The 288358-nt window shown below is 37.1% G+C and overlaps 16 protein-coding genes, 1 long non-coding RNA gene, 3 other non-coding genes and 3 pseudogenes across 31 annotated transcripts in view; 16 read left to right on the top strand and 7 right to left on the bottom strand.

Moving 5' to 3' along the window:
• LOC128031467 (WD repeat-containing and planar cell polarity effector protein fritz homolog) overlaps positions 1 to 49557 on the bottom strand; it is a 50668-nt pseudogene extending 1111 nt beyond the window's left edge.
• Positions 49558 to 52139: 2582 nt separating this feature from the next.
• On the top strand, positions 52140 to 54304 carry LOC127933406 (malate dehydrogenase, cytoplasmic-like; annotated as a pseudogene).
• Positions 54305 to 55624: 1320 nt separating this feature from the next.
• On the top strand, positions 55625 to 81293 carry LOC127933404 (UTP--glucose-1-phosphate uridylyltransferase). 2 transcript variants are annotated; one of them, XM_052530393.1, is made up of 10 exons: positions 55625 to 55823; positions 60628 to 60761; positions 64932 to 65039; positions 72728 to 72913; positions 74218 to 74351; positions 76739 to 77036; positions 77429 to 77626; positions 79146 to 79388; positions 79658 to 79762; positions 79859 to 81293. In XM_052530393.1, the coding sequence occupies exons 2-10, from the start codon at positions 60663 to 60665 to the stop codon at positions 79964 to 79966; spliced, it is 1479 nt and encodes a 492-aa protein (XP_052386353.1). In that variant the 5' UTR covers positions 55625 to 55823; positions 60628 to 60662; the 3' UTR covers positions 79967 to 81293. The 2 variants fall into 2 exon arrangements, with proteins under 2 accessions (XP_052386353.1, XP_052386352.1); XM_052530392.1 differs by lacking the exon at positions 55625 to 55823 and adding an exon at positions 56298 to 56673.
• A 3634-nt stretch (positions 81294 to 84927) lies between these two features.
• On the bottom strand, positions 84928 to 117144 carry LOC127933278 (E3 ubiquitin-protein ligase pellino homolog 1). 2 transcript variants are annotated; one of them, XM_052530127.1, is made up of 7 exons: positions 116713 to 117144; positions 101338 to 101540; positions 98664 to 98793; positions 91784 to 91885; positions 91353 to 91550; positions 90634 to 90822; positions 84928 to 88807 (listed from the first exon to the last, which is right to left on the bottom strand). In XM_052530127.1, the coding sequence occupies exons 2-7, from the start codon at positions 101415 to 101417 to the stop codon at positions 88229 to 88231; spliced, it is 1278 nt and encodes a 425-aa protein (XP_052386087.1). In that variant the 5' UTR covers positions 101418 to 101540; positions 116713 to 117144; the 3' UTR covers positions 84928 to 88228. The 2 variants fall into 2 exon arrangements, with proteins under 2 accessions (XP_052386087.1, XP_052386088.1); XM_052530128.1 differs by having other exon boundaries at positions 101338 to 101569; positions 116713 to 117129.
• A 3982-nt stretch (positions 117145 to 121126) lies between these two features.
• Positions 121127 to 145743, bottom strand: LOC128031501 (ABC transporter G family member 20-like). The gene is made up of 20 exons (XM_052619798.1): positions 145611 to 145743; positions 141930 to 142069; positions 139474 to 139633; positions 139198 to 139352; positions 138156 to 138263; positions 137246 to 137339; positions 135911 to 135985; positions 135651 to 135822; positions 135175 to 135271; positions 134494 to 134662; positions 134110 to 134210; positions 133141 to 133211; positions 132208 to 132257; positions 132063 to 132119; positions 131800 to 131870; positions 131550 to 131638; positions 131062 to 131165; positions 124657 to 124816; positions 124011 to 124115; positions 121127 to 122918 (listed from the first exon to the last, which is right to left on the bottom strand). Exons 2-20 carry the CDS (start codon positions 142049 to 142051, stop codon positions 122812 to 122814), a joined length of 2067 nt encoding a protein of 688 aa, XP_052475758.1. The 5' UTR covers positions 142052 to 142069; positions 145611 to 145743; the 3' UTR covers positions 121127 to 122811.
• Positions 145744 to 146844: 1101 nt separating this feature from the next.
• On the bottom strand, positions 146845 to 157877 carry LOC128031572 (aftiphilin). Its single transcript, XM_052619889.1, has 9 exons — positions 157695 to 157877; positions 152005 to 153418; positions 151741 to 151913; positions 151398 to 151518; positions 151147 to 151203; positions 150898 to 150996; positions 150783 to 150813; positions 148156 to 148276; positions 146845 to 148000 (listed from the first exon to the last, which is right to left on the bottom strand). The coding sequence occupies exons 2-9, from the start codon at positions 153382 to 153384 to the stop codon at positions 147865 to 147867; spliced, it is 2118 nt and encodes a 705-aa protein (XP_052475849.1). The 5' UTR covers positions 153385 to 153418; positions 157695 to 157877; the 3' UTR covers positions 146845 to 147864.
• Positions 157878 to 158425: 548 nt separating this feature from the next.
• LOC128031571 (zinc finger protein Rlf-like) lies at positions 158426 to 169857 on the top strand. Its single transcript, XM_052619887.1, has 8 exons — positions 158426 to 158715; positions 162191 to 162345; positions 162533 to 162614; positions 163515 to 163650; positions 163904 to 164106; positions 164208 to 164344; positions 164517 to 164658; positions 164744 to 169857. Exons 1-8 carry the CDS (start codon positions 158500 to 158502, stop codon positions 169670 to 169672), a joined length of 6000 nt encoding a protein of 1999 aa, XP_052475847.1. The 5' UTR covers positions 158426 to 158499; the 3' UTR covers positions 169673 to 169857.
• Positions 169858 to 171109: 1252 nt separating this feature from the next.
• LOC127933501 (CAAX prenyl protease 1 homolog) lies at positions 171110 to 176440 on the top strand. Its single transcript, XM_052530534.1, has 10 exons — positions 171110 to 171507; positions 171717 to 171863; positions 172229 to 172315; positions 173113 to 173229; positions 173333 to 173485; positions 173571 to 173712; positions 173822 to 174000; positions 174079 to 174183; positions 174439 to 174582; positions 175027 to 176440. Exons 1-10 carry the CDS (start codon positions 171400 to 171402, stop codon positions 175249 to 175251), a joined length of 1407 nt encoding a protein of 468 aa, XP_052386494.1. The 5' UTR covers positions 171110 to 171399; the 3' UTR covers positions 175252 to 176440.
• A 721-nt stretch (positions 176441 to 177161) lies between these two features.
• LOC127933470 (ATPase inhibitor B, mitochondrial) lies at positions 177162 to 179760 on the top strand. The gene is made up of 3 exons (XM_052530498.1): positions 177162 to 177291; positions 177788 to 177900; positions 179409 to 179760. The coding sequence occupies exons 1-3, from the start codon at positions 177202 to 177204 to the stop codon at positions 179548 to 179550; spliced, it is 345 nt and encodes a 114-aa protein (XP_052386458.1). The 5' UTR covers positions 177162 to 177201; the 3' UTR covers positions 179551 to 179760.
• Positions 179761 to 180107: 347 nt separating this feature from the next.
• Positions 180108 to 182688, top strand: LOC127933469 (60S ribosomal protein L13a-like). Of its 2 annotated transcripts, none has more exons than XM_052530496.1 (7): positions 180108 to 180232; positions 180869 to 180941; positions 181437 to 181502; positions 181575 to 181676; positions 181877 to 181962; positions 182136 to 182195; positions 182437 to 182688. In XM_052530496.1, exons 1-7 carry the CDS (start codon positions 180212 to 180214, stop codon positions 182644 to 182646), a joined length of 618 nt encoding a protein of 205 aa, XP_052386456.1. In that variant the 5' UTR covers positions 180108 to 180211; the 3' UTR covers positions 182647 to 182688. The 2 variants fall into 2 exon arrangements, with proteins under 2 accessions (XP_052386456.1, XP_052386457.1); XM_052530497.1 differs by lacking the exon at positions 180108 to 180232 and adding an exon at positions 180261 to 180490.
• LOC127933632 (small nucleolar RNA Z195/SNORD33/SNORD32 family) lies at positions 180698 to 180785 on the top strand. The gene has a single exon (XR_008147551.1). It is a non-coding gene; the product is annotated as a small nucleolar RNA Z195/SNORD33/SNORD32 family (small nucleolar RNA).
• Positions 181730 to 181805, top strand: LOC127933634 (small nucleolar RNA SNORD50). Its single transcript, XR_008147553.1, has one exon. It is a non-coding gene; the product is annotated as a small nucleolar RNA SNORD50 (small nucleolar RNA).
• Positions 182243 to 182319, top strand: LOC127933633 (small nucleolar RNA Z195/SNORD33/SNORD32 family). Its single transcript, XR_008147552.1, has one exon. It is a non-coding gene; the product is annotated as a small nucleolar RNA Z195/SNORD33/SNORD32 family (small nucleolar RNA).
• Positions 182689 to 186343: 3655 nt separating the features above from the next.
• LOC127933339 (mitogen-activated protein kinase kinase kinase kinase 3) lies at positions 186344 to 203869 on the top strand. 7 transcript variants are annotated; one of them, XM_052530268.1, is made up of 33 exons: positions 186344 to 186584; positions 188849 to 188906; positions 189177 to 189267; positions 190691 to 190755; positions 190852 to 190907; positions 190992 to 191039; positions 191374 to 191416; positions 191502 to 191574; positions 191676 to 191807; positions 192018 to 192080; positions 192633 to 192714; positions 192811 to 192930; positions 193304 to 193382; positions 193497 to 193555; positions 193642 to 193682; positions 194557 to 194595; positions 194800 to 194853; positions 195989 to 196043; positions 196134 to 196308; positions 197474 to 197544; positions 197936 to 197977; positions 198127 to 198211; positions 198314 to 198393; positions 198668 to 198728; positions 198838 to 198955; positions 199069 to 199127; positions 199292 to 199395; positions 199481 to 199652; positions 199795 to 199863; positions 200502 to 200594; positions 200665 to 200735; positions 201017 to 201072; positions 201150 to 203869. In XM_052530268.1, the coding sequence occupies exons 1-33, from the start codon at positions 186489 to 186491 to the stop codon at positions 201235 to 201237; spliced, it is 2598 nt and encodes an 865-aa protein (XP_052386228.1). In that variant the 5' UTR covers positions 186344 to 186488; the 3' UTR covers positions 201238 to 203869. The 7 variants fall into 7 exon arrangements, with proteins under 7 accessions (XP_052386228.1, XP_052386223.1, XP_052386224.1 ...); XM_052530263.1 differs by having other exon boundaries at positions 196134 to 196407; XM_052530264.1 differs by lacking the exon at positions 194557 to 194595 and having other exon boundaries at positions 196134 to 196407.
• A 19-nt stretch (positions 203870 to 203888) lies between these two features.
• LOC127933342 (rho guanine nucleotide exchange factor 33-like) lies at positions 203889 to 210334 on the bottom strand. Its single transcript, XM_052530271.1, has 15 exons — positions 210003 to 210334; positions 209779 to 209807; positions 209277 to 209441; positions 208473 to 208570; positions 208190 to 208296; positions 207958 to 208053; positions 207709 to 207835; positions 207365 to 207497; positions 207171 to 207272; positions 206688 to 206780; positions 206297 to 206508; positions 206143 to 206211; positions 204834 to 205440; positions 204569 to 204705; positions 203889 to 204479 (listed from the first exon to the last, which is right to left on the bottom strand). Exons 1-15 carry the CDS (start codon positions 210022 to 210024, stop codon positions 204362 to 204364), a joined length of 2115 nt encoding a protein of 704 aa, XP_052386231.1. The 5' UTR covers positions 210025 to 210334; the 3' UTR covers positions 203889 to 204361.
• A 151-nt stretch (positions 210335 to 210485) lies between these two features.
• On the bottom strand, positions 210486 to 212428 carry LOC127933341 (MORN repeat-containing protein 2-like). Its single transcript, XM_052530270.1, has 5 exons — positions 212330 to 212428; positions 212115 to 212165; positions 211910 to 212016; positions 211434 to 211570; positions 210486 to 211330 (listed from the first exon to the last, which is right to left on the bottom strand). Exons 1-5 carry the CDS (start codon positions 212334 to 212336, stop codon positions 211228 to 211230), a joined length of 405 nt encoding a protein of 134 aa, XP_052386230.1. The 5' UTR covers positions 212337 to 212428; the 3' UTR covers positions 210486 to 211227.
• Positions 212429 to 213412: 984 nt separating this feature from the next.
• LOC128031734 (selenoprotein N-like) lies at positions 213413 to 215257 on the top strand (annotated as a pseudogene).
• A 1360-nt stretch (positions 215258 to 216617) lies between these two features.
• Positions 216618 to 232492, bottom strand: LOC127933259 (oxidation resistance protein 1). 2 transcript variants are annotated; one of them, XM_052530095.1, is made up of 15 exons: positions 232065 to 232474; positions 231160 to 231380; positions 230896 to 231059; positions 229241 to 229308; positions 225780 to 225932; positions 225464 to 225595; positions 225177 to 225361; positions 224513 to 224844; positions 224234 to 224381; positions 223914 to 224088; positions 218464 to 218574; positions 218188 to 218340; positions 217920 to 218015; positions 217728 to 217801; positions 216618 to 217590 (listed from the first exon to the last, which is right to left on the bottom strand). In XM_052530095.1, the coding sequence occupies exons 2-15, from the start codon at positions 231219 to 231221 to the stop codon at positions 217455 to 217457; spliced, it is 1989 nt and encodes a 662-aa protein (XP_052386055.1). In that variant the 5' UTR covers positions 231222 to 231380; positions 232065 to 232474; the 3' UTR covers positions 216618 to 217454. The 2 variants fall into 2 exon arrangements, with proteins under 2 accessions (XP_052386055.1, XP_052386056.1); XM_052530096.1 differs by lacking the exons at positions 216618 to 217590; positions 217728 to 217801; positions 217920 to 218015; positions 218188 to 218340; positions 218464 to 218574 and adding an exon at positions 220043 to 221465 and having other exon boundaries at positions 232065 to 232492.
• Positions 232493 to 232641: 149 nt separating this feature from the next.
• Positions 232642 to 238147, top strand: LOC127933260 (mitochondrial fission regulator 1-like). Its single transcript, XM_052530097.1, has 9 exons — positions 232642 to 232810; positions 233332 to 233372; positions 233469 to 233487; positions 233581 to 233688; positions 234173 to 234282; positions 234441 to 234652; positions 234836 to 235193; positions 236153 to 236299; positions 236436 to 238147. Exons 2-8 carry the CDS (start codon positions 233353 to 233355, stop codon positions 236262 to 236264), a joined length of 939 nt encoding a protein of 312 aa, XP_052386057.1. The 5' UTR covers positions 232642 to 232810; positions 233332 to 233352; the 3' UTR covers positions 236265 to 236299; positions 236436 to 238147.
• A 6140-nt stretch (positions 238148 to 244287) lies between these two features.
• On the top strand, positions 244288 to 245243 carry LOC128031513 (uncharacterized). The gene is made up of 2 exons (XR_008188105.1): positions 244288 to 244804; positions 244970 to 245243. It is a non-coding gene; the product is annotated as an uncharacterized LOC128031513 (long non-coding RNA).
• Positions 245244 to 247981: 2738 nt separating this feature from the next.
• LOC128031371 (SH3 and cysteine-rich domain-containing protein) lies at positions 247982 to 268840 on the top strand. 2 transcript variants are annotated; one of them, XM_052619588.1, is made up of 12 exons: positions 247982 to 248336; positions 252929 to 253283; positions 257371 to 257400; positions 259327 to 259427; positions 262310 to 262391; positions 262515 to 262621; positions 263664 to 263745; positions 264107 to 264174; positions 265258 to 265352; positions 266206 to 266257; positions 266971 to 267108; positions 267205 to 268840. In XM_052619588.1, exons 1-12 carry the CDS (start codon positions 248229 to 248231, stop codon positions 267301 to 267303), a joined length of 1317 nt encoding a protein of 438 aa, XP_052475548.1. In that variant the 5' UTR covers positions 247982 to 248228; the 3' UTR covers positions 267304 to 268840. The 2 variants fall into 2 exon arrangements, with proteins under 2 accessions (XP_052475548.1, XP_052475549.1); XM_052619589.1 differs by lacking the exon at positions 257371 to 257400 and having other exon boundaries at positions 247983 to 248336.
• A 4549-nt stretch (positions 268841 to 273389) lies between these two features.
• Positions 273390 to 274824, top strand: LOC127933571 (prosaposin). The gene is made up of 4 exons (XM_052530630.1): positions 273390 to 273624; positions 274182 to 274276; positions 274366 to 274437; positions 274520 to 274824. The coding sequence occupies exons 1-4, from the start codon at positions 273576 to 273578 to the stop codon at positions 274682 to 274684; spliced, it is 381 nt and encodes a 126-aa protein (XP_052386590.1). The 5' UTR covers positions 273390 to 273575; the 3' UTR covers positions 274685 to 274824.
• A 12540-nt stretch (positions 274825 to 287364) lies between these two features.
• The window catches only part of LOC127933570 (speedy protein A), a 4609-nt gene continuing 3615 nt past the window's right edge, over positions 287365 to 288358 (top strand). The window contains exons 1-4 of the mRNA XM_052530629.1: positions 287365 to 287513; positions 287647 to 287756; positions 287848 to 287934; positions 288026 to 288358. The exon at positions 288026 to 288358 is cut by the window's right edge and continues 451 nt beyond it. The gene's annotated coding sequence lies outside the window, so the exon portion shown is untranslated. The remainder of the gene's footprint in view (positions 287514 to 287646; positions 287757 to 287847; positions 287935 to 288025) is intronic.

The raw sequence follows: 288358 nt of genomic DNA, 5'->3' as shown, positions 1-288358 counted from the left end.
TCATTCAACCCTGTTACTTTTGTATCTACTTTGAGAACTGTATTTACTCAAGCAGACTTGTATTCAAAAGAACACACCTGTGTGCTTCCAGGGCCAGGTGCGATGACTTGTGAGGGTGTTCGAGAAGTCATCTGCAGCCTCAGAGGTTGAGGTTTCTCCAGCCCTGTTGCAGACAAAGAGAGACTAGAATCATGTTTTTCATATGACTTACTAAAGAAATCTCTCTAACCCCATACAGTCCGTCTCAAGAGCAGTTTTACATGTGCACTGCTAGCTGTGAATGCTATATGGAAATATTCTGGTCTTTTGCATTCAGAAAGATGGAGGTATGAATGTTTCACAGGATCCGGCATTACTATCCTGTTCACACTAATATCAATATGTACTAGCTTTCACAGCAGACGGACCAGGATCTCTTTCACACATCAGGCCCAACCGTCAACAGGGTGAAGCTACGTGTGGGAGTCAGGCCTTTCCTGGGGATTCACGGGTATTCCGAAAAACACGCTGCCACCGTGCGGCATGCCGTCAAATCCAGAAAGCATGTAAGACCGCGTGAATGTTATCAGTCATATTGTGAGCTGTGATTTAGGTTTTCTGCAGCGACTGGCGATGGAGAAGGTGTCCAATTTCTGTGCTTTTTTCTGTTTTCCTTTAGCGATGCACGGTGCTTACAAGGAATCGCGGGAGGAGAAAACGAGGCCTCCGGGTCGCAGCCCACACCATACAAACAAGCGAACAAACACATGCACATCGCTATGCATGCAGAGATGCACTCAGATGCAAAAAGTGTCATGAGTCCAAGAGCTGGAACGTGTCTCTGAGTGAGCTGTGTGTGTGTACGAGAATGAAAGGATACGTCAACAGATGTGTGTCGGGATGGTTTCCAGATATCCACATCTTTGCCTCTCTCGCTGAGCAGGGCTGGATTTAGCACAACCGACAATGATGCCACCAAGTCATTGTACTCCTCCTCTCACTCACTCTCCCGATCTTTTTTTTCTTTGCCAGCACAACACAGGCATAAAGCTCGAATCAGTGTCTCTAAGCCTTATTGGCTCGACATAAGAAACAATAAAACTTCATCGGAGACCAGATTAGACTGGTTAAATAGAATTGAAAAAAAAAAAAAACACAAAACAAACAAAAAGTGAAAAATGAGAAGAGGATTTCCACTTTCTCGACTGCTATATATCTGGGTGGAAGCATCACCCTCTGATGTCTCGTATGCGACCGTGTAGCAGTACAGGCCTGAAACTACCGATTCAAGCTGCCAAATTACCCGAAACTCCTTATTTTAGGTTTTAAAAACCCTTTAATCCCACCCCATCCTCATTGGGCCATCCGCTCAGAACTGGCTGGATGGGAGAGGGAGGATTTGAAGGAGATTGAGGGAGCTTAAGTGGGACAGAAAGAAAAAGAGTCAGCATAGAGTCAATGGTCCCTCCATCAACAGCAATGGAAGCAGAGAGAGGATAAGACAATAAAACAACCCTCATGTAACACACACACACACACACACACATTCACTGTACACACTCACTGTAATGGTATGGATGTTTGCTCAAAATATCCCACTTATGTAATAAATGTTTGACATGGGTTTACAAGGATAGTTCACCCAAGAATACAAAATTCAGTCACTGTTTCCATCCCTCCGAGCTGTATGCTGTTGATTGTCCAGTCAAGGTGGTTCTCAAGAATATCAACAAATAATGACTTAAATTTCACAAAGCGATCAGCTTTTAACCATATAGCACATGTGATCTATGTGAGGTATGGCATACTTTTATGGAGACTTTTTGCAGTTTTTGGAGTTTGACATTGAAATGAACTGTCATTGTATAATTAAACAATCAGCCTCAAGAAGCCATGGTTTACTAATAATTAATAACAAATACTTATGAATTCTTCAGTAATGTCTAGAAGAATAGTTGCCAAGCACCACTGACACAGCAACACACAAACACAAAGGAGCAGTAATACTGATGTAATGAGATCACAGATGTGTGTTATAGAGTATTTTACAACTGCCTTTAACACATCTCAGCCAATCACAATGAAGGACTGGAACTACACTTCTGTGTTCCACAGAAAAAGATAACACCATGTGGTTGCAGCGATATGAAGGCTAGTAAGTAATGACAGAATTACAATTTTGGGTGAACTATCCCTTTAAGAAATGCACCCTCATAAATGCTGCAGCCAGGACAGAATGGTTTGTGGCATTTCCAATGCTTCAGCTAACAATTTCATCTAAATATAAAAAAAACACACCTTGGTGCAGTGCTCCAGTGTTTGGAGCCATGAACATGCCTCTCACTGATGGTTGAAGGTAGTTTGACTTTACTCTGCCCTTCGTACACTGACTGACACTCATCTGAAAAATCCCACAAAAATCCCACCATGCCCCGAGGGAAACAGTTTAACATGTTCTGTCTCTTGCACTCTTTCACTGCTTCATACAGAAGAGCTCTTACATTTCAAAGATTTTTGCATGACATATTGTGTAATACATGGGTGTCTTGTACATGACTCTCCCAGACAGAAACAGTGAGGGTTACATATAACAAGAGACACTAAGTGAGACTTGATCTTGGGGAACACCCTACAGCACAGCAGTGTGTCTGTGTCCCGTGAGCTTTAAGATGATCCCTCTTATGCGCTCTTCTCAGAGTCCTCCTTTACAATTGTCTCTCTCACCAACTCAACACACTCCACAAAGCAACGGTGGGAGACAACAAAGCAACGGTGGGAGGATGAAAGACAGAGAGAGAGAAAGACACTAAATAAATTCTATGCAGGGAGATTTTTAGTTTTTCAACATTTAAATAATAAATTATACTTGAGCACCAGATCATCATATCAGAATGATTTCTGAATAAATCACAGGAATATATTAAATGTTAACATATACTAAGAAAAAAAATCTAAAAGATGTATATATTTGAAAAATGTGCATATTTTTTATATATATATAAAAATAGTCCAGACAGACAGATTCGACTGCAGAATAGACTGCTGTGGATTGTAGGCCAGTGACTGGCTTGTGTCAAATCACATGGAAATAAATCAACAAAACTGACCTGAAAGTCCAATTTTCATTAGCACATAAAATTATTTTTTGATTAATTCATGAATCAGTGTATAATGTAATTAATTTGATTAAATTTATTATATTGGCTTAAGAGACTACATGGACAACATTGCTAAACTGTCAGTTAATGATCGTCCAGAAGCAGCTACAGCAGATCAATAACCTTAAAGCTGTTTCACACTTTGAGCTTTGTTTTATTTATGAGAATGGCCCTATAATGTGTGAATATTAAGTCACTTTTGAATTTCTGGTGTGTGCATGTATCCTTTAGAGTCACGGTTGGCTGCCAGTGTGAGACATTTGCTTCAGGCTCTCCAAATGTAAACAAAACACCTTGTCTTTTTAATGCACAGCACAATGCTGAACCCTACCGCACTCATTCCCCATTTATGATCCCCCACAATGTCCTACAGAATTTCCTCGAAATATTACTCTATTCCAGAATAATCCCTGCACACAAACACAATATCAGCAGCTGAAAGAAGCCATTGACCCGAAAACATACACAGAGTTGACAGAAAAGAAAAAGAGAGAGAAGGGGTATATATATATATATATATATATATATATATATATATATATTAACTCAGGCAATGACTTATAAATGCAACATTTTAAGTATTAAGAGCAGTAAAATGCCCCCAAACACACTATCTTGCCCATCTGTTCCTTTCACATTCGTACTCTAAAGCACTTCCTTCCAAGGCTAAGGTCTGCTCGGGGTGAGAGAGCAGGGAAATCATCAAGGACATAATTAAGAGGCTTATGGGCAGACAGGGTGGGAAACACACACACCCTCAAGTTTTCACCCCCTCATTAGAAGCTAAACACCTCCCTTGTCTCATCCGTACACCTGTTAGCCGAACCACTTCTGTCCGTCCCTTACCCCCCTCTTGCTTTTTTCTTTCTACTGCCTTCTTTCATTTGAATGGATGCCCATCCTGCTGGCCGTGGAAATATATGTAGAACATCACTGATGAACAGCAAGTAGGACAACCTCAACAGGTCAGCAGGAAACAGAATATCAGAGCTGATGTCGATGCACTTTAAACCAGTGCTATTCAGCCAATTAACAACGTGAATGAATCAAACTCTCTCTGTATCTGCACACAGAGCTCCAAAAACCATTAAAATAGTCAAATGTAATCACATAAGGGATTAAAAATTATGAAACCTAATGACATTTTTTAATTTCCCAGTGGTGCCACCATCAGGGTCACATGCTTCTTACGTCATTTTATGAAAGACTGAATGAAATTAACAGTGTACTCGGAGCAAGAGTAAATTCTTCTGTGATATGCCAAATGCAATGACTCTACATGGAAAAGATGGACAATCAAGTCATTTTTCTCTGTCTAAATAATTGTACCCATCACAGCTTATTAAATTTGTCCACAAAATCTAAGACGAAGGGAATGTGGATGGAAAAACCTGTTTGAAGTCAATATAATTTTTCTAAAAGATTCCATGAAAACAGTTTATGATCATTTCGCACTTATAAATGTAATCACATGCCAGTAGGAGATTCGGAGCATTTTATTGTAACTAACATTATGTGAATGATTCTCTCACCTGGTGCCAATGTTTGTGCCTCTGCGTCTATTTCATTAGCCTTCTTCTTGGCTACAGCGGCTAACACCACCTCACCCTTATCTGCTGCCACGTAATGGAGGTCCTTTGAAGGTAAACCAGAACAGCAGAGCAATCTAAAATTAATCTCAGCTCACATGACAGTACTTCACTTTTTTCCCTTTTTCATTTTTGCACTCTGCTCGAAGAGAGAGAAGGTGCAAAGAGAGGCTGCGTGAGCAAGAGAGAGAGAATAGATTAAATAACCTGTCTGAAGTTTCAGAAGGGGAAAAAACATAAAAGTATCAAAATCTTTCACAAAAAAAAAAAATCAGTCTTGCTCATTTGTTCAGTCGCCTTTATGATGTCGCCTCCTTTTCTCTTTTGTCCCTGAACTCTGACTGGATGCAATCATACTGGTTTCAAAAAGCACAAAGATGTGAGGAAAAGCTTATGTCATCTTTTAAAAAGCAGGAATGATGCTCTTCATGTCAGAATAGAGTTTAAACTATTATCATTACGAGCAGGTGGGTGTGTGTGTGTCACACACACATTCACACACTCTTGCTCTTTCTCTCTCTTAAATATGAGCCCTCTCATCCCAGAGAATAGACTATAATATATCTATTATAGGGCCCCGTGCAGTCAGGAGACCTCCATTAACCCACAAACATGTTTTTAAATGTCACATTATTAGTCCCACAAAAATGGATGCCAGATTGAGACATACAACAAAGATAAAGCACATCCGACTGCTCAGAGAACATCTATGTATATATATTATCTATGTTTACAGTGCTTGTAAAAAAGTAGTACAAAACTTTCACCATCCTTATTTATCAGTAGAGAAGATCCTCAGATGTTCAGACATGGAGGCAGAACTTATAATAATGTAATTGACAGACTACATTTGTCCATCAAGGAGGGGCCCATTCATGGGTAAATTAAAGTGAAAGTTGCAAGAGGAGCTCAGTGCTGACTCCGAACTAATAAGATCCTCTCTTTCTGTCTGTTTAAAGGGTAAACCCATCCTTCCGCTTCAGGGACATCAGTCAGAGCTGCAGCGAGATGCAGGGAGGGTGAATGCAGCACAGTCAGACCTGCAGAGCACTAATGCCTGTATTGTCAACCAGCCTCTGCATTTCTGATCAACTGAGGGAAAGGGGATAAGAGTGACTTACAAACATCAAACAGGACTTGATTTAGCTCTTCACAGGCTCAAAGATGAGAGCCAATAACCTCACGATTCAAACAATGATTCTTCTTTTTAAACAAAACAATCACAGGCCGTCAGACCTTAAAAAACATCTAAATTAACATTTATCTATCTTTATCTTTACAAAATACAGAATCACTTAATAATGATGGAATAATATTTTTACCTCTTTGGAAAAAAAAATACAAAATTAAACCAGTTTTATTCCCAAACAAAGTTTATCTTCCAATCAATTAAAAATTACAAATGCTGCTCTTCCATGTTTTTTAGAATACCACTCTGTTGTGAATATGTATATTTAACTTCCTGCCCAGTTTGGATGGGACATAACTAAAAATTGATTCCTGATTTACTGAGTCAACTGCAAACTTAAATCTCTAAATGATTCAGTGCATCTGATTCAAATGACTAACTCTCGTGGAATTTGAGACGGTTTCATGAATCTTTTTAAATGATTCATTAAAAAGAACCAGTTCTTAAGAGCGGTTGTGTATTTTAAGAATATCTACATTTCTGTAAGCACAGGTTTAAGAGCAAAAATCTGATGCAACAATGGAGATAGAGAGAGCTTTCTAAGGGCATCAAGTTTTCGGTAAAGGCTGAGAATCAAAAGGGAAAACGAAAGGGAGCCAAAAACACTGGATATTTGCATTGCATCTGAACACCTTGGTTTCAGTTTAGCAGAAAATAATGCTTTCTGAGCCAGATCAAAAAGAGAGGAAGGCCAAGAAACAGAGAGACAGATGGAAAAAAAAGCCGGTGAATCCAGACGTCTAAGAGGGATGACAATAATTCTGTACATAAATCAGATATTATACCTCTTATTCACCACAGCTTACACAGGACACAGGATCTGGTCTAATCTTATTTGTTTAAGAGCTTTAAGAGCTCAAATGTGGATAAACGGCCTTTTAGTGTTATTTTTGACTTGAGAGGCATATGGAGACAGGATAAACAGTTGGTCCAGCGATGATGCTTGATATTCGCTCGACGTCAGAAAAGAGTTTCAAATTAACATGGACCAGTGGAGCAGAGCAAGAGAGAGAACCGTTACATGCACAATTGCGCATTTACACTCACACACGTGCAAAGACAATTCTGGAGGATCCCACATGAGTGTTTGAGGAAGGTGTATCAGATGCGTGAGAGGGTTCATTATCCATCTCAACACAGAAACCAGCCAATATCAGCTCAGCCCCCTCTGTTACAAAACAGAGCCCCCTCCGTTTCCAGCAAACAGACGCACATGAACACACCCCATTAACCAGCAAAGCATAGGATCACAATTATGATCGAATTAATTAATCGGAAGATCAAAAAAAAAGTCAGCAAAATACAGCTAAACGAATTAGCGCAGACACTATCAGGGTTCACATCAGAGGATAATTACAAGTATAGAACGTTACAATTATGCAAAACACTCCAGCGAACGAGTGGAGGGGCAACCCTGCCCTCCCTCTCCCTTCTTCTCTACCCCTTTGGGTGACTCCAACCCCTCCAATTTCTTCCAACACCAAAGTGCGTCACTTCACAAAAGACTTCTTACAAAAGAAAAGCAAGATAAATTCTTTCGGTGCTCTATTGTTGGTTCGGAGACAATGGAGACTCGAGCCTGGCTCATACTGGGGGCTCTTACGTGGGGCTCTCTATCCGTTTTGTTTCAGCTGACCTTTGTGACATGGAGGGGACCGGATCAGATGGAGCAAGGACCCCCGCTCGTTTTCTGCCTTTCTCTTGCTTTCTTTCTCTCCCTCTCTCCTGTGGGTGGTTTAATTTAACTTCTGTGGCTAATTAGCCAAGAGCCAAAACCGTGGGGTGAAACGCCACTGCCTTTAGCTCCCTCTCTCTGTTCCTCTGCCTTTAGCTCGCTCTCTGTCTGCTCTTTGTTGATTCACAAGGACTGATATTCATGGGCCATTCATAATTTGCTCTCTCATCCTTCCTATTTTTCGTTTTCCCAGTGCATGTCCCAATAATAACAGATCCTAGTTTCCTTTGCTCTCCCCTCTACTTCCCTCCCTCCCTCTCTTCTCTGCCCTTTCAGGCTTGTGTGGCTCGAGCTCCACCTTTTCAATTGGGGCCCTCAGCAGCAGCACTTAGTGGGGAATGAATTGGAACGAGAGCGATCGGCATGAAAGAAGGAGGGAGAGAGAGGAACTGCATGAAAAAAAGAGAACGGGAGAGACAGCGGCCAGTGTGAACGTTAATAGGGAAGGTGTCACTCGGGCATGAAGAGAGGAGGCCTAGAAAAGGGGTCACACACACAGGACCATTTAAAGGAGTGAGAAAGGAGAGAGAGAGAAAAGATAGTGTACCAGCCACGAGAGCTGTGAAAGACAGACACCCTCGCTCTTTTTCTTCTCTGCCCCCTCCCTCTTTCTCTTAGCAACTGTTGCTCTGTGGTGTCTCAGGGATTCTTGTTATGGAAGGAGAGAGAGGACGTGACATGGCCAGGGGCCTCAAACCCCGAGCTGCACCTGCCCAGAGCCTCTCAATCCAAAATAGAGCCAACTCAAAGCTCTCTGCATGCGTCCATAACCCACCCATGACTAAACTAGAATCATAGACAATGGCAACACATTTTAGAGCTCATTTTAGTAATTTAAAAAATGAATAATTTATATCACAGTCACAATATTAAATTAATTAGTCTTTTTAATAATAATAATCAAAGATTAACGTGTATGCAAATACATCAAGTTGTGACTATGGTAACTTATAAAGACTTCATTCGATTAATTAAATTATTTAAAACGTGCTTTCTGGCTGCAGTTTTGAACATTTTCATGTGTACAAAATGTCATGAACTCCTGGGGTTTCTAAAGGGGAACTGGGGAGGGTTTGTGAGTTGATAATAATGTAATAACTAAAATAAATCACTTCAAAACAAAACCACTTAAAATAAAACACTCACTAAAAAGATAATTATTGATAAATGTATTCACCTGTATTTCATGTGACCATTAACTGACAACAGAGAACTATGAAACATGTGAAAGTGTTATGTCTTTTATTATTATTATTATTATTATTATTATTAGTGAAAAATGTAATTTTTAAAGTGTGTATGCTGCTCAAAGTTCACTCAAAATTGTATTTAAGACAATGTCACTTGGATTTGATAATTTGTTGATATTTTTAAAGTGGTTTAAATTCTTATTGGAGCCACTGTGTGTACATTTTCAATGAATAAAAACATTGTTTTATTTTGCTCCATGGTCTTATTAATTATTGCTCGTAGCACTAGAGCACTTAACAGGATTTAAATACTGATATTTTAAATGTTAAAGACCTTGCACTTTGCCCGACATTAATTAAGTTTAGGTTTAGTCTCCGTTCAGAAATCAAAGCCTGCAGGTCTGGAGTCTTTACCTTCAGTTTGCTGCTCCAGTGGTTTTCTCAGCAGGTGATCTGTGATGGAGACGAGTGACCTGTAACATTCTGCTCCCATCATGGCCCAGTCCATATTACCCAGAAATCCCAGTGCTGCATCCACCTCGTCACAGTGCAAACGGTGCTGTACCATATCAGCTGGGCCTAGCTGAGCGCCAATGAACACACCTGCACACAGAAAATACAGTACATAAGTGGCTTCATGATTATGAAGTGACACATATGACGTATATGACGACTGACGCAAACTTGGAAGAAACTAATACTGCTAGAAAGTCCAAAGGTTGCAGTATTTCCATCAAATACTAGCCCTTAAGCTCTGACACATTCAATTTCTCAGTCCCTATCCTTTACTGTCCAATACATTTCACATCCTCTTTTTGTCATATTATAAACAAAAAGGGAAACAGTAATAATTAAAATATATAAAATTTTCACAATTACATAGAACACAGAAAAAGAGAAAGAGGCTGTGGAAGCTTTGGATCGTATGAGGTGGGAGATCTTTAGAAGTGACGCTCTGTAAGATTGCCATTGACATTTGGATCGATCTTCAGTCTGTGCTCTGTCCCTGTAGCACTGTTGAGAGGTGTGTGTGTGTGGTGTACTGAACTGTGACACACAGCAAATGCAGTTGATTCTGGTTTAACTCACTTGGTGTGGATACTGTTGACAGTTAGTTTAGAGAATTACCTTTAAGAGAATTGGCGGATGCCATATACAACAGAGAATCAATCAGAGAGGGAGGAGCATCTGAATGGACATTGAGCTAATGGATGTACCTTCTGCTGTTTACAAAGCTTCTCAAACATGCATTTACCTAAAGAAAACCACACACTATTTTAACCACAAAAGGTTCACACAGACAAGTTTTCTTCAAACTGATCTGAATGTATAAATTAGTGGCCGACTGATATAGATTTTTTAACAGCCGATACTAATACAGCTGTCTAGGGAGCAAGGTGTTAAATGGCAGATATCATGCCACTATATGATAAATAAGGTAAATGAAAAGGACAATAAACACAAATTTTAGAAAATTATGATATACTTTGACATCAATTATCATTCAAGAGTTTGTCTTTTTTGAAAAATCTCTTTTTCTCACCAAGGCTGCATTCATTTGATCAAAAATACAGTATTATTGTGTTAAGTTTTTTTTTATTATTATTGTAATTTTTTTTCAAATGTACTTTATTCCTGTGGTGGCAAAGTGGAATTTTCAGCAGCCATTAATTCAGTCTTCAGTGTCACATGATCCTTCAGAAATCACTCTAAAATAACAATGTACTCAATCCAAACTTATGAATGGTAGTGTATGGTATTACATAATAATTACATTTATGTACCATGGTATTTACATACTACAAAGTACAAATAGAACTTTGTCATCACTATAAATTTATACAATGTGTTAATTCGAAAGTTGTTCAATTCTGGTGACTAAAATGACATCAAAATAATGTTATCGATTCATAAATTTTAAATTTAATTTTTTTTTTAAGAAAAATAAACCTATATAGTGATGAAAGCCAATTTTAAATGTCTTTAATGTATATTTACTGAATAATCAACTATAATTTTCACTGGATTCAGAGCCAAATTACAGAGGGGGTAAAAATGACTCCAGATAGATGGCAGCATCATTGTTATTTTAGCACAGAGATTGGTATTTTATGTCTATTAGTAAAATATGTTGACTTGTGTGCCAATAGTAACCATTCAAATAAAAATAAAAAAGTAAGATCCTTTATGATTCAGAAATAAAATCTGTATGATTATAGGCCCTGCATGGTAGATTTTGTTACCGTTTATATTTTAGCAGCTTTAAGGTTAAGCTTCAGGTTAGAGCTGATTTTACAATAAGTTTCAGATTTCATAGTGTGTCAAGAGCATTTCATATATTTAACCCATAAAACATCCTTTTGCATTTCACAAACACACTCATTCTTCTGTATCCACTGCATTCTATTTCTAACTCTTATCTGTCTGTTCTCTTGCTAACTTCCTGTGAACGTTAGCGTCTGTGATCACAATGAGCAGTAATCACCTGAGGCAGTTGACACCCGTAAAGACGCCTTTAATAATGTAACAGAGCTTAATCCAGCCATACTGGATCTGCTTCTGAACGGCACACTAAACGCAGCTATGCTCACTTCTCAACAGGAGATCATTAGCACAGCCACAAAAACCACACGCACCATAATGTTATTGACAAACATTACACAAACAGAGAAATATGTTGCCTATCAACTGGGGCGCTGTAAAGGGGGGGTAAACGATGACGATTCTCGGGGCCCGTGACTAAGTGGGGGCCCGAAGAAGCCCCCAATAAAATTGTGGTGCTAAAAAAAATTTTTGATAGTAAAAATTATTAACTTTAAATTATTCTATTTGCTGTTTCCTAATGTCAAAACATTTATTTGTTTAGGAAACACAAACCTCCGTGGGCCCCTCTCCCCCTCTCGATTATCATAAAATGGTTCAGTCCGCCCAAATTGTATCCAGTAACCAAGGCAACACAATAGCGCCGATTCAACTTGACAGAGGATGTGAAAATGCCTCAAAAATCTGGAAGTCAAAAACGGAAAGAGAAGAAAATTGTGAAAGTGAATAGAGAAGTGAAAGAGGCAAAGGGTCGACAGTATGTTACCCAATATTTCACAAGAAAAGGTGGGTTTTTAAGTAGGCCTAAATTGTTAGTGGACCGCCCGTGACAATGATCGTAGCCTACGGCACTTTTCCAGACCGTCGACAAAACTCAATTTAAACAGCGCAAAATGACTGCCTGTGGACGTTATAGGTAGAAATGATTATATTTCTGTTTTTATACACACCATAAATATTTCAACTAGTTTTAATGAAAATTCGTTTAGTTTTAGGAAAAGTCAGGGAGCAGCAAGGCTTTGTGATTTATTTAGACAAAGTTATTGACTATGCAAATTTCAAAACTGTCAAAATGATGCCGTGTTCATTCTAGTGTTAAAGATAATTACCATAAGTTTAAATGTTACAGTTAAAATGAATGCTGGTGGCTGTTGGAATGTTTAAAGTGCATGATAAGGGAACTCAATTTTCTCAAACGCTCTTCAGTGTTTCCGTTACATTTCAACTGTCATGATAAAAATATTAGGTTAGATTAGATTAACTTTATTGTCATTGCCAGTGTACAATACAAATATTCATATAAATATATGTGAATACATTTACATTTACATTTATTTATCCAAAGCGACTTACAGATGAAGACAGTGGAAGCAATCAAAAACAACAAAAAGAGCAATGATATATAAGTGCTATAACAAGTCTCAGTTAGGTTAACACAGTACACGTAGCATGGGATTTTAAATAATATAATAAATAAAAAGAAAACAGAGAAAATAAAAAATAAAAGAATAGAGCAAGCTAGTTAGAGGTCTTTACACATACACACATATATATACAATTGCATAATAAATGAAAAGAAAATAGAATACAAAAAGATTAGAAAGGTAGTTCGATTTTTTTAAGAATATAATTAGAATTAGTGAGTGTTAAAGTTAGAGGGTCAAATAAAGATGGAAGAGATGTGTTTTAAGCCGATTCTTGAAGATGGCTATGGACTCAGCTGCTCGGATTGAGTTGGGGAGGTCATTCCACCAGGAGGAACATTTAATTTAAAAGTCCGTAAAAGTGACTTTGTGCTTCTTTGGGATGGCACAATCAAGCGACGTTCACTTGCAGAACACAAGATTCTAGAGGCACATAAGTCTGAAGTAACAAATTTAGGTAAATGGTTGCAGAGCCAGTGGTAGTTTTGTAGGCAAACATCAATGCCTTGAATTTTATGCGAGCAGCTGTTGGAAGCCAGTGCAAATTGAATTGGCTGGAAGACCTGCCAAGAGAGCATTGCAATAGTCCAGCCTGGACAGAACAAGAGCTTGAACAAGGAGTTGTGCAGCATGTTCCGAAAGAAAGGGCCTGATCTTCTTGATGTTGAATTAAGCAAATCTGCAGGATCGGACAGTTTAAGCAATGTGGTCTGAGAAAGTCAGCTGATCATCAATCATAACTCCAAGGCTTCTAGATGTTTTTTAAAGAGTTATGGTTGATGTGCCTAACTTGATGGTGAAATTGTGATGGAACGATGGGTTTGCTGGAATCACAAGCAGTTCTGTCTCTTTGCAAGGTTGAGTTGAAGGTGATGGTCCATCATCCACGAAGAAATGTCACTATATTACACATGTACAGCTATGCACAGTATATACATTATACAGTACTGAAGTAGTGCAGTATTACAGAGGACAAATTACGGGTGTGGACATGGGATGGAGTTCAATTGTCTGATTGACTTAAATATATGAGAATGATAGTCAAAATACCATAAAAGAGCATGATTTTATGTAAATTAATATGAAAAAACTCTCAGCTGTGTTGGGGGCCCTGTCAAGATTCTTTTCATGGGGCCCAAAATCCTTAGCAGCACCCCTGCCTATCAATAAAACAACCCCTCGGGAGCCTCTATATTCATGATTCCTGATGTCTTACACATGAAGGAACATGCACATAACAGCAAAATAAAGCAAATGATCTATGTTTGTTATCTCTTTTTGTTGCTAAACCAATTTGAAATCTCTTCTTGGACAGAAATCATCTCCTGCGGATGTTGGGAGCAGAAGGAGGCACCATTTTGCGGCAAATGAAATGGCAGCCACCATTTTTTTTATGAATTTGGAAAGGAGGTTAGGAATTTGGAAAGGAGGTTAGGTTTCAGTACAAACTGAAAAGAAATGGTTTCATTTTCTCCCTGGGCCTGTGAAAAAAATGAAACACATGACACGGAGGATGAGAAGTTGCAGGATAACAGTTTTTTGTAGTCAGTTTTTTGTTTTTTTTTACAAATATATGACATTTAAAAAAAATAAATACATACAAAATTGAATTGTTACCATTTTTTAAATAAGCAAATAAATAAGCAACACCAAAAATTCATATATTTAACTGTTCAGTCCAGTAAAAAAGCTTTAAAGAAAAGTTAGGTGACCTTAATTTATAAGAAGTCATAAAATACATGAATTGTTGATTGTGATAAAAATAAAAGAAAAATAATTTTTGACACCAATGGAGTAAAAAAATAACTGGAGAATAAAACTGAATTGGATTATAAAATTTCACTGTTACTTAAAATATAAAATAAAATACAAAAATTAATTGTTACCATTTTTTAAATTAAAAAATAAAGTGCAAAATGTAACTATTTTGTCCAGTTAGGTGTAGTGTTGAGGTTGTGATACAACACTTTTTGACTCTAATTTAAGTTGTCTTTCTTGTTCTTAATTGTGGTAAGTGGTATAAAAAGACCCAACTAATTTATTTATTTGAAATATTAATATAGACATAATTCGGCACAGCCAAAACAAACGGTGTGATGCAACCAAAGGGCTCCAAACTGCAATGCTGTGCAATTTCCTCTCCTTTAAATTAATCTTGTTTCCCCCTCACTCTCTTTTTTTTTTTTTACTTTCTCAGAGTGTGCCGTGCAGCTGTCCCCCGTATCCACTCCGTACAGCAGCTCTCCTGTGCCGAGCGCGTGCCCAGATGAGATAACTCAGGGAGGAGAGGAATAAAAGAAGGGAGGGTAAGGGAAAGAAAAAGAAAGAGCTGCTTCCTTGGAAAGACTGGAGGTCTGCCAACTCTTTCATATTCTGCGTGTCCGATTCACTCACTTCATCATGTAGCAGTTCTAGAGATATAAGTCAATAAATATGGGCGCGTGAGCAAGACAAGCCAAACGAACACGTTCACAAACAAATTAATAGGCAAACGGGCAAACAAGCGCTGCTCAGTAGCTGCTCCGAATTATCAGTCGGAAAGGATGTGCGTTTGCTTTCTTCATCAAAACCTTGGCACACGATCAGAGCAGAGGGAACTGCTGTCGCTCTCTCTCTCTCCCTCCCTCCCTTGCATTCAACCTCTCTCTCTCATATAAAACTCTTTCTCTTGCAGACACTCTCCATTTAAAACTTCGCTGGGAGTCACATTCACTTCCAAAGTCAAAATTAAACTCTAGGCATGGGCTGGTTTTGATTGGCAAACTTTATCTGGTGACCTGAGGGACTGTAAGCCACTGTAAATGATTTATCGGAGAAATGCATCCCAGAATGCACCTGGAGGTGGCAGCCCAAGGGTGGGTATTGAATGACCTCAGAAGACTGGGCCCCTGCCTCTGCCATGCCCTCAAATGTCTGTGTGCTTCTACAGTTCTACAATATATATAACACCATGCACTCTCTCGGTTAAACAAGCTCTAATCTGATTGGCTGGTCTTATGCGTGCGTGTCCTTTACAGGTTAGTGGGTTGCTACACTGATTATTTTTGGAAAGACTAATCAATAGATTTCCCAAAGTGTGCAACGATTCTGACATGAAATCTTCATAATGTGAAATCTTTTTTTTTTTTATGGGCACTTAGTTTCCTTGCAACTGGAAAGTAGAGGGGAATCAGGTCATTGGTCAGATTCAAACATGTCACTCATCTGAGCACCACAGCTCAATGTGTTAAAGAATGTGCACAGACCACTACACCATGGCTATGACTTCTTATAAAAAGTTCTTAAGAAAAGTAATGTATTTTCTTAGTAGAAAATAAACTACAGTATATCCAATATCAGAACTGTGTAATATGTTCTCTTATGTCTGTCAAGTAATCGGTTTTTAATTTAGAACAAATTCAGATTATAAATAGACACAAATATTATTTAATAACATTTAAATCAAATATTTATTTCATATACATTACGATTCAAAAGTTTTGGGTTGGTAAGAATTTTTTATGTTTTTGAAAGAAGTCTCTCTTATGTTCCAGGTTGCATTTATTTGATTAAAAATCAAATCAGAAAAAATTATATAATGATATTGTGAAATACTATTGCAACTTAAAAAAAACATTTTTCATTTTTTAACATGTACTTTATTCCTGTGATGGCAAAGTTAAACTTTTAGTATCCATTACTTTAGGGTCACATGATCCTTCAGAAATCATTCTAATATGCTGATTTAGTGCTCAAGAAATTATTATCATTTGAAAATATTTGTGCTAAATATTTTTCTGGAATCATTTTCTTCAGGATTCTTTGATAGATAGTAAGTTCAAAAGAATGTTATTTATTTGAAATAGAAAAATGTGGAAACATATTTCTTTGTTCTATTTACTGCATCCTTGCAACATAAACAAAAGTCTTAAAAAAACACTTACTGACCCCAAACTTTGGAACGATGTGTGTATGTTGTGTAAATTCTCTGTGCAAGAGAGTTTTACATTTGTGTTTTATGTCCCCAGGCTATATAAATACAATCATAAATACAATCAAGGAACTTTAGCTCTATACTTCAAATGCTCTGCTCTGATTTCAGTCAAGTAGATTACACAAAAGTCCCACTGACCTAGTCTTAGCCTCAGTGCAGCAAGCGGCCCTCCATGAAACCAAAGCAGCAGTACGTCATTTGCCTCAAGACACTCATTTCCATGGGATATCGGACAGTAGGCCCACTGGATCTCCTCTAGCCCCTCAGAGGTTTTTATGTGATGAGAGAGCTGCAGGCTGGGGCCTATAGAGTCAGGAGGTGGTTCTTCACTCACTAGCTACAGAGGGAGAAGTGAGAGCCCCGTATCAAAGCACTGGAGCTCACCTTGACTTCTGCCCACCATCAGCAGAGCTCCTGAAGGATGCCATGCCAGTACCACTAGAACCATGGAGCAGAAGGCCAACTGGGAGTGGCCTGTTTGTGGGTCAAAAAGAACCACAGAGCAGTCCTGAAGCCCCAAGACAACCCAGCGCTCCAGCGAGTCGTGACAACAGGTTATGGGTTTGGATGTCAGGAGTAAAGGAGAGCTGGACAGACGTTGGAGACGTCCATGAGCACATTCATACACCGTTTTGGATTTCAGGAATCTGGGCCTCCTTGCACAGCTCAGATGTGGAGTATTTGGCCTCTTGGTCCAGTTCCAGGGTCGGGACATGCAGGGTTGGGTCAGACTGAATCCTGCAGTCTATAGGGTTCCCGTCAGTTCGGATAGAGCTCAAAACCTACGCAGAGAGAAACAGGGACGCAAAATTTTATTTATTTTATTTTTCAGAAAAAGTATGTGAACCCTTGCATCTACCAGTTCAATCTAATCCAAAATTGGTTGTGCATGCCCAATTCACAATTACAGGAACTATTTGGTGAAAGTTATTTCAGATGAAATGAAGGGTTCACATAGGTTTTCCCTCGTAATACATCGTAAACAAAATGTTCATATGTTTTGTTTAGTTCATATACTTGCTTCAGTTAAAATTTTAGTTGGGGGGGGGGGATGAAATGCTCGTTTTCACTCAATATCCTGTTAATCTTGAGTACCTATAGAGTAGTACTGCATCCTTCATAACTCCAAAAAGTCTTTAGTTTTATTATATTCATAAGAGAAAGATAGTCTGTACTGATTTTTCCCGGAAAAACACGACCGGCTGGAGGCGTGACGTGTGGGCGGAGCTAAAGAATCACGAGCGCCAGTAGGCTTTTGCGTTGAGAGCGTTTGGAAGCTGTGACATTACCGTGAGGGAAAAAAACCATCATCCAAAACAAAACATGGCTAACAGTCAGATTCAGCCATTTATTTATGATCCAGAATCAGATCCCGAGGCTGAAACTGAACGAGAGCAGCAGCAGCAACGACTCGCTCCGAGCGGGGCTCGAACCCGGGTCTCCGATGGGAGGCGGATGCACTAACAAGGAGGCAGAGATATTTGAAGCAGTTTTACTCACCGCCTGCGGTTCCAACACACGATCGTGACCCTTTTTCGTTGGGACCGCATTATCCTTAAGAAATAAACGATGTTCAAATCCGGCGTCAAACTGGGCCTTGTTTGTAAAACAAGCATCTTCGAAATGCAGGGAACAAACAAAAACACTTGCACAAATCTGTTGATGCTCTGTAAAAATAAACTCAATCCACTGGTCCCTTAATGCTGTTTCTCTTTTGGTAATCTGTGCAGGGTTGTCTTGCACCGGCAACCAAAAACACACTCCTTTTGTGACATTTCGCGACGCTCTCGCTCTGATCACTGAATGTCTGTTGTGCTCTCAGTGCTCTGCTATACGGGAGCGCGCGCTCTTCCGGCAGAAGTTCCCTCAGGACCCATATAAGGAAATTCCGCTCCATCTAACGTCACACAGAGCCATACTCGAAAAAAACTTTCCGAAACTTGTGACAAACTGGAAGGAGTATTTTTGGAACAGAACTACTCCTTCAAACGTACAACTTAATTTTTGAAACTTTGTCCATGTTTAGCATGGGAATCCAACTCTTTAACAGTGTAAAAAACTCAGTATGCATGAAATAGCATTTCACCCCCCCCCCCCCCTTAATATACTTGTTCCTGAAACCGTCAAATATTTATTTTAATATAAACGTTATGTGTTGAAGCATGTGTGCTGAGACATTTTTAAACTATTATTGAAAAAGATTATAAATACAAAATAAATAAAAAAACTTTGTCCACCACAGCTCAATGCATTAAAGCATGCACTCTGCTATGCCACAAGTCTTAGAAAAATGTGTAGCTAAATTAAATTCTCAAATTATATACACAAGTATACAAAATATATATTAGAGATAACCCACTGCGAGGTAAAAGAGAACCAGAGAAAGACACAGGCGGTCTTGAAGAACCACAGGTAAACCAAAAGTTTCAAACATTTTGCACAAGTAAATATTCAGCATAGGCTCTGCCATCGCTGAGACTGTAGAAATAACAGGCTCAACACATATGTTGATCAAATTTGTTTGGAGAGTTAACCTCAAAATGTGCACACAAACCGCTTAAGAAGTGTCCTATCAGACGGCAGCATGCAGGAAGTTTGGGTTTACCTGTAGTATGTGTGTTTCTGGTGCAGATGGTGCGGTGAGAGAGAGACTGAGAGCGATGGGCTGGCACAGAACCGTGGCGTGTGCGCCAGCGTAGGAGACTGAGTTAAGCGGGCTGCTGATGGTTTCTGTGAAAGCAGGGATGAGGTTTTTTTTTTGTCTTTTTTTTTTTTTTAGCTGTAATCCCCCCTGGGCCGACTCCCGCTGCACCCCAGGGGGTGAGAGGGGTTTAGTGAGAGGGCGGGAGAGAAGTTGCTGACAGCACAGAGGGGAGATCCGGAACAGTGCCAGATCTCCACAGAGCCAGGCCCCGCTGAGACACACCTGCCCCAGCCACAGAGGCCCCCATTCTTGGCCTGTCCACAGCTGGGCCCGGGCTCAGAACCAACACCCCACTGACCACGCTAGCAAAAGACCAACGCCCCAACTGCTTTGGCTAATACTACGATAATGTTGACCCCGCTAGCACTAAGCTAGTAAAAAACTAGCTAGGTTGAACACCTTTTCAGGCCATTTTAAGTTGGTCAGTTTGTAGCTCAGGACAAAATTTGTGACCTCTCAAGGCTAATGCTTTGCTAATTCCATGCTAGGTAGTGCTACAGATACTATTCTGGCTAATAATACACACATTTAAATGTCTTGAATAACATTGTGCTTTGTTGTGCGTGTAAAATCACGGACCAGAAGTGCGATCAGGAACTACAGAGAAATTCCACAATCCTTACACTGCTTTATTCGTTTTAGTAGCAATAGATAGCCATAGAGAGGAAGCGCTAAGCTCTTTGCCATGGTAACACTAAACAAAAACAAAAAGGCGAAGAAATAGAGGAGAGCCGGTTGAGAGGCAGTATGTTGACCTCAGCACTAGGGGAAATTTTGAGGGTCTTTCTCCCACCCACCACAAAGATTTTAACATCTTCACAGAGTGATCCTTAAGACCTTCATTCACACACACACACACACACCGCAAATCCCACAGCTGCCACTGAAACATTTACAGATTCAATTTCACAAAGACAAATGGCATCTTCGTAAGTTAGGGAGGTTTTTTGTTGGGAGGGGGGTAAGGGAGAGCTAGAAAAAGAGAGAGAGCGAGAGAGCGAGAGAGAGAGAGAGAGAGAACAGTGGTAAGTGAGTCTCTGTTAGTTATTGGTTTCAGTCACTGGTCAAAACTATTCTTTTCTTTTCTTCTCTTCTCCGGACTTTCTTTTGCAGCTTGAAAGATAAACCCAAAGAGGTCCAGCTGAGCAGCAGGCCTTGTTCACAGCAGTAGAGCTCTTTGAGCCAATTTTCCAGCTCAGAGAGCAAACAGTGAGAGAGAGTAAGAGAGAGGGAGAGAGGGGGACAGTGAGAGAGGGAGATGATGATGAAGGCAATCTATGAAAGTTCTTGCTGCTGAGTCCCTGCTCTTCTGGTGTGTGTAAATGTGTGTGTGTGTGTGTGTGTGTGTGTCTGCACTACTCAGATGCTTGTCAGGCCTCTGTGGCATGAAATCAACACAGAAGCATTCGCTCTACTGCACCTGCACATGCCCAAGAATTTAACCCGAGAAATCACATTCCACTCGGACCTTTTCTCGTCACATATAACATGGTCAGGAATCATAACAGCAGCCATGCGCAGAAATATGACAGAGATTGAAACCATTCCACATGAGGCTTCTAAAATCGAATCAACACTGACAGAGAGACGCTTGATAAGGAATACATTGGGGGGGGAAAAAAGAGGAGAATAAATACAGTAGAAGCATAAATAATGCAGTCAAAAAAGGTGGCTGTGTCAATTTTTCATCAGCTTGGATCATAAGTGAAGACAGATATAACGTAACAAAATATTTCTATTTCAAATAAATGCTTTTTTTTTACTTTCTATTCATCAATGAATCTTCAAAAATTAAGCAGCACAACATTTAGTTTGCCCAAGAACCATTTGTGACATTTACTCAAGGAATTCTTTAAAAAAAGTGGTCGTCCCTGAAAGTCACTCACTCCACGTTCAGTGTGTGATGTCTGGAGTACTTTTCACACAGGCCTAAAAACTCTGAAACTATTTCTGCTCTCGCTCCACATTGAGTGAAAAGGACAATATGTGTTAGGTTCAAGACACAAGAAATGTGAGAAAATTTGTGCACAAAGTACAGATGCCTGGTAAATATGCAGATCAAACGAATGAAAAGAGAAGTGTTTTGAGAGAGATAACAGGATATTCAGCAACAACTCATGAGTACGAAAAACATAACCACCCCAATATGCAAAACAACTATCAAAAAAAAAAAAAAAAAAAAAAAAAAGAGAGAGAGATGTCAAATGCTTGCTGAAAACATAACACCTCAACATGCAAAATAAGTGTATGAATAAAAAAATATTTTTATTAAAATCATAAAATTCCAGGAACTGGGGAATTGATTAAAAATGTTAAACGTTTGCATAAATAAGAGTGTGTACGAGTGTTTTTCCCCGTGTGTCTCTTGGCAGTGCTTATCTGCGAGGGGTAAGAATTAAGACCACATAGGGAAAGAAAGCGTACTTTTTAAATGCTGAAGACTAAGCAGAAAATGGGTTTAGCATGCAGATAGCAAACTTAACAAAGGGAACATATATATGAGGCAGAATTGATTGAAGTGTGTGTCTGTGCGCCGAGCGAACCGTTTGATTCACCGCTCGGGTCTTACATAAACTGCTAGCTTGATTTCACACTATGGATCTGAAAATGACAACAAACACTTTAATTAGAAACGATGAAGGCAAGAGACACTTTAATGTTTTTTTAACCGTAGAAAAATGAGAGAGAGAGAGAGAGAGAGAGAGAGAGAGAGAGAGAGAGACAAAGAGAGAGAGAATAAATAGGTGAAGGCCCAGGATAAATCCAGGGTTCATTTCTAACCAGAGCAATCCAGTGTCGTTCCATGCTGCCCGCTTTTATTTTTTTACTTAGCAATTTTCTCCCCCTTGTTTGTTTTCATTTGGTGCATTTATGATTGGAAAGGCAGCTCTGTTTACCCGTCTTTCTCATCTACTGCTCTGCGAGTGGAGATTTTGCATATGCTTAAAACCAGAGTCTAACGTTGGGAGCTTAAGCATTGCTTGCTGATTTTTGAATCGCAGCCATCCAACATTAAACAGTGCTGAGAGGCACTGGAATGTACAGTAGAGATGGAGAAATGGACAGACCATATATATAATATGGATACATCCAGAAACTTTAGGCAGGTGCTCGATCAAATAAAGCATTTTCACTAAAAGTAAATAAAAATCGTCACACTAGCACTGTTGCTCCCAAAGATCAGTCATCAGTCTAAATTTTTTACCGTACTTTTACTGTACTGTACTTTACAGTACATGTTTTATTTTGTTTCACTGCATGGGGCCGCGATGTTCAGATCAGACAACCAATTGAATAGTTAAAAATAATGAAAATTGTTTACTGAGTAAACTAAAAATAATAATAATAATAATAAAATATATATGTATATGTGAATATATGTGACCCTGAACACAAAACCTTACGTCTTTAGTCGCTGGGCTATATTTTCAGCAATAGCCAAAAAATCATTGTATTTGTCAAAATTATCGTCATTAGGATATTAAGTACAGATCATGCTCCATGAAGATATTTTGTAAATTTCCTACCGTAAATATAACAAAAATTAATTTTTGATTAGTAATATGCATCGCTAAGAATTCATTTGGGCAACTTCAAAGGCGATTTTCTCAGTATTTGGATTTTTTTGCACCCTCAGATTCCAGGTTTTCAAACAGTTGTATCTCGGCCAATTATTATCCAATCCTAATAAACCATAAATCATTGAAAAGCTTAGATTTATAAATTTACATTTCTAAAAATGTACACTTAAAACTGGTTATGTGGTCCAGGGTCACACTGCTACTGCTAGAATATAAAGTGTGACATATAAAATGAGTGGTACCTTTAAAGAAAAAAATGCAGTTCTATTCTATATGCAAAAAATAGCTAAACTCAAGGAAACTTTTTTTTTTATTTATTGTTTTTTTGCACCTCTGCAGACCTGCCAACCTTGGATTTTTTTTGTTGGGTACCATGGGTGTTGGAGTGGGGGTAAACAGTTTACAGTTTTACTTTTTACAGTTTTTTTTATTGTTTACCGTAACTGTTTAGTTAATTTTTGCTATTTATTAATTTTTTATGCTATTTAAAAAAAAACTTCAGTACACTTTAATTAAAACTACAGTACACTTCTGTATAAGGCTGGGCAATACGAGCAAAAATGTATATCTCTGTATTTTTTGCGTAGTTTAGGGTGACAAATCGTACCAGCGTACTTTGAGGTCAAAATGTGTAGCAGGTACGCAAAAAGCGTACAGGTTGGCAGGTCTGCCTCTGCATAGCTGTCGGAGCAGAACACATACTACAATGAAAGAGTGTCAGCTACACAGGAAGGGGGTGAAAGGTCAAAGGCTGGCTGTTCACCTAAGGAAAAAGTTCAAGTGGACAGTCTGCAAGTTACAGCTGCTCACTGAGAAACACAATGGTGATTGGTAAAGCATGACAAAAGAAAAAAAGAAAGGTAAAATGGGACAAAAAGACTGGGGCGAAAAAGGGATTGACAATCCTTCCGAAACCTTGAGCAGCAGAGCATTGGGAAGGTATTATTAAAAGTATTTATATTATTTAGGAGGTCACACCCTGGTTCTTATCTGACCTTCACATTTGTCCAGAATCCTGCTCTCACCTCATTCAATTTCATCACCCAAAAAATATTAGTTCAGACAGAGATAAAAGAACAACCCTGATGGAATGTCAGTGTCTGCTTACCGTAAGCCCTGGTTTATCTGAGCAGGCGAGCAGCACTAGGTTGGCCCTGCACTAGAGACTGGAGACCAAGGCCTAACCTCTTCGTTCCAGAGGGGCCACCAGCACATGACCACATCCTGCGTCCGGTTCAGCCCCACGCGGCGCTCCACGCACCATCCTCCACCAGGTAATCCACCAACGAAACCTGTGGAAGAACAGCAAACGTAAAGGAATCAGACCACAAAACATCTATAAAACATGACCCCAACTCTTGCATGCTGCTTTATTAATGTGCCCTGAATGGCTCTGGGTAACAATGCATTGTTATTTTTTGTTGGGTTTTATTAAATTCATTTGAAACAGCCACATTTGTTCTGCTTCCAGTGTGGCAGGACTGAACCAGAATTTGATTCTGCAGGAAAATACTATGGAAGAAAAATAAAAATGTAATTGCTCTATAATTGCTCAATCAATACCTCAGAATCTAAGATACATCAGCAATTTGCAGCCCAGATAATTCCCAAAACCACCCAAAAATACAGGTTTCTAATAAAGCGCAGGCCAGTGTTTTGCTGCCGACTATGTCTGACTACCAAATTTTATTAAAATGAGCCACACCTGATTGAGACACACCTGCCGTTTGGCTGATGCACAAACATCTTTAGTCACTGAGGACTGTCTAGCCTAAACACAGACATAATAATTGAGGCATTCAAAACTAGTTCCTTTAAAGGGGCGTTAAATCCACTATCTCTTTATGGGACTGCAATAATAGTTCAGTAAGGAGCGGTATTTTCTCTTACACCACCACTGTCTCATACCTCCGCATTAAACTCTATCTCATATCTGCAGAGACTCATCATGTGCTATTTCAGCAGTTCCGGGCTGAGGTTTTAAAGCAGATTTTTTTTCCAGGCCCTTAATGCAGCCCATAGTACGAATAAATGGCATGAAAATACGATATGGCTCTTATAGAGTCAGTGCCTATTCATGCAACATAATAGCAGTCATTTCCATATACTTCATTCTGAAAGGCCTTATCGAGAAAGCAAACACGGAGTCTCTCTTTATGTCAACAACTCTATCTGCACACAATAAGGAGGAATAGAAATGTACCACAGTCTGTCCATGACAACAAAAACTGTTCATCATTTAACCTTGACCTTCACAGACTGCACCTGTACAGACTAATCACGTATGTTAAGTATCATCAAGCATGAAAATGATTTCTATAAGATTAATAAATAAACAAAAAACAAAGTAAACCAGTACAGACTGTGAGAAAATTAATCTCTCTCTGTCTCTTTCTGCCCTCCCCCAAAACTTGATTCCCCATCTCGCCTGTGCTTGCTGGTCAGCAATAATCAGCCCCTCTTTCTGGAGGATTAGGCTCAAAGCTTAGTCCAGTGGAGCAGTCAGTGGATGGGGCCGGCCCGGCTGGGATGGGGGGTGTGTGGTGGGCTGGGGTGGTGTCGGGAGGGAGGGCAGGGTTTGGGCGAGGGTGGGTGGGGGGGTCTATGGTCCCCCTTATCAGAGCCATGCTGCTGGAGCCAGCCACACCGCAGGAGAGATTGCTTTCATACTCAGGCTGCCGTCGCAACAAAGCGCTCCAGTAATGCGATAATGTCCGGGTGCGGAGGGTGTTAAGAGCCTGATGTATTTATGTATTGTGTTTAGTCCATAATCAGACCCATCCAAATTGTGATCTCCGCACACTTGGTCTCCGGCCCATTAAAACGAGGTTAATGCTTTCAAAAAGAAAACGAATAAAGATTTTTTTTCCTCTTAAATTCCGTTATGAATGTTTTTTTTATACAAGTTGATTTGGAAAGCCATTGAATGAATGGGATGGAGAATAGAGAATGGAGTGATCACCTTCGTTTCCTCTGAAGAGAAGGAGATTTATTTAACCTCACCCTCCAACCCCCACACCACTGCTCTGCTAGCGACAGACTGCATAGCTGTGACCAATTTTACAGAGCAGTAATAATGGTCACATCTTACAATATAGATAGTACATCTTCTGTTCCTCTGGCTCAAACAGTAGAGCGTGGTGCAAGCAACGCCAAGGTCATGGGTATGATTGCCAGGAAATCCAAGAACTAATGAAATATACAGTATACTCTACCTTCTAAAAGTTAAAAATAAAATAAAATAACATTAACATTGAGATATATTACTACAGATTAAAATAACGTTTTTCTATTTTAAAATATTTTATTGAAAATATAATTTATTTCTGTGATTGTGACTGTGAATCATTCAGATCCTCTCATTTAATTTTATGTTAAAACTTATGCACTTTAGAATTATTTGATAAGCAGAAAGTTTAACATTGTAGCAATGTCTTAACAATGTTGATTTAATGCATCCTTGCTGAATAAAAGCATTAATTTATTTAAAAATATATATATAACATTATCATTAAAATGTTTAAATATAATACAATATAAAATAACACACACACATACATATATATATATATATATATATATATATAGTTTTTTTTTTTTTTTAGATAAAATATCTGACGATGCAATAAATGCACATGTACAATTTTTCACTTTCAGATTTCATTTATCTCAAAATAGAAAATTACTTAGGCTCCTTCTGTTCAGGTTCTAGCAATATCTTTGATTTGGGAAACCAGTGTGTAATACCCACACTGAAAAACTGCTTTGTGTAGTCAATGCTTCTATGCTTCTAATGCTTTTTTTTTTTTTATGCATAACAATTAGAATTGTACAGCAATTACACAATGATATCCAACTATCTGCCCTTTTTAAATAAAAAACCTTCAAATTTTTGCAGGTTTCTGTAATTAAGAAAAAAATAGAGAAAGAGGGAAGAACATTTATCAGGCATATACAGATGTACTGTCATAAGCATGTAATGTCTCTATAAAGACAGGAGTGCTGTGTGTTTGGACCTGATGTTCCCCACAGGTGTGCATTAGAGAGGAGCTCCAGTAATCAGAGTGTTACCTGTCCCAGTGGTAAAAGAAAGCAAGTAAAGCCAGGCAATTATTAGAGCTAAAAGCCCTGTGGAAAGAGCCAGACCAGCCTCATTAAAGCTTTTTAATTGAAAGCAGTAGAGGCTGTGCTGCCTTTCCTCCTAAAATGTGCTAATGCGTGTGCATTGAAGAGCTTGCGCGTGTATATCTTTGGGCGAGTGTTCAATAGATGTGTGTGTAAAAGGTATGGGCATGTATGTGTGTGTGTGGGTGGGTGTGTGTGCATTACCTTAATCTCCACAGCATGTGTCGTACTAGCTCAGGTGAGCTCTGGTTCTTCCTGTTCAGGTAAACCTGACACAACTGACTCCTCTCCATCAGTGTGAATAGCAGGAAGCGATCGCCGATCACCGCTGAAAATCACAGATAGGTTAAAGGTCAAAACTCTTATGACCTTGTGAGACTACAGCTTCACTCAAATGCTAACTTACCCTGGGTAGATAAGCTTTTTGCTTAAGTAGAAAAGCTTTTTGCTTAATTTTTGCATAATTCTTTCAAACAATGATGTCCCCAAATGCCCCCAACAATTTACTGGAACAAATTTGTAGCAAAAGTCAAAGTAACATCCCTCAAATCATATGTGTATTTCATGGTGGGTACTTTCCTTTGACTTGTACTGTTTTAACACATATCTAATGACATATTTATGGTCCAAAGCTCTTTTATCTAACTTTCATGGTTACCTACCTAGCCTACCAAATCAACTGTCGGATAGTTCAAATAATGCTGTGATTTCAGGATTTTCTATCCTTGTGAGGACATTTGGTCCCCACAATGTAGGTAAAGTCTGACCCACACAGAAATACACAAAACAAATCATTTCCATTACTGTTTGAGTCAGGGCAGGAGTTTAAGAGACTAATAAGGAGTCACAGAAGAGAAAGAGAGACTGTAAAGCCTGTAGGGTATGCAGCTTTCATGTTGAACAGACATTTGCAGTGAAACTGTTGACAAGCTCTCCACACTGTGATTAGCAATTAACCTTCCCTTCCTAAAAAATTAATCTGTTTATGAAACCAATTAAATGGCAGAAAAATTAACACAAGCCATTCAGAGAAGCAGGTTTCGTTGAGGATGATTTTCAGGGCTGGAATTTCCAACCTTAACAGCAATTAGAGACGGAATATCAGTTCTTCTGCAGTAATTATGAATCATCTCACATTCAAGCATAAAAGGGAGCTCATTTAAAAGGAAAAGCGTGTTAAATGCAGTAATTTTACCATCATTTTTAAGTTTTACTTCACCAAGTCTACAATTACAAAAAAAAAACATGCACATTTGCATAAGATCTTGAACAAAAGTCAAACTTAAAATGCTGATGTACTGTGCATTAGGAAATGGCATATATTTGTTAAAATTTAAAGAATAATTTGTGCCTAAATCAAAGTTTATTGTTTATTGTTTGTTGCCATTTTAAGAGGCTCAATAGTGATCTGGAAAAGCTAAGTGTAAACAATACACTCTACCAAATTAAAACTGAAGATTTACATGACATATTTTTCCTTTGGAAAACAAAAACATAAAAGAAAAACATGGAATATTCAGAAGGCTTTTAAAAGATTACAAAAATTCCAGAAAACATACTGATGTATTAGTGTTCAGTAATCATGGCCAAATAAGGGGAAGATTCAATGATAATCCTTCCAAAAATATTCAAAATTTGTGTCCAGGGGCTAGTAAACAGGTTTTGGAACATGTGAGCAGTGGGTTAAACCAGAATAAATCTGCTTAGTTAGTTAATGCTCCATTCCTTTAAAACATGTTTACAGCGTTGCCTGAAACACTTACAAGCAGTGATATTAATTTCTAGAAAAATATAATAGAATATTCAATGATGGCGGATAATTTGGTTCTTAAATTATAGATCATTCTCTAAAGATTCTCTTATCATTGTCTGGCTGTCCATATACATCTTAAAACATCTTAACCTGTACTAATTAAACAGCTATAGATGCAGAACAGATCATTTGTGGGTCAGAAATGTGTGTCCATCACAATCATAGGCCAATCAAAGTTTTCGATTTCTCTCTTTGTACTACAGCACTCACAAAGTAACTTCATCAAGGCCACAACAGGTCTGACTGCGTGTGTGAAACTAGCTGAATAAGTGACAGATGTAGAAGCCCTCCTGGCACCCCCACCCTTACACTCTTTCTCTCTCTCACACACACACACATAATTACTTTGGTAATTAGGGGCTCTGGAGGCCTGAATGGCACTCTATGGGGGGCTACTACGAAAAGGGAAGGGGTGGGCTGGCAGAGTGAGAGAGAAAAAGAGAGCGAGAGAGGTTTGTCAGGTATCTAGAGACCTGGCACAGAGAGCATTAGCCATATAAGCTCTAAACAATACATGATATGAGAAAATAATTAGCAGATTTGGGATAGTGTCCAGTTTCACAAACTAGGAAAAAGACAAGAAGCCATGCCAGATTCCCCTGAGATTCAGAAGGAACCTTGACGTGTGTGTGTGTGTGTGTGTGTGTGTCTGTCTGTCTGTGCCTTTCCAACTTCTATTGGGAGTAATGGAAGAGGGAGAAACAGAATGGACTGACGTTCATGACCTGTGGGTGTGCATCCTGCCCAGGCCCATGATGGGAAAATGAGCAGTGAGAGAAACTGCAAGGAGAGGGGGTAGAGACAAGAAGAGGAGAGACAGAAAAGAAAGGATAGAGTGAGGGTAGTGTGCAAGTGTGCATTTACTCACCATCGCTGATGGTGTCAGCAGGTAGTGCCCCACCAGAGTTCTGTCAATGGCACCCGTTCAGCCTGAGATCCGCCCTGAATAAGGGTCACCAACACACCTGACCTCAACAGCAGCTACACACACAGTAACGAACATTCAAAGAGTCATAATGTTTCAGAAATTCTGACTCTTAAACAAGAGTACCAGGAAATTGCATTCAAAGAAACTGTTCAGATTGAATATTGCGCCATATTCTGCAAAAAATGAAAAGAACACGACAGGAGATATTTTAAAAGGCAGTTTCATCTGTTTGGATCAATATTATCAAAGTAAAACCTTTCAAGCTCCAGCTCAGAACACTTATCAACGCATGCACCCAAAAACTATATCAATGAGGAGCAAATAAGGTTTGACATTAGTTCTGCATTGGAAGTTTAATTTAATGTAGAAGTTTAAATTACTCATTTTATCTCCCGAAATAAAAATATGAAATAACAGATATTTTAAAATTACAAAATAATTTTTCCACATCAATTTGAAAATATATTTGTGATTACAATTTTAAACCATGATTAATAATAGAAACATGCTATTAAGTCACCGTAACGTCTTCATTTTTAGAGCTTGTTTTGGGTCTCATTAACTTTCCATAAATTGGACAAAAATAGCAAAATATCTTCCCCTTAATCCCTTTAAAAATAGCTGTCTGACAACATCTTGACTGAAATTAGGGGGAATGTCATCTCTGTACAATGTCAAAAGGTGATAAAGGTCGCATTGTCCAATCAGACTACTGTGCAGGTAAAAACCATCTCTGACCACAGAAAAAAAACGTAGTTTAGTCTCCCTGCCCTTTAAAACATCTGAAATCATCCACTATACTATGTGCTGAAAATGTGTGCACATGTGGCTGAAGAATTCTTCCACACTGAAAGGAAAACTGTTGGGCTACAGTGATGTGCTTGGGAAGGGAATCCTTTTTGATCCCAGAGATAAATTCCCTAAGAGTATCAGACACAAACAGTCTGCATATGCTTATTGTCTGACCTCTACATCTACATGAGCCAACTCAGGCCAAGAAAGCCTGATGCCTGCTGGGTACTGGTGCATGATGGGTAACGTACCTGACGGCACTGTTTGCTTCTCCATCTGACACTCATGACCGGGCATGACTGCAGCAGCTCCTGAGAGAAAGAGAGACAGAGAATGTGCAGTAGGAATGAGTAGATGCCGTCTGAGAGTTTTCAGGGTCAGGTTTAGAAGGATGTTTCCAGTTTCAGATATTGAGAGGCAACAAAAATGAGCCCGAGTTGGACTGAACAAAGCTAGGTTTGTGTGAGAGAGCCAGAGGCAGAGAGGGAGAGCCAGCTCACAGTCCCAATCATCCCCCTCAAATATCCCCCACGATGACAGAGAGGCACCCACACAGGTGCTGAGAGAGCACGAGCGAGAGAGGTCGGGGGGATTTTCTCTTTCCTTATGAGGAGAGAGAGAGAGAAAGAGAAAGAGAATGCTCCTATTTGTTAATCAGACGGAAGGAAATGTAAACAAATACCTCTAGTTCCTTTAGGCCATCACGCAGCTTCTCCGGATGACGGTTACTAAGGAACCAAGGGTAACCTCGACCTGAGTGACAGAAAGAGAGGGAGAGGACACCGGTATGAAACGCGACGTCATCTGAGGCCAGAAAGAAGCAATAAAAGACAGCCGAAAGAATGTGTTTTTGTGTTTGTGGGTTTTAAGGGTGAAGAGAATTGACCCTGAAATACAGCTCCACCTGAGATCACCCTACAAATGAATCTGAGCTGACAGCTCAAGAATTAAATCCACTCATTTCAATCCTGATGATGATTTGGGTACAAACACATGGGACACATATAAACTGGAATCAATAGGAAAATAATTGATTGTTAAAAAAATTTAACAAAGTCTCATCCCATTTGGCTTCAAGTTGAATCACAGGCCTAACTGATAATTTTTAAATGTCTTTTAAGGTTTATCTTCACTTTACAATGTTTAAATTATTATACTTATTTTATCATACAAGTTTATGGTGGCTTTTTATATTTTAAGATGAATTAAAATTTTATTAGCATTGTTAACATTTTTATTTATTTTAACATTTCGTATATATTTATATAAATGTATAAATATTTTATTAAATAAGTTAATTTAAAGCGAGTTTTAAAAAGTAAAGAAAAAAAAATACAATTTGGTAACTAAAATTATTATTATTTTTTAAACTAACTGTATTTCTTCCAAATAAAACTCGAAAATTAACATTTTAACGCAAAGCGAGGATAATAAACTTCCTCTTTCTTTTAATGTTTAAAACATTTCTCTATTTTCATTAGCTAAAATATTTACTTTCATGATTTTTTTTTCCATGTTGCAGACAGAAGGGATTTAAAAGCAAAATATTAACTAACAGCGCAACAGAGACTAAATTCAGTGTAAGGCCTCATTCAATCAGCGCTCCCTGAGTTAGCACAGTCACCCGAGGGAAGAACTCAAAGTTACCATAACATATTAAACACATTAAATACGCCACTCCAAAATGCCTCGTTCCGCTCACAAAGCCCCCCAAATTTCCGCTTAGATCTCCGTCCCTGTTTCCCTCTGGAGCAAACCAGCGAAGGGGGAAAAAAAGAGAAAGAAACGTTAATAGAATTCTCGGCTGAGTTCAATCTGTGAGTATGCGTTTGCATTTATGCATTAATACATTCATCCGGGACAGGGACCCAAGGAAATGGAGGAGGTCTGTTATTTATTTTCTTAAAGATTCTGCAATCAAATCCAATCAGGTTTTTTTTTATTATTATTTCTACACCATTAAGAAACATCTCCTGCCTTTTAGGAGTAAGAGGATGCAGAAATAAATGAATGCAAATGAAGGAGAGGGGGCGAGAGGGGGACAGGTCTGTGTCTTCTGATAAGGGTGTTTGTGTTTTTCTCGAGGGCAACGGGAGTTACCCCACCAGCAGGGTGAGCGGGTAGGAGGTAACTGGTCATTGCAGTGGGAAGACACTGGCCATACTGGCAGTGAACGTCTGACAACAACATAAGAGAGTCAGTACATTAAAAAGGGGCAGAATAAAGCTATACTTGTCTTAAAACAAATAAAAAAAACTGAAAAGCAAAGAAAAAACCCTGTAATTTTGAAGTGGTTAAATGTGAAGCTGAAGGAAATGGTCCGGTCAAAACCTTCAACATACCAAAAAAAATACCATGTTTTTTTTTGGACATAGTACCGTGGTAACATTATTGGATTCTTCATAGTACTTTGGAGATCTATGGTACGTGGATATACAGTAGCTAACATTGAGTACCGTGATATTAAGATAAAAGCATCACTGTACCATGGTATCAACAGAACACTTTTTGTAAAAGACGGCTGTCTTCGATCTTAATGAAGTCTGCAGAATTACTATAAATGCATATTTCCTGTCCAAAATTTTGTTAAATTGCCATCAAATTGTCCATCATTATTACTTGCAGCCTTATATCTAGTGTTCTTTCATTTATTTCTTCTTCATTAAGGTTGCGTCAGGCTCATGAGTGTTAAAGAAAAAATAAAAATATTATTATAATATTTGCAAGAAAATATTATAATCTAAAAATAATATTTAATATTTGCAAGATTTATACTAATGGGGCACTTCATTTCCCAGGCATCTGAAGCCCAATTTAAATTAGGAACTAGATGAGTGTTGCTTCAGTAACATGCAATGTTCTTAAATTATGAGCTAATATGAACATTGACACAAAGGTTAATTGTTTGATGATGGATTACTTACTGTCTGCAAACTGCTGTTTCTCATAGTAGTAATGCTGATCTGTAGGAGAGGCTACACAAAGAAGAAGACGTAAGAGAGAAAAAAAAACATTTTTATGATTTTTCAATCTTTAGAATGGATGCTAAAGATGAATGTGCATCTGCAGATGTTGTCTTTGGGGAGAACGCAAACATACTTTTCACATGCTTACCAGTTTAATTTGTCAATTCATACAATATCCAACAATCACAGTAGCACAGAAACTCATGAACTCACTTCCACCACAGTGTAATGTCCACCACATTTCATATCATGTGATCGAAATGACATTTTCAAATATTTTAGTAATAAAACGCAGGACTTATTTGTCCTGCTAATCTTTATTTTTTTTCATAGATGAGATACTAAATTACATAAATGAAATACCATTTTCAATGTTTCTTGCATAATTTGAAAAATAACACCTTTGCTGGAAACTATTACTATTATTTAACAAATTAAATTTTCCTTGATGGCTCTTTATTGTTCTCAGCTGAAACTTTTGTCTACTTAGTAACCAATTACATTCATTTTTAATAAAACTTTAGTGGCAGAAGTGTTGGTTATGATGAAAATTACATAATAATTGCAGGAATGTTGTAAAATTAGTAATAAATTCAATCCATGGCATATAATAGTTGCCATAGTTTAAGCAACACCCTCAATTGTCTTTCTCAGCATATTGTCACTCAGTTGTCGTCTCCCCACAAGGTGTGTGTTTGTAAGCACGTCCTGATTTTGCCAAGTTCGATGTGTTCCTAGGTCAACATATTTTGTTGACCCTGGAACAACATTTTACTCCAAAAATATATTCTTAACCATATCCCTACACCTAAACCTAACCTTAACCATGAGTAATCCCTAAAATCTGAGGAAATGATAGATGAATGACACTGATGTACAAGCACCAAACACTGATTTTAAGCGTAAACTTCCCAAAATCTATAAACTGGTTCTTCAAATCTGATTGGTTAATCACAATGTTGTTCCAGGGTCAACAACGATGTTGTCCCAGGGACATGTCTCACTTGGTAAAATCAGGTTCTGCGTGTTTGTAAGTAAAGGAAAAACACTGACTCATACAGTGAGAGGGACATGTATGCCGACAGACGGAAATGACTGAGGACAAGACCAAACTCCTGCTTTGTCAGCACGCTCTCTTTCCAATGTGCTATAGTTCCATACCTTAAGCCCCACCTCACAAAGAGTCCCAGATCTCCAGCCCACAGTGGCCCAGCCAGACGGCCCCCTTCCCTGCCTTGCTCTACAGGAGCATTGCCTCTCTCTGCTGGAGGCCTGGACCTGCTGGACAACTCCAGGATTACTGCTGCTAATCAGATAAGGGCCACTCTGCCCCTGCCTGCCCCAGACACACACATCTGCCACGGGATAGAGGGGTGGAAAGAGCCCCCTTCCTCACATGAGCATGGGTCTCCTTCGCCCTCTGCTGGAGGCCATAAGAAACAGCAGGTACCACTTTCAAACAGAAACTCGATTTCCAGAAATAATCAATTGTAAAGTCATTTTATATATCTCTTTTATATAGTATAAATTACGCACTACAGATTAAAGTCAAATAATAATTCATGAACACAATATAAAAATGAGTTCAGACTTTGATTTTTATTGTTAATAAATGGTAGGTATGAGAAATAAACTATGACTGCATCATTAGGTTCCCCCTCAATTCCTGGCTCTTTGAATTAAATTAGACTAAACATCTGAAAGTTAAAACATCAAACATCAAAACATCAAAGCATTTGTGTTTCCTCAGATAATAAGACTATCATAAATGGAACAAACAAAACCTTTCAAGTCTCAAGTCTGAAGTATTCAAAATGAATAACACTTTTGTTATTGTTTAAATTAATAAGCTTTTCATGTTTCAGAGCCTGTCCTCTCATGTGGGGTCTGGATTATTTAATGTTTAATCTGCCACAAAACACTTCATCAAGAAACCTGGTGGCACTTCATCTGCCCAGAAGCATTTAGAGAACATCTGTAACAGTGATGAGGCAGTCCACACGTGATCTGTAAACTTTGCTAAGCTTATTTTAGCGGCAAACCTTAAAATATTAAATATATTAAAACAAAAATTAGATATGGCACTACCCTGACAAATTTCACTATTGGCTGTGATAGATGAAATTTGATGTCCTTTAAGCAATGTCAAAGGAAAAGGATTTCTTAGGGAGCTGTGAGCACCTGGAAGTTTGACTTTGCATTAAATTTACAGTTGGACTCTTCATGGACTGTGTACCTCTGACATTGTGTAACAAATAAAGAACTATTTTCATCCTCCCATCCATCCATGTTTATGGATCTTTTTTGTTTTTAATACATTTTTATTAATTTCTTTCCCTCCTTTTCTCACACACTTACAGTACACCAGAAGAGCCAAGAAGAAAGATCAAAGAGTGAAGAAAGAACAAACATGCAAAAAAGGTTACGATGTGAGGATTCGAACTATTAAAGCACCATTAAAGAACAGAAGGAACAGGACGACAAATTCAATGTTGTGCGTTTTATCACAGTTAATTAAATTATTTTATCATTATTTATCACAAACTGCCTCTTAAAAGCTATAATTAAGGGTGCTATAAATTTAATTGTTAGGAGACAGAACGTCTCTGGCATCTGCTGGTGAAATAATGACCAACATAAATGTGACACACAGCAATTTAACCGCCACTGAAAGAACTAATATTGGTTATTACACAAGACAAGGCATATGGGTGCATTTAATGAGAAGCAAAGAAGACAGCAAAATGAATATAGCAGGAATACACCTATAATAGGCAGCCAAATTTGTGAAAGAGAGAAGTTATGTATGTTTTAAATACCTGTGACTTGCAGGCTGTTCCTGAAGGACCACAAATACAACTCCGACAGGCAGAATGACATCTGATCGAACTCAAACAGGAGCCTGTCCAAACTGGGAGAGAGCCAGTGAGGAAGAGGAAAGGCAGTCAGAACAATAGCAGAGATATGCAACAAGAGCCCTGTGTTTCCTATCACCACAGAGACCTCAAAGAGCTGCAGAGATAGGGAGGACTGTTTTCAGACTATAACTAGTTTTTGGCACTTTCGGTCCACACACAATAAAAAAAGAGGAGTTCATACACATTCAAAAAAACACATCAACTTAAAGGAAATGAAAAAGGATGAATCCTCTACACAGATAAACATATGCTTCTCAAGGGTGCTTACTGACACAACATGCTGGCACACACACCAGACTATGACACCACTCACACACTCTCTGTTTTCTTCAAACACACACACTCATTCCTGCTGTGTTTCTGGGTTTGAGCCAGAGCTCTGTGCCAGGTGTCAGCCCAGTGTGGAACACCTCTGCACGTCTCAACAAGGTGAACACACCTCGGTCTCCTCGACACACACACACACACACACACAGACTGACAACTCCTTGGATTAGTAAGCCACAACACACTTATTCTTTCTCAGACAGATGGCATTCAAAAAGAACAGTATATTCATTCCTACACAAATATTAGAATCCAATCAACTACAGACAATAGGACATGTCTAAAAATCGACATCACAGGAAAGGAAGACGCAGGTTTTTTTATTCTTATTTTTCTCTTCATTAGGTAGCAGCTGCATCTTATGTTGCATACTATTTACTTTAGATACTTAATTAGAGTAACATTTATGCATTTCGCAAATTTAAGGATGCACAATATATTAATACCACAATATCAGCTGATGTTAAGATTTTTTTCATGTATTGCACTGGTCGATATTGATTATTTAATATTGTTCATGCTCATTTCCTATTCATTTATATTACCTTTGCTATCATCTAACACTCACCTAAAGTGAATCTCTAAAAACACTAATAATTTAATAACACTCAAATTGTAATCTTTAGAAAATCTCATAATAATTTTTCATACTGCACAATATAAACGTCGTGACACCTACAGTAAATTCAATTAACATTTAAAACAATTATTTTTATTTTGAATTTATTTTTAAACAAGCAGTATATAAATATGTAATTTACCAGTGGAATGAATATAATTACGGCTTATAGGTTTCAGATAAAATTTTAAAATTGGTACCTTCCAATTTCTATCCAAAGTAAATAAAATAAAATAAAAGTAACCTAAATTAGCTTTTAGGCTAATATTGAAAATTTTTAGTTGTTGAAAAATGCTGAGAAATGAGAGGACAGGGCTTCCACAGCCATGCTTAAATCCTAAAAGTTTTGAATTATTGAATTAAAGGCAAAAATTTTGCTACAGTAAAAACTAATGAGATACGAGATATCACAAATATTAATTAAATAATTTCTTAATGTAGCAAAAAGTAAAAACATTCAGCATTAAGTGATAGAGAATCACAATGAGATTGGAGAATGTCACAGGCCAGACACAAACCTGCAACACCCGTATAAAGACCATAATGCATGTGAACTGATAGCTATAGCGAAGCTTCAGCAGAAACATGGAGTTTGACTGAGATCGAAAAACTTTCAAATATCCTTGGTCCAGATGTCTATCCATCCATGTGACCTGTTTGGATGGCTAAAGGTTGCAGAAAAAATTAAATCTAATGTCATATTGAAGGAAGAGCAGCCTCTCTGCTTTCTGTCTGTGTCACAGGGTTAGCGCTGAGCATGCCAAGTCTTATCTCGAGGCCTGGGCTAACAGAGGGGGAGAGGGAGAAAGAGAGAGGGGCAAAAAATTCGACCACTTTCCTAAATAAATAAATAAATAAAATTTACCACAAACATAAAATAACGCTAAACCAAAAAAAAAAAAAAGTGTTGGGAAAACGCTGTCTCCAGCACAGCCTCTTAACAAGTTTACTGACATAAGAGGATTCTTTCATCTTCTCACTAGCTTTTAGAGCAAGTCAGCTCTTTCTCTCTCCCCTGACAGAAACCCAATTTCTCCACAGAGGGAAGAAGCTTCAATTCACACTGGAGATAGACAGTCAGGCGGAAGAATCATTTTTGATGACCCAGTCTCAAAATGGCCATGATAAGCTAGAAAATGAGACAGAACTGCATCTTTATTTTTGACATCAGGGTGACGCAAGGCTGCTATTCACAACAGAGTCCGGAGAAGCACTTAGAATGAAACAAAAGAGACAATTGGTCTCATTGTTCCACCCAAATTAAGACATGAGAATGACCTGAATGGCAAATTAGTGAAACTGCTTATCAAAACACAGCGCACACTCCCTTCCTGGCACTCACCGGAGGCACAGTGCTCCCCGCGCGCTTGTTCACAGTGTCATCGGGCACGTCCCAGTGTGCTACGCTGCAGATGCCACAGTATCATGAACATAGCAGCGCTGGCCGGCTGTGGCAAGCTGCTGAAGTGGCCGTACATTTGCATGCATTAATGGGCTTTCATTGTTATGTGCGCTAGCAAATTAAGAAGCAGTATTTACTGATCTGGGTAAGAACAAAAGAGAGGTCAGCCAGTGGGACAAACACAATCCCTCTACTCCACACATTAAAGCACAGCTTCAAGTTGTTCAGCGTTGAGTGTTTTTGAAATGGCTTTTTCCAGATATTGTGATTGATTGTTTAATTGGCTGTCTGAGAGTTCCTAGTAATTGTTTCGCAGCTTTGTTTCAGGTGTGTGTATGTTAGCAGTTTGTGGAGAAAGAGACAGTTTTTGTGCAGCGCATGCAATTAAATCTGCATTTGCAATTCTGGTTCTCCTTTTTCTGCACCAAGGTCATCTCATTGAGACCAGCCAGCTTAGTGGAAAGAGAGAAACATGTGTATGTGTGTGTGTGTGTGTGTGTGTGTTTTAATGTGTGAAAAACACTGAAGTATTCCTTTGAGAAATCTGACAAGTGCATCATCTGCCTGTGACAGTCCTCTTCTGTGTCTATGGTGTGTATGTAAGGCAGAGTAGACCCCCCACCCCCCATTTTTTTTAAGTCTATTTTCCTTTCTTTGGGAAGCATCACAAGACCTCCAAAAATTGTTAGCAGGTCACCTTCAGTGTTTGAACTTAGACCTAAATTGTAGCTTGTCCAAAAGCTAGTGTGCCCATGATAGGCCTCTAAAGATCATAGAGATCATAGTCATATAATATCAAAATATCATCTTAATATATATATATAATTTTTAATTTTATATTTAAAAAAAAGTTTAAATATTCACCCTAAGTTTTAATTAAGTCAGATATTTTATATTAGTAGTATTAGTATTTAAACTAAGATTGCAATTGCGCACAAATCTCAGCTTGGAACTCCAACAAGGATGTTCTGTTCAGGATGTTCTCGAGAACGAGTCAGTCTTTTGTTCGTTATCGGCTCGGTGTTCATCTTCAGTTCTCTCTTCACAGCAGTTTAGTCAGTGTTTGAACTCAGAGGGAGTGTCAGCCACATTAAAAAAGTTAACAGCTTAAGTCCTTTGTGGATTTATGCGTATTGCAGACGCGAACCGTTTCAAACGATTCAGTTTGATTTGGTGAACTGGTTCAAAAAGATCCGGTTACATCGAATGATTCATTCGCGAACCGGATATCCCTAAACTGCAGTGTTTTGAACGGTCTCACAACAGACCCGGAAGAGAAGACAATGCTGAATAAAGTCGTAGTTTTTGCTATTTTTGGACCCAAATATATTTTCGATGTTTCAAAATATTCTAACTGACCCTCTGATGTCACATGGACTACTTTGATGAAGTTTTTCTTACCTTTCTGGACATGGACAGTAGACCGTACACACAGTTTCAATGGAGGGACTGAGAGCTCTCAGACTAAATCTAAAAAATCTTAAACTGTGTCCCGAAGATGAACGGAGGTCTTACGGGATTGGAACGACATGAGGGTGAGTCATTAATGACATAATTTAGATTTTTGGGTGAACTAACCCTTTAAAAGGCACAATTCACCCAAAAATGAAAATTTGATATTTATCTGCTTAACCCCAGGGCATCCAAGATGTAGGTGACTTTGTTTTTTTCAGTAGAACACAAACAGAAATTTTAAAAACAAACCATTGCAGAGGAGGCGCTTATACAGTTCAGACAGATAAGGCATTGGAATGAATCAGAGGTAAAAAGAAAAAAAACCTAGGATATAATTTGGTTTTGTTTGTGTATGTTTTTTGTTTTGTTTATGTTTTAAACTAAATGTGTTAAATGTATTTTTTTTTAGCCGTGATTCCCATTCACACCCATTATAAGACTGACAGACTGCAACAGTTTGTTTTAAACATCACCATTTATGTTCTACTGAAGAAACAAAGTCACCTACATCTTGGATGCCCTGGGGGTAAGCAGATAAACAAAATCTTCATTTTTTGGGTGAAATATCCCTTTAACCTAACTATCAACAGCAAAATCCAGTATCAACACACTACAGCATATTGTAACTTAAATGAACACATAAACAAATGTTTAGGATCATTTTATATTTAGTAAATTCCTATAAGAGCAATTCAAGTCTGTAGCTGTTCCTACACATGGAGACATACAGGAACCAAACTGAGCAGCAGTCAAACTACCTCTTATCCTGAGCAGAGGAACACAGTCAGAATTAACTGTGATCTTTTCAAAGGAAACAGAAATACAGCAGTTGAGACTTTGACCTTAGTCAATCAGCCAAACCAACCAAATGTGCACATCACAATAAAAACAGTTATTACAATGTATAAAGGGCTTTTTCTATCTGCCCTGTTACTACTTTTTGTTGTTCTGTACTTGACAGTGACAGTTAGTGAAAGTGAAAGTGACGTGCCATACAGCCATATATTGTGACCTATACTAAGAATTCGTGCTCTGCTTTTAACCCATCCAAAGTGCACACACACAGCAGTGAACACACACCCGGAGCAGTGGGCAGCCATTTATTCTGTGGCGCCCTGGGAGAAGTTGGAGTTCGGTGCCTTGCTCAAGGGCACCTCAGTCGTTGTATTGAGGGTGGAGAGAGCGTTGTACATTCACTTCCCCAACCTACAATTCCTGCCAGCCCGAGACTCGAACTCATAACCCTTCAATTGCGAGTCCGACTCTCTAACCATTAGGCCACTACTTCCCCATTAAGACATTTATATTAAAGGAATAGTTCACAGTGTGACCGAATAGAGAACTGGATCATATGTGGACAGTATTTACAAACTTTGGGTAAAATCAATCCTTGACAAATTCATCAGAATCCACAATGTGTCTCACAATGTGCTCAAGTGCATTTCAATCACTGAAAATGACTGTATGTTTGCCGTAAGTCTCTAAATTACACATTAGATTTGTCAAAGCAGGTGAACATTAAAGTCAAAGAATGTTTTACAACAAGGACAGGGAGCATCTAGCCCTCAGGTCCTACTCGGATTTAAAAGGCAACATAATTAAATCCCTGGGAAAACGAATCTTTATCAAAGTCTTATCAGTACTCTCTCCCTCTCTTTCTCTCTCGAAAACACACATTTTCACATTAATATTCAACCTGAGCAAAGGATGAATCCATCAGGCAATCTTTCTGTTTGCCCAGTGGTCGACCCCAAAGAGACGTTGTTCCTCTTTTCGCTTATTTAATCAGGCCCAGATTAAATTTATCATTCCTCATTTATGGCACTCTCGCTTTAACTGTACCTTTAGTTCTGCCCTTCGTAGTCAATTATCATCCTCACCACCAGCGCTCGATTCTTAATGCAATCAAGCAATTTTTTTATTCTATTTCATTTGAATCTTTTCAAAGCAACAGGACCTTAGCGATGTACCAGAACACAGGGCAAATTGAATAATAAAAAATGTCAGACAAAATTAAAAAGGTCAGGCCGGTGAATTCACGTGCAGAGCACAGATAACCACCGCAGAGTTTAGCTGACTGCAGCGGAAAGACAGAAAGAAAATCATCAGCAAGTGATTGACCTCTTGTGACCCCGTGCCCCTATCCAGGGTCATAACGGAGAGTGGAGAGAGATGCACCTGCTGATTTCAGGAGACGAGTGAGGGAAAAGCAGACATGTCCTTGACTTTCCTCTCTCCCTCTCTCTTCAGAACTCTCTTCAGTCACAGACACAAGTGTCCCAGGTGAAGAATTGTAGCCCCTCAAACACCCCTCAAAAGCATTTTAATTGCATCTTAACCCATCAACCTTTCACTCTCCCTTTCAGAAAATCATAGCAACCTTTTCCTGACACTTGCTGTGTTTTTAGTACATGTTATTAGGTTTCAAACACCACACGCAAAGATAGCAGGCTTGTGTTGAGCTTTAGCACTGACAATGTTTCTTTCTGTCTATAGAGAAAATAGTGATTTTTAGGGTTATAATGTTTTATATATAAGTATATAAACATAATATAATTTTGTTATTTCTTTTTGTGTGTTGACTCCGTTTCAGCACTACCACCTCCGTTTTTCCTTTCTCTCCTCTGTATCTCAACGTGAAGTTACTGAAGTGAAAATATAAAACAGTACAACCAAACGAAAACAGAAAAGGCAGCAGCTCTTATCAGAGTCCTCTAGGGCACAGCCCGGCCACAGCCATCATCATTAACATTGAAGAGACACAAAACAATGGAAAACACTTTGGGAGAGAGGAACGAAAGGGAAACGGGGAAGTCAAACATACAAGTAGATGTGCTGACAAATAGGTGTCACAGATTACAGAAGGGCATGATGGGATACTGGAGGATTCCCAGGAGTGCTGTAGGGAGGGTGATAAGACAAGAGGAGAATAAAGATGATGTGGAGAGAGAGAGAGGAAGTGATCTCCATAAGAGTGATAAGTGGCCCAATAAACAGAGAGGAGGAGAAAGAGAGAGAAGGCAAAGGGGTGGGAGTAAAGTCCATCATAACATTCAAGAGAGAATCTGACTGGAACAATAAACTCTGCAGGAAGATTTTGCCAAGTCTGAGACCAAGTGAGACCAAGTACTGATGGATAGATATTTTTGGCCAAGCTGGTTAGGACTGGTAGACCAAGTCAGGACCATGAAAAAACAGCTTTATGTTTAAAACAACAGCTTTAACACCTTACGGTGGGTCATTTCATTATTATTTTTTATATTTCAAAATGCACTTTTTTCTGGCAAGTTTTATTTAAAAAAAAAAAAAAAAGTCTGGTGAATCATCCTTCACAAAGTGATACTTTTGGTAAAAAAAAATGTTTTTACCATCTTTCAAAATGTTGATTAATGTATGGATTTTATTTTGTAAATAGTCAAGCTAAAATGAATGAAGTTGAATTGCCTGATCTTGACAAGATCATAGTTTAAAAATCTCCTACAGCCTTTTATAGAAATGCTTAAATATACTTTTTTCATGACAGGAAAGACCCAGCTGGCTTTCCAAGTAGGGATATTTCAGACATTTCCATAAAAAGACCTCAGCTCAAAAGACAACACACCAGAAGCACCATATGCAAGCAGAGAAAAGAACTGAATTAATCTATATATTCCCATCTGTCTGCTTTCAGCGGTTGAAATACCATAGCGTCATACAATTTATACTGTATCATATCAGTCCACTCATCTATTTCTCAGGTCCTCATAACATGAGAGACAAGTCAAGTGTGACAGACAACATGTGGCTACACTATGTAACATGAAGGTGCCATTGAAGAGACACAAGGAGAGAGTGGCGCCATGGCACACACACACACACACACGCAGCCTGAGTGTCTCTGAGAGAGGCCTCTATTCACATTCAGCAGGCAAATAATAGCGACTGACAGACAAGCAGCTCAAAATGAGGTAAAGCTAATACTATTCATGTGAGAAGACATTTACAGTATATCTGTGTGTGTGAATGCCCATGTGTAAGAGGTGTCAATCAGGGCCGTAAATGAAGTTGGGCAGCGTGAGTGACATGGCCAGGGGGCAGGTCTGTCTGTCTGTCAAATGAGAGGAGAAAGAATGAACAACTGTGAAAAACGAGATCCCGAAGGGATGCAAAGGAAAAATCTACTCTAATTGTTGTCAGAGAGCAGGAGTGCGAGTTCAAGAGTTGAAAAGTTCAGACAGAGGGGAAAAAAGGGTTTGAGACAGATAAGATCGACATAAACATGTACAGGAATTGCCAGCACTCTCAATCTCAAACAAGAGTTAGCGGCATTAACTGATACTATTTACCAGCTTCTCTTCAAGAAGAGGTGGGTTAAAAAGAGGAGGAGAACTGTAGAGAGGGAGGGAGGAAGAGAAAGAAAGAGAGAGAGAGCACGTGTCAGCAGGTTTGGATAGATGGTTTCTGATTCTGTGCCATGTTCTTGTAGAGTTAAACTAGCAGCACACACAAAAAAATCACTGTAAATAGAAAAAAAGCAGCACAGCAACATTGATAATCATAGGAAATCAGCATATTAGTATGATTTCCGAAGGATCATGTGACACTTAAGACTGAAGTAATGGCAGCTGAAAAACTATCTTTGGCATCAAAGAAATCAATTACAATTTAAAATAAATTAATAGAGAAAAAAAGTTATCTTTTAATAATTTTTAAATTAATATTTCACAAAAGTATTGCTTTTACTGTAAATGTTATCAAATAAATGCTGCTTTGTTTGATGTAAGCAAATACTTTGTGTGTGTGTGTGTGTGTGTGTGTGTGTGCATGCAATAGTGGTAGGGATTTTTTTGTGACTTTTTGAGCAGGTTATCCTGTTTGTCAGTAGGTGGTAACAAGTAAATCTCTTTATGAATGAGTAATTGACTCATTGATTCAGCCCATTCATTATATATATATATATATATATATATATATATATATATATATATAAAATATAAAAACTCCCTGGAAAAAAACTCCCTGCATCCCAATTTGCATAAATGCCCAACAGTATTTGCAAGTAGTAATCTTGAATACTATTTAGGGGGGATGATATGCAAACTGGGATGCAGGGACTCTCTTAGTCTCGCGTAGCCGGTAAGTGGGTGTGACGTCCGAGGCTGAGACTGGTACTGTCTTGATTCATCGAATCATTTATTCAACAGATTCATTCAAAAACCCTGACTCTTAACTGTTATATATTACATTCACTATTGTGCTTCATTAACATTGAACATTTTAATATATTACTACAATACAGTGTTGTTTCAAAGTTTGATGACCTTTAATACTTTAGAAATGTAGAATTTTAAATAGATTTTAATACTGCTAATTTAATACAAACTGAGTTGATTGTTTCCATCACACTATTTTCTTTAAATCTGAGCAAAGTTGATCCAAGCCCTTCAGTCAAATTGACCAAAATTCATGGTTACTTCATTTAGCAAGCCAATGTGTGTCCGTGGGCGAGTGTTTGTGTCAATTCAATGCCCACAACCTATAACCTAGTTCTATGATTGAACATATGAGGGTTTTAAAATTGAATGTGCAGGCCGGCTGTCTTAAGTTACTAAACACATAGATAAAGACAGCTTTACGCGAGCTTTGATTTGAATTCTTCTATCCCGACATGCCAAGCGTAATGGGATTCTTTTTAGCATAGCCGTAAACATGGGTGGTAATAACCTGAGACTAAAACACACACAAGGAGGTCTAAGTACATCTGTAAACGTCATTAGAGCAAAATGATCAGGAGAAAGAGGACTACTAAAAGAACAGAGGAGAGAAAAAGGGAGCGATACCTTTTAAGCAGTTGTTTACACAGAGACTTGGAGCAGAAAGCTAAACAGTGGGGGCACAAGGCTGGGTCACACTACTCAGAGCCGAGGAATTTTATGTCATTTAAGAAATGGCAGGGATCTTTTTTTTTGTCTGAATACTGTTGGGGCTTTTTCTGTGACTTTCAAACACAGGCGAGAGTTCGTTTGCAAAATAAATTCTGGTGACCAAAGGTGAGTAAGCATCAACAAAAAACCGCAAGGAGCCGCTAAACGACGGGAGAACAGTTCTAGAAGCCTGTCTATCAGTGTCCAGTATGGTTATTGGTGAGACAGGAGCGAGAGAGACAGGTGTCAGTGTGTCCGTGTCTTTGTTTTTGTTGTTGGATTTACTTTCTTTAATGTCCCTGCCAGCGTTCATCCCCTGACGTTTTGCGGTTTGGCCCCTTGACAAGGATGCGTGGAAGGAGAAGACCTCGGAACGTTTCGAGCCTCCGAAAGGTCAGGAGAATGTTGCAGACTTCACAGCAGCTCATCACGGATAGTCTGCAGGACGCTGTCACAAAAAAATGACAACCTGTCAATCCAGAAAGGCAAACGTTGACATGGTGGCCAGTGCACAGCACACACCTGCCCTCACTCTCTTCTTTTCTTCAGGGAGACATCCAAAATGATCGACCTCATTTAGACCTCTCAAAGTTATTTCTCCATCAGACCACACAGAGGACAAAAATCACAGAGAGTTTTTTATGAAACTTAAAAGTAATAATAATAAAATGATAAATTTAATGATATAATAATAATAATAATAATAATATAACTAATAATAATGATCAAATATATATAAAATAATTTGATTAAATTCAAAATGTACCATTTAATTCAGTCTGTATGTATAAATATACTTTTGTCATGCAAAAATATAATATAATAGACTTTTTAATATAATTAAAATGTTATATATAATTTCTGTCACTGAAAAGAACTGAAAAAAAACTTTCTAAACGTTTTCAACATATGCCATTTCGCCAAACAAAAAGATAGTCCCACCCCAAACCCAGGCCATTGGTGGAGCAAATGTTGCTGTTTCAGGCTGGTCGTGATGTATAAAAAAAGAAAAAAGCACAGCTTGTTTGATTAGTACCAATACACAATTCACACAGACTGCGCTGACAATCGAAGAACTACTTGCAATGAAATGTTATCTTTTTCTCCAGGTGTTTTTGGCATTCTGGATAAGAGTCTTGCCCTCTTTCTGACCCCTAAAGCCATCACTGCTGACAGAGACGAGACACAAAGTTATTTTCAATTTAAAACAAATGTCGGCTTTTCCAGGGTAACCTCTGACCTTTAAGGTTGAGCATCATCATGTGAGTCTGTGACTGGGTGAGGAGGAACAGAGAGAGCAGGCGGAACAGGAATTCTGGGTTAGACTCGGAATGCCGAATTCTCCAGCACCTGGAGCGGCTCCATCTGACAAGCAGCCAGAGGGATCAGCCATGCATGCACAAAACACATGCGCCTCTACAAACAAACACAATAACTTTGATTCTAATGGGATGCCCACTCCATGTTAAACCCAGTTCACACACTCCCTGCTATTCTGTCCACGGCTCCTGCATGTTGTATTTGAATGATAGTGAACACATACATGTCTCTCCTCTTCCTCTTTATATAGGGAAATCCTCAAACGCAGGCGGCTGGCCGCAGGGAAGTGGACACAATAGCAGGGAAGTGCACTGTTGTGTCAAGCCCTGTCTTGTCAGATCCAATATCAGCTTTCAAGCAGGGGCCTTCAGGGTCGGAATCAGACCTCAGAGAGTTTTCAGCAGCAGTTGAAGTATTAAAATGTTCCTTAGAGAGCTCGTATTTCAGACATCATCTTCTCCTGACAAACTAAAGGCGGTTCTCACCAATCATTTGTGTGACTAAGAGCCAGTGCTGATGACGTGGACTAAATATTTCATGAGAATGTGTCAAGCCTCTGCTGCAAATTACAGCACTCTAATGACGTGAGATCTGTGTATTTAAAGAACAGCATTAGTGCTAATGTTTGTATGTTTCTCAGTGACACAACATCACTATTTATTCCCAGAAAACACGTGTAGAGTCTAACAACTAAATTCTTAATTCTGTATTTTTCAAAGGAAAAAATTCTACACATCCTTAAAACAAGGTTAATTTTTCTGACAAGTAAAACCTTTTTTTTTTTTTACAGACATATACAATTTAAACATTTTCTAATGATTTACTCTTATGCTCACAAAGACAGCATTTATTTGATCTTAACACTGTGAAAAAATGTTCAGCAGCCATTCCTCCAGGCTTGAGTGTCACATGATCCTTCAGAAATAATTCTGATACAGTATGTTGATTTGGTTCTCATTTATTTATATGCAGCTTAATATTTTTGAGGAAACCATGATATAAAAACATTTCAGGTTTTTGATGAATAGAAAACATTTATTTGAAATATAATCAATTTAATGCATCTTTGCAGAATAAAAGTATTAGTCTATTTCAAAAAATTTTTTTAACAGTGCAAGTATATATTGTCATGAAAACACTTAAAATATAGGAAAAAAAAAAACTTTTTTTATACATTTTATACACACATGAAAGTGCTGCCAAAAATAGTTATTCACCATATTGGTAACTTTGTTTGTTCAAAATGTTGTCATGGCAAGTAAAAATCCCTGAAGCATTGTTACTTTTCAACTTCTGGTTTAAGAGTTTCAAAGGCAAACAGACCATTGTATTGTAGCATTAACTTGTCAACTCCTATACAGCCAGGCACTGTCTATACAAACAGAAAAGAGACATTTGAGCTTAACACTTCAACACTGCTAAATAAGCAAAAACTTTGATGGTTATATTTTTTGCACTAAAAGAAGGTCAAGATTAAGCAAACACTGAAAATGTCTAAACTGTTTGCACTTGACTATCATGTAGATAGATTTTTTTCTCTGACAAATGACACCGGACTCACCCCAAACCATACACACACACACACACACACACACACACACACAGACACACAGACAAACAAAAACACACCTGCATACATGTATGAAAGCTTTTTTTGAAGGATCCAACCAGCCCGTCAATACAGACCAGAGACTGTGGTTGGTTTGACAACGCTATCTCAGCTAACATCTGTACGGTAACTTAGGTCTCGAAAACTACAGGCCTAATCCCTACACTGATTGAGAGAGACGCTAACATAAAAACAAACCTCAAACTCAGGAGCCGGTCCAGGATGCCCACTGTCCTTTTGTTTCTCCATTTCTCAGCATTGTGCAAGAGAGTGTGAAGGCCAGAACTGCCTGTCCAGTTTAAGGGATTTGAATTAATGCTAAATGTTTTGATGCTGGACAGCTACAAAAAAACAACAACAACAGAGGCCGACTTGAACAGCACTCTGATCCCCAAAGCAATGATTCACACTTTAGATGAGTGCAGTGGATGTGTAGGACTCTAAGAAGAGCATTGTTCAAGCAAGCAAGCAACCAAACACCAAAAAAAGACATGAGCCAGAGAGCAATGCACAATGAAACACTAATGTGGCTCTTGTGTGGCCCATCAGCTCCCTCCACTGCAATGAAGAGGGAACTACAATATATGAGAGTCATTTCATCAAGTGCCACTTCACCAGTCTTATCAGTTAATCACAATGTGACCTAGATTAATCTGTTTTAAGAACTGTTATTTAACATGCATCAATTTACATATACAATGCATATATTATATATACATAAATAAATATTATAAATTGTCACATTAAGAAACTAAAATACAAGATGACAATTACCTTTTTGTATTTTTCAAAATCAACATTTGAAGTTAAAATTAACATGTGTTAATTAACACTTTTGAAATATTTAATTAAATTAAAAATGTTAGTTAATATTTGTTAACGAGAGTTCTTGCTTAATTATATGCAGAACACAACAAACACAACAAAACCTGCTTGACACTTAAGTTTATCTAGCCATATAATAATATATTAAAATATTTTATCAAATATTTTTATGAAAAGAGATTTTTATTTTTAGTTAATTGTTTTGCTAATAGCAAAGGCTCTCATATACATATGTGTATGGGTTTGTGTATGAACACATAAATAAACAAAACATAATTAACAATTTAACAAAACATCATGTATAACGTAAATTTTTTTTTTTTAATGTATATTTCATCTCATTTTATTTTACATTATTGTTGCGTAAACAACAAATGTACCCTTATGCTAAGGGAAAGGCATATTATCCGTGCTGTCAAATTAAAGGCTTAGATTTCAAAATGGAAATCTCATGGAAAGACAGGTGATTGACAGGTGGAGGGAGGGGCTGCTTTATAAGCAGGTGAAGTGTGAGTGTGTGGCTGCCAGACATGGGAAAGTTTGAGGCTGACAGAGTGTGTAGTTGACAGGCATGGGGAAGTCTGAGGTTGAAAAAATCTTCAAGAGTAAATATTCCCGAGGGCTTTGTTGTTGAAGCTAAATCATAAAGCACTTAGAATGATCACGAGCCAGCAGAACCCAGCTGTACATTTGTGAAATAATCTGACAACTTGAAATGTGTCTGTCTTTAAAACCCCTAGAGGAGAAACTAAAGAACACTCGCTTAATTGCTTCCAATCAGGTTTCAACTACCTTGAACTAAATGTAGTGCCTTCAAAATCCAAACAAGCATGAGTTAAATGAGAGAAATCAACATGAAACCATTCATTGTGATTCAAAGATTCAAACTCTTTTAGGTGCTTCTTGTTTATTATTTGCTTGCATTTATGTTTGTTATAGAAATCATGCAAAACTAGTGCTGCACTGACACCTAACGTTCATAATACATATCAGCCAAATAATCTTAAATAATAGCAAGAAATAAGCTCATGAGAATGCAAGTAAACATCTAAAAGATGGACATCAGAGTTCTCACGTAACTTAACATCATATTATCAAGATGGATTTTGCTAACAGACAATGGAAAAGAGATCATAGTCATCTGGTAAAGGGTTTTAGTGAGTCACTGACAGACAGTACCAGATCACTAACAGATACAACCACCTTTGAATAAAGCAGATCATTGTGATATAGAGGTCCTAAACAATTCAGAAACAAAAATAAGGGTATGTGAATCTTAATCCAATCAACAAGGATTAAAAAAATGTCCACGTATTACACAATACTTGGCACTTTCATGGTGCTATAATGCCAGTTCTGTCATTACTACCGTGGTTGAACACACAAAAAAACATCAAGATGTATGGAGCAGTGATACCATTCAGTGAATTTAGGTGCCATGACCTTGCTGAAACCAACTGTACATGGGTAAAAAATGCCACTGCACAGAAAATGAAAAAAATGCCACAGATATGCTCCATAGTTTTCTTACGTTTTATGCACACTGCGTTCAAAAGTTTTAGATCAATAACATTTTACTATTGTTTTTTTATGTCTCCTATGCTCCTATGATACAAGAGAGAGAGAAAATTCTACTTAAACCACCCATTGTTTTGCGCTGTACAACTACATTAAATTTACCATACAAATGGAGGATGATATGGGAAGGTTGACAGTATGTGACATGTCAAGTGCATGGAACCAACAACCAAACATTCTGGAGGCCCATACTGTATGGGAAATATAAAAACAAACAAGGTGAAATGCATATTTAATTTATATTTGCATTATGTCTTTATATTAATGACATTCACCTTTCCTACATATTTTTATTTGAATAAATGCATATTTTAATTATTTTATAAATACATACATTTAAATACTTAATTTAAACCATACATTTATTTTACAATTATTATTTCACAAATTCACATTTAATGAAAGATTTGTTTAAAATTAACACACTATTACAATAGCTGATATATTAAAATACTTTTTTTTGTAATGTTTTCATAACACAACGTATTTAATTAATTTATATATAAAAACCAGTCAGCCAGTCTTTCACATTACACAAGTTCTTTATTTCTGAGTTTCTTCTAAAAACCCTTCTTGGTGTGTTATCTTGTGACTCCCTGATGTTGCTGGTGTTGTTTACCCTCCATCAATTTTAATGCCACTGTCTGTGCCTTTTGTTGCAGAGGTCATCCCCACTGATAAAGCTGACGTTGCATTCAAGGATTTGGATGTTGCCATCCTGGTGGGCTCCATGCCAAGAAGAGAGGGTATGGAGAGAAAAGACCTACTGAAGGCAAACGTCACCATCTCTAAGTCCCAGGGGAGGCGCTTGACAAGTATGCAAAGAAAACAGTCAAGGTGAATAACAGGCCAATGACCTTGACCTAATTAAAAGCAAGTATAATGAAGTGAAGCAAATATGTTTTTAATGTTTTAAAGGCAATACAATTTAATTAGCAGGTTCTAGTTGTTGGTAACCCAGCCAACACTAACTGTCTGATTCCTGCCCCATCCATCCCCAAAGGTAATTTCTCCTGTCTGATGCGTCTGGATCACAACAGGGCTTGCTTTCAGGTAAAGCACCCATTTGCTGGATGGCCCACTATAATGAAACACAATGCAAAGAGGTGAAATGGTTCAATCTATGGCCAAATTTTACACTACCTTGTAACACACAATGTGTCCTCTAGGTGGCAATGTGTTGTGGCATTTCAGCAAAAAGTGTGAAGAATATGGTCATCTGGGGAAATCATTCATCTACACAATACCCTGACATCCACCACTGCAAAGTGAATGTGCAGGGGAAGGACGTGACTGCCTTTGATGCAGTGAAGGACGATGCCTTTCTGTTAGTGCTGTCTGCTGTGTCTTCGTCTTCCTGTAGAGGTCACTGTTGGCCTATTTACTATGCCACACTACTGCAAAGGTGAAACCTTGTTTATTAGCATTCATGTGTATGACAATAATTATTAAGATAGATAGGTCTGCTGTAGAAACATTCTTAATATGCTTTGCATATGACTACTGATGAGTGATATGAACATAATTTTTCCTGTGGTTATTCCACTCTTCCCCTCTGTTTCTCAGACAGAGCAGCAGCGTGGTGCTGCAGTCATTAAAGCCAGGAAGCTCTCCAGTGCCGTGTCAGCCGTCAAGGCCATCTGTGACCACATGATAGACATCTGGACAGGCCCTACTGAGGTCAACGTTTTAGGGGTTCTTCACAATTCACAAAGACATTGGTTTTAGACTGTTCTGAGACCAATATCACTTTTCTGTATTAGTTAAAATATCCATTGTTTTCTCGGGTAGATCAGTGGTTCTTCAGTAAAATCAATAGTTACTGATGGGGGGAAAAGATGATTTAGGTTTATATCTTTATTTTGCATTATAATTTTCTATTACATTTTTTAATTTATCAACAATAATGTATTAATTGTATAATATCAATGTATTAATTGTAAAGTAATTAATTTAATATTTAAGTATTTTATAAACTTAGCCATTTAATTGCTGAGGCCCCCCGGAGGAGTTGTGAAGTGCTTCTGTAGATATTTTATTGCATCAAGTGTGGAGGAATCCCTTATCAGATTTCTACTCGAATATTGTACATTCAAGCCAATTTTGACGAACGGAGGCTTGAAGTAAAATAAAGAACACTGAAGACACAATGAAAAAAAGATGCCCTAGACTGGTGAAACAGTTCACTGATTAAAATGTCCTGAAGAAGCATGTTGGGACTCCATGGAACTGAAAACCCAAGGAATATGAAATAGAAATGAACAATTACTGTGTAATAACATAATTTGTTCATAAATTTTATTTATTTTTATCCACACATAAACACCATAGATTAATTATTAATCTACAAGTAATTTTATGTGCAATATGAAGACTGCATAATACGAAAGGATTGCTAATGAATGTTGCCATACTGTACACAAGGCAACAACTTTATTTGGACTGATGCTGTACAGATTTATGACGAACTGCTCATTTGTTTTGAACTGCTTATGTGTTTATTTTATAGGGTGAGTTCTTCTCTATGGGTGTCTATTCCACTGGAAACCCTTATGTAGTTCCTGAGGAGGACCTTATTTACTCATTCCCTGTTTCAATTAAGGTTTGTCATGAAGCATTCCCCAAATTTATGCCTGATATCTGTTCCTTACACTCAAAATACTTAGATTAAATTCACATTTACATCTATTTATCAAGCTCAACTAAGTAAGAAGGATTTTAGCCACCACTGTAAGATATTGGTCTTTTTCTTCAAGATAAGACCTAGAAGATTGTAGATTGAAGATTGTAGATGGCCTGGCCATCAATTATTTCTCAAGAGCAAAGATGGAGGCAACAGCAGTTGAATTAGTGTAGGAAAGAGACACTGCTGTCTCCTGAGGACACTGCTGTCTCTTTCCTGGGTGTGTGACTAGAACCCCAACTGTCCACACCTCTCAGAAAACTTCAGAAGCACGTTTGTAAAACACTCCAGAAAATCTTTTTCTTCCCCTGAAACTGTTACACAAACATTTCCTAAACATTTTCAGTTGGATTTTGGCTGAGATTTCAGAATTATAATGTAGTCTAGTTGTTTAACATGGATTTCCTTATTTGTTTTTGGTTTTTCACTAGAGCACAGCTGTCATATATCAAAAGTATAAAACAAGATAGTAATTGTTTCTAGACTGCCCTTTCCAATCCAGTACTAATTAAAGGATGACCAAAGCCTGGAAAGGACTCATGGATTAGGTCTTTCTGTGTCATTGTACAGACTGAAATTTCACCTTTTACATGTCTGACAGAAGTTTATCAGAAATGATAAAGGAATGTTTCATGTTTTAATTCGAGTGCTTTGGCAGTGTGGTTGCTGTAACAGATGTTTATCTGTTGAAAAAAAAAAGTTAAAAAAAGGCAGAAAAATGGATTCTTGCATTTATTATTATGAGACATACTGAAAACTGTACATATCCTGTAACATTACATGCGCTATACGAAAGAGTGCTGTCCTGCAAGGTCATTGGTGTGAGGTTGTAGACGTGGCTTTGTCGCCTGTGTTGCCAAATCTAGATAGAAAAACAAACCCAAGATTTGCGATGTCTTTTCAATAATAATATATCTACAAATTAAATTTACTTTTTTACTAGACACCTGGCCCTTAGTTAATAAATAACGACACGTATTTGGAAAGTAGAAAATATTTAATAATTACTAGGGTATGGGGTGTCGGTTGCTGTTTTTGGTAGACAATGTTGTGGTAAGTAATTGTACTAAAAAAAAATTGTACTAGAAGTCCCAAATAAACGTGTGAATTCTGCGAATACTGTAACAAATCGCAACCCACCATACCTTTTATTCGTAAGGGATTTTGTTAAATGTCAATCCTCACGTAAATTACAAGAGGACATGGCAACACTGCTCTCCGACTGCAGTAGGCTAAGCCAATGAGAAGAGCCGCTCTGAAATACAGTTCTCTGACTGGTTACAGACAGTTTACGTTTTCCCTTTGGAATTAAATCTGCTGCAATCTATGTGCATTTGTTTACGACATAAATTAAATAAAACTTTATGTTAGATTTTGTAATATAATTTTAGTGTAAACTAATTCAGAATCACAGTTCATCAAGACAGAGTGCCCTCTGACCATTAAAAAAAGGAGGGTCATAAATGACGTAGACCTTCATAATTTTGCTTTCTAATCAGTTCTTTTAATTTATTTTAAGTTCTTTTAAAAAGTTAATTCAACGTATGATGTTCTGGGTGTTCGTAAACAATGTTTTAACAAAGCACTTCCGCCGTGTTTCCATGACCCCGCACTGCTGTTTCTGAGAGGAGAAAGTTGGTTGGTCAGAGAGGAAAACACGTCGCAGCTCCGGAACAAGCTTCAGCAGCTCCCCAACAGCATCTTCCAGCCTTCATAGTAAGACACTTTCTAAACTACTTTCACATTCACTTTGCATTTAAAATATTATAACGCCAGGGAACCACCTTCTCTGCCCTGTTCCTAAACTCTTTCTAAAAGCATAACGCCAAGCGTCTGCTCATTACACTGAGAGGAGAGCGTCGCTGAGTAACGCTGATGGCAAGGGCGAAAATGTCGCAATAATGCGTACAGTCCGTACTAAATGATACCATTGTAACATTAGCCATCAACATTTCATATTTTAGAATATGGTACAATAAAAATGTTTAATTCTCCCCGGCCTAAACAAAGCAAATAAAACTGACCCTAAAAATCATAGAAATGATCCCAAGACAACCAGAATCGGGTTTACGTGATCAAGGAAGTGCGAGTGGATTGTTATTGTGACGTGTTGAATAATGACGGACTAAAGGGGCTGAGCACAAATGTATATCTCAAATATACACTCCCGAGAGATGTATTTTATTATTTCACCTTGTAATATAACACACCGCCTCTTTTGAGCAATAAATAAACGCGCGAGTAAAGGTCGACGAGCTGTTTATTCACCCTGAGCTACTCGATAGTCAGTGGGAGGAGAGAGAGTAAGAGAGAGGTGGTTCATTTTTAAGCGCGTGAACGCCGGAGGAAAGCACTCTTGAACAGAATGAGAGAATCGATCAGCTGACCTTCTGTATCATTATTACTACTACTAATAAGCCTCAAACCCAGACAGGACTCTCGCTGTGTTGCTGGTTTTCTCATGATTTAAACGGGATTGGGGGGAAAAGGATTATTTTAGTAATATTTAACCGAACAGCATTTTATAGAGTTTAGAAGACGGAGACTATGTCGCTGTACGTTGAAGGTAAGAATGTTCATAAGTCCTGGTTTTGCTGTTATATGCTTGCTTATTAAATACTTTAAAGGTTATATTGGTTCTCTGGATATATCTTAATTTATTAGATGACTTACTGGTATCAAGTGATCAAACTGGATCTTACTTCACCATTTACAAGCTGTCAGTTGAATTCTGATTAGAGTGAAAGCTGAATGAACTCCTCAGTTACTGCTGAGTGAAACACTGGGAAAGTTGCAGAAATTGAAGGGTTTATAGAGAGCATTTTGTAAACTCCAGACCCTTCCAGACTATCTGTCCATTAGACTCTTTGGTTTGGCTGTCAGTGACAGTGTCTGTAATTTAAAGAGATTTTATGTTAAACACGATTACAGGGGATAGTGACTGAAGTTCTGTGACTGTTTGCGTTCAGCAGTGTTTTGAATGTACAGTAGGGTCCAAAAGGATGAGGTCACATTGAAAATCCAGGATTTTAAATCTAATTTAAACCTGGAAATTAAAAAATAAGTTTTAGGACTTTGAAAATACTACGACAAAACATTGTGGCATACACTGTTTAGCTTAGTAAGATTCTTTAATGGTTTTTAAAGTTTCCACAAAGGCTACATTTATTTGTAAAAGAAAAAACATTAAAAGACATAATGCTCTGAAATGTTATCTATTTAAATGTCAAAATGTTTTTGAGCAATAGTGAAATTCATTAAGCAGATTTTGATTCCATTCATGATTCACTATCAAATAAGTGAGTTTGTGAAACTAATTAGCTGTGTAAGTGGAATAACGTCTCTGTTATGTATTGTAACCCTCGTTTCCTGAAGGAGGGAAAAAGACCTCACATTGGTCACAGACAAATTGGGAATCTCGGCAGAGAGACCAATTCATTTCAAGTGTAAACTAAACGAGCCAATGCATGTGATTATTGCATCCAGCTGCTGCTGATCACAGCATGAGTATTAGTATGCAGCCGGTGCAGTGTATAATCAACTTTTCAATGAGGAGCTGAGCCAGTGACCAATCACTCAGTGGTGGTACAGCAGCTGTGGCGATGGGACGTTACGTCTCCTTTCCCTCCTTCAGGAAACGAGGGTTACAATACATAACCGAGACGATCTCTTTCATTCAATCACTCTCGACATTATGACCAACAAATTGGGAATCCATGCCAAGGCGCCATGGATGCTGCCACTTCCAATGTCCTGTGCAAGCCGCCCGGCCCCTTTTTGGTGTAGGCCAGGGCTCGCAAGAAGAAGGACAGTTACTGTTGTCTTGGCACTACCCACTCAGTGAGATTGCGGAAGCCCCATCCTTCCCGAAGGAGGTTTCCACCCAGCAGGTGCATATGGAAGATTAGAGGTGATTGTAACCCTCTTGGAAATGGCAGAAGTCTGCCAGTAACAAAGGCTCTGAAGCTATACTGTGGACTTTACACATATGGGATCCCAGCCCTCTACCAGTTCTTAAGGATTCAGTGAGTGAGGGCCTGGTGATGGACGTTCCTCCATGTATGGCTGGTGAGGTGACAGAGGAGCTCGACAGGGCCTACAGTATGGACACTTGGGAGCAGTTTTAGAAGGCCAACACTAAACTAGGGCCTCTCAATACCACTACCCGTTTGAGGTGAAAAAAGGAGAATACCGGCTCCACACGAAGGCTATAGAATCTAGTATGTGTTGAGGGTCGCCCTGCCTGCAGCCCTACAAATATCTGTCAGCGAAGCACTACGAGCCAAGACGCAACACATTTAGTAGAGTGAGCTCACAACCTGAGCGGGTAGGGAACACCCTGTGCCTGATTAGCCACGATGATGCCATCCACTATCCAGTGGGCCATCCTCCGCTTAGAGAGGGCATTGCCCTTCTGCCAGCCTCCGTGACAGACAAAGAGCTTGTCTGAGGTCTCGAAGCTTTGCATCCTGTCTACGCAGTATCTCAATGCTCAAACGGTTACAAAGCAAAGGTAGGGCTGGATTTGGCTCCTCCAGGGGCAGCGATTGCAGGCTCACCACCTGATCCCTGAAGGGAGTAGTGGGAACTTTGGGCACATAGCCGGGCAGTGGCCTCAGGATTACCTCGGAGTCAGCCGGCCCAAACACTAGGCACGAATTGTCAACCATGGCATGTAGGGTGCAGGCAGCCTCTCCACAGGCTGCATAAGCATCACCAGTCAGACCAGATGAGTGCTTACAGACTCCAGATGGAAAGGCCCATTTCACCCGCCAGGTGAAGCAGTACCAGGACACAACTTCATCGCTATCAACCGCTCCACTGGGGGATCTCCGTATACTACTTGGCTGCTCCCCCATTAAGGGTGGTGAGGGAGGAGGATCTACTAGGCCGGTTTCTGATAGTAAAAGGTGCCATCCATAACCTAGTGAGCTCCTCAGGCACTTCTGGGAAGAATGGCACTTGGGCTCTGGGTGCGGTGGAGGTTTCCACTCGAGCCCTACCCTCTCAGCGGCATGGGAATGCATACCTATCATCTCCAGATCTGACTCTTGATCTGACTCCAGATCTGGCCTTGCTACCATCCCAGAAGATGGTAAATCTTCCAGAGGATGGCAAATTGTCCTCTCCAGAGAGTTCAGGTTCTCAGCTGATGCTGTGATTTGACATCCAAAAGGATATGGCTGGTACACTTTTTGTGGAGGGGCCCAGCTCGTTCCTTAGAGAGCTCGGCTGGCTGCGAAGTGCAAGAGGAGTGATCTTTAAACCGCCCCCGAGCTACTGCTAGTAGTAGTGCTTCCTTGACTTCTTGTGCATTGACTCATTTAGTTTACACTCGAAGTGGATTGGTCTCTCTGGCAAGACATCATGTTGAGAGTGCCCGACTGAAAGGGAATGTACAGTCAGTCAGTCTTCAATAGAAAATTACCCCTGCTCATCCTGTTAGTTGACTGTACATTATCTCTGCTGTTTTTAGCTCTGGTTCCTCCAGAGGGACCAGATCTGTATTGTGAATCACTGTGAACAACAGTGTCTGCTCAGGGACTAAATAACTGACCCATAATAAACAGCCCAATAAAGTATAAATCAAAGTCAAGCCACTGTTTAGTTTTATTTGTAGATAGTATTGCTGATGTGTTAGACTAAGCTACGTGTACTGTGTTAACCTAACTGATACTTGTTATAGCACTTATATATCATTGCTCTTTTTGTTTTGTTTTTTGATTGCTTCCACTGTCCTCTTTTGTAAGTCGCTTTGGATAAAAGAGTTTGCTAAGTGAATAAATGTAAAATTTGAATGTGTTAGACAATGTAAAAAATTGTTGCACTGGACAGTTTTTTTTTCAGCATTTAAAAGCAAAATTCTGAAAAACAAATTCTGAGAAAAACAGAAATGGTTTAATTTTTCAAGTGCCAGCTGACACTCCCATTTTCTGGATTTTGGGTGACACATGCCTGGAAGAATGTTAGCAGATACATTTTTGGCACACTGGCACGAGAATTAATTAAATGGGTGCATACCAAAGAAATGTGGTCGAACCGGATTCAATCAGATCATCAGAACTGTGGCACCCAAGGTAGCGTACTTGCTTGTGACATAAGAGCTGTTTTCATAAGGACATTTAAAAAAAAAAGTTTGAACACTGACTTCACTGATACTATTTAAACTATCAAAATTATCATTTTATTAATTATATATATATATATATATATATATATATATATTTTAGTTTCTTAGTCAATTTATATCTGTCTACAAAAATTCTATCTGTATTCCAAAGTATTTAAGAAGCTAAGTATTAAAGCACAAGACATTAGATCAAACAGGGTTTTTTTTATGTTTAAGAGAAACTTAAATTCAATCACTTTTAACTTGTACCGGAAGGTTGTTCATCGGCCTGCTACAGATTTCTTGCTGGGAAACTGCTCACTGAACTGTTTGTTAGGAAGGTCAGGAGGTTTTTTCCATTGTGAAGTTAATGTAAAACCTTTAACATTAAGATTTTGGCTTTACTTGTAGGTCTGAGTAAAGAGTTACATAGCGATCCCAACAAGATGGCCGAGTTTCAGGAAGTGATGCGACAGCAGCTGGAGAGCTCTATGCAGGCCGAGCTGGAAAAACTCTTGAGCACAGCCAAAGGTGCAGAAGCTGAGGTGAGATACAAGTTCACGAACATTTAAACACATTTTGTTAAATTCATCTAACTGATTTACCTTTTTATTACAATGATGATTTATGTACACTACCATTAAAAAGTTTGAAGTCTGTAAGGTTTTTTTCAATGTTTTTGAATGAAGTCTTGTAAAAAAGTCTGCCTTTGATCAAAAATACAGTAATATTGTGAAATATCATTACGATTTAAAATAACTATTTTCTAACTTAATATATTTCATAATGTAATTTATTCGTGAGATGGCGAAGCTGAATTTTTAGCAGCCATTACTCCAGTCTTCAGTGTCACATAATCCTTAAGGCTAATATGCTGATTTTGCGCTCAAGAAACATTTATAATTGAGGAAACCAAAATATATTTTCAGGATTCTTTGATGAATTGAAAGTTCAATATGACAGCATTCGTCACTTTCAAAAAATAAATCTTACTGACTTCAGACTGTTGAATGGTAGTGTAGGTGTGATCAGGACTATATAATGGTTTCAGCATCGTGCAAAAGTTTTTATTTACTTATGTAATTGTAGAAATTAGCTATTCATTGTCAGCCTTGAAACGTATTCCACAAATGAAAGGAGGATGTATTTAAGGGATTACTGGGATAAAGCAAGTAGTATTTGGTTGGTAATGTAATCTCAACATGTCAGATCAGGAGGAGATCCTGCTCCATGTAAAAAAAAAAACTGCTCTTATTAGACCGTTGTCATGACTGGAATTTTATTCTCAAGTGAGCGTACATCATTTTAAATACACTTTTCAAAAGTAAACTAATTTCTTCGGGCCGGTTTACACCTGGTCATTTCATGCGTTTTCGCTGATCGGATATCTATCTGATTTGTTAAAGGGGTGAAAGGGGGAAAAGTCAGCAAAGCGGGCGAGGCCTGCGTTGCTTCAGAGAAGAGGAAGAGAAAACTAGAAGTGCACATAAAAATCTATTCATATGAATTGTGATGCTGTCTTCTAATGATTCTAATGGATTCACAAGTTTCAAAATAAATGTTTTAAAGCAGCAGTTCTTAATACTGTTCCTTACGTCCCCTTGCTCTGCATCTCTCTCTCTCTCTCTCTCTCTCTCGTTCGTTCGTTCATTCGTTCAGATAAGCTCCAAAAATGATACAATTATACACTTATTTTCACATAGCTATGAGAAGCGCTAAATATGGACATGCATGCAGTTGCCATACTGTATTAAAGCTTTAATCAGGATAAACAGTATATTAAAAGCTAACATAAGCAGTATCATTTACAAATAACAGTGTATCTCAAAGTATGAGGCGACAACAAGCTAAAAACATAGCCCTACCATTAAAAGCTGCGTTTACACAGGTTCTGCACGATCCTCTTCAGTAATATCCTCTGCTTCTCAATTGGGCTCAAACTGATAAGTGATATTAAGGATGCCTTGTTTACAATACAATCAATGTATGTGCTGCTGAGGTGATGGGTGGGACGTTTAGACCCGCACTAATGGCAGTTTAGCCAATTACAACACACTGGGCTTGCTTACCTATCAGTGCCCATCTCTTATTTCTGGCTTCATAAAATAGGCTTATGTGAACAATAATGCATTTTTTTTTTCAGTTAACACGTTAGACTGCACCCCATAAACACAGCCCAGAAAAAAAAACAATGAACCACCCCTTTAAAACGTCTCCATTTACACTTCATAAATGTTTCTTCGTAAAACGGATATAAATCCAGTCTTCAATTCCTGCGTTATATTTAAATTTAGTTCACGTCAATGAGATCAAAAGATAAGTCTGCTTCTTACTTTCACGGATCCATCCATTCGCAGCAGTTTGCGTGTTCTGAAGAGATGCTCATCTACTCGTCCGCAGCGATGTGTGTTGCATTAGCGCTGTCATATCTGACTAATGTCATAAAGATTAACACGCTCTCACACATTTATTATTGTAACGTTTTGGGAAAAGTAAAATTTGCATATGTGGTTACAACAACCAGATTCATTTACACTTTTCCAGTTTCATCTGGAATGGTTTGAGCGATCGTGTTTATATATTTACAAATAATTAACAAATATTATATATTTACACCTGGTCTTTTAACGATCGGATAGCTATCCAATCAGATAAGACGCATTAAGTGACCAGGTGTAAACAGGCCCTTTATGTGTAGAATTTTTTAATGTTAATGAGATGAACAATTTCTGAATGCACTTTTAATTAGAAATCGAAATCATCATTTATTTGTTATAGTCTCAGTGCACAGTGGAATGACGAAGGTAGCGAAGATGAAAAATGAGCGAGACCTGCTTTAGATGCCATTTGAGTGCAGCAACTGTTGAATGGCGTGCCAGTGTGACAGAAGAGATTTCATTGCACTGCTGAGCGGATGTTTAGTCTCACTATGAGACTAGCTATGAAATGTTGCATCTCTCTTCAGCCCCTACCTGCTTCCTTTAATTTTTCCCTCTTCATTCATTTTCCTTTTTTCACCAAATGTCTCTGTTCTGAGTCAGTTTGAGAAGGTCAGAAAACAAAACTCTGAGCATTTTGGTGATCCACCCCAGTATTTCCTCAGCACCATATGGTAATAATCAGACTTAGCCGTCATCACAGTGACACATACTGACCACTTGTGTCCCTCCCTCTCCATTACACACAAACTCCCGTAATCCCACCCAAACTTTAACTGCCAAATGACGTACTAAAATCCACACCCTGCCAGCTCAAATAAAGTATGATAAGGAGATGTCGTCAGATTACAGTTTACGTAGTTGCACTTGCACCTCTTTTATGAAGACATCCATGTCATGGATGCTATCACTCTACCATTTATAGTAGCTAAGTAGAGATACTGGCGTTGAGTAGAGATGTCAAAAGCACTTTTATTTCAACCACACAGTAAAGTAACATTTTCTGATTCATAAGTGGCTGCTTTTGACTCTCACATGAATATTTGTGGGTGCACTGTGAATCAAGTCATTACAATTGCCCTTCTTAGTCAGAATTCGAGGTGAATTAAATCTAAACCTAGTCAGTTAATTAACAGCCAGGGGAAAAAATTGATGTGTGTCAAAATACCAGATCTGTGGATTAGCCAGTGAATGCACCCGTTGCTGTTTTATTAATATTAATCAAACAAATAACATTAAAAAAGTAATCTAAATGTATGTACATGTAAATATATTTTTACTACTGTTCAAAAGTTTTGGGTTCATAAGATTCTTTTAATTGTTTATGAAATAAGTCTCTTATGCTCATAAAGGCTGTTTTTATTTGAAGAAAAATATTGTAAAAACAGTAATATTGTGAAATATATTTTTTTTACAATTTATACATTTTTTATATTTTTTTAAATGTATTTCTTTGAATTTTCACAGTCATTACTCCAGTCTTCACTGTCATGATCCTTCTATTCTGATCTGATTTGTATATTTATTTTGATTATATTATATTGTTTTACATTTCAAAATAGTTTTTCAAATAGTTTTAGTTTTGAGAATCATTGCATATTTTTTACTGGCAATGGGATAAACTATGGAAATGTTAATATTGTGACAACCCTAAATCTATATTATTTGTGAAAATCCATTTCATTAAGTGTCGCTTAATAGTAAAGTGTTTACTGATGTTTTCTTTGGTCAATATTGCCTCACAAGCTTTTTTTCCAGGTTTATTTATCAAGTTACACTTTGATTAGAGTGCAGAGTTATTGAACTTTAAATTCTCAGCAGGCACAAGGAGTTTATGGATTTTCATCAAACAGGTTTTATTTTTAATGATGTGCACAGTGAGGACTCAGTGATCTTTCAAAGCAGAGTTTTAATTATTTCACAAACTTTTACGAGTTTTAATTGGCAGACAGTACAAAACAAGATTAGAAAGTTATGCTGGCAGGTTGGTTTTTTTATGCTAAAAAATGTTGTTGTTTTGTTTTTGTTTTGCAGACTAGAATCATAACAAATGTGTGATTCAGTGGAGGAAGGTGACACCCGATGTCCTTAAGAACATTTTTACTGATAATTAAAAATGCATATTGACTAACCGCTATTATAAAAATACCTTGGATAGGCCTAGTGATTCATAATCTGTCAAAATATCTAGAGGTTAAGTTTAAATGACTGAAAATGATTGGTTTCTCAGAAGGAGACCTTCTTCAATAATGTATTTTTACCTGCTCTCTTCCTCAGGTGTCTAAGAAGGACTTTGAAGGCTTTAGGAAGTTATTCCAGCGATTTCTTCAGGTGAAGGGACCTTCAGTAGAATGGGCAAAAATCAACAGGCCCCCTGAGGACTCGGTAAGAGAAGCAAGTGATTGATCGCAACACAGGCCTAATTCTTACACTTACTCATATTACACTCATATTATTAATTTAATTTGATTGTAGACCTATAAACTGAATGTTCAGAGAAACTAAAGCCTAATGTATCTATAGTATACACACTTCAAGCATTAAAACAGACAGATGGGCAGTACTCAGAGCCTCTGCTTTGAGTCTCATGTATGGACATTAGTGGTGCCTTAGGCTCTGTGATTAAAAGCTGCCCACATTCCAGCATGAATGAATTCTCATGACATTCATAAAATTCTAGTATCCAATGTTTATGGGTCCAGTTAGACCAGTTACAGTATTAACCTGTAGATAGACCTTGTATGAATGTTTGTGTGTGTGTGTGCAAGGAAAATTATAAATAAAGCTTAAAAATCGATTTGTCTCTGGGCAAGGGAGGGTGTAAGGAAGTCAAACCATGAACAAAAGTGTCTCCTAATTTGATTTGGCTGTGTGTGTGTGTGTTTCACATAAAGAAACCAATGTCGGTCTGCTTTCCTCTGGGTCTATGATGATTATGCAATGCAGTACTTTAAGAGCCCGATAACCTGAAATGTTTGATACTATAGTCTGCACCATATAGCCAGGTTATCAGAGCAGGATATTAAATGCCTTGCTCCAGAAATTCCTGTTTTATCCACACTTACAAGACAAGCACTGAAACCAAGCTCCCTCCAACTCCTTCCAGGCTTAAAGAGTGATGTTGACAGACCTTTGTGGGTATGTGGGTGTGCATGTTAATTTAAGGATATTTGGAGAAGGTGAGGTCATTACCTGTTACATAGAAAATCATTTCCTGCTGTTATATATCATAAACAGTAAATGCTGTAATATATTTGGTTGGGACTTCAGGGATGGGCTGTCTGTGTTTTCTCTTATTGTAATTTAAGGGTGTGTCACTGTGTGTATATCCACATGTAAAACTTTCTTTGACAAAAAATGCTAATTCAAAGTTCAAGGTTCCCTGAAGTGCCTTGAACCAAGCATTGTTATTCTATGTGGTGACGTCATTTTAACTGAAACAGGAAGAGAGGGAGGGACATATTGAGCAGCCCCGCCCCCTTTTTAAAGTAGCCATATCTGTTGTTCTCTTTCAAATCAAAGGATAAATACGCATCCTTGTGGTGTGGCTGACAGAAGAGCGTAGGCAGTTTGAGTGATGTGGCGAGACACAGAGGAGACTGTTAACAAAATAATTGTAGAATAAAGTCATTATTTTTATTGGTTTGGAATGACGTGGGGTAAGTGATTAATGTCAAAAGCATATTTACACTCTCTGAAACGTTTCCTATTACTACACTGTGTATTCAGTAACTAATCTCAGCCGGCGCTCCAGCGTTTACAGTATACCTTTATATTGCAGGGGCAGGCGCTTTGGATTCTAGAGAGCATGAGAGAGATGCTTATGTTTTCTAAATACAAATTGTGTCACTGTTTTGGAGCACACTTCCTTTTAGATAACCTTAAGAATACCATCTTGATGCTAACACCCAAAGCATTTTAATTCTGATTTCATGGGGACTTTAACATCTGCTGGTTTTATAAAGGCTAACCAGTCCTCGGTCTGTTGCCATATAATGTCTGGATTCTGCGACATCACGTCTTATGTTTGCTATAATAATGACAAGTGTTGTCCCAGTAGATATACCCAAGATAAGTGGCGGATTGACTTATTGGATTTTTGGTTATTGGAACTTTTACCAGGAAAGTTTTACCCATATTTTATGTTGAGTTCATCAGGACATTTCACGTCCTTTCTGTCCCACCTAAGCCCACTTCAAAATCCTGAATTTTTAATATATATATATATATATATATATATATAAATATATATATATTAAATTATATATTTTTTTTTCTTCATAAATTGTATATAGAATGTTAACTGCTGTAATTAAAAAAAATACATTTAGATTATTATATCATCCAGTTTACAAATATAAAAAATGTACAATTAATTATGATAGCAATTTTCATTAATATGTAATATAATCCAGTTATAACTGTATTAATTTCAAAAACTTAAGCAGGAATATTATATATATTTAAAAACGTTACTTAATTTCTTTGTAGTTTTCATCCCATTCTAAATCCACAAGACAATCACAAGACCTTCTTGGTGACACATTTACATCAGCAAAATCAGTAACGACTGTGTTCAATCACAGAAAAAAAAGTTTCTGTTTGCAAGACATAAATCGATGTTGACTAAGGTTAGGTGTATTGAGAATGCTGCACTGGTCCAAGGCATCATATTTCTGAGCACTATGTGCTGGGAAAGAATTCCTAAATAGTGTTTCATAATGTGCATGCATCTGTAGAAAGTATACATTCTAGTTCAAGACTTCTTGCTTCAGTTCGATACAGTAAATACTCCAGAATCCAGATTTAAAAATGCTCTGCATACCATTTAATGTTCTCCTTGTAACTTTTAGCTTTTAATGCCTCTATGAACCTTTAAATACTGCCATCAGCCTCTCTTTCTGCAAGATGGAGAAGCTCTTCTAAGGTGCTTATGATGCAAAAAGACGTGGAATTGTGGCTTTCTGACTGAGCTAATGAGATTGTGGTCTTGTGATGTTGTTGGATCTTTGAGAGATTTTATTTATGTGGTGTGTGCGATTATGAATATGTGAACAGGTTTGAGTTTTAAGAAAGTGGAATGTGGCTGACCCTGAAACCATGTTTAAACAATCTGATTTAACCTGTGCGCCAGGTTTATATAAAGGATTCCTACCCTTGATTGGAAGCTCAGCTCTCACATACTTTTTCTTTTCTTTACCAGCAATTATGTGTTCCCTGTTGATCTCTGGTTGACTGGTTAGTTAACTTAGTCAGCCATGTTTAATTTAAGGCCTCGGGGGAAGTGGTGTCATGGTGGCTTTGAACTGGGCTCATGTTTAGTCATATGCCTTTCATTGCCTCAAAATTGCCACCTGAGCTGCATTGCAATTGTTTAATCGCATGCACTAAAAATAGACTGTGTGTATGTTCACGTTTGAATCATTTTGGGTCCCAAAAGCAATAGAAAAACAATTTCAGTGCTGCTTTATTTGAAGCATACCCAAGATAAGTGACAATATAAAAAGAAACAAGTAAATATAGACACCTGAAATACAAGACTTAAGCCACACCACTACTAAAGACACAAGAAAACAAGTTTAGGTCTAAATCGTAAATATATTCATATGTGTATTAACACATTGAATAAATTGCTACAGTTTCACACAATAAATAAGAAATTTGTTCTATTCATATTTTATGAATAAGGCTCATAGACAAGTGATTAGTATGTGAGCTGGTAGGACTTTTTTAGCAAAAACTTTTATTCAAAATGTGAAATGCAAGCAGAAACAATAAATTAAAGGAGTCACGCAATACAGGTAAATGTTTGTATCAAATTTTTGCAAGAACATAGTATTGCAGTTCTCATACAATGTGTCATTTTATTAAGTGCTTAAAAGGTTAATTTGTTCAGATTATACAAACATAAGAGATTGACAGAGATTCTATTTCAAACTATTCTTTCTCTCTCTCTCTCTTTCTGTAATGCTACTGAATCACCTTAAACTTGTATTACTGATTGATTTTCAGTCATGAGTATTAATGCATGTCATTATTAATGTGTGTGCATATGTTTGTTTATAGGCCATAAAAATGCAGTCGGTATAGAGAAGATCATTTTCAGTGCTGTTTTAATTTCAGTGTTGGCTGATGACCTAGTTTTATTGCATTCTGAACAGTAGACTAGAATTGAGCCAATCAAAACAACAAACAAAAATGTAAAGCTGTAATTGGTGTTCTCTGAAATGCATCGGCTTAACATGTAAATACCATGGTATATGAATATGGTAATAATTATGTAAATTGCCTTTGACACCATGATATGGAAAAGTGTGATGAAGTAAAACCATCTTTTCACAAATTCAGATTGGGATGAAACATGGTTGAGCACTACTTCACTATCAGCAATGCTGTGTGTCCCTGGTTTTAATATTTTTTAGAAGGGATAGGTTGGTGGGTAGAGGTGTGGCTGTATTCTGAATAACAGTTAGCTTATAATTTTAATGTTGAATGTATAGTTTTAGATGTTTCTCTTTCATTTTGTATTTTATTATTATTGCTGTTTATCCGGCACCTTTGGCAAAAAAAATATTTTATGATAAATTATATAAGCTTCTTAAATTGTGATTTTACTAAAGTTAATTCTACTTGGAGACTTAAATGCAAATTGGTTAGATAAAACGGGAAGAAAGAAATTGAAAAATAAAACTAGTAACTCTGATCTGAAACAGCTTGTAAAAGGACCCACAAGAATAACTAAGAATTGAATTGGTGGAATTGGTAAACTTTTATAAAGAATTATTTACCAGACCCCTAACTCAGATAATTAATTTATTTTTAACACAAGGATTTTTTCCCTCTGCATGGAAATAGAGTAATTACCCATGTTCATAAATCTGGAAGTTATACAGGAATAAGTAATTATAGACCAATAATTATTCTCCCTATAATGTTGAAAGCTGCTGAAAAATGGGTAGCAGAGCAAATAGTCACATATCTTAATATTAGTAAATTTTCCCTTCACCCCTTGCAATTCAGTTTTAGAAAAAAATAAAACTGCAAATTGTTTTATGTTGGAATATATTAAATATTTGATGGATAAAGGAGGTATAGTTGGTGATGTAATTCCTGGATTTTAAGAAGGCTTTAGGAACTGTAAATCATGAGATTTTACTTTCTTAGTTATTCAATTAAAAATTTTCAACTGAGGCCGTTATGTGGTTTAAATCTCATTTAGAAAATAGAAAACAATGTGTATGGATTATAAATGCGATATCAAATAAGGTTCTATTTTAGGCCCATTGTTTAGTATGGATGTATGTATGTAAATGATATACCAAATGTATGTCCAGATGTCTTTTGTCAGATGTATGCGGATGATGCTGTGTTGCATGTACATTGCAAAAGTCAACAACAGACTGCAAAATTTTTTACTGAAACTATGAATCAAGTTGCTCAATGTTTTATTAACTCATGATGTGATATTTGTCCAGGAACAAAAACTTGAAGTGAATTTAAATATTTAGGATTATTGTTGGTTCTCAACTTTCTTTTAAAACACATGAAAGTGGTAAATATATTGAAATTCAACATAGCAAATTTCAGATTTACCAATGAAGCAGCAGTTCTATTCATGAATTCAATGATTATTCCTCATATTACATATTGCATGACTACCTGGACTCAAACATGTAGGTCTTTTCTTAAACTAGTTGAAATTATTTGTAAACAAAGTCTTGGATAAAAAGAGTTTTAAGGTTTTGGATAAAAAACCCAAACCGTTTTCACCATTGTAGCATATTAGATATGTTTTCTGTTTTAAGTTGGAAACATTTGATTCAGTTTGCTGATTTGGTACTTAAGATCTTAAATGATTTTGCTCCACCTGTTTTTAAGGATTACATAAATAAAATAACAGGACGGTGTACACGTTGGTATTAGAGGTGATTGTAACATGCCATTAAGAAAAACTACCTTTGGTCAATTATCTTTTGCTTTTAGAGGAACACATGAGTGGAATAGACTCCCTGTAGAGTGGAAATAATTAAAACAGTTAATCTGAATTAAGATTACTTTCCCAACAGTTTGTGGAGGAATCATTTAGGGATTGAAAATACATAAAGGCATTTAAGTGAATAAACCTTTTAAAGCCATTTAAAAGGATTTTCTCTTTGAAACCACTGCGAGAAACTGCTGCATCTATGGCCTTTCTCCTGGCAGCCACAAACCTCAAGTAATGTATACATAAGACGTTAACACTGCAATACTCCTGCTTTTATTTAATCTGATCACTGTGACTGCATATGGCTGTATTTGAGCACCTGATGACCAGGAATCTACAGATGATTTTCATGTTTTTAACAGCAGAATTCTAGGGAATGGAATTCAGTTCTTTGGTCACAGATTCTGAACTGAAGAGTAGAAAAGTTCAGATTTAAAGGATCCAGTTCAGAAATGGCATTGATCATGACAAATAGTAGTTCTTAGAGTAGTAGTCTGTCAGGATGTGCTATACCAAGATTAAGGTTTAGCTTGGAGTTAGGGGTTAGTATTTGTTTCTGCATGGTGTTAGTCAGCAGTGTGATTGACATGAACTGTGAAATCTTTAGAATCCGCTGCATTTTGGTTTGTGCTTCACAGGTTTTGGGGAGAAAATTAAACTTTATTTTCATCTTTACCCCCCCTCTTACACAGACATATCTGTCATGGCTTTTCTCTCCTTCACTCCCTGACAAACATTATGACCTTGGTTAAATGATCCTCTCCATCTGTTTGTAGCTGTTTCCATCACCCTGTTTTTATGCAAGTTGTGAATTATTGCACCAGAAACCAGTGATGGAAATACAACATTTTGGGGGGAAAAAATCACTTGATTTGCAAAAAAAAGTTTTTGCTCACTTGGGGTGGTTTTTAACTTGTGCAAAAAAAAAGCTTAATGCGAACAATGGGAGATGGAAATGCATTTGCGGAATAATTCTTCCATGCGTATCAAACTAATGTGACTGAGCAATGGGACAAGATAACCTGACCAACCAGCAGACTGATCTCATTGCACTGCATCTCAAATATTTTTTTTGTAATTTTGCAAGTCTATCATCAAAGTATTTCTGTATAATTGCCTCCCAGAACTGTCTTATACAACTGTGTTCCAAAACAGCAGGAATCCACCTTCAAAAGCAATGACCACATGTATTGTTTCGTTTGCTCATTCTGAGGCTCAAGTATTTTATTACATATGAAATTTAATATATTCAGTGGCTTCTCCTACTTTTCATATTGAGATTTAGTGCCAGTTTATCAGGAAGTGATGATTTTGTTCTATATGACTCGTTGGATGGAAACGGTGCTTTCATCGCAAATGTTTTTTTGCGCATCATTTAAATTTGCAATTTTGTGGTGAACATAGCTAGTGTGTATGTCATGGAAAATGCTGTTTGATGGAGATACTACATTTGAATCCTTTTCATGTTTGTTTTATCTGTTTGTCGTAATATCATAGTGGAACATTGTGCTTTGAATTTGAGTGTAAATGTGTGGTGATATTTAATTGGTATCTGACTCATCAGTGATGTCTCCTGGTCCCATGGCCCGCTGGGAAACAAGAGTAATGAAGTAAAGGGGAAGGCTTTTTTCTTTCATAAATGCATCAATCGTCTCTCCTGCTCGTCTTTCTGTCTCCCTCCCACTGGTACTATTGATCCAGCAGTTTGACTGTTTATTCGGTTAAACGTGGAATTTTTTTTGGCTCTATGAGAAATGTTGTGTTTGCACAGTGTGTGTTGTGGTTGTTTGGTGTATTTGAAAATGATTCTTGATGATTGATCATAGACGGCATCATAACAGAGCTAACTAACCTCAATGTTTGACTTCTGTCTCCATGGTCTCTAGTTGAGATAAACACACACACATACCCAAAAAGAAACAGCATCTGGATGAAATTTAGAAACTTCATTGTAGTCACTTGATGGATCATTTATGAACTCCATTTATAATTTAATCCAAACCCCTTATAATTAAACTTTTCAGATGGTAATAAAATGTAAGCATGTCCTCACTGACAGTTGTTTGTCTTTGTCTTTTTTTTTTTTCAGATCCAGCCATATGATAAGATCAAGGCCAAGGGTATTCCAGACAACATAGCAGACAGTCTGAATAAGCTGGTGGTGGTGAAGCTGAATGGAGGTCTGGGAACCAGCATGGGCTGCAAAGGGCCTAAGAGCCTTATTAGTGTCCGTAACGAGAACACTTTCCTGGATCTAACTGTCCAACAGATTGAGGTTTGTCTTATGACACTGAAAGCTTGAAGTATGGTTTCACAAATGAAGGTCTCTAACATCTTCCTGTTAAATCTCAAAGACTGTTGTTTAGCAAGGGCTAATGTAACCATGCTAATTAGCCAAAAATCATCCCCCTGTGGTTTCAACAGGTTTGTTAGTTCCTACAGAATAGACAGTTTTCCTTCCTGCATAAATTGCATTATGTAATCCACATTTGGTTTAAAAAGACACAACGCTACTATTCTGTGAATTGTTTTTTTTTTTATAGCACATTTTGCAAGATACTATATTTCTAATATTCTCCAGGTGTTTTTATCTGTAGGGAATGCACATTCAATTATTGTCTTTTTAAAATGCACCTCAGATAAAAGAGCTTCTCAGATTTGTACCCAAAGAAATATAAACCACTCCAGATGGGGAAAACACAGCAGCTGAGAGATTTGAAAGTGGGCAAATAGGCCTCCACCTTTAGATCTTAAGTCACAAACATATGTTCCTCTGTATTTGCTTTCTCTTGCTTTCTTCATCTTCATCTACAGCTGTAATACACAGACACATTCCTTCATTTATACAGAGTGAGTATTTTAAACCAGCAGCAACAGGCTCTGTGCTAGTTATTTTTCTCAGTGCCTTGGACTGAAGGATAGGTAGTGAGCATGAAAGAGAACTTGGAGTAAAACAGAGAAGGCTGTGTGCTGGGCAAGAGGGAAAAAAAGGATAGGGGCCAAATACTGAGCCCTGTGGGACGCCCTTACTGAAGAACATTCAGCTCAGTGTCTCATCGACAGACCGTTTACCTGCTTCATGTAGTCAGATATCCCACTCACTGAATAAGGCCCATTAGTACATGTAAATGGGTAATCTGTCCTTCTCTCTCAGAAATACAGACGGTTGTTTCTGTACTTGGCAGGCCTTGCTTCTCTCTAGGCGGAGATTTATGGGCATAAATTCATAACAGAAAACTTTCCCAACACATCCAACAGTTTAGATTAGTTTGGATAGGAGATATGTCTAAGCCTATATCCATTTGAGACCATGTTTTATCAGCTTGGCTCGTGTTAAAGATCACACGTTTACAGAATTGTCTAAATAACTTCTGTTATTTAGAATTATCTAGAGTTCATTTTTTCCAGATAAAACATAATGTGTTACAGAATGTACTAAACCTACCAAACTATCTGTATTAATGTGAAACATTTTGGGTTCACAGTCATTGTTAGATTGTTTAGAATGTTAATGGAAAAAAACATGAGTTAACCTGCTGGATAATTATTTTTCTATTTTTTTTTCCCTGGTCTCCTCAGCACTTGAATAAAACATATAATGCTGATGTTCCACTGGTGCTTATGAACTCTTTCAATACGGATGAAGACACTAAGAAGATCCTACAAAAATACACGCACCACAGAGTCAAGATACACACTTTCAACCAGAGCAGGTATTTAACACACACACACGCACACACTTACCTGACAAGAAATATATTTACTTTTATTTTTAAATAAAGCTAATTAGAATTAATAAGCCTAAACTAAAATCATGCATTTTTAAAATGGAAAAAAGTAATTTATATAAAGTTAATTATTGTTCCAGATTTATTACATTTATTTGACTTCTTTTAGTACGTATTCTGAGTATAGCTAAGTAAACCCTAACCACAGATATATACAAAGTAATGTAACATATATGTAGTTTAAGTACAATATATCTCGGTTGATGACACATCATATAAGCACACATCTACAGTGTTTGGAATAACGCCGTTTAAAAGAACGGCGTTAGGTAACGACGTAATTTTTTCAGTAACGGGGTAATCTAACTAATTACTTTTCTCGTCGTTACAACGCCGTTAACGTTACTGAACGTTAAATGCGGTGCGTTACTATGCATTGATTTAATAAACTATGCAATCCGAACGCACCGTTGGCTCACACAGCAAGTGAGCAGGTGGGTTAATAACAAGATAAGCGATTATGATTGTCTAAGGCAGAGTCATGTGTTTCATGGTAGCCAATCAGAGCCAGTGTTTTTACACACATGCCGGCACACGCGGCAGCGCCGAGCGGCAACCTCGCGCTCTCTCTCATGAAGCCAATAAGGAAGTGACTAAAACTGTAATTCATCGACTGGCCGCTTGAGGCTGGCTGCAAAAGGGAGTCAGTCCCATAGACTCCCCATGTTAAAATGCCCAACTTTACAGCAGAAAAAAACTTTTACAGCCTGGTTAAAAAAATTATTTTGGTCTATATTGTTTATTTTGCCCTTCATGACAACTGTGAGGGGGGTGAATTTTTTTTAAACTCATCCGTTTAAATTATATTAAGACTTAAAGTTCTGCATAATTAAGGGCGTGGCCACTTGAGTGACAGGTGGATTGCCGCTGCTGAAAATGCCGTCACGCTAGGTGGGCGTGGCTTCAGCAATCAGCTCCCGCCTTTTTGCCCATTTTCGATTATCCGGGAGAGTCGCGCGGTGACGCGCTGCCAAGATGGCCACGGCCCGCTCTGCAAACTTTAGGCTTCAAAACCGCTATTGAGGAGTCTATGGGTGACGTCACGGACACTACGTCCATATTTTTTTACAGTCTATGGGCAGCGCCAGCGGCGCCAAACACACACACGCAACAGCTACACAGAGATTCGCAGCAGCAGCAGAAATGGCGAGTCAGTAGCAATCCGATGAAAAGTTGGAGTTTTCAAGGTGGAGATATAAGCACTACTTCAAATTCATTGTGGTCAAAGGCAAGAACGTGCATGTAATGTGTACATGTAATATGTGACAGTGACACACGCATCTACAAAGCTAGTGGCCAAAAACACTTTTCTTACAAAGATTATACTTGGAAGTGCAGGATAAAACTCTTGCTGTCTGTTGACGTGCAATAAATATTGAAAGTTATGTACAAACACCTGTCTGTTCTACTATACAAATCCTTTGACATATAGCAATTTATTTTTTGTTGTACAGTAACGCAAATAGTTACTTTCTCTGGTAACGAGTTACTTTTACTATAGAGTAATTATTTTACTAACTCAGTTACTTTTTGGAACAAGTAGTGAGTAACTATAACTAATTACTTTTTTAAAGTAACATTCCCAACAGTGCACATCTAAAAAAAAAAAAGAAAAAAAAAAAAACGATTGTAATTCAGGGTTTGGCACAAACAGTGCAGGATGAACAAAAGTTGAATTTCTTCTTCTTCTTCTGTTCTGCTAAGTCAGATTTTAAAAACAAGTTAAAGATTTATGAGGTTTCTAAGCAATAATGGGGATATGATAATATTTGATTTACCTCAAAGCTAACAACAGATGCTCGTGGGATAGGGTTACATGTGTTATTCAGAATACAGTGGTAAAAGATGGCACATATTTAGTCCCGTTTGTAGCTGATGCTTGTGGAAGAGACAATGTGATGAAAGGATGAGGAGGAGGATGAAGGCTACATAGAACGTCAGATTTTTTCCCTGGCTTCATTTGACCTGAATAAGCCTGAAATGCAAGAGCGCAAAAAAATATTTTGGAGCCCCCCTAAAAGCTCATTTGCATAAGCAATGTATTTTTTTTGTGTCCATAAAAATAAACAAGGCTTGAAATGTTTTTTCTTTCTATAACTTCATTTTAGTGTTTGGATCTATTTTATCGATCCATTTGAGCTATTTTATGACTTCATATCTTACTGATTTTTAGCGATGCAGCTTTGTGTATAAACTTTTTTTTTATTTCACAGACTATCATTATATTTATAAGTCATTTCAATTATCTTTATTTTTACATTTATATTAGAATACATTAGAAATGTAGACTTTCTCTCTTCTAAATTGTCCAGGTATCCACGCGTGAATAAGGAGTCCTTGTTGCCGGTCGCTAAGGACATGGCTATGACAGGAGAGAATGCAGATGTGTGGTATCCTCCTGGTCATGGTGACATTTATGCCAGCTTTTATAACTCCGGTCTGTTGGAGCAACTCATCGCTGAAGGGAAGGAGTATATTTTTGTCTCCAACATCGATAACCTGGGCGCAACGGTAGACCTGTACATACTGAACCACCTGGTGAGCCAGCCGAACGGCAAACGCTGTGAGTTCATCATGGAGGTCACAGACAAGACCAGAGCAGATGTGAAGGTGAGCGAATGTTATTTGTGTGGGATATTACACAGTAGTCCAAAACAACAGTGTGACTTTTAATCAGAGGAATTATAATTTCAACCAAACAGCCATTATAGCCAAGTGTATTTTAAATGTGTAAGAACAGTGAAAGGAAAGGAAGGTGACAGATTGTATAACCAGATGTAAACAAGGCCAGTGATTCTTTATTAATAGACTCTGGAGCAAAGCACTGTGACAAGAAATGATCTTCTTTTAGTCCAAGTTCAGTAATTTGTATTTATGTCCATAAAGTTCATTTCGAGGTAAATAGATTTTTTCATGCATGTAAATAAATGAGCTGTATTTGTAGAGAACGAGGCTTATGCATGTTGCATTGTCATTGAAGGTTGTGTGTTTGTGTTGTCCAGGGAGGTACGCTCATTCAGTACGATGGTAAGCTCCGGTTATTGGAAATCGCCCAGGTTCCCAAAGCTCATGTAGATGAATTCAAATCGGTGACCAAGTTTAAGATCTTCAACACCAACAACCTGTGGATCTCCTTATCTGCCATAAAGAGACTACAGGAACAGAACGCCATGGACATGGAAATCATAGTCAACCCTAAGGTATGAAAACTGAAGGCTTGCAGAAACAACAGCTTGAGCATTGTGTTTTATTACGACATATCAAAGTACTGCAGTCAAATGAACCTGAAATTATACAGCTTCCTTCAGGCAACCAGACATTTGATTTTCTTAATTTCTTGTTTGAATTTTCCTTTTCAAGTTTTCAGCACTATTTATAGCTGTGCACTAAAAATCTGTTTTATTCCCCTGGCCGTCCTCTCCTTTGCACGATCGCTTCTGAAACTTTAGCTGAGAACCTGATTAATTTATCAGTCCACGTGGGACCCTGTAACACTGCGCTTCTGCTGTCTTCTTTGTAGAGCGTTCACTTCGGAATAAAACCCACTTACAAAACACAAGCACTATAACAAGCTGATATTGAGACTGTGTGCTTGAGTGTCCTTTTTATACCAGACCCAACATCTCATTTGAGTAGTAGGGATCTAGTTCAAGACTTGTGTGATCAGAGAGTTTGATGGAGGGTTTTGCAACTAATGAAAGTGAAAAAAAAAATACATTTAGAAAAGTACATTAATAAACAATTGAAATAGAAACAATTTCTGTTGGGTTTTCTGTTCTCAGTCCATCACAGGAAACTAAAGAAATGAAAGGTAACCATAAGTTCTGATTTTAAAGATCCTGCAGACCCTGTCTAGAGTAGTACACAGTTCAGCAGAGCTCCATATTGTAGCACCATTTCTCCCCCTAAGGCACAGGCTCTCATCCAGCAACAAATTAGAGTCTGTTCTAGATTTCTTCAAATCCAATCCCTCCCGCTCCTGTTGCTGTCCACCTTCTACATTTTTGCCTGTGTGATACCAAGACCAACTATACAATGCATTTACACTTCCTAAACATTACACACTTCCATTTAACATTATTGTTCTTCATAGAACAAGTATAAATAGTTTCTTGACAGAAAACATAAATCTGAAAATTAAGTCACGAAGAAACGAAAATGTCCTATTTTCTAAATGGATGTTATTGTGAATGATTATTCCACACGTTTCATTATTATTATTTGTTTCACATTATAATTTTTTTAATCAAAATGTCACAACCCGACTTCTCTATGGTGACAAATTTCAGATTTCTCCTCTTATTTTCGTCTTTTTCTTATAAATAGACAAACTCTCATTCAGATCTACCTCCATCCAATCAACAACTCATGAACAGAACCAAGTCCTGTCCTTCATTTATTTATTTATTTTTTATATAATTGAAATTGGATGTACAACGAGGAAAAGTTCTGTTCCATCTATTTTAGGTCTAATTTTATATACAGTGGGGAAATATTAAAGCTTGATACTGCACTGGAAATTTGAGGGTTTTTCCCATTTAAATGTGGATATGAATGTTTCAAGATTTTGAAAAATGTAATATTATTATTAAATATAATATTTCTAGGTCACTGATCAAATATGCACATTTGAAACACTGACAGCATCAAGTATGAATATTCCATATAATTTGTCCATATAGTTGCTAAAATCCTTTTCTGCCTCTCTCTCTACTACAGACTATAAATGGGGGGCTGAATGTCATTCAGCTGGAGACCGCAGTGGGTGCTGCCATCAAGTGCTTTGATAACGCCTTGGGCATCAACGTGCCTCGCAGCCGCTTCCTTCCTGTCAAAACCACATCTGACCTCCTCCTGGTTATGTCCAACCTGTACAGCCTGGAGGCAGGGTCTCTGAACATGAGCGAGAGGCGCGAGTTTCCCACAACTCCTCACGTCAAACTGGGCAGCTCCTTCACCAAGGTACCGCCCCTAATGAAGCATTCACATCAAATGATTCATTCAAATCACACGGTGTTCCTCTCACACTGCAGTGTGTGGACATGCTCTCACTAGAGATTCAAGACAATCAAATGTGCCAGCAAGAAACCCTCTAAGATTTAAAAAATGTTTAAATCATTTTCATGATCACAGCTTTTGGATTCTCTAAAAAAGAATATCTCACAACAGACGGTTAATATACAGTCCAATACTTAGGAAGCCTTGATCCAGTTTCCTTTTTTGTCCTAAAGGTTCAAGAATATGTCACACGGTTCGAGAGCATTCCTGACATGTTAGAGCTGGATCACTTGACGGTGTCTGGTGACGTCACCTTCGGAAAGCAAGTCTCTCTAAAGGTAAGACCAAGGAACATCTTAAAAAAAAAAAAAAAGTTTGCCCAATCAGACGTTTTTGCAGGGTGTTGTACTGTCTGATTATTCCTGTATTCGCAGGGAACCGTCATCATCATAGCCAACCATGGAGACCGAATCGACATTCCGGCCGGCTCTATGTTGGAAAATAAAATAGTGTCTGGAAACCTTCGAATCCTGGACCACTGATTCCTTTGTGCCATATGACCTGGATGAAGAATCACATGACCGACCAACACCTGTCATTGTCCTCATCATCATAACCAACCATTAGGGATGTAACGATTCACTCAACTCAAGATTCGATTCATGATTTTGATTTCATGATTCGATTCACAATTGTTTTTTTATTTTTATTTTTTTACAAAATTAGATTTAAGACAAATAATACATTAAATATGTCCTTTTATTATTGTTTGGAGAAAATGCTGCACGTTTATTTGTGAAATTGAAATATAACACTATAATAATATACTAATATAGCACTTGCATGTTATTGCACTTTTGTTGGTTTTGATTGCTTCTATTGTCCTCATTTATAAGTCGCTTTGGATAAAAGCGTCTGCTTAATGACAGAATTTTAATATAATGTTAATCTAAATGGCAAAACTAAATTGAAATTTTAAAAAAGCCCCAAATCAAATAAATATGTACCGTATTCTTCGGACTATAAGTCGCACCTAAGTATAATTCGCATCAGTCCAAAAATACGTCATGACGAGGAAAAAAATAAGTCGCTCTGGACTATGTCACATTTATTTAGAACCAAGAACCAAGAGAAAACATTAACGTCTACAGCCGTGAGAGGGCGCTCTGTTTTCAGTGTAGCCTACAGGAGCACTGAGCAGCATAGAGCGCCCTCTGGCGGCTGTAGACGGTAATGTTTTCTCTTGGTTCATGTCAAATTAATTTTGTCCGGAAAATAGGGTAACAATTAATTAATTTTCAACCGGCTCACAGTTAATCGTTACATCCCTACAAACTACAGAAACACAATCAACATTCTGATCAGTTCCATGAGGGGAAATAAAAGTGTCTGGGAAGTTCCAGATCCTAGAGCACCCACACCTCTGTGTCATGTGACCTGGATGCCTAATCACATGATCAACCCACACCTGCCACTCTTTATCAGTGGTGCTGATCTCAGCACACAGGTCCACAAACACCTTCCACGCCATTCCGGAGACATTTATTTTTGTAGTAGTTTGTGTATTTTTCGTTTTATTTTCTGTCCTTCAGTGATCCTCAAATTTTATGTATGTATCTCATTGTGTTTTAGTTTTAGTTTTTTATTCTGAGAATGCAGTATTTCTCTCTATGATGTATCTATGGCATCACAAACTGACCCTTCGGGGACAGCATCCTCTACTTGCTCGAAAATGTGAAAGAAAGAGTGTGAAGCAATAAGAGTTCTGTAACAGTGAAGGCTGACCGTTCTGTCTTTTGTGTTCTAGAACCTGTTCTACATCCCGAACATTCTGTGGAACTAAATAAAGTGCAATATGGAGCAGATCAATAGCAGTTCACATCTTAATTTCTGCTCAAGTGAATTTCACAGAAACTCACTGGAAATTAAACACCTGCTTGTTACCTACAGGAGAATCAGAAAGTGAGGGAATAAGCATGTGCACGAGGAAGGGAAAAAAGTAATAAGCGTCTACTGTTGCAGCAGACTCACTGGAATCAGGAGGTTATTGTGCTCCACTGGTCTGTTCATGTGAAAGCGGCCAAGCATATATAATAACCTGCATACAAAGCAGGACTAGGGTTGGGTATCGAGAACATGTTTGACGTCTGAATGTCTGTTTTTTTACATTATTATTGGAAAAATTTATAAGAATTAGAATCGATAAGCAGAATCACACAATGTCGATTTAACATCAGAGGTCCTGAGATTGTCACAGCCGACAGTCGGCTCCTACTCTGACAAAATGTGAAACTTTATACTGTACAAACGACATGGCCACAAGTATTTGGCCCAATAAATAAATTCCGTACTACTATGTCTAAATAAATGTAAATGAAATCGCTAAAGTGAATATAGGCAACATTATAATGTATAATCAGAAAAACTGGTATTTTAAGATTTGCTAAAGATTTAATTTAACAGTTATTCATTTACTGGTGTTTTAAAGATTAACTTTAAGTGAGTGTTTGATGATGACAGTAATCTAAATGTAGTAAAAATAAGGAAATGAGCATGCACAATTAAATAACCAACATCGTACAAATACTGATAAATTAAGAATCTGTAATATTCATCTGTATTATCAGCATTCTCGATGGATTCTCTTCTCCAGACTACAGGGTGTTGGAATGAACACAGTTGCTGTCACAAATCCTTTTCTTACTTTGCACCATAACGGAACCACATGGGGATGAATTTTTTTTATTTTTGCAAACACTGTAATAGTGTCACAAGAAGAACTCATTAGAAGGAAAAACGGGAAATGGGTCTGAGACATCCTCCTCTGATCTGCTGACAACTGTTTTCTAGAATCTGGTGGTAGTTATTAGTAGTTGGTAGGGGTTTAACCAGAAAAACACTTGCATCATTTGCACTTGAATGCATGAGGCAAATTTGCTTGTTCAGTAGCACAAAATGTACTTCTTAAAAACAAATAGCCTCTTTCCTTTAGAGGTGTGAATATTATTTAAAGGGTAATGATTCAATTACAAAACCATTTTGTGTACATCACAATGCATTTCGTCCTTTAGTTCTTTTATCAATACAAACTAGGGTATTTCAGTAGTCATTACTTTAGTTAAATACAACAATTCTCAGTTTCCGTAACATAAATGACAGATGCTATTGAACATTAAAAAAAAAGTTTAACTACTACTATTTATTTGCAAATTCCAAATTAATAATAATTTACAAGTAATTTTCAACTAATTAAATATAGCTTCAAAACATCCAAGTAAAAAGACAATGGCGAAAAACAATACAACATAAGCAATAAACAAACTATAATCTAGAGATTATCTAAACATTTTCCGGACAAGAGTGACTTTTCACCTCTTTTTTTTTTTTTTTTTGCAGCTCACGTTGTGGAAGTGATGGGCTAATATTATTAATGTTGACATGTCAATGTATCTACCACAAATCACAAATTAAATCCAAAAACATCCTAATTCAAAATTCCACCGTCTTTGAGAGCAATCTATTTTGCTGCTCCAATAATAACAATCCGATGGAAATCAATATCAGTTTCAGCTGAGAGCACCTCTGAAGACATGCTGTTAACTCCGCATGACTTTGGGCTTTCATGATGTTATTTCAGGTCAGTAATGAGGGTTATGGGACTATGCCATGCTGACATGCCGATACACACATTTCGCTTTAGGATCTTGTATATGAAGCAAGACGAACAAATGGAAGTGAAGAAGAGGGTGTGAAAATGATTAAATAGACTAAGAAAGTGGGAGAGATAAATCTGCTGCCAGAATGCTACTAATCTATATACAAAGTTTAAATTGCTTGCAAATAAATGAGATTTTTTTAAATTATTTTTTTAATTAAGAGTGAGTAATGAGATATTGTCATCGATTTCTTCTTTTTAAAGTTTCCTCATTAACCTGAGATGCTTATTAAAACAGAGGGCTTATTTGAGTGAGATTTGAAAATGCTTTGGAAAAGCATCCATCTTTCAAACTCTAACCTAGCTTCGGGTTGTTTATGTTGGCTCCTTAAACGGAAAATATATAATTGGTGCTGTTTTTAATCTTGTTTTACGGGTTGCCTCATACGTGGCACAATCAAAGGTTTGGTGGGAATTTGCGTTTTGTACACACATCTGTGTTGATCCATCAAACACACACTCTGCTGTTGTAGAACTGTATCCCTGAAGGACAACACATGACTAGATTCTGGCTGCTGCCCTCATTCTGCTGACGGAGAGGCCACTTATGTAAGTACATGCCTATCAAAACACAAAAAGGGCTCTTTGGTCAGAAACTTGAGTCTAGCTTTGCTATTCCAGAACTCCACAGATTAAAAAACCAAAATCCCCCATCTGATCTGGGGTCAACTAAAATAGACTTCCCTCCCAGCCAAGCTACCCCTTTTAATTTTAAGATGGGAGATTTGAATCAGTGTACTGACATACAAATCTCTTATTGATTAGTGTCAAGTCTCGTTTCGGTTAAAAGTCTTTTTTACAAGGGCCTTCATCTTAAACAGCTTCGAAGAAACAAGAAGTCAAGACATATATCTAATATCTAGAGAGTATATCTATATAAATCGATTATGCTGCCCCCCTGTGGCCAACTTGTTGGCTATCGCTTTCAAAAGGTGATAGAACTTTAATTGAATGGTTGAAACAATTAAAATAATACGCAAACAAAACAAAAAAAAGTCTTTTTTCATTTTTTCAGTCATTCCAGCATTTAAATTAAATTAAGGTAATTGAAAATATTTATTTTACTAGAAACAACACGACAACAAAAAGTACAGGAAGAAATATAAGTAGCTTTGTGGTAATGTTATTTAACATTATCTTATATTACTTCCTGTACTTTATCTCTCTAAAACATTGAGACAAAAATATCACAAATTCTCCACAAAGTTGTCAAGGGGAAGAAGGTTTACCTTCCAACATCACAAAGACCCAAAGCACACAGCAAAACTTACAAACAGTGATTGAAGGAGAAAAAGATGAATGTCCTTGCATGGCCCAGACTTTAACCCCACTGAAAATCTGTGGAATGACTTCAAGACTGCAGTCCACAAATGGTCACCATCAAATTGAAATGAACTTGAGCAGTTCTGCAAAGAGACAAATCCCAACAGACTAAAGATTGAAATTAAAACAAAAGGTGGTTCAACAAAATAATTACACAAGGGGCTGGGGTGATCCTTTTTCCAACTGTGATTATTTATTTATTTTCGGACATGTTGGTGTTATATCTTTCACTTTGATGTTATAAATTGCACTGATTAAATACAGCTGAATAAAACAACTTTGCCCGTTTTATCATTTCATGCTGCAAAGCAACAAAATGTGATTTTAAAGGGGGTGATTCTTGTATATTACTTAAAAGAAACAATCCTTGAGGACAGAAATTAATTAATAAAAATAAAGGTATGAGTCAGTCTTGGCCTCGGGTGTCCATGAGAAGAAAAAAATAACACCCAAAATCTTTCAACATGCTTTTTACATTTTTATTTGTTTAAAGTTGGTACAAAATGTAAGATCAGAAACATTTGCAGCATTTGCCGTTCTATGCATTCTGATTTTTAAAAAAAAACACGCATTCTCTCTCTCACATACGCACACACTAGGATCATGCAAAGAGTTAGACCAAAGTGTCAAAGATCTCAAACAAACAGGAAATCAAAAGAAAAAAGCCCTTTACACACGCCGTCAAACGAGCGATGCCCTTAAAAAGACAAAGGTGTCTAACAAATCGAATGTGTTTGCTAAATATTTGGAAAACATACTCACAGGAGATGGAGAATTATTTTGTAAATGAAGCATCCACAAAAAGAAAAAAAGACAGTATTAAAAGGTGAGGGGTTATTATGTCTGTGGCGTGATTAAGCTTCATATTCACTCATAGCACTTTGAGCAGGGTGAGGTCTAGATCTCCACACAACCAAACAGACCCCAGATCAGCTGTCGGGTTTTGAAATACTTCATGAACACATGCCCTGGTGGTCAGGATGGAGGAAGCTCCCTGAGGTGAAACCTGCACCAGTATATCATCTCTGGAAGCTGAGCTTGGACTCCTCGGGCAGAGAATCCACTTCACACACAGTCCTGGGATTCTCGACCCTTCAGACTCAACGTATGCTCTCCAGATTCTTACATGTAACACAGTACAGCACATTTAACATTCACACAGTACATACGACAGCATGTACATGAAATCAAACAGTCAAAAACATCTTTACAAATTCAAATATATTATCATACTCATACACACATATACATACACAAAGACCTAAAATTTGCTGAAAAAAACCCCAAGAAAACTAATCTCAAATTTGTTCAAACTAACTTTCTTCCATCGTACAAAAAAACAATGTTTAAAAGAATGTCAAAGCTGTTCTTGTCCATAGAGTGAAAGTGGACCTTTGTGAGGAATAGACTGACATTTCAGTTTTGATCATGTCAATTAAAACATCATTGACTGTCTATTTTATGGGAAAGAGCAGCTTGGACTAATGTATGTATCTTCTTTTGTGTTCCACAGAATAAGTCATATTGATGTATGGTTTCATTTCAACCATACATCAATGGAAAGCTTATTTATTCAGCTTTCAGATGCTGTATAAATCTCAATTTAAAACAAATTTGACAGGTTTTATGGTCCAGGGTCACACATGGTTTTCGAAAAACATACACTATTGTTTAAAAGTTTGAGGTCGGTAGGATTTTTTCTCTGTTTTTGACATGTTATGTTCACGCAAGCCGCAATTATGTGATTACATTTTTATATATTTCGTATTTTAAATGTAATTTCTTACTGTGATGAATTGAATGTCACAATTCTTCAGAAATCATTCTAAAGCCCCTTTCACATTGCACGTCGGACCCGGCAAATTACCAGAACATTGCCGGGTCACCTTCTGTGTGAAAGCAAACACGTCCCGGGATTGATTCCGGCATTGAACCCGGGGCGGGGACCTAGTAAGTTACTAGTAGTAACATTGCCGGGTTCAACCCGGGACGAGCGCTGTGAACAAAAAGCCAGATGTAATGCCATGTCGAAGTGATGAGGCGTGTTATCGCGTGACTCTTTTACCGGCTGTTTTGAAGGAAGATCAACGTTCGCGACAAAAAAATATGTGCAAACTGTAATGAAGCAGAGATCAGTTAGTTCCTCACTTTCCACACTGATGCCGAGATCGTTCGCTTGCTTCAGTGAAAGTATAACGTGCCTAGCGTTGTCGACTCGTACATTACACGTCACGCACTCATGTCACGTGTCGTTGCGGGATCTTTACGGATTGTGTGTAAAAGCACGCACATATCCCGGGTCATCACTGGCAGTGTGAAAGTGCAAAATCTAGCGACCCGGGAACAATTGCCGGAACACTTTACCCGTGTATTTGCCGGAATGGCAGTGTGAAAGGGGATTAATATGCTGATTTGGTTCTCAAGAAACATTTCTTATTGTTAATGTTGAAAGCAATTAACTAAATACATTTTATCTCACTCTCTCTCTCGCTCTATATATTAAATATATTATATGAAATCTTACTGACCCCAAACTTTGAATGGCCATTTTAAGTATTAACTCTCTAGTTTCTTGTACACAGGGGGAGTGTCATTTATTTTGAAAATATTGTTTAATATCCAATTTTAAACATAAGGAGAAAATGACCCTTTCTACTGTAATCAACTGTCAGTAGCTGTTAAATATAAAACAATAACACCTCAATTTGCTAATTAAGAGAGACTAAAACTGACCTATAAAGGAGGTAAAGGATTTTTCCAGAGGTTAGTGCTGCTTTTTGCACTACGGATGGAAAATACTTCCCAGTGTCTTCAAAGTATCCAAACAAGGGCAGTCATCTACACAGAAAAGGCTCAAACAGAAAACAGGGATCTTAAGACACTTAAGCGCACACGCTTTTGCAGCTTTGCAAAGTCACTGAAAGGGCATGAGGTTTTGGCCTGTGCTTAAAGGGAGGTGAAGATTTTTAGGCCTCTTGAGCTTCCTGGAGTTCATTTCTCTGAGCATGACCTCATTGGTTCACTATTGCAAAGAAGATTTCACTCACACAATCATACGTGAGAACAAATGAGGAAAAATCGGAATGCTATAGCGAAGCCTATAATGGAAAAGACTCACAATAAAGAGAAAACAAAAAACAGCTACATAGAACTTAACTCCCCAAAAACACACCTATACATTTTTTTTAATCTTTGATAAACATTGATAGTGTATAAATAAAAAAAGCATTAAGTTTTTAAGTTAGACATGGAAAACAGTTATCTGGAATCTAAATGTAGTTGCTGCTCTGAATTATTGAATAAATTGAGTACAGGTAGACTTACAGATAGTCTGTAAGCTCATTCTTAACATACATGGATGGTGTATTGCCTCTTTAATGCTGAGTGTTACTGCTAGCAAATAAACACTGTACATGTCAGCATCTGTAATGGCCACGCCCACCACTTCAAATGACAAGCAGAGCCACCCAATCAGAACGCTCAAATGTGGGTGTGCATGTGCTCTGCTGTTCTGAAGAGGTCTATTCCTTTTAATTTTTTAGCTTTTATAATCTTTTTATTTGAAAAAATATATTTTAGTTTTTCTCTGTATTCGAAAAAGCAGTAAAAAGGTAACTTACAAACCAGGAAGCAAGGGGGAAAAAACAGTCTGAGAGCACTGAAAATGGCATCTTTATAAAATCAAATTATAGGAACAACAGAAAGAAATGCTTGGCTAATGTTTGTCAAATAGGTTACTGGGGTAAAAGGACACATGCAGGTGTACTTAGTCCACGGGCCCCTGGAAGATCAGTCTGATGTATCCCTGCTCACCGCTGAGCTGTTGGGCGCAGAAAGGGCAGGCAGCGTGGAAGGTGTGCGTTCCGTGAGGAAGAGGGATTTGACTCCAATACACCACTGTTTTTTCTGAGCACACGTGGCCGCATGGGCTGAACGCGTGAGTAGGAGGGGCCGCATCAAGATAAAACCCTGCCTCACAGCCCAGCCACAGCGGCACGTACGGCCCACGAGCGCGGCACATGGGACATTCCCGCTCACGGCCCTCCCTTCCGTCTCGCTCAACATCACGGTTACCCCAGTTGTGGTATCCGTGAACATGACCACAGTTTAGGTAGACCCAGGGCTGCTTCTCATCCACTATGTCCTTCCGCCTCATGCTGGGGAAGGCGAGGGTGTTGAAACCCACGGGGCACTGGGGACGAGCAGCATTCAGCTCTTGCCGGAGCGCCTCCAGGTGTTTGACAGTGGGAGTGCGGGAAAGCCCTTCAGCAGTACGCCACAAAAGAGTTGCTCCACAGAGATCAATCAGAGAGCCGTCCACTAACTCTTGAGTCTCATTCTCCACCTAAACCGAGAGAGAAAGAGACCAATGAGGAAAGGGAAGATTTAATTAAAAATATACTCCATATTCATGCTTTAATCACATGATGCATGATTAAAGCAAAACAAAAGGCAGATTTTATCAGAAGATGCAGTGCAGAAAGTTTGCCTGCAGGGGGGAGTAAATGACCAACATTCGCTGTACAGTACATTCATTATAAAAAGAGCCCCACAGAAAAATGACAATAATATAACCATTTACTGCTAAATATGTTGTATGTAATTCATGCATACATAAAATGTGCAAAACACACACCCTTATGATTCAGGCATTCATCCAAGAATTACATAATTCATGGTTGCGACATATTTGACCCTTTAGTTTGACCTTCACCATATTGCTCAGTTGGTCTCACACACAGCTGTATGGACACTGTGTGAATTGTGCAGTGTCTGAACTGTCTTCTGTGAAGGTCATGCAGTACAAGTGCAAATACACTTTTTCAGCATGCATGCATGGAGGTTGCGGTTTTCTTTGCCCTCAAAGTTTAAAGGTCCCATAATACGTTATGTATACAGTACTGAATATCACGTAATGTATACAAATGATAACATAACGGAAATGCTAGATATGAAAAAAAAACATTAATTATAATTTCATTGAATAATTCAATTTAATAATTGAATTTAAATTAAAACATTTAATAACAATAATTTAATATATTTTTATTGCAATTATGAATGCTTAACTGATGTTGTTTTTTATATATGATATTCACACAGAATTAATATTAACAATTTTAAAATATTTCACCAGTTTAGAATCAGCAAGAACAGTAATCACAAAGGTTTATTGAAAACACACACACACATAAATACATGTGTGTGTGTGTGTGTTTGTGTGTGTGTAGTAACAATGTAAAGGTCTTTACTGTCACTTTCGATCAATTTAATGCATTTTTGCTCAATAAAAGCATTTGATTCTTCAGTATATGAGTATTTGAATATACGAGTACTTTTGGACAGTAATTCTTCTATAACTTATATTAAAAATAAAAAAAATTGTAAAATGGTAAAATTATATCTAGTTGTGAGCACTGGTGGAATTGGTTCAGCATTAAAAGTGCCCACAGACAAAATGTTATGTCCCAGCTTCTGAACTACTTGACCGTTTCAACAGCGTCAGGCCAGAATTTGAGCAGTTGTGCTGTAACCCGATCTGTTCTGAGTCAGTAAAGCTGAACATCTGTGGCAACCCAGCACTGAGGCAGCATAACAACCATGTTTAGCCAGCACTGAGCCATCAGCAGGACGACTCAGGAGCAGGCCATGAACAGCAATCAGGAGCGTGTTTGTTCTGCCTGTGACAACCTAGATTAATGGTGGGCCTTGGAGTGCATGCGTATCAAGAGAGAGTTTGAGTTGTGATCAAGAATACATAAGCAGTTTGATTTGTGCTCTTCACTGTGCATATCTAGGAGTCTTTACAGGCCTCTTATTTGTCTAGACAACCACTGAAGATGATGACTTGTTATGAGCACAGAAGGAAAGTGTTGAGAGCAGTAAATCTCATTGGACCTCCTGTCTGACGCACTTAACAGATCAACTCCAGATCATCTTACAGCTTTGTGTTACACCGGACAGGGCAAAGTGGTCTCGCCTGGGCTGCTACTGTGGCAACAGCGTCCCAGAGCAACCGGTCAATGGCACCAGAATGCCCGAACGTCCTGTTTTGCAGGGGGCATATGACTGTTTAACAAAGCTTCCATTTCAGAATCCCAACTGATACTGCATTACAGCTTTCACAAATGATGCTACATTTAAATACATAAGTAACATCTGCGCACTGACCATTTTCCCCCTCTGCTGAGCCGACCGTGTCTCTCTCAGGGTGAACACGTTTCCACACACTGAAATCTCTCTCCACACACCAGGTTTGGAGTCCTCTGTGAAACCATGGCGAGGATGCATTACCAACACACCGTTTGTAGTCAGACCATCCATCTGTCCATCAGATGTCTTCCACTTTGCTGCTTTCTCCTGTAAGCCAAAAAAATATTTTATTAGCATTTTATTTGAATAATTAAAGAGTTAGCTCACCTGAAAATGAAAACTGTCAACATTTAATATGATATTCCAAACCTGAATGGGCGACATTCTTCTGCTGGAACACCAAAGAAGATATTTTAAAAGGACTTTGGGAACCAAACACTGGAGCCCAATGACTTCCATTGTACGGAAAAAGACATTACTCAAAATATCTTTATGTTTCACAGACGAAAATAAGTCATATGGTATTGGACCGGTATGAAAATTAGTAAATGACCTCAGGATTTTTTATAAATGTTAAAATCACTATTGTAGGTAGATGATACAACATTCAAGTGCTTCAGAAAGAGAATACCTGTGCATTTAAATCTGTTCAGATTCCAGATCTGATTTCATTATAGATTTGTATATATTTGGCCTAACATCAGTTGTTTATGCTGCTTAAAAGCAGTGCTGGTTTCTCAGGTCAAATCACCCACTGTCTTTACATAAGATGAAGTCAAACTTCCTCGCTATCTCACCCCGAGGAAGATGTTCTTGGAGGAGTCGAATCCGGCGGCGTAGATGCGGGCGGTGTAAGGGGGCGTTCGCTGACATATGATCCGGCATGCGAAGCGAGATATGGTGCTCTGGACTGACTGAGTGTCAGAATTACTCTGACTCCCGGGAACCGTGTCGGTCACCACAAAATCTATTGGACTTTCAGTTGAGCGGCCAATCTGAGATGCAGAGAGAAATTAAACCTCAAACACTGCAGAGAAACACTGCTAAGCTTACATCACTGTACACAATTACAGAAACAGAATCAAAGATGATGCTAGTGCCACCTCTTTTCTGCTTAGTGAGGGCATTATTTCAGGCTGACACTTTGAGTAGTAAGATTAATGGATGATTCTGAACACAGTCCAAGTAGTAGTCCTAAAGGACAGCTTAGTCAGCAGTGAGTCGGTACCTGAAACATGTCTGTATTGCTGTCTTGAGTGTACTCCACCACCACTGTCTGTACACGGGACAACGTGTAGGAAATACTGTGCTGATCCTTGTTACTTATGGCCTAAAGAAAGAGAAACAATAAAATAACATGCTAATCTCACTGCCATAAATAAATATATTATATGGCTTTAAACATCTTTTATATCTCTTTTTTATGTAAATATACTTGAAGTAAATGAGTAATAAAGTGCTATTATTTATAAAATCAATTAAAAATCAATTAAAAAACATATATACAGGTATGCATGCACTATTTGCAGATGTGAAAAAAGCTGGGCAGCACATAATAGTCGAACAAACTGTGGAATCAGGCTGAGAGCTGTTTGTGTGTAAATGTGTGTGTTTATGAACTAGCCACAGAGAGGTCATTCATGAGCTCAACATTATCCAGATGTGTGATTGGACACACCCTGTTTCAATAAAACTCAAGCCCACCTAGCTTTTACAATTCAACCAAAATTACACTGGATTCTAAGGAAAACATTTCAGGATTTTTCTCCATATAATGAACTTCACTGGTGCTCAACAGTTTGAACTTCCAAATAGCAGTTTCAGTGCAGTTTTAAAGGGCTCAACACGATCCAAGCTGAGGAATAAGGGTCTTATATAATGAAACAATCATTTTCTTAATGTTTTTTAACCACAAATGCTAGTCTTACACTAGCTCCTTTCCAATGTGACTATGTAATGTTTGAGGTAAAGCTAATTTAAAGACGAGCGTTTGTGGTAAAAAAAAAAAAGGACCCTTTATTTCTTTTGAGAAAATGACAGAACGTTTCGCTAGATAAGACATTTTTGGTTGGAAATTTGGTTGTTGAGCACCGCTGAAATCCATTATTTGAAAAAAAATAATAATAAATATAGCTGCAAGCAGCGATGTCGGGCTCAAGCCATCAGTGCAACGCCACCCCGGTGGCATCGGGAAAACTGTGCCCAGCGGGCATAAGCATTTACAGTAACCCTCTGACAATCAAGTTTTAAGGGATGCAGCAGTTAAAGGGTTAATCCGACCAATCTAGACTTTGAAATCACATACACAGAACAATATATATAACTTTAATAACGCTTTATTTTTATATTTATAAAAAATGTATAAGGTGTGCATTGTAGCTGACACCTATATGAACACATTACAATTGTTTTGTGACTGCAAGTCTTTCTTCTCAAATGCTATTGAGCTTCAAATTTGCATTTGAGCCCATGTGAAAAAGTAGCATAATTTACATATGACTTACAGTTTGTTGTAATAAATATCAAACATTCAAATTAATTGTGCATTATAGCTGTCACCTAGATGAACAATTACAGTTGTTTTTATGTCTGTAAGTCATTCTCTTCAAATGCTACTGACGTTAGAAAAGTGTATAACAATATTACATGTAACTTTAGAGACGGTCCCTAAATTTGAGACTCTCGAATGTCCAATGTCAAGCCAACTTTATGCCTGTTTTTGTTTTGTTTTTTACTTTATTTTTCTTTTCTCTGTGCCGGATTGCTGATGTCTTTTACCCAGGCATAGATGTCCATCCATCAATTACGAACATTCATCCGCAAATGTCAGAGCGGTCGCGAGCGCGGATGGGAGAATGGCGCATGTTTAATTTTTTTTGAGCTACTGGGATGGTGCCCCCTCTGGGAGTTGGTGCCCTACGAAGACTGCGTATTCTGTATATAGGGAGCGGCGGTACTATCTGGAAAATATATTCCTCAAGCCGTCGTACAAGAGGAGGTGATGCTAGTACTTCAAGAATCTCTCAAAACCTATCTGTTCATAAAGCCTATATATAAAGTCTTAATATAGTATTCCACAATATGTTGTGTTATTCTAATATTATTGTGTTTTTTTACTGACATTGTTATTTGCTGTTATTTTTTGTTTTAATATTGTTACTGTTGTTACATGTACGGTGACCTTGAGTGGTTTGAAAGGCGCCTTAAATAAAATGCATTATTATTATTTTTATTATTATTATTATTATTATTATTATTAGCTGTACACTTGATAAAAAAAATTAAATATAAACTTATGCAATTGTATATATATATATATATATATATTAGGGGTGTAACGGTTCACAAAATTCACGGTTCGGTTCGATACGATACACTGATGTCACGGTTCGGTTCGGTTCGGTTCGATACGTTTTAGATACAGCAAAATGTAAAAACATCTCAACTTTTCAGAATGCCGCAAGCGCACCGCAGGTCATGTGACAAGAACCAACCAATCAGCTTCATCCTTTCCCGTAACAACGTTGAGAGCTCAGCCAAGATGAAGGAACAGCTGATCATAGTTGTATATGGATTGCAATTTTGAAATAAATTCAGTAGCAGAGCTACTGCAAGCGATTTTTAGAGCTGCAAATCCATTTATCCTTCGCTGAAATTTCCGCGTCTCATGGAGAGAGCACGTCATTGTTGCTTAGCAAAGACAGACGCCTCGGGAGAAAGACGCGCTTAGCGTTTTCCATGCGTTTTTTAGGCACGATATGTGAACGGCCCCTAAGGCGCTCGCTCACTCAGCACGCGCTGAAGGCTCGTTGCAAAATGTGTACCCTGTCATGTTGCAGATGCGACATACCGTTGTTTTTTTATCCACCACTCTCTTGCCATCACCATTATAGCTTAAAGGGAATCCAAAGTGCACCCAAACACCAGATCTGTTGGTTATTGGAGGATCTTCTCATTTCTAGTCTGTTAAACGCATTGGCTATTTTGCAACGAGCCTTCAGCGCGTACTGAGTGAGCGAGCGCCTGCTGAGTAGCCTAACATAAACATATAAGATGGTGTTTTTTTCTTCTTCGGGAGTGTCAGGGGCGTTGCCTGTTACGTTGTTTGGGTTATTGGGCTACCTTGTTGAACGCATATCATTATATTTCTTTCTCTCTCTTTTTTTTTTTTTTTTTCAAATATAATTAATTACTCCAACGAACCGTTCGGTATACATAATGCGTACCGCGTACCGAACCGAAAGCGTCGTACCGAACGGTTCAATACGAATACGCGTATCGTTACACCCCTAATATATATATATATATATAGTGTACAGTTTTCTTTTATTGCATCTTGAAATAAATGTTTCTGAGTTCTGTGTTTGTTTATTTTTTTATTTTATTTTTTTTTTTTAGGAAGATTACAGCCTTTAATCTCCTCAAAATAAATGTGCATATAAACCATGAACAATTTAATTATAGCTGTATTTATAAAATGCTTACTAATGACTATTAATTTTGGGAGTATAGGCTAGCAACAGTTGATGTTGAGGCCTAAGATATTTCTTAAGCTGTAATGATGAAAAAACAACAACAACACCAAATTGCTTTTTTTTCTGCTGGTGATTAAAGAGATGATTATGTCTCCCTCCCTCTCTCTCTCTCTCTCTCTCTCTCTCTGACGCCAAGCCCATCCCCTCTCCCACACATTCACACAAACTCAGCACACACACTTAACACACACACACTTAACACACAAACACACACACACACACACACATTACCCAGAGGGACAGAGTGACATCAGATGTATGGTAGTTTTTTAATTTTCTATCATCCATATAGTGTTGTATAGTCATGAAACTATGCATATTTCCTCAGCATGACTTGTCTTCTATGTGTACATTTTGTTGAAGTGTTTAGAAGCTGCACTTAAAAAAATAAAAGACATTTACTGGTTCCTTTTTTACTGTTATTTCAAAAAATCACCATGACAAAACCATTCAAGCTATCCAAAACTAATTCGCACCTGTTCTGTAAGATAAATTCTTTAAACAGTGGTAAAAGAGGATGTGGTGCTGATCCTTCAAGAGTCACTCCAAACTTATCTGTCCATAAAGCCTATAAAGAATTATTCTTAATACACAGTATTTCACAATACTTCAGCATATTATTCTAGTTAAGTGAGGGTCATTTTATCAGTAAAATACATATTATTTTTCTTTGAAAGATTTCTATGAATGATTTAAATCATACTTGTTTCTACAATAATTATTTAAAAGTAATCATATACCATCTGGTGGCCATTATTGGTACTAAGAATTGCAAGCTTGATTTATATGTTATGATAGTTTTAATTTTATGCTGGCTCTTGAAAATGATAAAGCTATGAAACTTACTGTGCTTCTTTCAAATGATTACTTCTATGTATATAAAAAATTATGAAGAGTTGGAATGAAGAATGTTAAAGATATAGTAAAATAACTATTGTATTTTTTTATGTTACTTTAATAAATCGGTATGGCCACACCATTTAAGGTATCCTAAACCCATTCGCAATTTAACATCTTCAGTATATTGGCATCATGTTGAAAAAGTTTGGTGTGAACTACTTGTGTCTTCTTGGAGGAGTATGATTCATTTACAGGCTGATTTGATCATAAATCCACAATAAAATTTCTGAGTTCTGTATCAATCTGTGTTGTTGTTTGTTTATTTTCATTTTTTTATTTTTCATAGGAAGATAACTGACCCTTTACTCTCCTTTTTAATAAATGTGCTTATAAACCAAGATCAAGCTATTTATAGCTGTATTTATAAGCTGCTTATTAATGACTATTTAAGTTGGGACAAGACTTTATAAAGCATGAACTGACTATTTACTAATGAGTGCAGTTATTATAAAGTGTTACCAATGCATTTACTAATGTTAACAAATTAGACATTATTTTACAGTGTTATAAAATCCTTTAATGACTTATAAGCATTTGTGAAAGTTCTGCTTGCATTACAGCTTAGTCTTCATCTGTGAGCTGAACAGTTTTACTGTTACATCCATGAGATTATGTAAATTAAGATAAATGTCATGTCACAGGATGGAATAGGTCAGTATCAAATGAGATTGAAATTATTATTTGCAGCACAAATAAGTATTTTTAGAATTTTGTTTTTAATTCCTGAAACTGTCAGAAAAGGATAAGGCCTAAGAGATTTCTTAAGCTGTAATGAAAACAGCAATGTTAGCAAAAAATAACAATTTAAAATACATTTTTTTTCTGGTGATTAAAGAGATGATTAAGTCTCTCTCTCTCTCTCTCTCTCTTTCTCTCTCTCCCTCTTTCTCTCTCTCATTGTGTCTGCCACTCAGCTCATGCCCATCCCCCACTCACAGACACACACACACACACACACACTCAGTCAGCACACATACATTCCTCAAACAGAGGGACAGAGTGAGTTGAGATGTCTGACAGTTTTTTAATTTTCTTTTAATCATACAGTGTTGTAAAGTCATGAAACTATGCATATGTCCTCAGAATGATTTGATCTCTGTATGAATTTTTTTTTAAGTGTTTGGAAGCTGCAATTTAAAAATACAAGACAATTAATGATTCCCTTTTTACTGTCATTTCAAAAAATCACCACGACAAAACCGTTCAAGCTAACCAAAATCTGTTCGCAATTTAAGTTCCTCAATGTTTTTTCAACATGTAGACAAAGTTTGGTGAGTATAGTGAGCATTTCCTGTGAGGAGTATGCATTAAATCAGAGCTCAATTTAAATATTCAAATCAAAATAGCCGACTTCCTGTTGGTCGTAGCTGATGACTGTGAATTAGAAAGTTGTCCGTCTTGAAAAGAACAATTTATGTACCAAGTTTGGTGTCTGTAGCTAAAACTAACCCCCCCACTTTTGACAAAAGGTGGCGCTATAGAGTGCCTCCTTCACGCCCTTTTAAAAGCTTTTGCCATTGTCTAGCTATCACTAATACTGATATGTGTTTTGAGTTTCATGTAAATCGGAGCTTGTTGTCTGCCTCAAACTCACCATAACAGAACATTCAAGTTTGACACGTTGCCATGGCAACACTATATCAGATATCAATATCCCCACAACAGATTTACATCGGCCGTGTTTTGTCCTTATTCTGATGAAGTTTTAAGTAAATAGAGTAAAAATAAGATGCTGAATTCAAAGCATTTGGAAAATGACACACTTCCTGCTGCCAGTTGGTGGCGCTATAATGTTGACTCTTAATAGTCACATATATACGATCAGTATCATACAACGAACAAACCAATGAAGTTTGATCAAATTCAGGAAATGTATGTGGATGTTATTAGACATTTCCTGTTTCTCATTTCTCGCCATAATTTCAACGCCTCGCCACGGGCAAACCGTTCGAGATATCAAAAATCCCCTCGCAATTTTCCATCCCCAATGTCTTGAGATCATGTTGACCGAGTTTGGTGGCAATCAAGTAAAAAACCTATGACAAGTATATCAAATTCCAGAGCATGCTTTTTATAAACAGCCCTGAATAGCTGACTTCCTGTTGGGCGGAGCCTATGACATAGAGTGCGAAAGTTGTTCGGCTCAATGAGATCTATAAGTGTACTGAGTTTCATATAAATACATGAAAGTGTGTGTGAGCTATGGTTCAAGATTTCTGACTGTGTTCCAAGGGGCGCTGTAGAGCCCCTGTGCCACGCCCGGGTCCCAGTCTCTGTGGCGTCCTGATGGCCGCATATTCCAATGTGTGTGCCAATTTTCAAGAGTTTTTGAGCATGTTAAGGCCTCCAAAAACCCCCGGAAGGTTTAATAAAAAATAAAAAAAATAATAATAAGAAGAAGAATAATCCTTAGAAGAACAATAGGGCTCTTCGCCCCTTCGGGCTTGAGCCCTAATAATTCTGTTATGTTTTCCTCAAAATCCTTAATTTCTTTGTGACTGAAAAAAAAAGTCACGAACATCTTGATGAATAGATGACAGGTAGGTGAGTAAATTATCAGGAAATTCTGGAAGTTAACTACTTAAGATAGTCCTGTGTAATGCCTACAGAAGGTGGAGGCTTTGTTTATGTGTGTGTGTCTCTGTGTGTGTGTGTGTGTGTGTGTGTGTGTACCTTGGCAGCCTGTGGGGTGCAGGCTACGTGTACAGTGCTGGGTTTGACTCCATTGGATTTGGGTCTTTTGAAGAGGGCAAATCTGCTCTTCCTTCTACCCCGGTCCCCGTTGGGTAGAGAGCCATTATACCTGCATAAAGAGAGTGAGAAATTCTACTGAAAACACCTGCACTCAACACTTACTCCACCAATAACAAAGCCACAGGCAACAGATGGTGAAAAAAAAAACATAAACAAAGCCTTTATGGAAGATATTCGATCCAGTGCTTTTCTAAGGAAAAGCAGACAGTCGTTTAGGTTGTCTAAAACCAAAATCTAACCTAAACCAAATTCCACACAAAAACCATTCCAGGGTCACAAAGTTTATTATCATCTCTTCATAAAATATATCTTTAGGTGAGATGACATACTGAACCTGACACAACCTCATAGCAAGTTTGTATGCTTTTGTCATGAAGCCTAATAGGAGTAATGCAATCATGTGCAGATGGCCACTATCCACAGAGACAGGATTGAGCAGGGTTAGAAACACAGTAACCAGGTTTCCATCCAAAGTTGCAAATTTTACTTATGCACAAAATTGAAAATTTAAATACTGCATAAAACATTTGCGAATAAGCACCGTTTCAATCCAATGAGTCAAAATAAAACAAAATCGTCACTTCCTGGTAGAACTGACACTAGGCTATACATCACAATAGTGATAATCAATGTCACTACATCCTACATACATATAAGGTCTGAAATTCAATTCAAATCTGATCTATGGAAATGTGTCTTGACCTGTATAATCAGGTCGTATTTCAAGTTTCTTTCGTAACGGAGTATGCGACATGTAAAATCACACACAAAGTGCAGAATTATTAACAACTGATTGAATTCACTCATTAATCCACACATGGCATTTTGAACAACAGTGTATCTTCTGCAGTGTGCCTCAGCAGGAGTGCCATCCTCTTCAGTTTGCCATCATTTTGCTCCACAATGTCAGCAACTGTCTCATGCTGTAATGCTGACCATTATCATTATTAAAAGAACCAATAAACAGAATGAATGGATCTGATATAATTACTTACAAAATGGCAGTGTGAACATTTAGTACTAAAGATTAAAGCAGGCATTTGAAAAACTAATCTGAACACCAAAACACTAGGAACACTACACCTGCTATGTCTTGTGGTTCCCTCTGTGCTCCACCCTGTCATTCACTACCCAAGGGTCTTTCACAGACACAGTGGCTGCAATGTGAAGTGAATTTGGCATTGTGTGGGTTTGGGCTTTAGATGCTTTATGATGGATTTTATTAAGTCATGAGTTTGCATAAGGAATGCATTGACGCTGTTGAATGCATTCTCAACATATTTTGGCAAACCCACATTTTCACAATGTACTCTATAAACAAGCAAAACAACCTGGCCGATCGTGCTTGTTTCTCCTGAGGCTTTCCTTATAAAATTACACTCCCATTTTATGGCCATAAGAAAAATGCAATTAAGACATCTGGGGTTTCCCACTAGGTGACATCTTCAGCTTGAGTAAATCTGAAAAAGCCTTATGTTCCTTACGGCAGAGACTTTCTATGATGATATCAAAAACTGATGTGTCGAGGGGAAAAAACAATGTTAATGAACAGTGAGTCAGCATGGAGAGGGAATTTCATGGACATGATGTATGTACGCACACAAAAACCGAGCAGGGTATTTCCACAGCAGCATTTTGTCATCTGCATTCCTTCCTTCAGTAAACACTGAGAGAGAGAGAGAGAGAGAGAGAGAGAGAGAGAGAGATAGACAGACAGACAGAGAGAGGTGTAGATGAAGGAAGTCTTTCAGTGTCAGCTGTTGCTGGGAGGAGAGAGTGAAAAGCAGAGGGAAAACAAGGTGGTGGAGGAAAATGAGCCATCTCATTAGAAGACTGACTCATGGAGCAGCAGAGTGTGTGTGTGTGTGTGTGTGGTCAAATAAGCTCAACAGAGCTCTGTCAGAGCTAGAAGCTCAGTAACCAAACTTACGTAATGCAAATATAATTTCCAAGAGGATTAATTTCTGTCACTACAAAGATGAAAAACAAAACGAAACTTCCAAATAAATAGGGCTAAACTATTTAGGGGGGGAACAATCAAATTATGTTTTTTCTCACAAAAATTGTGATTTAAAAAATAAAAATAGCACAATTTGATCGAAATGTTGTGATTATATATCAAAATGTCTATAAAATAATAAATAATTACATTTTGTTAATGAAGCACTATTAGTTATTATATGATTTATATCTATGTACTAAACACTAACAAACTAATAAAATGTAGAGATATTTCACTGAAAAATATGATAATTTTACATAAAATTACTACAATACCATTTAAAGCCATCTTAATTTCTGCATTTTCAAACGCAAAACAATCAAACTTTTATTTACAATTAAACTTTTCCTGAACGCATGTTAAAGTGAACTAAACTCAGAGCAGATGCAGAGACGTCCATATGGAAGCCCTTACATTTTGCCCACAGTGAAACAACAACCGAAACATATAAAACCTTCATGCCATCTGACTCTGTTTTCAGAAACACAAACACTCGCATGCGAAGTTGTCACGGAGCATTGCAAACGATTAACTCTGGTACGACAGATGCTGCTTCCTGCTGACCCAAGGTCAAAGGCCAGAAGGTCTTACCCGAGCACGATGAGTTCTCCATATTTGACTGGCACTTTGGTTGACGACGTGGAGATGTTTTCCTGGTCGGGGGAGAACATGGATGCAGTGTGTGTGGGGGAGGGGGGTTCTTCTCGCTCCCAATGTGAACGCAACACAACCACACACACTCAGCTCTCAGCTCTGTCTCCTCTTCATCACCATCATCATCATCCTCAACATCACTGCAACAGTAAAAAACAGAGAAAGAAACCTGTAAGAAAACCGTAAAACGACTATTTTAGTGATGCTTTTACTTTGCATATCATTTAGGTTAGTAAACGACAGGAAGGAATTATAAAATTTCACAAGACATCACTTCAATGTCCAATATTCTACAGTTTTGACCACACACTTCCTTATAGTAACCTGACTTACAGTACAGTTTGTGCACACAGACATGATATTAAAGTTGCTAAAAAGATCTAAAGGGCAAATAAAGAAAGATGGTGATCAGCTAAACCCAAACACTTAGACAGAAACCCATGCAGCTTAACAGCTAGAAAACCAGTCAAAATAACCCAACAATCATGGTTAAGAACATCTAAATAAATAATCTTGCACAATTACCTTTTCTATACAGAACGGTTTGCATATCATAAATGGTCTCTTCCTCAAGTGAAAATGGATTTTAAAACGACTGAACCATAAAGAAACCATACAGTGTGAATTGAGACTGTCTAGGTCCAGCCCACTGGTGCACTGGGAGACATTGTGTGTGAAACCTGGCCACATTTTCATATTACAACATGAACGGAGGTACAATAAATCACTCAACACGAGAGCCGTGTCAAGATTATCATGATTCCTCACTTTATAAACCATGATTTGAGAGCTTTGTCCCTGAAAATTCAGAATGATGTTTCCTGTAGGGCATTGAGGACCAAGTGAGGTCATTGGAACTGGTGTGTTACTGAGTAAACATCTGTACCAGTAAATATCTTATCCTGACAAATTCTATTCAACAAGAAAAACTAAATAAAAGTTAAAATAATTAATAAATAAAACAAATATAATAGGGGTGCTCCGATCACGATCGGCCGATCGTTAATGCGCATCTCGTCAGTAAAGCCGGTTCTCTAATCAGCGGTTAATTCCATCAGGTGCGTGATTTCACATAGAGCAGCTGTTACTACACAGAGCCGTTGTTAACTGAGAAGATGCACCAAAAAACGCTGAAAATGAAGTGGATTTGCGCATCTTCTCTATTAACAACGGCTCTGTGTAGTAACAGCTGCTCTATGTGAAATCACGCACCTGATGGAATTAACCGCTGATTAGAGAACCGGCTTTACTGACGAGATGCGCATTAACGATCGGCCGATCATGATCGGAGCACCCCTAAAAAAATAGTATAAAAGATGATAAAATTAACAATATACAAAACATTATAAAAAATATAACATAAAAAATAAAATAAATCAATCAAAATCAATAAACAATAAATAAAATAATGATGAAATATATAAAATAAAATTTAAAAATGTAGGACTGAACGTGATATTATACATCAAGAATTGAGGTGAAAAGGGTTACATACTACAATGGTGCCAGATCATATGCAGGTTTGTTAAAATAATGTCCAAATAACTCTTTGGCTACTGTTGAACTATTTACAACAGAAAATAAAAGCCAAACAGTACAAACAAACTTTATTTTCTTTGGAGAAACATGCAATCAGGCTGTGTATTGCATAAAAGGTTTCCATGTTCATCTTTTCTTTTGTAACATTCTAACATTTTTTTTTTCTTTTGTAAAAATGTGAATATGACCAGGAATGTGAAATTAATTACATGGGTTCATGGTTTTTCCATGTTGGCTTTAACATTGCCAACTTGTATGTATAAGAGCTCGGACTCTTCATGTCCATCCTTTCATTCTTTGTCCCTAAAGAGCGACGCCAGCTACCCCGGGGATTCACCCGCTTTCATCCCTTCATCCAGACAGTCTTCTTTATTCAGACCTTACTCCCACAGCGATCCCTGTCCCATATATCAGACTGTTGCTACGGACTTAAACTGTGTGCCTTATTGCTGTGCTTTAATCACTTACTTTAAGGGTGTAGTAAAGAATGTGGCCGTACAGTCCCTGAATAATACTTTAAAAAGGGATACGAGTGTTAATAGATCACATGCGTAAACTGCACTCAAATTCCTCACAGCCATACAAAATCAACAGCTGCCCACTGATCTATAATAATAATAATAATAATAATAATAATAATAATATCATATATATAGACCAGTGCACCTGCCCCATACACACAATCCTGATAACAACGTCAAAGCATGTGTTGATGAACTAATGATGCACAAAAGCAGCACAAAGCAACTTACCACTTTTGCAATCACACAGCATATAATTCCTGAATTGTTTAAACACTGGAAGAGATGTTGAAGAAATTTAGGACTATAGCAGTCACTCGACTAAAAAGGTTTCAGTGTGCACAATTTCTGACTTTACTCTGAGTATGAAAATAGTCTAATCTCAAAACACTTATTTTGATTTAAAAAAAAAAAATGGCTGGCTGGAGAAAAGAAGCTTAACTAGTAATCTGCATGTCTAACTAACAAGTGAGCACAGAACAGTAAGTGAGTGCTGATGATACAGAGGGAAAATAAAGAGGTGTTTTAAGAGGCAACTGGCAACACTACTTACAGTCCTTCCTACACCACAGAACAAGTCAATTTGTCACACTACCATACCACTAAGTATAATAACAGCAGTTCTTCCTCTTCTTAGAAATCACACTTTTCTCACACGACATCTATACTAAACGAGCGAGGGCGAGAGTGTGTGAATAAGGAGGTTAGAAAGTGAGATAGCCAAAGGGAAAAGAAAAGGTAAAATCTGCTTTACAACACAACATCTTCCAAAAGAATTGTATTATGCAAAATTTTACAGCAAAGTCAACCTTTTTAAAGAGAGATAGCATGAACCTGTATCAATGGTTAATTTGTGTGTTAGTTAGTATCAAGCCTGAAAATCCAGTAATATTAACAGGAAACACCACAATATATTTGCACAGCAAAACACACTTGATGACATCCTTTATTGCAATTTCACACAAAAGGTAATTCAAAAACCACTTAAATTCATTTGGACTAATGAAAGGGGGAGAGAGAAAACAATGGAAAACCGATAGAGAGAATGAGAGGAAAAATACTCTTTTAGAAGGTCATCAGATTTATGCGTCACTCATGCATGCAGAATTCTCTGAAATTTCGCTGTTTTCTCCAGGTCTCTCAGTTTCACACACGAAACCACCTCATTAATCAGTAAAACAACCAACACACTCTCTATATCTGCACACCTTATCTCACCACAGAGAAAAGTTTCTATTTCATGAAACCAAAGTGAAACAGTAACATAAAGGTTTGCATGGTTATAGTTTTACCTCTACAACATTAAATAACCTTGTTTTTTCTCTCTCAAAGAGTTACTAGTTCAGGAAGCCATTTTACATTCAGTAACTGGACCAAAATACAGTACGGGACAAATACACATTTTTTCGCAGAGACCCTTGTATTTATCCTGATTTGACTCACACTTCCCCCCTCTGTATAATGACCTGAAAAATAACCCGAACACATGAGGAACGAGACAGACCAGGTTAGCGTTAAGCCTGAACAGGACTGTGACTGAGAATGATACATGCAAAAAAAAACTATTTTAATAACAACAACGTCACGCACAAAACTAGGACTGTTTCAGAGTTGAGATGTCAATGACCACACAGCTCAGCCCACGGCTTTCACAAATCAAAAATACTGAATATAGTTCAGCTTTTGTTTCAGTGCTGGTGAGAAGCAGGGTGCCAGCTCATAATAAATCTTCAATGCACAGAGAGATGCATTACTATGGCTCAGGTTGGGCTTAAGGCCCATAACCATTGCAGCTTGAGCTTGGCTTCATTTCCACAACTTTAAAAGGATAGGTCACCCAAAAATGAAAATGTGATGTTTATCTGCTTACCCTCCAAGGTTAAGGTGAATGTTTCTTCAGTAGAACACAGACAAAGATTTTTAACTCAAAGCGTTGCAGTCTTTCAGTTATATAATGTTAGAGAATGGGAATTAAGGTTTTGAGAGTCCAAAAAACATAACCAAATAAAATCAATGTAAAATGTAAAAAACTAGAAAATGGTTTCCAGTGGTGTTCTAGACGAAAATTTGGGTGTGGGAACTACATTTTGTCCATCAGGTACAGATTTAGATAATTCTAATTTGTAATTATTGTGATCTCAAGTAAGTTACCGGATGTTGGAGGGAAATGATTATTGAATTATATATTTTTTTTTTTTTACAAATAAAGTGACAGGACCCACCACAGATCCCAAGAACATAATACAGCTTTGAACTGTAACCTGGTGTTACCATTCCTCTACAACTTTGCAGACAGTTTAGGTACACTGATGTGCTGTTGTCTGTCCAATTAACTGGAAGCAAAGCAAAACCTGCCAGACTTCAGAGACGTGTATGTGTGTGTGTGTTCAGTTACACACCCTGAAGCCACTTTTGTGCTCAGGCAACTCCCATAAAACTCATGCATTCACACACATAAAAGCACAGTTTTACCCAATAGAGAGTTGGAGGGGGGGGGGGGGGGCAAATGAGAATTTTAAGACTCCTGCTGAATCATTAACACAGGTTCTAGCATCGCTTTGCTGTCAGGGGAGGTCTGAATTATAATCCTAACAGTGAGGAAAACTCCTTTCATGAGGGGGTATGATGTGGACGCTTAAACCGTTCCCACCGAGAAATTAAGGAGACATATCAGTGGCAACTGTGGTCTAAAATAGATCCAAAAGTAGAGAAGGAAGTTGAAATGAGAAGTTAGGAACCAGAGGGGAGGGACACATCTGCATTCAGCATGGGCATCTGGTCTGTTGGTTACACGAGCACCACATGTGGGTGATGGGAGTTTGAAGAGAAGCATGTTGGGTGTGCAGCTGCTTCACAGCACAGGGAGCAGACGAGTGGTACGCACCCACCGAACACCTGTACGCATTGCCAACCACAGGCTAACTAGAGCGGTCTGGATTTGTACTAGGGCTGAAACGATTAGTGGCCATTATTGAAAATATATACATATATAAAAATATATATACATATATACAGTACAGACCAAATGTTTGGACACACCTTCTCATTCAAAGAAATTTTATTTTCATGAGTATGAAAATTGTAGCCACAGTAATTTAATTTCAGTAAGCACTGACAAAAAGTGGCCTAAAGTTACCCTTTAGACTTGCTGAAAAACAAAAATCAAAGCTTGAGAAAATATTTCAGCTAGGAACAACGGGCCTTTGAAGAAGTGAGAGAAACATCAAACGTTTCCTACATGCCACTGTGAAATGTTTAAAACCAGAGGTTTTTCTAGGGCAAGGGACAACTGCCAACCCTACATAAACACTATGGAAATGCAAGTGGGTGTCCTTTTTTTACAATGTGGTCCTTCTTATACAGGTCATGCACCACTGAACACAGAATCATATCGGGTTTTGAGCAAATCAAAGAATTTAAACTGAAAACACACAAAATATTAAACCACTGTACTACTTATGAACCCAACACAGTTAGAAACAAGCAACAAGTGTCTTGTATTGGTGCCACGTTTCAAAGAGGATGTTGAGAAAGATGGATAAATTAAAGATCAAAAGAAAACAACAGACTAGTAGAACTAATTAGCTTCATGGGAACCAAGTCTGTGTTCTGTGGCTAATCTAAACAAGTAAACCTTTATGTCTGAGAAAGTGACGATAACCGAGTCTGAACTAGCTAATAAACAGTCAGTGTTTATAGTGTTTCTATAAGGTGAAAACGGAATTAACCTGACCATATTCATTTACCAACACACATTCCATGAAGCTGGTAAATCTCCACAGTACTGTTTGGATCACTCACTGGCCATTAACCCATCACCGAGCTAGCAACCTAATTGGCTTTAGACTTTCTTTGAGCAACAAAGACTTAAACCCCCTTGTATATCTATCTATATGTATATCTATATGCGGATAGAGTAGGAAAATAGAATGTCAAAAAATTTAAATATAGACTATGTATATGATATTTATACATGCAAATGTACATTAACTTATGTGCAAAAAACAAGTGCAGTAACGTGCAAAACGAGTGCAACTACACGATACCAATAGCAACAGTAATAGATGTGCCAATTGAGATGAGGCTACATGAGTAATATTAACAAATATACAATGGTAGTAATAACAGCAATAACATTACAAATGTTCAGTGAGATTAAACAATTTGAACCAACTGTTCTCTGAGATAGATAGGCCCACTAGCTAGCTACCGGTTTAAGAGTCTAACAGCTGAGGAGAAGGGGTATGTTAATCTGGAAGTCCTGCAATTTACACTGCAGTCTGTGTTGGGGATGGGTGGGTGGGGTCTTTAATAATGGATGCATCTCTTCTGTGGACCCTGTGATGGTAAATGGCCTGCAAAGAGGGCAGTGGAGTCCTGATGATCTTCTCAGCAGTCTTCATAACTCTCTGCAGACGTTTGTGGTCTCTTACAGTAGTACTGCCATACCATGCAGTGATGCAGCTGGTCAAGACGCTCTCCACTAAACAGCTGTAGAAGTTGTTGAGTACCTTAGGTGACATGATAGATAGAGTTCTCTTCTTTTTCCTCAAGTCCACGATCAATTGCCTTTGTCTTGGCCATGTTGAGGGTAAGATTGTTGTCCTCACACCATGTCACAAGACTGGCCACCTCCCTCTTGTAGGCCGCTTCACCCTGCCAGTGATCCGTCCTATCACTGCGGTGTCATCAGCGAACTTCAGTTAGATGTTGTCCTTGTGGGAGGCTACACAGTCATGTGTGAACAGTGTGTAGAGGATGGGACTGAGAACACACTCTTGTGGGGTGCCAGTGTTTGTAATGACAGTATCTGAAGTCCTATTTCCAATCCTAACAGACTGCCAGTCAGGAAGTCTAGGAGCCAGTCACAAAGTCTGGGTTGTAGTCCAAGTACAATCAGTTTGCCAGGTCAAAAGAAAACAAGCACTCAGTTTCAAACATGACAACAAACAAACTAGGGCTGGACCAGAATGTTCGATTATACATTCGATTTTGAAAATCAAATATTCTTTTTTTTTTTTTTTTTCAACACCTGACTTTCAACACCAACGCACTTAAATGCACTTAATTTGCTTGGAAAATACTTACAAATCCTACGGCAGCCATACAAAAAAATTTACACTAGCCCAGCCTAATAATAATTGGTCTATATTCAAAGAATAAATAGAACTCAGCAGCAGCTTACTGTCAGTAATATGTCACGCCGCACCGCACCACATCCAATGTAGACACGGTGTTAGAGAGAAGAATGTGTTCAGCCCCCTCACTCCAAAGCTTCGAATATTCTGTGTTTATTACAACTGAAGCTTAGAAGCACAAAAAATGGTATTCGGACCAGCTCTAAAACAAACTGAGTGCAAGATATGCATGGGGTGTCCCAGAGTCAGGTGACTGATTAAGACGGTCACTAAGAATACGACCACAGTTTCACCAGCCAGCTCTTGAAGATTTTTGAATGTGTGTTTCCATTAAATTTGTGAAGTGAGGAAAAGGAGAGGAGTGTATTAACACACACACACACACACACACCCACCCCTCCATCTGGTACCGATTACACCACAAAGAAAGAGACCTCTGCAATGCCCCACCCTCCCATGCCCATATAGGAACACATGCACAGGGAAGCATAACGACATGTCCTTTAGTACTAAATTGTTACACAAGAGCAGTTTAGATGGCTCTCAGGCATCTCATGTACTGACTGAAAGTAACTTATCAACAGACATCACTTATACTGAACATTTGACAAACTCTTATGAAGACTGTCTCACAGAATTCCTCCAAAGAAGGTTAAATACAACGCAATTGTTAAAAGCAATTCTGTATGAACAATAGCTACATTTCATTCATTAAAAAAATATTCATTTATATTATAAACTCATAATGCGGAATCTATAAACAAAGAGAGAGTAAGCAATATAAATCTGAAGATAACCATCTAGGAACGAGAAACGGTTTATGAACAACATTCAAGCTGAGCATGACACGGTGAAATGGCTTGCTTGCTTAAACGAGTGTGGAACAGACAGATGGAGGGAGGACAGGAGAGAGGTGGGGATGGGCCGAGCTTCAATTTCAGGAGCTTTTTAATTATTCAATGAAATGAGCACTGAAACCTAAGAGAAACAAACAGACTGGACTGTGACAATGAACTAACCATGCAGACACGCACACATATGTTCTTGAAACCACAAAGAAACACAAATGGTATTGAGTCTCCATGAAACAAAGGCTAGCCTTAAAAATACACATCTAAAAAAACACTTGCTGATACCCAGCAAAACACAATGCAGTCTTCCCAGAAAGTGTCAAATGATCCCAATGATCTAAAAAAGTGGGGGATGCTCTTTAGATATGGCTGTCTAAACAGGAAACAAGGCATATTCCAGAGAAGTCCATATGCTAACACTAATAAAAACGGTTTAAACATCAGTCAGCTGGTTTTTAGATATACTTTAGAGTAGTTCAAAAGGATCCCCTCTAAATTACGCAAGAACCAGATACTCTGTATGGCAGAGCACATCCTTCTGCCCATTTGAGCTTTGACTGGCAGAGGCTGACCTCAGTCTCCATGACAATAACTCATTTACAGCCCGCAGTGATCCGCTCTGGCTCTCCCCAAAGGAAGTTGAGGGGAACAGAGGCGTAAGATGGGGGTTGGTGTGTCCTTCAGGTCACATGACCAATCTCATCTTTCACACAACAAAAAGTGTGCAGAAAGCGAGAGTCAACAGGACATATTATCAGAATCAGGTTTTATTTGATACGTCAGGTACCTAAATTTAAATAGAGCTCAACAAATACACAAGGCTGAACTTTCAGAAGCCACTACTCCAGTTTTACCTGTCACATTATCCTTTTTTTGTAACAATGTAAACATCTTTACTGTCACCTCGCCCTCCTAGTTTACTGTAAAGACAATTCTAACCAGCCATTTAAAATATAACATACATAAATGCAGGTGTTGAAACTACAAACAAAACAATTGAAGTAATTTTTTAGCACAGGCAAGTATGTGAGAAAAAGAGAGGGAGTTCTTCCTACTTCCTTTTCCTCTGAGGTGCCCAATGTCTGACCTAGTTTCCACAATATACACCATCCTCAAAAATGTATTCTGTACTGTAGACACAAAAAAGTGGCCAAAAGACATTAACTGATATGGTACTCATTTGGTACAAACATTTTGTGTAATTAGCAATGTTGACATCATTTTTGCTGCTTAATATTTAATATAAAAAAAGTTTCAGACCATTCTATTTTTGCATTAAATCTTTTTTCTTACACAATACATACATTTACTAAAAAAAAAAAAAAAAAACAATTTAACCAGTATTGGAATCATTGATTTAATCAGCCATAAAAATAATGATTGATGAATCACTAATTAAAATACTAAAAGGCCTCAAATTGGAAGGACAATCTGGGCTGTCTTTTTCTATCAATTCCTCAATAGGTAGATCTTTGATAAAAAAAAAAAAATCTTGGCCTTTAAAAGGTTGGTGACCACTGATCTAGATGATGCTGTACTGTGCACTTGGGTGAACAAATCCATTTCAATTAAATAGACATAATCGGTAGTTAACATGATGAAAGGTTTCTGGAGGCGATATTTAAATGCAGAGGTTTGGCAAAAAAAGCACCGTGCTCATTCTTCAAACAAATGTATATCACTGGAAAGTATAACGTGATGTGATCAGTCAAAAAGTGGGTGGGTGAGATCTACTTTTTCTACATCACAATTTTACTTGGGGTTTACCACTACAAAGTGTTGTGATGCCTGCAAAAAGTGTCTCTCATTGTTGGAAAAGACTGGTGACAAGCAGATATAAATGATAGATTCACTGCACTACTGCAACTGGAATTACTTACAAAAACAGCAAATAAAAAGCTAAACTGAACGTTGTTATTTTTAACAGAAAATGAAGGCATGGCTGCAATGAGCTCCAGAATCAATTCAGGCTTATTGACAGAAACATCAGCCAGTTTCAGATATCTGATCTGCTGCAAACAGATCAGGGGCCTTGAAGGGCCATGAAACTGGTTAGCTGGCTGGCCAGGTAAATTTCAGGTTAGTTTGCACCAATCCTGGGTTTTAGGTACCATGTAAGTGGCTTGGCTTTTAGCAGCATTCAATTGCCATAGTAACTTACACTCCACGGCTAACCTGCTCCGGGACAGGTTATGTTCTGGGTTAGAGATCTCAAACTGAAGTTGGACCAATCAGATGTGAGAGAAGTGACAAGTCTTACACAATGTCACTCCTCCAGTTTATCTTGCTCAAAATTAAAGGTGACTTATTCTAAAAAAAAAAATATATATATAGAAGAATTCTGGCATTAATGATCATTATTACTGAGTCATTCTATGATTAATATAATTATTGTGATTCATATTATTATTATTAATCTTTTACACACGAGCAATTTTACAGTTTACAGTTTTTCACACTTAATGCCACACTGGATAAGATGTAGTGACTAAAAATGAATCATATACCAGAAGTCTCATGAGAGACATGAGATCATTTTAAAATACAACAGAGTCAGTGCGGCTACCACACTTGAGGGAATACATGTAATACACATTACATAAGGTGATGTGTACACAAAGACAAACAACATACTCAAATCATCAGTACAGCAAAAAAAATACAAAGCCCTAAGTGTCAAGTGGAGGTAACCTTTGCCCTTGTTTGAAGTAAAGCAGTGAAATGACTAGAGTCCCTGGTAATGTATCAATGCAAAACAAACTCAGAAGGAACAATTCTCTCTCTTACCTTTAACTCCACAAACACAGAACTGTACCGCTTATAGAGTAGAAAATGATAGGGGTGTGCCGGTTTCAGAATTGGTGATGACGGTTATGACGTGAGTCAAATGTGACGGTTCATAGCATAACCGTCGGGGGGGGGGGGGGGGGGGGGGGGGGTCCAAGTCAATTGGTTGTTCTTGGAGATAGCGGGTTAACTCCGTGTCAGCGCGCGCTCTGATCGGTAAAGGGGCAGAGATTTCAGACCTCCATTTATTAAGGAGATCTGTCACAAAACTCATCATCCGCGCCAACGTTTTTTGATCAAATTTCAAAGCCGCACCCGCCCGCCATCCGCTGATTGTTTTGGGGTCTATGGCGATGCAATGCTTTGCTGATGCGAGCCGCAAAAAAAAAGCCATTGCCATTTGCCCATTAGCTCCGCCCACTACCGGAGAAACTGGTATGTCTTCTGCTTGTTCGAAAATGAATATGAATAATTCTAAATTAAATCCATTATTTTGACAGGAGAAGACAACAAAGAATAGTTTACATATAAGGTGTTGTTTAAGCGTGGTAAGACTCTCGCTCTCTCTCTCTTTGCATGTGTGAGAAACAGCACTATCAGTAAAGTGACGGTGAGTCGTGTGCCTTCACAAAGAGTTTACAGAGTGTCAAATACAGGTGCGCTGTGTGTCCACTGAGATGAGCTGAAAAGTTCAGATCGCTTGAAGGAGAGAGAACTCTGAAGCTCAGATGCTGAAATTAATGCAAGCGTCATGCGCTTCAGTCTATGTAGTAAACAAACCTGCACGTCTCTGCCATTCATTAATTCACACAGAGACGCGCAGAACACGGATTTATAATTAAACAACTTTTGCGGCTTAATATTTACAGATACTTGTCCATATGGAGATTTGATTTGATTATTTTATGCTAACTTTGGCAAATTCCATGACTGTCCATATTAAAATGCAAGTTTCATTTTCATGACTGGATTTCGAGATTCCGTCCTTGTTTTTTGCTTCATGGAAATCATAGAGCAAATTTCAAAGCCGCACCCGCCCGCCATCCACTGCTTGTTTTGCGGTCTATGGCGATGCAATGCTTTGCTGATACGAGCCGCAAAAAAAAGCCATTGTCTGTTCTAGAAAGGATGCAGCAAAGATATTTAATGCTAAAGTATGAGGCATAGGCCTACGCTGAGTTTCATTTGCGATGAGATGTGCTCTAGTTCACAGTGCAGTGCAAGTGAACGCGGCGCGCTGGTGCTTCCACGTCACGGTTATCATTGTCTGCTTTACTTGCTTTTTATTTATTAAAATACATGCAATTGGTTGATGAAACATTTATTAAAATTAAGATAAAATTTGTACAAAACGAAATTCGTTTTTAAGAAAGGTTTTCTACAAAGCAAAATTTAATGAAGTGGTAAATATCATGTCTGACGATTTACAAAACTTCATTAAGTGGTAAAAACCATGTCTCCCGATATATTGCGCATCTTATGATCCTATCTAAAAAATGAAAATAATTTTTGATAAAAAATGTGGGAAAAAAATATTTTAATGACACGGTTTTGGCGGTTATAGAGTTCTAATGACGGTGTTCAACTATAACCGTCGGTCTCACGGTTATATACGAACCGTCACCCCCCTAGAAAATGACACCATTGTATTTCATTCAGAAAGTTCAGTTTATATTACTGCAATAATGTTCTCTGCATCAAAGCTCTCCTACTAAACTTACCAATGAAGTTTATCTAACAAAACGTACTTAAAATGTGTTTAAACCACATACACATAACCCAAAAGATCACTTCAGATGACTTCAGTTATTGTTTGATCTCAAACTTAATTTAAATTGAACTGTAAACAAAAATGTAATAAGTTCATTTTAAACAGCCAAAGATACAATTCAGATAAATGTTTATGTAAAATGTAAGTTTAGATAATGCACAAATGTCACTAGAAGAATTATTTTGGCTTGCAGTGTAAGCATCATAATGTAAGTAAATGCATTAAAATGTGCTGTGCAGCTTTTTACAAGCCAAGCTTAAAATGCAGCAATCATTGCACTGCCTCTCTATCCAACAAATACTACAAAAAAAGTAATTTTCCAAACTTCAGAAAAATTTTTTTAGAACTGGAAGTGGATGAACTGGAAGAACTGGAAGTTTCCCATTCCGGCAGTATGCATGAATGTGAGAGCAGAAACCATGGAGTGACAGTAAATGTTGCATTTAATGCACGTTACTCCATTAATTGTTCTAATAAATAATTCAGATGTAGCAACACCAGCTGGTACCAAAAAAGGGGGGGGGGGGTTGACTGACATCTTGACATCAGCACGGGAACGGGACAAAGGCCATATTGGGTCAGACCAGATGCTCAGTCTGCTTATGCAAATGACTCGGAGCGTTTTAATACATTAGCAAAAAACAATGACACGTCTGTAACGAGCCCACAAAAGCCAATGCAAATTCTGCCCATAAAGAATATGGAGTGCACTGCTTTCTCAATTATCATGACTCTCCATTGGACATGTTCAGTAAGCATGAAAAGCTGTGAAGTGACTAAAACACAAGACGCAAAAGAAATCACAATATTTGTATGTACATGACAGAGAAATATAACATATACAGTTGGGAAAAATGTTTATTTGATCCCCTACTGATTTTATAAGTTTTCCCACTTACAAAGAAATGAAGGGTCTAATTTTTATTTAACAGAATATCAACCAAAAAATCTAATCGGTCTTCCAGCATGACAATGACTTAAAACCTACCACCAAGGCAACAAAGAAGTGCCTCAAGAAGCAGCACATTAAGGTCGTGGAGGGGCCTAGCCAATCTCCAGACCTCAATATAGAAAATCTGTGGAGGGAGCTGAAACTTTGCCAAACGACAGCCAAGAAACCTTAAAGGGGTCATATGATGTGATTTCAATTTTTCCTTTCTCTTTGGAGTGTCACAAGCTCTTGGTGCATGAAGGAGATCTGTAAAGTAGCAAAAAACTAAATGCTCAAATCCAAAGAGATATTCTTTATCAAAGTTAAGACTCTGTCACGGCACCCTAAAACGCGCCCCCACATGTCTATGTCACTATGTGGAAATATTTGCGTAATGCTGCCCAAATGTTTACACAAAGAAAGGCAGCGTGGTTTCAGTAACTGCAGCCATGTCAGGGAGATGCTGTGTGTCTAGGCGAAAGCAAAAGCACTTTATTTGGCCCTCCCAAAGTAGATGTATTTAGGAATCTTTATGGACGACTAGTTCATGAACCTAGGAGCGGATGTAATTCTGACTTTGCTACGACAATCTGGCGCTTCTGAATCAGCTACTGTAAGTATGTTTTGTTATTAGTTTAAGTACTTGATATTGAATGTTCAAATCCAGAGTTCCCCGTACGGGCTTGAACTGATGGTAAAACTAAGGACATTATTAACTGTCTTAACATTTATTTTGAAAGATGAAGCTCACAATTATGCAAAGGAGCATTAAGTTTCTGACCAGTGCTTGTGGAGATCGTCCAATCACAATGCATTGGGTCAGTTGGCCAATCAGAGCAGACTGAGCTTGTCAGAAGGAGGGACTCTGTAGAAAAGATTCGTTTGAGAGAGGCGGGGCATAGAGGACGTACAATAATTTGAAAAATAATGTGTTTTGAAGATTGAAGCATGTCAACATATTCTGTAACACCAAATACAAAAAATAAAGATATTTAAAAAAGCATCATACGAACCCTTTAAAGATTTCGAGAGGCTCTGTAAAGAGGAGTGGAACAAAATGCCTCCTGAGATGTATACAAACCTGGTGACCAACAAAAAAGGTCTTACCTCTGTGTTTGCCAACAAGGGTTTCTGCACCAAGTACTAAGTAATTTTTTGCTTAGGGATCAAATACTTCTTTCACTCACTGAAATGCAAATAAATTTCTAACCTTTATATATATATATATATATATATATATATATATATATATATATATATATATATATATATATATATATATATTTCTGGATTATTGGTTGGTATTCTGTCTCTATTTGTTAAAATAAACCTACCATAAAAGTTACAGTGCCTTAATTTCTTTGTAAGTGGGCAAAATTACAAAATCAGCAGGGGATCAAATTAATATTTTCCCCACTGTACATATAACTAAATGACACTTCTTTGCACTGCTAAATGATAAAAGTACTTCAGTTACAGACATTTAATCTTCCCTTTTAGAAAAGGACAACATCCCCATGCCAGTTTATCTGATAGACTGAAACAATACAATAAACATACCTAAAGAGCTGTGCACATAAATACTGAATCTTGGAATCAAAACAATATATTCTTAAGCTTAAAATCATTCTTAGGATAAAGTCGATATGATACCCGGAAGATATAATAAACGATACAACGCTGCGAAAAACAAGTCAGCATCATTAGTAAAATAATTGTTATTTCATAACATACAAGCATTAATGTTTATTTTTCTAGTGAATGAGGTACTCACGGAGGTGTTGGTGCGTGTTTTTTTTTCCCGAGGCACGAACAAAGAGCTTCTCCGTTAGCACGGGTTTACCTACAACTACTGTATGACTGTGTAAATGATTACAGAAAATAAAACAAATCAGAATATAACAGAGAGAGAGAGAGAGAGTTAAGGACGAGGAGCCTTTAAGGACACGAGGCTAACTTGCTAACAAAGGCAGGTGTTGAGAGTTCTCCTCAAAATTCAAACAAAAATAATCTCTCTGCCGTTCAATTTGACGTGGTCTCAATCCGTTTCTGGCTCGGGAGAAGAATAGAGGATTGAAAGAAAAACAATGCCTGTAAAATGATGCTGTCCCCCGGCTGCTTCTAGAGAGATTGTAAACAGACGATGGTGTTTTGTGTTGTAGTGGCTAGAGACCAGATGAGCGGAGAAAAAACCTGCCGCGTCACTGATCGGGTGAAAAGGATTCTGGGTAATGTAGTTTTCAACACAGAGCGAGTCAGAAGTTCAGAAGAAAAATTTTACCTGTTAGGTCTCACATGTATCATATTGTATCATAAATCTCATATTTGAACTGCGCGCACGCCCACAGAGAACAATCAACTGCTTTGATTGCCATATTCAAGAGATATCTGTACAACAGATCAATTGAGTAAGCTAAGTCCCTAATGGATATTATTAACACAAGCATGAATTTCTGTGTAACTAAGTACATACAAAAATACATTAAATTTATTGGTATAACTTTTAATTTTATACTGAATTTTCAGGAGAAAAAAACAATTCTGCTTGTCATGAACGTGTAAAAAATAGTTTATTATTTTATCATTTAAATCTATTATGTATTTGAATGCTACCAGATGCTACATTGAATATTATGGTAACACTTTATTTTAGTGGCCAATTCTCACTATTACCTAGTTGCTTATTAGCATGTATATTATTAACATATGACATAGGTTGTTTATTAGTACTTATAAAGCACTTATTCTGCATGACCATATTCTACATTACTAATCACAAACCTAAACTTAACAACTACCTTACTAACTATTAATAAGCAGCAAATTGGGAGTTTGAGTTTATTGGTTTATTGGCAAAATCATAGTTAATGGTTTGTTAATAGTGAGAATTGGACCACAAAATAAAGTGTGGCCTATATTGTTAATATATTATTGGCATATATTCATTTATTCTTTTTAGTATTTGAAATCTGAATTGAGTGTTGCTTGACTTTGATTAACATGTCATTATAGGCATTAGTGTGATTTCCTGTTTTTTGACACTCCCTTATTTTTGCACGTAGTATTTGAAAGTTAAATGAAACTTGACTCAGCAATCAAGAAGCTCTGTAATGCCTTTAGCAAAAACAAGTTTAGGCTATTTTTATGACTTATAACCCTGAAGAATGTTATGTGTTTGTTTTTTTATGATGGGTTATGAATGGATGATAATGCCTCATTGTTAGCCATCCTGATAATTGATTAATATAAGGGCCAAGTCAAGTTTATTGTCTTTGGAAGAGTAAAGAATACAAAAGAGTCCATGTAGACATAATAAACATTAAATAGCAGATTACATCTCAAATCTGTCCATGAGGATAGAGGTATACAGGGACATCAGTAGTTTTGATCATTTTGAGCACAATGACGCTACATAGCAGCAACCCGTTTCATATAGACAGTGCTGCTAAACTTATGTGGTTACACTGAAAAATAGATACTCCGATTCTCCTTTATTCTAAAAGAGTGAATTAAAACTTTACTCTTTGTGTCAAGTAAATAAAATGAAATAAAAAAATTCTAGTGAATGTCTAAAGTAGATAGATGTCATATCACTGCTTACATAAACCTAAAAGTAATCAGATCATCTCTCTTCCACCCACTCTTTTGTGAAATGGGGGACTTTCCTTGCACTTAAAAGCAAAAACATTATGACTAGTCGTGGTGTGATAACATGTTCAGTAGAGAGCTGATTTAACAGTGCCATGTAACTCAACACTGTATTTGCAAAAGGGTTCCCAGGAGAAGCTGATTTGTTCAGACATGATCTGGTAACATCCTTATCCACCTTCAACTCTAGCCCAAGCCTGTTCATAGCTCATAGCAATGTTGTGAAAACTTGTGTTGGCACAAGTCATGTGTTGAAATACGCATCATTTTATCACGCTCCCAAAACAATGAAGGCCAGCTGGATCAATGAAATAACAAGCACACATATCACGACCATTTGCAGAAACCTTCAGAGATCAGCGTGGTTAGCGGTTAGTGAGTGCACACAGACACGTACATACATACATACATAACACACTAGCTTAGCTGCGGTGCAGATTATTATCTGCTTAAATTTGTTGTCTGTGTTTATGTTGTTATGGCAACGACACTGACACCTCATACCTGTATTTCTGCAGTTCTCACCTGTTAGACTGTCTCTCTCTCTCTCTCTCTTACACAAACACAAACTAAGAACTAGTCCATGAAGGATGCGTTTTTGAGTTTCTCAGCGCTGTTTGCTAATTATTTTTTAATGTAAACAAGCTTAAAACAAATGTATTTTGCATGTCACGTTTGTTCTCTCCTCTGCTTGTTGTATCTCACATTTTAATGAGCAAAATGCATTCTAAATTGCAACTGTCAAGTTAAATCAGTTTTAAAAACATGTCTTTACACCTTTTTTTTTAATACGCATTTTTCCATTTCACATTCCTGCATCTAGTGTTTTTAAATGCAAAAACACATTCCATGTGAACGGCCCCTTTAAATGGTTTGTCTGTTTCAGCAGCACCATAATAATCTTTTATTTGATTGCATATGCTTTGTTCTGTTTTATAGACCTATTCAATGTGTATAAATATAGGAAAGAAAGTCCCTGATTTCCCATTTGATGGTGTCAAATGACTCCAAAGGCCATTGTTTTATCTGAAAGGTGATTTGAGAGCCTATTTGAAGTGCTGCCCTGATAAGATTCAAAACATAAGAGCTGTGCTGTCAAGTGTGCAGCATGTGAGAGAATCACAACCCCCTGGCATTCAGATTGTTGTCCCAGCTGTCATGGTGACTGTAACTATGTACAAAAATATATTTACATAATGTTTAGAATATGGCAAAACAAAAAGAATAGAATCATATGCACAAGAGTCAAGATACGTTTTAATGTTCAAGATCACCTGAACCGAGCTATACTTCAAAATGGCAGCATAAAAATACTTAAATAAATATCTGGTTCTCTCTCAGATTTGAACTGAATGATAAGCTGCAGTAGATTCTCTCTCAGAAGTTGTCTCTTCCTTGAGTTTTTTTTTTTTTTTACCCTTCTAAATTTAAACTTGCCCTGACATAGCAGAGACACTTGCAAATAATCTATTTATAGACTTTGATTCCACTGGGTGAATTGCTGGTGATATCATCTAATCACTGTATCTCTATGCAATTTTATTTTTGGTATTACTATTCCACCCCTGTATTTCTATGAAATGTTGCATCAATTCTCATAGAATGAAAAAGTGATTTTGGTGTGAGGGAAATGTTGTTTATTGGATAACCCAAAAAGTACTGCAGTTTTGTGAAGCTTTCTCAAACTTAAAAGCCAGAGAAGAACACTTTTCTTAGAAATAAAATCCAGAATAATCAATTATTCATCAGCTGAATTCCAGTAATGGATCGCTTGTATTTCTCGAGCAACTGAGTTTCCTGATCATGTAACTTGGGTGTGATGTTTGATTTCCAGTAATGAATGATGCCTGATATGGGAGGATGGGCATTTTTCCAGTCGTGCCCAACTGGAGAATACAGAGTTAAGTTTTAGCTTGTTGTTAGAAGTGTTTTGGTTCAACATTATTCAGTAGAAGTTAGCAATTTGCCAACATCTTAATAATTCTGATTTATTATGAAAACAGTTAACACAATCTTCAGAAGCTATTGCATAAGAGCTGGAAGTTGATACTGACAAACAGTTTGACATTAAATGAATCAGACAATTACACTAACATTACATCAGCAGCATGGATGGGTAACTGACGTGATGCATCTGACTGCCTGACCTTTCTTTTATCGCCAGCAATACTTATATCAGATAATATTAATAAAAAATGTCTCAGAATCTGTAAGTTTATTTGTTTATCGTGTGCTAGCATGCATGATGTAGCTAACATTTATTTAGTTATTTTAAATGATATAGTCTCCGACTAGCATTTAGGGCATGATGCGTAGATTAATCATTTAGACTGGTTCATCAAAACAGGAAATGTGTTTCCAGAGATATTTTCACATTGCATATCTTAGAGGAAAATATCTGTAATATTCTGGGAATAACCTATTTAACTTATGAGTGATCATGAGAAGTTTTTGCAGCCAGTTGACATCTGAAATGCAAATATTGAAATGGGATAATGGGCTGGTAATGAAAAAGGTTAGAGAAGAAAAGTACAGGACCTTAAAGAGTGGGTGAAGGATTTTGAAAATAAACATTTATATATACACAAATAACAGGCATTATAAAAATATGAGATCTTATTAAAAAGATTTATTGCTGAAAAAGATCCCATAAAGATAACTTTACACCAAGAGCATGTCAACATGCACACATATAAGGACTTTGCATGCAACAATTCAAGTGGTAGCGAATAATGGTCATGTGTGTGTGCAAAGGTGACACGAGGACATTTCAAAATGGCACAGTACTTTGCCAAACCTTTGCCAAACATTTGTCTCTAAGCCTCAACCGAAGCCAGAAACAGAAAATCTAGAACCAACAAAACTCTAGTCCCACAATCAACTGTTATCCTATGTTCTTTCAAAACATACCATGAAATTCCAGCCTTTAGTGTGAGCCTCATTATAACTACAAAGGAAAGGCTGTTATAATTCTTAAATACTTGCAGAAATTTTAAACAGCAGCATTTTCCTGTTTCCATTTACATAAAAAACTTTTCAAAGTACAGAAATCTGATATGTGTAACCAAATTTAATTTTAAACAAACTAACAGTTACTTGCAAAGTCTTTCGTTGGAGTTAAGCAGGGTCTAGATTTGTTCAGTCTGACTGTAGCGTAGAGACTTAAGAGAATTTCAACCAAACCAGAACCTGGAGCTGGTCAGAGGTTAAGGTAGTAATCAAGCATCCTAACGCTGTACTTTAAGATTTAAAGAGAAGAACATTTGAAGCATAAGAAATTTGTTGACATTTAAGAAAGACAGTGAAACACACCTAAGATTTATGCCCCAAACCAATAAGCATTAGATATCTATTTAACAAATTCTATATGCATTTGGCTAATCAAATATTGCATGCTAAAATATCCATCAAAATATTTTCACTATTCCAAGTAACTCAGCATATTACATTGTAGTGCAGTTTATGCTGCTGTCTTTCAAATATAACATTTACTAAAATACAGGACTAAATTTCAGTTCAACTCGTAGGTTTAACTTTGGTCTGCTATGTGCGCAAATGTAAATATTGCGGTTATTCCTTCATTTTCTTTATTGCACTTGATGGATTAATAATAAGACAGACTGCTAATCTAAAAATATTTAGCAAAACAACAACAAAAAAAGAACAAGCAGCAATTCTGAAAACAAAACACTAAGGGTGAACCATGCCTGGTGATGAATCCTTGGTAAGCAGTGCTCTTTTTGTTCAGGATGAGTGAGTTCAAAGCTGGGAACACTCTTAGATTCCCTAAAGCAATTTAGATGTCTAGTTGTACACAATGAAAGAGTTACTGGCACAGACAAGGCATAAGGAACTAACACTAAGAAACCTAGTCAGTGTGAATCTGAATTCAGGATTCACACAAGGGGGGAAAGAGGGTTATGGAAATTTCAACAGTTGGCTTCAACACTTCCTTTCTTCATCTCTGATGGACTTTATAATTGAAGCCCATGTGAAACTCATAATGAGTGTTATGCGTCACACTGTCAGTAAACTGTTTGTATGAATAAATCCCTGAGAAGGTTGAGGGATGCCCTGAGTTTCAGGCTGATGCTCCTTGGGAGGTCAGTTTTGGGTCAATGGCATATTAAAGGAGAGAGAGGCTCAGATCGGCAGAATCGTATGTCTTTGGGCTTGTCGAACACCACTACACCAAATCTGAAGTACCTTTCCTTGGCAGAGCCTATCAAGTTCTCAGCTTGAGGATGACTGTTGCCAGCATAAGGAAGAATGTGTTCCAGCCCAGGGTAACCACAAAACCTCGCCAAACCATCATACGGGACAGACCCCAACCTGGATGTGAAATTAGAGAATCGATAGAAGATCAGTACTATAACATGATCTGATGACAGAAAACAAATCAATGTAAATTTAAGGAAGCAGTTAAATTAAATTCTTATATTTGTGAAAGCCTCTGTTTATACATATAAACAATTTGATCGAAACGATTCAATAGAATGAATCAGACTTGTCAACACTTCATGAGAAAGGGGAGCATTTGGGACAGCTGTTGAGTTGAGTTAACCAAAGATTATGTAGATGTAGTTAAATATAGTCACAGATAAAATTGAGAGCAGTTAATGTTATTCATATACTATTATAGTATTTATTCATATTTTAAATAAGCTTTTATTTTTATATTTTATATATTAACAACTCTGATCTACCCTGTACAGTATCAGCGGTCAGTCAACTCAAATATGTCTGGACTTGAACTTTGACTGTGTGGTGTCCTCTGAGCCTTTTACTATCTAACCAACCATTTCCCGTCAGTGAGCAGTGCTTGCAGATAAACAACAGGGAGGCTGTGTGTTTAATTTAGGAATGGAGGCAGACACTCCTCCTGCTCTGTGAATAATTGAGAGAAGAGTGTCAGGTGTCATGAGGTCTGTTGTAACTCAAGATGTTTGTATCAACAGGAAAATGTTAGGTGAGTGGGACTTAAGAGAAGATTGTTGTGTGTGTGTGTGTGTGTGTGTGTGTGTGTGTGTGTGAGTGTTGGCTGAACACATCAAAGAAGAGACGTTAGATATCTGATGTGTGCAGGTAGGACAGTCCCTTTGAAATGTGTGACGTGATGACAGAAACACGGTAGTCACTCTGTTTCTATGAATTGTGATAGGTGAGAAGACTACACCTGTACTATGACCGTTGCACACTATTCATGTTGTGTACACATTTGAGTTTGAGTTATTGACTAAATTATCAATGTATTTATAATATACTTATAATAAATTATATTTTTATTTGCAATAAATTCTGTTTATTATTATTATTATTATATACTGCAATTAATAGATTTACATCATTAAGCTCAATGGAACTGATGCTATATTAAATGTGTGTGTGTGTGTGTGTGTGCGTGTATAAGTGTACACACTCTACCTCTGTACATGATGCAGCGCAGGGCTTCAGATGCATAGGTCTGTGGCAGTACTAGACTCAAATAACGCAGAGGATATGGGATACACTCAGCTGGCCAGATAACACCTACAGGAGGCAGACAGAGATGACTAATTTCATTAATGTAAAACTTTAATCTGTAACATCATCTATGTGTATATTTTTAGTAGTTATTAGTTAGCTTTTGTTACTTGAGCAGGCCATAAATGACAAATGACAATTAGATTCTGCATATTAATGTGAGTTATGACTGGTAAGTGGGGTCAAGACCTCACTAAGGAGAATTTCCTTAAAAGAATTATCTATATTTCCTTTCAATTTTTATCTCATCCATCAATCAACATTTCACCATGTTTATTCCACTCCACAGTCAATCCACGATTTTACTCACTTTATAATCACATCCATTAATCCACTGGACACACCCAGATAGTATGGCTCTCATATAGCCCTTATTATACTTTCTGGAATGCACCATTTTGGGGTGGAGGGAGAGAGGGATGCATCAATACTAAGGTGTGAGATTTAAGGGTAACTTAAATATAAATATTACCAAGAAAAAAATAAGCCACAGCGTAATCTTCTCCTATCTAATTTATTTTTTAGCATCTGTGAGATCAGAGTGTACCGCTAATGACGAGGTTGGGGTAGAAGATTCCAAGAGCCGTCTGATTGGCCGACTGCTCGTCATCGATAGCAGAGGAGATGACCAGCCCAAAGGAGATTCCTGCGACTCCCTGCAGCACAATCAATGAGATCACCAAAGCCAGAGATCCTTCATTAGGAATCTGCAAAGAGAGAGAGACATAAGAGAAAAAAAATGTATGGTGACAATGATAAAAAGTATTATGAAAGATCTGTATTACAGCTTACACCATCCATATGAAGCACACAAGGTATGATGACACTTTCAGATATTACAATATACTAAATAATATACAGTATGTAAACACAAAATGTCATGAACCAATGCAGTGTTTATTCAGAGGGTAATCCACAATAGTGATCCAAACACAGGCAAAAGTCAAACCAGCAAAACCGTCCAAACAATAACAAGAACCACAGACAAAGGGTAATCCAGAACAAGGGTCAGAATAAATCAAGACAAACGAAAACAGAAAATAACGGCTCAGAAACGCAGTACCTAACACATGCAAGACTTCACAATCAATCACTGAATGAACCAGGCTAACCCTGCGTTCCATTCAGAAGGGCTCATCCCTTCAAAGGGTTTACCCTCCGAAGAGCTTGTAGGGGTGTAGGGGTAAAAATAAAAAATAAACACTTTTTTTTTGGAACACACTTCTGCATCATCTTAACCAGACGATCAAGGAGATGCTTTCATCATAAATTTTGTAAGCTGTTGACCCCCAGTTGACTTTTACATTATGTATATTTGTAAATGTAATGTAATATGTATCTGTAATGTATATTGTGTCTATGTATTTGAAACATTTGAATGGACTGATAAAGGTAGCTGTAAATTATTTTGTTAAAGTACAATGTCATTTTGACCATAATAATGACAAAATCTAACTTGTAAAAAATATTACAGTAGTATAGAAAAATACTATACATTAGGGCTCTGAATCTTTGGCAAGGCAGCGATTCGATTCGATTACGATTCATAGGTTTTCGATTCGATTCGATTCAAGAACGATTTTTGCAAATTTAGAATGATTCAATTCGATTCGATTCACAAATAAATTATATTCGATTCTATTATAACGATTCGATTCTGCATTCTTTAAGTGCATTCACGGTATTATTTAAATGCATCTACTAAATTCTTTAAATGCTTAGTCAGGTGGCAAATTACAGTAGCATTTATGGTTAGAGAACCATAGGTTAGAAAAAAAAAAAAAAACTTTTGTCCATTGTTTAATGCTAGTTTAATGGTGCGACATAGCATATGTAAAAATGTATGTAAGCCAAGTTTTTAAAAAAGAGCTTAAAGAGTATTATGTATAAGCTAACATTTTGTCACACCAGGGGCGTAGCCATTATTTCAGAAGTGACAGAAATGTCAAATACAATAATTTTATGTATGTAGCCTATATAATAATAATTATAATTATTATTATTTTTATAATTTTTTACAAGGAATTATCTTCTTTTTTAATTACTTTAATTAGCTGTAATAAATCAAATACACTGCTGGACAATAATCAAACATTTGTAATCGATATTTTTTTCCTAATGGCAATTTTATGATTGTTTTATATACTAGGCTACATTTAATTAGCAATTATTTAAATTTTCTGCACAGAATAAGGTAGAAAATATACTTTATAGTTTCTGTACTGTAATAAATGTCAATTAACACTGCATCATTCATTAATTGTTTGTGGTTTTTTTTTTAGTTTCATCAGTTCATTCTGCTTTTATTCAGTTTAGCTGCAGATATAGCCTGACACGTCTATGAGAGCGAGATCGCTTCTCTTTCATTGTGAAAATGTCTTGATCTCTATGTAACTTTTCCTCTCCATCAGCGAATCATTCTGAAAGAAAACGCACCAGATGTCTGTTTGCTAATGAAACAAACGCATCTGATTATCAGATAAATCTCGCGCTCTTATTTCAAGGTCGTTGTTAATGCTGTGGTTAATTTTAAAATTTTCCTTCGTATATTCGGTTCATCTGCATTGTTTAAAAACATTTATCATTCAATGGATCTGTGCGTATGATTTAGACACTTTCATTTCTGCTCCGTCCATGCAATAAATACAGCTGTCGACGGCTCCGGTAACTCCGTCGGTAAGATGCAGAGAGCCATTGACAAACTACAGAAAAGTAAAACTACTTTAGCATTACTGGCCATGAGGCCTATAGATCACACATCAGCTGCGTCAGAGACGAACGGAGCACGAGTGCAATCCTGTGACAGTCTCAGGCGGTAAACAGTGGAGCGCGTGAAGGACAGATAAGAGGCACGATTCACGAACACTCTTCAAGGTCTCCATTAATTTGTGCGTGTAGTAATTTAATGTGTATACATTTTGAAAGCATTGAATCGCTATAGAAAAATCGCGATTCATTCGATTCTTAGCATTTTGAATCGATTATTGTCCAAGATCGTCGATTCATGATTCAAAAATCATATTTCAAGATCGATGCATATGTATCGACAGGGTTTGTAATCGATGCATCGAGAAAACGAGTGAATCGTTACACCCCTACTATACATACATTTATAAACGAAGTCAAACTCTGTGACCCCAAACAACTTCCCTGTGCAAAAGATCATGGAGGCCTAAAGTGTCCATGAGTTGTGCTCTTCGAAATCCTTCATTTGGAAGAGCCCTTTGAAGAGGCCAGATTTGAGCACTTCAGTTTGGAACGACCCTTCAACATGGCGGACAATATTGTTTTCACTCTGAAGTGCCCTTTGGAGGGGGATATATCCCATTTGGAACTCACCGTGTATATACTGGGTGAGCAGGGTTAACAAGACACAGGTGTAAATTAGTGCTGATGAGTCCAGGCAAAGGATTATGGGAAATTAAGTCCAATACTGAATGACAGAGGAATAGGATGGAGCACCCTCTGGTGGTAATCAAAGGCACTCCAGCTGGGATCAGCTTTGATCAAAGGCACTCATGACACAGCTCCCATCCTAAAAAACGGTTTCCAGACACTCCGAAAAAACAAAACAAAAAAAAAACATAAAACAAAAGTCCAGGAGGGTGGTGGAGTTGAGGCAGAACGGGGGGAGGGATAGAGGGCAAGGTCCATTGAGAGGAAGTAGGACTAAAGATTGAGGTAAATTGGGGAGCCAAGGTGGAGCTAAAGGAGCAGGTGACCAGGGTGGTGACAACCACAGCAGAGCAGGTGGTGACAAAAGATCTCCACGGTAGAGCCGATGACCACCAAGATGGTTCAGGCTGAGCAGATGTCCACTAAAATGGAGCTAATGAGGCAGGAGACCACCAAGGTGGCCAAGACAGGAATGGAATAGAGAGAACAGAGGTTTAACAACTGCCAATGTAGCCACAACAGGACAGAGAAACAGTTTAGAGATGACTTGACAAGACAAACAGGGAGTTCAGGAATGGCCTCCTTGGCCGTAACATGGCAGGCCTCTCAGAGTAGCCAGTTGTCTTCTCAGAGATGGCCTCCATGGCCATAACAGGGCAAACTGAGTTCAAAGGCAGCCTCCATAGCTGTAACGGGACAGGTAGTGAGTACACAGACTGTTGTCAAAAGAGGACAGGTAGGGAGCTCATTAGCTGATGCCAACACAGGACTGAGCTCTGGGGCTTGAATGGACTCTGGCACAGATTCAAGGACTGGAGTGGGCCTATGGAGCAGACTCACGGGCCAGAGGACAATGTGCAGCCCAAACACACAAAATGGCCATTGCCATTACTGGAGGGGCACCGGAGGGTGATAGAACCTTTGAAATTGCCGGGCTTGAGAGTGCTGAGGCCACTGTGATGCCTGCCGCTCAAACCAACATCAGCGGTGGGTCCTCCACACTGGACATCAGTCTCGGTTGCCTGGGCACTGCCTTAAATGCATCAAGAGCAACGATCATGATAGCCGGGAACACTGATTCAGTGTCCATGACAGCTGGAGAAAGGCTCTGGAGAGTCGGCCGTGACAGGACAAGCCTCTGGAGTGGAAGACACCACAAATACTGGCCTTGCGATCCTCAGTGTAGGGCATGCTGAAACCTGCAGCCTATTAAGCTCCTTGGACACTGGCCAAGACTTCACAATCACCGACTGAATGAACCAAGCTATATATAGACCAATTTGGGTCACATGCAGCTGTGCACACATTGTGGTGACAGAAAAACACTCGGAACAAGTGGAGGGAAACGGGTAAAATCCATTGAATAAGAGAAAAAAATTTATTTTTGTGCCTTTGGATATCAGAATCGGAATGCAAATCATTTTTTTTAGAATACTGTCGTCAAAGATGAAGCTAAAGCTAAACGAAGCTAAACGCAGACGTTTATACTGACAGATTATGGATAAAACCTGCTATGATTACCCTAGATTCATGAATTTGAATTTGATTTAAACAATAGGTCTACATAATATTCACATATGCAGTTCATAAATGTCATATTGTATTAGCCCTACAGTTATAGCATGAAACAGACAACTAGGTAAACCTATAACATTTACCCATTTTATCTCACAATTCAGAATTTTTTCTTGCAAATGTAAGTTTATATCTCCTAGTTCAGACTTTATATCTCGATTTAACAATTTTGTCAATTCTGAGGGGGGAAAAAGCCAGAAGTGTGGGATATAAACTCATGATTCTGAGCTGAGGGGAAAAGAGAGAGAATCAGAATTGTGAAATATAATCTAAGAAATGTGACAAAAAAAATTTTATTCCATAGGTTCCATAGACTGCAAGTATAAAACTTTAATTTTCTGCAACCAGAAAAGCCATTATCACCGTTCATAAACACCAAATTGGTCTATAGGGTTAGCAAATAGGGTTAATGAGTCAAAGGTGCAAACAATGAGTGCTGATGAGTCTAGGCAAAGGATTATGGGAAATGAAGTCCAAGACTGAGTGACAGAGGAATAGGATGGAATGCCCTTTGGTGGTTATCAATCATGAACACATACCCGGAGCAGTGGGCAGCCATGTGCTGCCACGCGGGGAGCTGTTGGGGGTTCGGTGTCTTGCTCAACGGTCTCACGTCAGTTGTGGTATTGAAGGTGGAAGAGAGCGTTATACTCCCCACACTGACAATTCCTGACCTGAGACTCGAACCCACAACCTTCGGGTTACTAATTTGACTCTCTAAGCATTAGGCCACAACTGATTTTAAAAGTAGAAAAGAATGTCTGCTGGGTTAATTTCCCTCTCCACTTCCTCTGAAATGCTATTTCAGTCGCTATGCTGTTCTCCGAAAGCACCCCTCATATAAAGTTTTGAAACATACCATTTTAACATAATGTTGCAAAAATAATGTGTGTGTAATATTTAACAATAGGTTGTTTTAAAAAAGTGATCCACATTGATAGTGTCTGATCATACCGGCACGACAATCCCAGACATCATAAGCAAGTGTGAAGAGTATACTGAGTGAAGCTCATAGCTCTTATTGGCAGATTACACAGCACTTGCTAGTCAGTGCAACCCTTTACTGCTACAGTTAAACATCAGAAACAGAATCTAATATACAGCTTGGTTTGTTACCAAAGCAATCCCTTTGTTGCTGCGGTGGTCAAGCACAACTCACTAGACACAAAGCAAGGAATTATTTATGAATAAATAAACTTATATGGCTCAGTCCCAGGGCTGTTTCTAAAATAAACAAAGCACAGGCTTTCACAGAACCAAATTCCCCCTACAACAGTCCTGTTCAGTCTTGACATGCTTAAAGGAATCGTTCACCTAAAAATTCTGTCATCATTTACTCACCTTCAAGTTGTTCAAGCTGTTTGAATTTCTTTCTTTTTTTCCAAGTCTTCTAATTGTATGAATATTTCACAATAGCTTCCCTTTATTTTAATTAAATAAATGCAGCCTTCATTAGCATCAGAGATGTCTTTCAAAAACATAAAAAAACATCTTACAACCCTATACTTCTGAAAGGCAATATATAAACATATTTAGCTGATACTTTAAAAAACAGACACATTTTCACAGACTTCTAATTATTTGTCAATAAAGGAAGAAAAATTAATTATACTTCTAAAACTTAAGATGAGAGGATCTGATTGCTTGAAATTTGGCTTTAGATTACTTTTGGTCTTGTGTAAATATTGTGAAAAGTCCTGCACAACTGCAAACTTCACAGTGGACTACTAAACACTTCATCTGATATTATGTCTCCCAAATGTAGACTTCAAGGACGGAAAAAAAGGCTGAGGATGCTATTTGGGACCGGACTGTTGACATGTATATATTACTTATAAATATAATTACCCTTTCACTTACAAACAGAAATAAACAGCACAGACACACACACACACACACACACACATCTTGAACCTGGAGACATACATGTAAAGTATTTATGGGAGATAAACACACAGCTAACACACACACACACACTCACTTTGAAGACCAACAGGATGAAGATCAGCAGAAGGATGATTTGAACACCGATGACAAACAGCTGTGAGAAGAGGTGTGCCAGCATTGTCTCCAGAGAACTCACACCTTCAGAGAAACACACGCAAAGAAACATATACACCCATACATCTCTGAAACACATACTATGAAATGCTCACCAAGTGCTTTAAAATCTCTTTAGCTGTTGTGGGTGATCAGCTCCCCCTATTGCTAAATCTCTAAAAATGCTAGTTCATGAAGTCTTGATGATAAGTAGTAAATCAGTTAAAATGAAATGTGCCAACTTATTTTATTTGTGTATAACATGCATAATTTCATATCCTGCAGGACGGTTCTAAGTGCAGGGTTGTCAATGGTTTGTGGGTGGTTTGTAAATAAGACAGGAATATATGCTGAAATATTCCATTCATTCTTCAGTGAATTCATCCCTAAATCAAAAGATGGCCATCTGGTGGATGTGAGCGGTCTCACCTGCCACCCAGCACCTGTCCAGCAGCCCCTCCTTTCTCTCTAACACAAAGGACAAAGCGGTCAACCCCACTGCCAGGTAAAATGTGATGCTGAAAAGAGAAAGAAAAGGAGAGATAGATGATATTGGAAGAGGTCCAACATGACGCAGTAGTATTATCTGGCACTGCAGTTATACTTTTGAATGGCTGTAAGTGTGCATATGTATTAATGTTGTGATTAATGGTATATATGTGCATGCATGTGTGTTTACCTCAATACTGCTCCTGGCGTCACAAAAGATGTGAAATCGGTGTTATTTTTTCCATAAATAGGTTCTTCAAACTATGGAACCACATAAAGCAAGAAATAAGGATGGTATTTTAGGAAATGAAAAGAAGTAAAGTAAAGAAATGAAATAAAGAAAATAAATAAATAAATAAATAAATAAATAAATAAAAAGAAGACATAAATGAGAGGATAGAGTTATAAAAGGCACACATAGAGAAAAAATAAACATCAGTGCTCTGTACTCACTTTTATAGGGACGGCCACCATGTATGACAAACTTCCCAGCTTTGTCTCGATAAAAGCCTTTTGAAAGTTCAGAATAAGACAAGGGAAAATGTTTCATGTATTTGAAGGATGGGGAAAAACTTAAATGTACATTTTTAAAACTCACCTCAAAGGCCTCATGGAGTTTTTTCTGCAGCATTAGAGCAATCTGTCGGTCTGAAATATGAATGAGTAAGAATGTTATACTGAAATACAGTTTCATTGTTTAAAGATGCAGTAGGTAACTTTTGTAAACATTTATTTTTTTTACATATTTGTTAAACCTGTCATTATGTCCTGACAGTAGAATATGAGACAGATAATCTGTGAAAGAAAATCAAGCTCCTCTGGCTCCTCCCAGTGGTCCTATTGCCATTTGCAGAAATACATCGCTCCAGTTAAGAAACAACCAATCAGAGCTGCGGTCCCTAACTTTTATTGTGTTCAAAATTTACAAAATGTAAATAATAAGCGAGTACACCATGAATCAATTTACCAAACCGTGTTTTTAGCTTGTCCTGAATCACTAGGGTGCACCTATAATAAGTGTTTATATTCGGACTATTTTAGATTGCTTCGGGGGCACCGCGGCGTAGTAACCCAGTACCTTTGTGATTCTTCAAAGACATAAACAGAGAGAAGTAGTTCCGGCTACGATGTTCTTCCACAAGACGCAAGCAGTTCTGTTTATTAACCGCTAGAGCGTCAAAAGTTACGGACTGCAGCTTTAACTCAAATTATCTTGATTAGATAGTTTTTATTACATATTATCTAAACTGATTAATAATAATCTTGTAAAATATAAGCTATTAATGGTCTCAGACTTTTGAATCACACTTTATGTCCGAAGATGCATGCAAAATTCTGTGAAAAGCAATTCAGCCACAACCATAAAGGCCATAAAGTTATTCAGCTGTTAATAAAACTAACAACAGTAGGAGATTAATACTCTGTGTGCTGCCTTAAGACGTAAAGGGCACCCTCTTGTGGAGATAATATGTAATCATGTGAATTCATAAGCAAAGTAATATTGATTGGGCTAAAAGTGAATAGAACTCACTGGTCAGATCCAGCCAAACATGTACTGATCCTCCGTTAACCACATCTCTGGAGACTCTGGGCTGCAGCATCCTGCACACACACAAAATAATAAGCATAATTTCACAAGGGCCAATAAGTTACATTTCAGGGCCATGTTTAAAGCATAAAAGAAAAACCTAAATATGTGTAATATTTAAATTTATTTTAAGTTCCAGTCAGGACAGAGATGCACAAAACATGACTGAGACACCTTAGACAGACTGACACAGAAAGGCAGGACAGACCTGCTTTTCTCCACCTTAGAAATTCACTCCCGCAGCCTCTCCCAACACTCTCTCCATCAGTGGCTCTGCTACAGTCATTGTCAACTGACAAGTCACATTGTTTACACGAATGCTTTTACACGAACGTTTTTTATGCTGAAGGGAGTTCATACAGGTAGTCGATGACATATTCAGTCCTAATGTTTAATGTGCACTGATGCAGTCGAGTGTTTCTGACTATTGAAGCAGGTGTTTGTGTTATGTATAAGATATTTGAGTGTGCATGATTAGCTGATGTAAATGAACTTTTAATAGGAGGAATGGGTCTAAAGAACATTTGACACACCTTAAGAAAAAAAAAAATCATCACACATTTGAAGTCGACCTCTAATGAACAAAAAAAAGAGACTGAACAAAAACAAATCTACTTACAGTAATGGGTAACAGTAGTGTTTATTGGTTAAAGAAAAAGTTGTAAATTAATCACTTTTATTTAATGGGTTATTTGCAGTGAACTAGCCAAACAAGTCAAATGGTCCAAATAGGTTTTTAAAACTATATACAATCAGAACAAAAGACAGCTTATTTGACAGAGAAAATATGTTTCTTTCTCAAGGTGATCTTTAGAATCAGGTTTATGGAACTTGGCAGACATTCTTTGGTTACAACACCAAAATATCTTCAGGTCATTTTCATAACAAACTTCTTTACACAATGGAGCTCACCTTTTGGTTAGACAGCTGGTGAAATTCTCCCCAAACTCTATGACACCCCAATATTCCCCATTACGGATACCAGCAAAAGCTTCAGAATGAGACAAGCTCACCTGCAGAAAGGAAACAGGAAACTGTTCTTTTATCTGGAAATGAACACTGAAAATAAATGTTAAGGTTTTTTTTAAGTTGTTTTTGTTCCTCTGAATTTTTGAAGTGAGATCAAGAAATGAGGAAGTAAGAGAATAAGAGTCTGTCTGTCTATAATTTCTATTATATTCTTTCTATTCTTTTTTTATTTTAGGGAATAAAAAAAATACTGTCAACAGACAAAGTTTATTCCTATATAGATAGGATGTTTATTTTGTAAATTTTGTGTTTGACAAATGTTTGTACCTGGTAGATGCTTGTGTTGTCAAGGAAAGACAGCAGTGATCTACTATAGGCACTGGGACTGCTTTCATTATTGACCACAGCCACATCAATGCCTTTAGGGTCTCCACCAATACACAAGCACATCAGACAGATCTGAATTACAGGCAACAGGAACTGGAAACAAATAGACCTGAGTACAAACCAGAGGAACACACACAAAGCATTGTTTTGAGTTAAAATGCTCTGATTATCTAAAAAAAAAAAAAAAAAAAAAAAAAAAAAAACGCACATTGATGCAAAATATCTGCACAGTGCAAGAGATAGTCAACAGGACAACAATTACATATTTAAGAACATTCAATTATTCCTGCAGTCATCCATTTATTCAATTTGCTTAATAAGAAATAATAAAAATGGACCACTTTCAAGTTTTTTATAATAGCTGGGATCCCATTTGCTCCAATAGCAAAACAAAAAACCATGATAGCATTTCTATGACTTTCCAAAAGATGGAAAAAAAGGAAAAAGTTACATTTGTCAAATTTGCAGTCACAAAAACTAGCTGTTGGTTATTTAACACCAAGTTAATATAACATATGGTGTTATAAATGTGTTACATTTAAAAAAAAAAAAACTAACTTCACAGTAAAAATCACAGTCTGTCCAAAGGTTTCATAAATAGTTTGACTAGGACATCATTACCCTGGCATTCGCCTCATTCGAACCAACGTCTTGATCATCAGTGCTGCAATGTTACGCCATTTTGGTATGACGTGTCTGGCTCGCACTTTCCAGTCAGCTGCAGAGACACAAGAACATTTCCACGGAAAACATCAGTCTAAATTGTGATCAAAAGATGCTATTCTAAATTCATATTTTTAGGTACAATTATAAAACCAGTGTCGGTGACAAGTTTACACTAGTGCGTTTTCATTTAAAAAAAATTTTTTTTACACTACTCCATCATTTTCGACCCTCAAAAGACAGAGACTTTCGAAAATGCTGCAGACCCCATTTTAGATCAAGAACTCTGGGGATGCGTTTCAGTGTAAACGGACCAAAATGTAGACTTTTGAAAATGATGGCATGGCTGCCCACATTCGCTCTCATATCAGTTTTTGTACTGATATTTGCATGCAGTATTTTAGAGCAAGTGAATTTCTCCCTCTTTGTTGTACCTTTATATTTGGGTACGTCTTCTGGTGTGCGCTTTCTCAGTATGGGCTCTCTGCTCTCATCTCTCATACTGTCTGGAGATGGGCTGCTGTCAAGTAGACAGCCCTGAGGACTCTGTTTGGAGCCCATCTGATCAGAGTCCTCACAAAGTTGCAAGAACGCACACTCTAATGTCTAATGCACACACATAGATGCATTTGAAAGGTTAACCAAATAATTTTGGATGTTTGTGCATATGAGACCTGTGTGTGTGTGTACCTACTGGTGCATTGTGTTGCTTCATAACAGCGTCTGGGGGACCTTCAGCTAACAATCGACCATTCCTCATCAAACCCACCTAAAGAGAGAGAAAAACAGATTTCATTGCTCACTTGTTGCTTTTTATAACTTAGAAGACCTAATGGTATAATAGAGTTGGTTCAGAAGATCCACTGGTAAGTAAGTGATGTAATGCTACATTTCTCCAAATCTCCAAAGAAAAAAAAACGAATTTACATATTGAGTGGCCTGAGGATAAGAACATCTTTAGCAAATTATTAATTCAAGTATAAATCAGTCTAAGATGATTCACTTGCAAAATTTTCCAAAGACAAATAAAAATAGGAAAAAAAATAAACAATTGCTGGCTGGAAGCAGGAGCAGAGCTATTATTTAATACAGACAACATGGCTCACATGATTTGGTCTTTTTTTTTCTTCATTTTGAGATCTCTGACTTGTTAATCCTGAGCACAGTTTGTAACACTCTTTTGAAACTCCAAAGGAAACACATTTGAGATTACCAAGGTCTGTTTTTTTTTCAGGAGAAAAATCTGAGAAGCTGAAAACTGAAGCAAAGCAAGACTAGGAGAAACGCATTATTGTTTAAGAAATACTTCTCATATTTAGAAATTCACGTCACTATTCTGGATTGGTGAGTGTAATGTAAATAAGCATGTTGTGATTGTGTCTTTGGTGTCACTCTGTGTCTTTTGTGCATGTGACTCAAGAGTAATACATCAACAGGGAAATGATGCACTGCTTCAAACACAACCGGCGTCATGCCCTCAAGACAAACTGGAAAAACAACACTTTGAAGAGAAATACAATTAAACAATAGTCAGGTGATTAAACTTGTTCCTGATTCTCCTGCCAGAATCAATGTCTACCAGTGCCTTTTTTGACACAATATACAGTAATACACACTAAATATTACAGGTTTGTCAGTGGTCTCAACACCAGCAATATGAAACTCTGAAACTATGAAAGTCTATTTAAAACAATAATCAGAATTTAGTGTAAAGAAGATGATTGCTTGTTCAAAGATAAAAGCTCACCTGTAAATGTCTGCCAAAAGCTAGTTTTGAGGTTACGTAATAGGCCACAGTACAAAGTACATTGGCAAATTAATCACGACTATTATAAGGGATTACAGAAACAAATTTGTACGAGAAATGAATAGAGTGATTCATCCACACCAAAAATCCAAGATTGACTCCTCTAAATCATGCACTTCTGTTCTGTTTCTCTACATTTAAACTGATCATCTTTACATGTTAACTAAGAGCAAGAGTAAATACTATTACAGGTTTTGTGGTCAGTTCAGGAAAGTATCTTACCATATTGGCTTGTCTAGCTTCCTCAATGTAATGCGTTGTAATAATGACTGAGACCTGTCCTCCTCTTACAATGTCTACCAGGTGCTGCCATATTCTGTAGAAGGTGAGAGTTTGTTGTATGAGTGTGGTGCTTTTTTTTTTTTTTTAAATGGGACTTTTGTTTTTATATGAGATTTATATGTTTGCATTTGGCTGATGCTTTTTTTCTAAAGCAATCAACCTTCAATGCATACACTTTTTATTAGTACCAACATTCCCTTGGAAATCAAACCTAAAAAGAATTCAAAAGGCAAACATGTGACACAATTATCACAAACTGATACTAAGTGGAAAGTGTCAGGACAGAGAAGGGGAGAAATGTGATCAGGAAATAACACAGGTGAGACGTAAACTTAAATTCCTTTGACAACAATATGTCATGCAATGATTTACATTACCATTCAAATGTTTGGTTGAAGATAAAAAAAAAAAGAAATTAAGAGTTATTCAGCAAGGACTTAAATTAATGTGACATTTATAATTTTACAAAAGATTTATGTTTCAAATAAACACTGTTTATTTTAATTCATCAAAGGTTAATTCATGTAAGGTGTTAAGGTCTAGGTTTCAGCCTGCAGTGAAACACAGGATATTAAAGAAGTTTAATTTACGACACAGTTATGAATGTAAACTAAAATGTTAAGTTGAGATGTCTGAGAGAGGAAGAGAGCGAGAAAGGAGTGGTGCAAGGCAAAAACCTTATGCTTTTAAAATGCAGAACAAGATTCATCCACAAACACATATAAATGAGAGACAGAATGGTAGTGTTGGTTTTAGTATGAATGTATTAAAAGCTTAGTAATGGTGATGGGAAGATGCTGTGGAAGGTAAAGACAGATGAATACTGGAAATAGAGGTACGTTGTGCCTACTTAGCCCGCAAAACAGGGTCCACTCCCACAGTGGGCTCGTCCAGGATCAAAAGTTGTGGGTTCTGAAGCAGAGCAGCTCCAAGTGAGACACGCCGCCGCTGGCCTCCACTGAACAAAGTCGATAAATGTATATAAATAGACAGTTATGAACATTCATCAAAAAATACAAATAAATGAATTCAACATTGCAGACACCTTTAGAAGCATATTTTCAATCATGAAAAAAAATTACAAAAGGTAATAGCAAAAAAATATGAATAAATAAATAAATAAATAAATGAGAACAAAAAATAGATGAAAGAAATGGTAATATATATAAAAATAAGTAGCACAGATAAGCAATGAACTGGTTAAAATATTGGTATTGCTTTTAAACTATTAAATACACAAAAGTTTATGTTGAAAAGTCAAAAACAGTCTGTTATGTCTGTGAAGGTAAACAGCTGGGAAAGAAATTGCATGTTTATATTAGATCTGTGTGGCAGCAGGTTAATATACAGTACATAAATATATCCACTTCTCTCTTGTCTCCTCTGAGGTTGGGACTCTAAGTAGTGTTATGTGCTCATTTGTGCAGCCAAGGATAGAAGAGTTAGCATGCTTTGTTTGAACTTTTGCCATGGCGCTAGAACTGGTACACCATTGTGGCTTGCAAAAACAGATAAAGGGGCAGTGATTTTATAATAAGATCCCTTTGCCATGTCTCAAAGGGAGCGAAATCCGACACGGTAGTTTTTTGTCAGATGCTTGCAGAAAAGGCTTACCAAAACAAAATTACTGGGTTAATCTTTTTCACGCACCGGGGACCAGATTATAGTACTTAAAACCGGAAAAAGTCAGATGTTCATGATATGTCACCTTTAAATTTCAGTCTGTTTCTTACAAATAGCTATTGTAACACTTCGGAATACTCACATGGTTTGGAAAAACATGAAGGTGCATATATAATGACAGAATTTTCATTTTTAGGTCAACAAAACAAAAATAAATCACTGCATTGATCATTGCAAAAAATCATGAATTAAATGAAAAATCATTTTACCTGAGATTTCTCACAAGGCTGTTTTTCTGTGGCAGGTCTAGGAAGTCAATGAGGAAATTCATCCTGGTTTCTGTTTCTTTAGACGAAAGGCCATGAATTCGACCAAAAAACCATAGTGTGTTGCTGATAGTGAACTCATTGTACAGAGCTATGTCCTGAAGGCAGAGAGATGAAAAAAGAAAGAGGAAAAATATATGAAACTCAAGAGAATTCATTTATGGTAATAATCATACACTAGTCTTTGTGGGTGAACACGGGCCTCTACTAATCTTTCACCTGTGGCATGAATCCAACCATACTTCCTGGCACTTCATGTCCTGGGAAAGCGGGGGGTTTCCCGAGCACTGTGATATGACCATGTGAGATCTTTAGATTTCCCACAATGCATTTCAACAACGTAGTCTTCCCACAGCCACTTGGTCCCAGCAGTCCATAACTAAGGACAGGAAACACACATAATCAAAGATCCAGTCAATCCTCCTCTGCACATCTACTACGAGTCATTCGAATCCTGTTTGAATAAAAAAATTATATTTTAATATTTAAATTAAAGTTAATCAAAAGTGACACTAAAGACATTTATGATGTCACTACATGTTCTTTTTAACTTATTTATATTATAACTATATTCAAAGAAGCATAGAAAAAAGTATCCCAGTTTCACACAAAAATTTTCAGAAGCACATTCACAATATTATAAAAAATATATATATTTCTTGAGCACCAAATAAGAATTTTAAAGGTCCCCTTCTTCGTGATCCCATGTTTTAAACTTTTAGTTAGTGTGTAATGTTGTTGTTAGAGTATAAATAATATCTGTAAAATTCTAAAGCTCAAAGTTCAATGCCAAGCGAAATATTTGATTTAACAGAATTCGCCTACAAAAAACGACCCGTTTGGACTACATCCCTCTAGTTCCTGCAGTAATGACGTCACCAAAACAGTTTTTTTTTTACTAACCTCCGCCCACATGAATTCACAAAAAGGGGGCGTGTTGGGTTGTGTTCCGACGGAGAAGAAGGAAGAGCTGCGTTTGTGTTTGTCGCCATGTCGTTGAAACGCTGTTATTTTCATCTCAGAGTCCAATCATCTTTGTTTGGTCTTCCCAGGGACGCTGTACTTGGAGATTAATAGTTACAATTTATGTTTAACTCGGTTCCCGAAAATTATAATCCACATGTAAAACTACGTGCAGCACATTTTGCTGAGGACAACTTTCTCAATCTAAATCAGTTTATTGCCGGATTCGCACAAAGATTATTCTTGAAAGATGGAGCAGTTCCCTCTTTGTCTGGAGAAGGCCTTGTTTATGGACCACAACCGGTAAGTGTATTTTATTAAGTTGGTGCGTTTAACAGTTTCTATAACGTATAACAACGCGGAGGGCAACGCTGTTTAACATTGTTAACTAGATGTTAGGGCTGTGCGAAAAAACTAATGCGATTTTCATCTCATCCGTAAAAATGCTCCAGCACATGCTCCTGCCCACTTGCTTTTCAACACTAGTCCAATCGCGTTACCAGGAGGGCAGCCTGCTCTCAGCTGCTGTCGAATCACAACACAGGAACCGCTGGCCCAATCAGAACTCGTTACGTATTTCTGAAGGAGAGGCTTCATAGAACAAGGAAGTCATCAGCCCGTTTTTATGACAGTGAAAACAGCGGTATACAGATAGGTGAATTGTGTGAAAAATACTGTGTTTTTTTACACGCGAAACATGAACACGTTATATTGCACATTGTAAACACAATCAAAGCTTCAAAAAAGCGCGTAAAACGGGACCTTTCAAAAGATTTCTGGAGTACTGGAGTACTGGAAGACTGGATTAATGACCACTAAAGATTCAGCTTTGCTGTAACAGGAATAAAATAGTTATTTTATAGTATTACCTGTTTTTGTGTTTGTTTGTTTTTTACACTGTATGATGATATAAATATAGCATTGGTAAGCTCAAGAGTCATCTTTCAAAAACATGTTACAATCTCCAAACCTTTTTAACATTCTAAACAAGCAACTGAAATGCAGATAAAAATGATCAAAAGACATAAGACACGGAAATCAAGCTGAGAACAGCAAAAGAGCTACTAAATGTTTTTCAACACACTCAAAAAGGACACTTTTTTTAGGGATGCCTTTTAGGAACTTCCTCCCTCACGCTGGTTTATATGCCAGGCTTGTGCAGACCTAGGAGAGCTTTTGTGGAGCCATATGGATCTTTAACAAACTGTGCTTGCCGAATCATTCTTTGGCAGAGAGATATGTGATAGTTGTGAGCAAGTCTATTTTTCTGTGGACTGGGCCTGTTAGAGCGGCTTCCAGGCATTATTTTAGAAAAAGGAAACAAAGACACTTAAATGTTTTAAAACAGTCTTATCAGATCATAAACCGGTGATAAGAGGACAGATAGTCAGACCTAAGGTGATATAAAGATCAGGTAATTATGATTTTATATATATATATATATATATATATAGTAAATAAAAGAGAATTCAAGCTGCCTCTGCAGTTGCATCACATCACATTCACAGATCAAAGGCCAGTTGTTAAGACTCTCTAGCCCTTCAGTATGGAGTATTTTAGAGGTTTGTTTTGCTACTAGTGGAGAACTCCTAAGGGATGTCATGTTACATGAACATCAGGTAAGAATTTGGGCATTTTTTCTTGCTTAAAGTAAGCATTCAAGATTGATATAGCCTGAAAACACATTTAAAAAGCCAAAATGGTGGACTCACATTTGGCCCTGAGGCACTGTCAGATTGAGATTGTTGAGGACTTTCAGTTTCCCATATGAACGACACACATCACGACAGTGGATTGCAGCGCTGCAACTCACGGCTTCCAAGTCAGTCTTCATAGTACTGCTTTCCAAGTGCTACATATAAAGAAATTGAAATAAACTCAAAATAAATTTTTCAACCACAGTAGAAAAAATACATGCATCCAAATAAGCTTTAAAAATGTGAAGAAACAAAATTAAATAGGAGACACTTAGAATAATTTTAAACTAATTCTGCTTAGACCCTGAAAAGTGTTAAAGAAAATGTATTTGTTGTGGTGTCTATAACAACGTCACACACTGTGATGCCACAAATATGATGCCTCATTTGTGATCCTTATATTTGTTTACTTCTAATTAAATGAAAGCCAAATACACAAATAATATTAAGACTGCATTTCTGATTAAATAAAGATAAAATAAAAATATATATATAAAATCACAGACATGACACTTAATTGTATATATACCTATTGAATTATTCATTAATGTGTAATATGTTATAAACCATTTATCAGCTCTTTTGCTTTAGACCATATATAAATGCTAAATCATTAAATACAATTTGAAAGTTACAACAGCATATTTGAGAAAAATACAGTGATTTATATAAAAATAAAAATTAAATATTAAATAAAATGTATGCATTTAGCTGACACTTTTATCCAAACGCGACTTACAGTGCATTCAGGCTACCAATTTTTACCTATCATGTGTTCTCGGGGAATTGAACCCCCAAACTTGCTTCACCAATTGAGCTACAGGAACACATGTAAATAAATATATAGTTTATTTTCAGTTATTTTCGAATCTTCAATGTACTGTCATGATAAAATAACTTTATTATTGTTTATTTAATTCTAACAAATTAGTTCTTGTTAAAAACTAAAATAAAAAATGATTAGCCTACATATTGTTATCTGCCAAAATGAGTTGAAAATGAACGGCATATCAGATATCGGCAGAAATCCAATATCGTGCATCCCCAGTTAAAATTATTTAAAAAGCCACGCAGATGGGAATACATACAGTGTATGATGTAGCTGTCCATCAGTGTAAACAATGTGCAAAGTAATTAAACCAAAAAGTACACGATTTATAAAATTATTGGCTTCTAAAGTAAGGAGTCGACTCTGAATCGCTGAAACGAATCTTTTGCCCATCTCTATGTACGTCACTAGGAACACTTTGCATAATAATCTCCGCCTACCGTCTTGGGAAAAACGGAACTCTCACCTGCCCCCCCCCCAAACAGACGCTCTGGTTGGTGTGATAGCATCATGTCGAGGAGACAGTGTGTTTTTAATTGTAAAGGCAAGTTTGTTTTATTTTCACTGCCAAAGAATGAAGATCAGAAGAACCAATGGCTAAAATTCATTTTTACCACAATACCTGAGCAGTACAACAAATCCTTGTTGTGTTCACAACATTTCACTGACGACTGCTTTTCTAATCTCGGTGAGTACAAGGCGGGATTTTCAAAGCGTTTGGCCATAAAACAGGGTTCATTACCAACTTTATTTAGACCAACGAGCATCTCCGAATCACAACGCGAAGTATGATTATGAAGTTATGTGTTTGTTTTCTCCCGAGCGTCTTATCAGTATGTGTGCTGTCTGCAGCCTTTCTCTGCGCTGATCGTCATGTACAAACACGTAATTAAAATGAAGTGTAACTCCGTGAACACTCAACGAAGAGACATGAGAGAGATATCTATAGAAAGCTTGACATGTCTACTTCAAAACTAAACAAGTGCTGCCGAAAACAGATATTCTGTGATAAAGTAATCCATATGAAAACAACGCGATGTCCGTTTTTCACGTCTCCCTTCATTATATCTAATGTGACCACGGCCCCGCGCTGAACACGCTATTCAGATTCAAACTGAAGCGCGTGGCTTGAATACGCACACAAAGAAGACATAGCAGCGAGACTGTTCAAGTTTTTTATTTTACTGTTTGCTTCGCGATGAGAGGAATAAGACATAATTCACCCCAAAAAGATGCTAAGGCATTGTTTACCGTGAAGTTGTGTGCAGAACAACCAATCAAAACTGACAGCTGACCAATCAGAACACAGTATGCTACCGAAAGGTGGGGTTTAAGGAAACTGAATCTTTTGAACAGCTTCGCGCGAACCGTTTGGGGATCTCTGAGAATTGAGGTAATTTTAAAATGATATTTTGACAAAATTACAATGTTTTTAACCTTGGATGGATTTAAACCTAATATACAGGACTTATAAACAGTGATAGGAAGCTTAGAATTTTCATCTTACTGGCTCTTTAAAAAAAAAATTTGTAGCATTTAAAGGCACAATATGGCTTAGAGGTTACATTTTCAAAACAATAACAAAGGTGAAGCTGGATGACGCTATGAAGGAGAGTGGAACGCTGGGAGAGTTTTCACCATCCAGAGACGTCTGAATCATGTTCAAGGATGTAATTAAAAAAAAATGTTTTACCTGTACCTTCCAAAGTTATTCAAACAGTGAATAAATTATATAGAAAAAGCGAGCAAAGAACTTCAGACTTCAGTCTAGCAGAAGTTTAAGCACTCTCAAAAAACTCCCTTTATAATCAGTAAAGCTGATTATACTTACATCATATGTACATCTGCATTTTTTTGTTTATGATGAGAAAATTTCAGCGATGTTTCAGCGATGACTCATCTAAACGCCTCTGATTGGCCGCTGTGTTCATAAACTCATGTGTGATTGTTTATAATGCGCAACACTGTTAAAACACAGAAAGGGGTTTATGGTGCAACATTGAGCAGATCTAAATTTAATGCAGCAGTCAACACTTTTCATTTAATTTTATTCGCGACTGCCGTAATGTATTATTTTGACTGAAGGAGCATTTTTGTCCACATGTGTTGCCGGGAAAATGATTGCTAGGTGACAATGAACTGGGACAAGCCATTATTTAAAATCTGAATTTCTCTGGATTTACAAATCCTTGGGAACTTTTGGGATAATGTGCACAACTGCATGAAATATATAACAATGTGCAAGTGGTTTTGGGATATTTTATTACGAAAATCTTACATATTGTGCCTTTAAGTAAATAATGTTTTGGTGATTTTACCGTCTGGAGTCTTTTTAAAAGGCTGTTATTCTGACTAAAGTAGATTGGCATCATTTTTTATTATTATTTCTAAAATAAAACAAACACAAAAAACACGTAGGCCTATTTTAAAGTATATTTCTACTTTTTATCATCTCGGAAATGTCATAAATTTATCCATCTACAGTTTAAACCGCTCTCAGAATATTTAAGGTGATGTGAAAAGAAAAGAGACAACGTGGAAAACAGCTGACAGTTTCATTACAACAGCTGAACTGGTTTGGTTTTCAATTTCTTCATTGTTTTGGATTAAGCGCCTCCCTGTCACAGCACCTGACAGGAGCTTCTCGAGCTGTTTGAGTCCTTCAGACATACTTTCCAACTATTTACCTATTTGCATGCAACCATCAGTTTTTCAATTATAATATAAATAATTAATTAAACTTTAAAGCTAAATAATAACAGTTTAGAAAGCACAATATACCAGAGGATGAAATAAGTTTCATGCAAAGCCGTTAAAACGGTTAAAACATATCTGTCCAAATTTTAGGAAGAAAAATAAATTTATACCAAGGCGGCTTTACAATCCTTGAAGAAAAATCACGTTGATTAAATCAACAGTCCAGCTGTCCGGTTGTGAAACACCGTCTTTACTGTCGCAGCGTTATTTCATGACAGATGAAACAGTCGCGGTGAGTGTTATTTGTCTCTTCTATTAGTTTACTGACAAGACCTGCCCCCTGAGCGGTCTGCCTCTCCTCACTAACCAATCCGATTCTGAGAAGCCATACAGAAGCTGTCTGTGATTGGACAGTTAGGAAGTCGCTCTAAAAGCCATAGCAATCATAGCAAAAGTGGTACACAGGTGGGCAAAATAACGATGTCTCAATGCTGCATTTCTAGACACATGCAACAGACACCTTAAATAAATAAATCCCTCGGTGATAACAACTTACAATTGCAACAAAATGTTTTCTTGGTTTAAGCGGTCTGTTGAAACTGTCACTAGTTATGGGGAGTCTGTTTCATTTTCACGAATCGATTCTTTTGAGCTGTTCGTTTTAAAAACTGGTTCAAGCCCGATTCAGAAGTTATTTTGCGTCCTGCCATGTACATGCTCTTAAGAGTCCAAATAAAGTCATTATAAATAGGCACAAAAAGCTGTTTATTACTTTTTAATTATGCTAAGGGTGTTTAGTTTAGTTCCATGTGTCCAATATCAGTTTGTTGCAGCCATGATTCAGAACATAAAACATAAAAGTCATTTAGAATTAGAAGCTAAAAAGGATTTGGTCTTAAAATAAAGCAATATTAAAATTGTTTGAAAAACCTCTTGGTTAAAGTAGTTTTTGCTAAGCTGTATAGCCTACTAGAACTGTAATAATACTATAGCTGTGTTTCTTATCTGCAGTGATAAGCTATAATTTTTACTTTCATTTCACTGGCTTTTTAAACTAGTTTAACCGATTCAAATGAAAAGATCCGACTCTTTAGAACGATTCGAACGGTCATCTCTCGTTCCGCTTCTGAGTGATGGTATCTGCAAGTACAGTAGTACAGGCTTAGGGGCCACGTTTAATAAGCTTTAAATATTATTCAGATAATTTGCGTCTTTTCCTCAGAGGAGTATCTTCAGACAGCTGTGATTAGTAAAAACATGTTCATTTGCATGAGACATAGATACGCAGAAAAACTATGGGAGAGAGGTGAAAAGAAAAGTCATATATCTAAAGTTTAAATTGATAAAGTACTGATATAGCACTAATGTGAACATACAGGAGAAAAGAAAACCATCCAAAGAGAATACTAGTTTCTGTGCCTTTTTATTGTTGTTGAACTTTAAAATACAATTTAAAACATTAGACAAAGACACTACTTCCTTTGCACACTTTTTTCTTCACAGAAACAGTACAAACATCTTTTCTTCAAGATGTCATAGCACTTCTGTCATTTTCATATTATATCTGATTGTGCGAAATCTCCACCTTAAAAATAATAGTGACAGTACAATAATAAGACAAACAACCAAAACACAACTAAAAAAGCAGACATGCAGAATGAAGCATCTCCCTTACTGAAGTGATCAAAACTGTATTATAATATAGTCTCTTCTTGTGTTTTTGTCAGTTGTGGTAAAACTAAATAAATAAACTTACAGGAAGTAAAAAAGTAAGGATGGTTAGAAGATAAAGGTGAAAAACTGCCTAAAAACAGGTAGTTACATATCAATTAAAGAAAGCACTGAACTGAATGACATTTAAAATAATGAGAAATAAAAAAGAAAAGCACATACTAAAATATTTATTATTTCATATATATATATATATATATATATATATATATATATATATATATATATATATATATATATATATACTGTATAGCAACCAGGGGTCAGTATTCATTTACAGTCTCTGGTTTCAAGTATTAAAATGTGCAATTCTGCATTTCACCTCACTGATTAAAAAGTGTCATTTTCACAAACTGCACTCAAAAATAAAAACCATAACAAACAAGTAATATATCATAGATTAAAGGTGAATATGCTATTCTAAATACTCAGTATATTAAAGACAAAGTGTCTTTACTGCTGAAGAAAAATCATCAGCAACATTTTCACATATTCCAGGACAATTCAATCCAGTTTAAACAAATTTAACAACTGTGGAAGTGAAGGAATAGGCAGTTTTTAAAAGATTACATTTTTACATTAAATGTGATTTTTTTTTTGTAATTAATTTTTTTAATGGATCAAACAGTGATTTTAGCTGTTTTTTGAAACCAATGAATGATGAGGCTGCAAGGTGATTGACTGAAGCTGTGTTCAGTCATATGTGAAGGCTGCTGGAGTTAGGATGGAGGGGAACATTAGGACCCTGGCCTGCATGAAGGATAGGTCGGGGAGAAGAGAGATGACTTTTGCTGCCTCTTCGCTTATCTTTTCATCTCTTTCTGGCTTCCTGTCAAACACACAGAAAGAATGAGTTTTTTCTCAGTAATTGCAGCACATTTACAACCTATTTTGACCTTTCTAAACCTCTCTAGCTGTAAAGTAGCCATATAGTTGTGCTCATCATGTCAAAAGTGTATGTATTCATGCATGCACATTTCTAACCTGGCTGTTGTTCTGGTTTTCTCCATAGACTCCATGAGTTTTGTAAATGCATCTGCAATGTTGCGACCAGTGGTGTTCTCCATTTTAGCTGTAGTCAGTTCATATATCTCTGGATCAACACCTAAAACATATTGTACATAATGAAATGTACAGAAAAATTGTTTTCATTTCCGTCATGCTTAAAACTTACAGTTCATCATGATGACAGTGTAACTATGTAAACAGGATCTCAGAAACATTTTAAAGATCATTTTTACCTTTCAATATCATTTTCCAGAAACACAGAAGCAAATTCACTCAATAGTGTATTCGATTAAAGGAAGAAAAAAAAGAGATACTCACAGAGGCAGATACTGTGAGAAAGTCCAGAGAGAGGAAGCCAAGGACAGAACACTAGACTACAAATGCTAAAGATGACAAGCTTCACTAAAGACTGATTTTGAAATCACAGATACAAGAGAACAGGAAGGAAAGAAGCTTTCACAGCAAACCACTCACTTCTCTGAGAAAAACCCTTTCTGTTCTAACCTGGTAGTGGAGTGTCAGTTTCACTATCTGAGCTACATTCTTCCACAGGGCCAAAATAGTCCAAATTTAGCTCTGATATTCCACCATCTAGTGCTTCACATGACAGCAGAACATGGAGGGCAGTATGTTGTTAGTTGTTAAGCATACCCACAATATATTAACAATATTTTACGCACTACCATTCAAACGTTTTGGGTCAGTACAATTTTTTTAATTAATACTTTTATTCGGCAAGGACGCATTAAATTGTTTAAAAGAGACAGTAAAGCCTTCTAAATAGTTACAAAAGATTTATATTTTAAATAGATGTAGTCAAACATTATATTTATCCAAGAATCCTGAATTTTATTGATCATGTTTTCCACCAAAATATGAAGCTGTTTTTAACATTGATATTAAGAAAATATTATTAAACAAAATCAGCATATGAGAATGATTTCTGAAGGATCATGTAACCCCGAAGAATATTTTAAAATAGAAACGGTTACTTTGAATGGTGTTTACTGCATTTTCTTAAAAAAAAAAAAAAAAAAAAAAAAAAAAAAAAAAAAAAAAAGGAAACAAACAAAAAAAACTTACCAACCCCAAACTTCTGAACAATAGTGTACATGTACAACAGCAGACAATCACCAGGAGATTTGAATTAGGAGCGACAGGGCAAGAAAAAGTGAAGAGAATAAGACAGGAGATGAAAGCAGACTATGAAGAGAAAAGAGAAACTATAGTCATACTGTAGTATAATATGTTTATTAATATATTTAATAACAATTTGGTGCAACCTAACAGAAAAAATCAGTGGCAATAATTTTGGTTAAAGAAATTTTCTGTATTTCTTCATTTAAGCTTGACAAAATTTGTGGCATAATGCTAATTATTTATCTCTAAAAATAACTGACTCAATCTTCAATAAAAAAGCAAAATATTAAGGCAACTGCACTGGGAGAAGGTCTTCAAATACACAATTCCCTAAAACAATACAGCCATAATAAACTGTAAGTGATTTTAAGCAAAAAACATTTATAAGAAAAAGAAAGGAGAAGTCAAAATTATTTTCCGTGGTAATCAACATTATGTATTGTATTTGAACCCATAACATTTCCTTAAAATCAAGCAAAAGCGGTATATCACAGTATGCAAGAAAACTTGGTCAAAAAAGTGCATCGATGAATATTTCACTGCTGGTCACAGTGGATTTTGAGACAGTATAAATAAAATCAAAAGAGGGAAACCAAAATTATACATTTACACTGATTGTATAACAGAAATGACTACCAAATTAAACCTTCACAATATTAAATATTTACTGTATGTAAATCTTTGAAAATGTGGTGGTGCTTCCCCTTTAATTGTAGACAAGGCCAGCTGTGCAATGGCTTCAAGTAAGCACCAGCAATAAGGTCAGCTATTCCAAAAAAGATTTGCAATCTCTTTTTTAGTCAAACCTAGAGTAGCTGGTGCACAGGAACCAATTTGGTTGTATTTTCACAACACAAATGAGAACTTGATAATGGGTATAATTCTCTTTATCTCAAATCTTGCATATAATGGCAAGGTAATAAATCACAGTTGAAGCTGCATACTTCTAGTCTGAGGTAGTATATTTCAGCCTCTCTGTGTGTGGACAGCATTGTGACAAGAGTCTGGACTTTAACAGTGAACAAGAGGGTAGAGAGGCGAGATATAAATATAAATGAACATTTAAAAGGGAAACTAAGATGAATGGATTTATATCTTTGCTGACTAAATAACGTTTCATGAAGAAAGACAAACAACTGGGGGAAAAAAAAGTTCCCCGTTCTTTGGATTATAAACAAGATTTTGATGGCTACTTCTCAAATTGTTCTGCTAATGCTAAGTTGGTCCTGTTTTAAATCAACACTGATAAAACAAGTACCAGGAGAGAAACTTTCCTAAGTGTTGGGTGAATTGTGAGGGGACAGGAAGTTTGAAAAATGGAGAGAAGAAAAGTGCGTCATGAGAGAGGAAGGAAGTGCTCAGACAGGGATAAACGGGAAAGCATCAGGAGTAGGATTTCTGCCGTGAGTGGCAAGTGGCTTTTTCTTGAACTCTAGAGAAGGAGGCACGGCGAAAAGACATACCGTCAATACTAATGGCCAAAGAGGACGCCACCTGCAGGATAACACATGAAGACTGAAGATTAGATCACTAATATATCTGTATCTATATATCTATGTGTATTTCTGCACTTTTCACCTGAGTGCATAGAATATTTCCACTCTCCACAGGAGCAAAAGGGGATAGTGCAGGGGAGGCTGGAGATTTTTGAGACTCTTTGGTGGGCTCCAGCATTCCCTAAGAAGAAGGGACAGATGTTTGGTGAAAACAAAACGTATATGATAAAATATATATTTAATTGTTAAAATTGTTCTTTAGCAAAAGCATCATGCCAACAAACTATTGAATGGCAGTGGATGTTTTTGTGAAGTTTAGGACTTTATTTACCAGTCCAGCAGCAAACATAGGCACGATCACTGGCTGCTTTGTATCTCCAGTGAACAACTACAAGAGGAATAAGAAGATGGTGAAAAAGTCAAATCAATAATAGTAAAAAAATAAAATAAAAAATAATTAGAATCAGCTCTAAATCCTGTGACAGTCTGGTTTTAGTGTACACTAACTAGCAATATACTTCACATCAGAGAAGAAGCACTTGTTATTAACAATATTGCATGTCTGTACTTTCAAGAACTCACAATATTCCTGATTCCTAGCCAATCCAGGAGTATTTTGTTGCTATGGGAACCAGCCCACTTGTATTTGAGGCCATGAGAGCCGAGGATGTCCTGAAGGTGGCGCCACATGGCTAATGCATTCCTGCAGAAATAAAAGAGAACCATGAGCTTTATATCTTTCTCTGAAACTATACACAAACTAAACACACAGGACATATTTAAACACTAGTCTGTTTAGTGCAGATAATTGTGAGATAAAGTTTAAAATAAGAAAGTCACAATTGTGAGATATAAAATCAACTGAATTGTGTTGCATTTGAAAGCAAATTCAGTATATGAGTCCTGACAGTTGAGAAGCTTGTACCCAAGATGAGTCTCTGACTCCTGAGAGCCACTTGTATCCCTTTGCTGCTGAGGATCGTGAATCTGTAGGAATTTGTGGAGGGGCAAGACCTCAGTGACCCCGCTGACCTCAGGACGGATGTCTGAAGGGAAGGCGGTTCTGAAGAGATGCTGTATTTTGCAGCTGAAATCAGCCTGTGAGGGAGACAAAACACAGGTTGCAGTTCATTTAAACTTCTTACATACATTTTAAATGTTTGACTGTGATTAACATCTAACAACTCACAGTGCTACTCTGGAGGTTGTCGCTAGAGGGCGCTAATGAAGTCTCATCATTTTGTTCTTCTTTACCCAGGTAAGCACTCTGTTCATCCTCAAATGTGGCCCATGAATCCTGACCCTCTTCAGTGGCTTCAGGTGGTCGAAATGCAGCCCACCTGTCCTCGCCTCCCACCACCACTCCTCCAGACGGAGCTGAACTAAAGTCAGCAAAACTGTCACTAGGAGGCAACTCTGAACAAAAAGCTACTTCATCATCCACGGACTCCTCAGCCAGCTCATTGTCATCCTTGAAGTCCTTCAGGGTGTCCGTGTCACCAAACTCATCATCTGTGGAGCACCTGGACATTGCAATGACAAATTCAGGAAATCCTTCCTGGGTGATAGATTCAGTTCGGCTGAAGTCTGAACCCTGAGTTGCATCTCTGAAATCTCCAAAATCCTCGTCGGCTGTGGAGTCCATGGGTGTCTCAAGCTCCTCATCTACTTGAAGCTCTGCTTTTACAGATGATCCATGAATTTCCCTTGTGTCTCCGCTCTGTGTGTCAGCGATTACATCCACATCCAGTGAGGGGGTCGACTCTGTTTCAGTTATATCTACACAGTTCGCAGACCCGTCTAGACAGCCTGCGTCACCACATACAACAAAGTTCTCCATTTGTTCATGCTCACCTTCAGCCTCTTGTGCATCTCCACAGGAAGTAAACGACTGGGAGTCACTACATGACTCCAGTATGGTTTCTGTCTCTCCAGGTTCAGATTCTTTAAGCGATAAGTGATTGTTCGAGTCTGACAGGTTGTCCATTTGGTTAATTAACCGGTTTCTGTCTAACACATCAGCTACACTGACATCCAGTCTAGAGCTTTCCTCAGTGTCTGTGCTTTCTAAGCAGATGGAAAGAGCTTTGTCCTGCTCTGAATTTGCACAAGACCCACTGTAGCCATTACTGAGGCTGTGTCCATCACCCATGTTGCTGTTTTGGACATCAGAAAGTATCGAGGTAGAGTTCTGACCATTTTCAGTAGAGAGCTCCATTTGTAGGTTGGAGGACGTCATGCCATTTGTGAGAATGTCAGACGATTCCTTCTCTGTTTTCTCGACACTGCTGATTGATTCTCCTACCATTTTTCTCTCGTCTTCCCATCCACTCCCCGATACAGTGACGTTCTGCACGGATTTGATGTACAGGTCAGGTGGGGAGTCCTCCAGTGCGTTTGATTGGTTGAATGTTGTGAGCGTGTTGAGCTCTGAGAAACAGAGACTGGAGGACATCCCTCCACCATCAAAACCCCCGAACTCCCCAAACTCATCCTCCTCTTCTTCCTCTCCAGCCTCATCCAGTGGAGGAGGAGAGGAAGAGTACAGCTGGATGACATCTGGCTCCATGCTCCTCTTGCGCCACCTGTGGCCACATGCACCCCTAGAGAAAAATAAATGTAAAAAACAGAAAGACAATTACAGAAAACTTGAGAAAGTTTGAGACATGAATTTAACATTCAAATTACTTTATCAACTCTTTTCAATTAGCATTATGTTTTTTTCCTCATCTGAATTTAGTACATATTTAATACTTATAATAGTGCACTCCTTGGCAGTTAGGTCTTGTAGTATAGTTTATGACTGAGCACTAAAAGCAGGAATAATACAATGGTAAAAAAATATATAAATAAAAAAAAAACCTTGTGAAAGGCTTCAGGCTGAAGTAGTCAGCACTGCTGGATCAGAGAGCAGCCCATTTATTATTTAACAGCACTTTAGATGTGACCCCTCTTTCATTGGCTAAATCTAGGGCACGGTTTAAAGAAAGCTGCAAAGAGTAACACGACTTTTTAGCTTGTGCATGAGCAGTGAAATGACTTGAAATTATTGTTTTAGTTTAAAGATTAATTTTTGTTGTTTTTTACTTTATTATAATAGGACACTGTTGAGCTGACAGGAAGCAAAGTGAGAGAGAGTGAGGGGGCAGGAAAGGTCAATGAACCGGGACTCGAACACCCGAAGCACAATGTTGGCTGTCCACGCGTATATTGGCACTAACATAACTTGCAATTATTGACTAGTCCTCAAACCTCAAAGGATCTGACATGTCTCACACGATGGTAAAAGTATACAGCTACTAATATTTAACCGATGGTCTGTAGACTCATTAACCTGGTGTAAAGTACAACTGTGGTGCAATGAGGAAAATCAATAATTGTGGTCATATGCAAATTCACCTTACATGAGTTTCAAGTAGGTTCACGTTTCCTTGTTTATGAAAGTTTCTAACACAGTCACAATTGTGAAAGTGAAAGCAAGTTTGTCAAGTTGCAAAAATCTGTACTGTTTTACACAGCTAGCTGATCTACACTCAGTTTAAACAAAATTATAATCAGGTGACAGCTGGATAACAATTCTAGGACTCAAGTTAAACTTGTAGAGCATTAACAGCTCAGAGACCGAGCATTGATATTAATGATTTATCAATATCAATGCAATGCCCTCAATTACATTTCAGTGAGCACTGAAACACTCAAACACCATTAGTTTTTCAAACACTTGATCCTTTTGCCTCCTTTTATTGTTTTACATAACAGTTCCAATGACAAAGGCCTGTATCAGCATCATGGATGAGGCATGATGATCTAATGGACACGGTTAGTAATCTGACTTGGGGAAAAACTAAATTAGGTCACACAGTAACCTACATACTCTACACTACCATTCAAACATTTGAGGCCCATAAATCTCTTTTGTTCAAAAATAATACATTTATTTGATCAAAATCACGGAAATATTTACAATTTTAAAACTATTTTCTATTTTAATATTTGTTTTTCAATGTAGTTTTTTTTTGGATGGCAAAGATGCATTTCAGCAGTATTTACTCCAGTCTTCAATGGTACATGATCCTTCAGAATATGCTGATTTGGTGCTAAAGAAACATTTCTTATTATCAAAAATTTTAAAACGCTTGTTTTGCTTAATATTTGTGTGGAAACCTTGAAAAAAAATTTCAGGGCTCTTTCATGAATAAATACAGTTGTTTCAAAAATATTTTTTTTGAATCTTTTGATCAATTTAATTCATCCTTCCTGAATAAAAGCATTAATTTATTTCGCAATAAACAAAGAAAAAAAATCTCAAATAAGTAAAAAAAATACATCTTACTGACCACAAACTTTTGAACAGTAGCATATACTGCGGTTTGAGTGTGTGTGTTTGTGTGCAAGATGATGTTTTTCTGCCTACTCATAACGAAAAGTAACTTGCACAGATGCTCTTTGATTCTGGAAAACGACAGTGTGCAAATCTCCCTACAGAAGTCTTTTACACAAGCACACTTCAGGCATTTATGATTTGAAATATTTTGCCTACTAGCCCACATACTAGAGTACTGAGTTTGCCTCATGCAAACAGACACGCTCATATACACATGCACACTGTGTAAACGTTGATATGTCCTCTTGGAAGGGAGTGTAAACTGATGAGGAAACCCAATCCACTTCCTTTGTGCCCTCAGACAAACAGCACAGACTCAGAGCTGGAGACCAAACATTAAAGGACAAAAACTTTTCCAAACATAAAGAAACAAAGATTAAGCCTAATCCCACATTAAAAACAACTTTCAATTGAAAACAACTAGAATAGTATTGTCCAGCAACAATACACAATACTAGTTTAGAGGGTATTTTTCTACACCCATGAAAGACAGCTGAGATTAACCAGCCTATGCTTTTCTGAAACAGAAACATTTAAGTTTATGCTGAGAATAAAGATGTTCAAAAAGCCATTCAAAGTATGAACCTATTACACCAATGAATTTTTCAGTCATTTTTAGAACCATAGGTAATACACTCACAAGAAATAATTTCTTACATAAACAGTAAACAATTACATTCACTGTAGAAATTCTATGACTTTTTTAATAATGGTCAAGAAATCATTAATACCCATGACTGAAAACTGAAAATCAAGGTTGTCCATGACCTTGGGGAATCCTACTTTATTATTATTTTACAAAACCTTTCTTTTTTTTTTTTTTTTACAGTAATTTAGTTTTTTACTGAAAAAACAGACTTGAATAGTAAAGTCTCATTATATACTTGTCGACTTAATGTAAAAAGGGGCATAATATGTCACCTTTATGTAATATAAATCTCTGGTGGCCCTAGAATGTGTCTGTAAAGTTTCAGCTCAAAATACCCCACAGATATTATATAATTTTGAAAATGCCTGTTTTTCATGCCTGTCTCTTTAAATGCAAATGAGCTACTGCTCCCTGCCCCTTTTCCAAACTAAGTTCTTACTCACACACAAGTTTACGTTAAAAACACACGAGTTACGAAAACAGTTGATTATGTCTGTGAAGGTTTTATGTCTGTGTGGCAGCAGCTATATACAGTAAATAAATCAATAATTCCACTGCTCTCTTGTCTCCTCTGAGGCTGGGACTCTAAGTTTGCATGTTTTGCTCAAACTTTCACCGTGCCATTACAATTGGTAAACCTTTGTTGCTTGCAAAATCAAAATGACAACACCTTGAGTGGAAACTTACAGATTAAGGGGCGGTTATATTAATAAGAGATCCCTTTGCCACGTCACCAAGGGAGCGAAATCAGACGCACTGTTTTCTCAGATGCTTGCAGAAAAAGGCTTACCAAAACAAAGTTACTGGGTTAATCACACCATAAAACTCACATAGAAACATGTATCTTGTGGCTATATGCATGACATGAACTACAATATGTGTTCTAAAATCCACTTAAAATATCAAAATAATAATTTCTTTATGGACTCTTCAAAATGGTTGCAACAACATTAAAAGCATAATTATCCAGAATGGTATTGTATGCTGTAGCAGTAACACTTGTCCTCACAAAAATCACTGGAATGGCCAAACCCATGCATTAGATTATCCGCATAATTTTAGCCAAATGATTGTAGGACTGTGCCATACGGGAGTAACCTGACGGTTACTTAACAAGTGTTTTGACTGAAATATGTATAAGCAGAAGACAAATAAGGCAATGCATAAATGACTCGTGACTCCTGGGTCATGCTACAGGGCAGACAACTAGATACCACAATAATGCAAACCAGGAGTCTTTCGCCCTCCTGTTTCATTTCTAAATACAGAGGAATAAACAGTATATAATAACAAAGAATAACATTATAAATAAACATTAAATACAGATTATTTGAATTGCATAGATTATATGTTTTTGTCTTTGGAACACAAAAAGGGCTGTTAATCGGACAGGGGTAAAAATTTCAATAGAGGTAAAATTGACAACCTGACAGCCACTATTTAGGTGCATCGCACCTTTTGATACAATGACAGTGAAAGGACTGAGACTAACATTCTGCCTTGACATTCAGCCTTTGTATTCCATGAAAGTCATACATGTTTGGAAAAATCTGAGTCTGAAAATGAATATGACAACGCTTTCATTTTTAGATAAATATTTCTTTAACGTGCACTCGACTAGCGGAAGTGTTTTGCGCGAGCTGTCAGATCTGTTCTGGTATTATAGTACGTGACTGTCATCAGCCGGTGTGGTTTCTAATCCACCTCAGAATAACAGTTATCAGGACTAAGCCACAAGAGTAATAATAAAGTAAGTAATCCCATCGACGTTGTCATAGAATTGTTTAGGAGACGCTCTTGTCCTGTGATCTGAGTGGAGTGACAACAGCGACAACATTATTCTTACCGTCACTTATCTGCTATGGATGATCATGACGGGCACCGATCCTGTTCAGCGAGAGGACAAGTATCGTCTCGTCCCGTCCCGTCCCGTCTCGTCTAAGTAAAGTTAAACTGGCTCTCACTGCCAGTTTCTACGCTCATCCGGAGTTCCGTGTCCAATAACATGCAACCGGAGCCAGACCTTTATTATCACTCTGCTAGGTCACAGTCACTGATCTACCGACCCCTGTCGGCACGGAGCAGGTGCAGACAACATACGTTTTATTTACATGTTTTTTATATATATAAAAAATAGAAAAACAAATTCTAAATAATAAAAAAAAAAAATCCTTTGTTACATTAGACTAATACAGAATCGTATATGTAAGTCATAGCTAATAGCAGGACACAACTTAAAAAAAAAAGAAAAAAAGTATGTTTTATATTTTATTATTTTTATGAGCTTACCAAGAAAAATAAGCTAGTTAATGCTTGTGCATTAATGCATCTGTAACCCTACCCCCGGTTAAAATAATATGACTATTTTTTTCCAGTTCACTGTTGTAAAATAATTTTGAAATAATATTAATCACCAGAAATATAATATTCATTGTCCTTCATTTTTAAGGAATTTAGTCTATTTTTTGCCATCTTTTGTCATAAAGTATATAGCCTATAAAAGCACCTCATTCTGTAAAAAAAAAAAAAAAACACCTGTATTTGTGAAAAGCAAATATCCAAAGCAAGGGGAGTCAACGTGCTGTGTGTGAGTGAACGTTGCAGAGGGAGTCCCACCTGGAGCAGGAGGCCCTTCTCCGTCACATGACTGCATGTGTGCGTACGCGCCGTGGATGCCACTGAACATGGCGGATGAGAACGCAGAAGCGGAGCTCGATTTAAGGGGCCGACAGAGCCTGCTGCTCGACGAGGACACATTTTTCGCCATGGAGGGTCTGCAAGCCACCTTTCAGCAACTCGAAGCCGAGCTTCGGCAGCAAGACGTTTCTGAAGAATCGTCTACGGAGTATTGCAATAACTTCTGCCAGGTACGCGCAGCATGTATGCGAATTGTTTATATGTAACGAGCTGTGGTGGCTCGCGTTAGCCGACCAAGATGCAAGTTGAGACTGCGACCAACCATGCGTGGATGTTTTCTCGACGTGTTGGCCGTTTAGTGAGCCATGCAAACCCAAAACTATCGAAAGCCAATTGTGTTGGCATGCACGCCCTATACCCAGCAAATTTTGAGGCTTTGCAAGCTTTAAGTTGGCAATTTCAAGTAGCAAGCTGGTTGTGTTAGCTAGCTGATACTGTATAGCGTGTTGCACGGCTTCCCTTGCCCTCAGTTTATGGTGTGTGTCTGTGGTCTTTAAAACCACGTTCAAGAATCGGTTCAGACGGCCTTTTTGGAACGGGATTTCCATGCATTTTTGGAACAGGTATATCTTGAAGAGGGGGTCCACAGTGCGTTAGTTGGGTGGGGCTCGGTTGTGTTCTGTACTCGGGCTCTACTAACTTTGATGCCCCTCGGTCACGTGTCACTACTAATCAAGCTTTGGAGTGTTTGCATGCTTGAATCCAAACTCAGACCCATTTTAAGAGACCCAGTTCTCGTTGCATTCACACTCGGATCTATTTTTAGTTATGATTGGGTTTAATTTTCATTCACACCATGTTGTTTTTATGGAACCAGCCCACTTGAATATAATCATGTAGTATTGATGATGGTTAGGGCCGTTTTGAATGTTAAGAGTAATTGTATTTTCTGTCAAAGTTAACAGCCAGTGAACAATACTTGTTTGTGTTCAGTAAACTTTATGGCAACACTAAACATTATTATTGATTTAATTCAGCTACACATAAATAGTGTATATATAGAGAGAGAAATTCCAGCCCTATTAATTTAATCTTTTTACTACAAAATAGATTAATCACATTTTTTAAATGTACTGTACTGTACTTTTATTAGAGTCCTGTTGAACCCTCAAGCCTTCATTTTGTCTGCTTATAGAATCACATTGAGTTGCATTTGACTGTAGTAGTAGTACAGTTTCTTTATTTTGAAAGAAATGAGTACTTGTGTTCAGTAAGACACATTAAATTGATCAAAATTTACAGTAAAGCCATTTACCGTGTTACAAAAGATTACTAATTCAAATAAATTCGAAAAATTATATTCTTATATTTATTAAAGAATCCTAAAAAACTCAAAAATGGTTACACTGATGATAATAAATGTTTCTGTGTGCTAAATCAGCATATATGAATGCTTTCTGAAGGATCTTGTGACACTGAAGACTGCAGTAATGGCTGCTGAAAGTTCCAATTTGCCATCACAGAAATAAATTATATTTAAAATATTAGAATGGTAAACACTTATTTGAAATTATTACAACATTGACACTGTTTTTACTGTTTTATGATCAGCCTTGGTGCGCATAAGAGACCTTTTTAAAATTTGATGGCCCTACATTTTTTTTACGTTAGTGTATATGCTCTTTGTTCTGTCATATTCATACAATATTAACAATGACACATGGTGGAGATGTGTCATTGTTAATATTGTACAGTACAGCAGATTTGTTAGATATAATTCTTAAGTTTAACGAGAGTGCACTATGTTCCAATTTGTGTTATAAACAAACCATACTACCATCGAACTGGCCTCTGTTCGATTCATTTTAAAATGGCCCTTGAAATTTTGGAATGTTTGCATGTATTTCACAAATTCAATGTGAACTGCTTTCAGACTCCTGAATCGAACTTTGTATAGCACAAACAATCTGGATCTAAATTCTAAAAATAAGTGTAACTTTTTCAGGAATGTTAAGTGTGGGGCCTCTTTTCATTTTGAATTTTTATTAAAGTAAATTTTTTTGCAATGTAACTTTGTTGCATTTTATCTGCATTTTGGTGAGGTTTTTATCATTGTTCGGTGAATAACTGTTATTTGTGACAACACACATCAGTTATACAAAGACAATTTTTATGTCCCCATAACACCATAATAATGCTTGTCTTTCAGTGTTGGTGCTGCACTTGTAATTTGGTCATAACAAGCACATTAACAATATCCCATTGGGAACCTAAAGGACCCATTTAGGTTTAAAAGACAACATTTAAAACCTCAGCTCTGCCCCTTCCTCAGCATCAGTGTTGCTCTGGCAACCACTCTAGCCAGTCTCAATCCTGACAGATGCCATATGCCACACCCTACCTTAACCCGCCTTTGAATATATTTGATAATTTACTAAAAATTGTATTAATAAACTGGTTTTTCACTCCTTATGTGTGCATCATGGGTTCTTCTTTCTGATTGAAACTTAACCCATGGACAGATGTTTGTGAAGCGGGAAGGAGTTCTTAGTTTTCACCAGAGCAGCCATGTTTTGGTTGAAAACAAGTTGAAACAAGTTTGCTGCTTGCTATAAACCTTGAACGGAACTGCTACTGATATGCTACTGTACTGTTGACCCAGTGAGGTCAATAGTACAGTCTTGCGAAACTGCAGATTGCAATGTCCTGCAGTGTGTTTTATTATTTAGACTAGGCCTATATAAATATTTCTTCCTCAAGATCTGGGGTAAATCTGCTTAACAGGGCTATACCCAATTACCCAGAGGGAGCTCACCTAATCTTAGTTTTATGGGTTAAATATGGCATGACATTTCCTCTGTCTATAATAAGATATCAGCTGGGATTTAACATCCTCTAGGCTTGAGGTTTGTGAACGGGGAGTTTGCATGTGTATATGAGGTTATCTGGAGTTGCTCTGTGCTGTAGTTATCCCTAAGGTCCAATCAGTGCGCCTCAGCACAGATGGAGTACTGTGGAAGTGATGTATCAGGGGTTTCTCCTCACATCCTCCCTTGTGTGGACCTGTAAGTTTGCGGTAGAGAAAGCATGCTTACCTGTTAGAGCCAGGCTCTCTAAAGACCCTTGTCGACTCTTTGCAGAAGTCAAGCCTCATCCACCTTTGTCTTGTTTCTTGAGCATAATTAACCAGCCCTCAGAAGATTTTTTTTTTTTTTTTTATGTTTTTGACCGAAATCTCTTATACTTACTCACCAAAGATGCATTCAGGGATCAAAATGCAGCAAAACAATAATGTTGTGAATATTAATACAATTTAAAATAACTGTAAAAAAAAAAAAAAAAAAAAAAAAACATCCTCTCCAGTCTTCAGAGTCGCATGCTCCTTTGGAAATTGTGATGTGTTAATCTATTGTAATATTTTAAAAACTTTTACATTTGAAAAATTAAATGGGTCGTTTTGAATAATAAAAGAAATCATACTGTCCCTAAACTTTTGAACGGTAGTGTTCATCTGCTCAGAATTTGTAAAATGGTTAGAGTACGCGCAGCCCTTTGTTAGTGTATTTTAAAATATGTTAGACCTCTGAAGAGCAGTAAATTGCACTTGACTCGCAAATAAAAGTACAGGAGATCATATATGTGTGGTGTTAAAATAGCTTTTTTTTTTTTTTTAAATGATCTTGTTAATTTCACTTATTCTTGTAGGCTCTAATGCATTACGCTGGAAGCAGGAATTCAGTGGAACATGGATTGGCTCTTTTGGAGGTCTACTGTCTGTCAATTAACTGTTTTGCTACTGCCAGGCCTCATCTCACAGACGACTCCCCAAATGTTGCCCTTGTGCTCAAAAGACTTGCATTGTAAGTGCTATTTTTAGAATGCTAATATATAAAGGTATAAAATGAATATCCATAATTTATTTGTGCGGTCATTGAATTCTTTACACAAACATTTGTAAAAATAAAATTATGTCCAGTTTTTTGCTGCTGCAACTGATCATGTAGTTTTTAATGATTTATTTTTTCCAAATGTTGCGATCATCTGCAGGAGTTGCCTTGAATTGTTGTTATCAGTGCCTCAAAATGATATACCTTTGGAAGCATGGCTGCAGTTCCATGGTTCAGTTCAGGTAAGATCAAAGTTGAATTTATTGTGTGATTATAGATCAAAAGTGTGATTATAGATCAAAAGGGGAATCTTTTTTTAGCGGTCAAACCACAATTGCCAGGCCCCCTATTGAAGACCATTGTCACAGATGAGAGACAGTCTGTAGTGGTGTTCATGGACCAGGGACGGATTTACATGTGCTCGCTCATCCTGGGGGGCCTGAACACAATGAAGAGATGTATATTTTTGTTATACTTTAGACTACCTACAACATTAAAAGAACTAAAGCCCCAGAATACATTGAGCAAATAAATATAACAAACAATAGGGCAAAGAAAATGACACACTATTTCCATGTTTTCCATCTTTTTTTATGTATTGAAATCATGCTTTCTATCTCCTGTTCTATCTCGCAGATGCACATACAGGTAAATCTCAATAAATTAGAATGTCGTGGAAAAGTTCATTTATTTCAATAATTCAACTCAAATTGTGAAACTCATGTATTAAATAAATTAATTGCACACAGACTGAAGAAGTTTAAGTCTTTGGTTCTTTTAATTGTGATGATTTTGGCTCACATTTAATAATAACACCAATTCACTCTCAATTAAATCTACAAATTAGAATAATTCACAAGACCAATTTAAAAAGTTGTTGGCCTTCTTGAAAGTATGTTCACTTACTGTACATGTACTCAATACTTGGTAGGGGCTCCTTTTGCTTTAATTACTCCCTCAATTCGGCGTGACATGGAGGTGATCAGTTCGTGGCACTGCTGAAGTGGTGTGGAAGCCCAGGTTTCTTTGACAGCGGTCTTCAGCTCACCTGCATTTTTTTTGGTCTCGTTTCTCATTTTCCTCTTGACAATACCTCATAGAGAATCTAATTCAGGTCTGTTGTGGTCTGACTCTTTGTTCAGGCGGCCCATGAGGCCATGCTGCAGTATGGCAGCACAGATTTGCATGCCCTGCTGAACATCACAGGTGAAGGTGGAGCTTGGAATAATCCTGTCCTCGTCTCACTTCTTACCTGTCAGTCAACAGACCCAGATGAAGGTGAGTAACGCCATATTAATATTGCTCATTATTCCCACAATAAATGTAAACAAGTTTTGCATGTCACTGCTTTCATATAGAGAGTGATTTAACCTTTTGTTGTTGGTTTAATCTGCTATGTTGACAGGCTGACATTTTATTAATTTTTACCAGATAATGTATGTATTATCTAAAGACCGACATTAATACAGTGTTGATATCTGCTGTGAGACACGGTCAGCTGTTTACTTATCATTGTCTTCCTCTAAAACAGTGAATGCGTATCTTGCTTTGGAGGGAGAAGGTTTCATGGAAATGCGCATTAAACACCTGGAGAAAGTAGGGGAGGTAGAGAAAGCGCTGATCCTAAACAAAGCCTGTGCTAACTGTAGCCTCCTGCCTAACCAGTCTACTTTTCGCCAAACATTTGTCTCTCAACTGTGCCAACTGCTGCCTAGTGAGGAAGCAATTTTAGAGGTAAAGTTCCCAGATTTCTTTAACGATTGGCAGATAAATCACACATGATATGTTTTGTTAATAAACTACATTCTTTTTCTATATCTCCCTTGCTTTGTAAGATTTCTAGAATAGATGCAAAAGATGTCCTGGACATTATTTGTAACATGGATGCTGAGGGAGAAGAGAGCACAGCCTTCATTCTGTGCACCACTTATTTTACACAGCAGCTACAGCAGGACAACTTGGACTGTTCCTGGTATACCTGTTATAATCAAAATACACTGGACTTTCTTTGTACTTGTATTTAGCTTTGTTCACTTGTGAACTGATCACTGAGGATAATGCTAATACCATGTGTAAATGAGATCTAGATTTCCATGTGAATGCCATCTCTAATGAAGTTAATTTTTTCCTGTGGTTTTTTTCAGGGAGTTAACCCTCGTCTGGAGCAAACTGCAGAGGAGAATTGATGTGTCCCTTGAATCATTTATTGAACGGTGCCTCCAGTTTGGAGCCATTGCCAGGACTATCTACCATCTCCTTTTCCTCATTCGTGTAATTCAGACAGAGGTGAATAGACCTGTTTCCTCCCATGTTATTTCTTTTAATGTATGCTAAGCTGTTCCTTACTTTGTGTCTATTGCATTTTTTTCAGGCAATGCTGCTTGGCCTAGCAGTTTCAGTTGAATTGTGCGTGAAGGCTCTTCGGCTTCCAAATCAAGATGTAGATGCAAAAACAATGGTCTGCAAAGCTGTTGCCTGTCTCCTCCCTGATGATCTGGAGGTTATACGGGCTTGTCAGCTCACAGAATTCCTCTTATGTCCTGTTCAGGAAGCCTTTGATGTTCTTGAGGAGCTCTACACACGCCCTGATCAAAAATATGATGAGGAAAATGCCATTGTCCCAAATTCCCTGCGTTGTGAGCTGCTACTTTCTCTGAAAGCACATTGGCCCTTTGACCCTGAATTCTGGGACTGGAAGACATTGAAGCGCTCCTGCATTCAATTACTGGGACTGGAACCTGAGGAAGAAGTAGAGAATGTAGCAGTACCTGAGGAGCTGTGTAATGTTGGAGAAGTTTTGAATGAAGAGGTTGGGAAGGAGGAAGAAGGTGATTCTGAGATTAATGTATTTAGCACTAATAAGCAAGAGCAGACAGTGGAAAAAACAGAAACCAGAAAGGGGCAAAAAGACTCAGAAGATGTCTCTAAGAGATCTGAGCATGAGAAGAATAAATATGTCTGTCAGATATGCCAGAAAGAAGTGGTGGAGACACGAATCTGTCAGCATGCCAGAAAACACATGAAAGATGATGTGTGGACATGCCCTGTGTGTCTACAAAAGTTTAAAAGTAAAAAGGAGTTTGAGCCACACTCCAAAAAACACATTCAATTTTCTGCAGAGGGTCACTGGAAAAAGAAAAAAGTGAAGAAGAAGGTGGACCCAAAACAATATTTCAAGGAGGATAGTTTTGATGAGTTAGAGCCGGGTCAAATTCCTTTGGACCCTTCTCTTGCCATGTACTATCAGTCTACCCATGACCCTGTTGTATTAGAACATATATTAGAAAAAGCTGCCAGTGTGCCTGATAATGAAGTAGAAAATGACTACATTACATTTGACTACATTAAAACACACTATAAGTTACAGGATCGTGATGTTTACCAGTGTCCAGCCAGTAACTGCTCAAGAAATTTTAAACTCTTCAAATATTTGGGTGTGCACATCAAAAATGAACATGATAGTGAAGATCCCAGTTTGAAACATTATCTTGAAATGAAAGACCGTCGGGAGAAGTGCACTTTCTGCCGGAAGACCTTCATGACTCCCTATCACCATCGCCAGCACCGCTGGGTCCATTATGGAGATCTTCCCTACATTTGTGTAGTCAAAGGTTGCGGTGCCCGTTTTGACACCACCAATGAACTTATATCACATAAACATAGCCATGGGTTCCATTTGTCCTATGGCTGTGAGCTGAAAGGCTGCAGTTTCTCCTATTGTGACCTTGGGCAGCTCTACCACCATGAGGCACAGCACTTCCGCGATGCTGCTTACACTTGCACCAGCCCAGGTTGCAAGAACTTTTTCTACTCTCGCAAAGAATTTTTTCAGCACTTGGCAACCCATGGCATCACCTTTACAGAGAAAGACTTTGAGACACAGAGAAAAATTAAAAGAAAACTCTTGCTCCCAGTTATGGAAAGCTCTGGGTCAAAGGTGGAAGTAGAGAAGGGCATCACAAAAGGTTCAAGTTCTTCACAGCTTTTGGTTAACAGTGACTCTAAGGTCTCGTTGACATGTGTCGCTGTCTGCTTTGATGGTAGAAAATTTACGTGTGGTTTAAAAAGTTGTGGGAGGACTTTTACTACCACAAGAGAACTTCAGAAGCACTTGAGAATTGCTCATCCAGATGAATTAAATGAGGAGGATCAGAAAGTACAAGCAAAGCATTCTAAGACTCAAGCCAAAGAATTGCAAAAAAGTGGTCAGGATAACGCTCTAAGAAGGTCATCTACAGAGGAATCTAATCACGAAAAGGTTCCCTCACCTGCTCCAGAGTCCATAGATTGTGACGCAACCATTTCAAATGTGGAACTTGGGGCAGCACTGACTGAGATCATGCTTGGATTGAATCAACTAAGCCTTAATTCTCCAAGAACCAGATATACTATCCGTAATTCACAGAGCACTTGTACACCCACCTTAAAAGCAAGGTCACCTGCCAAAGCAGCTAACAACAAAAATGAGGTGAGAGCTCAAGTATCAAGTAGTGATTCAAAGAAGCTGCCAAGCAAGCCGGATTCGCCACAAACACGTGACAACATTAAAGACTCAGAGAAAGTGCAACTTCAAAGCGAGCCTTCAACCAAGCCTTACACCTGCGAAGCCAAAAGCTGCCACTACCAGAGCCTTACCAGTTGTGCTTTAATGCAGCACTACATTAAAATTCATGGTTACTCTGAGGAGAAGGTTAAACAGATGGAGGTGTTTCAGTCTCAAAGGTTCAAGCCTGAAGGCACTGAGAATTCTGTCTTGAAGGACAATCAACCACATAGCGAGTTCCTTGTGCAGGCCACAACGAAACCTTACACCTGCGAAGCTAAAAGTTGCCACTACCAGAGTGTTACTAGTCGTGCTTTAATGCAGCACTACATTAAGATTCATGCTTACTCTGAGGAAAAGGTGAAAGAGATGGAGGTGTTTCAATCTCAAACATTCAAGCCTTTTAAGTGCCATCTCTGCTCCAAGAGCTACAGAAACAAAAAAGAATTGAGAATCCACTATATACAAATGCATCACATAAACAAATCTGTTGTTGAGCAGATGAGCTGCTCTTTTAAAAGAAGGCTAGTTAATAAAGAATCTGTGGTGTCATCATCTAAGGTGAGGAACAGGAAGAAGTCTTTGAAGATGGATGATGCTAAAACCCAAAGACGAGAAAAACACATGTGGCAACTGAAATGCCAAAAACAAGATTATCGGTTATGGAAGAGCAAACTTAGTAGGAAAAATGGACAAGCTAAAGCCGAAGTGAAAATCCAAGTCCCTTCTGAAACTGATGCTGATGTAAAACACTCCAATGTTGATGTTAGGGGAAGTCGCCGTTTGGTAGCAAAAGGGAATCTGAGCTACATTCTCACTAAATACAATAAACCCTTTCACTGCGTCCATAAAAATTGCAATGCTGCCTTCAATAATCAGAATGCCCTTGTTGGCCACCTTCAGTTGGTGCATCACTATAACCGCTCACAGTTGTGCTTCCCATGTGAACACAAAGGATGCAATAAGCAGTTTAACAACTTGTCCAGTCTTACTAAACACTACCGTAGAGAGCACAACTTTAACAAAAAGAAAATTACATCAAAAATGCCCTGCAAGTCTAAGAACATTACAAAAAGACAGATGGCTTCATCAGAGGAGCCTATACCGAGGTTCAAGTGTACCTATGCTAACTGCAATGAGTCCTACCATCTCAACAGCAGCCTCTTGCGTCACACAAGTCAGTTTCACCAGAACCAGACTCCTCTTAATCCAGCTGCTACATCTGCAAATGAGTTTAAATCAAGCTATAAAAAGCATGTGTTATATAGGCACTGTGATCCTTCTGATTCCCTTGTGGTGCGTCTCCAGAGTACACCTAAAAAAGATGAGTCAAACAGTGGATGTCAAACAAAGTTAATAATCTCCCCTTCTTCCCAGTCATTGAAAGATTCTCAAAAGTTGCCTCTCAAGCAACCTTTGAGATGCTGCCTAAAGGATCAGGAAATTTCTGGGTCTGATGAGAACTTTCAGTCAATTGAAGAAACTGCAGAGGAGGAGCTGGACGAAGTGCCTAAGAACCTAAAAATCAAACGAAAAAAAGGATTTGACCTGATTGTCCTCCGAACACGTGAGGAGGCTTTGCAGATGTGTCAGGACCGCTGCCTTCCTGTGGCATTCCCTTGCATGGTACAGAATTGTGACTCTGTAGTCATGAGCATGCATAGTTTGAATCGACATTATATTAGGGTTCACAAATTTAAACGCAAAAAGTTGACTGAAAATAAGGACAAATTATGTTACACTGCTGAAAAGTTAGAGGAGATAATACAAAAGAAATCTGCTGTGTCTGCTATCCCTGATTTAACCAGAATTCCAAATGGCGTCCTCAAAATGGAGTATCAGTCCGAACCTGTGCCCTCAGGTGGCCCATCACTCCCAATGAGTCTCCATTCTATCAAAACCGAATCAAAGGGGCAGAAAGTGATTGAGATTTCAGGGGAGCCACTGCCCGACAGAAGTTTGCTTATTGGTGCTGAGGATTTGCTCTATGGCTCTCCGAAGTCAAGTGGGCAGACTGAAGAACCCGTTTCTGAGGAGAGTCCTAGGCACAAAGACAGGTCAGAGTCGGAGTTAACAGCACCTCCCCTTATTCGCCCTCCACCCCTTGACCTCTCTCCACCATCTACCCTCAGAATTTCTGTTGATGAAAGCTCACTTGAACCCTCTGGCAAAGACAGTAAATCTATTAACATTCCTTCTACCGTTTCCATATCAGTTCCCACCCCAACTCGGCAGCCCCTCAGACGGAAGAATGAACTCTCTGAACCACCCCAAGTTCCTCTTTCACCCATCCCAAAGGATCCTGTAATGCACAGTCTATCCCCACGAGCTTTTGACATTGGAAATTACAAACCTATGGGCTTTGAGTCGTCATTCTTGAAGTTCATTAAAGATAAAGAGGAGGAGATTAAATTTGAAAATCCATGGACTGCAGTGGTTACTAATCCTTGTCTCAGACCTGATCCACCTCGCCGCCATGATTTATTCAGACGGAACTGCTCTGTTAAGGAGAATACTCAAAGAGGAGCACCAATCTCTCGAAGCCGCAAGATTCGCTCATCCCCTCTGAGGCACTTGATGTCTAAAGGAGAGTGTACCTCTATCCAGAATCTTCGTCTGATTTTGGAGAGAGCTTTAGGGGGCTGTGGGGACCAAGCTATAAAACAACTTCAGTTCTTGAAGCCTGTGGTGGTTCTAGAGAGGCCAAAGTCCTTTGCCTCCATTCTCGATCTCTTACCCTCTGAAACTAAAGCATAAGGTTCTGTTTGGCACCAAGGCAGTTAAAGCTCTTGCCCACTTTTTTTTATTTGAGACTTTCATAGTATTTTTTATATCATTGATACAGTTTTGATTCTTTGCTGCCAGGATTAGGTACCTTAAGTTGTGAATGTTTATATCTGTAAATATGGACAAATAAAAAGAACAACAAATTACTTTGAAAATGCATATTCTGTTTTGTATACACACCTGACCAATCATTGTAAATGACTCCAAATGATCCACGTTACACTGAATTGGTTTTATATACACTAAGAATTAGAATAGCAAATACATTCCTTCAATTTACAAATTAAATGGAAACACCATTGGTTGTTTATGAGTCTTACAAAAAAGTTTGGTAATCTTTGAACAGGAGACTGGCATACATACTGATATTCATACTCAAAAACAAACGTCAATGTAATTTAAAGCAAATTCTCCAATATGCTTGGATTTGGACCTTTTTGCTTCAAATAAGAAAAGCAAATATGAAATAATTGCCAAGTTTCCAATGTCTTACCATCTGTAATGTTGTCCCAGAAACATGAGCTGGCAGTGTGCAAACCTGCCCCTTTTTTTTTGTAGTATGATGCATGTCACTTGGTGAACAAACAGGAGAATGAACTTGGAGGGAAATCACAGCTACCATACCTTTACATTTGTATTATTGTAGTTTATATATATATATATATATCCTGGTTAATTTTGGTCTGTGAATGAAAATATAATAATTGCAGTTCTGCAGTATGAATGAAAAAAAAAATATATTTCTTCTACATTTAGAAATAGAAATCACAACTCCACTACCTAGTAGTTATTATAATTTTTGTGTCAATTCCTCTGAAGACTGGTCCTTGTCCACTGAGTGTTTTGTAGTGTCTATGGAGACAGACCAGGGTCACTGCCTGGATTGTAATCACTGCCACAGACTCGCTGTTCTTCATTGTTTTGCATATTTTCGTCTCACAAAGCGTTTTTTTGTCGAGTATGAAAAAATATAATCGAGAAATACATTTATTTATCTACATGAAATTACCTTTTAGCTTTTTTCCACCTGATCTTTCGTTAGCTCTCTCCTTGATGTATACACGAGTTGCATGAACTAAGATATTGTGCTTTTTTTAAACGAAACACAATAAAATATTATAATTATAGGTTTTATTTAGCTTTTTAGTTTTTTCTTCAACTTGCATCTTATTTTAAGATATAGTACTATGAAACCCACGTGCATGAAGGTGCACAAAGTAAAAGAACGTCACTCAAATATGTTTAAATTACAAAAGTAACTCATGTAATTTTTATGATAATTATTTATTTGGTGTATTTAGCCCTGACTTTTGTCAGTATCAAATTTCACTGTTGTGGAATTGTTTATCTAAACATAATGTTTGATTAACCTGTATCTGTTTGTATAAATAAGCCAGGAACTCGTTTCGTTGTGCTGTTGTGTCCGATCGAACACAGTTTCTAGTTGCACCATATTTCCCTTGAATGGGGAAAGGAAGTGATAGAGCATGAGTAATCGTGGTTTGTGTATCCCTTATGTCGTTTACCAATATATGGGCTTAACACATACACATTCTTGTAGGGTTCTAGTCTCGTATTGGGTTGGAATAGGTACGAAGATTATCTGTTGTTTTGAATGACTATCAGACAGAATTACTGGAAATCCCGAAGATAATTAACGGTGCACTGCAAAAAAAAATAACTACCGAGCCGTAATAATGCTGCAGGAAATTCTCGCATTACCAGTTGAAGACAAAATCTTTTACGCTGTCCTTGTTTTCTCATGGACCGTGTATATTTGGGAGGCTTACCTCGCATGTAGGCAGGTGAGTATATGCTTACTCCATATCTTGGTTATGTTTTCGGAAAACATTAAAAGGCAGACACTTTATGCCTTGTTCTATTCTAATTTGTAGACTTTGTTTAAATCCAAATTAATCTCATTTTAGAGCTTTGTACAAATGCATTGTGATTTAGTGAAACGATGAACCACTCTGGACACTGTATAAACCAACTCACGTTTTGCCTGTCACAGAGGAGGATCTACAGAAGTACAATGCATGTGCCCACTGAGCTGGGCAAGATAATGGATTCAGAGACCTTTGAAAAGTCTCGCCTCTATCAGTTGGACAAGAGCAACTTTGGCTTCTGGTCTGGACTCTACTCTGAGGCGGAGGGCACGGTGAGCTAAATGACAATTTCAAAGTTTTAAATGAAAACAGACTTCTAAATAGTGAAGTTTATTTAATATTTTTTTTGTTTATAATTAATTTTTTTCTTTTTTTTTTCTTTTTTGGATTAATTGATTGGTTCTTGTTTTTTAAACTAGTATAAGGAAGATATCTCCACATCTGTAGGTTTCAGTTGCAAGTTTCTCATGAGTGCTCAGGGAAGGGAAAAAATGCACCTTATGGTTTCGTTCGAATTAAGCCTGCATATCTTTTATTTTCCTTTTTAATGAACTCCAATCAAGATTCTTTTTTTTTTCACCCCATTTGCATTTGGTTGTTCCTCTATGAGCATGTTTAATTTACTTCTGTTTTGTAGCTGATTTTGCTCCTGGGAGGAATCCCATTCCTCTGGAAAGTGTCCGGGATTCTCACAGCTCGGTTTGGTTTTGGTCCAGAGTATGAGGTAGGTATATTCTCTGGAACCTTTTTAGTGGAATTATATAGAATTTGTTCTCATTATGTGTGAATTTTGGACCGCAAAATCTATCCCAACTAATATGATGCTATTTATAACAGGTAATCCCTTTTGTTCTCAAATGTCAGTATAATTTAATGTTAAACTTCAGCTGAATTAAACTTTGTGAAACTGAAGGCTGGAATGCAATAAACAGCTTTTCGAGCAAATTTTAAGATATTAGGTATATGCTTTTCGATTTTGTAAATGGTGAAAAAATCTGGCCATCACACATTAAACATCTGAGGGTCACACACTACCAGACTTTTAAGTTGTTCTGAACACAACAGCCTCACACCGAAACATGTGACTTGTTGCTAGCAGATGCTAAAGAAAACTGTATGTGTTCTAAAACTGGCTAAAAATATCAAACGTGTGATATTCTCAGACTGAATGGAATCATAGTTTGGACCTTAAAGAAAAAAAAAAAGTCTGCGCCTGTCATGCAATAGTTTTCTGTCTGGCCAAAATCATAGCATTGACTTCTCCAGTCTGCAGAAATCTACGTAAAAGTCATGTAATGTGTGTTTGGAAAAAGTAGATATTGTCCCGTTATCACATGAACTCATGTAGCTTTTAAGTGGTTGTTTTAGTTTTGAAGGATATTTAATATGCAAATGTATTGCTTTGGCAATCCAATCAATTTATTAATAAAAATAAATTGTTTACTGTGCATACTATATATACTAAATAGTTAACACATCCAGAAGGCATTGCATTATTTAAAATGGTCATCTTTCTTTCAGATCTCACAGTCTTTGGTGTTCCTGATGTTGGCGACTCTCTTCAGTGCTTTCACTGGCCTTCCCTGGAGCCTCTACAGCACATTTGTTATTGAGGAAAAGCATGGATTCAACCAGCAGGTAGATAAAGTCTTGCTCATATCTCTCGCTCTCTCTGTCATAGCAGGAATAAAACGAACTAAATAAAATCTACTGAAATGTCTCTTCTGTCCCTTCTTTATAGACACTGGGTTTCTTCCTGAAAGACGCTCTCAAGAAGTTTGCTGTGACTCAGTGTATCTTGTTGCCAGTGACATCATTGCTCCTCTACATCATCAAGATCGGTGGTGATTACTTCTTCATCTATGCCTGGCTCTTCACACTCATTGTCTCTCTGGTCAGTTTTTTCCTGGCTTTTGATGAATGTGTTGTCTATGAGAAAAAGAAGTGAATTGATCTGTCCATCTTATTTTGCTCCACAGATTCTGGTGACTATCTACGCAGACTACATTGCCCCACTGTTTGATAAATTCACTCCACTGCCAGAAGGAGAGCTGAAGAGTGAGATCGAGAGCATGGCAAAGTCCATCTGCTTCCCCCTCACGAAGGTCTATGTAGTGGAAGGTACAGAAAGCTGTATTAATCTTTAAATTTTTATTACTTTTCTATAGAACTTTAATAGTACATGAATATAATCTCCCTTCCCATAATATATCTGTGCTCACTTTTTTAGGTTCAAAGAGATCTTCCCATAGTAATGCCTACTTCTATGGTTTCTTCAAAAACAAGCGCATTGTGCTGTTTGACACACTTTTGGAGGATTACTCCCCTTTAAATAAAGCTGGAGAGAAAGAGCCAGGAACGGGAGAGGAGAATGAAGCGGCGAGCAATGAGAGCAAATCCAAACCAAAGGTCAGAGAGTCCGAGCCAGATCAATAACGAATTAGATGAAAGGTTTTTGTTGTTGTTTACATTTTTGTCTGTATTCAGAACAAGAAACAAGGCTGCAGTAACCCTGAGGTTCTGGCAGTTCTTGGGCATGAACTGGGACACTGGAAACTAGGCCATACAGTCAAGAACATTGTCATAAGCCAGGTGTGTTGCTTGCTGTGTGACTGTGCTTTACTGCTTCAACTCCAGTGTTATAGATTCCTAAAATTACATTTGGAATTTTTTTCCCTTCCTATCAGCTGTTTTTGTCACTGCACATTTCTGCAATGTTGTGAAGGTAGAATCTTATTAGGTTAAACAGTAGCTGATGAAAACATAACGCACCATAAGCAAATTATTTTAAGCGCGCTTGAACAGTGGATCATAATTTGAGGATGTTAACTCCCAGTTTCTTTATAGATGAACTCCTTCCTGTGCTTCTTCCTTTTTGCTGTCCTGATTGGACGAAAAGAGCTCTTCATGGCATTTGGTTTTCATGACACCCAACCAACTCTTATCGGGCTAATGATCATCTTTCAGTTTATCTTCTCACCTTACAATGAGGTACAACTTGCGTTTCTCTTTTTTTCTTTCTGAAAAATACACAGGGATTTGTTTTCTAACTATGCACATTCTGTGTAGAAAAACTTTTAGGACATTACAGTACATTTGTAAAAGGCATGGTCATTTTCTGGGGTATGTGAACAGTGTGACACAGCCATACAAGATTGATTCTAGGGCGTTGGCACTTATTAAAAGACAAGGAACCACCAAAATGCCAATACTGTAACACTAACCTGTCTGTAAATGTGTTTTTGGCCTGCCCGATTTTTGAGAAAATTATTTTTAGATTTTATTTTATAAGATGGACACACAAAAAAAACTTTCACTGTATTTATCGCATGTACATTTAAATAATTGTTTATAAAGTTGTATGTATATCTAAATCCAACCATTTTCTGGAAATTCCATTTTCTGATCCAATTCATCTTCTTTTTCCTACTTCAGTTGCTGTCGTTCTGTTTGACGGTGTTGAGCCGGCGGTTTGAGTTTCAGGCAGATGCATTTGCGCGCGGTATGGGCCGATCATCTGAGCTGTACTCTGCTCTCATCAAACTCAATAAGGACAACCTAGGCTTCCCTGTAGCAGACTGGCTCTTCTCTATGTGGCATTACTCCCATCCTCCCCTGCTAGAGCGGCTCCGAGCCCTCACTGGACCCAAGCAAGACTGACGGCTTTGCAAGGGGGTGCCACATTCACCACTCGCTCCCCCAAGAAAGGGTCTCCGCTGGCCTCTATTGGCCATCTGATATTGATGCCTATTTCGCTCTCTTTCCCTTTCTTTTATTTCAATTCCTCTTAAGTATTTGACTTTTTCCATTTGTTTGTTATCGCCTGGAAAGGAGTCTAAATTGTTTTTAGATTGCTTCATACGACTGTGTTCAAGATGTTTGTTTTGAGTGCTCCAGTATGCCTTTTGCATGCATACAGTATGCGTTTGTTTAGACATTTTAACTGTGATTTGCCCCCTCAATTTATTTCGACTTTAATTTAGTGTCCTCCACTTGAGTCATGAGAGCGAGGAGGTTAAAACATCTCAGAGGGGCCCTCAGCAACATATGACACCAAAAGATTCTTACAATTAATACTGAGTGCCAGCTGGTTTATTTTAAATAATGTCTGTCTGGTGAAACAGGAATGAGGTTTGTCTGCAGTATAGTCAGGTGAAATTAAATTGATCAGATGAAAAATTATATGTACTACCCAATGAGACTGGTATTCTCAACTTGTACGGCTCAGTTAAGCCAATTAAAATGTCTATTCCAATTTTAGTTCTTTCAAAAAAAAAAGTCTTTGTTTTACCAATTAATGGGGTTTGAATGTTTGTGTAAATATATATTTTTTTGTGACATAGGAGCAACATACAAGGGAATGGTTGACTTTAAAAATATTTAATGAGTGGTTCGAAATGTTGTTTTATTTAGTTAATTTTCCCTCTGTGCCTGAGTGTGCAAGATGTTGCTATGAGAATATGTGTAGATTATGTTATGTGGTCACATTTCCCCCGTTTCCTCAGAGAATTTAAACCATTGATAATATCAGAGTTCTGTTATATCGGTGAATACTGCATTTGAGGATTCTTGTTCACGTTAAGAATGTTAAATTAGGCATGCGATCTTGTCAAAATGTTGAACTCTCAAGGCTTTTACAGTAACTGACACATTCATGGATTAATGCAGAGTGGAGTCAATGGAATGTCCACCTGTTGAAAATAAACTCTAAACCATAGCAAATCCTTAGAGAGAGTTATATGGCTGTATGTTCAAATTTGTTCCACAAGGAATATGTCTTGTGACATCTGGAATGTTTGGACTGGAAAGATGAACTTTTGCATCACTATGAATAAAACCGATCGCAACAGCTTTGGTGTAAGCTTGTTTAATGTTTCCAGTCAATTTTACCCCAATCAGCTTTATTCACATCCTTAAGGGAACAGAAAGATCAAGGAGAAAAGCATTTGTACATTTACATTGCAAAAGTTAAGTTTTGATTTACATAATTTTGTTTGTAGTATTTTCATCAAATTTATATGTGATCTCCTTTCATTTGCATAGACGGATAACTATTATTGAACCTATGAGGTTAATATTAATTAACAGAATTTAATGTTTGGGGGTTTAATACATCTGTACATTAATGTTTAGAGTCTTATTCTTTGCTCCCAATCGTTCAAATAATTGTAATAAAGGTATTAATACATTTCACTGATGCCTTGGTTTGATTATATTCATAATTTGGTTAACTGCAGCAGAATGTCTTGACGGTCAAAGGGGTTGAGAAATTAAGTCCAACTGTAAATGTTTGCGGAGTTACATGGATGCATAGAATAATGTGATATTCGTGCTTGCAGTCAGTGCGCACGTCAGCTCAATTTACAGGCCGCGGTTATCGACTGTACCATTTTGGGTGCATTTAAAATATCCTGTAATCTCTCGGGTTGTTTAGTACAATATAAAAAAAATAGTAGAATAGGCTAACTTTATAAATTACACTAGAATTAGTGTATGTAAAGTGTATGAGTTAACACGGCGCTGACCATTTTATTGTATCTTTTTGCTTTAATAATGGTAGGTTCCTGTTATGAGCCCCCGTGAGTCAGGAGCGCACGCTTATGTCACTGCATGCATGAGCGTCTGAAGAGAATGGCGAGGTTTCTAACCCGTAATATAAGGACTTTTTTGACCACACACATCAGAATGTCTTCCGACCAGGTACATATGTATAAAATATTTTGACCCAGTGATTTTTAACATACTAAAGAAAAAAATAAAACCCGTTCATCACGCATTATCAGTCTGTTTACGTATTTCGTCACCTGTGTTGGTTTATTAAATACGCCATGTACTTTTATCATACAGCGTTGGTTAAAAGTATTAACATTTTTTAATGAAATAACTGCAGCTCTTTCAGAATGCCCTTGTGTTATGACCCCTTTGTTTTCATTCAGGATCATTCTCCATTCTTTGAGCTTTCAACTGCAAACTCCCTTTAGCAGTACAGCACATACAAATTTATGTATTAAATAAATCCATATATATATATATATATATATATATATATATATATATATATATATATATATATATATATATATATATATATATATATATATATATAGCTCAAAATTTGTGCATGTTACTAATTCCAGGTTGCATAATAAACAATTCTGTTTCGTGTAATCTGTGCCTGTGTCTCTCTCCTATAAAGCTAGGAGAACTGGGTAAAGGTGCTGGGAAAGGAGGTGGCGGAGGAGGAGCGGTGAGGGAGGCAGGAGGTGCTTTCGGCAGGAAACAAGCAGCCGAGGAGGAGATGTACTTCAAGTGAGTGGTTTTGTATGATCCCATTGTGAATTTCATCCCTCACACTAGATTTCTACTGCTTATGTGGTTATTAGCTAAATCGAGAAGGTTCTGGTTGCAGACTTGGACTTGCACTCTCAGACTTGCATTCTCAGAGTTGCACTCTCAGACACTTGTGCTTCCGCTAGCGACGTCACTTGCAGTCTTTATTATTATTTTTTTTCTATTTATTGATAATTTTTTGTTTGAATCTTTCAACATTTTAAAACAGTAGCCAGGTGGTGAAGACAAGAAAAAAGAAACTAAATTACAATGTCACTTGCAATCGCTACTTGCATTCTCAGACTGGCACTCTCAGACACTTGTGTTTCCGCTAGCAACGTCACTTGCAGTCTTTATTTTTTATTTTATTTTGTTCTATTTATTTCTAACTTTTTGTTTGAATCTCTCAACATTTTACAACATTAGCCAGGTGGTGAAGACAAGAAAAAAGAAACTAAATTACAATGTCACTTGCAATCGCTACTTGCACTCTCCGCTACCTGTGACGTCACTTGCAATCAACACAAATCGTGCATGTTGCCAATGGAGACAAGACGCTGTGGTGGTGATTAAATGATTAAAACTAAATTAGTAAGCATACTACTATACACAAAGTCTTTCGTTAAGCATTTTCCTCCTGTAGAAAAAAATTATTATTTAATGTACTACAAGGCAAGCAGATGGCTATGAACACAATGTGAACACTTAATGTGGCCTAATAACAGACTAAGATGATAAAGACAATTCAGTCGGCCTTGCCTATATGTCTTGTTGTTGACTCAACGTACAGATCAGCAAATATCAACGTGCATTATGAAATGCATTAAGTGATTTTAAAAGGATCAGCTCTGTACAGGCAAGCAGACGAGTCCAGAACACAGTGCGTTAAATTGTACATTAAACGTTTTCCTCCTATGGAAAATCATTATAAATAAAACACATAATGTAGCTTGGACAAAGACAGTGATATAAACGAGTTGTAGACAGTTTATTCTACATGGAAAAATGCTTAACGCAAAACTTTTCGTGTTGCATTTATTCACCACCACAGCTTCTTGTGTCCATTGGCAACAAGCACGATTTGTGTCGCAGAGAGTGCAAGTAGCGATTGCAAGTGACATTGTAATTTAGTTTATTTTTTTCTTGTCTTCGCCACCTGGCTACTGTTATAAAATGTTAGGAAATTCAAACAAAAAGTTAAAAAAAATTCAATACAATAAAAAATAAAGACTGCAAGTGATGTCACTAGCGGAAGTGCAAGTGTCTGAGAGTGCAAGTCTGAGAATGCAAGTCTGAGAGTTCAAGTGTAAGTCTGCAGCCACACCCTCTTGGCTAAATCAGCCATCTCTGTATTTGATTCTGCTATATGCAGTTATAAAGATCACACAGTGTTTATTTAGAAGGATTTATTTGGAGTTATTTACCAAAATGAAGCCACTAAAAAGCCACTTTTTTCATGTCTAATTTCTCCTCAATCACCTTCACAGGAGAAAAGAGCAAGAACAACTGGCTGCTCTTAGAAGACACCACCAGGAAGAGATTGACCACCACCAAAAGGAAATCGAGAGATTACAACATGAAATCAGTCGCCATGAGGGCAAAATCAGAAAACTTAAAAAAGATGACTGAGACTAGCGACTCTAGACATTACAGTTCATAAAAAGTGCCGCACACAGAATGTTTCAAATGGGATTAAATAATTGTAGATGCATTATTTTTTTTAAGAATTTGAGATGAAAGCATATTGGAATACAGATAGAACTTAAACACTGAAATAAAATGTGTATTTAATCAGTGCAGTTTCTCCTCTTCACAATAAATATAAAATTGTGTCCCAAATATGAATGTGTGTCTTGGGATCAATAATGTGTTTGGTGAACAATTAATTTGGTTTTGGAAAATATTCATCTGTAAATTATAAGATACTTTAGTTGTTTAAGGCAAACTGTACCAAATACAAGAGTTTTCAACGCTATTCCTGGAGGTGTCTTGCAACAGAAATTTGTATTGTCTGACAGACCCATTTCAGGTATTTATGCTAATGAGCCAATCAGCTGTGTTAAATTTAAGGAACATCTAAAATATGCAGTTTGACTGGGTCCGCTTTTAATAATTATTACAAAATTTCTAGAGCCCTTGTAGCTCATTTGCGATCCAGCTAATGGCAGTATAAATAATAATCAGATCTCAAACTGTTCACTGTCACGTCATTTCCGATGATGCGTAAAGCCCCGCCCCTGCCCCTGTCTTTTACGTCGGGCGGCCCCGCGTGTCTTTCTTTTCCCTCATCATGGCGGACCGGTTCAATAAGGTGCGTTCGAGTGGCACGATTTACATCAAACATCTCGCTTTTCTTTGGCGAGATAATGTAGTATTTGAGGGCTAACGTGTAGGTAACGTTACCTGACGCTATTTGCGCTTTGTTATTCCGTCATACGCGGTAGAATTACCATTTTGGAGAGAAGTGTGTCTACACGCGCGTTCCGTCTTGCTGCAAGTCACAGGCCTGTAGTGATCGTAACACTCGTGGGTCTGTAAAATCAAGATTAGAGTTCCAGTCCATGCTCAGGTACTCTAAAATTAAACTACTTGTGTCCTCAGGATATGTAGGTAAATTAAGAATGTATGAAATCTGTTTGTTAAGAAGTGCATTTTACTGTAATTAGCTGAGAAACTGCAACGTTGTCCAATGTGGTGTCTTGCTGTGTAAAATGTGTAGAAATATTGCTGGTGTCGTGGTTATCTAAAGGAAAACGCAAGGCTAGCGTCAGACGTGCTTGTCGGTGATGAGTTCGCATCCACAGTTTAGTATTCGAGTTTAACGACAATGAGAATACTTTACGTGCACTACCATCTGAGACAAAAAGCCACGTTCTGATGGACGCATAAGAAATTATGAAACTAACGTTACTCTGCGCTTACAAAATCTGTTTGTTTTAACTCCTAGGTTCTGATCCTTGATGGCAGGGGCCATCTACTCGGTCGTCTTGCCGCTATTGTGGCCAAGCAAGTGTTGCTGGGTAAGTTTAGGCTTTTTGAGACGTAATTTATAAACCGTTTCAACGGCAACACATGTTACTGCGCATGCGCGCTTCTGTGGCCCTAACTTAACTTCCAGTAGACTTTCAAATAAGCAATAACATCAGCTAAATAGTCGCTCTAGTGTAGATTATTTTGATAAGCAAAATACTTTTACTGCGTAAAAAGCAAGTCAAATGTATTCTCTGCCAGCAGGGGGTGCTTTAAGCGTTCAGTCTAGCGTTACTCGTCACTTGTGTTTGTAGATGGCGCAGTAGGCAGACTGGTAAACCAACACAGGCTGGAAGTTAACTTTGGGCCAGGCGCCTTCGCCCAACAAAATGGCCTATAGTAACTTAGTATTTCTTGCTAAAGTTGGGTGAAGTGTCATTTAAGACTTTTAACAAAGTTGTCAGTCATGTTCATGAAGTGTGCGTTTCAACAGCTGTTTGTCTCGTATGTGTATATAATTTTAAGTAGCCATGCTTTATTTACAGGCCACAAAATTGTGGTGGTGAGGTGTGAGGGTATCAATATCTCTGGAAACTTCTACCGCAACAAATGTAAGTTTTAAATGCACTGATTTAATGTGAAACTGTTGATCATCGGTAGTAAATGGGATGGTTTGTGTGCAGTGAAGTACTTGGCTTTTCTCCGCAAGAGGATGAACACCAACCCTTCCCGTGGACCGTATCACTTCAGAGCCCCCAGCAGAATCTTCTGGAGGACTGTAAGAGGTGAGATCATTATTTTTTTGGCTGTCACAGATGCATTACAATGGCTGCACTTCAAACAATGATGAACACCATTATCCCGAATCTGAGCCAAGTTTGATGATACCAATCTACGGATCTGACTACTGAGTTTGTCACAAATCATTTGTGATGTTTCACCCTTTCAGTGGATGGGTAGATTTAATGTTGACTTTCTTGAACAGGTATGCTTCCACATAAAACCAAGAGGGGTCAGGCTGCTCTGGATAGGCTGAAAGTGTTTGATGGCATCCCTCCTCCTTACGACAAGGTAGCTTATTCTGACACTGCTTATTTCACAAATACATAGTCAATGATGACCATAAACCGCCTTGTTTGAATATCACCTGAGAACAAACCCATCTAAAACTGAGACATTTCTGCTTCTGTAGTTAGAAGTCGTTTTTTTTTTCTTGTGGTATCTCATGTGTTTGTGTTCCACAGAGAAAACGCATGGTCGTCCCAGCTGCCCTAAAGATTGTGCGTCTGAAGCCCACTCGCAGAGTAAGTCTTGTGGAATTATTTTTTTTTTTCAATATATGAAATTGCTGCTTGTCAGTGATGTTTCCACAGTAAGTATGAGTTTAACGACCATGAGTCCACTTCATGCACTACCAACTGAGACAAAAAGCAGCAGATACTTACCCTAAAAAACACATTTTCCTGCATTTTTAATTCTGGATTTTGATTTGAAGACAATGTTGTGCCCCATAGTAACCTCTTTCTGATTTCTCGTTAATTGTAGTTTGCCCTGCTTGGACGTTTGGCTCATGAAGTTGGTTGGAAGTACCAGGCTATCACCGCCACTCTGGAGGAGAAGAGGAAGGAGAAGGCCAAGTTGCGCTACACAAAGACAAAAACTGCGATCAAGCTGACCAAACAGGCAGAAAAGAACGTTGAAAGCAAAATCGCAGAATATACTAAAGTTCTTAAACATTATGGTGTCCTTGTTTGAGCTGTCCCTGCAGCCAGTCCAAATAAATGTTTATAGAAACTATTGTCTTGAGTGAGTTGTTTCTTTAAGAATGTTTTTCAAATGGCATATTGGGTTTAGTAAATTGTCACTTCAAATTCCTGTGGCTGCATTTCCACGTGGGTTATGTTTGACTAGACTGGAAGGAAGTGTTAAATTATGCTTGGTTGATACAACATTCATACGTAGTATTGTTTATTTTAAGCTTGGGTTTAATGTCAGTTTATACTTAATCCTATAATGCGTTTTCTGGTATCTTTTTAAATCCGTTTTTATTACATGTAAGATTTGCTCTTCTAAATAGAAAGTGATTTTCAATGTAACCTGTTAGTTTTCTGCATAGGCACTGTAAACATTTTGAATCTTTTATGAAAGTGAGCAATATAACAACAGTTTCAGCTACATTGTGTAGGGGGGAAATATTGAAAACCAATTACAAATTTGTCAAATGAAGTCTTTAATGCAAAAGGGGGAAAACATGTATTTTCCGTGAGTTTATGTGTGCCTTTAATCTTATTTTGATGTTGAATATGTAACGCTAATATCAGACTCGCGTTTCGATGCTTCCCCTTGTTTTCTTTTTCACTGAAATTTTAATCAGGCTAACTCCAGTTGGGCCTATAAAGATGTCTTTCACTTAAAAAAGACTGAGACGAGCTTTAATGTCGAGTACCACTACCGTGTATATACTCAATTACTAATTTATTTTACTAATTAGCTGATCTAAACACTATGACACGAGGCTGTTTGTCCTTTTGAGCAAAGTGTACTTTGAGTACTATGAACAAGTCACATTTGCATTAGTGAAATCACATTGGGTGTTAGTCAGTCAGCAGGTTGTGAGAATCTTTCAGTGCATCACTTACCTATTTAGGTATTCAGTAGATAAGAAACCCGTGTCCATCTTACATGGATTTTTTTAGATCCATCCATCATCTTCTGCTTATCGGGGGCCGGGTCGCGGGGGCAACCGTCTTAAGCAGAGACGCCCAGACTTCCCTCTCCCTAGCCACTTCTTCCAGCTCTTCTGGGGGGACCCCGAGGCGTTCCAAGGCCAGTCGGGAGACAGTCCCTCCAGCGTGTCCTAGGTCTTCCCCGGGGCCTCCTCCCGGTGAGACGTGCCTGGAACACCTCCCTGGGAAGGCGTCCAGGAGGCATCCGAAATAGATGCCCGAGCCACCTCAGCTGGCTCCTCTCCATGTGGAGGAGCAACGGCTCTACTCTGAGCTCCTCCTGAGTGACCGAGCTTCTCACCCTATCTCTAAGGGAGCGCCCAGCCACCCGACGGAGAAAGCTCATTTAGGCCGCCTGTTTCCGGGATCTTGTCCTTTCGGTCTTGACCCACAGCTCATGACCATAGGTGAGAGTAGGAACGTAGATTGACCGGTAAATCGAGAGCTTTGCCTTACAGCTCAGCTCCTTCACCACGACAGACCAGTACAGCGACCGCATTACTGCAGAAGCTGCACCGATCCGTCCGTCAATCTCACGTTCCATCCTTCCCTCACTCGTGAACAAGACCCCAAGATACCTGAACTCCTCCACTTGAGGCAGGAACTCTCCACCAACCTGATGTGGGCAATCCACCCTTTTCCGAATGAGAACCATGGCCTCGGACTTGGAGGTGCTGATTCTCATCCCAGCCGATTCACACTCGGCTGCAAACCGTCCCAGTGCACGCTGAAGGTCCTGGTCTGAGGAGGCCAACACCACAACATCATCCGCAAAAAGCAGCAGATTTTTTAGATGCTAAAAATAATCATTTTAATTGGTGGTGTCAAATCTGGACACCTCTATATTTTGATAAAAATATTAGTGCATTTATAAACCTGACATGTGTTTCTGTGTTTAGAGACTCAACTCGAATCATTGGGATGGTCATCAAAGAAGATCTTGGGTGGAAGGTAGAACTAAGAGAGCCTGTTTTTGCGTTATGCCCACTCAAATAATAAAATAAAAAAGACAGTAAATGCATTAACAAACACTGAACCAGGCATTCAAATGTTTATGATCCGATATGTTTACAATTACTTTGTGGATTGCCTCTTTGTGTAAATGGGTGAATGTGTATTTATTGATGATCATTGCATTGTAGGCATCCCTCTCTAAGTATCTCTACATATAACATTTGAAATTCTATCAGTTTAAGATATAATGCAGAGTATGTGGAATTCTCAAGCATCCTCTGGAGAGGACATTCCAGACGATGGCTAATGATTCCACATAAACTACATTATATCTTAAATTCCTTTTCCCCACAGTCAGCATAATTGAGAAAAAAGTGTTTATTTAAAAATAACTTTATGACTATTAAAATAGCTGGGGAAAAAATAACAACACAAAGCTCATACAAAACAAGACAAATAACAGCTTCTTTTTCATATTTTTTGTCTTCTTGTCTCTGTCCACAGCTGAATGATTGTGTGATTTTAGACTCAATGTGTGGAGTTGGTGCTGTGCTGTTGGAAGCAGCTCAGGAGAATTCAATAGGTAAACACACATCACCAAGGGCGTAACTTTGGGTCTACCATTGGGGGGGTTAAACTCGCGGCATATGAATAATTTTCTTGTGTAAAAGGTAACATGCTAATTTACACTACAGATTATTTAAAATATGATACTATCTTTCTTGCTGGCAAATGAAATTAATAAAGAAAACGAACAAAAGTATTCATTCTGAATATTTCATATTATTTTAATCTGAATGATGTTATGATATTAAGGGGGTTATATTAGTTGGATCTGATTTTTGGGGGGGTCATGACCCCCGTAACCCCCCTGCAAATTACGCGCATGCACATCACACACTCTAAACTCCACATGCTACTTTTCACACACACCATTCACATCTGACTAACTGTACACATTGTATGTGGGTTCAGAATGCAATATTTCTAGGCATGGATATAGACTTATCCATATAAAGCATCTGGAATGGAAGGATGAGTGCAGCTACTTCTGCCATGGGTTTAGACAAATTTTGGACTCTCCTCTTTCATCATCTCTGACCCTGTTTAGCCAACTTAAAATTTGTCAAGGGTGATCTATATCAAGGGTGTAGGTTTGGTTTGAAAGAAGTTCCAAATCAGCCTCACTGACCTTTTCCCGGACTGTGCCCAGCTGGTGGAATGACCTCCCAATCTCAATTCTGAGTCTTTACTCATTTACAAGAAACATCTAAAGATTCATCTTTTTCGCCAGCACTTAACCAACAAATATTATATATATATATATATATATATATATATATATATATATATATATATATATATAAACCCTGGCTATGCGTTCTGTACTAGACTAACTGTAACTTGTCATGGCACTTGTACACTATACTGTTGTTGTTCTCTTGTTGATCTGATTGTTTCTATTGTTCTCATTTGTAAGTCGCTTTGGATAAAAGCGTCTGCTTAATGATAAAATGTAAATGTAATCTTATTTAGTTGTATTTATGTATAGTTTAGTTAAAAAATAACAACGAAATGTTTAGCTTTGCCTGGAAATAATGTTATCTTAATCAAAAAATACAATTCTGTCTATTAAAATAATAATAATACATTTTAAGCGTGGCTAAGATTTTTAAATTGTTTCTGGTGTATATTCACTTCTCGGTTTATTACGTGTAGAAATGTCTCCATCCTCAGTGTGTTTGTTGTCAGGCCGTCGCGTTGCGCATGCGCACAGGAGGCCATGTTGTTGTAGTTCGTTGGGACTGGACCGTCGTATCCCTCCGCTACTGTATGTCTCTGCGATAATCACCCCCTCCCGTTTTTGACATCAGGGACACGTAAATAAACCGGAGGGCGCAAACGGTGACCCTCACAATGAATTTAAGCCTGGGTCTGTCGCGAAGAAACCCTCAGGAGGACTTTGAGCTGATCCAGAGGATCGGGAGCGGAACCTATGGGGATGTGTACAAGGTAAAGATCTGCTGGGTCTCGGGACTTAGTGAGCTTCCTACCTAGACTGTATTTTTGGCATCATTTACGTTTTCTAATTGTCAGAATGCGCCTATGTTTTTCAGAAAATTCTGTCTAGGTAGACAGCTCGTTAGGGATTAAGACACAGTCACTTAACTGACCAGTGTAACCAGTGAATGCTGGAGACAACAGATGTGTGTTTATGCTGGACCAGAGTGTATCTGTTTTGTAGCAATTTTGCAACTCGGATGTGGTGTAATATCCTAAAAGAGTGTAGAAATTTTTGTTTTCATAATGCACAGGGCCTAGCAGGTCTATTTAACCAGAGGGAGCCAGCAGGGCTGTCAAACTCAAAGTCCTGCAACTCTTTATGTTCTTTGTAACATAAACAAAGGCAAGAATAGACCAATACGTTGCAGATGCTGTGCAGTGGCAGATGGTCACTACTGAGGGATGTTGCGAGGTGTTTGGGATTTAAGGGGGAGAGCAATTGCAATCATGTTCTTAAGAAACATTTAATGAGTCTGACTTCCTTTGGTGACAGGAAGTAGCTTAACTTTAAATTGCAAGTGGGTCTGTGTGAGTGTGTTTACCCACATGTCCATCCTGTTTGTTTGTAATTGTTCCCTCTTCCTGGGGTTTTACAGTGTGCGTGGGTGAGAGTGTGTTTTGGGTTTATGCCTTTCACACACGTTCACTCAATCAGAGGCTTGATGTAGGTGGAGAATGGAATGGGTTCATTTTGACATGTCTGAAATGTAAGACCAGAATAACTAAACCAACAAGCAAAATATTTTTCTGCCAGCTCTACAGAGAGTAGACCTGAGATTGGGCCCCATATTCCCAGGGGTTTGAAAATATGATGGGGTTTCACAAATTCCCTGGCAGCGTTTGCCCAGGTTTTCCTCTATAGTAGTCAGTAATAAAATCTGGTTTATTCATGCAATATAATTCTGATTGCTTACATATGTTCCTCCTGATTACATTTATCAATTAGCTCTTTTAATATAATAAAGCAGAAACAGCCCTGAGTATATTAATGGACAGTGAAATGCCTCACTGCGATCGGTGAGGCACTGTGCGAGTGTGTGTGTGTGTGTGTGCATGTGAAAGTTATCCGATATTCTCCTTGTCCTAGTTTTGACAGCCATCACAGTTCTGTGAACATCAGTACACACATTTCGCCAGCTGCTTCTTTTCCTTATTACTTGGAGTGCTGATTGGAATTTCATATGAAACTGAGATGAAGTGTTGGAAAATATCTCTTTTTCTCTTTGTGTCTCTGATGAAATCATCCTCACTTCTGTTTGGTAGACAGATGTCCATCAGTTCGGTCTTTCAGATGAGGCTTTTGTGAGTGTGTTTGTGCTTTAACTTGTTAGAGAATATGCAAAATTCTGTGTGTGTGTGTGTGTTTCTAGAAATTCCTGAAAAACACACTACTGTTTAAAAGTTTGGAGTCTGTTAGATTTGTAAAAAAAATTTACATTTCAATGTTGTGATTAGATGCTTAAGAAGTATTTCTTTTATGATGCTTAAGAAGTATTTCTTTTATGTGTGTGTGTGTGTGTGTGTGTGTGTGTGTGTGTGTGTGTGTATTTTATACATTTGGACTCAAAACAGAAGTCGTTCTTACTTCTTTACTAGTCTGCAACAGACTTGTCATTGTATACTTAACTATTTCTGTTCTCAAATTATTTTTGAGGAAACATTTTCTAAAACAAGTGTTCATTTAAATTTAGCAATCTCATTTGCTGTCATTAAATTTTATTTTGTATGTCACCGAATGGCTCTGTAGATATTCGAAGCATATTTAACCCACATTTTTTTAACCAGTAGTTAAAATACTTTTTCCAGATACCATCTTACACTCTTGAAAATAAAGGTGCTTCACGATGCCATAGATAGAAGAACCTTTTTGTCTAAATGGTTCCATAAAAAACCATTAACATCTGAAGAACCCCAAAATGGTTCTTCTGTGGCATCGCTTGAAGAACCTATCGAAGCACCTTTATTTTTAAGAGTGTAATGTGCACAGACATCTGTATGGGTTAGTTTTTCTAAGAAGTCTAAACAACATAGCTTTCAATATCCAAACAATGGTAAATGAGGGGAATATTTTGGAAACCTGTTTAATGCCTCTCAGTGTTAATGATTTGTTGGAGCAGATCGATCTTTTAATGGGAGTCAGATCCATACAACTACTGTAATCATGTTATTCCACAGCTTTTGGGCTTATGGACTCTTATGCTTTCCATTTCCAGGCTCGTAATGTCAACACTGGAGAACTGGCTGCTATCAAAGTCATCAAACTAGAGCCAGGTGAGCCGTCCCAATGCTGCTGCACACACTGTGCTGCTTAACCACCTCTAGATAGTGCCCTATCACCGTCCATCTATACTTGAATAGTTAAATATTACAACTGTGGTGTGTTCATGCATTGTAATGGTGTGATTGTGTATGCATTTTCAATTCAGGCAGTATGTTCTCATACTGCACATTTTAGTACAAAATCACAGTTCCCATGGTTTCTGGTCTGTTAACACTTCACACGTTTCTTTACTGAATTATTTTGTGAATCGATTTTTGCAGGAGAGGACTTTGATGTGGTGCAGCAGGAGATTATTATGATGAAAGATTGTAAACACTCAAACATTGTTGCATATTTTGGCAGTTACCTCAGGTATATGTACACGCATGCGATCACACACCGGTTTTGTTTCGTGTCATAAATTTTATAGTGTAGTACAAAGGCATCTGTTTTTTGGGGGGGGGGGGGGGCAAAATAATACTTACGGTTTTACAAGCACTATATAACTAGGGACATGCTGGTATTAAATTTTCCTGTTGGGATTAATTGCTAATGCTTTCATTACGGTATACAGTATTATTACAGTATATATATTTCGTTTAAAAAAATGGTCATAATATAGTATAACAGGTTAAATAACTTTTTTCTTATAACAATAATAACTAAACATTTAAATACGATAAAGCAATACAGAAAATATATAAAGTTAAAAGTTTTACACAGATTAAAGTGCAAAAGTTAAGATTAAACTATAAAGATCCATAGTTATCACTTTACAATAAAACCTCATTAGTTAACCTTTAACATTCACAATGAGCAATAGCTACATTTGCTACAGAACTTATTAATCTTTGTTTAAAAAATAGAAGTCTTAGTTGATGTTAGCTCATTAAATAACACAGTTGCAACTTTCGATTTTAATGTGTTCTTAAATACTGTAATACCTAAGAATATTTAATTGGCAGTTAATGTTAACTAATGAATTAACTAATGTTGACTAATGAGGCCCTGATATAAAGTGTGAATAAACAATAAAGAATTAAAACACTTTAAAACAACAGCGCGTCTCTCCACGTGTTCCTCCATGTGCTTCTCATGCGTGCTTTTTTACATCAGAGCGGCTCATGCGTCTTTCAAGCAGCATACAGCAGTGTTGTGCATTTTGACCATTTGACCATTACAATTTGAAATATATAATTTTTCACTGTATTTAGAAGTGCCCACAGTAACAATATTGGGCATATTCATTACCGTGATATATCGCATATCGAATACCAGCACATGTCTACTACATAACAATTCAAAAGTTTTGGGTCACAGTAAAGATTTTATAAGGTTAAAAACGTTTTCTATTTCAAATAAATGCCGTGCTTTTGATCTTTATATTCATCAAAGAATCCTGAAAACGGACTTCCACAGAAGTATAAAGCAGCAACTGTTAACTGTTTTCAACACTGATAATAATAGTTAGAAATTTTAGAAATCCTTTCTGAAGGATCATGTGACACTAAAGACTAATTATTAGACTAATTATTAGAGTAATGACTGCTGAAAATTCAGCCTTACCATCACAGTTATTTTAAATTGTAATAATATTTCACACATAAGCTGCATAAGAGACTTTGACCAAGATTTAAAAAAAAAAAAAAAACTTCCTTCTTTTTAACTTTGTTGATATTTTTTACTACCTGTTGAAATACACGCCACAACCCAATTTATACGTGCACCTATTTTAATCTCTTGTGGACAGAATTGATACGACAAAGATTTGATAATTGATGTCTTAATATTTCAGGAGAGATAAATTATGGATCAGCATGGAATACTGTGGTGGAGGCTCACTCCAGGATATTTACCATGGTAATTATTGCCATCAAAATAGGAGTTTACAATGTATTTGTCATCTTGATCTGTTCAACAGTGTCTCTCATATACACGTCTATCTGTATCTCACAGTTACCGGGCCGTTGTCAGAATCCCAGATTGCGTATGTATGTCGGGAGACCCTGCAGGTATATACATACACATTTAGTACAGTTAAAAGTACTCATTTCAAGTGATTCAAGTGGTAATATGGATTTTTGTGTTCATTTCAGGGTGTTTACTATCTCCATAACAAAGGCAAGATCCACAGAGATATAAAGGTACAAAGTGGATGTCAAAACACAATAAAATCCACTTTAAGGAGGCTATTCCACTCAATGTTGTCATAATTAGCACTCGTGTCCCTCTTGACTTATGCAAAAATAATAATTGCTAATAACATGGAAATTTCAGGGAATTTCATGGAAAGTCATGGACTTGTTAAGCCAGTTTTGTTTGTTTGTTCACAAATTGGTTTAAGTGATTCATTAGTGAAGTAGTCTGAATCAAATAGTTATCCAGCCATGATAAATGACCAGGATTGTTTTAAAGGGGGTTTTATTCGTTTGTTATATTTCACAATTGCTCACTGTGGCTCTTCTTCTTGTTTTATAGGGCGCAAATATACTGTTGACAGACAATGGCTACGTTAAGTTAGGTAAGAAAACACTTTCTCTGAACACCTTTGGAGTTGCCATTTACTAGGAATTCCACTCTCACAACTGCTGTCTGTCTCTCTTCAGCTGATTTTGGAGTTTCAGCTCAGATATCAGCCACTTTAGCAAAAAGAAAGTCCTTCATTGGAACTCCATATTGGTATGTCAGTCTTCCTTTGTCTCTCGTGTGGCAGGACTTGTTTTAATAATTGTAGACATTGTACTGTATGAATTTATTTCTGTATGTGTCTTTCTCTGCAGGATGGCACCTGAGGTAGCAGCAGTTGAGAGGAAAGGTGGTTACAATCAGCTGTGTGATATTTGGGCCGTGGGCATCACAGCAATTGAGCTGGCCGAGTTGGAGCCGCCAATGTTCGACTTGCACCCCATGAGGTGTGTGTCCTGTGACTTGTACTCATTTAATGTCAGTGTGCTCCAGCATGAGCAATCCATTGCTGCACGTGCAAGATTCTGCCTAATGAATTAATTTTGTACTTAATACATATTATACAGGACACCTTTAGTATGTTAACAGTCTAGCTTTCTCTCGCGTTTCAACATTTGTTTTATTTTAGTCCTTTCTGCTGTGTTTCCCCTTCTCAGAGCACTCTTCCTAATGACCAAGGGCAGTTTCCAACCACCTAAGCTGAAAGACAAAGTAAAATGGTATTTGAAAATGTTTTCATTTCATTCAAAATTGTGGGGTTGCTAAGATTTTTGTTGAAATGTTTTTGATGTTTTTAAAAATGTTGCTGCAAACAGTTGTGCTGCTATGTCTTGTAAGAGATGCTTTTTATAAGGATTTTCTGATGACCAGAAAATTCAGAATTTATTTGAAATAGAAATAATTAGTAACGTTATAAATATCTTTACTGTAACTTTCGATTATTCCACATATATATACTTTTTTTTGACATATATACATGTACTTTCATACATAGAGTGAATTTCACACACAGAAATAATAAGTCATTCCAGAAGGTCATTCACAAAGAAAATTATTCCCACTTCACAAAAAGATGATTTATAGCTCAAAATATAAATAGGTTTTTACTAATTCACTAAAATTATTTAAACATAAGAGAAGCTTCACATTTCTGCTTTTTAAACCTCACTATTTCAGTTGTGAGGCAGTGATTATAATTTCAAATTTAGATTATAATTACAGTATTTAAAAAAAAAAAAACTTAGTCACCTGTTTTGTTTTGGTTCATGAAGGACAAATAATTTCCATCACTTTGTGAAAATGGCTTTGATCAAAAATCCCAAGAAGAGACCAACAGCCGACAGATTACTGCAAGTAAGATCCGCCCGTCCTTTAGAGAACATTTATGATTGGCTCCAGTTATCCACCATCATTCAGTAGGTTTTCGTTGCATAACTTCTCTTTTTGCAGGACCCATTCGTTACTCAACCGCTTAGCCGGACTCTTGCCATTGAGCTACTGGACAAAGCCAACAACCCTGACCACAGCACACACAGTGATGCAGAAGAGGAGGATGACATTGACCCAGAGGTGATGTTATGTAGCTGACTCTCTCTTTACCTTTAAACAAGTGGGAAACCGTGTTCAGCTTTAAACTGAAGCACTGATCTCTAATTGGTTGTTTCTTTAGATGTAGATCCTAATTGAGGGCAGACAGTTGGCTCTGCCAGCTGCCAGGTACTAGTGTGTCCAGTTACCCATGCTGCAGTGTGCATTTGTGATTGTGTGTGTATATGAATGCATGTGAGTTTATTGGTTTTGAAACATAACAGCAGTGGCTTGCAGTGTTGTCTTGAGGACAGATTAGGGTCTTGTAACAGATATTCCCAAAAGGTATGTATGTAACTAAGATTTTTTCAGCTTTCAAGTTTTTAAACTTTATTTGTGGTCTCTGTGTTGGCAGTCTCCCGTGTCTGTTCCACATCGAATCCGCTCAACTAGCAGGAGCTCACGAGATGGAAAAACTCTCTCTGAGATCAACTGTAAGTCATGTCTCAATTAGCTTTTGACTCACTGAACTGAAACAAGCACAATAATTCTCAGGCTACTTAAAGGCACAATTAGAAATCTGAAGTATGTGTGTGTCCCTTTTCTAGTTGATAAGGTGAAGTTCGACCCACCTCTGAGAAAAGAAACCGAACCGCATCATGAGATGGTTTGTGACATTATGCCATTAATTTATTGCTATTTAGTGTTTTTGTTTGGATAACTTGTCAGACTGTGTTTTTTTTATTCATGTAGGATCTACCATTAGAGTCCCAAAGCATTCTGGGAAATAACAAGTGAGTGTGTTATGCTTTTGTGAGTTTTTCAAAATAAGGAATGAATGAAGAAATAAGGAAAGTTGATGGATAAATGGGTGATAGGTCATCTGTTTGGATCCATTCCTAGTTTAAAGTAACAAAACCGAAGAATAAAATGGATTGTCGAAAACCAAGTCTAAACCTTAAAAAAATCAATTAGTTGGTTGTTGGATTACTTGAATATAATGAAGGAATGTCTAAAACTAATCAACCTGACTAATTAACTAGTCAGTCTTTGGATTACTAGACGAATCCATCATGACCCATCTCTAGTAAAGTCCTTTTAACACAAGTCTTCTCATTCGGCGGCCAAATTTCATATTTGAAATAACCAAAGAAATCTGACAACAACTGTGTCATAAATGCTGTTACTGTTGTTCAAATAGCGCTATTAAAAGCTTATTTTTCAGGTTACCGTACATCAGCCAGTGCCCATGCACAGTCCTAAGAGCACATCTCAGAGCGCTGACTGTTTCTCTAGCAGCCGGGACTTCTAACGGCAGCTGTAGTGACCCGCTCATGCTCACGCTCACGCTCTTTCATTCAGAAGGCAGGGCGTCCTGCGATTGAGCGGCCATATTGAGCATTGCATTTTTCCCCATTCAAAAATATACGAGTGACATGCCTTGAGTATACTATAATCTTTGTCTCTAGTTGAACAAAAATAAAAATAAAGAAATTAAGGAAAGTATAAAACTAGCCAGCATCACTAGTAAACTATAAAACTTCTTCACTAACGACTTCACTAATCAAGTAGTTTTGTTTTTGAATAAATATATTTTGGTGTCACAATCCATCTTTAGTTTATACAATGTGTAAAACTAGTTCTGTCTTTTATTCATTATTTTTGTAGGAGTCTATTAAAATCTGTTGCTGAGGAGCTCAGTCAAAGGTACAGCTCCTCCTACTGTCTTTTTTGATTGGTCAGCCAAACCTCCATGCAATCTAATCTCATCTCCTCTGCTTGGCACTGAGAAGCTCTTACTGCTGTGTGTGTGTGTGTGTGGGGGGGGGGGGTGTTTCTGTGTGTGTGTGTTCTCTGCATTCTTCTCTGACTGCTATACCTTCTTAGCCTCACCCTCTTCATCTCTCTCAGGGGTCATGTGACACATTTAGAGGATGAGGAGGAGGATGAAGGTGATGATTTGCAGTAAGTGAGAGGAAGATGTAATGTGAGATACGTATCATCCAAAAACGCCTGTGGTCCGTGACTCCCCGTCTGTTAGTGTCAACCAGATGTGAGATTGAAGGATGTGCTTGTTTATTTAGTAGTGTGTCTGGTTTTAAGTTGCTTGCTGGTGCACAAATGCATGATCATTATTGAAATGCACATCATTGTTTTTTCAATTCATGTGCCTTTGTAACCTTTATTCAAAAACCTTGACCTCCCCTCACCCTCGCAAACAACATTATCTTCTGATGTGTGCAATGGCATGCTGTCTGGACAATGAAGCCTCCTCTACAGCAAACTGTCACTCGTTTGAAACCACAGACATTAAAAAAACGACAATGATCCAATCAATTCCTGATGGACAAAATCAAGTCCTACATTTTTGCTAGTTTGAAAAGCTGTTTCACTTGGATGTACATCACAACAGGGGAGAATAAGTCTCAACTTTAATACGATTGTATAAGCTACTACTTTTCTATAAAATTACACGTGCAATGTTTGTCTGCCATATGATATTCCCAAAGATTTTCACATAACTTTTCCAACAGATGAAACCTGGTTCATATCTAGAGAGAAGAGTATCATAGAGACTTAGTGCTGGAGTTTTTATTTTTATTTGGGACAGTATGCAACCACGTAGGACACCATAGAAACCACATGGCAACAGCCTGACAACTTCTCAGAAGGGTGTAGCATTGTGTTTTTTTTTTTTTTTCAGTATAGTACCATGCACATTTTCTTTAGAAAATGTAAAAAGTCTTTCAGAGGACAACTGAGAATTGTATTTCTCCTACAAAGTTTCCTGGAACTTCAAACACTAAGAAGTTCAAAATATTCCCGAGCTTTGCACTGGATTGGTTAGATTATGTTGTATGTGAGCATATTTAACACCCAGTTTGTGTGTCTTGTGTTCACAAGATCATTCTTGCTTGCTTTCTTTACCATTTTTGACATTGCATATGAGGTCTCTTTCTTCATCTGATTGTATCTCTGTATGTTTCCACCTTTTAAAGAAAACTGTGCTGTTGGTTCTTGCATCCTGCTTTAGTGTTACATCCAAATTAGCAGCATGGCTAGAAACCATTTCAATGATTTTGTATGTTTGCGTTTACAGCAGTGACTCCACTTCAACCATGAGACCTAAAGTACCACCTCCTCTGCCACCCAAGGTAAAAGTTACACACTTTTCCTATGCAAAACGTGCCTTTTGACATAGTGTGTAACTCACACTGTCTCTTTTCACCTTTATCACTTCCTAGCCAAAGCTTCTGTCTCCCGGTCAGAGCAGTACTGTCTCAGAGGAAAATACCGGAGAAGGGACTATTAAACGTTCCCCAGCTTCTGCAAGCTCCACCCCTCCTGTTCGGACGGTTTCCTGTGTTCCTCCCAGGCCGCCACCTCCACGCCTGCCTGCACACAGGCGTAGTAGTTTAGGTAACAAACCATCTGAGCACGATCAGACAGAGCCAGCATTGGATGATGAGATTTATAGGTTCTGGGAATGGCTTCATGCTGAAATACAAGAAGAACAAAGTAAGCTAAGCACCGCCCACTTGAACGTGCTCTCCTGTGATTGGTAGACAGCCCTGCCAGTCTTTCTCTATTCCTTGTGCTTTTTAATACTTTTTTCATGTGGCATTAGTTTTTTCACTTAACATAGATAGCTGTAGCTTTACCGTAGGTTAGTTGAGAGCTTTGTAGATGGGTGTGTGTGGTATAGTGGTGAGATTGTGTTGTTTGACAACTCAATTCATGTCATAAATTATGCAAATAAGGTAACAAACGTGCACCACAATGTAGCACAGAATACACCTTGCACAGCAAGTCTTTTTTCTTTTCTTTGCCTAGTTTTTGAGGATGCAGCAGACTATCTTAATCTGACATACATGGGAATATCCACCTTATTTTTAGCTTTAGAATGGACATGGCCTATTTTAATTTGAATGTGCAAGGCTTATGGTTTGATTCACTTCCAGTTATTTTATTTTAGCTAAACAAAAGTCTCTTTTGCTGCTTGCACTACAAAAAAAAAAAAAAAAAAAAAAAAAAACAGCTTAAACTGGTTGGCTAGAATGTCTTAAGATGGAAGTAGCTGGTTTTAGATGGCCTGCTAACCTGACAAGCTAAAAAAACTCCTCTAAAACCAGCCTGCTAAACCAGGTAGGACCAGGCTGGAAGACAAGCCAACCAGCTTTGAGAATAGTAATATTGCAGAATTTATTATTATTTTAGTTTATTATCATAAACATAAACATACTTCTTTTTAACTTTGAGTTTTACTAATTATTGTTCTTATTCCTCTAGTTATTTACATATAGCAGCAAATGAATTAGAAGTCTTGCAAATTCTAGATGCCTGGATGACTCAGTTACTGAATTATCTCAATAACAGCTGCATTAATAAAAAAATACACAAATTCTGTGTACTGCTTGCTTTCTGCAGGTAGTATTAGTGCAAACATTATCAGGCAAACAGCATGTTTGTTTGTTTTTGATGTTAAATTGGGGCATCTATAAAGAACGTGATTTACATAGGAGTGTCTTTGTTTTCGTGGTTTCAGTTTTCAAAGGACAGATATAATGTGAGTGTTTATGTGCAGGTAATGTAGTTTCTGTCCAGGGGAATGGAGAGAAAGAAAAACTGGCCTCCCTTCCCTCACCTAATCTAGAGGTATTGTTAATATGTATGTATATATATATATATATATATATATATATATATATATATATATATATATATATATATATATATATATATATATATACATACAACATGATGTTTCCTTATTTGTTATTTTTGTATTAATATCTCTGCCTCTTTCATTATGTTATTGTCATATATGGTTGTTCTAAAACGTAATTCAATTATTAAATTGTCTGTGCTATAGACAGGAGGAGATGCAGTAGATAATATACATTTTGTGTGAGCGATCTGACTTTACATTTATTGCCGTGTTAATACTCTTCCCTGATTAAATGGGAAAACAAAAATAGTGATGAAATGGTCAACTGAGATTGTTACACAAGCCTCTTACAGAGATGATCTGTTTCTCTTTTTGTAGCTTCCATTCAGTAATGGCCTCCCACCGACCCCTAAAGTACTTGTGAGTCATCCAGCACTCCCTTTTCTCTTTATCTCTCCAACTTTCACTATTTTTTCTTCTTTCTCTCTTTCATGAAAGATGCATCAACACACTTGGATTCATAATTCAGCTCTGCTGCTGTGATGTTGATTTTTGTTTCTGTTTTGTAGATGGGAGCTTGTTTCTCTAAAGTGTTTAACGGCTGTCCCCTAAAGATTCACTGTGCCTGTTCCTGGATAAACCCAAACACCAGGGGTAAGAAACTCATGCATTCTCAAATGAAATGCTCCTAAATAACATACTTATAATGATTATGTTTTTTCAACTTCATGTGCTTCCCATATGACTCTTTTTCAGATCAGTATCTGATTTTTGGTGCAGAGGAAGGAATTTATACCCTCAATCTAAATGAAATCCATGAGAGCACGATGGAACAGGTCAGGGCCTTTTATTAGGGTTTTCTTTTGGCGTGAAGGTTCAAAATTAGTATTAATTTAGGCAGGTTTGGCAATATAGATATGAAAAATCTTATAATCGTATATAGATCTATATTTTAAAGAGCTATAAATATGAAAATGTCATCAGTATTTTTAAAATGTATAATAAAATTCTAAATAGATTTTATATATGTACTCAATAATAATATGTTTGCTCAGAAAAGGAAATGAATGAGTCATCATTTGAAATGTGATTTTGTTGAATCACACACAGCTGGTTCCACGGAGGTGCACATGGGTCTATGTAATGAACAACTGGCTGCTTTCAATATCAGGTGAGAGAAAACCAAGAAGGAAAAGAATTACCATGCGTTTGAAGGATATTTGAATGTTTTATCTTCACCATAGTTTAATTCTATGCACATATTTATGTGTTTTCCACAGGTAAAGCATCTCAGCTCTACTCTTACAACCTGACGATGCTTTTTGAGCAAGCTCGACAAATGCAGAAGTTACCCGTAGCCATACCAACATACAAATTCCCTGACAAAATCATCCCACGGTACGAGCCAGGCTCATATTTTAACTTCTTTAAAAAAATATGTCTATTAAATAAGTCCTATTAAATCACAACATTTGCATTTTAGTGCTGTCACGTTCATGCCTTTCTTTCAGGAAGTTTGCTGTGTCCAATAAAATACCAGATACGAGGGGTTGTCAAAAATGTTGTGTGGGTCAGTATAAACGCGCTCACATGCACTTTATATTCTTATGTTTTGAAATGCATATACCAAATTGTATGATCAGAACAGTGCATGTTTTAAGATTTCTTGCACATTTATTTTTTTTGCATATATAAAATCAAAAATGAAACATACTTGTGTATTTGTGTTTTTAGTGCGAAACCCGTACACCGGTCATAAGTACTTATGTGGAGCGTTCCAGTCCAGCGTAGTGCTGTTTGAATGGGTGGAAGCCATGCAGCGCTTCATGCTGATAAAGGTAAGGGTGAAAGAGAAATCACACTGAGAAACACAAAGCCCGTCCATGCACAAGTGAATAATCCTGTGTGATTTTGTCTGTCCAGAGCATAGACCTCACCCTGCCGTGCCCGTTAGAAATCTTTGAGATGTTGGTGGTTCCTGAGCAGCATTATCCACTGGTTTGTGTGGCGGTCAGTAAAGGAAGCCATCCTGATCAGGTGGTCATGTTTGGCTCTGTTGATCCCAATGCTGCCAACCCGGTGTTCACAGAGCCTGGTCAGTATCAGAGTTTCACTGTGTCTCAGTACAAAGCGGAACTTTTACTTACAAGTTTACTTGGTTTGCATTGCCAAAAAGAAGTTTTAAGAGTGTTTTTCTTGGGATTTGAGTGAATGCTTGTCGTGTTGTGTGTTTCCAGTAACACCTCAAACATGTGTCATTCATGTGACTCAGCTGGAGAGAGATACCGTCCTAGTGTGTCTAGATCGTAAGTCAATTATTTGTTTTATAATAAATATGTTATGTTGATATTTAATATAATACTCTGCTGATATTAAATATTAGACCAGTTTATATAATAATGATATTCACTATTGTTTTATATATATATTTACACTAAGTATATTATTTGAATGAATTGGTTGTAATAATTATAATAGTATAATCAGTTCTTTCAAATATAGTTAATGTACATAAATACACACATATTACAAATATAAATGATATAGATTACATTTTTTATTATCATTATTATCGTTAATAAATAGTATATAATACAAATGAATTGTACTTAATGTTCTTTTCGCCATTTTATAAAACCTAAAAAACACCCAAAGCTGTGAATTACAGTGATTTTTGCCACAGTTATAGCAAATTTTAGTCACAATATGATAAAATCACATCATACATGATGAAATATGATACAATATGATAAAATCACAGATACAATCTCCTCATAAAACTAGAATGGTTTCTGAATTCACACAGGATCTTTTTTCAGTTGACATTCGTGGAGCACAGATTCATGTTCAAACAAGCATTTGCACATGCTCTTGCATTTTTGCTTTATCCAGCAGTTCCAGCTCATGGAAGCCATTACTCATAATTTATTTCTGTATTTTGCAGGGTGTATAAAATTGGTGAATTTACAGGGCAGGTTAAAATCCAACAGAAAGCTGTCAACTGAACTCACCTTTAACTTCCAGATTGAGGCAATAGGTAAGAACTAAAGTAACAGAAGAGAGCTTGTGAGCTTTGATTAATAATAATGTATTTGTCTTTTTTCAAGTGTGTCTGCAGGACAGTGTTTTAGCGTTCTGGAAGCATGGAATGCAGGGAAGAAGCTTTAAAAACAGTGAGGTGTGTGCTGTGCCTTTGGTTTTATAAATTGGTGGTTTTCAACAAGTTTTGCTTTAGGAACCAGATTTTATGGCAAACATAAAGTGGTGATTATGCAAAAGTGAATTTTGATGGTTTAATGTTCCCGACATTGTGATGTACCACCAATCTAGATTATTTGATCATAGTCAGTAACAAGTGCTCTTAGCTTTAAGGTGCAGTCATTTTAGCCACATTTTATGGGCAAAACAAGATCTTTTGTGATTAGAGTGATTGATGGTAGCTGATGTTCTCTGTTTTAGATAACTCAGGAGATCTCTGATAACTCGCGAATCTACAGGCTGCTGGGTGCGGACAGGTGAGAGCTCACCAGAACACACATTGAACCTCCAGGGGTCAGCACTGTTCTTACAAACATTTTTCTCTCTGTCTCAGAGTGGTGGTGTTGGAAAGCAAACCGACTGAAGACCCTACAGCTCAAAGTAATCTTTACATCCTCGCGGGCCACGAGAACAGCTACTGACAACACACTGCCTTAACACACACTACATAATGCACGCTACAGAGTACATGTTTCAGAGACTTACACCTCATTTTCATTTATAGTGCTACTGAACAAAACACTACAGAAAAAAAACATACTCTAAGACCGTTGAAATTAAACACTACAGATACGTTATAAGACCAGAATTTTTTGGTGTGGCATGATACCAGCCCTTGGTACCTCGTATCGATATAAGATCGATACCTCAGTACAAGCAGATGTAACGGCAAATCAATCATTTGAATTAATTTATAGTTAATACATGATATCTTTTGGTATTGTACCAGTTTAAAGTTTTTCTTTTTTTTGCAAACTGTGTGAACTTACTATAGATTCATTTCAGTACACAAAAACAGTGCAAACTAAACTCTTCAGAGACACCTTGATACACAACCATCAGTTCTGTGAGACTGAGAGAACTCATTTGAAAACAACAGTCTAGTACAACAATTATCTAAAAGAGGACACAAATAACATGGCTTTTACATCTGCCATGATTTGCAGGTGTTTTACCATCTTGTTAGCTTTGTAGCTTTTAGTATTGAAGTGACACTGCCCTGTAAACAGCTCTTCTCTTTTAAAATACCAATACAGTTCACCAAGAATACTTAAGTCTAATCAGAATACATAAGTCTAATCACAGAAATCTGTGTGTGGAAGTCTTTCACCCTAACGAGAAATCCTATTGAAATGACTGGATTTTTCTTATGAAAAATTGCTAAACAACTGTAAATGTAACTACACTTTAAGGCAATTCAGTAAGTTTTTAAGTAAATTTAATCTTAGGGCAGACGATTCTATTAAATTATAAATTATTAATGTTAATCGTCTTAGTGGACATTCATACAGAATGCACTTTTTTGTGTCTAAAAATGTGAAACAGGGCAGTGGAATAAAAAAAAGAAAGAAAAAAACTTCTAGAGACACATTTTTTAAAAGTTAAACTTCTTAAGAACCATGTTTTTAGGACGGCATGTAATTTGCAAGATGCTAAAGTCAGAGCAGTCTAGCACATTTATATACAAAAACTATGAAAAAGCAGCACAGAGAAATACAAAACATGTTTCTGTGAAGACGAAAAAAAAAAAAGCCTGCAGTGAAGCTAAATATTTTGCTTATTAGTTGCTAAATACAAAAATCATTTTGTTATATACACTAGGGGGCGCCATGTTATCTTGTCATTATTCCACCACTCATGTTACTCAAACTGAGGTTAAGTACTGAAGGATTTTTTGGTACCACATCCAGTGGATTAAGCATTGAATGATGAAATGAATTATTAACAGCCAATATACATATTTTCATCAAAGTATAATCATTCATTAATAATGATAATTCATATTTAATTAGTAATATCCTTAATTCCTCATTTCCATTATTAATAAAAGTACTGTGTCTTTATCATGGTATAGTGTTGGTATAAGATGGCAATACCATATATATATATATATTCTGAATGATTACCTTAGTCACACACTATGGTATTTACACGGTACTCCAAACAATATCACGGTATTACTGTAGTAATGTCCAAGAAACCATGATAATACCACAGTAAGACCATTTGTGCTGCCCAATACTGTCCGTGGTAGCACACGTACACCACCGAGATGTCTATTTGACATCTGCAAGACATATTTTTTTAAGAGTGTTTGCTCATCTGCAATATGTCTATAGGACGTCCGACGTTTCCAATCACATGTCAAATAGACGTTTAGATTTTTTTTTAAGATGTTTATAATTTAGAATGTATGTAAAACCGATGTCTGAAAGACGTCTTTACGATGTTTGTATACCACAGATGCTTTCCAGATTAAGCAGTCACGAGCCACTTAATGGGAATGTAATAATTTTTAGAGTTTTTATATTTCATGTTTTAGTTCATTACCAAGCACTGTTATTGAAGGTTTGCACAATACGTTTGCTCACGTGTGCTTTTCTCCGCGTGCTGTGTGTGTGTTAATGGGTGAGTTGATGTCAAGAGTACAAGTATAACAAACTAAGAAATCCTATTTATCAGGCTCACTGAAAACAGAATAGAGACAACATAATGTCTTATGAATGCAGTATGTGTAAAAATTGAAATGGGAAGTCAGAAAAAGAGCTCTTTCTAGAATGTAGCTGTCAGTGAAGATTTCTCACATTTCCATCATTTTGTATGGCATCATATCTGAATACTGTTATTTTTGTGTAAAAATTGCAAAATCAAGTTCTGTTAAGCTGAATGCTCAAATTTAGCATGTCAAGTCTACCTCTAAAATGCATTAAAATTTCTTACATAGATCATGCGCCATTAAAACCCTACTGCAAATAGAGTATCTCCCTAATAGCAGTTTTAAACCCTGGTCTTGTCACATTTTTGTCAAGACCTAAGATATACTGTGTTTGAGCCTAATCTCCATTTACTCTGTATGTTTGAAAGAATCACAAATGTGTGTCAAACTACTCCATGTTCACTACAGCAGCGTCTCTTGTGTGATGTGATGCACGTCTTGTATATAGTGTAAATAATGAGTTTTACAGACTGTATAAAGCCAATATTTTGTTTCAAATGTGGAACTCTTTTATGAGATTTAACACATTAAACCAAGGTGAAAAAATATCAAATCCATCTGAATGATGTTGTTTTTTTGTCATATATACACACACACTTTATTATTGTTTTATTTTAATTGTAACTATTTACATTTACATTCAAATGTATTTACATTTTTATTTGTAAAGTATACAAAATGTATTTATTACAGTATTTTTATTTATGAGTGATTAACATTCTACGTTTTATCAGACATAGTTTTGCATCCTGTCAGCATAAACTGAACAAAAGATGGATAAGTGTGCCTGTTTGTTTATATGCGTCAGTATATATTTTCATAAACAATCCAAGAACCAAATGTTTTCACATTTCTGGCCAAAATGATATTAATCATTTATTTATCATGCAAATGTTTTGTGTCCGAAAGCATGAAATCCTCAACCTTCAAGAAATATTTAGAGAGCGAAACACAAGTCTAAGCATTTGTGGTATTCTGTTGGATCACCACTTGAAGTTCATATCTGTACCCGGAAGCAAAACCAGTTGAGAACCACTTAGTAAAACAGTTTAAACAGCAGTTCCTCTGTCAATGTCTCCTATGTGAGGGGCTTTGGTGGTCTCCAGCTCTCCACTGCTTTGACACTCAGCTTTTACTGTTGTCTTCTCCTTTCCATCGCCACTAGACCTGACACACACACACAAAGTATCATGACTTTAAATGTGAGGACATTGTGTACATGCAAAGTAGCCATGTGTCTCCTCATATTAACTCACTTCTTCTTGAAAAGCTTTTTGAAGGAGTTCCTAAACCCTTTTCCTTCTTTCCTACTGCGTTCACTCAAAGGGGTGTGGTCATAGTCATCAGACACACCCTTCAATTTGAGCTCCTCCCACACCAGGTCTCTAGGATCCTGAGGAACAAGCAGAATGAGCTTTCACACACACTCACATCTAAATATATGCATACTAAATCAATTAGCTTTTAATTTTCAGCTTTTATGGACAATTCTAATGTTTAGTGGGTGGTATGTGTGTGTACCTTTTGATGTATTAGTTGCGGCTGCTCCTCTGTGTCAGTGTGTGTCTCATATCTGTGTTTTGGACTACTGGGTCTCTTTCTTGATTTGCCACTTGACTGGCGCTCCACCTTCGGGTGGGCAGGAGTTTTTGTCTGGTGGGCGTGAGTATCAATACTGTCCATCTGCAGGCCGTTCAGTGATTTGCTCTTTCTCTGCACTGCCTGTAGAGGGTGTGGTCTCACAATGTCTGCTGAGTCAGGTGACACACAGGCCCTATTGGACCTATAAGCCACACCCCCAGCACTTCGCCCTCTACTGTGGGACTGTATAGGTGGACTATGAGAAGGACTACAATGCACAAAGGCGATATCAATGCTGGAGTCAGAGGAATGAGACGGGCTTGAGCAGCGAGAGCCTCCAGCTTTGTAGGGAAAGAGCGCACCCAGAGCATCAGAGAGGCCAGATCCCGCTCCCTCTGTCTTTGGAATTCTGCGCAGAGGAACTGAGATGGCTTTGTGGCGAGAGTCAGAGTCGGAGAGGAAGGAGTCAGGGGACGGGATTTCTGGGTCGTAGTGATAGGGTGCTGCTTCGAAGTCAGGGTAGTGTTTGTTACGTCGAGAAGGATCACTTACAGAACAAAAAAAAGAACATGTATAAGGGTGTTTGTTTAATTACGGGCACTTTTTTAATGTTTTTGAAAGGGACATTAAAGTCGCTTTTGCTTATCCAGGCTGCATCTATTTGATCAAAATACAGTCAAAACAGTAATATTGTGAAATATTATTAACATTTAGAATAACTTTACCATTTTAATATTTTTTTAAATGTAATTCCTGTGATGGCAAAGCTGAATTTTCATTCATTCAAAAATCATTCTAATATGAGGATTTAATATTATTATTAATACTGAAAACTGCTTCATATTTTTGTGGAAATGGTTTTATGTGTTCAGAATTCTATAATGAATTGAAAGTTCAAAAGAGCAACATTTATTTGAAATCGAAATTGTAACATTATAAATGTGTTTTTATTGTTAACGTTTGATCTAATTAATGGATGCATGATGAATACAGGTATTAGTTCCTTGAAAAAAACAATAATTTGAATGGTAGTGTTTGTCTCAAATTTCATCTCAAACACTCTTCACTAAAGACACTGTTTACAGGAAAATTGTCACTGTTGATTTTCATGCAATAAATATAACCAATGGTTTATGTTGCCATTATAAAGGGCATAATAAAGGCATTGAAAAAAAGCTTTAAAAGTGCTTTGAGTAAAACCCATGAGCTCATTTTGTGATGTATTTGATTTGTGTATCTATCTACTCACTTTTGTGCACTGGTGTTGTTTTTTTTATTTTTCTCATAGTCGACTTTATACAGCTGTCTCACTGTAGACCTGACATTAAAAACAAGAGCCAGTAAACCTTACAATACACACACACACACACAAACAAACATATTATTTTTTCATTAGAACTTACCTGCTAAGCTCTTTTCGGGTGTGTTGGGGCCACTCCTGCTGGTGTGTGCACAGGTTGTGTGTGTGTTCTCGCAGGGCATGACTGTGTGTGAGGAGCTCCTGGTTGTGCTGTAGCAGATGGCTGTACTGGGTCATGAAATATCGGAGTTGTTGCACAGACACCAGTAACAGGTAATAGTCTGGATGCTCTGACTCTGTCTGCTGTAGAAGACTCTGTAAAACACAGCAGTATACAAACGGACACATACATGCATTTTCTTGATTAGACAGTTTTTATGTAGCATTGCTTGACCAAGGTATGATACCATCACAAGAGTCACTTTATCAAACATGCACAACTAATAAACATGCCTATATGCTGTTAGTATGACCATAAAGATGTGTTTGATTACCTGGAGGAGCGTATGGTATTCTGGGATACGTTGGACAGGTTGTAGAAGCAGAGAGTGTAGAGACGGATGTGTCTCATCCCCTGTGATGTCACTCTGGATTCGAACACATACAACAAATAAGAAAGCTATTATGTGGATTCATCTCAAATGTATGCCAGGTAACCTAAACTTGTTTTTTATGTAATAACTAAATGATCTGGGTTTATTGATAATAATATTAACAGAAATGTACAAATATTAAATAATCTTATTTATTAATATGGTGAAAATGAAACAGAGATGTAATTCATAGAAACATTATGTACTGTTATTTTTCTTATCATTTCTGTGGCATAACACTGTATCTATATGCCTCATATAAATATATATATATATATATATATATATATATATATATATATATATATATATATATATATATAAATCACTTATATAAAGTTTTCAATCTTGTATTTATTAAATATATAATGTGTGTATGTATACCTCTAGAAAGCTGCCTGATTTTGAAGAGGAGAACAGACTAACCACGGTCAAACATTCTGGCAAGTCCCGTAAATATGATACATAATGATCCAGAAAATCACTCTGCAAAACACACATTTGAGATTAAATAGTGGACTTTAGGACATGATAGAATAATTGATTGTAGCTTAATTTCACTTTTTAGAATATTTTACTTCTTTGCTAGTGAGTCTTAGAAATACATCTCCCATGATTCCTTGCCAGTGGCTCTTAAGAACTCTCTCTTGCAGGAGGTGAAGGAGTTCCAGATGCTGCTGAATCAAGAAGCGTAGAGAGGGAGGGAAAGGCCTGAGAGAAAGAAAAGAAAAGAAAAAAAACGTATCATCATGCACATCAAAACACTGTTTCGCGTTACATTTTCTTCATCAAATGTAATTACAAAAATCAACAGGAGATGAGGAAGAAAAGAAGATCTGCTTTATATTATATCTGTTCCACAGCAGACTATTACAATTTAAGCACTGTTTAGCACTGAAGTATGAAAGTTATCCATAGTTACCGTTTATCTTTGAGGCCGACATTTTCCGAGGAGTTAAAACTGATGTTGGCCTTTAACAGGAGTGAGAGATATGACACATACACTCTCTCAGACTCCAACAGCTCCAGAGCTGCAGTCTGCCTCTGAGCTGAAAATAAAAAGGCATCATTTGTTCATTTTTCTTTACAGTTTTTTTTCACTTAAAATATTATGATAAATGAAAAATAAAAGCATGTTCACTTTTATTCTGCTGTATATGACTCCACTCACTTATAGTTGAGTAGTTTTGTTCTTTCAGATCTTGGCTGTTTTTTTTCTCCCTCCACAATGCAGACTTCTTTTGACTGTCATGCTCAGGATAAGAGTCTAACCACAAAAACGCAAATTATTGTCATCTAATACATTACCACGCTATCATTTCTGACTAGCTTACATTTGTTAGACACTTGTGTTTATAGTACAAAACATCATTCATTAGACATCCAACTAAATTTGTACTCACTCTGATTGGCTGAAAGGCTGCTTATGTAATGCTGAATGAGACTGAGTTCTGTTTGGCTATTTAGAGAGGCGTGGCCATCCACTGATCCCTCCCCCCTTGAGCCTTTCCTGCCAATAATACCACGTTTATATATTTTGATTTTCAAAAAAGGTACATAACAGTCTTAAACTTAAGCATTTAAGATTGCATCTAATGTTTAATAACACTGTACCATGAATTAAAAAAAGAAGAATTTTAGAAGAACATTAAGCATATTAAGAACTTAGCAGCCACAGTGTATCACCTGTGTTGAGTGCTCTGCATGAGGTCCAGGTCCCCCTGCAGGTCTTTTTGTTTACTCTTAACCTCAGAGAGCTGAGTTAGAGCAGTGCTTATGTCTTCCTGCACATGCATACACAATAAAATAAAAAAAATGGAATAAACAATGTCATCAAAATATAAGCAGTATTTTGAAATGATTATGCAGAAAAATGCATGAAATACATCTTCAAAAAACTGAATTCTAGAAAATAACTAATATTATATTTCATTTTTTTTTATATAAAAAATATATTAATTTATACATAATATACACTACCAATAGTTATAGTAACTATTTAATAGTTTGGGATGTTTTATTGTTTTTGAAATAAATCTTAACAATCCTGCATTCATTTAAGAGTAAAAACAATGAAACTGTGAAATACTGTTACAATTTAAAAGTATGTGTTATTTATTTGAATAAATTTTAAAATGTAATTTATTCCTGTGATGGCAAAGTTGAATTTTCAGCAGCCATTCCTCCAGTCTTCAGTGTCACATGATCCATAACAGATATCATTCTAATATGCTGATTTGATGCTCAAGAAACATTTCATATTGTGTTGAAAACAGTTGTGGAAACAATGATCTTCTCTTTAATGATTCTTTAATGAATAAAAAGTTCAAAAGTCTTTTCTGACCAGTTTAATGTATCCTAAGTAAAAGTATTTATTTATTTCCTTTTTTTTTAATCGACCTGACCCCAAACTTTTAAGCAATTGCTTATATTATTTAAATGATATTGATTATCCACTCATTTTAAATCACATAATATAACTGTTAGAACCTGTAATGTGTTAAGTGTGTTTCTGAGAGACAGGATCTTGTCATTAGTTTCTTGTTGATAGGTGGAGACTTTCTCCTCCAGGCGGCTGTAGGTTTGCCGTAGGGTGGCACAATCTTCAACCACACTTCCAACTCCTGATTTTAGCTCCACCCACATTGCCTGCAACTGAAGTCAAAGGTCACCAATACTCAATAAGAAACAAACCCAGATAGCGAGAGATTAAACAGGAGCTTCAGATCAGTCTTAATAGCATTTAGGTAGGGTCAAGCTAAATGTGGCCTGTGTTCAGTCACACGCTTCCTATTAACAATTCATTGTCTCAATGACTTTTGTTATCTTAATAGCAGTAACTGTATGAGTGTGTGTGATTAGAATTAGTGTTAAGTGAAACAGTGTGCTTAAAACAGAATACCTATTTTTGTCACAAGCAAACACACTCAAACTCATACAAAATCATGAGAAAGCTTTCACAAACTTGAAGTAAGAGGGCAATTTAGATTACCTGAACGTCTATGGCATCTATGTCATTACCTGTAAATGCAAGAACACACAAAAACACAATTTCATACCGAAACCAGACTTTTATCACACAGAAAATGACAGAAACATACAAGTACAAGAAAGAAAACTTTTCAAAAGCCATCCATAGAAAGTTGACTTCACTGTTAATGACCAATTATTCATGTAAATAAAAAATGATGAAAACATGACAGAAAGATTGTGTACCCTCTATTTTGCCATTCTCCATGATCCGATGGTCTTCCAGGTCCAAATCCAGGAATGTCGTTTGAGTTCTTCTGTGGTGTGGATCCTTTCTAGTAGAGTTTCTTTGCTCAAACTGATAGTTTTACAAGCCAATGAAATGTCACACTTCTATGTTTTGATATGGTTAGAAATGACAGGAGAGCTTTCTGATTTTGTGACTTTGTCTTTCTCTCTCTCATCTGTCCCTCCTATCTCTTCCCCTCCTCTTTGAAACATGTGAGTCTGATGAAGTTGAGAACAAAAAGAGGCCTTGTTTTACAGTAAGTGGATGGATGAAGGGAGAGAGAGAGAAAGATAGAGACGACTATTAGCATTTTTATGGCTCAGAATCAGACGATTAAATTTCCTCCTCAACCTTTAAGACCAATTTTCCATTTTGCAATGAACTTTGTATGAGCTCTGAAAAGGATCTGCTAGACATATGAACAAAAACTCCCACCAAAATATTGTCAAAAACTCAAAAGTGAACATTGAGTCATACATTTAATTGAGGTAGAACATTGAAACAAATAACACAGATTTAACTGAACACTAGGGCTTCATGTTAATTTAAAGCAGAATTAGAAGCAAAATGAAAGGCGGTGGATCTCCAGCCGAGGTGTTGATCCACAGTAAACACGTTCTCACTCCAGAGGACAGGAAATTGAGCTTCACGGTCTTACACAACTCTTGACTTCTCATGCAGTCATGAGCTCTGCTGCTTATGCATGCTCATGTATTTTGGAGATGCGCTCCACCAATGGCTGAACTGTACACAGAGAATCACATTCCTCTCACCCTGTGCACAAAACAAAGTAGTGATTCTTTCAGAAGTAGTGTGTGGGAACACGTGTTCTTGATATTCAGTGGATGCTGCTGGAACTGAAGTTATTTTATTGGTATACCAGATCTGATCAATGCCTCAGGGCCGCTAGCTGTGATAATGCATCACGGTGTATATAAGATCTTTTTCAGTACTTCCACGGGTGGTAATTCTAAGAAAGTTTACTCAAATGCTCGCTTCATAATCTTGATAAGATGCTCATATTGTACTATCACTTCTTAAAGTTCAGTTTGGTAAAGTGATTAAATACTTAACATTATAGCACTTAATCTATGTCATCTAGATCAGAAAAGGACAGAATATATATTATTACTATTATTTTTGTTGCTGTATTCATATAAATGGTGTGTGTTTGTGTCCATGTCACATGTTAACTTTGAGCTTCAGTCCCAGTGCCGCTTTGTTACGGAACATCCCAGTCCACACAAGTCCTTGTGAATCTGTGAACTCCCCTTCACCTTCAAATCTGCAAAAACAAATTTATTTTATGACACTTAAGCCTTTCTTATGACAATGATGCTGAATCCTGCTTTGCATATGTTTGGAGAACTGATTATTTACTGTATCACCTGTTGTTGTTAAAGGTTCCTGTGTATTCTGTCCCATCAGGAAATCGGTATGTTCCTTTGCCATGATACATGTTGTCTCTGAACAGGCCGCTGTAAATCGCCCCTGAAGGGTGTGTAAGAGTTCCTCTGCCATTCATCTACAGGCCACATTAAACCAGTAACCAAGACATAATTACTAAAAGCATAATAAAATAAGTAAAATAGGTAGTTGTCGCATGTCTGAATTTAGATTTCATAAAATTAGTTGCACTCAAAACTGAGATAAAAATCGAAAAGTAGGCTATGACAGGAGATCAGGTAACTAAAGCTCCAGTATGTTACTGACTTTGTTAGCTTTAGTGCACATGAGATTAAAGTTAATGTGAGTTACTTAAATATTGTAAATATATATATATATATATAGAGAGAGAGAGAGAGAGAGAGAGAGAGAGAGAGATAGATAGATAGATAGATAGAAAAACATCCCACACACACACCTTATCATTGTCCCATTCTCCAGTGTAAGTAACTCCAGAGGCTGATGTCTGTGTGCCAGACCCTTTCCTCATCACCACACCATCTGAAGTACGACAGCATTCTCCCTCTGATCACACACAAACACACGGGTACACACCTGTTTAGTGGGCTGGATAAATAAAACAAAACACTCATAGAGAAGTTATAAGATGTCAGCTAACTCACCATATTTGTCTCCATTTGGAAAAATGTAAGATATTTTAAGACTTGTAATCTCTACAAACAAAGAGCAGTAATGTTAAATCAAGGAGGTTTTTATATCTTGAAGATAGAGATTAAGTTAAGTAGAGTTTAAGGTTTTTGACGAGTAACAAGTCTTTATATTTAGAATATAACGTTACAAAATAAATTATAGAAATAATTGTTATGAATATATTTACCAGACATGATGCTTTATTTAATTGGCTTTAGTGGAAACTCTTTACAGGGTGGTTGCGACAGAATCTCCATAGCAACGAGTCATCAACTCTGCTTCGTCTGAATGTTTTTGAGTCACGCGCTGCCTGTACTGCCATCTGGTGAACGCGCACCTCACTCCTCGCGCGCACTCTATCCAGCGTGGGTAGCAGGAATGGGATCCTACATCCCATCCAAAACCGGTTCACACACTCCAGCAGGTCGAGGAAGATATGGACTGTAAGAGGACTTTTTTTAATATAAATGAGTTGATATAACTGATGATTATTCATTGACAATTCTCTGTAAATATAGAACCTGGACATCTTTCTTTAGGTGTTTTTCAGAGTCTGTAGAAAGGTCTCTTTAATGTCCGAAGGTATTGTAATTCTGGCTTTAAATGCCTGTGTGTGATCTGTTGGTATTTTATGGACTGTTCCACAGGAGCATGTGCAAACATGCAATACTTGTTTATAAATGATAAAGTATAATATAGAAAAGAATAATAAAGTACAAGTTTGATAAAGTATAATATATATCTGTAGGCTAAACCTTATTTGGATTTAAAAATGTCCTTAAAAAAAAGTGTGGGGGGGGGGATTTCACAACTTATTTGTCATGTGCCCTTCTGAAACAATGGTATGCAATATATGTAATGGTATAGCATAAAATGAAATCGATGCCAGCAAACTGTAAATGATTGTTAAAAAACCTTATCCAGTATTCTTCCATGGGAAAAACATGGAAATGTTTAAAAATGTGTAAAAATACCCTCAATTATTATTTTTTTATACCACAGTTGTAATTTACATTTGTCCTTTTTTTCACGGTTTCCAAATGTTTTATAATATTATTGAACGACTTCCTCCGTGCTCACTTAATATTAACTGAAATAAATGTAAAACAACTCTAGTCTACACGTCTAGTATGCCGAGGGTTTAAAGTCCTTTTCACAAACATTACACATAGAACTGTATTAGCACTAAGAACAAAAAGACAGACTCAGTACATTCTTTGAACCATAATTATTGTCATACATTGTATGTGGTTCCAAAACCTACTCTTGGAAATGTCCAGCTGTTCTTTCATCCACATTTAATGCCAGGCAGTTCATGGTCTTTCTGCCACCCAGTGATGAATCTGCCCTGGTCAACACTTGGTGGATCATCCCCAGCGAACTGAACATCTTCACCGGCTACCTTCCCAACAACCGCTATCACCCTCCCACACCACGAGGCAAAGAGGTACAAATATACCTTTAAGAATTTTAAATGAGTTTGGATTAGTTTAGATGTTTGAGCTGAATCACATGATCCGAGGTTGTCCTTTTCTGTTTAGTTGGTGGGTAGAGTTTTTGATTATTTAATTTGTCTCCAGGTACTGATCCACTCTGTGCTGAGTATGTTCCACCCAAGGCCCTTTGTGAAATCTCGCTTCGCTCCACAGGGACGTTGTTTTCAGGTGAGTTAAAAAAACCTGCTGCATGCTTGGATAAAGTTTTTGTCATCAAGAATAAATGGGATTTCTTAAAATCCAGAAGAAAAGCACTGTGTGTGTTGCTTAAATCTGATTGTAACTTCAGTTTTAATTTTATTTTTTTGTGAGCCTCCAACAGTCTGAAAATATTGTGTTACTAATTACAGAATCCATGCTGAGCTCCAGCTGAATGATGTTCAAGACTTTTCTATTCTGGTTCAGTCCTGGGCAGTGTGCTGGTAACATCATCCCTCCAGTATTCCTAACTGTATTTCCTAACACTTTTAAGGTGCTGAGTGTAGGGCTGGGTAATTAACAGTGATCATGATTTCTGTTTCTCTCAATTATTTTAGCATGATTGCCTGCAATATTTGCCCACTGGTTCCACGTGTTTCCATATTAATAGAAATATATTAGATTATTAGATATTTGCAATAATAAGAAATTTAACTATTTTAGTTCTTAATATAGAGAATGTTAAAAAACATGATAAATAAAATAAGGAAATTAGATGAGATGAAATAAACCATGCATATGACTTGACATTATCTTCATTTGTGTAAGGGCAATCATTTTTTAGATGAAACGTAAGAAGACATTTCTCAAATGACTATATTTGAGATTTATACTTGCAAAATAATTCAGATTTTCAGTTTATACATTATCCGGCAGCCTTAGTTGATTGTTTTATATGGCAGGTCTCTGAATGTGGACATGGAGTGGCTTTATGTAGTTAGTGAGAGCAGCAACATGGAGGTGGATATTGGATACCTGCCGTCCTGCCCCAGGTTAGTGCTTATATTTATCTTCAGAGGATTTTGATTTGTCTTATACATAATGCTGAAAATGCTTCTCCTGACATTTCGTTGCATGCTTTATAGCTTTTATTTTTGCTTCTGAATCAAAACAATACATGGGATTACTGCATAAAGTAAATGGGCCATATATGTTTTTAGATGGAGCTCTGGGCAGAAGGTCCTTCCACTCCCTCAGTGATCTATGACGAGCAGGGGAACATGATTGACAGCCGAGGGGAGGGAGGAGAGCCCATTCAGTTTGTGTTTGAGGAGATTGTCTGGACTGCAGAGCTGAGCAGAGAAGCAGCGTCCAGACACCTAGAGGTCACAATGTACCCATTTAAAAAGGTGATTCCCCTGACTCTCAATTCTCAACCTCTTTCCTGTATCACAGATTCATACTACAAATCTGTTCTTAAGAATCTGCAGATGTTCTTTCGAGATATCTTAGTTTTTTTGTGATACAGACAAGTAGAGATGTTTGCAAGGTTGTCATTATCATTGCCAATCTCATCAGTGGGATTTCTTTCTGCAAGCTGACATATTTACCATTCAATGAGGCCTTTAGCAGCCGATGCAGAGCAGAAGCTGGTTCATTCCATCCTGCTCTGTGGAGCCCTGGATGACCAGTCATGCTGAGGTAAAACACCCAGAAACAGGCAGGCATAACAGAATGCAAATTCTGGAAAAGTTAAGTTTGGCCATAATGTTCTGCATTACTTTATCTGTATCCTGATATCTTCTGACAGTGTTAATCATTGTTCAGAAGGGGTTTTAAAGCTAGAGATCTAGGATTCTTTCAGCTACATCAGATGTTACTCTAATTTGTGGTCTTTACACATCTCTTGCTCCTTATGTGTTAGGTTCAGGGCGGACACAACAACACAATATCAATTAATTCATATATTTTAATATAGAAAATTTGCCATTATGTGCAAACGTCCTGAGTGACAAATGTAATTTAATGATCCATTGTTCAGACTAATGAACTGAAATGGCATTGTTGTATATTGATCTGATAAAACCACTTTTGTGTCATGCGTACAAAGTCACTTATGTTTTGCAGCATTTTTTTTTTCTTTTTTGTTATTCCATATAGTTCTGTATGACACAGAACGGTGCTGACTGTGGCTTCCTCGTTTAGACAGTTTGTGATGTCTGATCTGAAAGCCCAGTCAGGGTGAGACCAGGCCTAAAGTTCCACATACTTTAAGTCTGTAGAAGCAATGTCTGAACAGAATACTGGGACTATGCTAAAACACACACAAAGCCTTGGAGTTTAGCTCAACCACACAGCTGCAGGAAAGCTATCATAGGCTAAAATACATCACACCTGAATTTTTTTTTGTCTTTTATAAATTCTATATAATGCAAAACGTTCACATGCATTCTTTCTACCACATTTAAGCTGAAGATTTGAGTAGAAACAGGAAGGAACACAGAAGAAAAAAAAATTTTTTGACACACAAGTCTCTTATGCTCACCAAGATTAATTTGATCTAAATACAGTAGTATAATAAAATATTACTACAATTTATCTTTAGGTCTTAAAATGTAATGTTTTCTGTGATGGAAAAAGTGAATTTTCAGCTGCCATTACTGCAGTCTTTAGTGTCACATGATTATTTAAAATATTGGTGCTCAAAAAAAAGGTCAACCTTGAAAACAGTTGTGCTACTTAATATTTTTGTAAGACATTGTGATACATTTTTCAGAATAAAGTGTCTTTACAGTCACTTGATCAATTTAATGTGTCCTTGCTGAATAAAAACAAAGATTTGTGTTTGAAACAACATCCCTGTAACTGCAGTTTTGTGTGAATTCAATTCTGTCAGTGTCTGTCAAATAAATACAAATTTTACTTATTTAATATATTAATTAAACACAGTTGTTATTGTTAATCTATTTTTTTTATTAGGTGACAAGTCAATGAACACTTAAATATTGTGTTTTCACATGTATTATATTGCATTGGTTTTGTAAGACTGTATTTTTGACATTTTTAGAAGAACTTTTTGTACAGATAACTTATGTTATTGATGTAATTACCATTGCAAAAGTTAACTACAGAAAGAAGATTTTCTTACAGGCTAGGAATCTATCCACACAGGTACTTAAAACATGTGGATGTCTAAGAAAGACTCTGACACCAAAAGCCTCTTGAGACTTGAAACACGTAACTAAGGTTTGTGTGGAATTACACCCACCCAGTCAAAGTCATCTTGGTTTTGCTTTGGCTCGAGCAATGAGAAACCTTCTCCATGTGTAAAAAAGTACAGCTGTGGGTTTAAACTAATGCCTATACCAATGTTTATAGCCAATGCTGTGCTTACTAACAGCAGACGAGGCTTTATTTAGTGCTGTTGTGAAGTCATAGCGTTGCTTATTTGTGTTGACTCCTAAATTAACACATAAAAAAAGTTCCTCATCACAATAATATTCAAGCTGTAACCAGAGCTGCAGTAATGATGCAGGATCTGCGATCAACCCCACTAGAACAAACACAATGTTTAGATCATGTTATTTGAGTAGACAGTCCTTCATTCTGTCGTAGAATTCTCCTGAATACAAAAATTATCTTGTACGATGAAGTGCACATATTCAAATAATGAACTGGACTCTTAATCATAAGACTAAACAGGTTTTCTTCATCATGGTGTTAAAGTGTTAGGTGAGCTTTCATTCCCTTCAGGCAGAATTTTCAGCATTCACAGTTCGAATCCTCTCTTTCCTTTGATTTGCAGGTGTCTGTAAACTGTGAAGAATTAGTTTCTCTGTTAATGGCCATATTTCCACTAAATCATGATGTTTTGGATTATTTACAATGCTAGTTGTGTCAGCCGAATGTCCAGGCTTCCAACTCCAGGATCGTGAAGTCGTTGGTCTCAGACAAACTGCAGTTATTAAAGGTAAAACAGGGGCTGCTTCTGCCAAAGAACAACCTCTCGTCCACCCACAAACCAAAGTGACCACTGGGATGAAAAGAGACAAATTACGTTTTAAAAAATGTACAAGCTTTTGTGTTACCAAATCTCAAATGAGGAATAAGAAATACGCTGATCTGCATTCAGATTTGCACATTCACATTTTGTAGAAAAGTAATATGTACCTTCCTCCTCCAATGGCAAAAGAGTCCAAATCTCCTTTGATAAAAAAAGAGTTTTCCCCAGTCCAATGGAAACACTTAAAGGAAACAAATTTAAAGTTGAAGGTGTTTAAAAGATATTATCCGTGTAAACCTGTCTATTTGTTTCCCTCTGTGACATTAAATATTCTCAAATATGTTTTTATGGGAATTTACCTTAAAGCGTGGATGAGACAGGAACAGGAAGGTCTCTCCAGTGCCATAAAATGCATCACTAGGATGCAGCGGATGTGAGAGGAAGCTTCCAAAAACCTGTGGAGTAGTAAAATCCAAAAACCAGCAAAACATCTGTTTTAGGTTAAAAAAAAAATACAAGTGGAAGCAATATTTCAATGTATCGTGGGGAATTAAAATCACATGAACAGTGACCAATGACCTTCAGATGTCCATTCTGATCAGAACTGTGAAAAAAATAATGTATGACCTGCTGGTTGTGGTCCTTGATGAGAATCAGCACAGGTGAGTCAGTGGTGCTGAGTTTCCTGTAAAGAGTCTTGAGACTGGCCCCGTGTTTGTCTGTGCTGTAGGAAAGTTGCCACGTGTGTCCGATTGTACGAGGCGGCAGCTCTTTTGCGATCTGAGAGAAGTTGTTTTACTACTTAAACACACCAGGCCTCCAGAATCAGGACAGATCTTTATTTTGCAAAGCTGAATGACTTAAACTATAAATAAGTGTTCATGTGTGTTATTGCGTACTGACCTCTCTAACTTGTTGGGCATCCAGAATAACACTCTGGTTCAGAATATGACTCAAACCATCTGGTTCAGTAGAGACAGAAACTTTCGGCCCACTCTCCTCCACTGACACCATCTGTACAGGAACAACATGTGAATGACTCACTAAATCACACAGTATTGTGTAAAAATTATTTGTGATTGAAAGACATGAATACTTTTATTCAGTAATAATGCATTAAATTGATCAATGGTAATATATCAAACTGATAATAAAGACATAGATAGTAATGACAATGACTATTTCAAATAAATATTTTTTAAAACAAATTATTCATCAAAGAATCCTGAAAAAAGTATCAAGATTCACATTAAAACATTAATAACTGATAATAAGAAATGTTTTTTGAGCACCAAATCAGCATATTAGAATGATTTCTGGAGAATCATATAACACTGAAGACTGGAGTAATAGCCATCATAATAAATTACATTTACATTATTTGAAAATAGAAACATTAATTTTAATTTAAACTACAATACTTAACCGTTTTAACTATAATCTGATCTTTAAAAAAAGAAAAATAAATTCTGATTCAGAACCAAAAAGTGCTAATAAAGATTATCTTTATACACACTTTCAACAATGCAATGTTTATATAAAAAAAAAAGGAAGAAAAAAAAAAAAGCTCTCGGTAATCTTAGTGGTACTGTTTGCTTTGAACCATTTTTCTTATGTTTATGGCATAGGACTAAAGTATACACTAAACTGCACAAAATGAAAATCTACATATTCAAAATTCTTTAACCTGTGGGTTCATTTTATGGCTTCACATTTTAAATAAAAAATTATATATATATATATATATATATATATATATATTAGGGGTGTAACGGTTCACAAAATTCACGGTTCGGTTCGATACGATACACTGATGTCACGGTTCGGTTCGGTTCGGTTCGGTACGTTTTAGATACAGCAAAATGCAAAAACATCTAAACTTTTCAGAATGCCGCAAGCGCACCGCGGGTCATGTGACAAGAACTAACCAATCAGCTTCATCCTTTCCCATAACAACGTTGAAAACTCAGCCAAGATGAAGGAACAGCTGATTATAGTTGTATATGGATTGCAATTTTGAAATAAATTTAGTAGCAGAGCTACTGCAAGCGATTTTTAGAGCTGCAAATCCATTTATCCTTCGCTGAAATTTCCGCGTCTCATGGAGAGAGCACGTCATTGTTGCTTAGCAAAGACAGACGCCTCATGAGCGCTTCTGCCCGAGCGCTTTGGAAAGGAGGAGAAAGACGCGCTTAGCGTTTTCCACGCGTTTTTAGGAGCGATATGTGAACGGACCCTAAGGCGCTCGCTCACTCAGCACGCGCTGAAGGCTCGTTGCAAAATGTCTAATGCATTTAACAGACCAGAAATATAAGATCCTAAAATAACCAACAGGTCTGGTGTTTGGGTGCACTTTGGATTCCCTGTAAGCTATAATACTGGTGTCTAAATGCTGCAGGCATAGTTTGTTGCGTGCATGTTTCTCCTTTTTTTCGTCTTTTCCCAGATACTGACACAATAAGGTGATGTCGGCGTAAATGAGTTGACATGTTTCAAGTATTCACGCTGGTGTTTTTTTTTTTTTTAAAGCAATGAAGCAACCGCGCGAAGCCCTCACTATATAGGATTTTAGAAAGAATGCAGAGCACTAGTGTAGTGTGCAAACTTACCACAGTGTGGATTTCAGAAAGTGTGCAAAGACTTCACGTGCACACTTACCATAACATGGATTTACAAATAATGTTCTAAGGAGGGGCTCTCATGTCACTCTGATCGAGCAGCTCATAGATGGAATCATGCATCTCAAACAATATGTTTGAGAGTCATCTTCTTTTTCTAGTCTGTTAAACGCATTGGCCATTTTGCAACGAGCCTTCAGCGCGTACTGAGTGAGCGAGCGCCTGACTGAGTCATAACATAACATAAACATAAGTTGGTGTTTTTTTCTTCTTCGGGAGTGTCAGGGGCGTTGCCTGTTACGTCGTTTGGGTTATTGGGCTACCTTGTTGAACGCATATCATTATATTTCTCTTTTTTTTTTCCAAATATAATTAATTAGTCCAACGAACCGTTCGGTATGCATAATGCGTACCGCGTACCGAACCGAAAGCGTCGTACCGAACGGTTCAATACGAATACGCGTATCGTTACACCCCTAATATATATATATATATATATATATACACACACACACTACTATATATTTTAGCATATTTATACAGAATAAAAAAATTGACCAAACTGTTCTCTATTAAAAAAAAAAAACTCCAGTTCAATTTTAAATTTTTATTCAATATGCAATATGTAATACACAAATACTTGTTGAAATGTACAAATAAAACTAAAAATATTTTCAAATTTTTATTTAAATCTTTGCATAAACACACACAAAAAAGTATACACATATTTGCAAAATATATTTAAAAATATTATTTCCTATAAACAATTGTCAATGTTAGTCTCAGTAAAAACATGATCTGTTACGTGTGTTTTTTTTGCCCAGCCTCATACAGTATTTGATAGATCTTGAACTTAACCTCAGACTTCAGCTGAGGATTGATTTTTGCCAACATGTCTGCAATGACAGCAGCGAATCTGAGATCCTCACTGTCCTGCTGCATGGCCCTCTCCTTCTCCCAGTCCAGCTGCTACAGTCTCCTCAGCGAGGCATATTCAGTGGCAGACTTTCTCTGAGGTATTGTGTCAGTGGAAGATGGCGAGGCATCGGAACAGGGGGAGATGCTTGGGGCAGGGAAAACTGAAATTGAACAAGGCGAGGGGCTGCGTTTGGGTGACGGACAGGGTCGAAGAGGAGTAGATGGGGCGAGTGGAAGAGGCGATGATGGCCTGAGGGACAGAGGTAAAGGACTGCCGGAAGTCACAGTCTCCGATGTCCCTGAAGCCAGAGAGATTGGGAAACTGTTTGTCTTCACTAGTTCCTCAACGGAGAATACTTTACGGATATCCTTGATTGAAAAAAATAAATAAAAATGTGATTACATTTAGGTATAAAAGAAACAAGTTATAAACATACCGAACGGGTATTTTCTTCCATATTGCGACCTTCATACGACTGAAAGATTACATAAAAATAACACTTGTTTCTATCCATCATTGATTGGACGGAGAATCTGATCTGAATGCAAGCTTGAAACAGATTTAAAAAAAAAAAAAAGAGGTGCTGTTTAAGCTGACTAAATTATTGGAAAAGACTGGTATCTGTCAACAGAATGAACGGCATTTATAATCGTTAAAAAAAATTAAGGTAAAAGGGTACATTTCTATAATGCTGCACGATATTCAAGGGACACAGAAGTCATTTAAAACAATCAAATGATTTGTCAAACGGTGGTAAACTTCAGCTTTTATGGCACAGTAAATTAGACGTTTCATCAAGCCCCGCCCTTTGGTTACTGTTGCTAACTCGAACAAGCTTTAAAACAGCTCGTGTGTGACTGAACTTTACTAAAGTGACTTACGATGTGTGCAATACACGGTGCAACACTCTAGTAAACTGAAACGGATTTACAGTTTCCATGAATGAGGTAACGTTACATGAGTGACTTTCTGCGCTTTGGGTATAAGAAAAGCGCAATATAAATAAAATGTATTATTATTATTATTATTTCTGTTGACATGACATGTTTTTGTCTCTATTGCTCTTACAAAACGAATCTTATTGGAGACTTCATAGCAACAATCATGCAAGAAAATCAGAAATATGTAGAAGACAACATTGTACACTTTTTTTCAATCAATACAAGAAGACCAGCTAGCTAGGATGCTACTATCCATCCAGACAGCTCTCTAGTGATAACAAAATGTATTTCTTACCTTCACATTTGGGGCTTTTCCCCGATGTTTAACAAATTGAGATAACCATCCCAGCTCTGTTATGATCGTGTAAGGACTTGGATCACTGCGTCTTGCGTGGACCCTCTTCTTGATCCTCACAAACTTGTCTCTTAAAGTCTTCCACACTTTACGGCATTCTGCTTCGTCTTTTCCCGCGCCAGCAGCGACTTCGGTCCACGCTTTCTGAATACACTGGAGGTCACTTTGATCGCGCACACTCGGATCATAGAGTTGCCTGTGGCGACGCACTTCCTCCGCTAATATTCTCTCGAAGTTATTCATTTTTGCTGAAATGTGAGACGTGTGAACGCGCGAAGCCACGCGCGAAGCCTCGCAGACAGCGCGCGCAATAACACTCTGAAGTCACTGCTGCGCACAGAGTAATATTAATAATAACGCTTGTAAAAGTAAAATTTCAGAGCGCTCGCATAACCAAAATTAAGATAGATAAAATTAGCATGATAAACACAATACAGAAAGTATTACAAACAATTTTACAAACCTAAAAACAATTTAAATAGTATCCAAGGCATAAAAAAACCATACATCACATAAGCAACCATAAAAATCAAATTGCACCCAAATGCTTCCTTAAAATAATACGTTTTAAGTAAAGATTCAAACATTTTCACGGATGGTGCATTTCTCATTTCGGAAGGCAGAGAATTCCATAACTTTGGGGCAACTGAAGAGAAGAGAACGCCCTATCACCCCTTGTTTTTAGGTGCGTTACCGAAACAACTAAAAGACCAGCGTCGGCCGAGTAGACGCGAGTGTTGACAGTGCTGGAAAGTCACGACTATTGGCGCTCAATTATATAAAAAAAAAAATTCTTAAAAAGATCGGTATGACCTGACATTTAAGCCAAGTTCCAACTACAACAACAAAAACGTTTTTTGATAAGTGGACTGTGTTCTGATCAACGGATACAGAATTTAAGCTAAGAATATGTAAGGAAAAAAGAAAGCTGTTCAGTGTGCTATAGAAGCCCCCAAAACAACCCTACTGCCAATAAATAGAGCTGATCCGAGGAGACAAACATTTCCTGTAATTTTACAAGATCATATTAATAATTCATATCATATTAATATTTCTATTTGTGAAAATAAAATGTATAGCATGTAAGATGTTAAGCATGTAAAAAGTTCATTGTAAGAGCTAACTTAAGGTCCAAAACATTACAGTTAAAGCTCAAATTATTTACATACGGACTTAAACTAATGTGCAAAAGTTTAGAGTTGGTAAGATTTTTTTAATATTCTTGAAAGAAGTCTGTTAACCTCACCAAAGCTTCATTTATTTTAATCAAAATCACAGTAAACAGTAATATTATGGAATATTTCTACATTATTTAAAAATAACGGTTTTGTATTTTTAAATGTACTTTTATCCAAGTTTTTTGTGACTTGGTTGTCATAGGAGCAAAACTACAAGTCCATGAACATGGTTGCGCAATTGTCTTAAGAGATCAACAAGTGAGTTATTACCTTTACACATATATATATTTGCAAAGTGCAAAGTATGAGTTGCCCAATCCAAGCATTTAGTAAATGACTGACCTCCCAGTCCTCCCCGGCCTGGCCTTCATGTGGAGACCCCTCCTCTTCCTCCTGCTCCTCCTCATCCAGAAGCACAAAATCCTCTTCATCACGTTCTGCTTCATCCTCTTCACCTCCCTCCAGAATGCACAGATCTTGCCGATGCTGGCTGAGGTAAGCGTAAAGCTCATCTGATCTACAGCACAAAATGTCAGACAGAAAGAGAGAAGAAACAAAATGAGATGAAAAAGCTTGTGCTATGACATTATCAGCACATCTCTGCCCTGTCTTTCCATTCATTTCACCAGGTAGACTGCGTAGTATAGGAAAGGCTTAAGTACCTTTCCTGATGCAGGGTGAACCAGGCGTCTCTGGAGGGGATTTTAGGTTTTGAGAAGGCCTTTTTTTTCACATACTGAAGTTTGTGTCGAATTCTCACAAACATCAGAGATCCATTTATACCACTACTGGATGTAGCACCACAAGTACCTGATGAGTTAAAGTAATAACTAAGTGAATTTAGTGATAAAAAAAATAGCTAATGCTCACTTTTATTCATAATCCTTGCTTATATTATTTAGTACAAGTTAAATATCAAAGCTCTTGAATAAAGTGATTACCCAACAGTTGTCTTTCCAAATATGATTGCGGTTCTGTTCTGTCTGTGTGTTCATATGCTTTGTTTCCTCTCTCAGCGCTGTCTGGTCCTCCACAACAGAAAGTAGCAGCCGTTGTTAGCATTCCACCAGACTCCAAAGTCACCTGTCTCTCAGCTTTGGCCATGTCCCCTGGCTCTTCACCTTCCTCATCCTCTTTCTCAGGATTTACAGCCGAAATTGTTGTCGTATTATGTGAAACAGGGCACTTGGGAGGAGCAGGAGCGGCCTCTAATGCTGCCTGATGGGTTTTCTTGTGCTCTTTTTTAGTATTTGATGGCTTACAACTGCTAAATCTGGAAGAGGTTAATGGAGTATATATATAATATTACAAAATATATTTTCAAGCGTTTTAATACACATCTAAGAAATGCACATAATATTCAAGAAATATGTAACAATGAATTTTTGTCATTAGGACTATTGTGATATATTTATTCTAATAATAGTCTGTAACAGAACAACATGACAAAAACACTAAAAGATTTTGTTAAAACACAACAACATTAAAATACTGTGTTAAGTGTTAGTCTCAGTAAAACTCAATTACTTAATTTAATAAAATGGCAGAATAGATGACAATTATTTAATTTCTGAAACAGCATCCAAGGAGTAAAGCAGGAAGCACCTGTAAGTTGTCTTGTTAAAGTGAATGTGAGAGATGTCCGTGTAGAAGGAAATTGAGGAAAGATCATCCACAGAGCAGGAAAATACATATTCTTCACAGCCATTCTCCTGAACGAGTGGGTGAGACTTTTGAGGATCGAAGAAGATCTTATTGGACGTCACCAGCAATATTCCAGAGACCACACCCTAGTCCGACAAACAGAAAGGACAGTCTGAAGTTGACTATGCTGAATTTTAAGAAATGTAATGGGAATACAGGACAGCATAGCATAAACACAACATTCTCACCTTTCTGTCTGTGATGTAACGAGAAAATAGTTTGAGGCAAGACATGCCGGCTGCCCCGTCCACCTGAGAGCATTCAGATGGGAGAGCCAATAGACATACATTTCCATCAGGTAAAGGAACCGCCTCCACATCCTAAAAGAGATTAATAAACATCGAACAATGCAATAGAAAAAAGCTATTGTAAACCACTACAGAATGGCATCACAAAGAGCTTAAATTGTCCATTAGTGCTACAGACCAGCTGTATTGAGATTTACCATTCTGTTTACTATAGTTACACCCTAATGCATTAACAAACAAACTTTTACACTCTCACCATCAGCTTGTCATATTCTGCATCTGTGGAAGGGGACAAAAGGGTCGCTGCTCCCACAACACCACTGCCGAGTGCAGGATTGAGTCTTTGCTCTTGTCTAGGATGCAGGTCCATTGCCGTCTCTGTAGAGGTTGGGGCCTTGTTCTTAGGTAACTGTTTGAGGTGGTTCACAAGGAAAGACATAGTCACACTGACAACGGTTTCACTTCCCTTCCCTTCACACTCCTGTGCGCCCCCTCATTTCCATTGTCATAGACCTGCTACATCAGGTGACTGGACAAAGTCACAGCAGACAGAAACTATGAGCCAATCACACAGATGCAGAAGAATTCATGCAAATGGGATCATAGGACACTGTTACTTCCTGCCTTGGATTATTTTCCTTTGCCATGTTTGTCACCCTGTGCATTTATAGAAAGTAAGCAGCAGAATTGCCCTGACAGATCTCATACATAAAACATAAAATATTGGTTCAAATGCATTTTTTTTTTTAAGAATCTGAACCGTAAAGACGACCAGGCCTGTGAGGTTGAGTGGGGGAGGCTTACTAAACTAAGGGAAATATTAGAATGATATCTGAAGGATCATGTGACACTGAAGACTGGAGTAATAGAATCCCAGGAATAAAATTACATTTTTATATACATTAAAATAGAAATAGTCTTTGGTAACTGTAATAGTACAGTAATTATTATAATATTATATAATATTACTGTTTATTGTATTTTTGACCAAACAATTGCAACCTAGGTGAGAATAAGAGATTTCTTTCAAAAACATAAAAAAACATATTGAACCCAAATCTTTGAACAGTAGTGTATAACAAAAGTAAATATAATAAATATGTCTGAATGTGCATTATATAAAGTACACAGGGACAATATAAAAGAAAACCTGTGTTAAACAATGCTGGTTTTATTCTTTCCATAGACTAAAAGGAGGAGTTCTTTTTGTTACACAAATCAATGAACTCTGTGCACAGTGCAATATCTGATTGTCCGAACTCTAATTTTCCATTCGCTGTTGCTTTGCTACAGACCGCTGTCCCCAGACATGCAAATATTGGTTGATAACATGTAAATCACAAATCCACACAAGTGTGTGTTGTTCTTATTCTGTGACATTATGATTAGCATAGTTTTAACTTTGACAATCATTTCTAGACTTGAAACTGTTTAATATGGAGCCAGAAGAGTCTCAATAAAGATAAATGCACACACTACAGTCACATATGCACACATAGGATTCATACATGCACACACATAATTCATGAATACACACACAGGATACACAAATGCACACAAAATTCACAAATGCACACACAAAATTTAAAAAGCACAGAAGATTCACAAATGCATACAAAATTCAGAAATGCACACAAAATTCAGAAATACACACACAATTTAGAAATGCAAACAACATTTACAAATGCACTCAAGATTCACAAATGCACAGGACAAGATTCAGAAATGTATTTCTGATGCACACACACATATATCTTGATTTACAAACTGCTTGCGCTCTGTGAACTTCACTGCATTTGTGTGTGAATTTTGAGACTCCCTTGACTTGGCTCGACACACAAATGCCTTTTTTTAAACAGGGAATGATCTGCAACCAATCAGATATCTCCCTTGTTTTAGCCAATCACAAGAATGCACCCCACGTGGGGGATTGTTTACTTATAAGCCAATCAGCGAACGACTCACTTTCCTCACGCAGCGAACGACTCACTTTCCTCAGCGAACGACTCACTTACCTCACACAGCCGGCGACCCACTTTGCGCAGCGAACGACTCACTTTCCTCACGAGTCACGCAGCGAACGACTCACTTTCCTCACCCAGCGAGCGACTCACTTTCCTCAGCGAACGATTCACTTTCCTCACGAGTCACGCAGCGAACGACTCACTTTCCTCACCCAGCGAGCGACTCACTTTCCTCAGCGAACGATTCACTTTCCTCAAGCAGCGAAGTTGAGCGAACGATTCACTTTCCTCACGCAGCGATCAACTCACTTTCCTAAGCGAACGACAGCCGGAGACCCACTTTTCGCAGCCAGAGAGCCACTTTCCTCTCGCAGCGGACCACTGACTCTCTCTTCATGTAGGGACTGAATATTATAATTAAAGTGACTTCTATATTGCATCCAAAATAATATTTAGATATATTTAAATATTCAAAAAGGTTTAAACTTTTTTTTTTTTTTTTACTTTCATTAAAATATTTCAATAAAATGAAATAATTGCCTATTGCAAATTTATGAATCCATGGTTAACTTTTTTTCTGCAGTCACTGGGCTATATGTATTGAGACATTTTTAACTTTATATTTAGTAAAAAATAATAAAAAAATAAACCTGAATTGTAATCTAAACATCTGTATTTTCATACAATTTAATACAATTGCTGTGTGAACACATTCATGTGATTGGCTTATAAGTAAACAATCCCCCACGTGGGGTGCATTCTTGTGATTGGCTAAAACAAGGGAGATATCTGATTGGTTGCAGATCATTCCCTGTTTAAAAAAAGGCATTTGTGTGTTGAGCCAAGTCAGGGGAGTCTCAAAATTCACACACAAATGCAGTGAAGTTCACAGACCGCAAGCAGTTTGTGAATCAAGATATATGTGTGTGTGCATCAGAAATACATTTCTGAATCTTGTCCTGTGCATTTGTGAATCTTGAGTGCATTTGTAAATGTTGTTTGCATTTCTGAATTGTGTGTGTATTTCTGATTTTTGTGTGCATTTCTGAATTTTGTATGCATTTGTGAATCTTCTGTGCTTTTTAAATTTTGTGTGTGCATTTGTGAATTTTGTGCGCATTTGTGCATCTTGTGTGTGTATTTATGAATCATGTGTGTGCATCTATGAATCCTGTGTGTGCATATGTGAATGTAGTGTGTGCATTTATCTTTATTGAGACTCTTCTGGCTCCATAGTTTAAACCCGGCACACATCATAGCACACTAATGCAAGTCAGTTTGTTTCCAAAAAGTTAAACTGAGAATCTGAGAAGTGTTGGAACACATCTCATCTGGTGTACATTAATAACCACAGAAAACTCTAAACTCTGAAACACTATCCGAAGAGGAGAGGAGAAATATTTTGCTGGGCCATCAGATTTAGCATAGTTTACTGTACCTAGTTTATTAATTCATTTTAAATAATGAAATATTAGTTACCACAATCTTTGCATTCGATATTTTCCCTTTATATTTGCAGTAAAATCTCCATGCTCTATTTGAAATATCCATTCAGACCATTTCATCAGAGATATTTCCAGCATGACTAGACAGCGTGGAGTGTTTCAGGAACCTTTGTTTTAAACTTATCAGTAGATGACAGTGATGTATAACATAATGTTGGCTGTTAGATTTATGGAGACTTCTATCATCATATATCAGCAGGATTATGAAGGTGATGGAGCGTGTGAATGAGCTTAAAAACTTTACTCACTCCATGTTGAATTTTTTTGCATGACTCCAAAGCCTTCGTTGCTGGATCTTTAGCTGGAAATGCCGCCTCTATGAAGATAAAATGCAAAACACAAGCTGCATCAACTAGAGTGAAAGCAGATGTGTTTGTTTCTCAGTTACTTTCCTCAGCTGTTTAAACTAAAGACACAGAGAATGTTTAGGAAGCAGTAACTAACTTAAACCTAAAGTCACAGTTGAATCAAAGTATGGTATTCAAAATGCCGATAATTCATTTAAATAATATAAATTGGAATTTTTACTGAGTGATATAACTGCAAGTTGGCTTTAATGCACAATGCCATTTTAAAGTTTAGTTTAGATTTTCCCAAGGCATTTGATACTGTTGGGCATAATTAAAAAACAATTTGCCCAATAAAATTTTTAAGTAACCATTTCATTAAGAGGACATTATACTACAATGGTAACTGTTCAAACTCCGTGCTGGCACCTCACCCAGATTTAAATCTTAATCATGGATTCCATATTTCCCTAGCGGTTCTTACTCGGTTCACAACTTTTTGCTGATTTTATTAAACAGATAATTTAAAATGATTTTATGAAACAAAGCCTCATGGTCTAAATAGGTGTCAGTGAGTAGTCCTACTACCGCCATCTAGTGGCCATTCCTATTTCATGTATTTGCTATTTTTATACGAACAAGTATACCACATTTTGAGTTTTGCTTATTTTAACTTACTAAAATAATTTAATAAAAAAATAAAAAAAATAAATAAACACACACACATGAATGCGATTGGAGTAATTTAGTAATTTTAGAGGTAAATAAGTTAAAAACAATTCTGGTAATGTTACAGCAATTTACTGGTATTACTGTTTGAAAGGGACCATTGTTTACACAAAAACGTTAAGCAGCAAAAACAGTTTTTAACATTGATAATAGTAAATAGTAAATGTTTCTTGAGCAGCAAATTAGCATATTAGAAAGATTTCACATTAATCGTGTGACTCTGAAGCTTCTCTTTGTAAACAGCAACAGATTTATAAATTATACTAGTGACGAATGTTGCGTTCCAATCAGAGCTGCGGTCCGTAACTTTGTTTGTGTTCAAAATGTAGAAAAATGTACATATTAAGCGAGTACACCATGAATCCATTTTCCAAACCTTGTTTTTGGCTTGTCCTGAATCACTAGGGTGCACCTATAATAAGTGTTTATATTCAGACTATTTTAGATTGCTTCGGGGGTACCGCGGCGGAGTAACCCAGTACCTTTGTGATTCTTCATAGACATAAACAGAGAGAAGTAGTTCCGGCTACGATGTTCTTCCCCAAGACGCAAGCAGTTCTGTTTATTAACCGCTAGAGCGTCAAAAGTTCCCTATCGCAGCTTTAAACCGATTCTATGCAACTAGCATCTACAGTGAATAGAAACTGAAAACACACTACTTTTACAGCATACATGTAGCGTGTCAGACTATAGCCTGTATTTATATAATTACATCATAACAGTTGTGAATTTTATAATACTAAGCAATCTCAAATTCTCACAAAAAAACTTTAGCCCGTGGGGTATGATTTTTTCTGGGTTCATCCAAAATAATCACATCACTGTGTGTAGTTAGGTGCCTTACATATTAGTTAATTGTCAATCATTTTAAATGGTCATTCATATACCCTTTAGATAGTACTGTCTTAGTTTGGGGTTCCGGATTTGGTGATGTCCTTTGACACATTCCTGTCCAGCACTCTTCCCCAGTGCACCCTGAGCACCAATGGAACACTGAGCAGTAATGAAGCCTGGAGGCTGAGAAATACCAGCCGGCAGCTTTGATCCCAATCTAATGAAAAAAAAAATGACACGAGTCTCTTTGTGAACTGGATCTACACATCGATTGATTTCTATTTTCATCTGTTCCTTTAAACCCAGCCAAAGCTTACCTGTTCTTAACATTTCCAAAGTAGCTGGCCCTGCTCTTGTCTCTCTGAGCTCTGAGGTCCATGAGGTTTGACTGCTGGAAATGAGAAATGGCCAGTCAAAATGTTTACCCTTCCAGTGTAAGAATCAGTGATAGAACGATTGCCCACTGCTGTGTCAGCGTCTGGAAATCTTCCTTCCTTCTCATCATCCTCATCAACATTATCTGCATTCTACAGAAAACCTGCAATATAAGAGGAAGAAAGGCAATGACCATTTGGTTTGATTCACCTTATCTATTGTATATACTATTTTTATATTTAATTAGTATATACACGTCTGGTTAAGGGTAAGAAAAAAACACACAGATAAAGGTTTGTGGACTGAAAGATATTTTCTCTTTATGTCAATATACATACATTTAATGTTCAAGAAATACTTACAGTCTATCAAAAAGCAAAGGTGGGCAGATTTAGGCCGACTTGAGCCCAATATTACAGCAAATACCATGTCCAGTAATTATGTGGTTTATTTCACATATACAAGCAACTGAAAACAGATGCTTAAAGTTAATTCAGTCATTCAATGTCGAAGCAATAATCAGGCCCAAACCAGCACAAGACTGTGGATTGTTGTTGATATTATCTAATGTGCTGCTGCAGGCCTGAGCTGCATCACAATGTCGCACTTCTGTGTCTAGCATCCTTATTGACAGATATATATACATTATTAATAAACACTTAATGTCCGATGTCACTCACTTTACTGAATCCTTGAGAGATCATTGTTATCAGTCCTGATTATAATTCTTCAGCAGTAATCCTAACGTCGGACCACTTATTGTGCTGGTGTTTGTTATTCTCTAAACTTAGCATTAAACTTGGGTTATAATGATCTCAAATCATTTAATGACATGCACTTGTCTTACCTCGGTATTTAATGATCCCATATGACTCCCAGCTGATCGAGACGATCCGCATCATTCGCTTGTCAATTGGTTTTGATGCTGCTGCAGTGAATCTGTCACCAGTCAATACATAATGGAACAAGGACCGCCCGATTACATTCGAAATTTCTCTTAAATGGTCAAATTACAATCGAAATGTCGTTGTAGAATGCACCGACTGAAAATCTCTCTCTCAACAGAGTTGAATTTATATATCTACGTTTCGATGTAGTATAGCTAAACAGGTATATCAACTTTATCTGCAGTGACTTTTATTTTATTTTATTATTATTATTGTTATATATATATATATAGATATATGTATATATATAAAAATCATAAACCAAATCCTTCTGTGTTTAAACTTTCTAAGCATTAAATCTTAAATCTATTGCGATTTATATAAACTATCCAATTGTTTAAAAGCTGTATTTTAACTTTTTACGCGCAAGTGGACTTTTATTTTGCAATTAGGGCCATATTCTATTGGACTGTGAGATTATAAATGCAGAATTCGAACCAATCACAGGACGAAGCTACCACTAGCACTTCCGACTCCTCTACTCGTGCACTACTTGCAAATCAGCCGGGGGCGCGCTGAGCTAACAGCTAATCAGCTAACATCAACTGGACGGGGAGAAAGGAAGCCCGGACGATTCACAATACCAGTAAACCAGAGAAATCTGCACCTGTGCAGAAAAGAAATTCGTCTAATCTGACCACGCACGGTATGGCTTATATTTCTTCCAAATGTATAATTAGCAGGTGCACATTATTAGATCGTTTGTTAGCTAATATGCTAAAAATAGGAATTAGGGTCACAGGACGCCTTTGGTTTGTTTACCTTGCGTACATGATGGGTTTTATTGTATTTATTTTCCCAGTTCGCAATGTTTTTTATACCATATCTACCATAATTTCCTGTTCATTTACTTGCCCATTTTCTTGTTTATTCTTATATAATTGTATTAATATATCTGAATATTTACGTTACTTCTTGATTTAAAGTTTTGATTACGTAAATAGATCAATTATATAATAGAGCGGTTGAGCGTCATTAAACAAAATTTACGCTGTGCTTAAGACTTCTTTAATCATTTGATTTCCAAACTGTATCACAAAAGAAGAATTAAGTATGCAGTAACTGCAAAAACATCATTAAGTGTTCTCTGTAATGCCATACATTATTCCTTGACAAAAATTCACGTTTTGTACATCATATCTTTATGTTTCGCTTTTTTTTTCCAAGGCAAAGGAACTCACTTCCCAGATGAACATGTTAAGTGTCCTGTAATAATAATAATAATATTATTATTATTAATAATAATAATAATCGAAACACTACTATACAATCCAAGGTGTGGTGCTTTCTTTCTTCACTCTTAGCAAAATGGAAACAGAAGCCGTAAGTAGATGAACATCTAAACAGCTGTTTTATTCATGTTCTCTCAATGTTTATATATTTTTAGAATATAAATTTTGTTTGCTTGCTCTCCAGGAGGTAATCCCTATATGGCAAAATAAACCACACGGATCAACTCGTAGTGTGGTGAGACGAATCGGCTCGACGCTGCCTCTTAAACCTTGTCCCAGGGCATGTTTCCAGGTATGGGAATAAAAAATTGTTCATATAAGTGAAATGAAGTGACATGACATACAGCCAAGTATGGTGAGCCATACCTAGAATTCGTGCTCTGCATTTAACCCATCCAAAGTGCACACACACAGCAGCTCACACACACATACACCGTGAACACAGACCCGGAGCAGTGGGAAGCCATTTATGCTGCGGCGGCTGGGGAGCAGTCAGGGGTTTGGTGCCTTGCTCAAGGTCACCTCAGTCGTGGTATTGCCAGCCCGAGACTCAAACCCACAATCTAAAGATTAGGAGTCAAACTCTAACCATTAGGCCACGGTGGGTGCATGAAAGTATGTGTGCGTTTATATGGGGAAGTCCCCATATAAACGCACACATACTTTCATGCACCCAGATGTTGTAAACTAATCCTCCTAAGATTTCCCAAAAAGTCAGACTGAGCAAACTCTTTCTATAACAAAAAATGACAGAATAGCGTACATGTGTTCTCCAGGAACTCCCAGGCCTTCCACCAATGCGTTCTATGGACGGTCCTTTGGTGCCTACATTAGCAGATATTGCCTGGATTGCAGATGATGAGGAGGAGACCTATGCCAGAGTCAGGTAAATGGTTTGTTGTGCTGGTGCATTTAGTTTCCTCTGATTTTGTAGTTGACAGGGTTTTAAAAATGGCATTATGTAAGATATAGAGCAGAATTGGAAAGTGTTTGGTCCTCAGATGAAAATTAATTTTAAACCAATGCTGTCCTGCTATTTGTCAGGAGTGACACGCGTCCCCTGAGGCATGAGTGGAGGCCAACTCCAATGCTGGTTATGCACAGGAACTCGTCTGTGCCAAACTTCAGGCGAGAAGGCAGGCGAGTCGAGGGTCTGAGGAAACCAGGAGTAACCGCTTTAAACCGCACTACAGCTTTACAAGATGAGCTAAGTCGACTCCGAGCTCAAATCGCCAAGATTGTTGCTTCAGAATCAGGTTTAGTAGTTGACTAAAGCTCATTTAATTATCTGTCATTTACAAAACAAACCTCTGACAAAGGTAAGTTAATAATAAATTGGAATTTGGCTCAAGTGGCACCAGAAATGTAGTCAATTTGCTGTATTTGCTTGTAAAGGTTTTGTCTTGTAGTCCCTCATAAACTTTTTTAAAATGTTTCAGATTCGAATCCCATAACCCCTGACCTGCTGTCCCCTGACGACACTAGTGTGGGCTTCTCCATGGCTCACTTTGAGGCAGCTGCTTACCAGCCAGCCCCTCCAGCCTCCTTTGTCATCAGTGATGTCACAGAGGAGGAGGAAGAAGAGGAAGAGGACGAAGAGGACGAGGTGTCCGAGCTAGTGCCTGATCCTGTGCCACCTGTTTCCATGACTGCATCTGTAACTTTTGATCTCGATCGCCCTACGATGGACTTCCGAGAGCCAGAGGAGGACACTTTGTCTCTTTCAAAATCCACAAGCTTCGCTGATGTTATGGACATCCTGAAAGACATGAACCGAATGAAGATGAGCAAGGAAAAGTGAGTTTAGTTCTTCTGTAAAGGCCTTTTCATTGTACAGTGTATATGAGTGGAAATTGTATTAATATTATATTACTACTACTAATAATATTAAGGGTGCGCCGATCACGATCGGCCGATCGTTAATGCGCATCTCGTCAGTAAAGCCAGTTCTCTAATCAGCAGTAAATACCCTCAGGTGCGTGATTTCATATAGAGCAGATGTTACTACACAAGAGCCGTTGTCAACTGAGAAGATGCGCAAATCTACGTTCATTTTCAGCGTTTATTTGCTCATCTTCTCAGTTGATAACGATCGGCCGATCGTGATCGGAGCACCCCTAAATAATATAGAAAATAATTAAGTAAATAGTAATGATATATCAATATATGCTTTTTGTTGTTGTTGTTATTAATATTCTTTATTAATATATTTAATGATATTGTTGTTTTGGGTGATTTAATAATAACTGATCAGAAATTGCTATACTAATATTATTACTATTGACACATGTAATAATTAATAGCGATTGTAATAGTTGTTATCGTTATTATAAATCAATAGTTATCATATTATATATTATATTAATGTTTATTATTTTTTATTTTTATTATATAAGAATAATAACATGTATAGTTAGTAATGGTGTGTTAATGCCTATTATTTTTGATTGGTTGACATTAATGATTTAATATAGTAAATGTTATTGTGTTTTGAGTGTTACATTTATGGTAATAACAATAATTATTACAAATTAATAGTGACATTACCTTTTTTTTTACTCTTATTAATGATCAGTTGATTCATATTATTATTATGAATTAATATAGTAACTAATGTTATTGTATTAAATTTATGATGATACACTGATACTACTAATAATTACTGTTTTAATGAATAGTCACAGCATATAAATACCTATTGTTGTTTGTTATTATTAATAAATATAGTAAATAATGTTTTTGTGTACCTTATCTAGATATAACCGTGGTTGCATCTCACTAAGGGAAGAAAATTCTGCGTCTCTTATATCTGAAGCATTGAGGAAGAAATTCATTCTGAAGGATGATGACATCAGTGTGAGGAAGTAATCAATCATCCGAAACCCTGGCAGCAGACTCTCCATGTAAGGCTAAATTGCATGGAGTGCTTTTCTCTTTGGTTTAAAGCTGGAGATTGACATACAGAACCAAGAGAATAAAACATGGCTGTGAATTTTTATGTACTTAAGTCTTATCTTATTTTTCCCACTGGGTCAATAGGCCTGTGCCTGTGGACCATTGCCATGAAAACCCCATAAAGCCTCAGAATAAACTCAGTGGAGATCTTCTGCGTTCCTCAGCTCTCCCACAATGCTGCGCTGTTGTGACATGAATGGAAGAAAAAGAAGCAGTTCTCATTAGTAAATACACACTCCAACTTGCAGTGAGCAGCCAAGTTTGTAATGTCTGTGTGTACACATAAGGGTCCATAAGCATATCCTTAATCAGTGATCACTGAGCCTTCACTTGTTCCATCATATATTTTGTGAAATCCATGCACTACTTCCTGTTTCACCATCATCCTTTTGTTAATTTCAGTAGGACAGTTTATCAACAAAAAGTGCATTTCACACCATATTATTCAAGCCATGAAACCACAGAAGATTCCTGGAGGAGCCCAGTTCCAGTTTGTCGTCTTGTAGATGTGTATAGTTTGGAGCTGTAGAAGTCTTTCTCTTGCCTTACACGTTCCCTCATAAAAACCCTGTAATACTTGAAGCTGTTTTAATGCGTGATCTGATGTTCAAATACTGACATGCATTTGCCTCGGTTTAGAAACTAAACAAAAAGAAGTTCTTCTATTTAAATGGTTTTTGTGCATGTGCACTGAAGACTTTGGATTGCATTCACTTGTCATTAGCGCTCTGTGATGTTCCCTTCTACCCTACAGAATTTTGAAGTGTATATTGTGCCAGAAAACTGATGTGGTTCAGCAAATAGTGTAACATAAGTTTGAATTCATAATGCGTGTGGTTTATCTTCAGGAAGCACATGGGAAAATACCTTTTTTTTTGCTTGTGTCAGGCAGGTTGTAAATGTTAATGTAAAATCTGAATAGCATGTGTGTGATGTGGTGTTGGGTGTGACTGTAAGCCAGTTTTGAGGACGCCTCATGTTTTATATGATGATGAAGGATGCTTTTTTCCTTTTGCATACTCTGACAAGCAGCTATTTTAATGCATACGCTGCTTTTGTGCCATGACCACTCACTAAAGTGGGAAAAGTCCAAAATCCATTTTATATTTGTTTCACATTCTTGTTTAGACATGCCTGCAGCAGCTTGTATTCATCTGTCTGACACATTGCATTGGAAGCTTTTGGTATTTTTAATCCAAAACATTTCTTGTCAAACTCCACAATGCTCCAGTGCAGCGAAATGCTTTTAGTATTACTTATAGTTACTCTCACAACATCATTAAAAGCAATGACTACCTAAATTAGTTTTGCTAGTTTACAGTACAAATGTCTTTATAATAAGAGTTATATTCTCAAACGAGACTTGTTACCATCAATGCTGATGAGTGAATAGAGCTGTAATATAAACCGTTATATATCAAGCGCTGAATACTAATACTAACGAATGTTCCTGTACCTGTCAGTAACGGGTAAGATGTTTGTGTGCTGCTCTTTCATTCTGACAGCTGGGTTTCATTTATAGTTGTAACGATAGTAAACACTGCAAGTTTGAGTTGATTCAGGTCAGTCTTGCAGAGCCATGGTTTCCTGTAGGAGAGACAGAAACTTGTGTACTTGTGTGTTTGCTTGTTGTCAAATAAGGAAATCATATTGACTGTTTATACGTCAGACAGGAAATAAATGGTTTGAAAGCATAAAAAAACTCCTGTATTTTGTTCAATGTAATGACGATCATCGGCCACATGGAGGCGGTATTCTTTACAGTCTAAAATCAAATAAAGCATACTACCGTTCAATACTCCTATTCAGAAAGTACACATTAAATGGATTAATAATGACTATATATATAATGTAACGAAAGATTTCAAGTAAATCCTGTTATTAAGAACTTTTTATTAAAGGATCACTGTTAAAGTTTATCATGTTTTCCACAAAAATCTTAAGCTGAACAGCTGTCAGCAATTTTGTAAGATTTCTTTTAGAAATTTGAAGGATCATTGAAGACAGGAATATTTTAGAACTGCATTAAAATATAATACATATATTTATAAGTACAATAATTTTTAATGCTTCTTTTGCATTTTTATTGAACCATTTAGGATAAGCTTTAGGAAAAACTTTTTTAGACGCACCATAATATTGAATTTGTAGTTCTGCAGTGCATGGTAATACATTTTTAAATAGTTATTATTTATGGTAGTGCTCACAGACGAGGTGTATAGTCAGCCATTTTTAAGGTTATAATGAACTTTTAATAATTTCTCGAGTCTCGATGCCACAGGATACCACAAAACGATACATTTCCTGTTAAGACAAACTGTTTCTCTTCAGTGACAGTGACACTGATCAATATGCCAGCAAGCATTTGAGTTTGGTGTCCTGTCAAGTAAAATAATGAGATCGCTCCACCTCTACAGCTGAATCTCCTGGATTTGTCAGTGCTCGTGGGGCCTCACGTTACTCTCCAGGGATGCCCGTGACTTCGAAGATTGTAGTTAACCTCCTTTTTTAATTTTTTCTCAAAGACCTGATTTGATCCAGGCCAGTTTCAGTGTTCAGTCTATTTTCTGTGGCAGTCCTTGGCCTACTTTATTACACCTCACCTCTGGAAAGCAGAATCTGTCTATTTTGGATCGGAAAGGATTTTTAGATGTCTGTGGAGGTTTTGTTTAATAGAGTCCAGTGACACCGTGGCGTTGTTTGAGACTATAAATATTGACCTCTGTGTGACATTGACTGTAATTTAGCCTGCTGCTCAAAAGTTTACCAAACGTTTTTTTTGTTTTTGTTTAACCCGGAAATTTTATCCCGGCTGCTAAATCGACGTGCTGAAACATGTTTACATTTTAATATAGCCTACTGGTCAGATTAAATGAATTTCAGGTTTTGTTATGTTGTAAGTTGTTAGACCAGCTCCTGGAAGATTCTAATGAGATCTAGTGAACAATAAACAAATAAAGCATCTTTTTTTCTTTACTTCAGTCACCAGAAACACATTTGTGATCCGTTTCAAGACCAGAGTTCTTAATGTCTAATCTGTCTTCAGTGTCAGATGTAGTTTGTGACTGAAGTAGTCTCATGTTACCAATGGAGTCATTTTCACCCACAATGAGCTGGTGATTCAACATTAAAACATACCTGAAGCACAGAGCCTCCATGGTTTAAATTGGAGCTTGACTCTAAGAATACAAACCAATTTCCAATAAAGAAATTTCCTTAGCGACAAAACAGGGTCTGAATTCTGGCATGCTTCTTTTATGCATTTAAATGTGGCAGTAGTGGCACAGAGGCCTATGTAAGTAATGTAATGGGCCCAGAATAAAAGACAGAAATATTCCTAGGCGCCTTCTGTATGAAAAATTTATTAGTCTTCAATAATACATTTTGCATTTTTGAACAGGTCAGAAAGGCTCTTTTATGGTTGCACACTGCAACATGTCGTCAGTGGAAGAGTTTCGCTGGACCAGTTGAGACCATTAGGCCTCAAAAAATTAAGTCAGTTTTATACTTTCCCATGGTGCTCTTCTCGTCTGTTTTCTTTTCACAGTTTCTCTTTTTTCAAAGACTTGCATCATACACAGTGATTAATTTTTCATGGTCTGTGAAATTACAAAAAGATTTCTGTTGAAGAGTAAAAGGGTTTGAAAATATAATGTTTGCATATACAGAGGGGTCTTGAATCTGTAAATAAACAGAAGATTTCATGATTATGAGAAAATATGTAAGATTCTTCAATATTTCTAGGTCTCTCTATTCAAATCAGTATATTTCCTTGACACAGTAAACTCTTGTTGTTTGTATCATCTCAAATCAAGCTGGAGAACACTGGGACTTTGAGTTTTAGTGCAAATGTCATTAAAGCAATTTGAAAACAAACCAATTAATATTTTACAATTTTTATTTTATTTGCAATATTATTTTTATTTAAATATAATTTTATTATACTTAATTCCTAAAAAAAATGTTTTTTTTATGAATTAATTATAAAAGCATTTTTACAGAAGCAATTTCCCATACTTGATCTCATACTTTTTACTACCCCAAAGTAATCTTTGTGTTTCCATACACTGTAAATTTACAGTAACCCGAACAAGCAATTTTCTTTGCTACTAACATTCACACAAAATACACTTGTCAGCATCCTTACAGCTGTACAAGGTTTAATCCTTGTATGCTTGAATCCTATGTTTTTTGTCTATATCTCTGACTGTGAATGGCCTTGTAGACACTGGTGCATCAAAAACACAGTACACAATCAGTGCAAACATGTTGTTTGTCAGTTGGCAGAGAATTGTTGCCAAGCACAAATGTGATGTATTTGTTTCTCATGATGCATCACTAGACATGATAATAAAGAGGTTAGTCTTCTGCTCTAAATAGAAGGATAAACACTCTTTGTCTTTCAAAGCTTTCCAAGTGTGTTTCAGCTGATATGTGTTTGATGCGGAGGTGTGTGTTACATTGGGAGATATCAACAGTCTCAAGATGGGTTTGTCTTGTGAACAAAATAGAAACGATAAATACTTTTGCTTTCAAAGCATTCCTAGTGCTTTGTTAGCAGATATGTGTTTGATGTGGAGGTGTGTGTTATATTAAGCGACGTCAGCAGTCCCAGACAGTATTTGGAAAACATACTATATGTCCTAGTTTCACAGGTCTTTGATTTATTGGACAGTATTTTGAGTTTGATACTGTTTTTTTTTCTTGCCTTTAATAAACACATAAGTGAAAATTTGACTTTTACAGCCTTTGTAGTCAGCTGCATGATTAAACCTCCTTTCATTCTTGAATACAGCCATCTGCCTCCACCCATGCATCTGAGGAAGAAGGAGAGACAGACGGAGAGGGTGAAAACAAACTAGGTGATTTTTCTTGGCATGTTATCATGAATTACTGGCTTCAAGATTTTTATTGTTCGTGATCAAGTTTTGAAAACAACAAAACAGCTCCAGAAGATCAAAGTATGCTGTGAAGCTTCAAGCTGATCTGATCTTTGGATGGTTTCATCAAGTACCTACTGAAAGTGTCACATTTATCTGCCCTCTTTCAGTGTATTAGAGTGAGAGATATTGCCATCATTTCATAATAGCGCAGAGTGAATAGAAGAGGTTTTCATTTGGGATTTTAACATAATGCAGGTTGAATTAAAACCATATGCTAAGACCTATATAAAAAGTAGTTTTCTCATTATCACAACTTTTTTGATTTGATGTCATAACTACTGCTTTATTTTTTCAGAAACTTGTTTTATTTTGTTAATCTACGGTAGTACTGCTGTCAGATTATGGGTCGGATATGTCAAGAAAACTACTTTGTTTTGTCGAGATCCCGAGAAAATCAAGTCATGATAATGAAAAACAACTTAAGTCATGATCATGAGAAAACAAGAAAACTATAATAATCAATGGCCTTTTAGGGTTTCCATAATCCCATGTCCCTATGAGAACACAACACTTATTTGACTTAAGCATGTGCATAAACTGTCCAGCCGCTCAAACAAATCATATAAAGAAAGGGGTTAGCAAAGCAAATTTTCATTTTGTTCTCTAAATTTTGACCATATGGACCTACATTAATACAGAATAAAAATAAAAAATGTGTATGAAATAAAATGCTAATTGCAAAAAAGTCAGCTTTGTTTGTTTAAGCAGTTTATTCTTAGTGACACTTCATCATCTGATATATATTTTTCAATGTGCTATAAAATCACAGACTGGTTCGTGAGTCAGTCTTTCCATTAGAGCTGACAGCTGTGCTTTGTTCTGAATAAATAAATAAGAAAATCGAAAATCAGACTGAAAATGCAACAAAAAAATTCAAGCAGTAGTCATAATCATTATGTAATTGTGCTCAGAGTCACCCACTCACTTCCATAATATACTCACATGTGCAGTTCACAGTGCTACCCTGTCTTTATTGTACCAGTGATGAAATAGATGCAAAACATTTGAAATATTTACATGTCTATGTACATTCTAGAAAACTCACATGGCATCCTCCTATGAAATGTGAACTGTAAACCAGGCTTCAAATGCAAACTGACTTACCGAATCAGAAATTTCACAAGCATGTCAAGTAATACAAAACCTAAAACTCTGCTAAGATGCAACATATAATTGTGTTGCAGTGCATCTGCTCTGAAGCTAGACAGTCCAGACCAACAGTTCAAACCTGATTAACACTGTTATGGCACTGGTTCAGCTTGCATTAGGACTGCATAAAGTTTTCCAATAACTGCTGTGTCAATCGTAACCAATACATTTAATTCAGATAAATAATGATTTTGGAGAAGTGACATGTGAACATGTACCAATATGTAAGGCCCGAACTGCACAGGTGGTTCTAAGCTGTTGCATATGTGCATGGATTCAAGTTTGTGAATAAGCCTCTGCCAAGAACATATGTGTGTGACAGAAAGGATGTCCCTCTGGTAGAGACACAGCATGCTGTTTTTAGCTCCAGTCTCATTAGCGATGGCCTGAACAAGCGGAGCGGTCTTAGGGGTTCATTGTGCGTCAGAGAACCGCTCACGCTCCTCAGATGGGAGGAAATATCGTTCTTCACTCCCTGACTCAATGCACTGAACAGAAAATAAGGTGCTTCATTAAGGTGCTTTGATGTTACAAATGACAAAACAGTTTAGAGATAAACATAATATGCACTTCCAGGAACAGCAGATCATGGATTAATTTTTACTATTAAAGTTGAGCTACTAAGGTAACAGCTTAGAGACTTGAGGTAAATTATGAACAATTTAAAACTTTGAGTAGATGCAAAAATAGATGATTAAATAAAAAGGATTTGAAAATCTGACATTAAAGATAAAGGTAGAATACTGTGTACATAATAGCTCTGTTGAGGGAAATAACTACAATCACAAAGCACTGTGAAATACATAAATTAAAAACAATGTGTAAATATTAAAATATTCATTTAAAGATGTTTGATTATATAAAGAAACAATGGTTGCACATTATTTTACAGTACGTGTACTTATAGTGTACTTATAGTGTACTTATCTAAGAAAGTTCTGGTAATACAAGGTAACTACATGGGGTAGGGTTAGGTTTAGGGGTAGGTTTAGGTTAAGTACCTAGTTATTACATAGTTATTGTAATTACTATAATAAGTACACAGTATGTACATAAGGAACAGGACTGTAAAATAAAGTGCTACCGAAACAATATATTTTACATTTATTGCAAAATATGCATATGCATATCCAAATTATTGCACCCTATTTTACCTCCAATATGTAAGGCTCGGGGCACAAACAACACAGGCTCATGTATCTGCAAGCTATCCCAAAACATATATTAACCTGCCCAAAAAAGAAGACCCCCCCCCCCCCCCAGCATATTAGAACTCAGAGATGGCTGTTGAAAGCATTGAACTTTACCTGAAGAATCTTTACAGTGTTAGTCATGACTCTCAGCCCCCATCACTCCTGTTCTCTTGCTCTCTTTCCTGCTGGGATGCAGGCTTAAATCCCTCATTAGGGGGCGGTTTAATTGGTACTAATGCTCTGGGGAAGTTCTCAGGAAATCCATTTAGCACATTCCAGAGTTTTCCTGCTGTTCTGACTCTCTAACAGTGGTACTAGAGGACCCTGTTCACTGTGTGGGCGTCTTTGTTTTGGGTTCATATTGAGTTCAGCTTAACATCTAAGCTGTTTAATTTCATGTTCTTTGTGAAACAAATTGCTCACTGCATTTGTGATGTCATTATTTTGATAATGTCCAAAAACAGCAATTTATGCAAGGGAATTTTTGACGACTGCAGGGAGGGATCACTGTATGGTACATCAAATCAACAAACCTTTTGACAATTTTGTCTCTCACACTGTTGTGAGCCAATGAGTCCACCGATCTAGCGCCCTCTGGTGGAGCCAGCGATATCTGCTCTGTCTTCTAACTGTTGTTCTCATTAGACGATCTCATCTACTCACAGGACAGACCATCACCTGCTTTAGAGGACATGGTGTGTTGGGGATGTTGTATTGTGTGTTCAGCTTCTTTAACTGTGTGTCGGGATGTTTTGTTGTTTATGTAGGTTTTTATTATTCATTATTGCATTGTGCACTGAGGCCGTTGGATTGTGTGTTGGGCTTGTGTTGTAGAGATGTTTGTGGCTGATCAGCTGTTGTTTCGGCAAGTATTGGTGTTTTTCTAACGGGATCTTAAAATTTTGTGCTTTTTTGTTTTTACCCTTATGTTTACCTTCATAAAACTATATCAAACTGTTGCACACAGAAATAGCTTTTTTGTGCTCTGCTGGCATATGGATATGTGTGTGGCATTTAATATTTGTAAGTTTACCTTTAAAATGTCTTATTTTCTGCTCTCTGCTTTGATGTAGTTTCATCCAGAAGTGTTTAGGACTGTAGCATGGTGACCTGTTTATCTCTCAGCCCTTGTGAAAATGATTAGAGTAAAATGTCATTACTTGCAGAGGTGTGTGTGTGTGTGTGTGCTTTCCCTTAAAGGCATTTTAACAAATGTTTGTGACTCCATGATTCATGTGGAGCTTTGAACAGAACAGATGGAATATCCCGAAAGCAGTTTCATCACACTCTTACACTGAGACTTTAACATCTCCCTCTGTCTTTGTTTCAACAGATGGAGAGAGAGTGACGGTTCAATCAGGCTGTGCACTGAACTGGCATGAAATCCAAGTAAATGACCATAATTTTGTAGGTCAAATTAAACTGATTTGAGGATGAGGAACATCAAGTAGGATATTCAAGAGTGTGTTCAGGTCATTAGGATAACAGATCAGAACATGAAGATACTGTACTCCTCAGACTAACACTGTACCGATCATCTCCTGTTTTTGTGATACTGCGGTCACACCTTATGTGGGATGCCATTAAATATTCAGCGTCACAGTGGATTTCTGTCTAACTGTTTGTCTCTCTCTCTCTCTCTGTTTATGTTGAGTCATCTGACAAACAAGCAGCGAGTGCAATAACCTCAGTCCATTATTCAGACACTAAACTTAGCAGGGTTCAGAATTAAAACAGATGACAAGAAAATTATTGTTGATATATAACATGAGCCTAGTTATATTTAGAGTCAGATATTTTAAGGTAACCGCTCAGTAGTAATTGTATTTATGCTTGGATATCTGATTGATTCTAAGCCATTTAATTTTCAAAGCTATGCCAAATCGGTCTCTGATCACTTTGTATAGACTCATCACTGGGGAAATGCTTGAGCAGTTATGTCATATTGTAACCATCAAATGAAACATTTATTTTAGATCAAGGAGAAATTAGCTGAAGGAGACACTGAAGCGTGTTCAAGTAATTCATTAGTCTGAAAAGTACATCATGATTTTCTGAGTAATGCATTTTTGAGAAATAAGGACCTTTGAAGGACTCTAAACTAATTATCTCACATAAAAATACTAAAATACAAATATTCATGACATTCATAACCATTTCCATTCATTAACCATGTTATGGTTGTACTGAGGCAAGTACAGCCATAATTTAACCGTCTTCTAGATTGACATAAATTCGCAACCTTACATTTACATTTATTCATTTAGCAGACGCTTTTATCCAAAGTGACTTACAAATGAGGATAGTGGAATCAACAACAACAACAAAAAAAGCAATGATATAACAAGTGCTATAACAAGTCTCAGTTAGCTTAACACGGTACACGTAGCAAGGGCTTTTCAATAATATAATAAATAAAAAGAAAACAGATAGAATAGAAAAAGAATAGAGCAAGCTAGTGTTAGAGGTCACACACACACACACACATACAATTGCAGAATAAATGAAAAGAAAATAGAATACAAAAAGATTAGAAAGGTAGTTCAATTTTTTTTAAAGAATATAACTAGAATAGTTAATAAGTTAAAGTTAGATGGTCAAATAAAGATGGAAGAGATGTGTTTTAAGCCGATTCTTGAAGATGGCTAAGGACTCAGCTGCTCGGATTGAGATGGGGAGGTCATTCCACCAGGAGGGAGCATTTAATTTAAAAGTCCGTAAAAGTGACTTTGTGCTTCTTTGGGATGGCACAATCAAGCGTCGTTCACTTGCAGAATGCAAGCTTCTAGAGGGCACATGAGTCTGAAGTAATTCATTTAGGTAAATAGGTGTAGAGCCAGTGGTGGTTTTGTAGGCAAACATCAATGCCTTGAATTTTATGAGAGCAGCTATTGGTAGCCAGTGCAAATTGATAAACAGAGGTGTGACATGTATTCTTTTCAGCTCATTAAAAAGTAATCTTGCTGCCGCGTTCTGGATTAATTGTAAAGGTTTGATAGAAATGGCTGGAAGACCTGTCAAGAGAACATTGCAATAGTCCAGTCTGGACAGAACAAGAGCTTGAACAAGGAGTTGTGCCTCATGTTCTGAAAGAATCGGCCTGATCTTCTTGATGTTGAATAAAGCAAATCTGCAGGCTTAGACAACCTTGTTACTTTTATTACAAATCAGCTTATAAAAATGTGTCTGTCATATGTGGACTATTAAAATATTTGAGATTTAACCGCAGCCAGGTTAAACTTAAAATTTCCAGGAGAAGATAATACTGGTGTCACTGTGCGAGATCTTGAACTAATAGAGTAAAACCCTTCTGTCCTCCATAATTAAGACCCTGATTTCCATTCCCGTGGCCTTCACTCCTCTTCTGCAGCTGGGGATGAAAATTACAGCCCTTCCTCGCTTTCTTCCACTGCTCTCGTATTCTTTCTCTCATATAAATGAGATGCCATCTGTTGCCATCACAGCTGATGGATATATTTTTCTACATCTGATGTCACTGTAACACATTACATTGGTCATTCTTGCTTATTTTTTTCACCAAATCTGTGAAAATAAATGATGAGTTTGACTGGAGATTTCTAGAATACATGAAAACGCCCTGGATCTACAGCTCATATGATATTAATGTAGAAGAATCTCTCACATATGGTGAGACTAATTAAATAATGATAGGAATTAATCAGACCAAGAACCTTGACTAAACACACTGTGATGTGTTTTAAAAGATATTTACAATACACAAAACTCCTGGATGCTCCAAACTGTGTTGCATCTGGTGTGTTTACACAGCAGAGTCAAGGCCAATTTACCAAATAAAAGCAGAATGCCATAAATGATCCATGTAGCCGATACAAGAAATTGAGAGTTCCATCAATACACAGATACACTAGTCGGTCCTCTGTCTCTTGAATGCATATTTTTACACAAAATCTCAATTTACCTCACTATGAATAAACTTGCAATCGAAAGTTCCATCCCAAATGACACATTGTACACTATGCACATATAAGCATACATAAGCAAAAATAATACACCTTTTTTGACACTCACAAACTTAAGAATAGTCTTTATCTTTTGATACGAATTTCTTCAAAGTTTAAACCTTAATTGGGAGCCAGATCCTCTCCAAACCCCCTATAAATTGCACTCTAGATACAATTAAATCCAGAAATAGAAAAAAAACTGTAGCACTAACCATTAACACTATTATTTTTAGATTCACAATTATAGGATGAATGTGAAGAATAAGAATAGAGGTGACAAGAGCCAAACTGGATCCATTTAAAAAGGATGGGAATGAATCAGACCTAAACTCCTCCTACAGCGGGGTCTGATTGGCTGATCCACAGTCTGATCTAGTCAGTCTACTCTGCTGGACGATACTGACTCTAATGAAGTGAGTTCATCTCGAGCGGACTGCGTCTCTACTATGCAATGTACAAACTGATGGAAAGTCGATAGATGAGTGCGATATTGTAGACCATTTTTTCGCAGCGCATCGGCAGTTTAGAACTTCCAGCTCAACGCAACATGTAGAGCGCGACTGGTGCCCAGACGAACCCACAGACTGGTGCTGTTGAACTGTTATCAACATGATTCCGCCAGCGAACATGATTCAGGAGGACACGATGGGCAAGGAGAACGAACGGGACCACCGTGAGCCCCAGTCGCCCACATCCTTCGGTCAGCAGGAGTCAAAGGTTTGAAACTCACATCTTGTAAAAAACATCAGTCACAGAAAACCGTCAGAGATTTATACAGTGCGCAGTCAGTTCACGCGTCCTTTCCCACTTTCACTGCTACAGAGACCGTGTTGTGACATTGTTTTTAGCGACTGTTTTTGACGCTGTATGTCTCAAACTTTGATATAATATTAATTTACTCGTCTGCTAAAAATGAGTTGTAGGCTATCACTTACATTCGTGTGAAATGTGATCACATAGTGTATACAGAGTGACGCTGTTACAAATGTAACATTACTGAGGGGCGTTTTACATTTAGTGCATGGATTTATTATGTTCGGCTAAACAGATTTACTTGTTCAAATGACTGTTATGCCACCCCATCACCTTGCTCAACCTTGTTTTATTTAAAGTTATTTATTTCAAAATGGTGAACAAAAAGTAACAATTTATCGTATCAATGCAAAATAGCGAATCATACGAATATAAATGGGCCCATTTAAAACAACAAAAACAACAGATGGTGCAGATGGTATCAGTTCTGTCATTTAAAATTCTCTAACATGACATTTTAAGACATGGGTGAAATTTTACTTTCTTATCTAATTTTTTTGTCATGTAAATCCTTTTAAAAATTCACAAGGAGTCATTTTCTACTTGAACACTTCTATCTATTTTCTAAATGGTGTTCTTAGCTCGCCATGTATTACAATAACACTCCTCTGTCTCACCTGTTAAATATTTGACTCAATTGATCTTTGATCATTTTAAATTGTAAAGCATCTGTTGCTTTATGTCTAACAGTAACATTGTGCACAACATAATCAAAATTCAGAAACAACCCCACACTGGCATTTTTAGTTGTTTGTTGTTTGTTTACTATAGGGCTCATAGGAGTCCTAGTTGAAGTTTTTTTTTTTAAGTTCAACCTTGATGTGTGATGTGTTGTGTATGATTTAAAATCTGATGTGTGAAGTTGTAGCGGGTGGTCTTTTGTCACATTGGCGCTGAGTTTGAGCTCATCTGTTTTTCTGGGTCATCTGTGGCCCAGAGTTCTACATTCAATCCTCAAATGTTGGGCAGGTCACTGTGCTTTTAGAGCTCAATGCCAGTTGGGAATTTTGTGTATATTTATTGTATTTAAATCAGAAGAGATTAAAAGCTGCAAGACAGTAGTGCTTTATTTAAGTAGTTATTCAGAAACTGATTCAATATTTTGAGTTACTTTGTGTCATTCCCCTCCTCCCCATACATTTCTTTTTCAGTCAAACTGTGTGTGTGTCTGAGTGCGAAAGTTTTACATTTGTACATTATCCACGGCATTAAAGTGTTAAATATTGCCTTCGATCTTCGGAGGCGTCTTGAGGGATTTGTGTGTAATTGAGAGCTTTCACTTTCAGCAGTGGGAGCACTTACAATTTATTGTTATTTACTGAAGCCCTGTGGAAATGTTTGAATTCAGATCATAATTTAAGATTTTTTTTATTGTTTGAAAAAGGAAAAATTATTTTTGAAATGGAAAGAATCTGAAACCACATTATGTTTGATTTATGACAAAAGGTTATTTTTCAAATCCGTTATTTTGGATGTCATTTGCAGAATTCATATGAGAATATGCCAAATAAGGATGTAATGTACTGCTAAAAAAATATGACTCATTAGTTGTTAATGGGAGAATTTAATTTACATCCCTTGTTCGAACCTTTTTCTAGAGTAATAATTAAGATATTACATGTAGAGAAAAATTGGACACAATAATCAGAAAATGTTATCATTATCTATCAAGCATCTCACAGCTAAATTACTGAACCAAGATCTGTCTATTTCTGTCCAAATTATCATATTCATGACCACATGGTACCTTTAACTGATCCAGGAACACCTTTTATGACTAAAACCCAAAGTGAATTTTAATCTGTCAGTGCTTCTGTTCTCCACTTTGTGTCTGATTGCTTTTTGTTCATTTATTTGTGTTTGATGAGATAGAAATGTGTTAAGAATAAAGCAGGCCTTATAAAATGTGTCCCTCTTTCTCTAAATACAGAAATCTTGATCTGTAAAATACCTGACTTCCACCTTAATCAGCTCCATATCTCAGCGTCGTCCTTCAGGGTAGAGCAGGACACACATTTGGTGCTGACAGCAGCAGAATTGATCTCTAATAGATGTATAAGATTAGAGATTTTCTGGCAGAACTGGTCATTCTTTTTTGGAAGAGGTACTTTCAGTGCAGTTCTATCTTATGTCAAATTTCTTTAAATTATCTGGTTGGTCTTTTATTTTAGGTCCTATTTGCCTCATTAATTGTAATCTGTGCAAAAGGGAATATATTGACAGTTCTATTACTTAATTTCTTATATGTGAGGAACCTGTCCTCAAAATCTCAAAATGAAAACCCAGACATGTACATTTTCAAGCAGAGTTGATTTTTGTGTGTGTGTTCCTGTTTGATTAATTTTATTGTAGCTGCCAGGCATAGTGAGACTTAAACTAGGCAGAGTTTTTTTTGATAGCCTGTTTACAGTTCTGCCACAAGGCAAGTGCCTAGTAAATGTTAGTAAATACTTAAAACCAATTTATTAACCAACAGCATTTGCAACTTAATAACTAATTTGATGTAATTTACAGGACTTTCAGGTGGAAGAGCTGCTTGTAGGGGACCTTTTCTGTAAATTGACCGTGAACTATGAGCGTTGAGGGAGGGACTAATTGATCAGTCACACTCTGGTGGCCATCAGAGATCAATAGGTCATCATCATACACAGGCATGCAGCTCACTAAACACATTGCAATCATTCACTATTTTGATTGGTCGAGACATAATGTGAGAAGATTGTCCAAGTGGGCAATACGTCGCTCTCTCTGACACACATAGATCTAAAAAAAAAAAACAACATATGCACACATAGGGCCCCCACCACAAAGATGGCCAAGGGCTGTTAGACCAGCAAATAGAACCATCACTTGCATGATCAGGCCAGTTCTGCAATGGCACTAAACCTTACATTTGTTTATCTTGTACATGTTTTTATGTCTTGCAAACTTAAACAGATGGTTTTCTGATGGAAGCCAGTTGACTTTAAAGTATCAGTGAGCATGGGCTGAAAATTATAAACCAATTATATAATAATTTGCATTATATGTTATTGTTTTCCAGCTACAGTGTGTTTATAAATTCATAGCTGTCTTGGAGTTATCTATTAGTGCAGTATAATTTTCAGTTATTACTTAAAATCATAGATTTTTGTGTTTTCTTTTAAAATAGTAATTTTGTCGAAAAACTATTTGGCACATAAAATATTGTGCTGATATAAAATTATTTGACTAATTTATATAAAATTAAAAAAATGATTGTAGATGCAAAAGATGTGTGTATATATATTATATATTATACAGAGACACAAAGAAACAATAACAAAAAAAAATATAGAAATATTTATTTAGATTTGCTTTTATTTGTTTGGTGAGCAGTGGAAATGTTGGCAGAGTAAAAAAAAAAAAAAGGAAAATCATAAGAAATTTTTACTCTTTGATCCTTTACACAATAATTTATTTTCAGAATTGTGGTTGACCAGCAGGGCCATCCTTAGCTGATGCTGGGCCCGGTGCGATGTAGGGTGCGTGTCCCTCTCGGTCCGTTCGTGATCGCGTTCTGGAGGGGTGTGTGGACCCCTCATTTGCACCCCCTTAAGGACGGCCCTGTTGACCAGTATAGAGTATTATATGTGACCCTGGACCACAAAACCATTCATATGGGTCAATTTGACATTTTCTTTTTAGATTTGAACATCATCTGAAACCTGAATAAATACGTTTTCCATTGATGTACGGTTTGTTAGGATAGGACAATATTTGGCCGACATACAACTATTTGTAAATCTGGAATCTGACGATGCAAAAAAATCTAAATATTGCGAAAATCACCTTGAAATTTGTCCAAATGAAGATCTTAGCAATTCATATGACTAATGATAATGCATTTTTTTAGATTTACTATATTTGACAAAATAAAAAAATAAAAACAATTGACAAAATGTCTTCCTAGAACAAGATCTTTACTTAATATCCTGATGATTTTTGGCATAAAAGAAAAATCTATCATTTTGACCCATCCTATATATTGTTGGCTATTATTAAAAATATACCCTTGTGGAAGTAGTGCAAGTTCCTGTTTCCTTGAGGACATCTTAAGTAGGCAAAGATGATCCTGGTGGGTGTTGTCAGCTAATTTAGAGGACTGTCAGTGTATGACTGATACCATGGGTAATGTGCACCGCACAAAGAGGTTACGTACCAAGAGACATGACAGCCCATCTTTCTCTCCGTTTCCTCTTTTCTCTTTCATTAAGCCTTTTGATGCTTAGTGAGTTAGATGAACATGAATAACCTGTCATTTTAGCCTTGTTGAGTTGGGTTAACATATGATGGCTGGAGAGAGAGTATAATCATCTGGAGGTTGTTTTAGTGAGAATGCACTCATTTGACACCTGTCAAACATCAGAAATCGCCCACTTAGAGTTTAATGCTCTGGGGGCTGTTTTTTTAATGTCATATGAGTTTGATCAGTCTAAATCAGATTAATTTTGTACTCTGTTTTACATTTATTTCAGCTACAGAGGCTAAAGCGTTCATTGTCCTTCAAGACCAAGAGTCTTCGCAGCAAAAGTGCGGATAATTTTTTCCAGCGGCCCATCGAGGATGTGAAGTTTCAAACCGAACTGCTCTCGGATGTCAGCAGCAGCACAGGTCACCTGAGCACCATCGGTGTGTCTGTCTCAGCGTCCTCAGCGATGTCCCTTCCTCCACCACCCCCTCCGCTGCCCACCGTCATCCCGGGCAACCTGCCCATCACAATCTGTTCTCCATCCCGCGCCCCCCGCCCAGCAGACCCCAACCTACACACCTTTCTAGAGCACATCTTCAAGAAGCCCCATTTCTGTGATGTCTGCAACCACATGATTGTAGGTAAGAGGACCTGTTTTATCTTTGTGACTGACAACAGCTTTGCAATCTCATTACACAGGAAACCCACAAACAAAACCATGCTTGTGTTTTAGACAAAGGAGCCTATTTTGATCTCTAACATAATGATTATAGATTAGATGATCGAACGCTTAATCTAAAATTACCTCTATTACCCATCTGCTGTCCGGCCACCAGACAATAATGTTTTGTTACTGTGGACGACGCCAACACACAATGATCTGACCACTTAGAGAGCGGTGAACAATGATAGAGTGGCACGACGTAATGAATTAAAGACTCCATGAGATAAAAATCGATGTATTGTGGCTGTTAGTCAATGTCTGTTAGATTTGAGGTCATATCACTGCGCTCCTAAAAGCTGACCAAACGTGGCACATATACTCTTCTGTTCACTGATCTGTTTTTTGAAAGAAATGCTCTTATGCTCACCAAGGCTGCATTTATATATTCAAAAATACATAAAAAATTTAAATATTATTATGATTTAAAAATACTAAAATTATAGTATTTATTTATAGTAAAATTTAGCCATTATTCCAGTTTCAGTGTCACATGATCATTCAGAAATCATTCTAATATGCTGATATGGTGCTAAAGATTTAAAAAAAAAAAAAAATATTATCAGCTTTGAAAAGAGTTGTGCTGCTGTTTAGAATGTTTTTAGAATAAAATTCTAGCAAAACGTGTTTCGGCAGGGCTGTGGCTATTTAACCTGTTAATTGTCACCCCGTCCCGTATACGGGGACGCCTACGTTGACTATACTATATTACAGTCAAATCTAATCTAATCTTGACAAACTATATATCGTTTTTAAAGGTCTAAGACTCCCAAATATATAGTTTACCAATATGTTTTGTTAAGAAATTATGTAGGAAAAGTAATAGATTAATTTATGACAAGAGTGCACCCTCAGAAATCTACATTACAAAAGGAGCTTTGACCTTTGTTTAAAAAAAAGACTTCCTCTTTGCCTTTTTCTCTATCACTTTTTAGAAATCATCAGAAGTTATATATCACTTGAAAACATAATATTTCAAAATTCATCCTTTAAAACGCATTATAAAATCAGACATTGCATTACCATGTAAATGGCACATCAAAATCATGTTACAAAATGTTTTCAGTCATGAATTATAAAAATTTAGGTTTGTATCATGCACATTCAAGTCTATCTTCAAAAACGTCAGTGACAGTTATCAGGTAAAAAAAAAAAAAGACAAGTCCCATCCACATGTCCTGTTTCAATACAAGGGCATCAGAGAAGTGACTTTATATGGGATTTTTAAGCCTCAATTGTTTCCAGATTTGTTTCATAAATTAGTTTCGGCTTTTTTTTTTTTAAAAACCTTTCAGCAAAATGTATTTTTATTGTTAGAAAGGCCAGTCAGACAGAAGTAAATCAAACCAAAGTATATTGCAGCGGATCGAAAGCTTCATGCCCCATATTTATTACCCCCCTGAGAGTCATCTGTCCAAACTGGATTTTATGTCATGCAATTATGAGTTGTTTCTTCAATCTGAAGCAGTGAGGTGGTTTTTAAAATAAAGATTTGAACTTACAGTTCATGTGGTGTTTAAGAGCATAATATGTTCAGCTAGATGTCTACTTGTTTGAAAAGAAAGACACAAGGAAGAACACACACATGTAGAATACTCTGTCGTGTTTTGTGTTTTTGTATGTGAATGTACAGTGTGTTAAGTGTGTTTCTGGTTGTGGCTGGCATATGGATCTGTCAGGCCTCATCATCTCTTTACCTCACTAACACTGCCTCAGAAGAGCACACTAATGAGGGCAGGGCTCCAGATCCGATCCTGGCACATCCTCATGAAAAGGACATCAAGAGGCCAAATCATGCATTTCAAAGCTTTGTGCTAAATGTAGAGAAACCTGAGCTTGTGCAGCATTAGATGAGGAATGATCTGTCGGTTCATTATCCCACAGCATTCTGATTACTGCCATGCAGGAAGGTAAATTTCATGAGATCTCACCAACTGCCTGGAGTTGAGGCTGTAGTTCTTTTGCTTGTGTGTGTCGAGTCTCAATTTCCTGCTGTGAATAATGGGTCATTACTAAATAACAAACCGTGAAATCTCCCCGTATGGATCGGATGTCAGGACACCTGTGTGTGACCCAAATCTCCACGGGTAGATCATATACCTGTTCATTTGTGTTTGACCCAAATCGCTACAGGTTGATTAAATATGAGCCCATGTGCCATTGACCCAAATCCAGAAATTAACTGGGTTTCAGCATCACATGCCTTTGTTTTCCACGCTCGTTTGTTATAGCCAGTGGTGCGGTGAATGGGGGATTTGAACCAGAGATACAGATACCTTACCTGTTGCTATGTTTAGTTTCCTGTTCAGAGATTTGTGGTTAAAAGTTTGTATATTTAACTTGATTGCTTGCTTACTTTAACTCAGACCACTTTTTTGGACCCAGAGTTTAGGTTTTCATTTTTTAATCATGCAATCATTTATTTTGATCCTTTATTTTTTACTTTGAACTTTTTTGTATATTTCGCCTTTTATGTGTAGTTTTTATTGTTTAGCTCTTGTCTCCGACCCATACTTTTAATCTTAAACTATGGAAATCCATCATAAAATAGAAAACGATATATATTTAAAATAAACAAAAAATTATTTCAGTATTTATTTTGTTAAATTTGTAAAAAAAATTTCTTTTCCTAAAGTTAGTTTTTTTTATTTAATTACTTGCCAATTTTTTTTTCGTATTGGGGATCATTTACCAGTTAAGCTGTAATTAAGCAAAATAATTTTTCCAAAAATTACATTATTCTTTTGGTTGCATGTTTTTTGGCTGTTGACAGTTTCGGTGTACAAATTAAGTAGAGAGGGTGTGTAAAATGTGTCTCTTCTAAAAGGCCAAAATGTAAGAAATGCACACTAAACCCCAAATTTTATAAATGTTTTAATAATGGTCAGTTGTGCAGCTGTAAAGAAATTTACTGACCTTGAACTGACTGTGCATTTAATTCAGAATGAAAATGTAACAAGTGTGCTGTATCTCTAATACTTCATATTGAGCTCATTTTAAAATGATTCAACATTTTCTGGATCGGAGAGAAACACATTTTTCATGCTGATGTTCTCTCATGTTTGGCTAAGGCGGAGGCATCTATTTCTAAAGACACAGAAGCCATGCTGTATTTCTGAGTATAAAAGGAGGCTTAGCATATTGGGAATATGGTTGGCTGTCTGTGTGGGTGGATTCCCATCCCATTGGGCAACTGATGACATTAACAACACTGAAATTAAGTCCACATAGCATATCATGCAGCTTGCATGTAAGTGTTTTTGAAAGATGAAATAATTTCCCTCTGTTCCTTTAGGGCGCACAAGTCCAAAACGAAGACCAAACATTTAATGACTTTGACGAAATATTCTAATATTACTTTCAGGCATTTTACTGAAGCTTGGCCTGAACTAGATCTGTGAGTCAATGGCGTCTGCATAATAGATTTCATTATGATTGTTCTGCCCAGTATCACCACTCAACCCAAGATAAAATACTCAACACATAAATACGCAATCATTAAACACATTAAAGATGCATTGAAGGATTTTTTTTTTTCCAAAGGCTGAAGTGATCAGCACAGGGAGGCATGAAAGAGTGGACCGAGCATGTGATGTTTGATTAATCGATGGATGGCTGGAAGCAGCTTGTTGTAGCAGACAGGGGCAAATGAGCCCTGTGACAACAGCGCGACCTGATGTTTTCCCCCTATTAATCATTTCACATTCATATTTATTATTCAAAACTACATTTTCATTTATCATTTTAAATCATCAAGTCACTCAAAATAAGGAAATATAATTATTTTTACTCTTTGAGCTTGTAGATGTTTTTTTGGGTGAACAATGATTTTAAGGCTATCGCATTGCAGTTTTCAGAGATACATGTTTGTTCTGAAAAATCAGCATCTACAAACATTGAATGAGCTGTAACTAATGCCATGTTGCCTTGTTTGACCACCATTTTATCTTTATATTATAAGGAATAATTGTAATACATTAGGGATTCTCTCCTGTAATTTTTTTTAGCTTGCCAAGGGGGAGCAGGCAAGGTGTTCGGTAAGTCTGTTCTGTTTGATGATGAATTGAACTCTTTAGAAACCGAATGAAAATAGATAACTCCCTTCACCCACCTCCAACCCCGACCCTCCATCTCCCTGCTTCTGCGCTCATAATGACTTGTTCAGCACTCTCCGGAAATTCATATGATTAAGTATCTGCTCATATGTTTGGCAAACCGATGCTTAATAGAATTTTTCTCCAGACAGGTCAATATCAATTCCCTTATTCTGTGATGGGATAGTTTTTTTTCTGTTGCTTCATTACTGTCAGGAACATTATGTTGTTCTGTGTGTGCTGTTGTCCAGAGCTTTGCTATGCATGGTGTTGTTATATACTGTAAATGATGGTTTACTTTTGTTCTGGTGGTTTCAAAGTTAATGAAAATATCCTATTTGTGTGCTTAGATATAGTGGAAGATACAGAGGCTTTAACCAATAGGTGGCTTTATTCTCAAAGTGCTGCTCGCTCTTGGGAAGCACCTGGAAAGTGACTTTAACACACTACAATTTCAGTAATTAGTATTTATTGTCTCACCACAACAAAATCTGTTTATGCTTATCCTGCACAACAGCAGTTTTTTTAAATTTCTGAATGCAATTAGGCCTGATTAATTCTTCATTACCCAAAGATCATCCAAAGAAGCATGCATCAAAAAGTGTTGCTTAATTTGTAATGGCGAAAAAGCTGTTTGGACTGGTTAATGAATCGTTCACAACTATCTGTAAGAAATAAACACAATTTTAATGTTAATATTAAAATAATTACCTCCCTGAGCTATCATAATCAGAGGAGTCAGAGGCATTTATGGATTGAAGAATGGTTTTATTATTAATTTTTATTTTTTTTGCCCCAAGTATAGTATTGTAAGTATTGTTACTGGAAAAAGCAGAGAATGGATGTTATAAAATGCTCTTCCCTGGTGAATTTGTTTTGTTTACATTTTGTATGCATTTTTATTGACAACCTCAGAGTTTTGCTGCTTTCACATTGTGACTTCTGTGGAGGAGATCTGCTTACAAGCAAACACAGATGTTTTGTACAGATATTGAAACCAGGCTAAGAATGTATATAGTTTTTCCTTTTTTGTTCTTCCTTCTTCTAAGACCTTCCATAAAGTGTCTGAATCAATGAAACTATATCTCTGAATGCATGTTCTGAGCACCAGGTGCGGTGATATCAAGTTGTGAAAATGAGCAAATATAAGAGTAGGATTATAATAGTTGTTAGAGAATTCGGAGTGCTGTTATGTTAGATGGTTTCTTGTACATGTGTTTTTTGCTCTCGTTTGTCTTCAGCTGCTTCTGTTCAGCTTAGCATCAACACCTGCATTTTCCCGTTTCCAGTACTACCTGTACGTTTGGCTTCTGCAAGTGTTTCCAGGACTGTGAAGTCATAATTTGATGATCCTCTTATAAGGGAACTTCTTTTTAGGCAAAAGAAATGTACGTCCAGAATGATGACTAGCAACCTGAACACTTGCAGAACTGCACCCCCACACTCTTAAAAATAAATTCTCTATTGGCAGTGTTTGGTTCCATGAAGAACCTTCCAAATCCATGAAACTTTTTCATTACGCAAAAGGATCTTTTTTAGTGGGAAAACAATCTTTAGATAACTAAATCTAAGTCACACTAAGAAAAAAAGTGTGCTATTGCAAACTTTATTTTTAAGAGTGTCATAATATTTTAAGATGTTCCAACAGAATTATATGGAATTTCATGTGAAACTACTAATTAAGAAATAATTGTGGATGATGATAATCCCAGCAGAACTGCAAATGTGGGAATTTCCAACTCTGACTTGTATTTATTGATTACCTTCTGTTGTTTAACTTTAATATAATAACATTGTTTTGTACAAATAACCTTTGCTCTCAGGAGACTTTTAAACCAGATATTAATTGAATATGACTTTAACTGCTAGGCACAAATGCTAAGCTGGGCCTCCGGTGCAAAGCCTGCAAGATGGGCATCCACAACAAGTGCCTGGATCGAGTCGGACAGCAGAGATGCTTGGGGAAATTGGTGAGACATTTTTTTACTTTATGTGAATAGAGTGTTTTCCCCCTCACTTTGATTTGATTACTTTTGAAAACTGAATGAGGAACTGAACAAGTATTCAGTGTTTATATTCATATGTTGATCAGGCTGGCCTATGTTTGTTTATTGTATGAAGAGGTTTTATATGACATTTGAGAGAAAACACACTTTTCCAAGACCATACATAAAATTTGCAGTATCACTTTCCTGGTGTTTTTTTTTTTCTGGCAGTATAGGTGAAGATTTGTAGTGTGTGTGTGTGTGTGTTAAGATATGTTACTCTTCACTGTGCTATTTTTGGGGATTTGAAGGTGTGATTCATCAGTCTGTCTTTTCCTTCCATGAATTTATGTGTGAGTATGAATGGTAATGATTCTCTGGTGTGTACTGGAGAAAGTGAGAGAGAAGAAAGATGGGCTAGCTGATACAGAATATCAAGATGCATCTATCATGTAAAGACCTCTTTGCTTTACTCAGGGGACCCACGAGTCACGACTCTTCTGGCAAATTCACTCTTTTTTAAACTTTTAAATAGACACACATACTATCGTTTAAATGTTTGGGGTATGTAAGGTTTACATACTTTAGAGTTTGCATTCTTTACTGTCACTTTAAAACAATTAAATGCATAATTGCTAACTAAAAGTACTAACTTATCAAAAAAAAAAAAAAACCTTAGTCCAAACACATTGGTGACCTTCATCACATTGTATCCACATCCCTCCCCCACATCTTGTCTGACATGTATTTTAATGCTTATGATGGCCAGAGCGGTAATAAAGCTTAATTTCCAAAATTGCGATGTCACGTATAGGGTGATTTCAAATGCTGGTATTTCAAAAGGGTGGGAAACAAAAATGAATATGTTTAAACTTGGGAGTTTGCTTTGAGGTATGAAACCTGCACTGTGTTTTTATTGTGGAATATCTTCTTGTATATGTTAATATCAAGGACATTTTGATTTTCCATTTCATGACCTCTTTTAATTGTATTATATATCTGCGTTATCGCAGCCATTCTGCTCTTTAAAAGGAATTATAAGACAAATAAAAACATTTAACATTTATTAACACATCACATAATTAACCTAGGAACTGTTCACAAAAACACCCCACCACAAAATCAACTTCTGAATTAAAACACAACAGAACTGTGGGTAGAATTGCCTTTGACCAGTGTTTTTTGTAAAAAAAAAAAAATTATTTTATTCTTAGAACCCAACACTTTTGATTCTAGTACTATACTATGAGATCAACAACACAGTAAGTACAAAGAAATGCTGGGCTTGTGCTTCAGACTAGTGGGTTGAGATAGCAAGTCTTCTGATGATGTAGTGGGCTCTCACAGATGGAAAATATTGCTGTGGGGGGTCAGGATTAAAAAGAGAACAACTCCCCACAGGATTGGGCTCTAATTCCACTTTTGCTCTAAAGTGAACAAGTTGCTATTTTTGAACTCTGTTTATTTCTCTTGGCTTGTCTGATCAGTGAGAACCTTTGAGCCACGAGTGCTTTTCAGAGTGCGTTACTACCAGCATGACATGAGCCGAGTCCTGTTTGTTAGTCAACCATTAAAACTCTCATTACGTTCAACTGAACATTGCATGGTGTAGCTGTTATTGTTCTTTTAGTTGATTAAGCAAATTAATCACATGGAAGTTTTTTGGTTGTCTCACTTTTGTATTTTAACACAGTGCACTTCTGTTAAATGCATTAATTAGCATCTACTTCAGCACTGAACATGTCTATTTACACGCTTCACCAGTGAGCTCTTGGAGAAATGTGACGTAGGAGCACTAGAGAGCTTGTCTCTTGGTTCAAGTGGTACTTAAATTAGTTCCCAACCACAGTTGTTGTTAACGAAGAAGTCTTCAAAGCAGATTTGTAATGCTGATTGCATAGACACCCTGCCCTGAACTCAACACAACAAATACAAATAAGGGCATAGTGAGCCCAGCTTCTTCTTTAGGGCTCTCTGTATGTGTGCTGCTGGATGCTAATTAAGCCACAGGAGCTTGGTTTATTGATTGAAGCACTGAATCGCAGTGTAAATAAATCTTACATGTATAAAATCATTTGCCTCATTAACTGTCATGTATATGATCTTATTGAAAATTAAGATAAGTGCTATCAGAATGATGCTGTATTAATCGTTAAAGTGTTGTGAACCTTTTAAATCATGACAAAACAGCAAATTTACCAGACATGAATCAAATATGTAGTGGTAATACAGCAGCTAATGTAGCAATAAAGCAGGACACCTTATGTGAGAACACAACCAGGACATTTATCTGAGGATACACTAGTGTATACTAGGTCTGAGAAATATATAAAGTTAGTGTTATCTCAGTATTTGTTTTAGTGATTTGATGGTGTCTGATACATATTCAATATATGTATTTGCTTTTTATACCAAACCATTATTTGATAATCATGGCATTTTCTTCCGTACAGTTCTTTTTAAAAAGAATACAGTGAAGTGTGATGTCTTTAAGTGTGATGGGATCATCTTAAATTTCACCATAGCAGAAATTAACCAGATCTTAAGCCTAAAGAGCCATTGAAAGTAATAAAAATATGTGATTAATGCATAACTTGTGATTTGTTTACATTTACGTTTGTGTTTGATGTTGGTTTTATTTCACGATAATAAACAGGGAAAAAATTTCAGGTTGAGAATCAATAACTGGTGATTTTTGGTTTTGATTTGATGTGCTTATTTAGCATAAATAGATATTGTGTTTTTATTTGTTTTGTTTAACATGCTCCGATTGAGGTAAAAAAATGCATATGAAAATAAATTCTGTGTATAAAAAAAGTGGATTAATGAAATAATAAAATGTACTGATCCTGTTTGTGTGATTGCAGCCCAAAGGTTTTCGGAGATACTCTAGCTCCCCTCTGCTGATTCAGGAACAGTTTGGCTGCATTAGGGAGGTTATGCCTATTGGTGAGTAACAAGCTGCATTCATTTTTTTATATATATACTTCTGCACAATATGCCATAGCATCACCAGCTTGATCATCCTGTTCACTGATATTTTGTAGTATTTTGACATGCCTTTTATCCTAGCCTGTGGCAGTAAAGTTGACCCGGTGTATGAGACTCTGAGATTTGGAACCTCTCTGGCACAAAAGACCAAGCGGACCAGTGGATCGGAGTCACCACAGAGAAACTCTGTAAGAAACACTTGTTCACTGCTATCCCATTTGTTGTACCTTTTAAAAGTGCATTATTCCAATTAGTGTATCAAATCAAATAACATATTTAAAATATAATTTAAAAAAGTGCTTTAAACAAATGTTTGTGTGAACTGAATTTTCAGATATTCAAATAATGCTTTTTTTGGAAGTTGCATACAATTCTATCTGAAGGGGCACGTGACAGTTTGAATAGATGTAATGCTTGTGTGTGTGTGTGTGTGTGTGTGTCTGTGTGTGTGTGTGTGAGAGAGAGATAAACTTATCATAGTAAACATGCATCCATCATTTACATTCAGGCGATCCACTTCAGTTTAGGCTTTAAAAAATATTGATAATGCATTTTTAATGTGTTTAAAGTGGTTGTGGTAAAAATGGTTATGATTATTATAATTAATAAATAAAAAAACACTTAAGACAATTCAATTGAATGTCCTTGAGATGCTCTCTCTCATAATTCAGGTCCATTATTTCCTCTCTTCATAAGAAGTTTTATTTTTCTATTAGAGACATTATCATAGGGATGCAGTTTCTTTACACAGCAGTCTGTTATAAAATAAGAATGTTGTCAACATTACGTTATTTGTAGCAACATATTAGGACATTGTCATTAGTTTTAATACTTAAATTTTTCGTACTCAAGTTCATCATGTCAGTGAGTGAATGTGAATGTTTAAACCATCTAATGTGTAGTTACGTTATTTGTAAGAAAATCTAAGATTGAAACAAACAGGCACACATGCCCCCTGGAAGGAAGTGATGGTCTCTCTAAAGCAAATATAACCAAAAAAGGGAGAGAATAAGATGAAAGAGAGAGAACAGAGAGAGCACATGACAGAATGAAGCCAGGATGAAATAAATCAAATGATTTGCAAAAGAAAGATAAGTTTGTAGGGTACTTAATAGATGTAAATCTCTGAATAATAATTAGTTAACATGAATCTTGTCATGTTTTAACAAACAAAGACATTTCTTGGGACTTGTGTATGTGAGAGAACTTGTGTTTTTATCATTTGTTCAGTCCAGTGATGTGGTTCAGGTACCAGAAGAAAAGGCGGCCCACATCAGTCGAGCTCAACTCATCAGGAAACCCAGTGACAACGGTAAGAAGTGTATAATTTAGCGTGTGAAAAACAAACAAAAACCCTGTTCATGTTCAAAAATCTAAAATCAAACTGGCCTCCGGTTCATCACAGACTGACCCCAGCTTCAGTGAATTCATGTGCCCATGACTGTGTGCAGATATTAATTCTTTGGTGAAACATAGGTGCCAGCATGACTGTGAGAATCTGTGGTATTTTTGGGTAATCAGTTCACCACTCGGAACAATGACCCACTACAATTGCATCATAAAGTTAACATTGTGCAATGAAAAGAAAACATGCCAGGTTTATTCTGCCATGACTCGCTTGCTCATGATCAACAGTTTTTACTCATTGATTTTTCCTTTGTTGTGTGTTTTAGTTTTTACACCCCTGGAGAATGGAACAGAACATTTTCATATTGCTGAAAGGAAATCAGAAGAATCACCTGTAAGCATCACCACATCTCTCTTTAAAGACTTTATGATAAGATCCATAATGTTTATTAAGCCATCTTCATGTGTCTGTGGGTCAGTCAGTATAGGCACATACCTAAAAATCTTTACTACCAAGAAGCTAGTGAAATTTTGAACCATACAGTTCATTGAACACAAAGTTAAAGTGACAGTAAAAATTTTTATTGGAACAAAAGATTTATATTTCGAATAAATGCTGTTCTTTTGAACTTTTTATTCATCAAAGAATCCTTAAAACTAGCGGCTTTCCACAAAACTATTAAGCAAAATAACTGTTTTCAACATAAAGAGAAATTTTAAATAAGAAAAATTAGTTTTTCCATCAAAGGTATAAATAACATTTTTAAATATCTTAAAATAGAAAACAGTTATTATAAATTTTAATAATTCTTCACAATATTACTGACTAAAAACCTTACAGCTACTTGTTTCTGCTGTGTAGCACCAGTGCATGAGACATAGGAGTCATGACATTTCAGGCCAGAGGAAAATAAGCTTAGTCATTATTTTAATTTGTTGTCGATTCTTTCTGACATTGATACGATGCAGCTAGATGCACTTCATTCACTCATGATTCAGAGTCAGGATTTAATCACATCTGAACTATTCTTAGGCCAGTTGAGTGTGTGTGTGTGTGTGTGTGTGTGCCTGCCTGCTTGCACTCACAATTTCCCAAGACATCATGGAAAAAGTCCAAATTTAAGTAACACTCCCACTTTAGCCAATATTTAAATCCCAGTAATGTATGGATAATGGAATCAATCTTTATTTAATTATGACTATATATAGAATTTTATTATTGGAAATATTTTCCTTTAATTGCATCACATAAAAAAAAAAAACCGAAACATGCAATAAAATCTAAAGTAATTCTCCAAACTCCCAATTAAATTCTGATTTCAATTTTTTACATAATGGCTGGTATTTATCTTTATATCAGACTGAGAAGTGTTAACTGGAGTAAAGAGAGTAACAATTTCAGCATATTTCCTCTTGATTTGTGATGTGATTTGTAATAGTCTCTTCTTGTTTATGTCCCTGTATGTTTAAACTGTAGTCAGACAGAGAGCTGAAGAGGGACCCACTGCAGCTCAATACTTATGTGGCTTTGTTCGAATTTACCCCCCAAGACAACCAAGACCTAGAAATGAGGTGAGAAGAATACATTTTGTAGCTTTTTAAAACAGACACAAGCTGCTGTTTTATTCTTTTTTTTTTTTTTCATTTTTTGATATCAACAGCAGATACTAATATTTTAATTAATATGCAGAAAACATATTGTGTCCTTACCTACACTGACAAGCACACTCTTGGATAAACATGAATATTAAATAGGCAATCTTTTTAGTTTGAGTCAGTTTTTCACTTTTATATTGTTTCTATTTAATACATGACCTTGTGATTAAGGTGCAGGCAAACTGGGCATTGAGCTTGCAAAAATATTTCAGCTATTCCTACGAAAAGGGGCTGATTTTAGTAATAAATAACAAATAACAATGATAAATGAATGATGGTAATTTACCACTGTAACTCTTCATTGCAGTAAATACAGGCTGGTTTGGTTCTTCATAACAGGCTGAACATGGACTATAAATATACAGCATTATAAAGTTAAAAGTACATAAACCAGTGGATTTCCCAGAGGCTTGGTCTGGTACTTTGATTTTGACCGCTGTGTTATTGTCCATGCTGCAGCTGAATTTAACTGCACACACATTTCACTTTACAGTCTTTCAAACTATAGAACTTTTTTATTTCTTTTGGTTCAGATCTGATTCCAAGATCCTCAGAAGAAGACTAAGACTGCAGAGGATTTTTGACTTTGTATCCCTTTCCATGTTCAGTTTCATACAGCCTCATGTAATGGAATGAAGCTATCGCTAAATTTCAGAACAGCCTCATCAAAGCTTTGAATCCTAAATTAATTGCATAATTAATTTCCAGCTATTGAAAGGGGATGTAATGTGTTATTTTGTCTAAAATGTTCCTTCCTTTCTCCCTGCAGACCCGGAGATCGAATAATCCTGGCAGATGATTCCAATGATGACTGGTGGAAGGTAAGATTATTAGAGATTTGCAGAATGTTTGATTAAAAAAATAAATAAATAAATAAAAACCGTAAATGATTAAACCTTGATTCTCTACAAATGTGACATTCTGTATCACTAAAGGCTGAACACAACAAACTCATGGAAAAAGGGAATTAGTCTGAAGCTAAGCAACCAGAATTGACTCCTCTAGACTGTAAATCAGGGGAATAAATCTGGGCAAAGTGTAGTTCAGCCTTAATTTAATGATTTTAAAACAACGATGCTCACAAATAGTAATTTCCAAATACATAAAAAGAAATGCATAAATGTTCATTATGGTATCATAATTTTATAGTACTGTAATATTATTTGTAATGCATTTCACCAAAATACATGGATGGTTCTTTTTGAAGTATTTCAAAATCAAATTCACAGAAATTCTTACTGTTAAGTCAAGAGGAGAAAATGTGAAAACCATTTTCAATGCTCTTTTCCAAGGAATTACAAATTTATGAGGACTTAAGCTTTCAAGCTTTAAAAGAACACAAAAGCACCATCAAAAATAAATGAAGTGGTCTATATGTATTTATATATGTCTATATTTGTGCTATATTTCAGTACAGAGTTTGATGCTGTATGATGCTTTGTGTGAGAAACCAACATTTATGTCAAAATGATTGCAGAATCAATAGTATATTTTAAGATGTGGTTTTAAATTTTTGTTCTTGTGACAATTCCAGGGTGTGATTGAAGACAGAATAGGTTTTTTCCCAGCATCCTTTGCCCATCAGGTGAGGGCTGGCGACAGGGTGTTCATATGTAACCGAACCTTTATTGGCTGTAAGGAGCAAGGGCAGATCACCCTGAAGGAGGGACAAGTGAGTACACTAAACTTACTGTAGCCTCAAATCATTTCTAACTTGGATTCTCACCACAAACGGCTTGATAATGCTGGTGTATCGACACACTTTCAGATTTGTGTCAGCGGTGAGGATGAACACAATGGCTTCATCAGAGTAGCCAGCGGGAAAAAGAGAGGATTCGTGCCCTGTGACGTCCTGGAGAATGTATGAAGTGAAAGAACGGAGAGAAGAGATGGTCAATTTAAAGAAAAGGAAAGAGTTTCCAGGGTGATGACTCCAACACTTCCTCTGAGACTGTTTGGGTGATCTTTGACACCGGAGGGCTCGTCAGGAGGGACCCGTCTCCCTCTGTGACAATGGAAGAATATACAGTGACCCCAAAGAGTATTAGGACATTTAAGTTATCAACCATCTGCAAACAAATGATGCCAGAGATTTTCTTACTTTTTCTAAGCAATTTTTTCAACCAATCGTATTTGCTGAATGAAATCCAATACTTGTTGCTTACTAAGTTAAAAGTTAAAAAAAATTGTGCCTGTTTTCCTCTAGTACATCACACTCTCTCACAAAATGCGATGTGCTTTTTGTAGCATTTTTCGAGAACCATTTGTAAGGTTAAGATGTATTTCCCCTTAATTACAAGAAAAACTGCCACAAAGACATGACTTTTATCTTCCTCTGAGCCAGTTTACAACTATTTGTTCACTTGTCAGCTGGTTTTCACATGTATGAGGCCTTTTTTGCAAATCAGTTTTTTCCCCCCAAGATGCAGGGCTAGTTATTTTTTTAAAAACTTATTTATCTTATTTATCTGAAGGAAATTTATATTTCCTTCAGATAAATGACACATGGTTTGATATTTTGATTTCCAATTTTTTTTTTCATTTCTAGCTTGAATGTCCAATTAGTTCTTGGGGCCACTGAATGTGTGTTTCATTACTTGCTGAATGTCAGTGTCATGTATTCTGGATCTAATTTATTGAATGTCAGTGTAGCAGGTCATCAACCACAGAACTTTCCACTATCCACTATTCACTATAGCAACTCACATTGTTTTGAAATATCTTACTTCTAAAAACGACATATTTAATGCTTCACATATTTCCATAAAATCCAATACCTGTCTTAACACTATGTAATAAATTATCTTTTTTTTTCTGCATTTCTTTCCAATAAATGTCCAGGTGTTTTTTGTTATTCATAATACTTCAGAATTTGATGATTAGTTTAATTTAACTTGCACTCCCGAAATGGTATTTCCACTCATGCTTCTGAGAACAGAGGATGAACAGATCTCAGCTGTGTCAGGCAGGATTCAAAGTGTTTTCAGATATCACTTCTAATTCGAAGCAGAACATAGACATTCCTTGATCAAACACACTCCATGGCTGTGATAAAACCATGTGGAGGGTTTCAGTGAACAAATCTTTCTTTTTAATGTCCTAGTGTGTTCAGATGTCTCTTAAACATATATGTGCTACATGTCATATGTACTAATTCTCTTTTGTTATTAAGACATTTTAGAAAATAAAAATTTAAATTTTTAAATTTTGAATATTAATAAGCTAAATGAAGCAGATGTAGATGAATTGATACACCATTACAGCAGGTATGACTTAAAAGATGATTACAGTAAAGATTTTTAATTCTTTATTATTATTATTATTATTTATTTGAGTCTAATCATGGAAGAATAGGCATCATGTATTGTTCATTTCAATGATACATAATCTCTGTCTCTTTATAAGTTGCCTTTATATATATATATATATATATATATATATATATATATATATATATATATATATATATATATATATATATATATATATATATATATATATATAATTTAACTCATCTTGTCTGGTCTTTTGATAATATTTTAATTTGAGCTAAATGAAACTGGCTGATTGTACAGCATCATGATATTGCTGTGTATATACTTCATGTACAGAATTAAAGTTTATTTATTGATCTGTTTGTTGTCCTGCGCATTTCTATATTTAAGGAATTCTTCAACCAAAAAACTGAATAGAAATGATGTTTAAAATGTGCTCATCGACAGCCCATTGAAGATTTAGAGGAGTTTGTTTCTTCATTGGAACAAATTTGGAGATATTTAGCATCACATCACTTGCTCACCAATGAATCCTCTGCAGTGAAAACATAACAATAATCCACACGACTCCGGTCCATAAATTAATGTCTTATAAAGGGAAAAGACAAAAGTATTTGTGTTGCTTCATTGCCAAAATATGAGTCCATAATAATTAATAATAGTTTTCTCCAGTGAAAAGGCCCTGTTGTCCTCTCACAACAAAATCCTCTATTGTAAACAGTGTTTGATCTGTGCATATTTCTCTCCCGATTCAGAAATGGTGACTTTTTCACTGGAGAAAGCAATATCTAAAGATAAAACATCTTGATGATTGATTTGTATCTTTAAAAACATGCAGCTTTTTGCTTCAAAAGACATGAACTGATGGACTGGAGTTGTGTGATTATTGTGATGTTTTTATCAGCTGTTTGAACTCTCATTCTGACGGCACCCATTCACTGCAGAGGATCCACTGGTGAACAAGTGATGTAATACTAAATTTGGTTAAACCTGTTCCAATGAAGAAACAAACTCATCTACATCTTGGAAGGCCTGAGGATGAGAAAATTTTCTGCCTATTTTCAAATTGGGTGAAATAGCTATGAAACATTGATTTTAATAAACCTATATAAATGTGTTATCTTAAAGCTACCACTAAAAACAAATTGCTCCATTTAAATGTACACAAGAATTGGCCTAGCGATGAGACAACAATTTTACAATAATATTAATAATGGAATCATCAAGTTAATTTTGACTGGTAGATGACTGTCATAATGAGTTGTGTAATAAAAAAATAAATATTTCCGGGGTAATATATAAGTGCACAAAGTAGTACTAATGCAGAATCTTTCTCAATCAGAGATGTTCAGGATCATTACACCAGTCAGAATAAAAGGAGACGCTGTACTGTCCGACGGCTCCAGGTGGAATTAGCTAAATAGTTTTGCCATCGTCCTCTTCTGTCACTGCCGTCAGCGAGTCTGAAGTGAACCTGGTAATAGAGTTGGCCTCCCTAATTAGTTTGATCAGATGCCTGGAAAGGTCTGAGCTCTTGTTGTCCAGCCAGCAATACGCAGTGCTCATTACAGACGAGTAGAACGTCTCCGTGGGTTCGCTGGTGCTGTTCAAAACAATGCCACGTTTACATGCACTGTGCTAGTTCCACCTTTGTGTTGTTCTTTCTTGACACTGGAATATAAAATCTCCAGGGCATCTTTGGTCCAATTGTCTACAAACAGAGAAGAAGAGAAGAGAAAAAAAAACAGATAGTGATAGAGAAACATGATTAAAATCCCCAGAGGCAGCATTTGGGGTTTCTAAGCACTCATATAAAAGTCATTTTCCTATGTTTATGTGCAGATTACATATTATTCATGCTTTGAGGAGAATATTAACATACATAAACTATTGTTTCCTAGTGTTTAGGAGCCACATAGGTTTGTAACATCTTACATTTGAAAACAGTCAAATAAGGGTAAGACGTGTCTGTTCGGTGGACATTAAACTAAATTAATTTAAATCGTGCATGCATCCCAATTTAATTGCCATTTGAATGTTTGTGTGATAGCTGAATTATATTTATGTATTAATTGTAAGATATGAAAAGAGGATGTGAAGGTAATGTGTATGCAGACAGGTACATTTTCTGTCTTTTTTTCTTCTTTAAAGATCAGTAACTAATAATAATAATAATAATAAAAGATAATTGAAGTAGCTTTTAAAAGGAAAATATTTTTAGTCTTTCTACTTAAAAAACAAACAAACATTTAATCAAATAAAATTTCTTTGTGAAATGTACTAGAAATTCCTTTTTTCTTTAAAGGTTAGATTTTACTCTAATTTCTTTTCAGTTCATCTGCTTAATTTTATTCATAATGTTTATACCCCACGTTTTTTACTTTACAAAGTTTTAAATGTGGATATTTTTCTTACAAAAATTGATCGATTCGCTTTAGGAGGCCTTTATTCACAGCTGGAGCACTTATGAATGGACGCACTTTGGACTATTGAAAAATTGGTCTTATCAGCAACTTTCCACTAGAAGAATTGTTACAGGATTTAATCTAGTAGATTGATAGGGATATATTAACTATTTAGAATTTAAAATAAGTATGTAAAAATGTTTTACATGCAATGGATGCATTTCTAGTATGGTTTTGTCTCTTGGATTAATTACTTCTGCTTCACTTTTCTAAAGGAACAGTAAAAAATTAAATACAGTTTTTCTAAAAGAAGAAAAAATGGCTCTATCAGAGTAATAATATACAAAGCAGACATTTAGCACTGTGGTGTTGTGGGATTGCTTAACATTATGTCAGCTCCTTTACAGGACATGAATAAGCAGTTTAACTCTCCTTGTGAAAACAACAGCTAACACATTTTATGTCATCCAAAAAAGAAAGTCTGCACACTTTAAGTGCAGGCTTACTCATCTTTTCTTTATGTCATAAACACTGTTGTACATGCAAGAATTGGGACAGCAATGGCTTGCTAGAATTATCATCCTAATCACACTGCAGTGACTTCAGTGACCTGATTTCATAAACCTTCATAATGAAGTAGTGTACTCAGATACAATAGTGTCGCACAGTTGGTTACACACTACACTGGTCAGATGTGGCTTTTCTTACTGAAGGAGAAATAGATTGAGAGAGAGAGAGAGAGAGAGAGAGAGAGAGAGAGATGAAGAAAACGAATAGAACACTGAGAAAGAATCAGTACACGATTATTTTAAAAGTACAGGTGCATCTCAATAAATTAGAATGTCTTGGAAAAGTTCATTTATTTCAGTAGTTCAACTCATATTGTTAAACTCGTGTATTAAATAAGTTCAATGCACACAGACTGAAGTAGTTTAAATCTTTGGTTCTATTAATCATGATGATTTTGGCTCGTATTTAACAAATAACGAGTTGAGGCAGTAATTAAAGCAAAAGGAGCCCCTACCAAGCATTGAGTACATGTACAGTAAATGAACATACTTTCTAGAAGGCCGATAATTCATTTTTTTGGTCTTATGAGGTTTATAATTTGAGTGAATTGGTGGGTTTTAAAGAAGCAAAGAATTAAACTACTTCAGCCTGTGTGCACTCAATTTATTTAATAAACGAGTTGCACAATTTGAGTTGAATTACTGAAATAAATGAACTTTTCCACCACATTCTAATTTATTGAGAAGCACCTGAATCTGAAAACGTTACCAATCATATATTCAGTTTTTCTGATCTCTTGCTCAGGTAGGCCCAATTCCAATATTCCTGAAAATATTCGTGGTCCTGTATAAAGTCTTTGATTTACTGTGTATTCTGTGTTATGAGAACTTTATCAACATTCAGTTTATGCAAATTAAAATAATTATTTGATCTTTTTCTTTTCCTGAAAAGCCCTAGCAAAGAGTGAAAATGAAGTTCTTTCTGTTTGGTGGGATCCAGAGATGCCTTCACATTCTGAAACCTTGAAAAGTTTGATGGATGGCTATGGAAATAACTTACCGGTATGTACAACACTTTGCCAATTATACTCATTCACTAATATGTCCATTTAGCATAGGATTCATAAGATGTCATTCAAATAACTTAATATAATTTTTTAGATTATTAAAACAAAGATTTAAAATCTAATTTAAAACTTTGAATTTGACATAAAAAGTGCAATTTGTAAAAAAAACAGTTATGAAAGTGTTTTCTCTTTAAGTATACCTAAGTGGCTTAAAAAATAAAAATAATATATATATGTATGTATATGTATATAGTCAGACACAAGACGGGAACACAGAGTTAGGTGAACGTTTAGCAGTATTTATTGTGACAGAGGTTTCAGACTCAGGTGAAGCAACAGGAATAGTCTTGACACGAAGAAGGTTGGAACTTAGCTCTGGTTGTGATGGAAGTAAATGGCAGAATCAGAAGGCGGCACAGAGGAAATGACTAGGAAGGAACAATGGATATCCAGGGGAACAACAATGGTAGCAAGGGTTCAGGTAAGTACATGTGGGTCGATGCTAGATCAGACGAGGAGTAAGGGGAAGTGATAGTCCTTATAAGGATGAGAGCTTGGTGATGATGGACAGGTGCTCAGAATTCTGGAGATTGTAAACGAGGAGGCGTGGCATGTGGAGAGGGTGTAGGCTGTGACTCAGTGACATACATATATATAAGTATAATTAAAAAAAATACTTTTTAAGATATGACATAGGCTACAAGTAAACATTTGAAACAAACAAGCACATGAGGCACATGAAGTGTGAGTGTAAAAAGCTGACAGCACTATTGCATATCAAGGTGTTATATGTCAGCAACTGGAATCTTCCCTTACTATATAAATATAGTATTCAGGCATAATAGCGTGCAGTGCTCTGATTGCTGCAAACTTTGACAGAGAGATGACAAAATCACTTGTTTTTCTTCTGGCGTCCCTTGTGTTCTGTTCAGGTGAGATTTGCTCTTGTATTCGAAGTGATTTATAACAAATGTAAACCCAGAATTCTGAATGTTTAAAACAATTGCAGATGTCAACTGTACTAGTACATTAAAAAAAAAATAATAATAATTAATGAGGGTAAACTTCAAAGTCAAGTTTTCAATTACCATTTCACTTGCGCATGTGTCAGGAGATTTGTCACAGATTACTGTATTTTTTAAACTTTGCATCTTTAAGAATTTTAAAATGTGGTATTTACCCTCAGTTCTTTTTAATGATGTTGTTATTAATGTAATTGAATTCTTATTTAATAACAGTTTATATAAACTTTTCATATTTAGACTAAAGAATTAAAAACAATATCTTGGCAATTTAGAAATAATTGTATTATACACCATTGTGTATGCAATTGTATTATGCACAATGTTTATGGCATATGCAAATAAACTGAATTGTTGCCTCGCCAATTCCTATAACATTCTGTAGTGTCCCCTGATATGAATTTAATTGTTATTTTTTCCTTTTATGCACCAAAGTTGTAACATATTCTGATGTTCTGGCATTTCAGATGTTCAGATGGGAACGTCTCAGTACTTTGAGCATCCGAATCCTGTGAGGGAGATGGAGTTCAGTTATCATGACAAAGCAACGGAGAACAAACAGGTTAAACATATCCACTTAGAGGAAAAATGCAAAACACAAATTTCTTTCCTTTAGCAATATTCAACTTTCTCCCTTTATCTCTCCCTCAGATTATATACTGTTCTGTTTGTAAGGCCATCGTTAGAAAACTGATATCATATATTGGAAAAAATGCTAATAAGGTTTGTGAAACATAATATTTGTACACGTTAAGCATGCTAAATGTTTTCTCATGTTCTTGATTTGTTCTCGTCTTTTTTGCAGGAGGAGGTAAATCGAAAGCTTGATAATATTTGTACAAAAATAAAAATACCTGGATGTTCCGGTTTTTTGCGAAAATATAAGAATAAACTGGTCACTGCGCTGCTGTCTGGAGACAAAGCAGCGACCATCTGTGTCAAATTAAAACTGTGCAAAAGATATACATAAAAACAAAACAGTAATGTGAATACTTCAAGAATTGGAATGTTATTTATGTTATCATTTGTTACACATTATTGGAATAAGTGGAGAACATTTATAAAAAGTCTGCTACATACTTTTCATGACAATAAAGTTAAGGCTCTCAATTGTAGTGACTTTTTTTCAGTTTTCTTAGGATAACCACACACACACACACACACACACACACGCGCACACACACACACACACACACACACACACACACACACACACACACACACACACACACACACACACACACACACACACACACATATATATATATATATATATGATAAAATATTGTGTGGTGTTGTGGGATTGCTTAACATTATGTCAGCTCCTTTACAGGACATGAATAAGCAGTTTAACTCTCCTTGTGAAAACAACAGCTAACACATTTTATGTCATCAAAAAAAGAAAGTCTGCACACTTTAAGTGCAGGCTTACTCATCTTTTCTTTATGACATAAACACTGTTGTACATGCAAGAATTGGGACAGCAATGGCTTGCTAGAATTATCATCCTAATCACACTGCAGTGACTTCAGTGACCTGATTTCATAAACCTTCATAATGAAGTAGTGTACTCAGATACAATGGTGTCGCAGAGTTGATTACACACTACACTGGTCAGTTGTGGCTTTTCTTACTGAAGGAGAAATAGATTGAGAGAGAGAGAGAGAGATGAAGAAAACATTGCTATGGAAATAACTTTCCGTTATGTACAACACTTTGCCAATTATAATCATTCATTTTCATGTGATTTTCTCACTCTGGTTGTTTTCTGTTGAGGGTAATAAAATACATTATGTTCTCTCATAAAAGTTGTTGTCTATCATTTAGCAAAGCCATGCCAAACAGATACTGCTTAGACTTAAATGATTCATGTCATAATAGCCTAATTATTTGTAAAAATTATACAGTAGGCCTACATGTATAAAAAAAAAGCTAAATATGTAATTGTGTAACCCCCCCCCCCCCCCCCCCCCAAAAAAAAAAAAGAAGTTGCTTTACACTTTAAACCTGATCATTTTGTTTCCTTGTCATTCTCAGTCACGCCGTTTCACTTGTTTGTATTGCCCATAGAGTTTATGATGCCTGGAGAGTTTTAAAGTTGTTATTTAAAAAAGCAGTTCACCCCTAGTGAAATAGTAAAATCATCATTGTGGCGAGTGGGGCGGGGCCGAGAGGCATGGGAACGAGGAGTGAGGCCAGGTGTAGTGATTGGAGATGAGCTACACCTGCGCCCCACCGCTGGTATCGAGTCCCACGTAGGAGATGGAAGGATATAAAACTGGAGCGACCATAGTGAAGGACGAGAGAGGACCAGGCCTGGGACATTAGTTTATGTGTTTGCTTTTTATTTGTGCGAGTCAGTCGCCGTGAGGGGCTCCTTCTTCCCAATGAATAGGAAGTTAATATTGTTACAATCATTTACTATACTGTCATTTACTGTTATAGGGGACACTGTAAAACACACTTTGAACACTGATGAAGTTTCTGACCTTGGGAATTTAGCACTATAACTATCAGACAGGATTGCAGTTTTCAGACAAAATGAGGTTTCACATTATACTATAAGGAATTCGACTCAGAATACAAACAGGCTAATATAATAATAGTGATCAGCATCTGAATACTTAGGTTACATCATGAAGTGTTGGTCCTGCACTAGATGAGAGGTTAACTGACTTTACTTCACACATTTGACAGCTTTGTCTGTGCACACATCAACATAACCAAAGACGAAACACGGTTTAAGTGCACTGTCTCTCCAATAAACATTGCAATGTATCTGGCCTGTATCGTTGGATCGTTTATAATTCTCTTTGGTAAGATTTTAGAAATGTTTTACCACTTGTTTGGCACATATTTATTTGATCTTGTCAAAAGATTTTGAACTTTGATTGGATTGTATTTTGTCAGAATGTTAAGATGTTTAATTTTAGTTATATGATATGAAATTATGTTTTGTGCAGCTGCTGCTGAGAGTTCTCAATATGAGTCCATTCATGAGATGCTACAGTCAGTCACCTCTCATGACAATGAGGATGACTGTAAACCTTTCAAGGTAAAATCTGTGAATACGTTGTCATCTTTAAATATTCATAATGCTTTTTTTTTTAAAAGTAAAATGTTGTACAACATACAGTTAGTGTGAGCATGGTGGTAAAGTTGAAGATGAGAAGTTTGCCATACACAGTTCCCTTGATCAGCACTCTTTTGGTTGCATCTAATTGTAATCTCTCTTTCTAGATCAACGTGAAATGTTGTATATGTTTCAAAATGTTAAAGAAATATTTACCCAAGATAGAGGCTATGATTGACAAGGTACATTTTTACTCAGTTATTTCCTGAATCTGTATTTAATTTTTTTTTTACTTTTTTCGAAAACAAAACTCAATATTTGTGCATTTTAGTCATATATTTATTTGTAAATGTTTATGAATGTAATTTTCTAAGCCATCCTTGGAATTGCATTTGTTATTAGTCATATTATGGTTACAGTTCTGTTATTAATTTTCTCTATGAAACTGTTCACAGTAAATGATGTACTAGTGTAAGTTTACTTCATTAAAACTATCTTTGTTTCCTCACTCAGAAAATAACGGCTGTATGCAGTGCCAACCTACTTTTCTTGAAACCATGTCAATTGTTTGCCGGAAAAATTAAATACAAGGTTTTAAATGGATTTTTCCCAGCAAAATCCCCTATAATGTCTTGCATTAAGTACAAAATGTGCAAATTCTTTGACTGATTAAACCTAAACTAACAAGTCAATCAAAGTATCAGATCTTTAGATAACTTTGTACACTTGTTTGTTTTGCCAGAAGCGTGAACTAATAAATATTCTGAATGAAAAAAACAGCATGAGCAGACGATTCATTCTGTGTTTTAAATACATTTAAGGAAGCAAATAACTGACATCTGAAACAAAAAGTCAAATAATATTGTTACTTAGCCATTTACACTACTATAGTGATTTAATATCTGTACACCAACTTTAATTCAGTAGATCAAAAATCAATTAACCATGTTTCAAGAATTCAGGAACAATATTAGGTAAACTGAAAAGACAGTTAGTGTAGAAAATGCTGACTGGAGCTCTTATAAAAACACGCTTGACACTTTGGTCCACGGTGGTTTTAGTGCCCTGAACATCAGCAGTCCAAAAGACTTGCATAGACATTTATTATCTTCAGCGTTCTTTATAACTGTGAAGACGACAAACACGAGTGACGGTTTCACTTGAACTGAAAATCACCTGAACTCAGAAAGCAGATGTGCATTAACAAGAAACAATGGAAGAGCATGCTGGAAAGAAATGAGCTGAACCTTCTCGAAGAAGGCGAAAGAGTCGTGAATTGAACATTGAGGTAAACTGATGCATAATGCAATGCAATAGAGTTAAATTATTTTTCCCCCTTGCATTTCTTACATTTTTACCATCCCCAGAAGTCAAAAACAAGAATTGTCAATCACATTGCAGGGACATCAATGGCTTGCTAGAATTATCATCCTAATCACACTGCAGTGACTTGATTTCATAAACCTTCATAATGAAGTAGTGTACTCAGATACAATAGTGTCGCACAGTTGATTACACACTACACTGGTCAGATGTGGCTTTTCTTACTGAAGGAGAAAAAGATTGAGAGAGAGAGAGAGAGAGAGAGAGAGAGAGAGAGAGAGAGAGATGAAGAAAACAAATAGGAAATTGAGAAAGAATCAGTACCTGATTATTTTTAAAGTATCTAAAGACATGTTACCAATCATATATTTAGTTTTTCTGATCTCTTGCTCAGTTAAGACCCAATTCCAATATTCCTGAAAATATTTGTGGTCCTGTGTAAAGTCTTTGATTTACTTTGTATTCTGTGAGAACTTTATCAACATTCAGTTTATGTGAATTAAAATAATGAGTTTATATTTTTCTTTTCTTGAAAAGCCCTGGCAAAGAGTGAAAATGAAGCTCTTTCTGTTTGGTGGGATCCAGAGATGCCTTCACATTCTGAAACCTTGAACAGTTTGATGGACGGCTATGGAAATAACTTATGTACAACACTTTGCCAATTACGGTATACTCATTCACTAATATGTCCATTTAGCATAAGACTTTTATTATTATTATTATTTCTATAATTTTTCTTATTTTTTTTACCTTGTTCCCTATCCCTCACATTCAGAAAATTCGGCCAAACATAATTTTCTGTTGTGTGTGACAAGAGGCTATAAAAAAGGCTAAGATCGCAGTCTATCAAAAGATGCAACAGGTAACATTCAGTTGTGTTTCTAATGGCTCTAATGACAGTTCATCTGTATGTAAAGTAGGATCATCATAACATTTACAAAATTATAAATTAGTCAAAATACCAATTCACAATTAAAACCTTACTTTACAATAATTGAGCTCAAATGTAATTTAAATGTTGATTTTAAAAGAAAAGGTAAATAAACATGGAAAAAAAAAAACAACAAGATGAAATTGAATTTTTGGCTAACAAAAGTTTTTTTCCTGTTTTTTTTTTTTACAGAATATAAACTATGTCTGTTACAAATTCATAGAGCCTGTTCGAAAGATCTGCTTTAGGCATGCAGTGAGATATCGGGACATCATACTGCACAAGCTCTTCCCTGGAGGGAGTCCAAGGGGCACATGTTTCCAGATAAAGTTATGCTCGTAACAACTCTACTGTTGGCTGTTGAAGGGATACATTTACATGGACTGTTTCTAGCTCTTTTAAATGTTTTTACAATAACAAATCTGTTTTTCATTATTTCATTCAGAAAAAGCAGTAAAATGCCTTTAAAGTAAAAAATGCATTTAAAATGTTCTAATAGATGGATGTTTATTGTACTGAAGATCATTCTACTGAGTTTTTTTTGGGGGGGGGGGGGGGGGCTTTGAAAAGTGTAAGACTATGTTGTTTTACATCAAATACTCATTAAAAATCTAATCATTTTCATGTGATTTTCTCACTCTGGTTGTTTTCTGTTGAGGGTAATAAAAGACATTATGTTCTGTCATAAAAGTTGTTGTCTATCATTTAGCAAAGCCATGCCAAACAGATACTGCTTAGACTTAAATGATTCATGTCATAATAGCCAAATGATTATTTGTAAAAATTATACAGTAGGCCTACATAAAAAAAAGCTAAATATGTAATTGTGTAACCCCCCCCCCACCCTCCAAACCCCCATCCCCAAAAACAAGTTGCATTACTCTTTAAACTTGATCATTTTGTTTCCTTGTCATTCTCAGTCATACCGTTTCTCTTTTTTGTATTGCCCATAAAGTTTATGATGCCTGGAGAGTATTAAAGTTGTTATTTAAAAAAGCAGTTCATCCCTAGTGAAATAGTAAAATCATCATTTATTATACTGTCATTTACTGTTTGGCAGTAACACTGTTATGTCTGTAAAGAGGACTCGTACTGAAACTTATTTTACTTTTTATTGTTCTCATCAACCTTACTGAACTCCCATCAACTCAGCACTCACATCACTGAACTGTGTGAAAACATTCTAGCGTCAACGTCACTGTCTGTTCCTTACTCTTAAAGTGACCAGCGCTCTTTATATCTTATCAATGTAACAAACACATAACTTTAATTAAACACCAGATTATAAGTCTAACTAAGCATGCAACATTTCCCCTCCCCTCCCAGTGAACTAAGTGTGAAAGAACGTTAAGTAGTCCTGAAAGCGAGCAGGCCGAGTGTGTGATCTGGTAGGCCTGCCTTGGGATGGTTCAGATGGTGGTAGGGATGTTGCTTGCAAGGTCACTGGATGCTGTGGTTGGGGCAGAAGGTATGAAGAACCAAGCAGAGAGCAAGGGAGCACAGTGTCTCGGGTGTGATCTGCACCAGAAGGGCATGGTACTTTCCTAAGCCGACTGGCATGCCAACGGGAACCATCAGATAGCTGGAATGTAACTGGACCTAACTGCTTTTGTACTTGATGGGGCTGTGACCAGAAAGTGTGGAGCTTGTTTTTCCGGTATGGCCGCTGGATCCGCACCCAGTCCATTGGGAAGATTCTTGGAATGCGGGCCTTTTTCTTTGCGTCGAATCTGCCTTGTGCTTTGAGCTGTTGTTCGCATACCCTGGCTTGCACCACAGGATTTCCACCATGAGAAGTAGGAGGGCAAAGTCTATGCAGGGGTAACTCCAGCTCCCGTCCCAGCATCAGTTTTGCTGGGGACACCCCAGTGGTGGAATGCTGAGCTGCTCTGTAGTGTAGAAGAGTCTGAGACAAGGCCTCATTGAAAGAGCAGCCTTGTGCTAAGTGGGCTCTCAGACCATTTTTTAGTGACTGATTGAATCTTTCTACGCCCCCATTCGACTGTGGGTGATAGTAAGCTGTTCGAATGTGTTTGATGCCTTTGCTTTGGATGTAGCTGGTAAACTCCGCGGACACTAGTTGGGGGCCATTGTCTGTCGTCAAGGTCCTAGGCAAGCCCCAGCGGGCAAAAAGCGACTCCAGAAAGTCAATGATGGAACTGGATGTGACCGAGCCTACAGATGTAACCTCTGGCCACTTCGAATGTAGATCATAAACTACTACAAGGAAACGCAAATGATGAGGCACACCATGGAGTTCCCCACATATGTCCAGCTGAATGTGGTCCCAGGGTCGAGTTGGCCAAGGCAAAGACCCTAGTGGCGGCGGCACTGGTGAGCCTGTTTTCCCGCTTACGAGACATGGAGCACAATCCCGAACAAGCTGTTCAATGTCTTTGTCCAACCCCGGCCACCATACTAGATCCCTACAGCGCTGCTTTAGTTTGACTATGCCGAGATGGCCCTCATGAGCCATGGTCAGCACTCGTCCTCTGAGTCTAGCAGGAATGATGGCGCAGTGTCCACGAGCCAAGCATGTGTCATTCCAGCATGACAATTCGTGTTTCACTCTGGCATATGGCTGGATATCTGTTGCCACTTGAGTTGGCCAGCCATTCAGGACATACTCACGGACCGCCGATAGTGTGGAATCAGCAGCAGACTCCGCTGTGAGTTCCTCCAGGGACACAAAGGCTGTCAGGGGTGCATGCACTAAATTAATAAAATCCCCGTCCTCATCCACCTGACAGAAGGCAATGGTTGATGACACAGAACGAGACAGCAAATCGGCCACCACATTATCTCTGCCTTTGGTGTATTGTATTGTAAAGTCATACTGCTGGAGGCGGTCAGTCCAACGGTACATGCGCAGTGGTTTGTGACCAGAACCAGAAGGAGACATAAGCGCACTGAGGGCTTGGTGATCAGTCCGAAGGGTAAATTTTCGGCCATAAAGGTAGGCATGCCAGCGCTCGCAGGCCCATACACAAGCCAGAGCCTCCCTCTCTCCAGTGGAGTACTTTTGTTCGGTCAGGCTGAATGCACGAGAAGCAAAAGCCACTGGCCGTTCGATGCCATTCTGGAGTTGTGAAAGAACAGCACCAGCAGCAGTAGCTGAAGCATCACAAGTGACCAGTGTGGGGCAGTCAAGACTAAAGTGTGCCAAGACAGGTGGGCTTGTCAACAGCTCCTTAAGCGTGCGCACAGCATCAGAACAGGCTGAAGACCAGGTCCATGGGGCATCCTTTTTGAGCAGTTGGCGTAGAGGGTATGTAATTGTGGAGTACTGAGGCAGAAAACGCATATAGTATGTTGTCATCCCTAGAAACGATGCCACCTGTGCTACGGATGAAGGCTCCGGCACCTGTTGTATAGCCTCAATATTGGAGTGCAATGGCGACAGGCCCTCGGCTGAAACATGAAAACCGACAAAGTCAACCTCTGGTACTGCAAATAAGCATTTCTCCATGTTAAGTGTCAAATTGTGTTGACTGAGTGCAGCAAAAACAGCCCTTAAGCGCTGTTCATGAATCACTGCATTTGGGGCATGGACAATGATGTCATCAAGGTAAATGGCAGTGCCAGGGACACCAGCCAGTATAGTGGACATGATTTTTTGAAAACAACTTGGGGCCGAGCTGAGTCCAAAAGGCATCCTTGTGTAACGAAATACGCCAGAGTGCGTAACGAATGCAGTAAGATTTCTGCTGTCTGGGTGGAGGGGAACCTGGAGATAGCCTTGACGGAGGTCGAGTTTGGAAAACATTGTCGAGCCATGAAAGTGTGTAGTCAGCTCTTCGATTGATGGCAGAGGGTAGCGATCTGGGATTACTGCTTTGTTGACGGACCTTAAATCTACACAAACTCTTAGTCCGCCAGATTTTTTCTTAGCCACTGTCAGATTAGACACCCATGGGGAGGCGTCAACAGGTTCGATGATGCCCTCTGCTTGCAGTTTCACAAGTTCTGCTGTGACTTCCTCACGCAATGCCAGCGGAATGCGGCGAAGTGGCTGAATTACTGGTTTAACTGTAGGATCCAAAAGAGGCTGATGAGTGAACGCAGCTAGGCAGCCAAGGCCTTCAAACAATGTTGGCCATTCATGTTGCCAAGGACAGCTGACAGTCAGAACTTGAGCCCCCTTATTGTCCAGCAAAGAAAAGCCCAGACTAATAAACAGGTCCAATCCAAGGATATTGTTGCCATGGTGTGTAATGTGAAAAGGGAAGTCGGGCAGGACCTTGTTGCCATACTGGACAGGCGCATGTACAAGGCCGATAACATCAATTGCAGAACTTCCATATCCAAACAGATTCAGAGAAGGCGACTGAAGGGGCAAGTGTGTCAGGAAACGTTCATAAGTAGCCATATTGAGTAGTGAGACTTTAGCCCCTGTGTCCAGTAGCAGTGAAATACAGGAATCTGCTATAGTAACAATGCATGTAGAAAACCCTGCTGAATTGGTATTTATTGAATGAATAATCGCAGGTGTTGAATTGTTAACACGTGGGTTTCGTTGAGTAGGAGTTTGAACTGGGGCAGACCGACAACATTTTGCAAAGTGGTTCGGTTTTTGACAGCGTCGGCATGTTTGTCCCCATGCAGGGCAGTCAGGAGCACGTGATGGGTGTCTAGTGGACCCACAATTTCCACAACGCCGATTAACTTGAGGACGTGCATATTGTATGTCTGCATTTGAAGATACATCTGCTTCTGCCCTGTAAACTTGTGTGCATTCATGTATCATGTCTCCACTGTTTACACTTGATTCGTGTGATGTATTTAATTTAGCAGCACACTGTGCAGCAGACTCAATTTGAGAGGCCAGAATTACAGCTTTCTCTAAAGTGAGATCATCATCTTCCAATAACAGCCGCTCCCGAACGAGTGTATTGGTTGTTTTTTCAATCAACTGATCTCGTATCATCTCATCTGATAAAGCACCAAAACAGCACGGTTTTGCCAGTCCTCTCAAGTCTGCGACATATTGAACAATCGACTCACCAGCGCGCTGTCTGCGCTGCCGGAACTGCAGCCGTTTTAACAGGACACTCTGTTTTTTTTCAAAGTGTCGATCTAGCAGTGTAATCGCAGCGGCGTAATCGTCCGCATCTCCGAGTGTGCGAAATACACGCTGTCCTTCGGCACCAAGGCAGTGGAGGAGTATGGCCATTTTCCGCTTCGTCGGGACGCCATCGAGGCCCATTGCTAACAGGTATGTTTCAAACGACATTTTCCACTGCTCCCATGGGACCGTAGGTTCGCCAGGATGGGGCAAAAAGGGGTTCGGAGAAGATAGCGACAGCGCGGGGAATTCCTCAGCCATCCTTGTCGCCAATTGTTATGTCTGTAAAGAGGACTCGTACTGAAACTTATTTTACTTTTTATTGTTCTCATCAACCTTACTGAACTCCCATCAACTCAGCACTCACATCACTGAACTGTGTGAAAACATTCTAGCGTCAACGTCACTGTCTGTTCCTTACTCTTAAAGTGACCAGCGCTCTTTATATCTTATCAATGTAACAAACACATAACTTTAATTAAACACCAGATTATAAGTCTAACTAAGCATGCAACAAACACATTACGATATAACATTTCTGTAATATAGCCTACTAGTCAACAGTTTTTTAACAGTAAGATTTTTAATGTTTTGAAAGAAGTCTCTTCTGCTCATGAAGCCTGCCTTTATTTGATCCAAAGTACAGCAGAAGCAGTAATATTGTAAAATATTTTTACTATTAATAACTGTTTTCTATTTGAATATTTTTAAATGTAATGTATTCCTGTGATCTGAGGTGAATTTTCACATTAATCAGAAATCATTCTTAATATGCGGATTTGCTGATTATCAATATTTAAAACAGAGGAGTATATTTTCTTCAGTATTCTTTGATGAATAGAAGGATCCACAGATCAGCATTTATGTGAAATAAAAAGCTTTTGCAACATTATACACTATATCATTCAAAAGCTTAGTCGGTATAAATTTTGTTTTTGTTTTGTTAAGTAAATGATAGAAATTAATACTTGTATTTAGCAAGGATTTTTTAAATTGATCAAAATTGATGATAAAGATATCATTTTAGAAGAGATTTCTATTTCAGATAAATGCTGCTCTTCTGAACTGTATATTAATCAAAGAAACCTGAAAAAATTATACTCAACTGTTTTCAACATTATCATAATACAAGTTTTTTTTTTCTTTTTTTAGCAGCAAATCAGAATATCAGAATTATTTCTGAATTTTTTTCTAATTTCTAGCTTTTAATTGGCGTAGAAATCTGAAGATTTAAGTTTCAGTTTAGTTTCAGTTTTCTTTTCTTTTCTATTGCCCATATTAAGAGTTTCCTGGTATGTCTTTCTGCGCGAGAGCGCCCTCCGGCTTCGAGTATGAGTGAAACACACACTGAGTGAAAATCTTCAGGTCATGCGCACACTATCATGTCTCTTTGAGTTTAAATCTGTATTTATACACACCAGCTCTTGAAAACCTCTATACGAACACATTTGCCCGAAAAAGTGCGGGGGACGAATTTCCGTGAGGATAAAAGTTGGGGGGACACGTGTCCCCCGCATAATCTACGCCCCTGCTGTTAGGGGACACTGTAAAAGACACTTTAAACACTGATGAAGTTTCTGACCTTGGGAATTTAGCACTATAACTATCAGACAGGATTGCAGTTTTCAGACAAAATGAGGTTTCACATTATACTATAAGGAATTTGACTCAGAATACAAACAGGCTAATGTAATAATAGTGATCAGCATCTGAATACTTAGGTTACATCGTAAGAACATATGAAGTGTTGGTCCTGCGCTAGATGCTAGATGAGGGTTTAACTGACTTTACTTCACACATTTGACAGCTTTGTCTGTGCACACATCAACATAACCAAAGACGAAACACGGTTTAAGTGCACTGTCTCTCCAATAAACATTGCAATGTATCTGGCCTGTATCGTTGGATCGTTTATAATTCTCTTTGGTAAGATTTTAGAAATGTTTTACCACTTGTTTGGCACATATTTATTTGATCTTGTCAAAAGAATTTGAACTTTGATTGGATTGTATTTTGTCAGAATGTTAAGATGTTTAATTTTAGTTATATGATATGAAATTATGTTTTGTGCAGCTGCTGCTGAGAGTTCTCAATATGAGTCCATTCATGAGATGCTACAGTCAGTCACCTCTCATGACAATGAGGATGACTGTAAACCTTCCAAGGTAAAATCTGTGAATACGTTGTCATCTTTAAATCTTCATAATGCTTTTTTTTTAAATGTAAAATGCATACAGTTGGTGGTAAAGTTGAAGATGATAAGTTCGCCATATACATTTCCCTTGATCAGCACTCTTTTGTTTGCATCTAATTGTAATCTCTCTTTCTAGATCAACATGAAATGTTGTATATGTTTCAAAATGTTAAAGAAATATTTACCCAAGATAGAGGCTATGATTGACAAGGTACATTTTTACTCAGTTATTTCCTGAATCTGTTTTTCATTTTTATTCTTTTTTTGTAAACAAAGCATATTTGTGCATTTTAGTCATATTATTTATTTAAAAAAATGTATGCATGTAATCCTTGGAATTGCATTTGTTATTAGTCATATTATGGTTACAGTTCTGCTATAAATTTTCTCTATGAAACTGTTCACAGTAAATGATGTACTAGTGTAAGTTTACTTCATTAAAACTATCTTTGTTTCCTCACTCAGAAAATAATGGCTGTATGCAGTGCCAATAAATATTTCAAGAAACCATGTATAAAGTTTGCCAGTGGCATCAAAAAAAAGGTTTTTAAAAGATTTTTCCCCCAAAAATCCCCTATAATGTCTTGCATTAAGTACAAAATGTGCAAATCTTTTGACTGATTAAACGTACACTAACGAGTCAATCGAAGTATCAGATTTTAGATAAGTTTGTACACTTGTTTGTTTTGCCAGAAGCATGAACTAATAAATATTCTGAATGAAAAAAACAGCATGAGCAGATGATTCATTCTGTGTTTTAAATACATCTAAGGAAGCAAATAACTGACATCTGAAACTAAAAAAATCTAATAATACTGATGGTTATTTAGCCATTTACAATATCGGTACACCGGCTTTAAAATCAATTAACCATAATTCAAGAATTCAGGTACAATATTAGGTGAACTGAAGAGACAGTTAGTGTAGAAAATGCTGACTGGAGCTCTTATAAAAACACGCTTGACACTTTGGTCCACAGTGGTTTTGGTGCCCTGAACATCAGCAGTCCAAAAGACTTGCATAGACATTTATTATCTTCAGCGTTCTTTATAACTTTGAAGACGACAAACACGAGTGACGGTTTCACTTGAACTGAAAATCACCTGAACTCTTAAAGAAAGCAAATTTGTTTTAGCTAAGCGACTTATTAAGTAGAGGATTTGAAGAACAATGTCACCTGTTGTTCATTTTGGACTGCTTATTGCATGCTCAGGTGAGTTTGAAGAACTAATTGTATTCAGCCTAAAATTTCTTCTAATGCTCGTTCATTGATTTGCATTTATCTTATCATTGGTATCATATTAATCATATTCTGCTCTCAAGTGTAATCTGTTTTTGTGGTTAAGTTCTTGTTGGGTGTAGCAGCATTAACAAGAAACAATGGAAGAGCATGCTGGAAAGAAATGAGCTAAACCTTCTCGAAGAAGTCGAAATGAGTCATGAATTGAACACTGAGGTAAACTGATGCATAATGTAATGCAGTAGAGTTTAATTAATAATTGTTTATAATATTTTTATATTATTTCTTACATTTTCACAATCCCCAGAAGTCTGACATGAACACCATTATGTGCTGGGTTTGCAAGACATCAATTCATGAGATCAAGGGTGTGGTTCTCCATGGGGTTAAAAAGGTGAACTAAAACACTGTCTTTACCTTAAATTGTACAGATATTTTGCTAGAAAAGGCCTGGTCAACTTTTAAATAAATGTGTTTTCTTTCAGGAAATAAAGGCACTGTGCAAAGCAATGAAAATTCTTGAAAACATCTGTGAGCACACTGCATATAAATACCAATTACTGGTAGTTCATTTACTGTTTCCTGGTAATAGCAAACAAACCTGTCACCATTTGAGCATGTGTAAATAAATTGTATTGCTATGTCATGAAGAATCAAATTATTTTCCAAATATTTCAATAAATCAGTCTGTGTTTGATGTTGTTGTTTTTCCCCCAATGCAGGCAATGCAGTTTTACTTTTCTAGAATATTGTGTGTATTGTACGCTGTCTAAAACATTATAAGCTAAATCTAATAACCAACAAAAATGCAATAAATT

This window comes from Carassius gibelio, chromosome A17 (assembly GCF_023724105.1).
Source record: "Carassius gibelio isolate Cgi1373 ecotype wild population from Czech Republic chromosome A17, carGib1.2-hapl.c, whole genome shotgun sequence".
Lineage (NCBI taxonomy): Eukaryota > Metazoa > Chordata > Actinopteri > Cypriniformes > Cyprinidae > Carassius > Carassius gibelio.
This window is presented reverse-complemented; position numbering and strand designations above follow the sequence as displayed.

Coding starts and splice junctions, on each gene's coding strand:
- LOC127933404 (XM_052530392.1), top strand. Junction 77,627..79,145: donor AAATCATAGTCAACCCTAAG/GTATGAAAACTG, acceptor TCTCTACTACAG/ACTATAAATGGGGGGCTGAA. Junction 79,763..79,858: donor GAAAGCAAGTCTCTCTAAAG/GTAAGACCAAGG, acceptor CTGTATTCGCAG/GGAACCGTCATCATCATAGC.
- LOC127933278 (XM_052530127.1), bottom strand. CDS start 101,417: ATGTTCTCCCCCGACCAGGAAAACATCTCCACGTCGTCAACCAAAGTG. Junction 91,886..98,663: donor GCACCCCACAGGCTGCCAAG/GTACACACACAC, acceptor CTCTTTCTTTAG/GCCATAAGTAACAAGGATCA. Junction 90,823..91,352: donor CCAAGAACATCTTCCTCGGG/GTGAGATAGCGA, acceptor TTTGGCTTACAG/GAGAAAGCAGCAAAGTGGAA.
- LOC128031501 (XM_052619798.1), bottom strand. CDS start 142,051: ATGAAGACTGACTTGGAAGCCGTGAGTTGCAGCGCTGCAATCCACTGT. Junction 131,166..131,549: donor GGACAGGTGCTGGGTGGCAG/GTGAGACCGCTC, acceptor GTTTCTCTGAAG/GTGTGAGTTCTCTGGAGACA. Junction 122,919..124,010: donor GCGCTGCATCATGTACAGAG/GTAGAGTGTGTA, acceptor TTTCACATCCAG/GTTGGGGTCTGTCCCGTATG.
- LOC128031572 (XM_052619889.1), bottom strand. CDS start 153,384: ATGGAGCCAGATGTCATCCAGCTGTACTCTTCCTCTCCTCCTCCACTG. Junction 150,814..150,897: donor GAAATATTCTATGCACTCAG/GTGAAAAGTGCA, acceptor GTTATCCTGCAG/GTGGCGTCCTCTTTGGCCAT. Junction 148,277..150,782: donor TTTGGCCATTAGTATTGACG/GTATGTCTTTTC, acceptor AATATGTTTTAG/GTGTTGATCCAGAGATATAT.
- LOC128031571 (XM_052619887.1), top strand. CDS start 158,500: ATGTGTGCGTACGCGCCGTGGATGCCACTGAACATGGCGGATGAGAAC. Junction 158,716..162,190: donor ATTGCAATAACTTCTGCCAG/GTACGCGCAGCA, acceptor TTATTCTTGTAG/GCTCTAATGCATTACGCTGG. Junction 164,659..164,743: donor TTCGTGTAATTCAGACAGAG/GTGAATAGACCT, acceptor CATTTTTTTCAG/GCAATGCTGCTTGGCCTAGC.
- LOC127933501 (XM_052530534.1), top strand. CDS start 171,400: ATGCTGCAGGAAATTCTCGCATTACCAGTTGAAGACAAAATCTTTTAC. Junction 173,713..173,821: donor GAAGGTCTATGTAGTGGAAG/GTACAGAAAGCT, acceptor TCACTTTTTTAG/GTTCAAAGAGATCTTCCCAT. Junction 174,583..175,026: donor TCTTCTCACCTTACAATGAG/GTACAACTTGCG, acceptor TTCCTACTTCAG/TTGCTGTCGTTCTGTTTGAC.
- LOC127933470 (XM_052530498.1), top strand. CDS start 177,202: ATGCATGAGCGTCTGAAGAGAATGGCGAGGTTTCTAACCCGTAATATA. Junction 177,292..177,787: donor TCAGAATGTCTTCCGACCAG/GTACATATGTAT, acceptor TCTCCTATAAAG/CTAGGAGAACTGGGTAAAGG. Junction 177,901..179,408: donor GAGGAGGAGATGTACTTCAA/GTGAGTGGTTTT, acceptor TCACCTTCACAG/GAGAAAAGAGCAAGAACAAC.
- LOC127933469 (XM_052530496.1), top strand. CDS start 180,212: ATGGCGGACCGGTTCAATAAG. Junction 180,942..181,436: donor GGCCAAGCAAGTGTTGCTGG/GTAAGTTTAGGC, acceptor CTTTATTTACAG/GCCACAAAATTGTGGTGGTG. Junction 181,677..181,876: donor CTTCTGGAGGACTGTAAGAG/GTGAGATCATTA, acceptor TTTCTTGAACAG/GTATGCTTCCACATAAAACC.
- LOC127933339 (XM_052530263.1), top strand. CDS start 186,489: ATGAATTTAAGCCTGGGTCTGTCGCGAAGAAACCCTCAGGAGGACTTT. Junction 193,383..193,496: donor AACTCTCTCTGAGATCAACT/GTAAGTCATGTC, acceptor TCCCTTTTCTAG/TTGATAAGGTGAAGTTCGAC. Junction 196,044..196,133: donor CACCTCCTCTGCCACCCAAG/GTAAAAGTTACA, acceptor ATCACTTCCTAG/CCAAAGCTTCTGTCTCCCGG.
- LOC127933342 (XM_052530271.1), bottom strand. CDS start 210,024: ATGGAGAATGGCAAAATAGAGG. Junction 208,571..209,276: donor ACACACTTAACACATTACAG/GTTCTAACAGTT, acceptor ATGCATGTGCAG/GAAGACATAAGCACTGCTCT. Junction 207,498..207,708: donor GTCGGCCTCAAAGATAAACG/GTAACTATGGAT, acceptor TCTTTCTCTCAG/GCCTTTCCCTCCCTCTCTAC.
- LOC127933341 (XM_052530270.1), bottom strand. Junction 212,017..212,114: donor TCCAAATGGAGACAAATATG/GTGAGTTAGCTG, acceptor GTGTGTGATCAG/AGGGAGAATGCTGTCGTACT. Junction 211,571..211,909: donor GAGAATGGGACAATGATAAG/GTGTGTGTGTGG, acceptor TGTGGCCTGTAG/ATGAATGGCAGAGGAACTCT.
- LOC127933259 (XM_052530095.1), bottom strand. CDS start 231,221: ATGGACCTCAGAGCTCAGAGAGACAAGAGCAGGGCCAGCTACTTTGGA. Junction 229,309..230,895: donor AAGACAGTACTATCTAAAGG/GTATATGAATGA, acceptor TTATCTTCATAG/AGGCGGCATTTCCAGCTAAA. Junction 225,596..225,779: donor CAGAATATGACAAGCTGATG/GTGAGAGTGTAA, acceptor AATCTCTTTTAG/GATGTGGAGGCGGTTCCTTT.
- LOC127933260 (XM_052530097.1), top strand. CDS start 233,353: ATGAACATGTTAAGTGTCCT. Junction 234,283..234,440: donor GAGACCTATGCCAGAGTCAG/GTAAATGGTTTG, acceptor GCTATTTGTCAG/GAGTGACACGCGTCCCCTGA. Junction 235,194..236,152: donor ATGAAGATGAGCAAGGAAAA/GTGAGTTTAGTT, acceptor TACCTTATCTAG/ATATAACCGTGGTTGCATCT.
- LOC128031371 (XM_052619588.1), top strand. CDS start 248,229: ATGATTCCGCCAGCGAACATGATTCAGGAGGACACGATGGGCAAGGAG. Junction 259,428..262,309: donor AGAGATGCTTGGGGAAATTG/GTGAGACATTTT, acceptor GTGTGATTGCAG/CCCAAAGGTTTTCGGAGATA. Junction 264,175..265,257: donor GGAAATCAGAAGAATCACCT/GTAAGCATCACC, acceptor TTTAAACTGTAG/TCAGACAGAGAGCTGAAGAG.
- LOC127933571 (XM_052530630.1), top strand. CDS start 273,576: ATGACAAAATCACTTGTTTTTCTTCTGGCGTCCCTTGTGTTCTGTTCA. Junction 273,625..274,181: donor GTCCCTTGTGTTCTGTTCAG/GTGAGATTTGCT, acceptor CTGGCATTTCAG/ATGTTCAGATGGGAACGTCT. Junction 274,277..274,365: donor AAGCAACGGAGAACAAACAG/GTTAAACATATC, acceptor TCTCTCCCTCAG/ATTATATACTGTTCTGTTTG.